The sequence below is a fragment of the Eretmochelys imbricata genome, chromosome 6 (genome assembly GCF_965152235.1).
Source record: "Eretmochelys imbricata isolate rEreImb1 chromosome 6, rEreImb1.hap1, whole genome shotgun sequence".
NCBI classification, from domain to species: Eukaryota; Metazoa; Chordata; order Testudines; family Cheloniidae; genus Eretmochelys; species Eretmochelys imbricata.
Window position 1 is genome coordinate 8,913,772 of NC_135577.1, and position 282,161 is coordinate 9,195,932.

Sequence of the window (282,161 nt, forward strand, 5' to 3'; positions counted from 1 at the left end):
CCGCGCTGCTCCGGGAAGCGGACGGAACCTGGGGGAGGGGGGGTACAGGGGTCTGTGTGTTGCCCTGGCTGCTCCTCCAGGTACCTCCCCCGAAGCTCCCATTGGCCGGGAACAGGGAACTGCGTGTTTGAGACCCCTGATTGAAAGCCATGTGTTTAATACCCCTGATCTAAAGGTTTATGTATAAGCGAAAGAAAGAGGTGAGGGTAAAAACTGTTAAAGGAATCAAATATATACACACATTGCAAAGTGCTTGTGTCCGGTTTGAAGCAGTGATGGAATAAACTGTTGGCTTGTTAAGTCTCTGATGGCATCCAAAAGATTGGAAGGTCCCGAGTCCATTGGTTAGAATGCTCCTTTTATTATAAGTCCCTAGTCCAGAGATCAGTGCAGGGAAGAGGCAAAATGCAGATGTTTCTAGGGCTTTTTATAGCTTCTGCCAGGCCTAAGTGTTTCATGAATTTCTTATTTCTTTTTTAGTATTTTGCTAAATGTGCCAAATAAATCAATAACCAGCTCTGCATTTTGTCTCACACATGGGTGTATTGTTCAACTTTACATTGTTAGATTTACCTGACATTAGGCTGTGTGTGTTTTATATAAAATACTGCTGAAAACAAGTATGATGGTCTGTGAGACTTAACTGTCAATAAAACTAACTTGAACATATGCTTAAAGTAGTTTATCTATAAAATAATATGCAGTTTGGTTTGAGTGTATGCTAAATTGTTTTGAGAAAGAGGAGGGAAGGGCGGATGTTAAAGTGTTATGTGTCTGTATGTGTGAGGAGAGGTCAGAAAACAACATTTATAGCTCTGGTAAAAAGTGGAATCAACTCTAACATAAAATAGTTTAAACTAGCCCTACATTTTGTCTACATGGGGTGTATTGAACAATTGAACACTGTTAGATTTCTTTTAAGCTAGGCTGTGTGCGTATTCTGTATAAAATAATGCTGAAAAACAAGTATGAATGTGTATGTGAGTGGGTGACATCTATAAAACTAATTTGAATGTATGCTTATGGTGGTTCATAAGTTGGCTTGAATGAATGCTTATTCGTTTTGGGAAGTAGGGCTGGGAGGGGTTTGTGACTGGGGCTGTGTGTGCAGGCTTTTGGGTTTTATTTATTTTTTTCTTTTTAATTTCTCTATCCCTTCACCCACTGCCACAATATACATAGGAAAGAACAGGTCTACCTCATATAACTGAGCAGCATGAGCTCCAAAATGAACATTTACTATAGTTCTTCTCTCCCGTGTCTTGTGGGCCACAAATAGATTGCTGAGACTGGCTAGACCCCTTCAGAGTGGAGAATTCCTGACTCGCCGTGCCACCGGATGACCCTACCACCGACTCCACAACGTTCTCCAACTTGACCTTTGTCCAGGACTTTGTTCTCGGGCTTGAGCCCCCTGTCTACCGCCTGCAGCCCCGCCAAAGTATCCACAGGGCTCTTGGCGGCGGAGGTGAGGTCACCACCAAGGGTGGCATCCAGCTCCTGATAGAAGGAGTAGGTCTTCAGCGCGGGACGAGAGTGACGGTTTGCCTCCCTTGCCTTCTGGTACGCCTGCCTCAGCTCCTTTCTCTTCGCTCAGCACTGCTGCCTCCTCCCGCCCTGTAACCGGACTTTTGGTTCGGGCACCATTTAGGGTTGCCAGATCCCTAAAGCCAGAAACCCTAAATGGCACCCGGACACAAAAGCGAAAACCTGGACAGGTGGCAACCTTACCAGTCATACAATAAGTACACACTGTGGAATAGGCCTCTCCTTTCATCTCATTAAAAGCTGGGGCATTCCTGGGTGGTCAGATCTCTCCTTGCCCAGTTTGGCAGTGACATTAGGAGGGTTGTGGAGGCTGTTACTCTTTCATGCTGTACGAAGGGGTGTGTGAAGCCCCATTTAAAGGCACAGCAAGACATTACACACTGAAGAGCTGTTTTTAAAGGCAGTGTGGTTCAGTGGGCTGAGCTATGGGCTGGGATCCAGGAGACCAGAGTTCCATTCCCAGCTCTGCTGCTGGCCCGTTGACTGACCTTGGGTGAGGCTCTCTGTGCCTTGGTTTCCCCATTTGTATAATGGGGATTGAGGCACTAAGTGGCTTTGTAAAGCACTTTGTGATGTACAGCTGGCCCCCATCTTCAAGTATTTCAATAGAATAATATATTTCAAGTACAACCAAATCAAACAACTCTCCTACCCCAAGTGTTGTGACAGATTTTTAACTTCTCCAGCCCCAAAGCACAGGTCAGAGTGGGCTGTGTCAATCCAATCAAGGTGCTATTGTGTAAGTGGTGGGACGATCAAAGCATCAGACAGACTTTCATGGAAGGGAAAAAGCAGCCACTGCCCAAAGGAAATGAAGCCCACACTGTGCAGCCAGCTACTGCTGCCTTCAGCCCACCTTTGCACATCTGGTGCAATGGCTGCTGCCCTGCAAGAGGCATTGTGCTGTTTGACTCTCCTCTGAGAACATCCACAACCATTTTGCCGTGTGCATAAGCTGTTTTTACAACAGAGAATTCATCTCTTCACTAGAGTGTGAGCTGTTGGGGGGAGGGGAGGGGAAGAGATGGCAACTGAAAGCTCTTCTTCACAGACACATGGTAAAATAAAAACAAACTTCCTTCCCTACTTTTAACCATGCATGTACAATTCATAACTTCTGAAGCATCCTGGTGGATTCTTCATCTCTGGCAATTTTAAAATCAAGACTGGATTTAAAAAAAAAAAAGAAAGTTCTGCTGTAGTTCAAACAGGCATTAACTCAGGGAAGTTTTGGCCGGTGTTATACAGGAGCTCAGGCAGAATGTGGTCTCCTGTATAGGCCTGGGGAAATTGTGCACCACTGCACAGGCGCAGAATTCATGTCCCCAGCAGACTTTTTTTCCCCTTGGCAGAAAATACATTTTGCCATCGAGGCGCTGCAGTTACACCTTTCTCCCACCAGGAGCTGTTATGGCACCAGAACAGAGGGCAGCTAGCTCAGAGCTGTAGCAGAAGTCGCATTCCTCACAGCAAACTGCCCAAAGGGGCCAGGTGAGGAAGCAGGCAATATGGGGGGGTGGGGGGGGGGCGGACAGAGCAGGGCACATAGGGCTGCTGCGGGGACCACATAGGCTGGGGTTCAGAAGGGCTGGTGGGGGGGAAGACTGGGGTGAGGGTTTAAGTGGGAGTGGGGGTGCAGGACCACACAGGGATAGGGGCTACACAGGGGCAGGTGTGGCTGAGTGGGAGTGCAGGGTCACACAGGGATAGGGGAAGGAGGGTGCAGGGACACACAGGAATGGGGCAGATGTGCCTAACTGAATGGGAGAGACTAGGGAGTCAGCCAGGGAAGTATGGGGGAGGCTCCCCAACTCTCTAACAATCCCCGCCCCCCCCAAATCTGTTACATACTTCTCCCACCCACACCCAACAACCCTTCTGCTTCACTCCCAGGCTACTTCCAGCAATTACTTCCCTCCCTCTCAGCTCCTCTTTTACTCCTGACTCCCCCAAGCCTTTGTACTACTGCTGAGGGGTGCAGGAAATAGGTTTCTGTATTATAGTTTACATGAATTCTTACTCAGAGTTCTGTGTTAATATGCCTAGTAAAGAATCTATTTGTCAAAAAACACTTTCTGAATCTTTTTTTTGTTCTCTCCATTACTACAGACATACTTGCTGACAGGAATTTTGAAATAAATTACCAAAATAATTGAAACTAGTGTTCATGCATCTGATGAAGTGAGCTGTAGCTCACGAAAGCTTATGCTCAAATAAATGTGTTAGTCTCTAAGGTGCCACAAGTCCTCCTTTTCTTTTTGCAGATACAGACTAACACGGCTGCTACTCTGAAACCAGTGTGATTATACTGTGTTATTTTGACAAATTAAATATGCAAAATTTTAAAATATTGTTTGCAGAATTTTTAGGCGCAGAATTCCCCCAGGAGTAATGGGAAACTCTCTCTGTGCACCTGCCAGTCACACAGTTCATCAGGCCTCATGGGCAGTTAGGCCCTGGAACACTTCGATTGGTTGCACTTTACATTGGCTTTTCCACCTGCCGTGTGGATGAATCAGCTTTTTTAATAGCAAAGAAACACCTGGTTAGACAGACCTTTGTTACACATTAGGGACGTAGTTCTTCATCACATTCCTATTTAAAGTAGACGGCATGAGCAGTTCCTGAGTCTTCTTTCAATCACACACACTGGGCTGTCCTGCCCGGCCCCGCCCCTCAGCCCAATTCATGCTGAGGGAAGACTGCAAATCCCACCTCTAGATGTCACCCAAGAGTCACCCGCTGGCTGGAACAGAGCTAGATGTGGGGGGGAAGTTCCTGGCTGGGTCCCATCTAGACAGGAGGAGAGAGAGAGAGAGAGAAGGGGTTATCCTGGCTACAGCCCAGTGAAATGAGCGCGTGAGTGTAGGACAGAAAGAGAGACATGGCCGGATCCCACCTACATGAGGGGGAGGGCTCCCTAATGCAGTAGGCTGTGATCATCTGCTCTAAACTCCCTCCACCTGTCTGCTCTTCCCCACACTTGCTCAGCCAAATCCCCTCCCCTGCCCCCCAGTCTCTCTGCTGGGCATCATGGGGACAGGACCACTCCCTGGTCTGGATCTGCTGGCACTGCGTCAGGCCCACGGGCTGCCAGAAGCCCCTCAGGCCCTGGTGGTGGCAGAGGGGCACTGGTGTGCGTGACCGGGTGCCGGGTGAGGTTGGCCACTCTAGCAAAGTGCTTGCCCCAGTCAGCACAGCTGTACTGCTGCTCTCAGCTGTGAAAGAACCAATGTGATTGCAAGGAGGCGGCCCGTGCAAAGCTCTTGCTGCAGCCAGCGCGTCGGAATGTCCTCCCCCCAGTGGGCGTGCACTGGTGCCGGGTGGGTGGATTGGTCTTTTTCACGTTCTTACCAGAATCATCACAGTGGTTCGGCTGCTCCCCGGTGCGTGCGCTGGTGTGTTCTCAGGGTTGAACTCTGTGCAAAATCCTTGCCACAGTCAGCGCAGCGATATGGCCGCTCCCCGGTGTGCGTGCGCTGGTGTGTTCTCAGGGTTGATGTCTCCGCAAAGCCCTTTCCGCAGTCAGCACAGCGGTGCGGCCGCTCCCCGGTGTGCGTGCGCTGGTGTCTGCTCAGCTCTGAGCGCCGTGCAAAGCCCTTCCCGCAGTCAGCACAGCGATGCGGCCACTCCCCGGTGTGCGTTCGCTGGTGCAGTGTCAGGGTGGAAGCACTGCGGAATCCCTTACCACACCGGGCACAACGGTGCGGCCGCTCCCCGGAGTGCGTGCGCTGGTGTGTTTTCAGGCTTGAGCCGTCTGCAAAGCCCTTCCCGCAGTCAGCACAGCGGTACGGCCGCTCCCCAGTGTGTGTGCGCTGGTGTGTTCTCATGGCTGAGCTCTGTGCAAAGCCCTTCCCGCAGTCAGCACAGTGGTACGGCCGCTCCCCAGTGTGTGTGCGCTGATGTATTCTCAGCTTTGAGCTCTCTGCAAAGCCCTTGCCGCAGTCAGCACAGCGGTGCGGCCGCTCCCCGCTGTGTGTGCGCTGGTGTGTTCTCAGGTGTGAGCTCCGTGCAAAGGCCTTGCCGCAGTCAGCACAGCGATGTGGCCGCTCCCCAGTGTGCGTGCGCTGGTGTATTCTTAGGGTTGAGCTCTGTGCAAAGCCCTTGCCGCAGTCAGCACAGCGGTACGGCCGCTCCCCGGTGTGTGTGCGCTGGTGTATTCTCAGCTTTGAGCTCTCTGCAAAGCCCTTGCCGCAGTCGGCGCAGCGGTGCGGCTGCTCCCCGGTGTGCGTTCGCTGGTGCAGTGTCAGGGTGGAAGCACAGCGGAATCCCTTACCACAGTGGGCACAGCGATGCGGCCGCTCCCCAGTGTGTGCGTGCTGGTGTCTTCTCAGGTGTGAGCGCCGTGCAAAGGCCTTGCCGCAGTCAGCGCAGCGGTGCAGCGACTCCCTGGTGTGCGTGCGCTGGTGCTGGTTCAGCGCGGACGGGTTGCTGAACCTCTTGGTGCAGTCGGTGCAGTGGTGGGGACGCTGGCCCATGGGGAGTCTCTGGTGTGTAGTCACATCTGGTCTCTGGCTGAGTTTACCCCGGGGATGGACTGCGTCCTGTGCATGGATCCCTCTGTGGGATGTGGAATCCTGCTTCCCTACCGCACTTTCCCCACATTCAGACTGTGTCCACGTCCCCACCAGGATCCCGAGCCCTGCTGGAGAGAGCTCACGGTTAAGGCTACAGGTTTGTCAAGGATGGAAAATGTCACAGATGGAGCGATTTCACCATTTGTCCGTGACTGTTTTTTGGATGGGTGCCTCACCCTGCAATGGTGGCTCCTGTCTCACAGGGTTGGACCTAACACCTCTCTCTGGGTACTGAGACCTGGTCTGCGGGGTTACAGCGCCACTCAGATTTGCCCTCGCCCCCCACTGATAATGGTAGGGGAGGCAAGCTAAACTACAGTGAATGGCCTTGCCACTCTGATCCTCTCTAGCCCGCACCAACCCCTCTGCACCAAGCTGCGGCCAGGCTTGCAGCACTGGGGGAAGTGCTGGGTGGGTGCCCCATGGCGAGGAGGAGGGCAGGTTTTGTTAAAAATCAAGGAGCAGTCACAGGAAGTTTAGTGATCTGTGACTTTTACTAAATTTTCTGTAATTTTTTATACAAAATGCCATGACAAATTTGCAGCCTGACTCAGGGTGGTTCTACCCTATGTTGTTTGTGCAGCGCCTAGCGCCTGCTCCCTCGTGCGCCGTGCACCTCTTGGGTTTTCTTTGATGATTAAACTGTAGCTTGCCCAGGATACAGACAGCGCCAGGCACAACAGGGCCCTTATCCAGAACTAGGTGCTCTAAGTGCTAAAAAAGAGGGTCCAGGGTTTGTTTCAAATTGATTTTGGTTATATTTCAATCAGAGGTTTCTATTTACATGTGGCTGGTTCTTAACATTCTCCTGTTTTATACCATGAGGCCTGTTCCACAGTGTTTGCGCTGTTTTAACCATATTGGTTCGAAACTAGCTCATGTGGATGCAGTGAGACCGGTCTAAAGCTGCTTAGAACTACACAGTTTATTCCTGCGGGGAGTGAGTCCTTCTCAAGGAATTCCTTCTAAAGCAGTCATTTACTCTCTGCCTGACGTTTCACTCTTTGTGCAAAACTAAAACTAAACTAAAACCCTCAAAAGGGTAGGGGGTTTTTTGGGGGTGGGAAGTGGGTTGAGGGGGTGGGAAGTCACTCAGGGTTTGTGTGATGCAATCAGAAAACCGTGTCTTGTTTTACAACCCAATCAGTGACACTGCTGAGCTGGAAGGGGTGAATGGCTGCTACCTGGCAGGCCTTTGAGCTACAGACAGTCACAGACTGCGTTCAGGCTGAGGGCTGGGATAAGCATGGACAACGAAGCAATGTAAGTAAGAACGATTTCGTGCCACTGAGAGAGCAGGAGGAGAGGGGATGTGACAAAGGCCATTCCACCCCCTCTCCCTCACACCCAGCCTATACACCAGGGTACTCCAAGCTGTGGCCTGAAGGACGATTTCGTCTGGCTACCAAACATGCCCAGCAGCAGCTGCCTGGAACGTGGGGCAGTTTTAGAGGATTACAATGAAGCGCTGGAAGTGCCGGAGACCTGCTCTAGAAAATGGCGTCCTCCATGTGGTGTAACCTCACACTCATCACACGTGACTGATCCTGCCCCGCCCTGAGTCACGCCCAACTTTCTCCTGATTTCCTGGGGCAGGTTTCTCCAGCCTGAGAGGTCATGTGCGAAGTGAAGCAGCAGAGAGGGGGTGAGGTGGGAGCCTTGAGAGGACAGCGCCTTCTCTGCCAAGGGCCAGTGACTCTGGGATGCTCTCCCAGGCTGCAAGCAGGTTTTTGTCCCCATCTGAAGTATTTCTGGATCCAGGTGCCAAGGGCCTTAGGGCACCAACACGTACAGCCTGAGTCAGGAGAGGCAGGCATTAAGCCCATTTGAAAAATCTCTTGGGCACCCCGGCTTGGTATGATTTTCTGAGATGTGGGAAGCCTAGAAGGTGGTGTTGTGGTCTATGGACCGGCAGGTGTGTCTTTCTACCCAGGTGCTTGTCTGACCCCCAGTGCCAGATCCACTGACACGCACAGATGGATTTTATCCTCACAGCCCCAGTGCCCTCTCCATTACACAGCTGGGGAACCTGAGGCATGCTGGAGCTGTAGTGACTCGCTTCTAGAACTGAACCAAGATCTTCTGAATCCTACTGCAATGTCCTACCCACTAGGTAAATGCAGTTCCCATATGCTTCCCCACCACAGAGACCTCTCTCTTTCCCTCAGCACCCCTCAAAACTTCCCCCTCCACACATTGTCCCATATCACTATCCCACCCTCTTCCAACTTCATCACCTCCCCATCTCCGATCCACTTCTCTTTCACAGCTTTGAGGTCCCATCATTTTTAGGTCCCATCCTAGGTCACAGATATCCAATGAGTAGGAAAGAGAGGAAGTATGATAATAAGATTCTCTGGCTTAACCAGGAGATCTTCAATGACTTGAAACTCAAAAAAAAGAGAGTTTCTACTTCTGTCATAAATATAAAGGGAAGGGTAAACACCTTTAAAATCTCTCCTGGCCAGAGGAAAAACCATTTCACCTGTAAAGGGTTAAGAAGCTAGGATAATCTCGCTGTCACCTGACCAAAATGACCAATGAGGAGACAAGATACTTTCAAAGCTGGAGGGGGGGGAGAAACAAAGGTTCTCGCGGCCTGTGTGATGCTTTTGCCGGGAACAGAACAGGAATGGAGTCTTAGAACTTAATAAGTAATCTAGCTAGATATGCGTTAGATTTTGTTTTGTTTAAATGGCTGATAAAATAAGCTGTGCTGAATGGAATGGATATTCCTGTTTTTGTGTCTTTTTGTAACTTAAGGTTTTGCCTAGAGGGATTCTCTATGTTTGGAATCTGATTACCCTGTAAGGTATTTACTATCCTGATTTTACAGAGATCATTCTTTTATTTTTTCTTCTATTAAAATTCTTCTTTTAAGAATCTGATTGCTTTTTCATTGTTCTTAAGATCTAAGGGTTTGGGTCTGTGTTCACCTATGCAAATTGGTGAGGATTTTTATCAAGCCTTCCCCAGAAAAGGGGGTGTAGGGTTTTGGGGGGAAAGACGTTTCCAAGCGGGCTCTTTCCCTGTTATATATATTTGTTAGACGCTTGGTGGTGGCAGCAATAAAGTCCAAGGGCAAAAGGTAAAATAATTGGTACCTTGGGGAAGTTTTAACCTAAGTTGGTAAAAATGAGCTTAGGGGGTTTTCATGCAGGTCCCCACATCTGTACCCTAGAGTTCAGAGTGGGGAAGGAACTTTGACAACTTCTTGTATGACTAAGTCAAGTTACAAAGGATGAATATTTAAAAACAAACAAACAAACAAAAAAGCACCACAAGCATGTAGGGACAAAATTAGAAAAGCCAAGGCAAAACAAAAAGCTAAACTAGCTAGGGATATAAAGAGGAACAAGAAAGCATTTTATAAATACAAGGGAAACAAGAGGAAGACGACGGGCAGGCTAGGCCCATAACTAAATGAAGAGGGAGAGAAAATAAGAGAAAAAGCAGCAATGGCCAAACTGTTAAATGCCTCTTTTGTTTCGTTTTCACCAAAAAAAGTTAGCAGTAATCAGTCAACTAACATAGTGAACACCAGTGTCAATGGGGTAGGATCTGAGCCTAAAATAGGAAAGGAAATAGTTATGAATTACTTGGGCCTGGTCCACAGTACATGATTATGTTGAATTTAAATGCATTAGGTTGAATTAAAACGAAATCCGTCCACACAATGAACCCCGTTTTGTCGACTTAAAGGGCTCTTAAAATCAATTTCTGTACTCCTCCCTGGCAAGGGGAGTATGGTAAAATCAACATCACTGGTTCAAATTTGGGGTACTGTGGACACAATTCTACAGTATTGGCCTCCGGGAGCTATCCCAGAATGCTCCACTGTGACCGCTCTGGACAACAGTTTCAACTCAGATGCACTAGCCAGGTAGTCAGGAAAAGTCCCGGGAACTTTTGAATTTAATTTCCTGTTTGAGCAGCATGGTGAGCTCATCAGTGACCATGCACAGCTCACCAGCACAGACAGGTGACCATGCAGTCCCAGATGCGCAAATGAGCTCCAGCTCCGGGAGGTACTGGACTGGATCTCATCGCAGTATGGGGAGAAGAATCTGTGCAGGCAGAACTCTGTTCAAAAATCAGAACGCCAACATATATGAGAAAATCTCCCAGGGCATGATGGACAGAGGCTACTCCAGGGACACACAACACTGCCCTGTGAAAATTACAGAGCTCAGGCAAGCCTACCAAAAGAGGCGAACGGTCACTTGGGGTCACAGCCCCATACATGCCGCAACTATGATGAGATGCATGCAAATCTGGGGAGGGGATGCTACCACTACCCCACCACTGTCCGTGGACACCTGCAATGGGGGTCTCACAGAGCAGGGAGGATGATTTTGTGGAGGAAGAAGAGGGCAGTGCACAGGCAGCAAGCGGTGAATCCATTCCCCCCGGCAGCCAGGAACTGTTCCTCACCCTGGAGCCAATACCCTCCACCCCCTCCCAAGGCGGGCTCCGGCACTATGATGCCAGAGAAGGCACTTCTGGTGTACCTTTGTAAATACGAAACAGGGTTTAAAAGAAAGTGTGTTTAATGATTCCTTTGCCCTGAAGAATTGGGATGCATTCGTGGCCAGTAGTGCTACTGGAAAAGTCTGCTCACGCTGGGCTGTTCGCGTTTGGCTTAAAGGGCTCAGCCCTGATCAGAGCCACGTGGTGGTGGTGGAGGCGGGTCGTGTTGCGCATCCGCACAGAAACCGCAGGCTCTCCTTTTAAATGTACCATGAATTGCATGTTTCACTGAGAAAGAGTCTCCCCTTTGGTATCTTTTAAAATTCTACTCTCCCTTTTTCTCCTCCCGCAGGTGCAAATGTTTCCATGCTCCCCCTATCATCTCCGTCCCAGAGGCTGTCCCAGATTAGAAGGCGAAAAAAGATGCATTCAGGACAATATGTGTTCAGAGCTTAGGCAGTCCTCCCGCGCTGACAGAGCCCAGCTGAATGCACGGAAACAAACAATGGCAGAGTCCCGGAAAGTGTTCAATGAATGCGATGAGAGGAGGGAGGCGCGCGATGAGAGCAGGCAGGACGCCATGCTCAAGCTAATGGGGGAGCAAACTGCTCCGCTGTCTGGTGGATCTGACACGGGAAAGGCAGCAAGAGCACGCCCAGCTGTGCTCTTCTAATCACCCTGGTGTCTGGCTGCGTGAAACTGGCCACCAGGCGATTTACCTCGACCTCCCACCCCGCCATAAACGTCTCCCCCTTACTCTCACAGACAATGTGGAGCACACGGCAAGAAACAATAACAATGGGAATACTGGTTTTGCCAAGGTCTAACCGAGTCAGTAAACTGCGCCAGCGAGCTTTTAAATGTCCAAATGCACATTCTACTACCATTCTGCACTTGCTCAACCTATAGTTGAACGGCTCCTGACTACTGTCCGGGGTGCCTGTGTACGGCTTCATGAGCCATGGCATTAAGGGGTAGGCTGGGTCCCCGAGGATAACGATAGGCATTTCAACATCCCCAACAGTAATTTTCTGGTCTGGGAAGGAAGTTCCTACCTGCAGCTGTTCAAACAGACCAGAGTTCCTGAAGACACAAACGTCATGCATCTTTCCCAGCCATTCCATGTCTATGTCGGTGAAACGTCCTTTGTGATCCACCAGTGCTTGCAGTACCATTGAGAAGTACCCCTTGCGATTTACATAGTGGCTGCCCTGGTGGTCTGGTGCCAAGATAGTGATATGTGTTCTGTCTATTTCCCCACCATAGTTAGGGAACCCCATCGCAGCAAAGCCATCCACAATGACCTGCGCGTTTCCCAGAGTCACTACCCTTGATAGCAGCAGGTCAGTGATTGCATTGGCTACTTGCATCACAGCAGCCCCCACAGTAGATTTGCCCACTCCAAATTGATTCCCGACTGATGGGTAGCTGTCAGGCGTTGCAAGCTTCCACAGGGCTATCGCCACTCGTTTCTCAACTGTGAGGGCTGCTCTCATTTTGGTATCTTTGCACTTCAGGGCAGGGAATAGCAATTTACAGAGTTCAAGGAAGGTGGCATTACACATGCAAAAGTTTCACAGCCACTGGGAATCATCCCATACCTGCAACACTATACAGTCCCACCAGTCTGCCTGTTTCCCAGGCCCAGAATCAGCGTTCCACAGCATGAACCTGGCCCAACAGCACCATGATCTCCCAATTGCCACATCCTGTGCTTCCAGGAACATCTGAGTCCATGTCCTCATCACTATCATCATCGCACTGTCATTGCTTCCTCACCTGGTTCTGCAGATTCTGCACATACTGCAGGATAATGTGCGAGGTGTTTACAATGGTCACAACTGCAGCGGTGAACTGAACAGGCTCTGCGTGCTATGGCGTCTGCCCAGGTAATTCAGGAAAAAAGGCGCAAAACAATTGTTTGCTGTTGCTTTCATGGAGGGAGGGGAGAATGACGACATGTACCCAAAACCACCTTGCTCAGCCTATAGTTGAAATGTTCCTTACTACTGTCCAGGCTTCATGAGCCATGGGAGCAAGGGGTAGGCGCGACCGCGTTGTGCTGCCATCTGGGAGAGCAGCCTGAGGCAGAAGCCTCCAGCTCACAGGAGAGCAGAGTTGTAGCGGAACTGGTGGAGCCATACACCATTTACGAGGACAGCTATCAATCCTATTGCACCGTCTGCTGCAGAAAAAAGGCGCGAAACAATTATTGCCATTGCTTTCACGGAGGGAGGGGTGACTGACGACATGCACCCAAAACCACCCGCAACAATGTTTTTGCCCCATCAGGCATTGGGAGCTTAACCCAGAATGCTAATGGGCGGCAGAGACTGCGGGAACTGTGGGATAGCTACCCAAAGTGCACCATTCCGAGAGTCAATGGTAGCCATGGTACTGTGGATGCCCTCCACCAACTTAACGTGCTTAGTGGGGGCTGGCAGATGCGTGGAGTGAGCAGGCAGACACTGCTCAGCTCTGCTGCACTGCTGGGGCCCCGGGCCATTTTAAGTTGCCAGAGGGGGGTGGGGGGGGAACACACCCGGGAGGTGGCAGGTGGGGCCAAGGGAGAGACCCAGCCCCAAAACTGCTGGAGCCCCATGGGCCACATAGTTTGAGACCCCCTGACCTAGAAGGAAATAAAGTAATAAGTAACAGTCTGCATGGATTTGTCAAGAACAAATGTGGGGGGGAGGGATGTGGGGGGGAGGGATAGCTCAGTGGTTTAAGCTTTGGTCTGCTGAACCCAGGGTTGTGAGCTCAATCCTTGAGGGAGCCATTCACGGATATGGGGCAAAAATTGGGGATTGGTCCTGCTTTGAGCAGGAGGTTGGACTAGATGACCTCCTGAGGTCCCTTCCAACCCTGATATTCTATGATTCTATGATTCTATGTCTAACCAACTTAATATTCTTATGAACGATTTTTAAAGTTGGGTGGGGTTGCAAGCGCATTAAAGGACAGGATTAGAATTTAAAGTGATCTTGACAAACTGGAGAAATGGTCAGAATTGAAATGACAGCTTAGGAAGGAGTACTGCAGAAAACCATCTGGGGTTACAGTGGATCACAAATTAAATATGAGTCAATGTAATACTGTTGAAAAGAAAAAAAGCAAATATCATTCTGGGATGTATTAGTAGGAGTGTTGCAAGCAAGATGTGAGAAGTAATTCTTCTACTCCTCTCAGCACGGGTAAGGTCTCAACTGGACTACTGTGTCCAGTTCTGGGCCCCGCACTTCAGAAAGGATGTAGACAAACTGGACGGGGTCAGAGGAGAGCAATGAGAATGATTAAAGATCTAGAAAACATGACCTACGAGGAAAAATTGAAAAATTGGATTTGTTTAGTCTGGCGAAGGAAAGACTGAGGGGGGCTTAACAAGATTCTTTAAGTACATAAAAGGTTGTTACAAAGTAGAGGGTGATAAATTGTTCTCCTTATTCACTGAGGCCAGGACAAGAAGTAATGGGCTTAAATTGCAGCAGGGTAGATTTAGGGTAGATATTAGGAAAAACTTCCAAACTCTAAGTGTAGTTAAGCACTGGAACAAATTACCTGGGATGGTTGTGGAATCTCCATAATGGGAGGCTTTTAAGAGCAGGTTAGACAAACATCTGGACTAGATAATACGTAGTCCTGTCTCTAGTAAAGAGGACTGGACTAGATGACCTACTGAGGTCCCTTCTAATCCTACATGTCTATAATTTCTAGGATTCATAGATATCAATCATTGTGCCCATCCAGCCTGGCTTCCTGCCTATCCCAGGAAACTCCCCCAGTGATTCCTGCCTCCAGCCCAGTAACTCCTTCCCCTCCAGAATAAATACTGGCCCCTAATTCCCAGCCTCCATTTGTCCCCTTCAGTTCTTCAGCAGCGGATTTCACTCTGCCTTTGCCTTCTACATTAAGGAGCCGTCCACTAGCAGGTGCGTAAATCAGAAGGGATTGGATTATTACGACTCACCTCGGAATGGGCTCTCTGGCCCGGAGCTTTCCCTGGAGTCCTCAGCATCCCGAATCCAGAGCTCTGCCTCCCCTACCTCTATCTGGTGGATTAAGTCTGGTGTGGAACCTGAATAGCCTGTTTGGGGGGAATTAATCAGTTTTATTACTAAAGTTTTGCGGGTAGGGACTCATTTATATGTCGGTGCAGCCCAGCACAGTAGGGCTCCGATCTCAGTCAGTGTTTGTCTGTGCAGCACTTGGTGCGATGAGGCCCCAATTTCAGTCACTGCTTGAGAGGAAAGCGCAAGAGATCTCAAGCAGGAGAATAAAGAAATTAAACTTCCTTAGAGGAGATTTCGTCCTGTCTCCCGCCAGGCAAGTTGAGTTCGTACTCTGAAGCAGCAACGTCTATGATCCTTCTCAATTTGCTTTGGGACTGAGTCCTGGCAGGTGTCACTGTTATACAGACCTACCATTTTTTGCTTAGCGTGCAAGAATTGTTCAAATGTACGGTTAAGATTATGATGTTCATTCTTTCTGGGGAGGTGGGGAGCTGTTTTCTTCCTGCCTTATTAGTCTTATTTGCTCATGAGCTCTTTGCAACCAGCCCTGTGCCAGGACTGAGGTAAGTAAACAAGGTACACTAAGACTAGCCCCAGGCTCTGCAGCCTTGAGTTCTTCAACAGGAAACCAAACTGAAAGAGGCTGTCATTTGACACTACTCAGCCATAGGGTGGCACATGCCAGGGGTGGCATCAAGGGAACACAGACATTTGACAGATATGAGTAGAGATAAATTGGTCCTTACCCAAGGAAACGAGGGCCCGGTAATTCCTCAGCATCTGGTCCTGGTACAGCTGCTTCTCTGGCCGGGATAAGAGCTCCCACTCCTCCCGGGTGAAATACAGAGCCACGTCCTCAAACGCCACCCGCAGCTGCTGGCACAAGCGTTACACACTCAGCACCCTCCGCGCCAGCCCCAGCCCGGGCTCTCAGCAGGGGACGCGGGTTCTAGGGCAGCGGCTCCCGGGGAACCCCCAGCCCAGCAGCTGTGACCCAGGCAGACCCCCCCGCACAGCCCCCCGGGGACTCGGGCCCTGCTGGCCGGGGACAGGAGTCGCCCTCGGCTCCCCACGGGGCTCTGGGGCGGGGCGCTGGGAAGGGCCCGAATCCCAGGGCAGGGACCAGGCTCCTCCCCCGGCCGGAGTCCCCGCCTCCGCCCCAGGCCTGTGCTCGGCCCCGCTCCCGCCCCCGGCTCGGCCGCCTCGGGGCTCCTCGGCCCGGCTCCGCGTGTCCGCCCGGCCCGGGGCCCCCAGCGCCGCTCCCCGGCCCCAGCGCTCCGAGTGCGGCAGCCCCCAGCCCCGGGGTCACTAGCGCGGGAGGGACCCGGTCCCGGCCCCCCTCGGCCCCAGCCGGGACCAGCCAGTGCCCGGCCGGGGAGTCCCCGCCCCGCGTCCTACCTGCGCCGGCCCCGCTGCAGCCATCGCCGGGCTCGGCTCCGGCCCGGGCCGCTTCCTCCGCCGGGGCAGCGACCTCCCGCCCCGCGCTGGTGTCTCCCTTCCCGGCCGGCCCCGCGCCTGCGCCGCCAGCTCCAGCAGCCGGGGGAGGCCCCAGCTCAGAGACCTTCCTGCCCAGCCCCCGGACGCCTGGGTCCCGAGTCCTGCCGCTGGGGGCGCTCGCGGCACCTGGTCCCCGGGCGGCAGGAGCCCGTAAGGGGGCAGCCCAATCCCCGCCCCTTGGCTGTGCGCGGGGCCCCGCTGTGCTATGGTAGCTGGGAACCCGGACTCCCTCGGCTCTGGGAGCGGGGACTAGTGGGTACAAGAGGGCCTCGGCCAGGCTGTGCAGCGTGGGAGTGTCACAGTAACACACGGGTCGGGCTGTGGTTGTTGATTGGCTGTGTGAGGTTGGTGTGTGCATCTGAGGAGATCAACCCCCAGGCTGTCTGTGGGTCTGAGTGGTACAGGAAGGCTGTGTAACTTGAGTGTTTTACAGATCACAAGGTGACTGTGTAGTGTGCTGTGTTTGTTGTTAGGCTGTGTGATGTTGGTGTGTGTGTTACTTACAGGGGATCACAGCCTGGGGTGTGGTCCCCTGTAATGTGTGTGTTAGACGACAATTGTGTGTGAGTTAGGGGAGGGCGGTGTGTTCATGAGCGTTACAGGAGCTCAGACGTGGCTGTAGTGTGTTTGTGTGTTTCAGGAGCTCACACCCATATCACTGCCCAGTGCCATGGGGAGGGCAGGTGCCCCATACAGATGCCGTGTTCTGGCCTCGGTGCTGGCACTGAAGCAGCTGCCCCTGCCCCCCGCTCATTGTGCCGGGCCCTGCACACCTCAGGTGTCCCCCCCCACCCCCACCCCCCGCCGGTGACAACATCAAGGGCCCGCGGGAAGCCAAGCACAACCCGCTCTTCCAGAAGCTTGTCATGCTCCTGCACTTTGCCCACAAAGGTATGGGGAGGAAGGGATGGATCCTGTGTCTGTGTGACACAACCCCAGCCAGAGGGAGTGCTGCAGAGCCCTGTCAGCTTCCCAGATAACAGCTAACGATGGCTGAAGAGGGGAAGGGCCCTGGAACAGGTAGTTTGGGGCAGAGAGGGTCACCAGGGGCCTCAGGACTCCGGGGTCCCATCTCCGCTCTGCAAGGGGATGGCGGGTTATAGCAGAGGGCTCAGAGTCAGGACACCTTGATTCTATCCCAGGCTCTGGGAAGGGAGTGGATCGTGGTGGATTGAAGCAGAGGGGGCTCGCAGTCAGGATTGCCCTCGAGTGGGGTCCCAGCTGTATCTTCCTTGTGACATGCCATCTGTGTGCATTGCAGCAGGGGGACCCAACCCTGATTTCAACACCAACCTGGCAAACATCACTGAGCAATGCCAGAGCATGGTCTTGACAAAGCATCCACTGAGGTGGCCATCAAGGGAAGGGTTCATAGCTGCGTCCTGTCAGCCGGGCTCATGGGCTGCAGCCTTTTTGAATTCTCTGGTCAGGCCCGACCTTGCCGAGGTGTTACAGGTGTCACCCTGGATGCGGCAGGTACGTGGATGGGATGGATGAGGATGAGCTGTCTTTCAGGATTTGCTGACTCGTGATCTGAGGACTGTGCTAACGCCACTGCGATCGGCTGCCTCTGTGACGGAGAGCATTGTGGTGACATCACGCAGTTCCTTTTAACGGTTCTGTGACGGGAAGACCTGAGGTAAACTGTCAGTTACAGAACCAGTTCAGAGTGGCCTGTTAGCTGCCCTTTCCCGCCAAAGTTCAAAAAGGGTGCAAAACCACCACCACCCAGCTGAAACAAGATGGAGTCTTGTTGCTTGTGGCAAAGAGACACCGTATTAGATGTCTGACTCCATATTGGATAATCACCATTTTAGTGATTATGAGGGGATAACATCATAAACCCTCATTAAAAACACTATAAAATTACAAGATACAAATGTATTAAAACTCTTAACAGGGGGCGTTCGCAGCCTTGAATGAAGGAGAGAGGCTGGGCTTGTAGTTATGGTGCTGGGCTGGACTACAGGACTCGTGGTTTCTATTCCTAGTTCTGCCACTTGGTCCCTCTCTGACCTGAGCAAATCACTCAGGTCAATGGTTCTCAACCAGGGGTACAGATACCCCTGAGGGTATGCTGAGGGGGTACACCAGGCAGTACACCATCTCATCTAGAGAGTGGCTTAGTTTTACAACAGGTTACAAAAAGCACTCGCAAAGTCAGTACAAACTAAACTTTCATACTGACAATGACTTGTTTATACCACTCTATATACTATACACTGAAATACAAGTTCAATATTCATATTGCAATTGATTCATAATTACATGATAAAAATGAGGAAGTAAGCATTTTGTCAGTACTAGTGTGCTGGGAGACTTTTGTATTTTTATGTCTGATTTCGTAAGCAAGTGCTTTTTAAGTGAGGTGAAACTTTGGCATACGCAATAGAAATCACACTGCTAAAAGGGGTAGAGTAGTCCGGAAAAGTTGAGAGCCACTGGCTATTCCCTATGACTTAAGTCAGACTGGATCAGAGCGGAGGCCTCATTTGTTTGGTCAGTAATCTAATCTAACATAGTTCAAGTAGGCACTAGACAGCATTTTATTTTTATTATTCTTGTAACCATTTCTGACTGTTATGCCTCATTGCTGTACTCACTTAAAATCTCTCTTTGTCATTAATAAACTTCATTCATGGTTTCATCAATTCTGAAGCACTTAAAGAAGAGGAAAGTGATCAGGAACAGTCAGCATGGATTCACCAAGGGCAAGTTATGCATGACTAATCTAATTGCCTTCTGTGACAAGATAACTGGCTCTGTGGATCAGGGAAAGCAGTGGACATGTTATTCCTTGACTTTAGGAAAGCTTTTGATACGGTCTCCCACAGTATTCTTGCCAGCAAGTTAAAGAAGTATGGGCTGGATGAATGGACTATAAGGTGGCTAGAAAGCTGACTAGATTGTCAGGCTCAATGGGTACTGATCATGGCTCCATGTCTAGTTGGCAGCCGATATCGAGCGGAGTGCCCCAAGGGTCGGTCCTGGGGCCGGTTTTGTTCAATTTCTTCATTAATGATCTGGAGGAGAGCGTGGATTGCACCCTCAGCAAGTTTGCAGATGACACTAAACTGGGAGGGGTGGTGGATACCCTGGAGGGTAGGGATGGGATCCAGAGGGCCCTAGACAAATTAGAGGATTGGGCCAAAAGAAATCTGATGAGGTTCAACAAGGATAAGTGCAGAGTCCTGCACTTAGGATGGAAGAATCCCATGCGCTGCTACAGACGAGGGACCGAATAGTTAGGCAGCAGTTCTGCAGAAAAGGACCTAGGGGTTACAATGGATGAGAAGCTGGATACGAGTCAACAGTGTGCCCTTGTTCCTAAGAAGGCTAACGGCATTTGGGGTTGCATAAGTAGGGGCATTTCCAGCAGATCGAGGGACGTGATCTTTCCCTCTATTCGGCATTGGTGAGGTCTCATCTGGAGTACTGTGTCCAGTTTTGGGCTCCACACCGCAAGAAGGATGTGGAGAAATTGGAAAGAGTCCAGCGGAGGGCAACAAAAATGATTAGGGGGCTGGAGGAGAGGCTGAGGGAACTGGGATTGTTTAGTCTGCAGAAGAGAAGATGAGTCGGGATTTGATAGCTGCTTTTAACTAGCTGAAAGGGGGTTCCAAAGAGGATGGATCTAGACTGTTCTCAGTGGTAGCAGATGAGAGTACAAGGAGTAACGGTCTCAAGTTGCAGTGCGGGAGGTTAGGTTGGATATTAGGAAAAACTTTTTCACTAGGAGGGTGATGAAGCACTGGAGTGGGTTACCTAGGGAGGTGGTGGGATCTCCTTCCTTAGAGGTTTTTAAGGTCAGGCTTGACAAAGCCCTGGCTGGGATGATTTAGTTGGGGATTGGTCCTGCTTTGAGCAGGAGGTTGGACTAGATGACCTCCTGAGGTCTCTTCCAACCCTGATATTCTATAATTCTATGGATGGGCTCCTAGGAAAACCAATAGGTCTTTTAAGATTCTAATGTCCCCCCACATCATGGAGACCTGGGTCCCCACACACCCCGCCCTGTGAGGGGGCTGCGTAGGGAGCCAGAATAGCTAGGGACGGCCCTGCCAGTCGCCTCTGCGCCTCATACATTTTAGTCGCCCAGAGGATGTTAACTCACATACGAAGCAGTTAGCTTAACACAACCATGTTGTCAGTTTATTATCCAGTATGTAAATATGGTTCATTAACCAATATGTAAATATGCAAAATGATTTTTTTCTACATATCCATTGGAGCTGGCATGGAGGTGACTTCTCTAGCTCAGCTTCACCATTGCAGAGGCTGGTTCTAGAGACGGAGAGGGAGTTCATTCAGGTTTTTCACTCAAGGTGTTGTGACAGCCAGACGCCTGTTCTCTGCATGGGTTTCTCAGTGGTTGCCCAAGACCGGACTAGAACAGACAGAGTTAATAGGGTGCTTGTCAGCAACCAACTCAAGTTGTTACCTAGCAGGTGGTGTTCTCCCTGATGCTGGTCCACTCACATCTCCTTCATGCAGACATTTTGACTTGAGGAAGCGACGTACTGAACAACATGGGACATTTTATACCATTTCTGTTAGATGGCGCTGCCGCTTAAATAGTTAACCCTTTAAATGACATATTTACTTGTTTGAACGGTTAACTTTTAAAACAGTATTTACATCCCTAGCAGAAATTTCCATCTACAAGTTCGAACGATCTCTATGGAAAGTCTCTTTCCACTCCTGGATGGCTCCGTCCTTGGAGAGTAGTTCATCCCAGAGACATATACAGGGATTTGACTCATTTGCGTAGTCTGTGGGCATGGCTAACAGGAGAGAACAGTTGAGGAAAGAACACGAACAGCTCTACGCACCTCCGTGCCTAGGGCTTGATTTTGCCGTACCCGTCAATGATTACATGTGTGACGTCACTTCATATGCGATACTCACGGAGGAATTCTGCACCACTGCGCAAGCACAAAATTCATGTGCTTCAAATATTATTTTTCACTCCAAAATAATTGATTTTATTCTGCAATTACACCTTTTTCCTACTAGGGACCGCTGTGGCACCAGAAGAGAGGGCAGCTGGCTTACGGCTGGAGCAGCCAGCCACTGAGGGGGAGGGGGTCAGAGGATACTTCACAATGGAGTCAGGTGTGGAGGCAAGGAGTATGGGGGAGATGGACAGAATGGAGCATACAGGGCTCCTGGGGTCTCACTGGAGCTAGTGAGGTAACAGTGATCCAGGGGTGGAATGCAAGTGGGGATGCAGGGACACATAGGAGTGGAAGGGGGGGCAGGGACATACAAGGATGGGGGGGATGCAGGGACACATGAGGAGAGAGGGCAGATGTGCCTTACTCAATGGGAGAGGCCAAGGGTGAGCCACGGTTCCACACGGGAGGCTCTGCAACTCTCTATCAATCACTCTTCCCCTCTCCCCCCCAAATCCCCCTCTTCCATACTTCTCCCACCCACACCCAACAACTCTCAAAGTTCACTCCAGGCTCCTTCCCAGTAATTACTTCCCTCTCCCTCAGCTCCTTCATTACCCCTGGCTCTCCCAAGCCTTTGCACTGCTTCTGAGGGGTGCGGGAAATACATTTCTATATTGTAGTTTAAATGAATTATTACTCAAAGTTCTCTGTTAAAAGGTCTAGTAACGAATCTCTTTGTGAAAAATCACTTTCTCAGTCTTTTTTTGTTTGTATTGTTACGAACATAGATGCCGATAGGTGGCTTGAAATAAATTATCAAAATAATTGAAACTACTGTGATTATTGTGAGGGGTTGGTATCACAGAACCCCCTTTGGGGCTGCCATCTGATGTGCCAAGACTACTTCTTCCCCTGCTTTCTCCGCCAGCTTAGGATGTCAGCATCCTGTCTTACTGAGCCAGACACGCCAGTCTGCGCCAACACAGACCCAGGGCCTGAAACACGTGCCTCAAAGGCTTAAATCATCCCAGCGAGGCTTAAATGAAAGCCAGTTGAGAAGTGTTCCTGCCTTTGACACTCAGATACCCAACTCCCAATGGGGTCCAAACCCTAGATGAATCCGTTTTACCCTGTATAAAGCCTAAACAGAGTAAACTCATAGATTGTTCGCCCTCTATAACACTGATAGAGAGCTATGCACAGCTGTTTGCCCCCTCTTCCCCCAGGTACTAAGACGTACTCCAGGTTAATTAAGAAGTAAAAAGTGATTTTAATAAGTACAGAAAGTAGGATTTAAGTGGTTCCAAGTAGTAACCGACAGAACAAAGTGAATTACCTAATAAAATAAAATAAAACATGCAAATCCATCTCTAATACAGTGATAAAAACTGAATATAGATAAAAACCCTACCAGTAAGCTTCCTTGTACAGACTGGACTCCTTCTAGCCTGGGTCTAGCAGTCACTCACACCCCCTATAGTTATTGTCCCTTGTTCCAGTTTCTTTCAGGTATCCTTGGGGGTGGAGAGGCTCTCTCTTTAGCCAGCTGAACACAAAATGGAGGGGTCTCCCAGGGGTTTAAATAGACTTTCTCTTGTGGGTGGACACCCTCCCTCCCTCCCTCCCCCTGTGTAGAATCCAGCTTCAAGATGGAGTTTTGGAGTCACATGGGCAATGTTAGAGAGCTTATTTCTTCACTCTCCCACTTCCCTGGTTCTTCTCGCATGAACAGAGAGCAACAATACCCGAAGTCCGAAGGTGCAAACAATTAGATGTTCATTGGGGTGAACTTCCAGCAAGCTTAAATCTAAGTTCCTTTTTCCTTATTTTCGAATCCCAACTAACTTCCTGTTATTATTTATATAGTAAAATTCTTAGCTATACCTTAACCAATCATTCTACTGAAATTTAACTAACCAATCCTAACACATTGTAACATGATTAGCTTACCAATTATATCCCACCACCTTAATTAGTTTACACCCAGCAAAATTAATTATACAGTAGACAGAAACAATCACAGAACCAGGCAGAGACCATGCCAATAAACAATAGCAAAGTGGGAACTACAATGACAAAACAATACAGAAGTGAGGATTTCACAACTACATCTATAAAGACATAAGAGTTTCCCAGCTGTGTCTATTGGTAAGTGAGTTCTTACCAGACAGAAAACTAACAACCTAAATTTCCTTTTACATCTTCTAGGCACTTTCCTTTCTCTGACAGACACTATCAAGACAGGATTGTATTCCTAACAGCCCAATAGCACCTTATTTCAATGTGACTAGTTTGCAATGTGAGGATGTGACCAGTCGCTTCCCAGCTTATGACTGCCTCTGTCACTTAGCCAAAGGCCTTCGCCTAAGAACAGGGCCTCAGACTGTCACAGTAAGAGAAGGACCTTACACTGGCAGACAGTGATTTTGATTCTTTCTTTCTTTCTTTCTTTTATGCCTCTAGAACTAGCCAAGTGATAAGAATACACCTAAATTCTTAAAGTACCGGCCTTTGCAGACAGGCCTGAATATCTATATCCTAACAGGCAAGTCACATGTCCCTGCAAGACTGAGTTCCTTAGCAGTCACACCACATTCCTGGGAAAGCTCAGAAGTGGATTGGCGTCTCCCAAATCACTGTTGGCTTAAGTGGTTCTTGATTGGGCACTTACTGGGATTAGACTTCTCTCAGAAAACTGACAAAATACTTTTACCAAGGCTACCCGGAAATCAAGCATGTACACAGCCCATATTCATAACTTGAACTACAAAAATGACACATGCATATAAATAGGAGGAATAGATTCAATAGATCATAACCTTTACAGAGATATGATACATGGCACATGTACCATAAAACACATTCCAGTTATGTCATATAGACATTTACAAGCATATCCCCATAAAGCCTTATGGGGTGCCCTGTCACAATTATATTGTGTTATTTTGACAAATAAAATATGCAGAATTTTAAAATATGGGGTGCAGAATTTTTTTTTGACATAGAATTCCCCAAGGAGTAATGCAAAACTCTCTGTGTGCACCCACCAGTCACACAGTTCATCAGGCCTCATGGTCAGTCAAGCCTTAGTACATTTGGGCTGGTTTATCTTAAAGATTTACACTTCACATTGGCTTCTGAATGCAGCAGCTTCTTTAATAGCAAAGAAACACCAGGTTAGACAGACCTTTGTTACACATTAGGTACATAGTTCTGCATCGCATTTCTATTTAAAGTAGACGGCATGAGCAGTTCCTGAGTCTTCTTTCAATCTCACGCACTGAGCTGTCCTGCCCCTCAGCTCAATCCATGCTGAGACAGGACTGCAAATCCCTCCCTGCAGATGTCACCCAAGAGTCACCCACTGGCTGAAACGGAGGTAGCTGTGGGGGAAAGTCCCTGACTCAGTCCCATCTGGATGGAGGAGGGGTAGGGAAGGATTGTCCTGGCTGCCGCACAGCTATATGTGTTGGGGGGAGTTTGATAGAGATAGACCTGGCTGGATCCCTCCTAGACGGATCTCCTTTCCTAATGGAGAAGGCTGTGACCATCTACTCTAAAATCCCCCCACCTGGCTGCTCTTCCCCACGCTGCTCAGTTAAGTCCCATTCCCTGCCCCACACAGTCTCTGCTGGGCATGATGGGGACAGGACCACTCCCTGGTCTGATTCTGCTGGCACTGTGCCAGGCCTGCCAGCAGCCCGTCGGGCCCTGGTGGTGGCAGAGGGGTATTAGGGAGTCAACTGGGGACAGGTGAGCAAAGCATTTGCCACAGTCAGCACACCTGTAGAGCCGCTCCCCACTGTGAATGCGCTGGTGTATTCTCAGGTATTAGCTCTGTGCAAAGCTCTTTCTGCAGACAGTGCACTGGAATGGCCATTCCCTGGTGTGCGCACTGATGTATTCAGAGATTTGAGCTGTGTGCAAAGCCCTTTCCGCAGTCAGTCCAGCATTACAGCTGCTCCCCGGTGCGTGGGGGTCAGCTTGTTGGCACTGCTGAACTTCTTACCGCAGTTGGCACAGCGGTAGAGCTGCTCCCCCGTGTGTGTGTGCGAAGATGTTTGGTCAGCGTACTGGCATTGCTGAAGCTTTTCTTGCAAACATCACAGTGGTAGGGCCGCTCCCCTGTGTGCGTGCGCTGGTGTGTTTTCAGGGTCGAGCTCTTTGCAAAACTCTTGCCGCAGTCGGTGCAGCGGTACGGCCGCTCCCTTGTGTGCGTGCGCTGGTGTGTTCTCAGGTTTGAGCTATGGGCAAAGCCCTTGCCGCAGTCGGTACAGTGGAGCGGCCACTCCCCGGTGTGCGTGCGCCGGTGTCTTCTCAGGTTTGAGCTCTCTGCAAAGCTCTTGCCGCAGTCAGCGCAGCGGTGCGGCCGCTCCCCGCTGTGTCTGCGCTGGTGTATTTTCAGGTGTGAGCTCTGTGAAAAACACTTACCGCAGTCGGTGCAGCAGTGCAGCCACTTCCGGGTATCTATGCCCTGGTGCCTTCTCAGGGTTGAGATCCGATGAAAGCCCTTGCCGCAGTCAGCACAGTGGTGCGGCAGCTCCCCGGTGTGCGTGCGCTGGTGTGTTTTCAGGGTCGAGCTCTCCGCAAAGCTCTTGCCACAGTCGGGGCAGCGGTACGGCCGCTCCCCGGTGTGCGTGCGCTGGTGACTTCTCAGCTTTGAGCTCGTTGAAAAGCCCTTGCCACAGTGGGTGCAGCGATACAGCCGCTCCCCGGTGTGCGTGCGCTGGTGACTTCTCAAGCTTGCGCTCGCTGCAAAGCTCTTGCCGCAGTCAGCGCAGCGGTGCAGCCGCTCCCCGCTGTGTGTGAGCTGGTGCATTCTCAAGCTTGAGTTCTGGGCAAAACCCTTGCCGCACTCAGTACAGCTGTATGGAAGTTCCCCAGTGTGCGTGCGCTGGTGTCTTCTCAGGTACGAAAATTGTGCAAAGCCCTTTCCGCAGTCAGCACAGTGGTGCGGCCGCTCTCGAGTGTGCGTGCGCTGGTGTGTTCTCAGGTGTGAGCTCTCTGCAAAGCTCTTGCCGCAGTCAGTGCAGCGGTACGGCCGCTCCCCCGTGTGTGTGCGCTGGTGTATTTTCAGGACCGAGGACCATCTGAATCTTCTGCCGCAGTCAGCACAGCAATACGGCTGCTCCCCGGTGGGCATGCACTGGTGCTGCGTCAGTGCGGAGGGGTCGCTGAACCTCTTGCCGCAGTCGATACAGCGATGGGGACACCGGCCCATGGGGAGTCTCTGGTGTGTAGCCAGGTCCGGTCTCTGCCTGAGTCTGCCCCGGGGATGGACTGTGTCCTGTGCATGGATCCCTCTGTGGGCTGTGGGATTCTGCGTTCCTGCCGTGCTCTCTCCACATTCAGACTGTGTCCTCGTTCCTCCCGGGATCCTGAGCCCTGCTGGAGAGAGCAGAGGGAATCCCAGTGTTAGCTCACGGTTAGGGCTAGGGTTAGAATCTCTAACCTTGGGAGTTTAATACAAGCCTGGAGTGGCAAGTATTAAGGTTTAAAGTCCTTCCAGGCCCCCACCTTCTGCACTCGAAGTGCCAGAGCAGGGAATGAGTCTTGACAGCAGGGTTTATTAAAAATCCTGGAGCAGTCACAGTAAATTTACAGACCTGTGATTTTACTAAATTTACTGTAACTGCTCCATAATTTCTGATACAAAACGCTGTAAGAAATCTGCAGCCTGACTCAGGATGGTTCTACCCTATAGTGTTTGTGCAGCACCTAGCGCCTGCTCCCACAGGGGCTATGCATGTCTTGGGTCTTGGTTTAAGCTTCAATTGTAGCCTGCCCAGGATACAGGCAGCGCCTGGCACAACAAGACCCTGGTTTTGTTTTCAAACTGATTTTGTCTTTATTTCAATCAGAGGGGTTTATTTATGTGGTATTGGTTCTTCACTTTCTCCTGTTTTGTAGGATGAGGCCTGTTCCTCAGTATTTTTGCTGTTATAATTATATTGGTTTGAAACTAGTTTAGTTGAGGGGCTACAATCCCTTCATGTGGACGCAGTGAGACCAGTTTAAAGCTGCTTAGAACAATGTAGCTTATTCCTGTGGGGGAGCGAGTCCTTTTCTAGGAATTCCTTTTAAAGAAATCATTTACTCTCGGCCTGAGGTTTGAGTCTTTGTGCAAAACTAAAACTAAACTAAAATCCTCAAGAAGATGAGGGTTTTGGGGGGTGTCTGTGTGTGAAGGATTTGAGGGGATGACCAGTCACTCAGAGTTTGTGTGATGTAACCTGGAAAACATGTCTGTATTGTGTCACACCCGCTCCCTGGCACTGCTGAGCTGGAAGGGGTGAATGGCTGCCACCCAGCCTTTGGTCTACAGACAGTCACAGACATGTTAGGGCTGAGGGCTGTGCTAAGCATTGACACTGAAGCAATGTAAGTGACAAAAGTATCGTGCCACAAAGAGCAAGAGGAGAGGGGATGGGACAAAGGCCATACCGCCACCCTCTCTCTCACAGCCAGCCCATACACCAGGGTACTCCAAGTCATGGCCCGCAGGACAATTTAATCTGGCCCCTAAATGTGTCCACTCCCCCCACAGCAGCCGCCTGGCCCGCGGGGCAGTTTTAGAGCATTACAGCGAAGTGCTGCAGGTGCTAGAGATCTGTTCTACACCATGGCGCCTCTGCATGGCGTCACCTTACACTAGTCCTATGTGACTGACCCTGCCCGGCGTCATTCCCAGCTTTCTCCTTGCTCGCTGGGAACAGGTTTCTCCAGTCTGAGAGGTCACATGCAAAGTGAAGTGGTGGAGAGGGGGTGGGGTGGGAACCTGGAGAAGACAGCGCTTTCTCTGCCAAGGGCCAGTGACTCTGGGATGCTCTTGCAGGGGGCAGAGGCATGAAAAGCCATTTGAAAAATCTCTAGGGCGCCCCTTACCTTGGTATAATTTTCTGAGGTGTGGGAAGCCTAGAAGGTGTTGTGGTCTATGGCTGGACAGGTTTGTCTTTCTACCCAGGTGCTTGTTTCCTCCCCAGCAGCCAGCTCACACAGTCTCTATTTTTCTTTCCCCTCCTCCTCCCCACCAGTCTACGTACCCCATCTCCTCAGAGTGAGGGCAGGGGAGACAGGGCTCAGGAGAGCTTTCAGTGAATGTCTGACTATAGACTGATTACACACACACACACACACACACACACACACACACACACACACTCATTGGCTCTTTCACACTCACCTCCGAACACACAGTTGTAATATTGTTGTTACTTCTTGCTACTTCCTATAATGCACATATATTCTCTGAAATTTTATTCTTCCTCAATGTGTTACTTTAGTGTTTTGACTGGTCTATGCATTTCATGATTTTTATTTCTCTTGCACTTAAATTTAATTAAATTTAATTAGTAAGTTCCAAAATACCTAAGGTCTCCTGGCTGGGGTAAATATCCCTGTCATAAATATAAAGGGAAGGGTAAACCCCTTTGAAATCCCTCCTGGCCAGGGGAAAGCTCCTCTCACCTGTAAAGGGTTAAGAAGCTAAAGGTAACCTCGCTGGCACCTGACCAAAATGACCAATGAGGAGACAAGATACTTTCAAAAGCTGGGAGGAGGGAGAGAAACAAAGGGTCTGGTTGTCTGTCTATATGCTGGCTTCTGCCAGGGATAGACCAGGAATGGAGTCTTAGAACTTTTAGTAAGTAATCTAGCTAGGTATGTGTTAGATTATGATTTCTTTAAATGGCTGAGAAAAGAATTGTGCTGAATAGAATAACTATTTCTGTCTGTGTATCTTTTTTGTAACTTAAGGTTTTGCCTAGAGGGGTTCTCTATGTTTTTGAATCTAATTACCCTGTAAGATATCTATCATCCTGATTTTACAGGGGGGATTTCTTCATTTCTATTTACTTCTATTTTTATTAAAAGTCTTCTTGTAAGAAACTGAATGCTTTTTCATTGTTCTCAGATCCAAGGGTTTGGGTCTGTGGTCACCTATGCAAATTGGTGAGGCTTTTTATCCAACATTTCCCAGGAAAGGGGGGGTGCAAGTGTTGGGAGGATTGTTCATTGTTCTTAAGATCCAAGGGTCTGGGTCTGTAGTCACCTAGGCAAATTGATGAGGCTTTTTACCAAACCTTGTCCAGGAAGTGGGGTGCAAGGTTTTGGGAAGTATTTTGGGGGGAAGGACGCGTCCAAACAGCTCTTCCCCAGTAACCAGTATTAGTTTGGTGGTGGTAGCGGCCAGTCCAAGGACAACGGGTGGAATATTTTGTACCTTGGGGGAAGTTTTGACCTAAGCTGGTAAAGATAAGCTTAGGAGGTTTTTCATGCAGGTCCCCACATCTGTACCCTAGAGTTCAGAGTGGGGGAGGAACCTTGACAATCCCTATGGTAACTTTTAAAAAAAGTATATGTAGATTTTTTTTGTGTCTACTGGTGGTACACATAACTCGATGTACATAACAAAATTGATTCTGCAAATGGATGGAAAAAATGAGAGGGAACATTGCTCACAGCCTCAGTGTCCTTTCCATTAAACAGCTGGGGTAGCCGAGACATGGTGGAGCTGCAGCGACTCTTCAAAAAAGAGTCGTACAAGAAATGGAAAGCAGGTCAAATTTCAAAAATGAGTATTAAAAAACACCACAAGCATCTAGGGAGAAAATGAGAAAGGCCAAGGCAAAAAACAAAACTAAACTAGCAATATAAAGGGAAAAAACAAAGCGTTTTATAAATATACGGTGAGGGAGAATCCATCGCGGGAGCTCTCCCAATGGTTTATTCCCCCTCCCAGATAAACACTGGCCCCTAATTCCCAGCTTCAATTTGTCTCTCTTCAGCTCCCAGCCAGTGAATCTCGCTCTGCCTTTGCCTTCTACATCAAGGAGACCTTCGCTAGCAGGTGTGTAAATCAGAAGGGACTGGATTATTATGACTCACCTGAGGAGGGGCTCTCAGGCCCAGAGTTTACCCTGGAGATCTCAGCATCCCGGATCCAGAGCTCTGCCTCCCCTAGCTCGATCCGGTGGATTAAGTCCGGTTTGGAACCTGAAGAACCTGTTTTGGGGGAAAGTTTTATTACTAAAGTTTTGGGGGCAGGGTCTCGTTTATGTTTGTGTAGCACCTGGCATGACATCTTGCACGCTGCTTCATGGGAAAGCACTCAGTGACAGGGTGCCACATGGCAGCCAAAGGCTCGAGGGAACCCAAATGTTTTACAGCTGTGAATAAATGAAGGGAAATTGGTCCTTACCCAAGGAAACGAGGGCCTGGTAATTCCTCAGCATCTGGTTCCGGTACAGCTGCTTCTCTGGCTGGGACAAGAGCTCCCACTCCTCCCGGGTGAAATACAGAGCCACGTCCTCAAACGCCACCCGCAGCTGCTGGCACAAGCGTTACACACTCAGCACCCTCCGCGCCAGCCCCAGCCTGGGCTCTCAGCAGGGGACGCGGGTTCTAGGGCAGCGGCTCCCGGGGAACCCCCAGCCCAGCAGCTGTGACCCAGGGAGACCCCCTCGCACAGCCCCCCGGGGACTCGGGCCCTGCTGGCTGGGGACAGGAGTCATAGAATCATAGAATCATAGAATATCAGGGTTGGAAGGGACCTCAGGAGGTCATCTAGTCCAACCCCCTGCTCAAAAGCAGGACCCATACCCAATTAAATCATCCCAGCCAGGGCTTTGTCAAGCCTGACCTTAAAAACGTCTAAGGAAGGAGATTCCACCACTTCCCTAGACAACACATTCCAGTGTTTCACCACCCTCCTAGTGAAAAAGTTTTTCCTAATATCCAACTTGAACCTCCCCCACTGCAACTTGAGACCATTACTCCTTGTCCTGTCCTCTTCCACCACTGAGAATAGTCTAGAACCATCCTCTCTGGAACCACCTCTCAGGTAGTTGAAAGCAGCTATCAAATCCCCCCTCATTCTTCTCTTCTGCAGACTAAACAATCCCAGTTCCCTCAGCCTCTCCTCATAAGTCATGTGTTCCAGACCCCTAATCATTTTTGTTGCCCTTCGCTGGACTCTCTCCAATTTATCCACATCCTTCTTGTAGTGTGGGGCCCAAAACTGGACACAGTACTCCAGATGAGGCCTTACCAATGTCGAATAGAGGGGGACGATCACGTCCCTCGATCTGCTCACTATGCCCCTACGTATACATCCCAAAATGCCATTGGCCTTCTTGGCAACAAGGGCACACTGCTGGCTCATATCCAGCTTCTCGTCCACTGTCACCCCTAGGTCCTTTTCCGCAGAACTGCTGCCTAGCCATTCGGTCCCTAGTCTGTAGCGGTGCATTGGATTCTTCCGTCCTAAGTGCAGGACCCTGCACTTATCCTTATTGAACCTCATCAGATTTCTTTTGGCCCAATTCTCCAATTTGTCTAGGTCCCTCTATATCCTATCCCTGCCCTCCAGCGTATCTACCACTCCTCCCAGTTTAGTATCATCCGCAAATTTGCTGAGAGTGCAATCCACACCATCCTCCAGATCATTTATGAAGATATTGAACAAAACCGGCCCTGGGCTCCCCACGGGGCTCTGGGGCGGGGCGCTGGGAAGGGCCCGAATCCCAGGGCAGGGACCAGGCTCCTCCCCTGGCCGGAGTCCCCGCCTCCGCCCCAGGCCTGGGCTTGGCCCCGCTCCCGCCCCGGGCTGGCCGCCTCGGGGCTCCTCGCCCGGCTCCGCGTGTCCGCCCGGCCCGGGGCCCCCAGCGCCGCTCCCCGGCCCCAGCGCTCCGAGTGCGGCAGCCCCCAGCCCCAGGGTCACTAGCGCGGGAGGGACCCGGTCCCGGCCCCAGCCAGTGCCCGGCCGGGGAGTCCCCGCCCCGCGTCCTACCTGCGCCGGCCCCGCTGCAGCCATCGCCGGGCTCGGCTCCGGCCCCGGCCGCTTCCTCCGCCCGGGCAGCGACTTCCCGCCCCACGGCGCCTCCCCGCGGCCGCCTCCCGCCCGCTCCGCGCCCGGCCCCGCGCATGCGCCGCCAGCTCCAGCAGCCGGGGGAGGCCCCAGCGCAGCGACCTTCCGGCCCAGCCCCCGGACGCCTGGGTCCCGAGTCCCGCCGCTGGGGGCGCTCGCGGCACCTGGTCCCCCGGCGGCAGGAGCCCGAAACGGGACAACCCGGTCCCCGCCCCTGGGCTGTGCGCAGGGCCCCGCTGTGCTGTGCGGAGCTGGGAGCCCGGAGCCCGGACTCCTGGGTCCTCTCCCGGCTCTGGGAGCGGGGACTAGTGGGTACAAGAGGGCCTCGGCCAGGCTGTGCAGCGTGGGAGTGTCACAGTAACACACGGGTCGGGCTGTGGTTGTTGATTGGCTGTGTGAGGTTGGTGTGTGCATCTGAGGAGATCAACCCCCAGGCGGTCTGAGTGGTACAGGAAGGCTGTGTAACGTGAGTGTTTTACAGATCACAAGGTGACTGTGGAGTGTGTGTGTGTCACAGTAAGACAAGGCTCTGGATGTGTGCTGTGTTTGTTGTTAGGCTGTGTGATGTTGGTGTGTGTGTTTCTTACTGGGGATCACAGCCCGGGGTGTGGTCCCCTGTAATGTGTGTGTTAGACGACAATTGTGTGTGAGTTAGAGGAGGGCGGTGTGTTCATGAGCGTTACAGGAGCTCAGACGTGGCTGTAGTGTGTTTGTGTGTTTCAGGAGCTCACACCCATATCACTGCCCAGTGCCATGGGGAGGGCAGGTGCCCCATACAGATGCCGTGTTCTGGCCTCGGTGCTGGCACTGAAGCAGCTGCCCCTGCCCCCCGCTCATTGTGCCGGGCCCTGCACACCTCAGGTGTCCCCCCCCACCCCCACCCCCCGCCGGTGACAACATCAAGGACCCACGGGAAGCCAAGCACAACCTGCTCTTCCAGAAGCCTGTCCTGCTCCTGCACTTTGCCCACAAAGGTATGGGGAGGAAGGGATGGATCCTGTGTCTGTGTGACACAACCCCAGCCAGAGGGAGTGCTGCAGAGCCCTGTCAGCTTCCCAGATAACAGCTAACGATGGCTGAAGAGGGGAAGGGCCCTGGAACAGGTAATTTGGGGCAGAGAGGGTCACCAGGGGCCTCAGGACTCCGGGGTCCCATCTCCGCTCTGCAAGGGGATGGCGGGTTATAGCAGAGGGCTCAGAGTCAGGACACCTTGATTCTATCCCAGGCTCTGGGAGGGGAGTGGATCGTGGTGGGTTGAAGCAGAGGGGGCTCACAGTCAGGATTGCCCTCGAGTGGGGTCCCAGCTGTATCTTCCTTGTGACGTTTCATCTCTGTGCATTGCAGAAGGGGGACCCAACCCTGATTTCAACACCAACCTGGCAAACATCACTGAGCAATGCCAGAGCATGGTCTTGACAAAGCATCCACTGAGGTGGCCGTCAAGGGAAGGGTTTGTAGCTGCGTCCTGTCAGCCGGGCTCATGGGCTGCAGCCTTTTTGAATTCTCTGGTCAGGCCCGACCTTGCCGAGGTGTTACAGGTGTCACCCTGGATGCGGCAGGTACGTGGATGGGATGGATGAGGATGAGCTGTCTTTCAGGATTTGCTGACTCGTGATCTGAGGACTGTGCTAACGCCACTGCGATCGGCTGCCTCTGTGACGGAGAGCATTGTGGTGACGTCACGCAGTTCCTTTTAACGGTTCTGTGACGGGAAGACCTGAGGTAAACTGTCAGTTACAGAACCAGTTCAGAGTGGCCTGTTAGCTGCCCTTTCCCGCCAAAGTTCAAAAAGGGTGCAAAACCACCACTACCCAGCTGAAACAAGATGGAGTCTTGTTGCTTGTGGCAAAGAGATGCCATATTAAATGTCTGACTCCATATTGGATAATCACCATTTTAGTGATTATGAGGGGATAAAATCAGAAAACCTCATTAAAAACACTATAAAATTACAAGATACAAATATATTAAAACTCTTAACAGGGGGCGTTCGCAGCCTTGAATGAAGGAGAGAGGCTGGGCTTGTAGTTATGGTGCTGGGCTGGACTACAGGACTCGTGGTTTCTATTCCTAGTTCTGCCACTTGGTCCCTCTCTGACCTTGAGCAAATCACTCAGGTCAATGGTTCTCAACAAGGGTACAGATACCCCTGGGGGTATGCTGAGGGGGTGCACCAGGCAGTACACCATCTCATCTAGAGAGTGGCCTAGTTTTACAACAGGATACAAAAAGCACTCGCAAAGTCAGTACAAACTACACTTTCATACTGACAATGACTTGTTTATACCACTCTATATACTATACACTGAAATACAAGTTCAATATTCATATTGCAATTGATTCATAATTACATGATAAAAATGAGGAAGTAAGCATTTTGTCAGTACTAGTGTGCTGGGAGACTTTTGTATTTTTATGTCTGATTTCGTAAGCAAGTGGTTTTTAAGTGAGGTGAAACTTTGGCATACGCAAAAGAAATCACACTGCTGAAAGGGGTACAGTAGTCCGGAAAGGTTGAGAGCCACTGGCTATTCCCTATGACTTAAGTCAGACTGGATCAGAGCGGAGGCCTCATTTGTTTGGTCAGTAATCTAATCTAACGTAGTTCAAGTAGGCACTAGACAGCATTTTATTCTTATTATTCTTGTAACCATTTCTGACTGTTATGCCTCATTGCTGTACTCACTTAAAATCTCTCTTTGTCATTAATAAACTTCATTCATGGTTTCATCAATTCTGAAGCACTTAAAGAAGAGGAAAGTGATCAGGAACAGTCAGCATGGATTCACCAAGGGCAAGTTCTGCCTGACTAATCTAATTGCCTTCTGTGACAAGATAACTGGCTCTGTGGATCAGGGGAAAGCAGTGGACATGTTATTCCTTGACTTTAGGAAAGCTTTTGATATGGTCTCCCACAGTATTCTTGCCAGCAAGTTAAAGAAGTATGGGCTGGATGAATGGACTATAAGGTGGCTAGAAAGCTGACTAGATTGTCAGGCTCAACGGGTAGTGATCATGTCTCCATGTCTAGTTGGCAGCCGATATCGAGCGGAGTGCCCCAAGGGTCGGTCCTGGGGCCGGTTTTGTTCAATATCTTCATTAATGATCTGGAGGAGAGCGTGGATTGCACCCTCAGCAAGTTTGCAGATGACACTAAACTGGGAGGGGTGGTGGATACCCTGGAGGGTAGGGATGGGATCCAGAGGGCCTTAGACAAATTAGAGGATTGGGCCAAAAGAAATCTGATGAGGTTCAACAAGGATAAGTGCCGAGTCCTGCACTTAGGATGGAAGAATCCCATGTGCTGCTACAGACGAGGGACCGAATAGTTAGGCAGCAGTTCTGCAGAAAAGGACCTAGGGGTTACAATGGATGAGAAGCTGGATACGAGTCAACAGTGTCCCCTTGTTGCTAAGAAGGCTAACGGCATTTGGGGTTGTATAAGTAGGGGCATTTCCAGCAGATCGAGGGACGTGATCTTTCCCTCTATTCGGCATTGGTGAGGTCTCATCTGGAGTACTGTGTCCAGTTTTTGGGCTCCACACTGCAAGAAGGATGTGGAGAAATTGGAAAGAGTCCAGCGGAGGGCAACAAAAATGATTAGGGGGCTGGAGGAGACGCTGAGGGAACTGGGATTGTTTAGTCTGCAGAAGAGAAGAATGAGTCGGGATTTGATAGCTGCTTTTAACTAGCTGAAAGGGGGTTCCAAAGAGGATGGATCTAGACTGTTCTCAGTGGTAGCAGATGAGAGTACAAGGAGCAACGGTCTCAAGTTGCAGTGCGGGAGGTTAGGTTGGATATTAGGAAAAACTTTTTCACTAGGAGGGTGATGAAGCACTGGAATGGTTACCTAGGGAGGTGGTGGGATCTCCTTCCTTAGAGGTTTTTAAGGTCAGGCTTGACAAAGCCCTGGCTGGGATGATTTAGTTGGGGATTGGTCCTGCTTTGAGCAGGAGGTTGGACTAAATGACCTCCTGAGGTCTCTTCCAACCCTGATATTCTATAATTCTATGGATGGGCTCCTAGGAAAACCAATAGGTCTTTTAAGATTCTAATGTTCCCCCCCTGACTTCCAAGCCAGCTATCCCCCCACATCGTGGAGACCTGGGTCCCCACACACCCCGCCCTGTGAGGGGGCTGCGTAGGGAGCCAGAATAGCTAGGGACGGCCCTACCAGTCGCCTCTGCGCCTCATACATTTTAGTCGCCCAGAGGATGTTAACTCACATACGAAGCAGTTAGCTTAACACAACCATGTTGTCAGTTTATTATCCAGTATGTAAATATGGTTCATTAACCAATATGTAAATATGCAAAATGATTTTTTTCTACATATCCATTGGAGCTGGCATGGAGGTGACTTCTCTAGCTCAGCTTCACCGTTGCAGAGGCTGGTTCTAGAGACGGAGAGGGAGTTCATTCAGGTTTTTCACTCAAGGTGCTGTGACAGCCAGACGCCTGTTCTCTGCATGGATTTCTCAGTGGTTGCCCAAGACCGGACTAGAACAGACAGAGTTAATAGGGTGCTTGTCAGCAACCAACTCAAGTTGTTACCCAGCAGGTGGTGTTCTCCCTGATGCTGGTCCACTCACATCTCCTTCATGCAGACATTTTGACTTGAGGAAGCAACGTACTGAACAACATGGGACATTTTATACCATTTCTGTTAGATGGCGCTGCCGCTTAAATGGTTAACCCTTTAAATGACATATTTTACTTGTTTGAACGGTTAACTTTTAAAACAGTATTTACATCCCTAGCAGAAATTTCCATCTAGAAGTTCGAACGATCTCTATGGAAAGTCTCTTTCCACTCCTGGATGGCTCCGTCCTTGGAGAGTAGTTCATCCCAGAGACATATACAGGGATTTGACTCATTTGCGTAGTCTGTGGGCATGGCTAACAGGAGAGAACAGTTGAGGAAAGAACACGAACAGCTCTACGCACCTCCGTGCCTAGGGCTTGATTTTGCCGTACCCGTCAATGATTACATGTGTGACGTCACTTCATATGCGATACTCACGGAGGAATTCTGCACCACTGCGCAAGCACAAAATTCATGTGCTCCAAATATTATTTTTCACTCCAAAATAATTGATTTTATTCTGCAATTACACCTTTTTCCTACTAGGGACCGCTGTGGCACCAGAAGAGAGGGCAGCTGGCTTACGGCTGGAGCAGCCAGCCACTGAGGGGGAGGGGGTCAGAGGATACTTCACAATGGAGTCAGGTGTGGAGGCAAGGAGTATGGGGGAGATGGACAGAATGGAGCATACAGGGCTCCTGGGGTCTCACTGGAGCTGGTGAGGTAACAGTGATCCAGGGGTGGAATGCAAGTGGGGATGCAGGGACACATAGGAGTGGAAGGGGGGGCAGGGACATACAAGGATGGGGGGGATGCAGGGACACATGAGGAGAGAGGGCAGATGTGCCTTACTCAATGGGAGAGGCCAAGGGTGAGCCACGGTTCCACACGGGAGGCTCTGCAACTCTCTATCAATCACTCTTCCCCTCTCCCCCCCAAATCCCCCTCTTCCATACTTCTCCCACCCACACCCAACAACTCTCAAAGTTCACTCCAGGCTCCTTCCCAGTAATTACTTCCCTCTCCCTCAGCTCCTTCATTACCCCTGGCTCTCCCAAGCCTTTGCACTGCTTCTGAGGGGTGCGGGAAATACATTTCTATATTGTAGTTTAAATGAATTATTACTCAAAGTTCTCTGTTAAAAGGTCTAGTAACGAATCTCTTTGTGAAAAATCACTTTCTCAGTCTTTTTTTGTTTGTATTGTTACGAACATAGATGCCGATAGGTGGCTTGAAATAAATTATCAAAATAATTGAAACTACTGTGATTATTGTGAGGGGTTGGTATCACAGAACCCCCTTTGGGGCTGCCACCTGATGTGCCAAGACTACTTCTGCCCCTGCTTTCTCCGCCAGCTTAGGATGTCAGCATCCTGTCTTACTGAGCCAGACACGCCAGTCTGCGCCAACACAGACCCAGGGCCTGAAACACGTGCCTCAAAGGCTTAAATCATCCCAGCGAGGCTTAAATGAAAGCCAGTTGAGAAGTGTTCCTGCCTTTGACACTCCGATACCCAACTCCCAATGGGGTCCAAACCCTAGATGAATCCGTTTTACCCTGTATAAAGCCTAAACAGAGTAAACTCATAGATTGTTCGCCCTCTATAACACTGATAGAGAGCTATGCACAGCTGTTTGCCCCCTCTTCCCCCAGGTACTAAGACGTACTCCAGGTTAATTAAGAAGTAAAAAGTGATTTTAATAAGTACAGAAAGTAGGATTTAAGTGGTTCCAAGTAGTAACCGACAGAACAAAGTGAATTACCTAATAAAATAAAATAAAACATGCAAATCCATCTCTAATACAGTGATAAAAACTGAATATAGATAAAAACCCTACCAGTAAGCTTCCTTGTACAGACTGGACTCCTTCTAGCCTGGGTCTAGCAGTCACTCACACCCCCTATAGTTATTGTCCCTTGTTCCAGTTTCTTTCAGGTATCCTTGGGGGTGGAGAGGCTCTCTCTTTAGCCAGCTGAACACAAAATGGAGGGGTCTCCCAGGGGTTTAAATAGACTTTCTCTTGTGGGTGGACACCCTCCCTCCCCCTGTGTAGAATCCTCTATAACACTGATAGAGAGCTATGCACAGCTGTTTGCCCCCTCTTCCCCCAGGTACTAAGACGTACTCCAGGTTAATTAAGAAGTAAAAAGTGATTTTAATAAGTACAGAAAGTAGGATTTAAGTGGTTCCAAGTAGTAACCGACAGAACAAAGTGAATTACCTAATAAAATAAAATAAAACATGCAAATCCATCTCTAATACAGTGATAAAAACTGAATATAGATAAAAACCCTACCAGTAAGCTTCCTTGTACAGACTGGACTCCTTCTAGCCTGGGTCTAGCAGTCACTCACACCCCCTATAGTTATTGTCCCTTGTTCCAGTTTCTTTCAGGTATCCTTGGGGGTGGAGAGGCTCTCTCTTTAGCCAGCTGAACACAAAATGGAGGGGTCTCCCAGGGGTTTAAATAGACTTTCTCTTGTGGGTGGACACCCTCCCTCCCCCTGTGTAGAATCCAGCTCCAAGATGGAGTTTTGGAGTCACATGGGCAATGTTAGAGAGCTTATTTCTTCACTCTCCCACTTCCCTGGTTCTTCTCGCATGAACAGAGAGCAACAATCCCCGAAGTCCGAAGGTGCAAACAATTAGATGTTTATTGGGGTGAACTTCCAGCAAGCTTAAATCTAAGTTCCTTTTTCCTTATTTTCGAATCCCAACTAACTTCCTGTTATTATTTATATAGTAATATTCTTAGCTATACCTTAACCAATCATTCTACTGAAATTTAACTAACCAATCCTAACACATTGTAACATGATTAGCTAACCAATTATATCCCACCACCTTAATTACTTTACACCCAGCAAAATTAATTATACAGTAGACAGAAACAATCACAGAACCAGGCAGAGACCATGCCAATAAACAATAGCAAAGTGGGAACTACAATGACAAAACAATACAGAAGTGAGGATTTCACAACTACATCTATAAAGACATAAGAGTTTCCCAGCTGTGTCTATTGGTAAGTGAGTTCTTACCAGACAGGAAACTAACAACCTAAATTTCCTTTTACATCTTCTAGGCACTTTCCTTTCTCTGACAGACACTATCAAGACAGGATTGTATTCCTAACAGCCCAATAGCACCTTATTTCAATGTGACCAGTCGCTTCCCAGCTTATGACTGCCTCTGTCACTTAGCCAAAGGCCTTCGCCTAAGAACAGGGCCTCAGACTGTCACAGTAAGAGAAGGACCTTACACTGGCAGACAGTGATTTTGATTCTTTCTTTCTTTCTTTCTTTTATGCCTCTAGAACTAGCCAAGTGATAAGAATACACCTAAATTCTTAAAGTACCGGCCTTTGCAGACAGGCCTGAATATCTATATCCTAACAGGCAAGTCACATGTCCCTGCAAGACTGAGTTCCTTAGCAGTCACACCACATTCCTGGGAAAGCTCAGAAGTGGACTGGCGTCTCCCAAATCACTGTTGGCTTAAGTGGTTCTTGATTGGGCACTTACTGGGATTAGACTTCTCTCAGAAAACTGACAAAATACTTTTACCAAGGCTACCCGGAAATCAAGCATGTACACAGCCCATATTCATAACTTGAACTACAAAAATGACACATGCATATAAATAGGAGGAATAGATTCAATAGATCATAACCTTTACAGAGATATGATACATGGCACATGTACCATAAAACACATTCCAGTTATGTCATATAGACATTTACAAGCATATCCCCATAAAGCCTTATGGGGTGCCCTGTCACAATTATATTGTGTTATTTTGACAAATAAAATATGCAGAATTTTAAAATATGGGGTGCAGAATTTTTTTTTGACATAGAATTCCCCAAGGAGTAATGCAAAACTCTCTGTGTGCACCCACCAGTCACACAGTTCATCAGGCCTCATGGTCAGTCAAGCCTTAGTACATTTGGGCTGGTTTATCTTAAAGATTTACACTTCACATTGGCTTCTGAATGCAGCAGCTTCTTTAATAGCAAAGAAACACCAGGTTAGACAGACCTTTGTTACACATTAGGTACATAGTTCTGCATCGCATTTCTATTTAAAGTAGACGGCATGAGCAGTTCCTGAGTCTTCTTTCAATCTCACGCACTGAGCTGTCCTGCCCCTCAGCTCAATCCATGCTGAGACAGGACTGCAAATCCCTCCCTGCAGATGTCACCCAAGAGTCACCCACTGGCTGAAACGGAGGTAGATGTGGGGGAAAGTCCCTGACTCAGTCCCATCTGGATGGAGGAGGGGTAGGGAAGGATTGTCCTGGCTGCCGCACAGCTATATGTGTTGGGGGGAGTTTGATAGAGATAGACCTGGCTGGATCCCTCCTAGACGGATCTCCTTTCCTAATGGAGAAGGCTGTGACCATCTACTCTAAAATCCCCCCACCTGGCTGCTCTTCCCCACACTGCTCAGTTAAGTCCCATTCCCTGCCCCACACAGTCTCTGCTGGGCATGATGGGGACAGGACCACTCCCTGGTCTGATTCTGCTGGCACTGTGCCAGGCCTGCCAGCAGCCCGTCGGGCCCTGGTGGTGGCAGAGGGGTATTAGGGAGTCAACTGGGGACAGGTGAGCAAAGCATTTGCCACAGTCAGCACACCTGTAGAGCCGCTCCCCACTGTGAATGCGCTGGTGTATTCTCAGGTATTAGCTCTGTGCAAAGCTCTTTCTGCAGACAGTGCACTGGAATGGCCATTCAGATGTATTCAGAGATTTGAGCTGTGTGCAAAGCCCTTTCCGCAGTCAGTCCAGCATTACAGCTGCTCCCCGGTGCGTGGGGGTCAGCTTGTTGGCACTGCTGAACTTCTTACCGCAGTTGGCACAGCGGTAGAGCTGCTCCCCCGTGTGTGTGTGCGAAGATGTTTGGTCAGCGTACTGGCATTGCTGAAGCTTTTCTTGCAAACATCACAGTGGTAGGGCCGCTCCCCTGTGTGCGTGCGCTGGTGTGTTTTCAGGGTCGAGCTCTTTGCAAAACTCTTGCCGCAGTCGGTGCAGCGGTACGGCCGCTCCCTTGTGTGCGTGCGCTGGTGTGTTCTCAGGTTTGAGCTATGGGCAAAGCCCTTGCCGCAGTCGGTACAGTGGAGCGGCCACTCCCCGGTGTGCGTGCGCCGGTGTCTTCTCAGGTTTGCGCTCTCTGCAAAGCTCTTGCCGCAGTCAGCGCAGCGGTGCGGCCGCTCCCCGCTGTGTCTGCGCTGGTGTATTTTCAGGTGTGAGCTCTGTGAAAAACACTTACCGCAGTCGGTGCAGCGGTGCAGCCACTTCCGGGTATCTATGCCCTGGTGCCTTCTCAGGGTTGAGATCCGATGAAAGCCCTTGCCGCAGTCAGCACAGTGGTGCGGCAGCTCCCCGGTGTGCGTGCGCTGGTGGGCTCTCAGGTGTGAGCTCTCCGCAAAGCTCTTGCCACAGTCGGGGCAGCGGTACGGCCGCTCCCCGGTGTGCGTGCGCTGGTGACTTCTCAGCTTTGAGCTCGTTGAAAAGCCCTTGCCACAGTGGGTGCAGCGATACAGCCGCTCCCCGGTGTGCGTGCGCTGGTGACTTCTCAAGCTTGCGCTCGCTGCAAAGCTCTTGCCGCAGTCAGTGCAGCGGTGCGGCCGCTCCCCGCTGTGTGTGAGCTGGTGCATTCTCAAGCTTGAGTTCTGGGCAAAACCCTTGCCGCACTCAGTACAGCTGTATGGAAGTTCCCCAGTGTGCGTGCGCTGGTGTCTTCTCAGGTACGAAAATTGTGCAAAGCCCTTTCCGCAGTCAGCACAGTGGTGCGGCCGCTCTCGAGTGTGCGTGCGCTGGTGTGTTCTCAGGTGTGAGCTCTCTGCAAAGCTCTTGCCGCAGTCAGTGCAGCGATACGGCCGCTCCCCCGTGTGTGTGCGCTGGTGTATTTTCAGGACCGAGGACCATCTGAATCTTCTGCCGCAGTCAGCACAGCAATACGGCTGCTCCCCGGTGGGCATGCACTGGTGCTGCGTCAGTGCGGAGGGGTCGCTGAACCTCTTGCCGCAGTCGATACAGCGATGGGGACACCGGCCCATGGGGAGTCTCTGGTGTGTAGCCAGGTCCGGTCTCTGCCTGAGTCTGCCCCGGGGATGGACTGTGTCCTGTGCATGGATCCCTCTGTGGGCTGTGGGATTCTGCGTTCCTGCCGTGCTCTCTCCACATTCAGACTGTGTCCTCGTTCCTCCCGGGATCCTGAGCCCTGCTGGAGAGAGCAGAGGGAATCCCAGTGTTAGCTCACGGTTAGGGCTAGGGTTAGAATCTCTAACCTTGGGAGTTTAATACAAGCCTGGAGTGGCAAGTATTAAGGTTTAAAGTCCTTCCAGGCCCCCACCTTCTGCACTCGAAGTGCCAGAGCAGGGAATGAGCCTTGACAGCAGGGTTTATTAAAAATCCTGGAGCAGTCACAGTAAATTTACAGACCTGTGATTTTACTAAATTTACTGTAACTGCTCCATAATTTCTGATACAAAACGCTGTAAGAAATCTGCAGCCTGACTCTGGGTGGTTCTACCCTATAGTGTTTGTGCAGCACCTAGCGCCTGCTCCCACAGGGGCTATGCATGTCTTGGGTCTTGGTTTAAGCTTCAATTGTAGCCTGCCCAGGATACAGGCAGCGCCTGGCACAACAAGACCCTGGTTTTGTTTTCAAACTGATTTTGTCTTTATTTCAATCAGAGGGGTTTATTTATGTGGTATTGGTTCTTCACTTTCTCCTGTTTTGTAGGATGAGGCCTGTTCCTCAGTATTTTTGCTGTTATAATTATATTGGTTTGAAACTAGTTTAGTTGAGGGGCTACAATCCCTTCATGTGGACGCAGTGAGACCAGTTTAAAGCTGCTTAGAACAATGTAGCTTATTCCTGTGGGGGAGCGAGTCCTTTTCTAGGAATTCCTTTGAAGAAATCATTTACTCTCGGCCTGAGGTTTGAGTCTTTGTGCAAAACTAAAACTAAACTAAAATCCTCAAGAAGATGAGGGTTTTGGGGGGTGTCTGTGTGTGAAGGATTTGAGGGGATGACCAGTCACTCAGAGTTTGTGTGATGTAACCTGGAAAACATGTCTGTATTGTGTCACACCCGCTCCCTGGCACTGCTGAGCTGGAAGGGGTGAATGGCTGCCACCCAGCCTTTGGTCTACAGACAGTCACAGACACGTTAGGGCTGAGGGCTGTGCTAAGCATTGACACGGAAGCAATGTAAGTGACAAAAGTATCGTGCCACAAAGAGCAAGAGGAGAGGGGATGGGACAAAGGCCATACCGCCACCCTCTCTCTCACAGCCAGCCCATACACCAGGGTACTCCAAGTCATGGCCCGCAGGACAATTTAATCTGGCCCCTAAATGTGTCCACTCCCCCCACAGCAGCCGCCTGGCCCGCGGGGCAGTTTTAGAGCATTACAGCGAAGTGCTGCAGGTGCTAGAGATCTGTTCTACACCATGGCGCCTCTGCATGGCGTCACCTTACACTAGTCCTATGTGACTGACCCTGCCCGGCGTCATTCCCAGCTTTCTCCTTGCTCGCTGGGAACAGGTTTCTCCAGTCTGAGAGGTCACATGCAAAGTGAAGTGGTAGAGAGGGGGTGGGGTGGGAACCTGGAGAAGACAGCGCTTTCTCTGCCAAGGGCCAGTGACTCTGGGATGCTCTTGCAGGGGGCAGAGGCATGAAAAGCCATTTGAAAAATCTCTAGGGCGCCCCTTACCTTGGTATAATTTTCTGAGGTGTGGGAAGCCTAGAAGGTGTTGTGGTCTATGGCTGGACAGGTTTGTCTTTCTACCCAGGTGCTTGTTTCCTCCCCAGCAGCCAGCTCACACAGTCTCTATTTTTCTTTCCCCTCCTCCTCCCCACCAGTCTACGTACCCCATCTCCTCAGAGTGAGGGCAGGGGAGACAGGGCTCAGGAGAGCTTTCAGTGAATGTCTGACTATAGACTGATTACACACACACACACACACACACTCATTGGCTCTTTCACACTCACCTCCGAACACACAGTTGTAATATTGTTGTTACTTCTTGCTACTTCCTATAATGCACATATATTCTCTGAAATTTTATTCTTCCTCAATGTGTTACTTTAGTGTTTTGACTGGTCTATGCATTTCATGATTTTTATTTCTCTTGCACTTAAATTTAATTAAATTTAATTAGTAAGTTCCAAAATACCTAAGGTCTCCTGGCTGGGGTAAATATCCCTGTCATAAATATAAAGGGAAGGGTAAACCCCTTTGAAATCCCTCCTGGCCAGGGGAAAGCTCCTCTCACCTGTAAAGGGTTAAGAAGCTAAAGGTAACCTCGCTGGCACCTTACCAAAATGACCAATGAGGAGACAAGATACTTTCAAAAGCTGGGAGGAGGGAGAGAAACAAAGGGTCTGGGTGTCTGTCTATAGTCTGTCTATATGCTGGCTTCTGCCAGGGATAGACCAGGAATGGAGTCTTAGAACTTTTAGTAAGTAATCTAGCTAGGTATGTGTTAGATTATGATTTCTTTAAATGGCTGAGAAAAGAATTGTGCTGAATAGAATAACTATTTCTGTCTGTGTATCTTTTTTGTAACTTAAGGTTTTGCCTAGAGGGGTTCTCTATGTTTTTGAATCTAATTACCCTGTAAGATATCTATCATCCTGATTTTACAGGGGGGATTTCTTCATTTCTATTTACTTCTATTTTTATTAAAAGTCTTCTTGTAAGAAACTGAATGCTTTTTCATTGTTCTCAGATCCAAGGGTCTGGGTCTGTAGTCACCTAGGCAAATTGATGAGGCTTTTTACCAAACCTTGTCCAGGAAGTGGGGTGCAAGGTTTTGGGAAGTATTTTGGGGGGAAGGACGCGTCCAAACAGCTCTTCCCCAGTAACCAGTATTAGTTTGGTGGTGGTAGCGGCCAGTCCAAGGACAACGGGTGGAATATTTTGTACCTTGGGGGAAGTTTTGACCTAAGCTGGTAAAGATAAGCTTAGGAGGTTTTTCATGCAGGTCCCCACATCTGTACCCTAGAGTTCAGAGTGGGGGAGGAACCTTGACATGGTGGCATAGTGGTGGGATTAACCTGAAATCATTTTGAGATCCAGTTGAGATTTTTTGAACTAGAAATACAGATTTTAAAAAGGAATTTTTTTTTTCCTTTGGAAAGGAAGTCCAGAAAGCAGCTGAAACTGAAAGCAGCTTGTTTTTTCTCTGCTTTGTGGCCAAGCAGAGACAAAAGGGGATTATCTTTGTGAATTGCAGGTTTTCTTTGCCTGGAGGCAGGGTACTTAACTCCTGCAGGGAAATTCACAGTCTTCCAACCCAGAGTTTGTTTTTTTTTCTTTTCTTTCCTTCCTAAAAGTAAATAGGGGGTGTGTGTTCTACCCATGTGCTTTTTCTTTGGGCTGGGCAAGCAGGTTTCCAAGTAGTTGGAGGTTTTTTGCTTTAATTTGGGCCCAGAGCAGAGACAAGGGAATTGTCTTTTTCTGTAGGCTGACAATCACTATCAGAGAATAGGTATTCTATTCCAGCACAGCAAAATTTTACAGCCAAGTTTTGTTTGTTTATTTCTAAACCTCGGGTGTAAAGTTAGTTAAAAACAGAGAGAGGTTAGAATGACCAAATCCGCAGCTCGACTACAGCTGGAATTAGCCAAATTTCAGGCTGAGGAAAAACAAAGGGAACATGAAAGACAGATAGAACTCATGCGGCTGAAGAAGGAGGAGAAGGAAGAGGAGAGGAAGCATGTGAAGGAGGAGAAGGAAAAAGAGAGGAAGCATGTGGAGGAGGTGGAGAGGATAAAGGCCCGGCAGAATATACCAACAAACCCTAGCAATCCTTCTCCAGGTACCACTTCCCATCCCAGAAAGTTCCCCACCTACAAGGCAGGTGATGATACTGAGGCCTTCTTAGAAAACTTCGAAAGGGCCTGCCTTAGGTACAACATCTCTACTGACCAATACATGGTAGAGCTGAGGCCGCAGCTCAGTGGACCCTTAGCTGAGGTGGCAGCTGAAATGCCTAAAGAACACATGAACAAGTATGAACTGTTTAAATCCAAGGCGAGAGTCAGAATGGGGATAACACCCGAGCAGTGTCGTCGGAGGTTCAGAGCCCTAAGGTGGAAACCAGACATGTCATTTACCCGACATGCCTACCACATTGTGAAACATTGGGATGCCTGGATATCAGGAGCAAGTGTTGAATCTCCAGAAAATTTGCCCTTCCTAATGCAAATGGAACAATTCTTAGAGGGTGTTCCTGAGGAAACAGAAAGATATATCCTAGATGGGAAACCCAAAACTGTAATCGAGGCAGGAGAGATTGGAGCCAGATGGGTGGAGGTGGCAGAGAAGAAGAAAACTGGTCGCAGTTGGAGCGGAGACCAGAAGGGACCACCCCAGACCACACCCTATTACCGGGGGCCGCCCAAGGCCCCACCTACCTCCCAAAGAACCCTCCAGACCCCTTATCGTCCCGCCACCCCGTTCTCCAGCAACCCTCCTCGCCCCAGTGACCCGTCAGCTGGACGATGTTTTAAATGTAATGAGCTGGGGCATGTAAAGGCCAACTGCCCCAAGAACCCCAACAGATTACAGTTCATTGCACCGGAATCACACCAGAGGTCCACAGGCCCAGATACCTCCCAGATACCCTTGGAGCGGAGGGAAACCGTGAGTGTGGGCGGGAAGAAGGTCACCGCGTGGAGGGACACCGGAGCACAAGTGTCAGCTATCCATGCTTCCTTAGTGGACCCCAATTTAATCAACCCAGAGATCCAAGTGACGATTCAACCCTTCAAGTCCTACTCTTTCAATTTGCCTACAGCCAAGTTGCCTGTCCAGTACAAGGGCTGGTCAGGAATGTGGACTTTTGCAGTCTATGATGATTATCCCATCGCCATGCTGTTGGGGGAAGACTTGGCCAATCATGTGAAGCAGGCCAAGAGGGTGGGAACGGTCACTCGCAGCCAGGCTAAACAAGCCGTGAGGCCTAGCTCTGTTCCGGAAACTTCTATCAGGATCCGGTCAGAGGTGATGGACCCGGACCCCAGGCCAATGTCTGCAACAGCAGTAGTGGATCCAGTCCCAGAGACCCAGACGGAACCAGTCCCAGAACCGGAACCAGCCGAACAACCAACACCAGACCCCGTGTCAGCACTGAATCCAGTACTTGCAACCTCAACACCAGAGGGCCCCACCGAACCTGAACTGGCAGCAGCCGATAACCCGACACAAGAGGCTCAGCCGGAGCCTGAATCCCAACATAGTGCACCAGCGGAGAGCGGTTCACAGTCAACAGAAACAGCTCCATCCCCTATATCGCTTCCAGAGGGACCAAGCCTAGGTCCACAATCCAATGAGGGACTGATGTCTCCAGCATCAAGGGAACAGTTCCAGACCGAACAGGAAGCAGATGAAAGCCTCCAGAGAGCTTGGACGGCGGCACGGAGCAACCCACCGCCTCTCAGCTCTTCTAATCGATCCAGGTTTGTTGTAGAAAGAGGACTTTTATACAAGGAAACTCTTTCTGGGGGACACCAGGAAGACTGGCATCCTCAGAGATAGTTGGTAGTCCCAACTAAATACCGGGCCAAGCTCTTGAACTTAGCCCACGATCACCCTAGTGGCCATGCTGGGGTGAACAGGACCCAAGACCGTTTGGGGGGGTCATTCCACTGGGAGGGAATGGGCAAGGATGTTTCTACCTATGTCCAGTCTTGTGAGGTGTGCCAAAGAGTGGGAAAACCCCAAGACCAGGTCAAAGCCCCTCTCCAGCCACTCCCCATCATTGAAGTTCCATTTCAGCGAGTAGCTGTGGATATTCTGGGTCATTTTCCGAAAAAGACACCCAGAGGAAAGCAGTACATACTGACTTTCATGGATTTTGCCACCCGATGGCCGGAAGCAGTAGCTCTAAGCAACACCAGCGCTAAAAGTGTGTGCCAGGCACTAGCAGACATTTTTGCCAGGGTAGGTTGGCCCTCCGACATCCTCACAGATGCAGGGACTAATTTCCTGGCAGGAACTATGAAAAACCTTTGGGAAGCTCATGGGGTAAATCACTTGGTTGCCACTCCTTACCACCATCAAACAAATGGCATGGTGGAGAATTTTAATGGAACTTTGGGGGCCATGATACGTAAATTCGTAAATGAGCACTCCAATGATTGGGAACTAGTGTTGCAGCAGTTGCTCTTTGCCTACAGAGCTGTACCACATCCCAGTTTAGGGTTTTCCCCATTTGAACTTGTATATGGCCGTGAGGTTAAGGGGCCATTGCAGTTGGTGAAGCAGCAATGGGAGGGATTTACACCTTCTCCAGGAACTAACATTCTGGACTTTGTAACCAACCTACAAAACACCCTCCGAACCTCTTTAGCCCTTGCTAGAGAAAACTTACAGGATGCTCAAAAAGAGCAAAAAGCCTGGTATGATAAACATGCCAGAGAGCGTTCCTTCAAAGTAGGAGACCAGGTCATGGTCTTAAAGGCGCTCCAGGCCCATAAAATGGAAGCATCGTGGGAAGGGCCATTCATGGTCCAGGAGCGCCTGGGAGCTGTTAATTATCTCATAGCATTCCCCACCTCCAACCGAAAGCCTAAGGTGTACCATATTAATTCTCTAAAGCCCTTTTATTCCAGAGAATTAAGGGTTTGTCAGTTTACAGCCCAGGGAGGAGACGACGCTGAGTGGCCCGAAGGTGTCTACTACGAAGGGAAATGTGGTGGTGGTGTGGAAGAGGTGAACCTCTCCATGACCCTTGGGCGTATGCAGCGACAGCAGATCCAGGAGCTGTGCACTAGCTACGCACCAACGTTCTCAGCCACCCCAGGCCTGACTGAATGGGCATACCACTCCATTGACACACGTAATGCTCACCCAATTAGAGTCCAACCTTACCGGGTGTCTCCTCAAGCTAAAACTGCTATAGAACGGGAGATCCAGGATATGTTACAGATGGGTGTAATCCGCCCCTCTGAAAGTGCATGGGCATCTCCAGTGGTTCTAGTTCCCAAACCAGATGGGGAAATACGTTTTTGAATGGACTACCGTAAGCTAAATGCTGTAACTCGCCCAGACAACTATCCAATGCCACACACAGATGAACTATTAGAGAAACTGGGACGGGCCCAGTTCATCTCTACCTTGGACTTAACCAAGGGGTACTGGCAGGTACTGCTAGATGAATCTGCCAAGGAAAGGTCAGCCTTCATCACACATCTCGGGCTGTATGAATTTAATGTACTCCCTTTCGGGCTGCGAAATGCACCCGCCACTTTCCAAAGACTTGCAGATGGTCTAGCAGGATTAGGAGAATATGCAGTCGCCTACCTTGACGATGTGGCCATATTTTCGGATTCCTGGGCAGACCACCTGGAACATCTACAAAAAGTCCTTGAGCGCATAAGGGAGGCAGGACTAACTGTTAAGGCTAAGAAGTGTCAAATAGGCCTAAACAGAGTGACTTACCTTGGACACCAGGTGGGTCAAGGAACTATCAGCCCCCTACAGGCCAAAGTGGATGCTATCCAAAAGTGGCCTGTCCCAAAGTCAAAGAAACAGGTTCAATCCTTCTTAGGCTTGGCCGGTTATTACAGACGATTTGTACCGCACTACAGCCAAATCGCTGCCCCACTGACAGACCTAACCAAAAAGAAACAGCCAAATGCTGTTCAGTGGACCGGAAAGTGTCAGAAGGCCTTTAACAAGCTTAAAGCGACACTCATGTCTGACCCTGTACTAAGGGCCCCAGACTTTGACAAACCGTTCCTAGTAACCACAGATGCGTCCGAGCGTGGTGTGGGAGCAGTTTTAATGCAGAAAGGACCTGATCAAGAATTCCACCCTGTAGTGTTTCTCAGCAAAAAACCGTCTGAGAGGGAAAGCAACTGGTCAGTCACTGAAAAAGAATGTTATGCCATTGTCTACGCTCTGGAAAAGCTACGCCCATATGTTTGGGGACGGCGTTTCCACCTGCAAACTGACCATGCTGCACTGAAGTGGCTTCACACCGTCAAGGAAACTAACAAAAAACTTCTTCGGTGGAGTTTAGCTCTCCAAGATTTTGATTTCGACATCCAACACATCTCAGGAGCTTCTAACAAAGTGGCTGATGCACTCTCCCCTGAAAGTTTCCCAGAATCAACTGGTTAAAATCGTCCTTGAGATGTGGAAAATATTGTTAGTCTTTATGTACTTGGTAGTATATTTAGAGATGCATGTGTCTTATTAACTCTGTTTTTCCTAGAGCTCCAGGAAGAAATCCCAGCCAGTGTTTCACCCTAGCTGAGATTTGGGGGGGGCGTGTCATAAATATAAAGGGAAGGGTAAACCCCTTTGAAATCCCTCCTGGCCAGGGGAAAGCTCCTCTCACCTGTAAAGGGTTAAGAAGCTAAAGGTAACCTCGCTGGCACCTTACCAAAATGACCAATGAGGAGACAAGATACTTTCAAAAGCTGGGAGGAGGGAGAGAAACAAAGGGTCTGGGTGTCTGTCTATATGCTGGCTTCTGCCGGGGATAGACCAGGAATGGAGTCTTAGAACTTTTAGTAAGTAATCTAGCTAGGTATGTGTTAGATTAAGATTTCTTTAAATGGCTGAGAAAAGAATTGTGCTGAATAGAATAACTATTTCTGTCTGTGTATCTTTTTTGTAACTTAAGGTTTTGCCTAGAGGGGTTCTCTATGTTTTTGAATCTAATTACCCTGTAAGATATCTATCATCCTGATTTTACAGGGGGGGATTTCTTCATTTCTATTTACTTCTATTTTTATTAAAAGTCTTCTTGTAAGAAACTGAATGCTTTTTCATTGTTCTCAGATCCAAGGGTTTGGGTCTCTGGTCACCTATGCAAATTGGTGAGGCTTTTTATCCAACATTTCCCAGAAAAGGGGGGGTGCAAGTGTTGGGAGGATTGTTCATTGTTCTTAAGATCCAAGGGTCTGGGTCTGTAGTCACCTAGGCAAATTGATGAGGCTTTTTACCAAACCTTGTCCAGGAAGTGGGGTGCAAGGTTTTGGGAAGTATTTTGGGGGGAAGGACGCGTCCAAACAGCTCTTCCCCAGTAACCAGTATTAGTTTGGCGGTGGTAGCGGCCAGTCCAAGGACAACGGGTGGAATATTTTGTACCTTGGGGGAAGTTTTGACCTAAGCTGGTAAAGATAAGCTTAGGAGGTTTTTCATGCAGGTCCCCACATCTGTACCCTAGAGTTCAGAGTGGGGGAGGAACCTTGACAATCCCTATGGTAACTTTTAAAAAAAGTATATGTAGATTTTTTTGTGTCTAGTGGTGGTACACATAACTCGATGTACATAACAAAATTGATTCTGCAAATGGATGGAAAAAATGAGAGGGAACATTGCTCACAGCCTCAGTGTCCTTTCCATTAAACAGCTGGGGTAGCCGAGACATGGTGGAGCTGCAGCGACTCTTCAAAAAAGAGTCGTACGAGAAATGGAAAGCAGGTCAAATTTCAAAAATGAGTATTAAAAAACACCACAAGCATCTAGGGAGAAAATGAGAAAGGCCAAGGCAAAAAACAAAACTAAACTAGCAATATAAAGGGAAAAAACAAAGCGTTTTATAAATATACGGTGAGGGAGAATCCATCGCGGGAGCTCTCCCAATGGTTTATTCCCCCTCCCAGATAAACACTGGCCCCTAATTCCCAGCTTCAATTTGTCTCTCTTCAGCTCCCAGCCAGTGAATCTCGCTCTGCCTTTGCCTTCTACATCAAGGAGACCTTCGCTAGCAGGTGTGTAAATCAGAAGGGACTGGATTATTATGACTCACCTGAGGAGGGGCTCTCAGGCCCAGAGTTTACCCTGGAGATCTCAGCATCCCGGATCCAGAGCTCTGCCTCCCCTAGCTCGATCCGGTGGATTAAGTCCGGTTTGGAACCTGAAGAACCTGTTTTGGGGGAAAGTTTTATTACTAAAGTTTTGGGGGCAGGGTCTCGTTTATGTTTGTGTAGCACCTGGCATGACATCTTGCACGCTGCTTCATGGGAAAGCACAAGAGTTTCCAAGCAGGAGAATAAAGAAATAAACCTTCCTTAGAGGAGATTCCTTCCCGTCTTCCGCCAGGCAAGTTCAGTTCATACTCTGAATCAGCAACACCTACAACCCTTCTCACTTTGCGCTGGGGGCCGAGTTTAAATCCTTGCTGAAGTAACTCTAGATGTTCCATAGAAATATCCCTTTCTGCTAATACCTTGGCCTCTACGCGATCTTGTGGCACTACGTTCCATAGGACAACTGTGTGACATGGATTTTCTTTTAACCCACACTTTGGACTAAGGCAACTTTGCTCCTTGCCGACTTATAGCTGTTGAAACATTTCAGGCATGTCATTAAGGCAAATCGGCCACAACGTGTCGTGGCAGGTATGACCCGGTGTCACCGTTACACAGACATTCCAGTTCTTTTGCATTGTTCAGTTGTACAGTTGTTAAATTTACGATGTTCATTCTTTTGGGGGAGGTAGGGAGCTGTTGCAGCAGCAGTGTTTTCCCCCTGCCTTATTTGTCTGACTAGAATGAGTTCCTGAGGCAGAGTTGCTGCCGTCAACCTCTGGCTGGGATTCTGGGAAGAGATGGTTGCTCATCGGCTCTTTGCTACCATCAGGAATGTGCCACGACTGAGGCAGGTAATTCAAATAAACCAGTTACACCAAGATTAGCCCCAGGCTCTGTAGCCCCGAGTTCTCCTCCAACAGCGAGCTGACCTGAAAGGGGCTGGCATTTGCCACCACTCAGTGACAGGGTGCCACATGGCAGCCAAAGGCTCGAGGGAACCCAAATGTTTTACAGCTGTGAATAAATGAAGGGAAATTGGTCCTTACCCAAGGAAACGAGGGCCTGGTAATTCCTCAGCATCTGGTTCCGGTACAGCTGCTTCTCTGGCTGGGACAAGAGCTCCCACTCCTCCCGGGTGAAATACAGAGCCACATCCTCAAACGCCACCCGCAGCTGCTGGCACAAGCGTTACACACTCAGCACCCTCCGCGCCAGCCCCAGCCCGGGCTCTCACCAGGGGACGTGGGTTCTAGGGCAGCGGCTCCCGGGGAACCACCAGCCCAGCAGCTGTGACCCAGGGAGACCACCCCGCACAGCCCCCCGGCGACTCAGGCCCTGCTGGCTGGGGACAGGAGTCATAGAATCATAGAATATCAGGGTTGGAAGGGACCTCAGGAGGTCATCTAGTCCAACCCCCTGCTCAAAAGCAGGACCAATCCCCAATTAAATCATCCCAGCCAGGGCTTTGTCAAGCCTGACCTTAAAAACTTCTAAGGAAGGAGATTCCACCAACTCCCTAGGCAACGCATTCCAGTGTTTCACCACCCTCCTAGTGAAAAAGTTTTTCCTAATATCCAACCTGAACCTCCCCCACTGCAACTTGAGACCATTACTCCTTGTCCTGTCCTCTTCCACCACTGAGAATAGTCTAGAACCATCCTCTCTGGAACCACCTCTCAGGTAGTTGAAAGCAGCTATGAAATCCCTCCTCATTCTTCTCTTCTGCAGACTAAACAATCCCAGTTCCCTTAGCCTCTCCTCATAAGTCATGTGTTCCAGACCCCTAATCATTTTTGTTGCCCTTCGCTGGACTCTCTCCAATTTATCCACATCCTTCTTGTAGTGTGGGGCCCAAAACTGGACACAGTACTCCAGATGAGGCCTCACCAATGTCGAATAGAGGGGGACGATCACGTCCCTCGATCTGCTCACTATGCCCCTACTTATACATCCCAAAATGCCATTGGCCTTCTTGGCAACAAGGGCACACTGCTGGCTCATATCCAGCTTCTCGTCCACTGTCACCCCTACGTCCTTTTCCGCAGAACTGCTGCCTAGCCATTCGGTCCCTAGTCTGTAGCGGTGCATTGGATTCTTCCGTCCTAAGTGCAGGACGCTGCACTTATCCTTATTGAACCTCATCAGATTTCTTTTGGCCCAATCCTCCAATTTGTCTAGGTCCCTCTGTATCCTATCCCTGCCCTGCAGCGGATCTACCACTCCTCCCAGTTTAGTATCATCCGCAAATTTGCTGAGGGTGCAATCCACACCATCCTCCAGATCATTTATGAAGATATTGAACAAAACCGGCCCTGGGCTCCCCACGGGGCTCTGGGGCGGGGCGCTGGGAAGGGCCCGAATCCCAGGGCAGGGACCAGGCTCCTCCCCCGGCCGGAGTCCCCGCCTCCGCCCCAGGCCTGGGCTCGGGCCCGCTCCCGCCCCCGGCTCGGCCGCCTCGGGGCTCCTCCGCCCGGCTCCGCGTGTCCGCCCGGCCCGGGGCCCCCAGCGCCGCTCCCCGGCCCCAGCGCTCCGAGTGCGGCAGCCCCCAGCCCCGGGGTCACTAGCGCGGGAGGGACCCGGTCCCGGCCCCAGCCAGCGCCCGGCCGGGGAGTCCCCGCCCCGCGTCCTACCTGCGCCGGCCCCGCTGCAGCCATCGCCGGGCTCGGCTCCGGCCCCGGCCGCTTCCTCCGCCGGGGCAGCGACCTCCCGCCCCGCGGCTGCCTCCCGCCCGCTCCGCGCCCAGCCCCGCGCATGCGCCGCCAGCTCCAGCAGCCGGGGGAGGCCCCAGCGCAGCGACCTTCCGGCCCAGCCCCCGGACGCCTGGGTCCCGAGTCCCGCCGCTGGGGGCGCTCGCGGCACCTGGTCCCCCGGCGGCAGGAGCCCGAAACGGGACAACCCGGTCCCCGCCCCTGGGCTGTGCGCAGGGCCCCGCTGTGCTGTGCGGAGCTGGGAGCCCGGACTCCTGGGTCCTCTCCCGGCTCTGGGAGGGGGGCGGGGACTAGTGGGTACAAGAGGGCCTCGGCCAGGCTGTGCAGCGTGGGAGTGTCACAGTAACACACGGGTCGGGCTGTGGTTGTTGATTGGCTGTGTGAGGTTGGTGTGTGCATCTGAGGAGATCAACCCCGAGGCTGTCTGTGGGTCTGAGTGGTACAGGAAGGCTGTGTAACGTGAGTGTTTTACAGATCACAAGGTGACTGTGGAGTGTGCTGTGTTTGTTGTTAGGCTGTGTGATGTTGGTGTGTGTGTTACTTACAGGGGATCACAGCCTGGGGTGTGGTCCCCTGTAATGTGTGTGTTAGACGACAATTGTGTGTGAGTTAGGGGAGGGCGGTGTGTTCATGAGCGTTACAGGAGCTCACACGTGGCTGTAGTGTGTTTGTGTGTTTCAGGAGCTCACACCCATATCACTGCCCAGTGCCATGGGGAGGGCAGGTGCCCCATACAGATGCCGTGTTCTGGCCTCGGTGCTGGCACTGAAGCAGCTGCCCCTGCCCCCCGCTCATTGTGCCGGGCCCTGCACACCTCAGGTGCCCCCCCCCGCCGGTGACAACATCAAGGGCCCGCGGGAAGCCAAGCACAACCCGCTCTTCCAGAAGCTTGTCATGCTCCTGCACTTTGCCCACAAAGGTATGGGGAGGAAGGGATGGATCCTGTGTCTGTGTGACACAACCCCAGCCAGAGGGAGTGCTGCAGAGCCCTGTCACCTTCCCAGATAACAGCTAACGATGGCTGAAGAGGGGAAGGGCCCTGGAACAGGTAGTTTGGGGCAGAGAGGGGCACCAGGGGCCTCAGGACTCCGGGGTCCCATCTCCGCTCTGCAAGGGGATGGCAGGTTATAGCAGAGGGCTCAGAGTCAGGACACCTTGATTCTATCCCAGGCTCTGGGAGGGGAGTGGATCGTGGTGGGTTGAAGCAGAGGGGGCTCGCAGTCAGGATTGCCCTCGAGTGGGGTCCCAGCTGTATCTTCCTTGTGACGCTCCATCTCTGTGCATTGCAGCAGGGGGACCCAACCCTGATTTCAACACCAACCTGGCAAACATCACTGAGCAATGCAAGAGCATGGTCTTGACAAAGCATCCACTGAGGTGGCCATCAAGGGAAGGGTTCGTAGCTGCGTCCTGTCAGCTGGGCTCATGGGCTTCAGCCTTTTTGAATTCTCTGGTCAGGCCCGACCTTGCCGAGGTGTTACAGGTGTCACCCTGGATGCGGCAGGTACGTGGATGGGATGGATGAGGATGAGCTGTCTTTCAGGATTTGCTGACTCGTGATCTGAGGACCGTGCTAACGCCACTGCGATCGGCTGCCTCTGTGACGGAGAGCATTGTGGTGACGTCACGCAGTTCCTTTTAACGGTTCTGTGACGGGAAGACCTGAGGTAAACTGTCAGTTACAGAACCAGTTCAGAGTGGCCTGTTAGCTGCCCTTTCCCGCCAAAGTTCAAAAAGGGTGCAAAACCACCACCACCCAGCTGAAACAAGATGGAGTCTTGTTGCTTGTGGCAAAGAGACACCGTATTAGATGTCTGACTCCATATTGGATAATCACCATTTTAGTGATTATGAGGGGATAACATTATAAAACCTCATTAAAAACACTATAAAATTACAAGATACAAATATATTAAAACTCTTAACAGGGGGCGTTCGCAGCCTTGAATGAAGGAGAGAGGCTGGGCTTGTAGTTATGGTGCTGGACTGGACTACAGGACTCGTGGTTTCTATTCCTAGTTCTGCCACTTGGTCCCTCTCTGACCTGAGCAAATCACTCAGGTCAATGGTTCTCAACCAGGGGTACAGATACCCCTGGGGGTATGCTGAGGGGGTACACCAGGCAGTACACCATCTCATCTAGAGAGTGGCTTAGTTTTACAACAAGTTACAAAAAGCACTCACAAAGTCAGTACAAACTAAACTTTCATACTGACAATGACTTGTTTATACCACTCTATATACTATACACTGAAATACAAGTTCAATATTCATATTGCAATTGATTCATAATTACATGATAAAAATGAGGAAGTAAGCATTTTGTCAGTACTAGTGTGCTGGGAGACTTTTGTATTTTTATGTCTGATTTCGTAAGCAAGTGGTTTTTAAGTGAGGTGAAACTTTGGCAGACGCAATAGAAATCACACTGCTGAAAGGGTTAGAGTAGTCCGGAAAACTTGAGAGCCACTGGCTATTCCCTATGACTTAAATCAGACTGGATCAGAGCGGAGGCCTCATTTGTTTGGTCAGTAATCTAATCTAACCTAGTTCAAGTAGGCACTAGACAGCATTTTATTTTTATTATTCTTGTAACCATTTCTGACTGTTATGCCTCATTGCTGTACTCACTTAAAATCTCTCTTTGTCATTAATAAACTTCATTCATGGTTTCATCAATTCTGAAGCACTTAAAGAAGAGGAAAGTGATCAGGAACAGTCAGCATGGATTCACCAAGGGCAAGTTCTGCCTGACTAATCTAATTGCCTTCTGTGACAAGATAACTGGCTCTGTGGATCAGGGAAAGCAGTGGACATGTTATTCCTTGACTTTAGGAAAGCTTTTGATACGGTCTCCCACAGTATTCTTGCCAGCAAGTTAAAGAAGTATGGGCTGGATGAATGGACTATAAGGTGGCTAGAAAGCTGACTAGATTGTCAGGCTCAACGGGTAGTGATCATGGCTCCATGTCTAGTTGGCAGCCGATATCGAGCAGAGTGCCCCAAGGGTCGGTCCTGGGGCCGGTTTTGTTCAATATCTTCATTAATGATCTGGAGGAGAGCGTGGATTGCACCCTCAGCAAGTTTGCAGATGACACTAAACTGGGAGGGGTGGTGGATACCCTGGAGGGTAGGGATGGGATACAGAGGGCCCTAGACAAATTAGAGGATTGGGCCAAAAGAAATCTGATGAGGTTCAACAAGGATAAGTGCAGAGTCCTGCACTTAGGATGGAAGAATCCCATGCGCTGCTACAGACGAGGGACCGAATAGTTAGGCAGCAGTTCTGCAGAAAAGGACCTAGGGGTTACAATGGATGAGAAGCTGGATACGAGTCAACAGTGTGCCCTTGTTCCTAAGAAGGCTAACGGCATTTGGGGTTGTATAAGTAGGGGCATTTCCAGCAGATCGAGGGACGTGATCTTTCCCTCTATTCAGCATTGGTGAGGTCTCATCTGGAGTACTGTGTCCAGTTTTGGGCTCCACACCGCAAGAAGGATGTGGAGAAATTGGAAAGAGTCCAGCGGAGGGCAACAAAAATGATTAGGGGGCTGGAGGAGAGGCTGAGGGAACTGGGATTCTTTAGTCTGCAGAAGAGAAGAATGAGTCGGGATTTGATAGCTGCTTTTAACTAGCTGAAAGGGGGTTCCAAAGAGGATGGATCTAGACTGTTCTCAGTGGTAGCAGATGAGAGTACAAGGAGTAACGGTCTCAAGTTGCAGTGCGGGAGGTTAGGTTGGATATTAGGAAAAACTTTTTCACTAGGAGGGTGATGAAGCACTGGAGTGGGTTACCTAGGGAGGTGGTGGGATCTCCTTCCTTAGAGGTTTTTAAGGTCAGGCTTGACAAAGCCCTGGCTGGGATGATTTAGTTGCGGATTGGTCCTGCTTTGAGCAGGAGGTTGGACTAGATGACCTCCTGAGGTCTCTTCCAACCCTGATATTCTATAATTCTATGGATGGGCACCTAGGAAAACCAATAGGTCTTTTAAGATTCTAATGTTCCCCCCCTGACTTCCAAGCCAGCTGTCCCCCCACGTCATGGAGACCTGGGTCCCCACACACCCCGTCCTGTGAGGGGGCTGCGTAGGGAGCCAGAATAGCTAGGGACGGCCCTGCCAGTCGCCTCTGCGCCTCATACATTTTAGTCGCCCAGAGGATGTTAACTCACATACGAAGCAGTTAGCTTAACACAACCATGTTGTCAGTTTATTTTCCAGTATGTAAATATGGTTCATTAACCAATATGTAAATATGCAAAATGATTTTTTTCTACATATCCATTGGAGCTGGCATGGAGGTGACTTCTCTAGCTCAGCTTCACCGTTGCACAGGCTGGTTCTAGAGACGGAGAGGGAGTTCATTCAGGTTTTTCACTCAAGGTGCTGTGACAGCCAGACGCCTGTTCTCTGCATGGATTTCTCAGTGGTTGCCCAAGACCGGACTAGAACAGACAGAGTTAATAGGGTGCTTGTCAGCAACCAACTCAAGTTGTTACCCAGCAGGTGGTGTTCTCCCTGATGCTGGTCCACTCACATCTCCTTCATGCAGACATTTTGACTTGAGGAAGCGACGTACTGAACAACATGGGACATTTTATACCATTTCTGTTAGATGGCGCTGCCGCTTAAATGGTTAACCCTTTAAATGACATATTTTACTTGTTTGAACGGTTAACTTTTAAAACAGTATTTACATCCCTAGCAGAAATTTCCATCTAGAAGTTCGAACGATCTCTATGGAAAGTCTCTTTCCACTCCTGGATGGCTCCGTCCTTGGAGAGTAGTTCATCCCAGAGACATATACAGGGATTTGACTCATTTGCGTAGTCTGTGGGCATGGCTAACAGGAGAGAACAGTTGAGGAAAGAACACGAACAGCTCTACGCACCTCCGTGCCTAGGGCTTGATTTTGCCGTACCCGTCAATGATTACATGTGTGACGTCACTTCATATGCGATACTCACGGAGGAATTCTGCACCACTGCGCAAGCACAAAATTCATGTGCTCCAAATATTATTTTTCACTCCAAAATAATTGATTTTATTCTGCAATTACACCTTTTTCCTACTAGGGACCGCTGTGGCACCAGAAGAGAGGGCAGCTGGCTTACGGCTGGAGCAGCCAGCCACTGAGGGGGAGGGGGTCAGAGGATACTTCACAATGGAGTCAGGTGTGGAGGCAAGGAGTATGGGGGAGATGGACAGAATGGAGCATACAGGGCTCCTGGGGTCTCACTGGAGCTAGTGAGGTAACAGTGATCCAGGGGTGGAATGCAAGTGGGGATGCAGGGACACATAGGAGTGGAAGGGGGGGCAGGGACACATGAGGAGAGAGGGCAGATGTGCCTTACTCAATGGGAGAGGCCAAGGGTGAGCCACGGTTCCATACGGGAGGCTCTGCAACTCTCTATCAATCACTCTTCCCCTCTCCCCCCAAATCCCCCTCTTCCATACTTCTCCCACCCACACCCAACAACTCTCAAAGTTCACTCCAGGCTCCTTCCCAGTAATTACTTCCCTCTCCCTCAGCTCCTTCATTACCCCTGGCTCTCCCAAGCCTTTGCACTGCTTCTGAGGGGTGCGGGAAATACATTTCTATATTGTAGTTTAAATGAATTATTACTCAAAGTTCTCTGTTAAAAGGTCTAGTAACGAATCTCTTTGTGAAAAATCACTTTCTCACTCTTTTTTTGTTTGTATTGTTACGAATATAGATGGAGGGGTCTCCCAGGGGTTTAAATAGACTTTCTCCTGTGGGTGGACACCCCTCCCTCCCCGATCATAGAATGATAGAATATCAGGGTTGGAAGGGACCTCAGGAGGTCATCTAGTTCAGCCCCCTGCTCAAACCAGGACTGATGTAGAATCCAGTTGCAAAATGGAGTTTTGGAGTCACATGTCCCTGCAAGATTGAGTTCCTTACCAGCCAAGCCACATTCCTGGGAAAGATCAGATGTGGATTGGTGTCTCCAAGTTCATTGTTGGCTTAATTGGTTCTTGATTGGGCACTTACTGAGAATAGTCTTTGCTTAGGCAGCTGAACAACTGCTTCACTGAGGCTATTTAAAATTAACCAAGTACATAGCCAGTATTCATAACACTGAACAGAAAAATGACACATGCATACAAATAGGATGAATATATTCAGTAGATCAAAACCTTTACAGAGATGTGTTACATGGTATATGTAGCATAAAACATATTCCACTTATGTCATAAATCCATTTATAATCATATCCCTGTAAAGCCTCATGGGGTGCACCCATCACAACCACATAGTTGCTGCAGTCCAAATTGATCCCACAGCTGCCCCTAGGTTTTTACCATTCTGCTTTTCATACTCGGTCTATAGGTGCAACGAATCCTGCCAAGAATGCACACTTCTCTGAAGCTCCATCATGGAACCCCAGGGATTGTATCCCACCTTGGTGAGAGCTCTCTCCAGCCGGGAGAGGTCCTCACCCCCCCTTCTCTGTCTGCTATTACATAGTTTCGTAAAACATCATGGTGACACTATGCCCCATATTCTTCATAGCAATATTGTTATTACATGATTATAGCATAACTGAGATGTATTTTATGCAAGATGGGTTATGTGAGGTCTCACTGGAAAGGTAATGATTACTGGATATGATTATCCTATTTGTAACCATGTCTCATTTTGGTATCTGAAGTTAGGAATACTGATTATGAATCAATTACAAGTGGGTTTTCACCTGGGGAACGCCCACCAGACAATGCAATCAGTCTGGATGGGCTACGAGGAAAAACAATAGGTCTTTTAAGATTCCAACATCCCACCTTCCTGGAAAGCCTTCCTGTGGACCCAGCAAACAGACTTTGAGTTGTGGCTGCAGGGTCATGTGATCACGACTCCAGATACTGAACTCCATGTTAAAATTAGTACTTTTCCACTGACTGGGGATGGACTCACACTGGAAATCAAGGGATTCCGGCCATATGTGAAACCTATTTAAGGCAGGGGAGCGACCTAATCAGTGTTTGTTTTTCACTGAATCCCTGCCCAAGATGCTGTGAGAAATTGATGCTGATAACTAGTTTCTTTAGCGTATTGAGTTTATCTTGCATGTTTGTTTTAGTTGATAGGTAATCTGTTTTGATCTGTTTGCTCTCTCTTATAATCACTAAAATCGATCTTTTGTAGTTAATAAACTTGGTTTTGTTTTTGCTAAAACCAGTTTCTGAAATTTATAACTGATGGGCAAAAGCTGTACGTATCTTCCTCCACATTGAGGAAGGAGGCGAATTTCATGAGCTTATGCTGTATAGTTCTCTATGCAGTGCACGACTATGTAAGTTTGGGTTTACACTCCAGAGGGGTTGTGGTCTTGAGTGCTGAGCAATTCCTTAGTTGAAGCCTTCCCATAGAATCATAGAATATCAGGGTTGGAAGGGACCTCAGGAGGTCATCTAGTCCAACCCCCTGCTCAAAAGCAGGACCAATCCCCAATTAAATCATCCCAGCCAGGGCTTTGTCAAGCCTGACCCTAAAAACTTCTAAGGAAGGAGATTCCACCACCTCCCTAGGCAACGCATTCCAGTGTTTCACCACCCTCCTAGTAAAAAAGTTTTTCCTAATATCCAACCTAAACCTCCCCCACTGCAACTTGAGACCATTACTCCTTGTCCTGTCTTCTTCCACCACTGAGAATAGTCTAGAACCATCCTCTCTGGAACCACCTCTCAGGTAGTTGAAAGCAACTATCAAATCCCCCCTCATTCTTCTCTTCTGCAGACTAAACAATCCCAGTTCCCTCAGCCTCTCCTCATAAGTCATGTGTTCCAGACCCCTAATCATTTTTGTTGCCCTTCGCTGGACTCTTTCCAATTTATCCACATCCTTCTTGTAGTGTGGGGCCCAAAACTGGACACAGTACTCCAGATGAGGCCTCACCAATGTCGAATAGAGGGGGACGATCACGTCCCTCGATCTGCTCGCTATGCCCCTACTTATACATCCCAAAATGCCATTGGCCTTCTTGGCAACAAGGTCACACTGCTGACTCATATCCAGCTTCTCGTCCACTGTCACCCCTAGGTCCTTTTCCGCAGAACTGCTGCCTAGCCATTCGGTCCCTAGTCTGTAGCTGTGCATTGGGTTCTTCCGTCCTAAGTGCAGGACCCTGCACTTATCCTTATTGAACCTCATCAGATTTCTTTTGGCCCAATCCTCCAATTTGTCTAGGTCCCTCTGTATCCTATCCCTGCCCTCCAGCGTATCTACCTCTCCTCCCAGTTTAGTATCATCCGCAAATTTGCTGAGAGTGCAATCCACACCATCCTCCAGATCATTTATGAAGATATTGAACAAAACCGGCCCCAGGACCGACCCTTGGGGCACTCCACTTGACACCGGCTGCCAACTAGACATGGAGCCATTGACCACTACCCGTTGAGCCCGACATGCAGTGCTAATTTCAGTGTCGGTGTCTCTCTGCAGTTGGGTGTGGCCGTACCTGTGTGTGCTGAAGGAGGCTGGAGGGCCTGGCTCAGCAGGACAGGGTAAGGGAGCCCAGGCTGATGGAATAGGTGGGCTCATTTGTACCCCAATATATCAGGGGGCCTCCCGGGCGGTGGGGGGCAACCCGACCCAATGACGTCAAAAGTAGGTCTAGAAATCAAAACTCCTTTGTCGCTTGAGTACCTGCCCTGAACCTGCAGCGGAGCACCAGAGCCTTTACATTGTGCCCCTCACCACTGCCAGCAGTTACCAGTCGCCTCTGCACATCAGACATTTTAGTCGCCCAGAGGGTGTTAACTCAGATATGAAGCAGTTCGATTAACACAACCACGCTGTCAATTCATTAACCAGTGTGTAAATATGGTTCATTAACCAATATATAGCAAAATGACTTTTTTTTTTTTTTTTACATATCTGTTGGAGCTGGCATGGAGGTGACTTCTCTAGCTCAGCTTCACCGTTGCAGTGGCTGGTTCTAGAGACGGAGAGGGAGTTCATTCAGGCGATTCACTCAAGGTGCTGTGACATCCATACGCCTGTTCTCTGGGTGTATTTCTCAGCGGTTGCCCAAGATCAGACTTTACAGGAGGGAGTTAGTAGGGTGCTTGTCAGCAACCAGACTAAAGTTGTTACCCAGCAGGCGGTGTCCTCTATGGCCAGGTGATGCTGGTCCCACTCACGTCTCCTTCGTACAGACATTTTGACTTGAGGAAGCGACGTGCTGAACAACATGGGACACTTTATACCATTTCTGTTGGATGGTGCAGCCTGGTCACACTGCTGGGCAAAGCTGGCCTGGGCCAATCAGGAAATGACCCATACTCATGGCAGAATCTTGGAACATCCAACTAGGATATGAGTTGTGTCTATTCTCACTATCCAAGGAGACAATGAGGCTATCACAATCCAGGGTGTAATCCAAACTAGTGAGGAGAGGTGGGGGGGCATGTCACTGCCTGCCCTGTAACCTGGGGTGCCCAGTAATGATTTGCTGCTGTAGCTCCCAACCTGGACCACTCAGAAACAGCCTCCAGCATCCGGTCTTATCCCAAGTGTCTGTGTGTAGCTGCTGCCTGCCAGCCATGCTCAGCTCACACTCTGGCTTTCACAGCCTTGGTTATTACTGCAGGGTGATCCCAATACACACACAGTCCCAGCTTTCCCCCAGAAACGTGTGGCCTGTATTGTCCAGCCTTCTCCTGGACAATCCTGATAGAATAGGTCCATTGCCCCTCTAAGGGGGATCAATCTACAGTCATTTTTCCCACCCCAAATGGAGCTGCCCACACAGTTCACTTCATTTCAATTAAAGAAGAAAACAAATTTATTTAATCACAAAGGTAGATTTCAAGTGAGTACAAGTAATGAGGCATCAAAGTCAGAAATGGTTTCAAGAAAAATAAAAATAAAAACACTTCCTAGTACTAAACTGAACAAACTAGACGTGGTGCAAAGAGAAGTCCCTTGCCACAGGTTTCCAGTAGCATTGCTGACCAAGTTTCCAGTTCAGGATCAGTTCCTGAGGTCCAGGGGCTCCTTTTTGTCCTTTTAGGTGATAAGCAGAGATGAACAGGGAGAAATAACAAGAGGTGTTTCTGCCCCTCTCTTTTATAGTTCAATCTCCCTTTGAAATGCAGACTTTTCTCAAAGCAACCCCTAAATAAAGTTCTCAGCTGAGCGGGAAGACGTGAACATGGTGGGAAAGAGGTTTCATGCTCGGCTAGAGGCGTTAACTTCTCCTTTGTTTTTGAGAAACACTTTTACCCACTCCCGAGATGTGTCTGGTCAACACACTTCAGTTGCAATTTCAGCTTCTGTTCCTAATTTTTTAATACAAAGTTGCTGCATACATTTCACTATGATAATACTGGCCAGTAAGTTATAAGTTTTCAAATGATACCTATCATGTAAGGCATAATTTGTACAAAGATTATTATAGCAGTGTGTAGGGTTTGAATACAGGGGTGTATTCCATCCCAGAGGCCTCTTGAGACTTTGGAAAACTCCAGTATCCCCATGTAAAACACTTTGTGCCGTCCCAGTTGGTGTCAGACCTGTGGGGTCGTGGAGTGAACCTCAGCTCCAGTCTGTAACCTACCTCTACAAGCTAGTTTCCATGGGCTCCCTGACCTGTGCTCCTTTGGCCAGCTTTGCATGACTCCATGCTCCTTCCATCAGCACTCTGAGCTGTGTGCAGAAATTAGGGATGTAAAAGGTAAAGTGATTACCTGGTAAGCATAGTCTTACCAGTTAGCCGCCTTAACTGTTAACCCCCACGCCAGCCGGAGCAGGCCCAGCCGGAAGAGCACCAGCCAGCCAGAGCAGGCCCATAAATGCCATATTTTAATTGTTTAAACCAGCAGTGTCCAATACGTTCACCACTAGCCGCATGTGGCAAATTAGCCACAATTCAATAGGATATGCATGAGCAATGCGTTGGTGTATTGAAGACAACAGCACTGGAAGACAGGTTGCAGGCTTCGATATACAGCTTAACGTGGCTAGGATACAGTAATTTTGTGTTAGTAGTACCTGTTAATGATTTGAAAGGTCGTTTGTAATGTGTTTTTAAATCCATTTTTATAATGTGGCGAGTAAGAAACATTCAAAACCAAAAGTGTGGTTAGCATCGAATTTCAAACCACAAGTGCGGCTAGCATCAAATTGCTATTGGACACCGCTGGTTTAAACAGTTAACTTTTTAAAATTGTATTTACATCCCTAGAAGAAATTTCCATCTCGAAATTCAAACAATTTCTATGGAAAGTCTCTTTCCACTCCTGGGTGGCTCCTTGGAGAGTAGCTCATCCCAGAGACATATACAGGGATTTGACTCATTTGCGTAGTCTGTGGGCATGGCTAACAGGAGAGAACAGCTGAGGAAAGAACACGAACAGCTCTACGCACCTCTGTGCCAGGGCTTGATTTTGCCGTACCCGTCAATGATTACACGTGTGACGTCACTTCATATGCGATACTCACGGAGGAATTCTGCACCACCTGCGCAAGCACAAACTTCATGTGCCCCACAAGTTATTTTTCACCCCAGAATAACTGATTTTGATGGAGCAGCGCTGCAATTACACCTTTCCCCCCTGGGGACTGTTATGGCACCAGAAGAGAGGGTAGCTGGCTTACGGCGGGAGCAGCCAGCCACAGAGAGGGAGGGGGTCAGAGGATGCATCACAGTGCTCTGCCTGTGGGGTCAGGTATGGAGGCAAGGAGTATGGGGGAGATGGACAGAATGGGACACACAGGGCTCCTGGGAAAGGCTGTGACCATCTACTCTAAGATCGCCCCACCTGGCTGCTCTTCCCCATACTGCTCAGTTAAGTCCCATTCCCTGCCCCACACAGTCTCTGCTGGGCATCATGGGGACAGGACCACCCCCTGGTCTGATTCTGCTGGCACTGTGCCAGGCCCGCCAGCAGCCCCTCGGGATCTGGTGGTGGCAGAGCGGTGTTAGTGAGTGAACTGGGGCCAGGTGAGGTTGCCCAAGTGAGCAAAGCATTTGCCACAGTCAGCACACCTGGACAGCCGCTCCCCGCCGTGAATGCGCTGGTGTATTCCCAGGTATTAGCTTGTTGCCACGACTGAACCTCTTACCCCAGTTGGCACAGCTGCTCCCCGGTGCATGTCTGCGAAGATGTCTGGTCAGCGTACTGGCATTGCTGAAGCTTTTCTTGCAATCGACACAGTGGTAGGGCCGCTCCCCGGTGTGCGTGCGCTGGTGTCTTCTCAGCTTTGAGCTCTGTGAAAAACTCTTGCCACAGTCGGTGCAGCCACTTCCTCGTATGCGTGCGCTGGTGCGTTCTTAGGTGTGTGACCCGTGCAAAGCCCTTGCCGCAGTCAACACAGCGGTAGGGCCGCTCCCCGGTGTGTGCGCGCTGGTGTATTCTCAGGCTTGAGCTCTTTGCAAAACTCTTGCCACAGATGGTACAATTGTATGGCAGTTCCCCGGTGTGTGTGAGCTGGTCTTTTCAGGTGTGCAAACTGTGCAAAGCCCTTTCTGCAATCAGCACAGCGATGCGGCCGCTCCCCGGTGTGTGCACGCTGGTGTGTTCTCAGGGTTGATCTCTTTGCAAAGCCCTTGCCGCAGTTGGTGCAGCAATACGACCACTCCCCGGTGTGCGTGCGCTGGTGTATTGTCAGCTTCGAGCTCGCTGCAAAGCTCTTGCCGCAGTCAGAACAGCGGTGCGGCCGCTCCCCGGTGTGTGCGCTGATGTAGTCTCAGATTTGAGCTCTGGGCAAAGCTCTTGCCACAGTCGATACAATTGTATGGCAATTCCCCAGTGTGCGTGCGCTGGTGTCTTTTCAGGTGGGCAAACTGTGCAAAGCCCTTGCCGCAGTCAGCACAGTGGTCCGGCCGCTCCCCCGTGTGTGTGCGCTGGTGTATTTTCAGGACCGAGGACCATCTGAATCTTCTGCCGCAGTCAGCACAGCAATACGGCTGCTCCCCGGTGGGCATGCACCGGTGCTGCGTCAGTGCGGAGGGGTCGCTGAACCTCTTGCCGCAGTCGATACAGCGATGGGGACACCGGCCCATGGGGAGTCTCTGGTGTGTAGCCAGGTCCAGTCTCTGCCTGAGTCTGCCCCGGGGATGGACTGTGTCCTGTGCATGGATCCCTCTGTGGGCTGTGGGATTCTGCGTTCCTGCCGTGCTCTCTCCACATTCAGACTGTGTCCTCGTTCCTCCCGGGATCCTGAGCCCTGCTGGAGAGAGCAGAGGGAATCCCAGTGTTAGCTCACAGTTAGGGCTGCAGGTATGTCAAGGACAGGAAAATGTCACAGATGGAGCAATTTCCCCATTTCTGACTGTTTTTGGGATGGGTGCCTCACCCTGCAATGGCCACTCCTGTCCCACAGGGCTGCACCCAACACCTCGCTGTGGGCATTGAGACCTGGCCTGCGGGGTTACAGCGCCACTCAGATTTGCCCCTGAATCCAGTCACGATGGTCGGGGAGGCAGGTCAAATTTCAGTGACTGGCCTTGCCACCCATATGTTCTCTTCCCCACACCAACCCCTCTGCACCAGGCTGGAGTTAGGGTTTCAGTGCTGGGAGAAGGGTGCTTCTCTGGGCAGCAAGTTCCCCCTGGTCAGGGCGAGGAGGAGGGCAGGTGTTTTAAATTGGGGGGGGGGTGGGGAGGGTAGTACACCCAGCCAGTCACCTACCTATAAAAATTCTTAGTAGCTGTTCTCTTTGCTTTACTTATAAAGGGTTAAGGAGTCTCACTGCAATGCTTAGGTAAGAGGAAGCAAGTGTGGACCTGGCCAAAAGAGCCAATGGGAAGGCTAGAACTTTTTAAAATTGAGAAAAAAATTCTCCTTTGTCTCTCTGTTGTTTTCTCAGCTGGATAGAGAGGGCACCAGCTATGCTGTAAGAAGCTTGGGGCCCATAGGCGCCAACTTCTGCTGGTACCGGTGGGTGCTTTACCTGCTCTGGCCCCGCCCTGACTCCACCCCTGCCCCATCCTAACCCCTTTCATAGATACTAAGGTCAGAAGGGACCATTATGATCATCTAGTCCGACCTCCTGCACAACGCAGGCCACAGAATTTCACCCACCCACTCCTGCGAAAAACCTCTCACCAGTGTCTGAGCTATTGAAGTCCTCAAATCATGGTTTAAAGACTTCAAGGTGCAGAGAATCCTCCAGCAAGTGACCCATGCCCCATGCTACAGAGGAAGGCGAAAAACCTCCAGGGCCTCTTCTAATCTGCCCTGGAGGAAAATTCCTTCCTGACCCCAAATATGGTGATCGGCTGAACCCTGAGCATATGGGCAAGATTCACCGTTCCCTGCCCTAACTCCTCCCCCTCCCTACACTTATTCCAACCCCTTCCCCAAATCCCCGTCCTGACCCCGCCTCCTCCTCTGAGCACACTGCGTTCCTGCTTCTCCCTGCATTTGAAACTACAGATATGTAGGTAGAACAGGAATATTTAGACCAATGGTGGGCAAACTTTTTGGCCTGAGGGCCCCATTGGATTTCCGAAATTTCCCTAACCGGCCCTCCATACAATTTCGGAAACCCCATCCAAACCCCCCTCTCCTTCCTGACAGCCCCCCTGGGGCCTCATCCACCCCCTCTGCTCTCTGACCACCCCTGGACCCCCCGCCACCCCATCCAACTCCTCTCCTTCCTGACAGCCCCTCCCCGGACACCTGCCCCATCCAACCACCCCTTCTCCCTGTCCCCTGACCACCCCCGGAACCCCCACCCCTGACTGCCCCCTGCCGCCCCATCCAACCCCTCCTCTCATTCCTGACTGCCCCCCCGGGGGATCCCTGCCCCCATTCAACCCCCCTGTTCCCCGCCCTCTGACTGCCCCAACCCCTATCCACACCCCCGCCCCCTGACTACCTCCCGAACTCCGCTGCCCTCTATCCAAACCTCCGACCCACCCGCTCCCTGCCCTCTTACCGCGCTGCCTGGAGGACGGGTGGCTGGCGGCACGGCTGCACCAGGACAGGCAGCCATGCGCCGCGCAGCAGAGAGCACCGGGTTGGGCCGCAGCTCAGCAGCCCCCCCGCCCAGAGCATTGTGCTGGCACCGTGGCGTGCTGAGGCTGCGGGGGAGGGAGAACAGCAGGGAAGGGGCTGGGGGGAGCTTCCCCGGCAGGGAGCTCAGGGGCCAGGCAGGAGGGTCCTGCAGGCCGTAGTCTGCCCACTCCTGGTTTAGACAGATGTGATCAGGTCTCTCTCTTTACTTTGGGCTTGTGGATTCATCTGTGCTAACACAGATGCTTTTGTTTTGTTTTTGTAACCGCTAAGCTGGACCCCAAGAAAGCCATTCCTGGTGTTTAATCCTTGCAGTTGCATTTTTGTGCTATATATATCTAACAGCAGCCTAATTTTCCAGATGTGTTTTCTTGCTTTTTTTTTGTTCAATAAAAACTTTTTTTTTTTTTTTTTTTTAAGAGGATGGGATTTCTCTGTCTTAAGAGGTCCGTGCACATGTTTTTCTATTAGCTGGTGGCGACAGCTGATTTCTTTTTCTTTTCCTTTTCTCAGCCCTTCCCCATAGGGGGAGCTGAAAGAGTTTGGGGGTACCCCACAGGAAGGAATTCCCAAGTGCGCCTTCCTGGGCTCTCAGAGGGGTTCTGCACTTAGGGGGTGGCAGCATTTACCAACCCAAGCCCAGGGAGATCTCTAACCTTGGAAGTTTAATACAAGCCTGGAGTGGCCAGTATTAAGTTTTAAAGTCCTTGCAGGCCCCCACTGTTGGGATATATAAGGGTTAAGTAAAGACATGGAAAACCGCTGGTGTGCTGGCATGGTATCAGGGAGTAGACACAGGCCCGCACTATTCCTTCGCCTAACAGATAAAGTGTTACCCCTTTCCCCTCCCTTCTCCTTGTGAAGAATTAAGAAGTGTTGCAGCTGCATGAGAATTGTGGGGATCTAAAGAATACCTGTTGGGTAAAGAAGCGTTATCTCCTCCTCCCTTCCTTTCCCAGCTACATAAGCAAGCCCTGGGTCATGGCCGCTTTCTCCCTCCCCTGCAAACTGCTGATCCAAGGAGTTCATTACTGCAATTATAGCAAAAAAGTGTATCTTCAAAGTAAAACTTATAGGCAAATATGCTAATGAGGTAAATAGTAATCAGGGGCGGGAATAATTATATTCAGTATAGGCAAAAAGAAAAGGAGGACTTGTGGAACCTTAGAGACTAACAAATCTATTTGAGTATAAGCTTTCACGAGCTACAGCTCACTTCACCACTGAATGCATCCGATGAAGTGAGCTGTAGCTCATGAAAGCTTATGCTCAAATAAATTTGTTAGTCTCTTAGGTGCCACAAGGCCTCTTTTTCTTTTTAGCGGATACAGACTAACACGGCTGCTACTCTGAAACCTGTCACTCAGTATAGGGTTATCAATATTCATTGTATTTCAACTACCTGAAAGGGGGTTCCAAAGAGGATGGCTCTAGACTGTTCTCAGTGGTAGCAGATGACAGAACAAGGAGTAATGGTCTCAAGTTGCAGTGGGGGAGATTTAGGTTGGATATTAGGAAAAACTTTTTCACTAGGAGGGTGGTAAAACACTGGAATGCGTTACCTAGGGAGGTAGTGGAATCTCCTTCCTTAGAAGTTTTTAAGGACATGCTTGACAAAGCCCTAGCTGGGATGATTTAATTGGGGATCGGTCCTGCTTTGAGCAGGGGTTGGACTAGATGACCTCCTGAGGTCCCTTCCAACCCTGATATTCTATGATTCTATGATTGTGTGGGCGTTCATATTACTCCATAAGGGTTTTGGGGGTGTTGTAATAAATGTAGGAATTTACATGCTAATGTAAATAAAAAGAGTATGATGTAACTAATCCAGTGCTTACTGGACAATTGGGTCCAGGGGAACAAGTACCGCAATAAAGAAGCCCATCTACTCAAATCCGCCCCTGGGTCAGCCTGTTCTTCTTCCAGCACCCACCTTCTGCAGTCGAAGTGCCAGAGCAGGGAATCAACCTTGACAGCAGGGTTTATTAAAAATCCTGGAGCAGTCACAGTAAATTTACAGACCTGTGATTTTACTAAAGTTACTGTAACCGCTCCATAATTTCTGATAAAAAAAAATGTGGTGACAAATCTGCAGCCTGACTCAGGGTGGTTCTACCCTATGGTGTTTCCGCAGCACCTAGCGCCTGCTCCCACAGGGGCTATGCATGTCTTGGGTCTTGGTTTAAGCTTCAATTGTAGCCTGCCCAGGATACAGGCAGCGCCTGGCACAGCAAGGCCTGGTTTTGTTTCCAAACTTATTTTGTGTTTATTGCAATCAGAGGGGTTTATTTATGTGGTATTAGTTCTTCACTTTCTCCTGTTTTATAGGATGAGGCCTGTTCCCCAGTTATTTTGCTGTTATAATTATATTGGTTTGAAATTAGTTTAGTTGAGGGGCTACAATCCCTTCATGTGGACGCAGTGAGACCAGTTTAAAGCTGTTTAGAACAATGTAGCTTATTCCTGTGGGGGTGTGAGTCCTTTCTAGGAATTCCTTTGAAGAAATCATTTACTCTCAGCCTGAGGTTTGAGTCTTTGTGTGAAACTAAAACTAAACTAAAATCCTCAAGAAGATGAGGGTTTTGGGGGGTGTCTGTGTGTGAAGGATTTGAGGGGATGACCAGTCACTCAGAGTTTGTGTGATGTAACCTGGAAAACATGTCTGTATTGTGTCACAACCCGCTCCCTGGCACTGCTGAGCTGGAAGGGGTGAATGGCTGCCACCCAGCCTTTGGTCTACAGACAGTCACAGACACGTTAGGGCTGAGGGCTGTGCTAAGCATTGACACTGAAGCAATGTAAGTGACAAAAGTATCGTGCCACAAAGAGCAAGAGGAGAGGGGATGGGACAAAGGCCATACCGCCACCCTCTCTCTCACAGCCAGCCCATACACCAGGGTACTCAAGTCATGGCCCGCAGGTCGATTTAATCTGGCCCCTAAATGTGTCCACTCCCCCCACAGCAGCCGCCTGGCCCGCGGGGCAGTTTTAGAGCATTACAGCGAAGTGCTGAAGGTGCTAGAGATCTGTTCTACACCATGGCACCTCTGCATGGCGTCACCTTACACTAGTCCTATGTGACTGACCCTGCCCGGCGTCATTCCCAGCTTTCTCCTTGCTCGCTGGGGACAGGTTTCTCCAGTCTGAGAGGTCACATGCGAAGTGAAGTGGCAGAGAGGGGGTGGGGTGGGAACCTGGGGAGAACAGCACCTTCTCTGCCAAGGGCCAGTGACTCTGGGATGCTCTTGCAGGGAGCAGAGCCATGAAAAGCCATTTGAAAAATCTCTAGGGCGCCCCTTACCTTGGTATGATTTTCTGAGGTTTGGGAAGCCTAGAAGGTGTTGTGGTCTATGGCCAGACAGGCTTGTCTTTCTACCCAGGTGCTTGTTTGCCCCCCATCAGCCAGTTCACACAGTCTCTATCTTTCTCTCCCCTCCTCCCCCACACCAGTCCATGTACCCCATCTCCTCAGAGCGAGGGCAGGGGAGACAGGACTCAGGAGAGCTTTCAGTGAATGCCTTAAGAGACAGCATCCAGCGTCTCTCAGAAACTTCGCCAGCAGCCAGCACACAGACTGATTCTGTGTGTTACACACACACACACACAGTCTCTGGCTCTTTCACACTCACCTCTGAACACATACTTGTAATATTGTTGTTACTTCTTGGTACTTTCTGTAATGCATATATATTTTGACTGGTCTAAACACTAGCCCCTAATTCCCAGCTTCAATTTGTCTCTCTTCAACTCCCAGCCAGTGAATCTCGCTCTGCCTTTGCCTTCTACATCAAGGAGCACTCCGCTAGCAGGTGTGTAAATCAGAAGGGACTGATTATGACTCACCTGAGGAGGGGCTCTCAGGCCCAGAGTGTACCGTGGAGCCCTTGGCATCCTGGATCCAGAGCTCTGCCTCCCCAAGCTCAATCCGGTGGATTAAGTCCGGTTTGGAACCTGAAGAGCCTGTTTCGGGGGAAAGTTTTATTCCTAAAGTTTTGGGGGCAGGGACTCGTTTATGTGTCGGTGCAGCCCAGCACAACAGGGCCCACATCTCGGTCAGGGTGTGTCTGCACAGCACCTGGCATGATGAAGCTCCAATCTCGGACACTGCTTCAGAGGAAAGCGCAAGAGATCCCAAGCAGGAGAATAATGAAATAAACCAGAGATCTCAAACTCCAATCACCAGGAGAGCCACACGAGTACTACTAGTACATTGGCCCAAGGGCCGCATCACTGACACCCCCCCACTGCCCCTGCCCCCCATTCCAACCCCTTCCCCAAATCCGCGCCTCTGCCCCACCTCCTCCCCTAAGCACACAGCTCCGGGCTCCTCCCCCCTCCCTCCTGGAAAGCGCTAAGCACCTGGAGGTAAGCAGAGGAGCAGAGACGCGGCGCGTTGGGGAGAGGGGGAGTGGGGAACCCCTGAAATAAACCTTTCTTAGAGGAGATTTCTTCCTATCTCTCACTCGTACTATGAATTGGCAACATCTACAACCCTTCTCACTTTGCAGTGGGAGCCAAGTTTAAAGCCTTGCTGGGGTAACTCTAGATCAGAGGTGGGCAAACTTTTTGGCCCAAAGGCTACATTGGGGTTGTAAAATTGTATGGAGGGCCAGCTGGGGAAGACTGTGCCTCCCCAAACAGCCTGGCCCTGTCCACTATCCGTCCCCTCCCACTTCCCACCCCCTAACTGCCCCCTCACAATCCCCGACCTATCCAAACCCCCCTGCTCCTTGTCCCCTGACCACCCCCTCCAGACACCCCCCCCATCCCTAACCACCCCTTATCTAAGCCCCCCTGCTCCTTGTCCCCTGACTGCCCCCCCAGGACCTCCCCACCCTAACCGCCCCCCCAGGACCCCAACCCCCCCTCTCCCTGTCCCCTGACTGCCCCGACCCCATCCACACCCCAGCCCCCTGACAAGCCCCCAGGACTCCCACGCCCTATCCACACACCCCGTTCTCCATCCCCTGACCACTCCCCCAGAATCTCTGCCCCATCCAACCGCTCCCTGCCCCTTATCCAACCCCCTGGCCCCCTTACCATGCTGTTCAGAGCAGTGTGCCGGGCGACCACACAGAGCTAGACATGCTGCCCCATGGCGGCATGGCTCCGGGAGAGGGGCAGAAGGCAGGGGAGGTCCGGGGACTAGCTCCTTGTCCGGGAGCTCAGGGGCTGGGCAGGATGTGGCCAGCCGTAGTTTGCCCACCCCACTCTAGATGTTCCATAGAAATATCCCATTCTGCTAACACTTTGGCCTCTATGCTATCTTGTGGCAGTACGTTCCATAGGACAACTGTGTGACATGGATTTCCTTCTTTTTGCGAATACAGACTAACACGGCTGTTACTCTGAAACCATGGATTTCCTTGTCTTCCTTCCTTCCTACAGAAACACCAGTGAACACCCATTAGTTTCAGATTAAGAGACAGGGTGAATAGAAAATCCTCCACCACCTTCTTTCTTGTCATTATTTCACTTACCCAACTGTCTCCTGAAATATGGATCATGGGGAAGACTTTGGAAAAAGGGAACTTTGCTCCTTTGCCACCTTATAGCTGTTGAAAACTTTCGAGCATGTCATTAAGGCAGATTGGCCACAAAGTGTCATGGCAGGTGTCACCGTTACACAGACATTCCAGTTCTTTTGCATTGTTCAACTGGACAGTTGTTAAATTTATGATGTTCATTCTTTTGGGGGAGGTGGGGAGCTGTTGCAACAGCAGTGTTTTCCCCCTGCCTAGAGTCAGCTCCTGACGCAGAGTTGCTGCCCTCAACCTCTGGCTGGGATTCCGGGAAGAGATGGTTGCTCATGGGCTCTTTGCTACCATCAGGGATGTGCCACGACTGAGGCAGGTAATGCAAATAAACCAGTTACACTAAGATTAGCCCCAGGCTCCCAAGCCCTGAGTTCTCCTCGAACAGCGAGCTGACCTGAAAGGGGCTGGCATTTGCCACCACTCAGTGACAGGGTGCCACATGGCAGCCAAAGGCTCAAGGGAACCCAAATGTTTTACAGCTGTGAATAAATTAAGGGAAATTGGTCCTTACCCAAGGAAACGAGGGCCTGGTAATTCCTCAGCATCTGGTTCCGGTACAGCTTCTTCTCTGGCCGGGATAAGAGCCCCCACTCCTCCCGGGTGAAATACAGAGCCACGTCCTCAAACGCCACCCGCAGCTGCTGGCACAAGCGTTACACACTCAGCACCCTCCGCTCCAGCCCCAGCCCGGGCTCTCAGCAGGGGACGCGGGTTCTAGGGCAGCGGCTCCCGGGAGCTGTGACCCAGGGAGACCCCCCCGCACAGCCCCCCGGGGACTCGGGCCCTGCTGGCCGGGGACAGGAGTCGCCCTCGGCTCCCCACGGGGCTCTGGGGCGGGGCGCTGGGAAGGGCCCGAATCCCAGGGCAGGGACCAGGCTCCTCCCCCGGCCGGAGTCCCCGCCTCCGCCCCAGGCCTGGGCTCGGCCCCGCTCCCGCCCCCGGCTCGGCCGCCTCGGGGCTCCTCCGCCCGGCTCCGCGTGTCCGCCCGGCCCGGGGCCCCCAGCGCCGCTTCCCGGCCCCAGCGCTCCGAGTGCGGCAGCCCCCAGCCCCGGGGTCACTAGCGCGGGAGGGACCCGGTCCCGGCCCCCTTCGGCCCCAGCCGGGACCAGCCAGTGCCCGGCCGGGGAGTCCCCGCCCCGCGTCCTACCTGCGCCGGCCCCACTGCAGCCATCGCCGGGCTCGGCTCCGGCCCCGGCCGCTTCCTCCGCCCGGGCAGCGACTTCCCGCCCCGCGGCTGGTGCCTCCCTGGGGCCGCCTCCCACGCCTGCGCCGCCAGCTCCAGCAGCCGGGCCGGGGGATTTCCCATTTCTCTTCCCCCTCCTGGATGACTCTGTCCTTGGGTAGTAGTTCATTACACAGCCATATAGAGTCATTTGATTCACTTGCTTGGTCCACCAGCAAGAGGAGAGAACAGTTAGCGAAATAACACAAGAGAGCTCTTTGCACCTCCGTACCAGGACTTATTTCCTAAACCTCAGTGACAAGATCAGTAGGATCACTTCACATGTGACACTCTCTGGGCACCTGCCAGTCACACAGTTCATCAGGCCTCATAGTCAGTTAGGCCTTCGAGAACACTTTGGTTCGTTCACTTTAAAGATTTATACTTCACATTAAGAAAAGGAGGACTTGTGGCACCTTAGAGACTAACCAATTTATTTGAGCATAAGCTTTCGTGAGCTACAGCATCCGATGAAGTGAGCTGTAGCTCACGAAAGCTCATGCTCAAATAAATTGGTTAGTCTCTAAGGTGCCAAAAGTACTCCTTTTCTTTTTGCGAATACAGACTAACACGGCTGCTACTCTTAAACATTTCACATTGGCTTTTCCACATGCCAACTGAATGGATCCGCTTCTTTAATATCCAATATAGTTAGACAGACCTTTGTTAAAGATTTGTTATATATTTCTTATTGATCACGTTTCTATTTAAAATAGACAGCATGAGCAGTTCCCGAGTCTTCTTCCAATCACACGGACCAGGCTGTCCCGCCCTGTCCCTCAGACCAATCCACACTGAGATGGGACGGCAAATCCCACCTCTGGAGTGTCCTGGCTGGAGCTGATGGTTGTGGGGCAGAGGTGGGCAAACTACGGCCCGCAGGCCACATCCGGCCCGTGGGACCATCATGCCCAGCCCCTGAGCTCCCGGTCGGGGCGGCTAGCCCCGGCCCCTCCCCTGCTGTCCCTCCTCCCCCGCAGCTTCAGCACGCCGCCTGCGCTCTGGCCCGCCACTCCTGCCGGGAAGCCCGGGGGCATGGCTGCGAGCTCTTGCCGCTCTGAGGAGCTTGGTAAGGGGGCAGTCAGGGGACAGGGAGCAGGGAGGCGGAGGTTCGTGGGGGGTGGTCAGGGGACTGGGAACAGGGGGGTGGGGGTTGGATAGGTGTGGGAGTCCCGGGGGGGCCTGTCAGGGGCCAGGGGTGTGGATAGGGATTGGGGCACTCAGGGCACAGGGAGCAGGGGGTAGTTGGATAGGGGGTAGGGTCCTGGGGGGGCGGTTAGAGACGGAGGGCCCCGGGAGGGATCGGTCAGGGGACAAGGAGCAGGGGGGCGTCTTGGATGGGTCAGGGGTTCTGAGGGGGGTGGGAAGTGGGAGGGGGCAGATAGGGGACAGAGGGCCAGGCTGTTTGGGGAGGCAAAGCCTTCCCTACCGGGCCCTCCATACAGTTTCCCAACCCTGATGTGGCCCTCAGGCCAAAAAGTTTGCCCACCCCTGTTGTGGGGGGGAGTTCCTGGCTGGAGGTATGTGTGTGTGTGTGTAAGAGAGACAGAGAGAGAAGGGTGGGTCCTGGCTAGATGGCAGGGCAGGGAGCGTCCTGGCTGGATCCCAGCTAGATGGGGTGGGAGGGTCACACTAATGGAGTAGGCCGTGACCAATTGCTCTGAAGGCACAATAAGCTCATGGGCATCTCCATAATCCAGCTGTCAACCCCTTCCCCACAGGGCTCAGCCAAATTCCCTTCCTTGCCCCGACATGGACTCTCCACTGGGCATCACGAAGACAGGACCACAGCCTGGTCTGCATCTGCTGGAGCCGTGCCAGGCCCCCCGGCCCCCGGGAGCCCCTCAGGTCCTGGTGGTGGCAGAGAGGTATTAGCATGCGTGGCTAGGTGCCTGGTAAGGTTTGCGTGTTGGCCGAAGCCCTTGCCGCAGTCGGCGCAGCGGAAGGGCCGCTCCCCGGTGTGCGAGCGCCGGTGCTGGGTCAGGGTGCTGGCATTGCCGAAGCCCTTGCCGCAGTCGGCGCAGCGGAAGGGCCGCTCCCCGGTGTGCGAGCGCCGGTGCTGGGTCAGGGTGCTGGCGTTGCCGAAGCCCTTGCCGCAGTCGGCGCAGCGGTAGGGCCGCTCCCCGGTGTGCGTGCGCCGGTGCTGGGTCAGCGTCCAGGCGTTGCCGAAGCCCTTGCCGCAGTCGGCGCAGAGGTAGGGCCGCTCCCCGGTGTGCGTCCGCCGGTGCCGGCTCAGCGAGGCGGCATCACTGACGCTCTGGCCGCAGTCGGTGCAGCGGTACGGCCACTCCTGGGTGTGGGCGCGCCGGTGCCGGCTCAGCGACTTGGCCCAGCAGAAGCTCTGGCCGCAGTCGGCGCAGCGGTACCGTTGCTCCCCGGTGTGCGTGTGCTGATGCGCTGTCAGGTGGGAGAGCTGAGCGAAGTCCTTGCCGCAGTCGGCGCAGCGGAAGGGCCGCTCCCCGGTGTGCGTCCGCCGGTGCTGGGTCAGGGCGGAGGCTCGGATGAAGCCCTTGCCGCAGTCGGCGCAGCGGAAGGGCCGCTCCCCGCTGTGCGAGCGCCGGTGCTGGGTCAGGGCCGAGGCGTTGCCGAACCTCTTGCCGCAGTCGGCGCAGCTGTGGGATTGCTGCCCCATGGCCAGCCTCTGGTGCGGAGCCAGGTCTGGTCTCGGGCTGAGTCCATCCCCACGCTCGGCACGAGGATTGACTCCATCCTGTCCATGGCTCCCCCCGTGGGCCGTGGGATCCTGCCTTCCCCCCACAGTCTCCCCACATTCAGGCTGTGTCCTCGTTCCTCCCTGGATCCCGTGCCCTGCTGGAGAGAGCAGAGGCAATCCTGGTGTTGGCTCGCGGTTAAGTTTGCAGGTTTGTTAAAGTGAGAATAATCTCATCGATAGCTCGATTTTCCCATTTATCTGTGACTTGTCTGTGACTCACTGCACAATAGTGACTCCTGTCCCATGGGGCTGGGCCCGAAGCCCTGCACCAGGTGGTGTAACCTGGCATCCAGGGCCAAAGTGCCCACTCACATTTGCCCCTCTGTCCCACCCAGGACAGATCGAACCTGAGCCCCACAGGATAGGAGCTGTTGCTGTGCGGTGAGGGCAGGGAACCAGGACAAGCCCTATAGCCAGGAGAGCTTCAGGGACTAACACTGTGGGGTGAGCACGGGGCGGGTTCACTCTCGAGTCTCCCCCCACCCTCTCCACACCAGGCCAGGATTAGGGTCACGGTGCTGGGTGGAGGGTGCTGCTGTGAATGGTCAGTGCCCACTGGATACAAAATGCTGTGACAAATCTGCAGCCTGACTTATGGTGGTTCTACCCTTACTTGTTTGTGCAGCACCTAGCACCAGCTCCCACATGAGCCACGCACCTCTTGGGTCTCATTTTATGCTTAAATTGTAGAGTGCCCAGGAAACGGGCAGCGACTGGCACAACGCGGCCCTGATCCAGGACAAGGGCCCGTACATGCTAATGCAGTACAAACAAGGTCTGGTTTTTCTTTTCAAACTGATTTTGTTTTTATTTTAAATCAGAGGATTTTATGTTGTTGGCTCTTCACTTTCTCCCTGTTTTGTAGCATGAGGCCTGCTCCCCCGTTTTGGTACAGTTTTAACTATACCACTTTGAAACCAGTTTAGTTAAAGGGCTACAACCCTCTAATGTGGACACAGTTAGACCGGCATAAAGGTATGTAGAACAACATAGCTTATTCCTGTGGGGGAGTGAGTCCTTTTCAAGGAATTCCTTCTGAAGAAGTCATTCAGCCTCGACCTGATGTTTCATTCCTTGTGCAAAACTAAATTGGAAGTTTGTTTTTTCTTGCAGGTGTGGGGGAGGGGACACATTACTCAGGATTTATGGTGATGTAATCTGAAACCACTTTTGTATTATTTTACAAGCCAATCAATGGATATTGTTAAGTGGGAAGGTGTTCACGGCTCCTGCACAGCGGGCCTGTGATCTACAGACAAGCACAGACCTCATTTAGGCTGACGGGCGAGCTAAGCATTAGCACTGAAGCAATGTTAGTTTGAAGTGACAAAGGGTTTGTGTCATGGAGGGAGCAGGAAGAGAGGGGGATGAGAGAAAGATTGTCCCACTGAGCTCGCTCACGTAGATCCTAGACCTGGGGTCAACGCCACTGTGCCCTTCCCGTATTGCTGGGGGTCCTGGTTAAATGGCAGGGGGAAATGGCTCAAAACTCTTGCCCTAGAATAAGTCCTATCTGCAAGGAAGCCTAGAAGAGAGCTTTGTGGACTATGAACCAGCAGGCTTGTCTCACCCCCCTCACCCCCGGCTCTGTAGCCACAAGTACTCCTTTTCTTTTTGCGAATACAGACTAACATGGCTGTTACTCTGAAACCTGACACAAATGAATGTTATCCTCACAGCCCCACGGCCCTCTCCATTACACAGAGGGTGAAACTGGTGCACAGAGAGCGCTGTAGTGAGGCGCTTTAGGAATTGAATCAAGAACTTATGAATCCACATTTTACTTTAATGATTCAATGGAGCATATGAACTAACCATCATGATTCTGTGTATTGTTTGTTGTGCCTTTGCAGATGTGGCCTTCAGGGAAACCCTTACACACCAGCAGAACACCTCTGTGTAAACACAGCTCCCCATGTCCTTCCCCCATGAGAGCTCTCGCTTTCCCTCAGCGCCCCTGAAATCCCCCCCACAAACTGTCCCATACCACTATCCCACCCCTCATCCCATCTCATCCCCTCCCCATCTCCAATTCATGTCCCTTTCACTGCTTTGAGGCCCCATCCCTCTTAGGTCCCATCCCGGGTCATAGATATCAAGCCCATAGAAGCCCACTGTGCCCATCCAGCCCAGCCTCCTGCCTCACCCAGGCCAGAGAATCTCCCCCAGGATTCCTGCCTCTGGCCCAGTAACTCCTGGCTGAGCTAGAGCGGAGCTTTGAGAGAGAGAGACGCCCCATCTCCACTGACAGACTCCCAGGGATGGAGAATCCCTCCTGTCCCTAGGCGAGCTGTTCCAGTGGTGAATTCAAACACTGGCCCCTAATTCCCAGCCTCAATTGGTCTCCCTTCAGCTCCCAGCCAGTGGATCTTGCTCTGCCTTTGCCTTCTACATTAAGGAGCCCTCCACTAGCAGCTGGGGAAATCAGAAGGGATTGGATTATTATGACTCACCTGAGGAGGGGCTCTCAGGCCCCGAGTTTTCCCTGGAGCCCTCGGCATCCCAGATCCAGAGCTCTGCCTCCCCGACCTCGATCCGCTGGATTAAGTCTGGTATGGAACCTGAATAGCCTGTTTGAGGGGAAAGAATCAGTTTTATTACTAAGGTCTTGTCTACACTACACAGATTTGTTGACAAAACAGTGGAGGTGTACGTACTACAATGCAACATTTGGTGACAAAAACTGTTTTGGTGATCAAATAAAACCACCTCCATGAGAGGCATGGAGCTTTTTGAGGCAAAGTTTTAGCGACAAAGTATCAGTGTAGACACTGTGCTTGATTATGTCACTATAAAGGGCCTCCAGGAGGTGCCCCACAATGCCCCTCCTGCCTGCTCTGGTCAGCAGTTTGAACTCCGCTGCCCTGCAGCCAGGTACACAGGCATCCACCCCTCCATCTTAAAGCCCCGCAAATTTTTGAAATTCCACTTCCTGTTTTGTCGGCATGGAGAGCTGACATCGCATTTTCCCAGTTGATCACAGCAGCTCCACATGGCAAACCCTCTCCAGCTTGGACCCTGCGGAGCTGTTGGATTGGCTCAGTATATAGGGAGAGGAGGCTGTCCAGTCCCCGCTGTGCTCCAGTTGTAGGAAGTTCGATACCAACAGGCACATTTCTCATGGCTTGTGCAAAAAGGGCTATGATAGAGACATGCTGCAGTGCAGAGCGAAGATAAAAGCACTGAGGCAGGAGTACCAGAAGGCAAGGGATGCAAACTGTCACTCTGGTGCTGAACTAAAGACCTGCCACTTCTGTAAGGAGCTGGATGCCATCCTTGGCAGTGACCCCACCTCCACTCCCAAGAGCCCTGTGGACACTTCAGCAGGGCTGGAGTCAGTGGAAAGTATACCTAACCCAGAGGATGAGATCACGGACGAGGAAGTGGAGATGGCAGTCTCCAGGTGGGGTGGTGAGTGAGGACCTCTTTTCTACTCTGGAGGTGTCTACCCAGTCCCACCAGTCCCTCTCTGGGGAGCAGGAAGCAGGAGAGGAGACCGCTGGTAAGTGACTTTCTTGAGTTGATGCTTCTCGTTTATATGATTTCCAGCTTTCCTTCGCTTTGTGTAGTGTGAAAGTGGGTGAAGGGTTAGAAATCTACAAGACTTACTGTGTTTCTGTGCACTGCACATTCCCCTGTGCAGCTAAGCAGTGTGCCGGAACAGTATGTTGATGCACACTGGGATTTCATGGGAATGTTCCAGAGATATCTCTAGGAAACTTTCCTGAAGGTAATTGCCAATCCTTTGCCAAAGGTTCCTTGGGAGAGCTGCTTTTGTTCCTTCCCCCATTGTAGGAAACCTTCCCGTGCCACTCGGCAATCCCTTGTGCAGGGACCAAAGTGGCACACAGGTGAGCAGCATAGGGAACAGGTCTGAACCCACAAGCACGCAGTAGATGCACCCTTGCATCCTTGCTTACACTCAGGAGTGAGGTATCAGCTTCAATGATCCCCGCCGGTGAAAAAGGGTGGGAGAATTTACAACATTGTTCCTAGTCACCTGCACCGTGACCCTTGAATCACCACCATCGCTCTTTTGCCGAGCTGGAACACCCCTCCCCCCGCACACACACACACTGAGCTGAACTCATCATGCTTAGGGGGTGTTTGTTCACAAAGATGTCTGCCTGCCTAGGGTCAGTGAGAAACTGCTTGGGATGCTACAAGAGGTGTATTTTACTGTAATGATTCAATGGGGTGTGTGAACTAACAAACAATCATGATTCTGTGTATTGTGTCTTGTGCTTCTGCAGATGTAGCCTTCAGGGGAACCCTTACACACCAGCAGAGCGTCTCTCCCAGATAAGAAAGCTGTGACGGGTTTGGGCCCTTTGGGGTGTCACCCCAGGTGCTGGGATGCCAATGAATCAGCCTGTTCTGCCAGCTTGGGTGCCCTTTACCTGGCCTTGCTGGGTTAGGCTCACAAGCCTCTTCCAGCCAAGCACACAGGCAGGGCCACACCCAACTGCACAGAGAGACACAGATCCACTCTGGAAAGATTCAGCCTTCAGGGCTTGCCCCAGCACTCTGGGGCCCACTCCCTTTAAGGGGTACAAACTCAAAGGTTTTATGAAATTTTCCCCCTCCCTCAATGTGGAGGGAGTTATGCACAACCTCTTGCCCCCACCCCCACTTAGAAATTACATAAACTGGGTTATATTATAAACAAGAAATAAGTTTATTAACTACAAAAGGTGAATTTTAAGTAAATATAAGAGATGACAGACAGAACAAAGCAGGTTACTGACCAAATAAAGCAAAATACGCAAGCTAAGCTCAATATACTTAAGAAACAGGTTATAAAATGTAAATTCTCACCGTAAATATTATTTTAGGCAGGTTGCAAAGTTTCTGTGGTTCAGAGTTCCAGTTCTATTCCTTTTCAGACTGTACCCCTGTCTCCCCGCTTGCCTTCCCTTCAGGTGGCTTTAGCAGTCTTCTTGGGCAGACAGACCATGGAGAGGAGTCTTGTTTGCCTTCCTCCCCACCCTTAAATAGGATTTACATAAGGCAGGAATCCTTTGTTTCCCAAACTTGCCCCCTCCCCCACCTTCCAGTGGAAAGTTACAAGAAGTCCCAGGTAATGTTTAGTATCAGGTGACAAGACCACCTGACTCTGTAGTATCACAACATCCATGAGTCAGTGGCAGTATGGAGCGTCCGCAGGAAGGCCAAGCTTTTCACAGTCCATTGTCCTCACTGATGGTCATCAGCCCTGTCTGACTTTTCCATTGTTGTACCTGAACTGTTAGCAGTGGGCGTCACCCAAAGTAGCATAGTTGAAATACAGATACATAGTCAATATTCCTAACTTCAGATACAGTAATGATACAATTGAATAATCGCATTCAGTAAATTATAATCTTTCCAAGGATATCTTACAAGACCTATCACAGATATGTCATATTCATATCAGAAGCATATTTTCATAAAGAATATGGAGTGAAACGTCACAAAAGTGACCAAGGCGGAGCAAAGAGGATATGTTCCAGGAGATGCTACAGTTCTCTGACACAGAAAAAAGGGGATGCAGGAAGTAGATAGAAATGGAAAGGCGGGACAGAAAAGAATATCAGGAGATTATTCAAAAGGCCACTGAGTGGATGATAAAAGTAATGAAGAGGCAACCAGAGATGTTGAAGTCCCTAATCATGCTCCATTCTGAACAGATGGATGCTCGACTCCCACTGCAGCCACTTCGGAACTGTTTTCCTTGCCCTCCCCAAACTCCTCCCACACATTCCTTTCAACTTTCTGGGACTTCTCGGTTTCTTCTTCACTCCATTCCTTTGGACAGCTTCCAAAATGATACTGGATTTATGCACACCTATGACAATCTGCCCTTCACTGTACCTCCCTTCCCACCAAGCCTTCGTTTTAATAAAAACAAAATCTCTGAAAGATAACTAATCTTTATTTGTGTACTACAGATTGTGATAGCAGCTAGCAGTAAAACATATATAGGCAGTTTAGTCATTTTCTTACTGAAAACCTAGTCTACGAACCATCGAAGTGTTTCGTAACGAAACTTGATTTAATGAAGCAGGGCAGATCGCTACATAGAAATATACATCGCTGGTTCTCATTCTCAAAATGTTGCCTCAAAGCCTCCCTGATTCGAACTGCATCCTCTCAAACTGTGCCTCTCTAATAGCCCCGGCATCAGGCTGCTCAAAATCAGCAGCCAGGTGATCTGCCTCTGTGCCCCACCCCTGAGCAAACCTTTCACTCTTAGCTTCACAACTATTATGCAATGTACAGCGGGTGGCTATGACCATGGGAATATTATATATTAATATTCCTTTAATCTGCCAAACGCACACTCCACGATCTGCCTGCACCTACTCAGCCTATTGTTGAACCACTTCTTGCTGCTGTCCAGGTTTCCTGTGTAAGGCTTCATGAGCCATGGAAGTAACGGGTAGACTGGGTCTCCCAGGATCACTATGGGCATTTCAACATCCCCCACTGGACTCTTCTGGTCTGGAAAAAAAGTCTCTGCTTGCAGCTTTCTGTACAGGCCAGTGTTCCTGAAGATGCATGTGTCATGCACCTTCCCGAACCACCCCACACTAATGTCAGTGAAACGCCCACAACACCATGGAGAATTAGCCCTTTCTATTGACATATTCTGTGGCAATGTGGTCCAGTGCCAAAATTGGGCTACACATGCCATCTGTCACCCCTCCGCAGTTAGGGAAACCCATTTCCGCAAAGCCATCCACTATTTCACGCACATTGCCAAGAGACATGGTCCTTCGTAGCAGGATGTGATTAATGGCCCTGCACACTTGTGCTAACGCAGCCCCAGGGGTCAACTTCCCCACTCTGAACTGATTCATGACCAACTGGTAGCAGTCAGGAGTCGCCAGCTTCCTAAATGCAATCGCCACGTCCTTGTCCACCAAGAGGGCAGCTCTCATTTTGATGTCCATGCAACGCGGGGCTGAGGTGAGTTCCACACAAAGTCCCAGGAAGGTGGCTTTCCGCATCCAAAAGTTCTGCGGCCACTGCTCATCATCCCAGACCTGCATAACGATGTGATTGCACAACCCAGTGCTTGTTTCCCTAGCCCAAAAGTGATGGTCCACCATGTGCAGCTGCTCCATGAATGCCAGAAGTAATCTGGTGTTGTTTCTATCCACGGCCCACAGCAGCTCAGGCAGCTCTGACTCATGTTCAGATAGGAACCTCATGTTTAAGTGCACTGCAAATCTGCGATGTGTTAATGACAGAACAGCGTGGGATCCATCCTTTCACACACAGATGGTGGGCACACAGCAAACAAGGGCCGTTGTAAAATGCAGTGAAAGGCATTCGGAAGAGCACAGAATGCTGGGACGGAAAACAATGCATCATGGGATGTTGAGTCCACACCCATGATGCACTGCGATCCACTCCGCCAGCCCACAAGGTGGCGAGTAGCACCATGGGATAGCTACCCACAATGCACTGCTCTTACCGTGAATGCCAGAGCACCAAGTGTGGATGCATTCTGCCGACAGAGGGAGCACAGCGTGAACACGCAATAGTGATGTTATTACAGCATTTTTTGGTCGTCGACATAACTTCTGTCGCCATAGTACTGTAGTGTAGACACGGGCTAAGCTTTTGGGAGCAGAGAGCTACATTTATAATATGCCTGCGCAGCACCCGGCACAACAGGGACCTGATCTCTGGCATTGCGTGCGTAGCAAGTGGCACAATGGGGCCCTAATCTCGGTCACTGCTTTAGAGGAAAGTGAGAAAGATCCCAAGCAGGACAATAACGGAATAAACCTTCCTTAGGAGAGATTTCATCCCATACCCCTCCAGGTGAGTTTAGGTCATACTCTGAAGCAGCAAGGTCTATAATCCTTCTGAATTTGCAAGAGATAAAGATTTTAAAAATAAGCATTAGGATAACTCTAAATGTTCCAGAGAAAAATTCCATCTTTGTCTCAGTGCTATCTAGCACCAGTGTGTTCCGCAGGACAACTGTGTGACACAGATTTCCTTTTACCCATTGAAATATCATTGAACATCCCTTTGTCCTCAGATTAGGAGACAGGGTGAACAGAAAGTCCGCCCCTACCTTCTCTCTCCTGGCCATCATTTCACGTACCCAATTGTCTCCTGAAAAAATTTTCAGGAAGGAAGTGTTTGCTTCTTTGCCGTCTTATTGCTGTTTCAACAGCTCTTTGCAGCATGTCATTAAGAGACCGGCCATAATGTGTTATGCCGGTATCATTAGGTAACACTACCACATAGACCTGCACTGTTTTTTGCTTAGGGTGCGAGCACTGTTCAGCTGCACGGTTGTTAAATTTATGATGTATCCTCTTTTCCAGAGGAGTGGGCTGGGGGGAGTGGGAGGCTGTGCAAGCAGCAGGAGTTTTTTTGCAGGGTCTGAAGCCTTTTTCTGCAGCCATATTATGAGAGCAGCAGCCAGGAGCCCAAAAAGCAGGAAGTCACCTTCTCACATTCCATCTAAATTACATTAAAACAATGTAATACCAGGCTGTTAAAAAGGAGACCTTATCCTAATAGCACCCACCATCATCAGATACAGAAACAGATCTTCAGATGGTTAAAGAAAACTTTGTCTGATAGCATTCTGTCTGGTAAGGAATCACTTATCAACAGTTGTGGGTGTGAAATTGCTACTTTGTTTTACCTTTACAGTCCCTACTTCTCTATTGTTTATCTGTATGGTTTCTGTCTGGTTCTTTGATTGTTTCTGTCTGTTGCATAATTAATTTTATATTTAAATCAACTAAGGTGATGGGGTATGACTGGGTAAAGAATGGTTTCACAATTTTATTTTAAGATTAGTCAAAGAATTATTTTGCAGTACTTTAAAATGATTGGTAAAAGGTACAGCTAAGCAGGACTCAGGTTTCACTATATAAACTGGGGTCCAAAAGGAAGTTCTTTGGAACCAGCTCCAGAACACAGCCCAAAGATCAGAGCTGCCAGACCTCAACACCCCCAGAAGCTGGAGTCCCTGGCCAACCTGATCCTGAGTGGCCAGCAGGAAAAGTTCGTCTGCCTTATTGGGAGTGGTGAGCATTGTATGCTTAGCGTGAGCATTCCATTTTGGTGACTGTTAATAAACAGAGGTTAAGGATATAAGGCATAAGGTTCTTTCACTAGTAAAAAAACACCCACAAATGCGCAGAGTGTAAAGTTACACCCTGAGCCCTAGGAACTGGGTAAGGGCAGGTGCCCTAGTGTGGGTAACATTTTCTCCATGCCTTGAGCAGAGCTGCTGCCATCAGTGGCTGGGCTGGGATTCCTGGAAGAGGTTGTTGCTCATGGGCTGTTTGCTACCACTGCTGTGCCAGGACTGAGGGACATAATATGCAAGTAAACAAGTTACACTAAAATTAACCCCAGGCTCTATGGACATGAGCTCTCCTCCAACAGGAAGCGGACCTGAAAGGTGCTCACTACGGCTGTTGATTAAATTGCAGTTAACTCACGCAATTAACTCCAAAAAATTATTTGCAATTAATTGCAGTTTTAATTGCACTGTTAAAACAACAGAAACCCAATTGACATTTATTAAATATTTTTGGATGTTTTTCTACATTTTAAAATATATTGACTTCAATTACAGCACAGAATACAAAATGTACAGTGTTCACTTTATATTATTTTTATTACAAATATATTATTTCTTTTGTCTGTCATTTTTACAATGCAAATGTTTCAATTCACCTCATACAAGTACTGTAGTGCAATCTCTGTTGTGGAAGTGAAAATTTTCAAGTGTAGATATTTGTTACATAACTGCACTCAAAAACAAAATAATGTTAGAGCGTAAAAGTCCAATCAGTCCTACTTCTTGTTCAGCCAACTGCTAAGACAAACAAGTTTGTTTACATTTACGGGAGATAATGCTGCCCGCTTCTTATTTACAATGTCACCTGAAAGTGAGAACAGGCGTTCACATGGCACTTTTGTAGCTGGCATTGTGAGGTATTTATGTGCCAGATATGCTAAACATTCGTATGCCTCTTCATGCTTCGGCCACCATTCCAGATGACATGCTTCCATGCTGATGATGCTCATTAAAAAAAAAAAAAAGCATTAATTAAATTTGTGACTGAACTCCTGGGGGGGAGGAGAGAATTGTATGTCTTCTATATTGTTTTACATACATTCTGCCATATATTTCATGTTATAGCAGTCTCGGATGATGACCCAGCATGTTGTTCGTTTTAAGAACACTTTCACTGCAGATTTGTTAAAACACAAAAAAAGGTACCAATGTGAGATTTCTAAAGGTAGCTACAGCACTCGACCCAAGGTTTAAGAATCTGAAATGCCTCCCAAAATCTGAGAGGGACAGGGTGTGGAGCATGCTTTCAGAAGTCTTAAAAGAGCAACATGTTATCCGGAAGCTACAGAACCCGAACCACCAAAAAAGAAAATCAACCTTCTGCTGAGATATCTGACTCAGATGATGAAAACGAAAATGTGTCGGTCTGCACTACTCTGGATCATTGTCAAGCAGAACCCATCATCAGCATGGACGCATGTCCTCTGGAATGGTGGCTGAAGCATGAAAGGACATATGAATCTTTAGCACATCTGGAATGTAAATACCTTGCGACACCGGCTACAACAGTGCCATGCAAACGCCTGTTCTCACTTTCAGGTGATATTGTAAACAAGAAGCAGGCAGCATTATCTCCTGCAAATGTAAACAAACTTGTTTGTCTGAGCGATTGGCTGAACAAGAAGTAGGACTGAGTGGACTTGTAGGCTCTAAAGTTTTACACTGTTTTATTCTTGAATGCAGTTTTTTGTACATAATTCTACATTTGTAAGTTCAACTTTTATGATAAAGAGATTGCACTACAATACTTGTAGGAGGTGAATTGCAAAATACTATTTCTTTTGTTTTTTTACACTGCAAATATTTGTAATAAAAATATAAAGTAAACACTACATTTTGTATTCTGTGTTGTAACTGAAATCAATATATTTGAAAATGTAGAAAACATCCAAAAGTATTTATATGGTATTCTATTATTAACAGTGCGATTAATCACGATTAATTTTTTAATTGCTTGATAGCCCTAGTACTGACATTTGCCACCAGTTGGCCACTCAGTGGCACATGGCAGCCGAGGCTTCAAGGGAACCCAGACATTTCACAGCTGCAAATAAAAGAGGGGAAATTGGTCCTTACCCAGGGAAACAAGGGCCTGGTAATTCCTCAGCATCTGGTCCCGATACAGCTGCTTCTCTGGCTGGGACAAGAGCTCCCACTCCTCCCGGGTGAAATACAGAGCCACATCCTCAAACGCCACCTGGAGCTGCTGGCACAAGCGTTACACATTCAGCACCTTCCGCTCCAGCCCCTCAGCCCGGAGTCTCAGCAGGGGATGCGGTTTCTAGGGGAGCGACTCCCAGGGAACCCCCAGCCCAGCAGCTGTGACCCAGGGAGACTCCCCGCCCCGCTCAGCTCCCCAGGGACTCGGGGCCCTGCTGAGGGGACAGGAGTTGCCTTTGGCTTCACATGGGCAGGGGTGAAAGTAAGTCTAGGAACTTACCAGTATGGGGCTGGGCTGGGGCCGGCTCTGGCCCCCAGAAGGGGCGGGGCCCCAGGAGGAAGGGACGGAGCTGGGGGGGTCAGAGTCAGCCCCGGCCCACCCCGTACCGGCAAGTGCCTCCTTCCCCCTCCCCAGGGTAGCAGCAGCAGCTGGGGCTCTGGCAGTGGTTTAAAGGGCCCCGGGCAGTAGTGGTGGCCGGAGCCCTGGGCCCTTTAAATTGTCCCCAGAGCCTGCCGGAGCCCTGGGGAAGTGGCTCAGCCGCGGCTACCACCCTGGGCCCTTTAAATCACCGCCCCAGCCCTGCCGCCGCTACCCCAGGGCTCCGGCAGGCTCCAGGGACAATTTAAAGGAGTGGTAGATACGCTGGAGGGGAGGGATAGGATACAGAAGGACCTAGACAAATTGGAGGATTGGGCCAAAAGAAATCTGATGAGGTTCAATAAGGATAAGTGCAGGGTCCTGCACTTAGGACGGAAGAATCCAATGCACCGCTACAGACTAGGGACCGAATGGCTAGGCAGCAGTTCTGCGGAAAAGGACCTAGGGGTGACAGTGGACGAGAAGCTGGATATGAGTCAGCAGTGTGCCCTTGTTGCCAAGAAGGCCAATGGCATTTTGGGATGTATACGTAGGGGCATAGCGAGCAGATCGAGGGACATGATCGTCCCCCTCTATTCGACATTGGTGAGGCCTCATCTGGAGTACTGTGTCCAGTTTTGGGCCCCACACTACAAGAAGGATGTGGATAAATTGGAGAGAGTCCAGCGAAGGGCAACAAAAATGATTAGGGGTCTAGAACACATGACTTATGAGGAGAGGCTGAGGGAGCTGGGATTGTTTAGCCTGCAGAAGAGAAGAATGAGGGGGGATTTGATAGCTGCTTTCAACTACCTGAAAGGGGGTTCCAAAGAGGATGGCTCTAGACTGTTCTCAATGGTAGCAGATGACAGAACGAGGAGTAATGGCTTCAAGTTGCAGTGGGGGAGGTTTAGATTGGATATTAGGAAAAACTTTTTCACTAAGAGGGTGGTGAAACACTGGAATGCGTTGCCTAGGGAGGTGGTGGAATCTCCTTCCTTGGAAGTTTTTAAGGTCAGGCTTGACAAAGCCCTGGCTGGGATGATTTAACTGGGAATTGGTCCTGCTTCGAGCAGGGGGTTGGACTAGATGACCTTCAGGGGTCCCTTCCAACCCTGATATTCTATGATTCTATGATTCTAAAGAGCCCAGGGCTCCGGCAGCAGGGGTCTGGTAGCAATTTAAAGGGCTGGGGGCTCCAGCCGCTGTAGGCCCTTTAAATTGCACCTGGGGAAGCCGATCCACCCCGGTACGGCGCACCGGCTCTTCCCGGTACACCGTACCGGGGTGTGCCAGCTTACTTTCATCTCTGCCCAGGGGGTTCTGAGTCAGGGCCCTGGGAAGGGCCTGAATCCCAGGGCAAGAAACAGGAGTCCCCGCCTCTGCCACAGGCCTGTGCTCAGCCCCACTCCCGCCCCTGGCTCGGGCACCTTAGGGCTCCTTTGCCAGGCCAGGGCCCTAAGGGTAAAAGGGACGGCGCCCATCTCCACATGTCCGCCTGGCCAGGGCCCTCCCCTCCCTAGTCCCAGGGACGGTCCTGGCTTTCTGTGGGAGGGTCCTGGGGCCCCAAAGCCTCTCCCCGGCTCCAGCTGCTGCAGCCCTGGGCCCCCGGGCTGCGCTAGTGCAAAGCAGGACCCCAGGCCCTGCCTGGCCGTGCTGAGCCGCTCCCGACCCTGGGGCAGTGCTTGGCCCGGGTCAGCACCACTCCCCGGGGAGCTGCTGCAGCCCCCAGCCCCGGGGTCACTAGCGCGGGAGGGACCCGGGTCCCGGCCCCCCTTGGGACCAGCCAGTGCCCGGCCGGGGAGTCCCCGCCCCGCATCCTACCTGCGCCGGCCCCGCTGCAGCCATCGCCATGGTCTGGGGCTATTGGGGTCTGGAGCAAGGCGAGGTCCTTGGTAGCAGGGAAGGGACAGACAGGGCGTGTCTGGAGAGAGGAGAAAAGGGGCCAAGTCAGTTCCCAGGGAATCCCCCGAGGAGAGCGGGACCCCGTTATTCTGGGCCTGGGGCAGGTGTGACATTCTCAGCAACATCCCAGGGAGGGGGCTGGGATTACACCCCCCCCCCCCGTCACTGCCCTACTACGGGCGCGGGAATGAAGCCCCAGGTTAGCTCAGTTGCAGACCCCTCTCCCCCTTCGTTGGCACCGGCTGGTGGGGGGGGGTCACCAGCCCCCTTCGGCTCCGAACCCCCCCGGCGGCCGCTTTCCCCGGGCAGCGATTTCCTGCCTCCGCGGCTGTTTCTCCCCCTCCCCTGCGCCCCGCTCACCGACCGACCCCCGGGCTGCAGCGGGGACCCGCCCTGCGCACGGGCCGGGCTGGGGACCCAGGTGTCCGGCCTGGCACGGGAAGGCTCCTTGGCCCCGCCTGCTCCAGGGCGGATTTAGCGCCCCAGCCAGTAACCCGCCCCGCCCCGCGCCGCGCCGACCTGTGCTGGCCGGAGCCTGTCCCCGCTGGGCGGGGGGCAGGAGCCGCCCGGCCCCCTTCTCCAAGGGGCTCCCTGGGGCTGGAAACGGGGCCGCAGCGGGCCCGGGGACACGTGGCTCAGGTACAATCCCCGCCCCGGGCTAGCGCGGAAGCGAGCGGAGGCTGGAGGGGGCCCGCGCCGCCAGCTCCGGCGACAGGCAGCCTCCGGCTCCCACTTGCGTGCGTGGACAGGGCCTGGACCAAAACAATCCGGAGTGGAATTACAGCCGTACACATGGCTTCGTTATGCAAAGGTCGGTTCCGCTCCGAATGTCCTTGCCTGGAGACACCCCCAGGACCATTGCACACGAACCGCCTCCCATACAATCTTCAGCCAGCGATTCTAATGTAGGGTGACCCTATTTCCCTCTGCTGAAAATGCGGCGACCCCCGGCAGCCCTATCCGAGAAGAAGCTCACCCACACTGAGCTGGTAGATAGAGTGAGAAAGGTCTATGAGAAATCACGCTTTTCCCCATCAGAAAAAGCTCACTCTCAGTGAGGTGGGGTGCAGCAGTCACCCGTAGTGTGGTGATGTACAATGAGAAGGGGGGGGGCGTTGGGGCAGTTTAAAACCCAGGGTCCTGTATACCCTAAAAACAGCATTTATCCTCTTGCAGAGTGATCATTACTTTGGGGTCTTGGATGTGAAGAATGTGTGGGGTAAGATATTTCTGTGACCTTTGCTGCATGACCTGTAACCCTAACAATAGCTAGGTTTGCCACCAGAGCTGCAGACTCTGTCTGAGCACACAGTGAGTTACCCGCCCAAACCTCTGTTACTCAGACACGCTAGGGGCACCCTCCTTACCCGTTCCTAGGGTTCAGGCATAACCTTATATGCTGCGGGTTTGCAGGATCTTTTACCAGTGAAAGAGCCTTACACAGCCATATCCTTATCCTCTTTATTAACAATCAACAAAACCAGAATGCTCACGCTAAGCATACAATGCTCACCACTCCCAATAAAGCAGACAAGTTTTTCCTGCTGGCCTCTCAGGATTCAGTTACTTGGGGACTCCAGGTTCTGCATGGTGTTATTGGCAGGGTGTGGAGGTCTGGCAGCTCTGATCTTGGGGCTGTGTCCTGGAGCAGATTCCAAATAATTACCTTTTGGACCCCAGTTTATATAGCGAAACTTGAATCCTGCTTAGCTGTACCTTAACCAATCATTTTACTAACCACTCCTAACATTGTTGAACAAGATTCTCTAACCAGTCATACCCTCCACCTTCATTGATTTACACCTAGCAAAATTAATTATGTAATAGACAGAAACAGTCAAAGAACCAGACAGATCATACAGATAAACAATAGAGAAGTGGGGACCATAAAGATCAAACAAAGAATGAGGATTTCACAACCACAACTATTGATAAGTGATTTCTTGCCAGACAGAATGCTACCAAACTAAGTTGTCTTTAGCCATCTGAAGATCAGTTGATCTGGTGATGGTGGGTGCTATTAGAACAGGATTGCCTTTTTAACAACCTGATATTACTTTTTTAATGTAATTTAGATGGAATGCGAGGATGTGACTTCCTGCTTCTTAGTCAATGGCTGCTGCTATTCTAATATGGTGCAGACAAAGGCTTTGGGCCTTGCAATGTGGCTACAGGAAAAGGCCTTATCCTTACAAGTGTACAGAGGGTGCTAGAGATGCCGTACTGGCAGGGGGTTCTGCAGGTCCCCATTGTGCTTAGAGACACAGAGGACCTTCGCAACCTGTAGACTCACCTGCCAAGCACCTCCTGCTGGTCATCTTGGGAATTAGCTCTTCAGCCTCAGAGCACCCTCTGCTGGCCAGTGTCTTACCCACCTCAGGCCCCATGTCCCTCCCAGACCCCAGTGCCCCATACCTTGGGGTGCTGCCCCACCGCAGTGCCCTCAGACTCTGGGTCTCCCCTCCCAGGGGAACCCCCCCCCAACCCTCTAAGCCCACCTTGCCCCAGTGGCTACTGCCAGTCATCATCTAGCCCCCTTTCCCTGGGGCAGACTGCAGTCTATAGTGGCTACTCAACATTGGCAAGGGGATAGGACCTGCTGCCTTTGCCTATCCCCAGGCTGCCCCTCTGTAGCCCCAGTACCTTTCATAGGTCTTCCACAAGGCCTGCAGCCTTGGGGTTTACTAGGCTGGAGCTCCCTTTGCCCTTCCCCAGCACTGCTCCACTTTGGGTACCTTGCTCCCAGGAAGTTAGCCCTTCCCACTCCAGGGCTAGAGTGAAGCTCCTTCAGCTTGGGGCCCCACAGCCCTTTTATCAGGGCCAGCTGGGCCCTGATTGAGCTGGCCACACCTGTGTTCAGCTGCTCCCTCAACTGCTCTCACTCCTTTTATCCCAGCCACAGCCCTCTCCAGGGCTGCTTTTAACCCCTGTTCTGCTGGAGTGGGGCAGCTGCTCCACTACACAACCCAAAGCAAAGCCAGTCCAAGATGCTGTGTGACAGCTGTCGGTACTACATGGAAAAAGACCATCCTTGCAAAGGCCGGGACTGTAAGCTGTGTGATGTTCAAGGATCGTAGAAATCCGTTTGCCGCAGAAAAATGCAGAATTTGCATTTTGACAGAGAACCTTTAAATTTGTGGAAAAATAAAAACATATATTCACTAAATGTTACTGAAAGTACCAGTGTCACTTATTCAATGTGCACGACCTCCCTATCCTGCTTGATTTTTGAATACTCTTTACATTTACATCGCTAAACATACTCCAATAAACTTCTTCCAGCATAGAGAGGTTATTCAAGGACATATAGGGGTTCATGTTTTAATGCATCTCAGATTTCACTTCAGCCTCCAGACGTGAGTAAGTAAAGTTATGAAAAGATGCCAAAAACCCTTCCTTAGATATTTTTAAGGTCAGGCTTGACAAAGCCCTGGCTGGGATGATTTAGTTGGGGATTGGTCCTGGTTTGAGCAGGGAGTTGGACTAGATGACCTCCTGAGGTCCCTTTCAACCCTGATATTCTATTCTATAGGGAAACTAAAGTTCAGCGTTTCATTTTAATTGCTGAAAAATGCGGATTTTTATGTTTTTTTATGAGAAATTCTGTAGTTTTTTATCACGGAAAACTAGGATCCCTGGTGATGCTGAAGACTGTGACGATCTAAACTAGCAGTTCTCAACACGCGGGCCTCAGGCGGCCCAATTAGCACATAGCTGCAGTCCAACTGTGTGCTAAAAAAAATGCAAAATTTGCTGCTCTGGTCTGGCACGGGGCAGGGCCGGCTGAGGGGAAGACAGCATCTTGCCTCCTGCACCAGCGCTTCTGCCAGAAGGGGGCTGATGAGTGCCGCAGTGGGGTAGGGGGCAAGAGAGTGGGTCTGTGGGTAAGTTTTTTGGGGGGGCTCTGGGAACTAGGGATTTGCCCCAGGTTTTAGGTGGGCCTCCGCTCCTGACCCCCTTCTTGGGTCCTGGCTGCCAGCCCCACCAGGTGCTAGGCTTCTGGCTGGTGCTGGGGGGTCCCAGCTGCTGCCTGGCCCCGTGGGTCCAGGTCCCCGCTGCTGCCCAGCTCCACTCCTGGCCCCACTCTGGGCAGGGGCACTGGGCATAAGGGACTGTGAATGGTTTTAGGGTGGGGGAACATTGTGGTTCTCAACCTGCGGCCCACAATGATAAACAGGTTGAGAACCACTAGTCAAGACAGACATCTGTGTTTCATGGTCAACAACTCAACATCAGTGCAACCAAGGCATCAGAAAAGTACATTGTGTATGTTGTGCTCAGGGGACCCCTGACCAGATCCCTGGTTACATTTTTGCAAAGCAAGATCTGCTGGTAGTTTACAGGTGTGGAACGTGTGCAGCCCTTGCCAGGCCCTTTCTGGATAAGCTCTTTTGGAACTACACCTTCCTCGCTCCCTGTGGCGAAGGGGATGACAGATACATTATCCTGAGGCAGCTCTTGAAGGAGATGGATGTAGATCTGGTCGCGCACGAAGGCAAAGTCCTGATTGTGAAGGTGCAGGCCTTGGACGTTTGTTTTATTGACTCTTTCCACTTCTTACCTATGAAGCTCAGCCAGCTAATGCAGGCCCTGGGCTTGGCCTGGGACAAAGGGTATTTTCCTCATTCATTTAACACTTTAAAAGTGAAGACTAGGTCGGGGCTATGGCAGACTACAGTGCTGATTGCATGGTGCCTGACAGTTTCTGTGAGAGGGAAGGTGTAGATTTACACAGAGACCATGTCAAGGTGAACCTGGCTAAAAGGCAAATTACAGAATTGTTTCTGAACTGGCTGTGGGGAAAGTTCGGACAGAGATCAAACCTGCCCAACACCACCCTCGTGAGAGAAACAGACCAGCTCCAGGAGTACCTGTTTTCCCCAATATATAAGGTTCCTTCCTGTGAGTTTATCAACAGTGAAACAGCCTGTGTGGGCTTGAAGTACATGGTCCCTTCCAGCCCTGCATTTCTATGATTTCCACTGAAACTTTCCAGAACATTCAGCCTGAGGCAGGCGCCTGGCATGAAGCATTTCAGCCCGAATGGCTCAAGTCTGAAAAAGCCATAAGCAACTGAAGACAGGGTCTTAAAGTGAATGCATCAGGCAACTTTAACTAGGCATCATTCTACCTAGGATGTGTCCCTCTTGTTTACAGCTGTTCAGCAGTAACACCTAGGGGCTGATGTGTGGAGGAGCCGTGTCCCTGCCCTCCACACTAGACCTGGGCAGACTTCCCCGCCACCCACCCAGGAGTGGAAGAGCAGAGTGGGGGCTATGACACATGGACCCCTGCAGGGATCAAACCCCAAACGTGCAGCCCTATATTGTACCTTCCTGTCACAGGCCTGAGGGCTCTGGCTCCTACTCCTTGGCAGTGTGATGGTGGTGGCGGGTTAGAGGGAGACGGGGGAACCTGTTTCAGTCACTGGCAGTTTTAGCTCTTGCCTGAACGGCTCCTAGGAGCTGAAATGCCCCGATTTGGCAAGAGAGACACTGGACCTGAGAGCTCAACCCCTGCTTCTAGCCACAGCCAGCCGGACCCACCCCCACAGGGGCAGCCAGAGCTGGGAGCAGCCCAGCCAGAGCATCCCCCCAGCTGATGGCAGGAAGCAGCCATTTGCCCCCTCCTAGTCTTTGGCAAGCAACTGCCAACACTGGGGCCCAGCAACCCGGCCACAGCTCCCTTCCACCCAGCCCAGGACAAGGAGAACAGGGGCAGAGCCTCAAGAACCCATGAAACATCCCCAGACACCAGCTTCAGGGGAGGTCAGAGCCAGCTGGGAGCAGCACCAAGATCCAGAGCTGTCTAAGGCCAGAAGGCACCATTATGATCACCTAGGAAGTTCTCCTGGCTCCCCCAGCGTTTGCTCCATGCTGCAGCCTCATCAGGCTTAAGCTCTGGTGACCCCTCCTCCCTGCAAATAAAGCTGTGTATATTCAAATATGGAAACTGAAGCATTAAGTCACTTGTGCATAGTCTCCAGCTTTCTGAGCATCCCGCTGGTCTTAGATTGGCAGTGTCCCAGACTCTCATGATTTGTTCGTGAGTTTCACGAAGGTTGGTGTTTTCTTCCTAAAGCCCCAGCTCCCAGAGTCAGGGGATTATGCGAGAACTTCCGCTGTCATTTAAAAAAGAAGGTCCATCCCTAGCCCTCATGCTTGGGAAGAAGAGTCAGAAAATGTAGCCCTCCGCAAAGGCTCAAACCATGGATGGGAAGTAAAGAGATTGCCAAATTTATTATATTTTTTAAATCTCATGATTTGTTAAGCCAGTATCACGGATCTCGTGGGGGCCTGACACATGCTTTTTGTTTGTTGAATTTGGGGCTGGCAATACAAGAATTTGGTGGCCGTGAGAATTTGGAGCTATTGAATTTGGGAGTGGTGGCATTGTGCAGCGTTGGGTGGCTGTGACTTTGGAATTGGTGGCACCATGAATCTGGCGATACAGTACATTTGACCCTGTGAATCTGGGGTTTCTACAGTGTTTAGTTTGTAATGAAAGAGGTGCCGGGGCTCGAGCAATATTTTTTACTTTCATAACTGGCGAGGAGAGGCCAGAGGTGCCGGGTCTATGAACTGCCAAGCCTGGAGGTGCCGGTGCTCATCTCTGGCAAGCCTCGGCACAAATTAAGCACTGAGTTTCTACTTTCATAAATTTTAAGTCCAGAAGGGACAGTAATATAACGTCGATAGCACTCCTCACCATGCGAATTTGGACAGGTTTCCATGCGCCCTTTGGGGCTTATGTCCCGCCCTCCCACGCTGTTTCTGTTGGCGCCGAAGTTTGGCACCGTCGGCCATTTTGAAAAAAAATTGTGTGTGTTTGAATGGGGGAAGTGTTGTGCTTGGATACATTGAGAGAAGTTTAAAGCTTGGGTGAGGTTTATTGAAAAAAGGGGATTGTGTAAGGAGAGCTGTTGTTAAAGGGCAGGTTATTAAAGAAAAGAGAGATTATAGTATGCTAGAAAAGAATAGAAAATGTGATACATTGAGAGCAAAAGGTTGAAAGATTAGAGTGAGAGACGTTTGGGTGAGGTTTATTGAAAAAAGGTGATTGAATAAGGAGAACCGTTGGTAAAGGGCAAGTTATTAAAGAATAGAGTGTTTGTGTTACTGAACACATGCAGAGCGAAACAGCCTACCCCACTGACTGCCGGTAGTGGAAGGATAGCTGTTCTGGGCGGCGCTCCTAGGGAGCTAGCCCCTCCTTTTGGCGGGCCGATCAGCAGTTGTTCTACAGCTAGGTCACAGAATGCACTTGTGGAACCAATCCTGTAGTCCCAAGATTTAGAGAGGATCTCCACCTTACATTAAAAGCTACAAAAACAGGATTAAAAAGGAAATTTAGGAAGCACATGATAAAAAAGGGAATAAAAAAAGCATTAAACAATATTAAAAACTAAGGCAAAACCTGTTTAGTAAGCACATGGCCAAAAACTGGCTAAAAAAACATTAAAAGCTAGGCTTAAAAAGGAAATTTACTAAGCACATGGCCAAAAACTGGCTAACAAACAATAAAACTAGGTTTAAAACGGAAATTTAGTAAGGCAAAGCCTATTTAATAAGCATATGATAAAAAAAGTGACTAACAAAGCATTAAACAATATTAAAAACCTGTTTAGTAAGCACATGGCCAAAAACTGGCTAAAAACATTAAAAGCTATGCTTAAAAAGGAAATTTACTAAGCACATCATAAAAAAGTGAATAAAAAAGCATTCAGTATCAGGGGAGATTAAAAGCAAGAACAGAGGGAAGATAGAGAGCACATGACTGAATCGAAGAGAGAGAGAGATTTTCACCTTGCAAGTCTTTCTGTAAAATGAGGCAGCTGCACATTTTAGAAACTTTCAGCCTTGTTATCCTCACCTTTGGATTGGGCCAATCAGAGGGTTGTTCTACAACGACGTTATAGAGTTTATTTTCCTGAACCAATTTTATAGGCCCAAGATCCCCCCCCCCCTTTTAACAGCCTTATTCTTATCTAAAGAAACAGACCCCCCCCCAGCATTTTTCCCGCCATGTAGTTTTTTAGAAGGGGGTTTTCACAAAAGTTAGAACCATACGCTTTTAGTAACAAACAATTTTAAAAAGTTTTTTCCTAGGTTCTTTTTTTTTTTAGTAAGCCCAATATAAAACAACAGGCTTTTGCAGCTGATAGCTGTGATCAGAAAGAAGAAGGCTGCTGTTTTACCTGCTTTTTAACAGACACAAGTTAGTTACATTAAGTTTTGTAATGGAATAAAGCTCTGCTTTATATTGACTTGAAAAGACACAGCCCTTTATTTACAGGGGTGTTTCAATAAAAGAGAGCAGGCAGAATTACCCCAGGTTTAAAACCCCAGGTTTTTAGTAACAGACAGTTTATATTTCCCTTATTTTGTTAACCCCTGGATCAGAGAGAAGAAGCTTGGTTTTTTTACTTTTTAACAAAGAGAGATGAAAGTCTTGTAAAGGAATAAACCCTCGAAAAGATACACTCCTTTATTTAGTCCCATGGGCATAAGTGTTTTAATAAAAGGTAAGCCTGCAGAAACAGTTCAGGAATTAAAAACACAAAAAAGTTTTAGACTAACATGGTCAGTAAGAACAATGGGAAAAAAGAAGCCATTGTGATCAGAAATAAGAAAGCCCAAGGCCTGCTTTTAAAACAAAATGATACCAAAGACTTGTACTAAAAAGAACAATAACTTTAACTGTAAATAAGCTTACTATATAAAATAAAAACTTTTTAACCATTAAAGCTAAAGCCCAGGATTCCTGGCTTTTATTTCTTTAGAGGCCGCTTGCTCTGCTCTTATTTAAACAAACAGGACCCTGTAACAAATGCTGACCAACACATACCATAAACAATTGAATAAATTGAATTAAAGAATAAAGGCTGTAGCTTTTAAAGACTTTTGGTTACAGATATGTTAATGGGCATATTACCATTTACAGTGTCTTTTTATTAACTGTTTAAAGACACTTACGATAGAAAATAAGAACTTTTTAACCATTAAGGTTTAAAGAAGCTAAAGTTTGTAGCCTCTTTCTTTCCCCGTACTCCCCCCTCCCCATCTTTTTTCCTAGAACAAATGACCCTTACACACCCTGGTTTTAAATGTTAGGGGGCCCCAAGCCCCTTTTTCAACAGGTTTAAACCTATAAATAGGGACAGAAAACTGGACAAGGCTGTTAAAGAAACACCGCTGATACAAGCTTTTGCCATCATGGGAAGCAACAACATGGTAAGAAAAATGACTATGGTGTGTGTTACCCTTGCTTTATACCTGTGTTGTGCTTAGTTAAAAGTTTTTATATATATAAAAGGACAAGGCCTTTTTTCTTGACATACCAGATTCTGCACGAGAAGTTTTAAATTTTGGTAAGCTGCTAACACATTTATGGTTTATTTTTAAAAGAAATGGTTTTAAGGAGTTTAAGTTTTTTTTTAATTTAGAACAAGATGGAAGTCAAAACCAACAGACAGATTTTCCTGAGATTACAGAAGACGGTATGATTTGTTTTTAAATATGTGTTTGAAATAACAGCTATTAAAAATAGTGTACATTTTTTCTAGGGGTTTGCTGTTGTTAGTAAAAAAAAGAAACCACCTTTGCCCAGCCAGCTCCAGGATTTTTGCCACCCCAAGCGGCAAAAAAACCCCAACTTGCCGCCGAACGGGGAATCCTGCCTGCCGAACACAGGCCCGCTGGTGCCTGGAGCCGGCCCTGCCTTTGCCCCAAAGGTTTTACTGTAAAAAGAAAAGGAGGACTTGTGGCACCTTAGAGACTAACAAATTTATTTGAGCATAAGGTCTAAGGTGCCACAAGTCCTCCTGTTCTTTTTGCGGATACAGACTAACACGGCTGCTACTCTGAACCCTGTAAATATGTTTTGCGGGCCGTTGTTGAGAATTTTGGAGCTGTACTACCGCCATGTGGCATAAGAGGGAATAGCGCTTTCATATTTTACATTATATTTAGCGTGACGGGTTGGGTTATGTGAAATGTATATATGTAGGGGATATGTTTGTGGCTGTTAGTAAAAAGAGCATACAGGTTTATGTGCTAAAAACATTTTGTTTATGTGTATTGATAGATTTATCAAGTGTTATCCCTGAAGAAGAAACGTTGAAGGGGACCAAGAAATTTCCCTCTGAATCAGTGACAGCTGGAAGCAAGGGTATTAGACACTTCGATTTGGAGCAGCCCAGCAGATCCAATTCCATTGTTACACAGAACCAACTGTCTTTAAAGAGGGCCAAAAATCTACCACTGAAACAGCAGCAGTTGGGAGCAAGGGGGTTAGACCCCCCCCGATTTTGAACCGCCCTGCACCACCAGGGCCAAAAGATCGACCTCTGCAGCTTCCAGGGACACTGGTTAAGCGATCCAAAGGGATTAAAACCCCTAGTTCTCAACAACCCCAAGCCTTTACAGCCCCAAAGGAACCAGCTTTAAAAAGGGTAAAGGCAAACAATCCTGTAGCAGCCGCTGTGTTGAGGGGTGGGTTTGAGCAGAGTCAAGAGGCCAGCCCCCCCAGCTTCTGGGCAAAGCAGAACCTCTGCTACAAATAAGAACCGCCCCGTAGGCCTTGCAGTATCAGTTGTTGTTTGTAATGAGCTGCTTAGTGTTTGTACGTCTCCTAAGCATTTAATAGATAAAAAGTTTTTGAAGCTAATTCTTGAGGTGTTTCAAAAGCAAAATGCTCCAGAAGAAAGCGTGTTTTTGGACCAAAAGATAACAGAGACCCGTGCACTGCTTGAAAAGTTGGAAAGCATGTTAAAGGGGGAAGGGAGGGTGTGACTAAACCTGAAACCTAAAAACATAAAGAGGGGTTGGAGGAAAAAATAGAAGAGATCTAAAAAATTGAGGAGGCTTTTGGCCAAAAAACTTAAAAAAGCCAGAGTTATTTTAAGAAAACAGTCCCCCAACCAAAGGGAAATAGACATAGACTCCCCGACCCCCTCTTCTGAAGGTCCAGATTCTCCCGCTCCTAATATACCACCTCCAGTGTATTTGGAACATGTAAGACACTGGATAAGACCCTGAAGAGAGTTTAACGCTTATGAATATTTTCAAGAATTTCGTTTCACTAATTTGGACAGAGTAATGGGGTTTACAGAGGCCATGGCGGCCATTGACACCGCTATTCAAAATTTGCTAGATGATATTAATAATCAGGTGGACCCTGAAGATTTTGTAAAGCTAAGCTTAGATGCCCCGGGGCTAAATCACCCTCTCTTTTCTTTACGGAAGCCTTGGGAAGATTAAACACCGTAGATTTTTTAAATAACATCATTACGGTGTTGCAAAGTAATGCTGAGATTGTGGGGTCTGGAACTCTAAGGCTGGTTGTTACGATTATTAGAAACAGAGCTGGTGGAGGTGGGGTTGTAAGACCCTTGAAAACTATCACATACAGTAAAATCATCAGGAAAAAAAGAAAACATTTAATTGATTTAAATAACCAAGGTAACAATCTGTGTTTTGCTGGGTCTTTTATCAGACGAAAAACTTACAGATGCCCAACTATTAGAAGGGGCTGGACATTTCCATCAGGAGTTGGGGTTTTCGGACCAAAAACCGATTAGCTTTATGGACGTGAGCGCTTTTGAAGAGCGCTTAGGCGCGGCTATTACCGTTATGTATCATGAAAATGGAAATTGGTGCTTTTTTTACAACGGCTCGTGTACAACGCCCCAAAACTGTTTTTGTTCTGTTACATGACAAACATTATTATGGCATCCTAAATATTAAAGCCTTTATAGGCGCGCTGTATTTGTGCAGCTGCTGTTACGTCACGTGCAGCCACAAACATCAGCACGCCTGTAAAAATCACTGTCATGTGTGTAATAGCGCTAAGTGGCCACTGAAAAAAAGAGATGCCCCAGCTGTAAGCTATTTTTCAGGTCCGAGGCCTGTTTAGAAAGGCACAGCGCTCTGGCAAAAGATGGTAAAGTTGATTGTAAAAACAGAAGTCTTTGCAATAAGTGTGGCTTCTACGAGGTTAAAAATCACAAGTGTAAAAGCAAAAAATGTCCCCAGTGCTATCAGAAGACCAACAACATAGAGGGTCACGAATGTTCTATGCGTAATATTTGGTCTCCAGAAGAGGGGAAGGATTATGTGTTTTATGATTTTGAATGCATGCAAGAAATGAGGGTACACGTGCCAAAGTCTCAGAGTAACAGCCGTGTTAGTCTGTATTCGCAAAAAGAAAAGGAGTGCTTGTGGCACCTTAGAGACTAACCAATTTATTTGAGCATGAGCTTTCGTGAGCTACAGCTCACTTCAAAGTCTGTTTATGCCTTGCACCTACATAAAGAAACCAGCTGGGAATTTAAGGGTGAAGAATGCGCTAACGAGTTTATTCGAATCTTTGTAGACAAACACTTTAAGGGATACACATTTATCACTCATAACGCTAAAGGTTACGATTGTTATTTTATCCTTAGACAGTTGATTAAAGAAAAAAATGGCCATCAGCCCCGTAACACAAGGGGAGAAACTAATGTGCATAACGGTGGTGGACTTAGTTATCAGATTTACAGATTCTTTAAATTTTCTTTCCATGAAACTTAGCAAGTTACCCAAAGCTATGGGGTTTGAGGAAGTCAAGGGGTACTTTCCACAATTTTTTAACACAGTTGAAAATCAGAACTATGTGGGGCCTATGCCCGGGATAAAATACTTTGGAGTTCGCAAAAAGAAAAGGAGTACTTGTGGCACCTTAGAGACTAACCAATTTATTTGAGCATAAGCTTTCGTGAGCTACAGCTCACTTCATCGGATGCATACTGTGGAAAGTATAGAAGATCTTTTTATATACACACAAAGCATGAAAAAATACCTCTTCCCACCCCACTCTCCTGCTGGTAATAGCTTATCTAAAGTGATCACTCTCCTTACAATGTGTATGATAATCAAGTTGGGCCATTTCCAGCACAAATCCAGGTTTTCTCACCCACCCCTCCCCACCACACACAAACCCACTCTCCTGCTGGTAATAGCTTATCTAAAGTGACCACTCTCCTTACAATGTGTATGATAATCAAGGTGGGCCATTTCCAGCACAAATCCAGGGTTTAACAAGAACGTCTGGGGAGGGGGATAGGAAAAAACAAGGGGAAATAGGTTACCTTGCATAATGACTTAGCCACTCCCAGTCTCTATTCAAGCCTAAGTTAATTGTATCCAATTTGCAAATGAATTCCAATTCAACAGTTTCTCGCTGGAGTCTGAATTTGAAGTTTTTTTGTTGTAATATAGCAACTTTCATGTCTGTAATTGCGTGACCAGAGAGATTGAAGTGTTCTCCGACTGGTTTATGAATGTTATAATTCTTGACATCTGATTTGTGTCCCTTTAAAAGAATAAACCAGTCGGAGAACACTTCAGTCTCTCTGGTCACGCGATTACAGACATGAAAGTTGCTATATTACAACAAAAAAACTTCAAATCCAGACTCCAGCGAGAAACTGTTGAATTGGAATTCATTTGCAAATTGGATACAATTAACTTAGGCTTGAATAGAGACTGGGAGTGGCTAAGTCATTATGCAAGGTAACCTATTTCCCCTTGTTTTTTCCTACCCCCTCCCCCCACCTCCTCAGACGTTCTTGTTAAACCCTGGATTTGTGCTGGAAATGGCCCACCTTGATTATCATACACATTGTAAGGAGAGTGGTCACTTTAGATAAGCTATTACCAGCAGGAGAGTGGGTTTGTGTGTGGGGGGGAGGGGTGGGTGAGAAAACCTGGATTTGTGCTGGAAATGGCCCAACTTGATTATCATACATATTGTAAGGAGAGTGATCACTTTAGATAAGCTATTACCAGCAGGAGAGTGGGGTGGGAGGAGGTATTTTTTCATGCTTTGTGTGTATATAAAAAGATCTTCTACACTTTTCACAGTATGCATCCGATGAAGTGAGCTGTAGCTCACGAAAGCTTATGCTCAAATAAATTGGTTAGTCTCTAAGGTGCCACAAGTACTCCTTTTCTTTTTGCGAATACAGACTAACACGGCTGTTACTCTGAAACCTGATACTTTGGAGTTGAATACATGATGCCTGAAGAAAAAAAGGAATTTCTGAACTGGTACCAACACAATCGCCAGAACAAATTCGATCTCCAGAAAGAACTGCGCTATTATTGTCAAAAAGATGTTGAAATTTTGCAAGAGGCTTGCGACCGGTTCAGAAATGAAGTCATAAAAATGACAGAGAAGCAGATTGTTAAAAGCCCAGGACAGGATGATGAGGAGGTGGTCACTGAGTATATAGACCCCTTTCAGTACCTTACATTAGCCTCGATTTGCATGGCCATGTACCGGTTTAATTTTTTAAAACCGCGAACGATAGCCCTTCTGCCATTCTGCTGTTGCAAACCGAATCTCCGCTCTTAGGTTTCCAGTTGTAATCAGAGAATAATGATCGGCGCACTCCTGGTCCAGGGTCAGATCGAAAGCGTACTGCATATAGCCCTGGGCAAATTCACCATGGTCAATCAAGAGCAAGCGGTCTTTTACATATTTCCCAGTCGCCTGCACCAGCTGCATGTACTCCCTCACACAGTTTCCATTCTCAAAATCGGGTTGTAGGGGTTTCGCCGGCACCTGTTTGCCATCCACATACAAGGCCACAAAATTAATGTTATAGTGTTTAAAGTTAAAAGGGTTTTTTACGTAGCTGCCACTGAAGGCATCGTTATCTATAAAACCGATTACAAGCTGTTTGGGTAACTGTCCCAAAAAGAGGTTTTCCTGGTTACTGACATGACTGCTGGCTGGAATGCTAAAAACCTTTATGCCCACCCTGTCTACCAGGTACTTAGCACTGGCGGTCATTAGAGCTTCAGCATGCCCCAAACGGACCCCCGGGGTCACTTTTACCCCTTTTACAAACAGGGACACTGAAATAATGTGAACTTTATAATTCTGGTCAGCATCCCTGCTCAGGAGGCAAAAGACATCTTTGCTACGCATCAGTTTAATTTTCAAGTCCACGCTGTTCAGCAATCGGTTTTCTTGACAAAACAAATTGCTGTGTAGAGGCCCCAACAGATCCAGCTTCCTGCTGCCTTCCGTTAGTCTGGCCCTGTGCACAAACCCCTCAATAGTCGTGCCGACCAAAGGGGTGCTTTCGTGGGTCCCCGCCGTGTCTTTATGAAACCCTCCTGTCGAAAACTGCGTAGTGAGGGTGTCATGGCTGTAGTTTAAAATCAGCTCTATCAAGGCTCTGTAAGGGTAACCATTGTTGCTCTGACTGATGAGATGGTCACCTAGAGTAACATCCAGCTGGTTAAAAAGGGTGGCAATGGGGTAGTTTGTTAGGGCAATCCTGGCGTCGTCATCAATGTCTGACCTGTCTTCTTTTACCACCTTGCAGCACACGTACAGCAGCATGTTGTTAAGGTCTAAGTAATGATCCCCGGGCCCCGAAATAAAAAATTCTAGAGGGGCATTGACCGTTAAAGCAGCCAAAGGTGGCACCTCTACATAAAAGCTATTCTTGATACTGGTTTGTGTGGGAGCTATTAGAAATAAATCCAGTTCCTATTTGGTGCATTCGTCAGAGCCACAATGAATAAAAGCCATTTTAAAATATATCCCTTTTACCATGGGCGACGCGCCGCTTCCTCTTCTTAGGGCAGCTTTTAGGTTTATGGCTAACACGTCTTTAGACAGCTTTTTTTTTAAAGGGCCTAGGAGGCCCTTTCAACGGCTGGCGCAATGCTGGTCTTTTTCTCCTCATCTCCACTAAACCGGAACCTTCCTGTGGTGCGTGCGCTCCTATTTTGTTTATAACGGCGCTTGACACGTGGTTCACTATGTCTCTGGTTATATTTTTTGAGGCTGTTTTCATGTGGGGTTTAATCATTTCAAATCCCCTTCTCAAAAGCGGCATGGCTTTTCTAAAAAGACTGTGAAATATCCCTCCTAAACCGGCCCTGTACATAACAGGTAATCCTTGAAATCCCAGTGAGGCATAACCAGCCTGGGCCTTGTAGTAATTCCTATACAAAATGGGGTCCCCGTAGTTTTTTATTGTCACCATTCTTCAACTTTCCTGGGGCGCAAATGCAGTTTAACAATCACCTTCGCAAAACTAAATGAAACAGGTTTATTCTGATCCATCTTTATTTCAATAGTAATGGTACCAAATAATGAAATTACAGCAGAGAGTGCTGGGAACGCTCCCACGTCACACAGGGGAAGAAAGTAAGCATTAATGCCCCAAGCTCTAACCCACTTTCATCCTCACACACACACACACGACCCAGACTGGCCAAGTCTGGGTGTAACATCAGAAGAAGAAGAAGAAAGGTGTGGGAGATGGATGGGAGTGCTGTCCTGGGCACAGGCCATCCAAGGATCTGCTGTGCTCTCCCAGTTACTCCAGTTCTCAAGAGGGTTTTAAGTCCTGGCTCCTCGGGGGGTGGGGGGCGGTGTTCTCTGCTCCTGGTGCCCTCTGTGCCAGTCCAAGCCGGCTGTTCGTGGGCTCTTCAGCTTCCCAAAACACCTTGGCTTCAGGGACGCAAGGCTTGGCTCCGTCTTGCCAGCGTTTTCCATCTCTGCCGTCTTAGACTTTGTTTTCTTCTGTGCTGGCCTTGCTGTCTTGCAGATCTGTGCAGTTGGAATCTTCGTTCCCACGGCTGCTCGAGCACCTGCAAGCCCCTGTCTTTCTAGGCCGTCAGCCAAGTCTTGGCTGTGAACAGTATCCTTAGGCGGGGGCCAGCATCTTTATCTTCGCACTGAGCTAGTGCTCCAGGCTTGAGTTAACTCGTTCTCTGCTCTCTTTTTCCTCTCCCCCCCTCGGCCTCTCGTGATCTACAAAGGAAACTTCCACTCCCCACTCGCACACCTTTGACCCTCCCCAAAATGCTTTGCGATGCTTGCAACAGCGTTAGCAATATACATTGCTGATCTGCCTTCCCAGGGGACTCCCCGAGGGAGGGGGCCATTGGGTTGTGACACTAGCGGCCAGTTGGGGTGTGTGGGCCACCACCCAGGGGGTGGTGGCGGCGGCCAGGTAGGGGGACCTGGGCCCTCCCTGCTCCATCGGGTCCCAGCCCTGAGCCCTGTCAGGGTATGTCTACGCTTACTGTGGATGCTGCAGCGATCGAGCCACCGGGGGTCGATTTAGTGGGTCTACCCACAAAATCGACTGCAGACCGCCCTCCTGTCAACTTCAGTACTCCATTGGAAAGAGAAGCGTAAGGTAAGTTGATGGGAGAGTTTCTCCCGTTGACCCAGCGCGGTGTAGACACTGCAATAAGTCGACCTAAGCTACATCGACTCCACCTACGTTATCCACGTAGCTGAAGTTGCGTAACGTAGGTTGACTTAACTCTGCGGAGCAGACCTGCCCTTAGTGTTGAGTGTGTCCGCCACTGGGTCAGCAGGGATCCGCCAGCAAACGTAGTCCATCATCAGGACAATGGCTAGTCCCCCACGCCCTGGGCTACTTCCTACTATGTTACTCCTGGTGGTGGTGTGTACGTCTTTGGGGTCTCCAGGTTCCTCAGCTGGTGCAACTCCCTGTAGCTCAGACCTCCCTGGGGCATCCACAGGTAGCTGGGCATCTGCTAGGGTCTCAGCGCCTCTGACTTCTGCAGTCCAGGGCTCCCGTGGTTCCTGTGCCGGAGCCGGCAAGGCGCATCCTTCCTCTCTGGTGGTGAGCTGCGCCCTCTTACACTGGTGCTCATAGGCGCCGACTCTGTGGGTGCTGCGGGGCTGGAGCACCCATGGGGAAAAATTAGTGGGTGCTCCGCACCCACCGGCAGCCAAGCTCCCTGCGCCCCCACCCCCTCCTCGCCTCCTCCTCCCCCGAGCGATCTGCGTCCCCGCTCCTCCCCCTCCCAGCGATTCCCACCCACCGCCTAACAGCTGTTTGGCGGCGCTTAGGACTTTCTGGGAGGGAGGGTGAAGAGTGGGGACCCAGTGCGCTCTGGGGAGGAGGTGGTAAAGAGGCGGGGCAGAGGCGGGGACTTGGGGGAAGGGGGTGGAATTGGGGTGTGGTGGGGCGGAGCCGGGGGGGGGTGTCGAGCCCCGTGGGGCAGAGGGGAAGAGGCCTAGCTACACCTGAACCATGCCCAGTAGGAATGTGGGGGCGGGGCTTCCTCCGCCCACATTGAGGAGTTAACCCTTCCCTGTCCAGTGCGGGGTGAGTTCACACCGTCACAGGTGACCGTACCTCCCGTTTTGGCCGGGATAGTCCCTTATTTAAGCCCTGTCCTGGCCGTCCCGACTGTTTTTTGGCCACAGTCGATCAGTTGGCAAGAGCAAATGGGACAAATGCCCACTTTTGTCAACAAAGTGGGGTGCAGAGGCATGTGGGGGGGGGAGTGGTGATGCCAGCCCCACGCGGGAGGGGGGTAGCTGGACACGGGGGGGGGGGCAGGCAGGGCTCAGGCAAGCAGCGACGCCAGCCCCATGCGGAGAGTGGGGTGTGCTCGGGAGAGCGGGGGGGCGGCTGGGGCGAGCGGCTCAGGCCAGTCAAGTATGGGGGGGGGCTCGGGCTAGCCCCACACGGGGTGTCCCATTTCCCCTCGGAGAGCCACTAGCCCAGCCCGGCCCGGCCCCCGCGGACAGCCCCGCCCTCGGTCCCTGTCTGGGAGTGACGAGCGGGAAATGCCCGCGGGGTGGGGCGAAGGGACCTGGGCCGGGAGGCCGATGTGGAAACCACTTCCCAGAAGGGCCGGGAGGCGGCGGGCAGGGCCGGCACCGGCACCAGCATGGAGGAGCTGCTGAAGCGGCTGCTGGGGCCCCTGGAGAAGAAGGGCCAGCGGGAGCTGCAGCGCTTCAGCAAGAGGGTGGAGAAGTGCCTGGTGAGGGAGGGGGAGAAGCTCATGGCCGAGAACACGCCGGAGGGAGGGGCGGAGCCGGCCGCGGAGGTTAACGACCGGAGGGACAGCGCCGAGCACGGCGGGCTGGAGGGGGCCGTGAAGGCGCTGATAGACCCGGACCGCATCAGAGACCTGGCAGGGGCACTCGGCACAGACGGTACAGAGAGATGGGGGAATCCCCACTGCTCCTCCCCACCCGGCCCCCTTATTTCTGGGCACAACTAAATCCCCCCCTCGCGGGGGTCTCTGGGAGCGGGAAACAACCCCCAATCTGCCTTTCTTTCCAGTCTTTTCCAGGCTGGGATTCCACCCCCGCTTTCACTTTCATTCTCTTCTCATACCAGCCCCCCTCCCCTCCTTCCCTGCCGCTCCCCTGCTCCGTTCCGGCCACATCCTGAGCTGGTGGGACCATTTACACCTGGGAAGAATCTGCTCCCCACCCCCACCTCATGTGTAAAAAGCAAGAGAGGGTTGTTGATCCATTGGCAAAAACCCCTGCAGCCCCCCCCCCCCCAAAAAAAACCACACACACAAATTGTTATTCCTTTAACATCAATTCGCCAAGCAAAACTAACTCAGCCCCTGGGACCTGCAGCACCCCCCCCAAACCAGCTGAGCGCTCACCAGCTCACACTGATTGTTCACTCGTTGGAGGCAGGGAGGCTCTTTTTGTTCTGGGTTTTGTACAATGCCTGGCGCAATGGGGGCTTGGTCTGTGGCTGGGCCTCCCCCGTGCAAACATGCCAACAGTCATGAATGTATTGCGAGAGATGTAATTTCTAGGTAAAATTAAGCCTCGCTCATGATCTCGCGGTAGAATTCTGTTTTCAGCCCCAAGTGGCTGGGCTCCCGTTCTCAGCCCCGCAAGGAGGGACTCCTGGAGAGCCCTCTTCATGGGGCCGAGAGTGCTCTGTGGGGTGTTTTAGGTCAAGTAAGTGAGAGAATCTCTCCACCCAAACTGCAGGTTAACAAGTTGTTTGTTTTTAAATGGGAAATTTCCTTAGGTTTTTTTTTTATTAATCATGAATCATTCCATGTGCTCCATGACAGGTGTCCAACACAGGCCTTGCAGACTGCACCAGAATGAACCCTATTCCTTCCCAGTGGACTCCTTTCCACTGCCGTATCTGTCCTCCTTCCATCCCGTTCCCTGGACCAGACACCGCCCCCCTCTCCCCCGGCCCCATTTGTAGTAGGTCTGGGCAGCGTTCACTTGAAAGAAAATATGATAGTTAGAACAAGGTCAAGGAGCAAATCTAACTGAGGGTCAGAAGCATCTGCTTTAGCCCTCTGGACCCCTGTTTCTCTGCCATTATGGATCCTTCTCCCTTTGCCCCTGACTCTCCCCCACGCCGATATCTCACTCACACTCCTGTTCTGGCCTCGAAGAACTACGTTTGTCCTCTGTGTGTATGTGTGGAGAGGAGGTGAGCCGTGCTGTGAGCTGACCACAGGTCCGAGACTGATTTCCCCCTTTTTTCTCCAGTGCCCCCTGGATCTGCAGCCACTGCTGTGCAGAGCGAGCCCCTTCCTGCTGGTGCCACAGCCGGAGCAGCCGGTGAGTGGGGTGCAAATCAAGAGGTGCGTGAAAGGCTCTGAAAGGAGGATTCCTTCCCCCCAGCCTGGGACAGATCATTCCCTTTCCAAATCCCAGGCTTGGAGACATCTGGGGCAGCTTTGGCTCAGGGCTCTTCCCCAGCCCCCTAGATTTTTGTGGGGAACTATCACCCCTATTTCTTCCTGCCATGCACTGGTGGCAAACGGCAGAGTGCCCCACTCCTCATTTGTGCCCTTCGCTGGCTCCTGTAGAAAGAGGCAAGGTGAAGATTTTTTTCCTATCTAGTGAACTGAGATGTAATGTAAGTGCCTTCAGGCAGGGAGCTCTGTGTCTGGTAGCACCATGGCAAGTGTTGGGGGGATAAGGCTCCCCGTGAGTGGTCTCTGCCCTTTCCAACTCTGAGCCGCGACTCGCTCTGTAGCATTCACACTTCCTCTCTGTCTTATTTGCTCCAGAGTCCCCTCCCACTGTGATTCCTGACTCTGAGCAGCTGGAAATTCTCCCTTTGGACAATGCAGAGGGACACACAGGTCAGTAGCTCCCTTGTTGCAGTGCTTACATTCTCCTGGAGTCCTCCAGGCTCATTCCCCCATCCCATTCGGGGCTCAGTGCTTCAGGGCTTGGGCTTTCAGTTCCACAGGAGGTGCCTGGGCTTGTGTCCTGGGCTTCAGCCGTGGGGCCCCAGGGACCCCCTGAAACCAGCTTGAGGCCCCCCAGAGAGCCGGGATCCCAGATTGAGAGCCAACAGCATCAGGCTGGAGTCAAGGGAAAATATTTACTGGAGCTCCCCTCCGGACAGCTGAATTTAAGCCCTGCCTTTGTGGATTCAGCAGGTAGTGTGGTGTGGGGCTGAGCAGAGAGGGCTGGGTCCCCTTCTCCGCCCAACAGAGATCCATGTTGGAGTCCAGAGATGCCAAGCCCTCCTGGAATGTAATGATGGCACATAGGAACTGCCCTGATGGGCCCATCTACCCTGGTATCCTGCCTCCTCTATGCCACTCTGGATCAAATCATTGGGCCAGTCTAAACTGTATCTTGCCCCTTCCCTACAACCCCAAATCAGATCAATGGGCCCAACTCCAATAGTGGCCATTAGCAGATGCTACAGATGGAAGCCCCACTCTGGGGCAAGATTTCTCCTTCCCTCTCTCTCTATCCATTTGACTTCTCAGTTGTCCTGCGGCGCCCGGAGGTGTCAGAAATATTCCAGTCTCAGCCACTGGTGGAGGGCAGCCACGTGGCCTTCAGCTGCTTCATCGCAGGGTACTTCCCCCAGGAGCTAACTGTGACCTGGCTCAGGAGGGAGAGTGGAGAGAGTGTGGCCACGCCCATCAAGGACTCCGCTGATTATGCCATCATCCCCAAGGAGACCTGTGCCAAAGACAGGGAGACCTACCAGCAGATGGTGACGCTCTCCTTCACCCCATCGGTGCAGAGAGACCAAGGGGCAGAGTTCATCTGCCAGGTGGGACATGTGACCCTGCAGACCCCCATTGAGAGGAGCACTGGGACGCTGGAGGTCAAAGGTCAGTCTGAGTTTAAAGGTGGAGAGCGATTGCCCATGGGTTGTTTGGGGTTTCCTTTCTCCTATTGTGTGTATCTGTCTCCAGCCCTAGATCCTAGTACGCTGGTCTGTCTTCCCAGGCCCTAGCCAGCCAGCCAGCCAAAACCTGAAATATTTCAATTTGGGTATAACTTATGGGAGTTGCAGTTCACTTGCCTCATCCCCATTCTCCTAGACCCCAGCTTGCTGGTCTGGATCATATGTCAGGCGCCAGTCACTGTAGCGCTTAGTAGCTTTAGTACCTGACCCTGGAAATAAATAAGTCGTTCATCGTTGAGCTCCTATTGCTGGCAGCTGGGAGCAATCCCAGTCCCTTCACTGAGGCTTCTCCCAGCAGCAAGCGCTGCGCCAGGTGAGACCCCAGTGAGGTTTTGCAGGATGAGGCCCCGTATCTGTGGTTTCCTCCCACTCTAGCCCTGAACTGGGATCGGCTCTTTGGGAACACCCCCCACCCACCCCTGTCACTTTCTCCAGATTCACCTGCCACAGAACCCTGACTCCATGCAGCTTGATGATGCAGAGGGTCACACAGGTCCCTTGGTGGATTCAGCAGACACCCATGTGGAGCTGAGCAGAGAGGGCTGGTTTCCCTTCCCCTCCCCAACAGAGATCCATAATGGGGTCCAGAGAGCCCTCAAGCTCTCCTGGAATAAAATGAAGGGACATAGGAACTGCTGCTCCAGATCCAACCAATGGGCCCATCTAGCCTGGTATCTCGGCTTCTTCCTGCTGCCCTGAATCAGACCCATGGGTCCATCTAGCTCAGTATCCCACCTCTCCCTGCTGCCCTGGATCAGACCCATGGGTCCATGCTCTTTGGGGCAGGGCTCATCTTCTTGTTCTGTGAGTGTACATTGCCTAGAGCAAAGGGTCTTGGTCCATGAGTGGCGTTCATGAGCAAAGTAATTCACAATAATCTCAGGTCCTGACTTTTCCTGGGACCTTCTAAAGTTCTGTGTAGCTGGGGTGAGTCCAGAAGTCCAGACCAGGAAAAATATTGGGAAGCAAGGACCTGAAATTTTTAATTTTAAGAATACAGGCAGGGTTGGGGTCCCCCAAAGAAACGCGATGGCCGGCTTTAGCCAGGGTGCCGGGAAAGTAACAGCACAAACGTGTGTTTTTGCTGAGCCTTTCACCTCTGTACCTGACGAGAAATCCAATACGAGCAGAAAGGACTATTACTCTAACCTCCCCCTGGTGATATAGCTTCCGTAAAGTCCTCTCCTGGGTCTCTAACTCTGTTTCCTGGGGTCTCTGAACAGGTGTCGCTACCCCCAACGCCAAGGAAGTTGCCCCCGACACCAGGGAAGTTACTCCTGTTTCCAAGGAAGTTACTCCTGTTTTCAAAGAAGTTGCCTCCGACTCCAAGGAAGTTACTCCTGTTTCCAAGGAAGTTGCCCCCGACACCAGGGGAGTTACTCCTGTTTCCAAGGAAGTTACTCCTGTTTTCAAAGAAGTTGCCCCCGACTCCAAGGAAGTTACTCCTGTTTCTAAGGAAGTTGCCCCCGACACCAGGGGAGTTACTCCTTTTTCCAAAGAAGTTACCCCTGACTCCAGGGAATTTAAGTCCATTTCCAGGGAAGACAGAGAAAACGCAGCTGGTGGAAAAGGTGAGTGGCAAGGTTAGCTGGGCAAGGTCTTTATATTACATTGAAGAGAGCTGAATGGAGGGTGGGGCGCAAGGTAGATGGGCCCAGGAGTGCGTGTCCAGCTCCGGGTTAGGCTGCAGCTTGGGGTCAAAGGCCAAATCAGGGTGAAGCCAGGTTCCACAGTGCCAGAGTTTTGCCAGTGGCTCTCCCTTGATTTTCTACCTGCATCTTGGGCCAGATCTAAACCCAGTGATGAAAACAGGCCCCTCCCAGGTTTGGATCTGACTCAAATCTTGGCTGTGGATTTGAACCCAAAGGGGCTGAGGCTTAAGGTTCCTTTTGGACCCAACTTTTAGAAACACCATTGTTGTGAGCCAAAACTGAACCTTTGGACCCCAAGATAGCGGCATCTCAAATCCCATATCACCTTGGTTTGGAATGGAGTGGAGAGGGGCTGATGTGGATGTGAAGGAGGCCGAAGGGGATAAAGACCTGGAGAAAGCTTTTGTGGACAGAGGAAAGGGCAGATCTCAGAGACACTGAGGAGGAAGACAAGGCAAGATTTGGCACTGCCTGGATATGAGGGTGTTGAGAGAAGGAGTGAGTCAAAGATGCAGTCAGGTCACAGGCTGGAGTGGCAAGGAGGATGGTGGTGCTGTCAATAGAGGCAGAGAACAGAGGGCCTCGCAGGGGAGATCTGGTTGGCCAATGTGAGCTGACAGCGAGGTATCCAGGAGGAGGCTTCAGAGAGACAGGACTGAGAGCAGCGAATGGGTTGGAGTGGGAACAAGAGCAGAGATTTGAGAGTCATAGGCATGAAGATAGCAGCCAAAGCCATGTGTACAGTTCAGAGCAGGGAGAAAAGGAGGGCACAAAGGAGGGATCCTCTCAGTGAGAAGTGGGAGCGGTGGGGAGGAGATCCACCGGATGAGTCACTGGAGCGACCAGAGTGGTAGGAGGACAGTTGGCAGAGGAGGGAGTCTTGAAGCCTAAGGCAGGACAAAGTACCAAGCAGGAGGGGTATGATGGTTGGTGTCTGAAGCAGTGGAGAAATCAAGGATGAGAATGGGGTTAAAGCACTGAGGCTGGGCCCAGAAGAGGGCCTTGGTGATGGTGGAAGCCAGATCAGAGGGGTGGAACCGAGGTGGAGCTGGAGAGGTGGTTGTTGGTGGCACACTGAATGAAGTTGGAGGTGAAGGGGAGACAGGGCTTAGCAGGAGGGGTTGGGGATTGGTTTTGGATGACAGGACAAACCAGATTAATTATGCATGGGAGGGAGGTTATGGAGTAGAGAAAATCTGCCTGGTCACAGAGCAGTGAAGCCACAGATGAGTACAGAGGGCCCTGTGGGTGGTCAATAGCGAGCGACTGAGCGCCGAGCCAGTCAAGATGGGTAGGTGATTGTGTGGATAATTAAATAGATCGTATGGATAACGGAATAGCGAGTAGACTGTGTGGATAATGAAGCAGCTAATAGGCTATGTGGATTATTATATAGACCATCTGGAGTAGCTAATAGACCATACACATAATCAAATAGAATGCATGGATAACAGAGTAGCTAATACACTGGGTCGATAATCAGAGTGCAGCAGAGAGCATGAGGCAGACCATTTCTTTACTCTCTTGTGTTCCTCTTTCTCCCCTCAGAGACACACTTTGTTGACCGGCACCGAGAACAGCTCATCCAGCGAGTAACTCTGGTCGAGGGTGTCCTGGATAAGCTGCTGGGTAACGTGTTGGACTCTGAGCAATACATGACCATTACAGCTGAGAAAACCAACCCAATGAAAATGCGGAAACTGTATGAATTCATGCTGAGCTGGAACAGGTATTGCAAGGACCAGCTCTACTGGGCACTGAAGGACAAGTGCAAGTTTCTTGTTGCAGATCTGGAAGGGGAATGAAGGCAATGAACACCCTTCCCCCCCTACACACACATACTGCCTTTCCCTTTGCTTCCTGTGTGTGTTCCAGGGAGGGAAACCCATTTCTGGCTGTTCCCCATGTTTCCAAAGATGTCACAACTGATTAAGACAAGGGCTGCATGAAAACTTTCCCTTGAAATGATTTTTCAATGGAAAATCAGGTTTTTAACAAGATAAAATATCTGTTTTATGAGAAAAAAAATTTATTGTTGAAAAACCAAACACCCGAACCAAAAATATTTCAGCCAAAACCTGAAATATTTCAATTTGGGTATAACTTATGGGAGGTGGAGTTCACTTGCCTCATCCCCATTCTCATCTATGGACCAGGGCCCTCAGCTGGACTACATTTCCCATGATGCACCATGGCCAAGGATTCCCATGATGCAACTGCCTCCTCACCAAAAGGAGAGACCATGGTGCATGCTGGAGCCCAGACTACAGTGGAGAATGGGGTCACGGGGCACCCAAATTTCAACTCCCATTTGGAACTGCGGCAGCATTCCCAAATCAACATATTTTGGTTTTAGTTTATGTGTTTGTGTTTTTTTGTTTGTTTTTGCTGAAAAGTTGAACTTTTCAGTGAAAAATCTGGACACGAATGAAATCTATTGATCTGTTTTTGTTTGGGGGTTTTGTTTTGTTTTAAAACGTCAGTGGAAAAATCTTTCATTTGCCATCAGCAGAGCCCCAAACCAAACTGCAGCTCCCTCTCCGTGCCTTGCTCTCCCAGCCACTTCAGCCCCTGGCTGCTGCATTCTGTTGGCAGCTGAGTGTGAAGGGCTGGAGGCTGAACTGAACAGCTGCTGGGCTGCGCTGGTGAGGACCGCAAATCTGGGGGGGCGTCTCCATTTTATCCTAGTCCCTGGGAAGATAAAGCCCTGAATCCCCACAGCTACATTCTGTCCCACCGCATCCCTCCCTTTGGACACAAAAAGTCCAGAGATGCCCTCCTAGAGTTTAAAGCCAGAAGGGACCATTAGATCATCCAGTCTGACCCCCTGTGTAGCCCTGGCCCTTACATTTCACCCAGTTACCCCTGCACTGTGCCCAATAACCTGCATTTGACTAAAGCCTCTTCCACAATGGCAGTCAGTCAGGATTTGAAGACACCAAGAAATGGAGGATTCACCACTTCCTTTGGGCGTTTGTTCCACCCTGAGTGAGAAAAATTGGTGCCTGATTTCTAGTGTGAACTTGTCTGGCTTCAGCTCCCCAGTCCCGGGTTCTTGTTCTGTTTTTCTCCAGTAGATTGCAGAGCCTCGTACACTGCAGTGCCCTTCCCCCACTCTCTCACTTGCATTACAGACCCATTCGTCCTTTGTATCAGGGCTTCGGGCAAGGCAGTTCCACCGCTGCCAGGACGAGGCTTTGCTCTGCTTCTCCCCAGACACACACACGTCCCCCAAGCCAGAACCTGGCTGCTACCCTGGGCCTTTGCTGTCCATCTAAGTCCACCAGCATCAACCCCTCAGGGCACTGTCGGGAGAGGGGGCTGCCTCTCACCAGCCTGCTGAAAGGGGAAATCACTGTAATTCTCACATTAACCCAATAGGGGCTGGTTATTGTTATTATTTTAACATAGAGCAACTTTTGTACCTTTGTATTTAAATTAAAAAGAAGGTGGTACCTGTCTGAGAGTAGGGCAATCGCTCATTAGTGCCAGCCATGGTGGCAAGGAGGATTTTGTGGTTGGGGGTGGAGGCGGATGCGAGGGAGAAAACAGCAGCTGCTGGGTGGGAGGGAGAGGGCACTTGGACTGTGATGCGCGGGGCGGAACCCTGAGCCAAACTTTCCCAGCCCCAGCTGTGTGGGAAGGGGATGTGGGTGGGGCAGAGTCAGGACTGGGTATTCCCTGTGTAAAAAACAAAACCGACCCAAATAGGGCAAAGGCTGATGCCCTTCGGGGTGTCATCAGTGCAGCTGGGAGTGTGCCTGGATCCATGGCCTTGTGCTAGCAGGCAGGAGCAGCGGAAGCTCTTAAAAGTGGGGGGGGGCATGGGCACCTGAACCCCCTGTAGCACCCCGACACCCAGAGGCTCTGCCCTGCCCCTTCCCCTAAGACCCCACCCCACACTTGCTCCTCTCCATCCCCTCCCCCCATTGCTCGGCCAGTAAAAGTGGGTGGGCCATGATCTCCTGGCCCCCCCCGTTCCAGCACCCCTGTTAGGAGGGCTCGTGGTAGCCTGCTAAAACTGGCTGTGTAGCCACTGCAGCTTGCCCTGGTTTTCAGGCTGGTGTGGGGGGAGGCGGGAGGAGGGGTGTCGGCTTGGGAGCCTGAGCTCCAGCCTGAGCAGCAACATCCAAGCAATGTGTCTACACAGGTATTTTGTAGCCTGCTGCCGTGAGCACTCTAGCATGAGTCTGTGGAGCTGGGTAGGAAGTCTCGCTCCCAGATGTAGTGTAAACGTACCCTCAGACCCCAACGTGTGACAGGCTCAGACAAGGGCGTGTGTCTCTCTCCAAGGATTAGGGGACACTTGGGGGCTGGTCTCATCCGCTCTAGAGGCCTGAGGGGCAGGAGTCCAGGAGGAGAGCCTACCATGTTAGACACCGAGCTTGGGAAGGGAAAGGGAGTGAAATCCAGGCTGTGGGGGAAGGGATCCAGCCCTGTGCTTTACTTCCCTCCCTCTAACCCCCCCCTGTGGTGTACCTGTTAATCCGCCCCGGAGGATGGGGTTAGACCCCTGCCAACTATGGTGATCTCCCTTATACCTGTTGCTCACTGTGTAGCATGCTCACTTGGGATGTGGGAGATGCCAGTTCAGTTCCCCACTCGGCCTGATGTAGAGCCCTTGGGTCTCCCACCTCTCAGGAGCATGCCCTGGCCGCTGGCTACGGGATAGTCTGGCGTATGGCTCCCTCAGTCTCTCCTGCTGAAGCTTCTTCTTGCAGTATAACGAAATAACTAGTCATGGGCCCAAAGACTGGAACTTGGGGCTGGCATAGCCCAAGTAAGTGCCCTGCCAGGCTACAGAGTCATTTGTTCTCTGGCTGGCACAGAGACTACTCAGGTATTTTATACAAAGTGGAACAGCTTCTGCAGAAGATCTTGAGAAGGAGCCAGTCTAGGACGGCCCCTAATCCAGGGCTCAGGGCACTCACTGGTACTATAAGAGCCCCCGGTTCAAGTCCCTGCTCTAGTGGCTGTTTAACTGTGTATCCCGAGTGGAACTGCTCCAACAGGAGAGACCGTGCAAACGCTGTCCCAGAATACCCCCCTAGGCCAGGGGTTAGGACGCTCTTCTGCACAGTGCAAAACCCAAGTTCAAGTCCTTTCTCCGCTCAAGCGGAGCAGGGAATTGAACCAGGGTCTCCCACATCACATGTGAATATGCTAACCACGAGAATACAGCAGTAAGAGCTTACTTCCCCCCCACACTCGTTTCATATGCCTTTCATTTCCATTGCTTTCATGTTAAAAAGTGCCCTAAAATGACCCCTTCCCCCAAACGTCATTTTGTTTACAGCTTGTTCAGTTTGGCTGCACTCGGCTCTGGTGATGAGTTGGTCTGAGAGCTGTCAGCAAGGGATGCTGGAAGCTCCCACCCACTGACCAAATGAAAGAGGGAGAGAGATGGGGTTGGGGGGAGGAGAAAAGGGGGGGGGTGAGGGGAGCTAGAGCGAATGGAAGTGGGAGGCAGAGCCCTGCAGCGGGACTGGAATCCTGCAGCCATAATAGCTGCTGGTGTCCCAGCACAGGGGCTTGAGCACCGGCTTAGGCCACAAGAGACCCAGGTTCACTTGCCTGCTCCGCTATGGACTTCCTGTGTGACCTTGGCCAAATCACTTAGCCTATCTCTGCCTCAGTTGCTATAGGCACGATGGGGATAATGGCACTGGGCTGTGAGGATAAATACACTAAACATTGAGTGGGCAGTGCTTTGAGATCTCCTGATGAAAAGTGCTGTATGAAACAGGCATGAGTATCATGAAGCAACCTGACTTGGGATGCAGAGGCTGGAGGAACGGGGGGAACACCGGGGAGAGAGTTGCAGGAGCCAGAGGGTGGGGGGGATGATAGTGCGGGGGGGGGGTTGGGGACACAGGAACTGCTGGGGGTCAGCAGAGGGGGAGGGAAGAGGAACTGGGGGAGGGTTAGGTTCTAGGAGGGTGTATAGGCACCAATGTGGGGCAGGATAGTGTTGTACCAATAAAATAAAAACCAGCAGGATCTTATTAAAGGGAAAAAGGCAAAATACCACATTTATTGTGAATACAGAAAGAATCCTAGTAAGCAGTTAGTTATAGTTATAACATTCCATTCAATCTCATATTTATTCACACATTCATTCATACACACACACACACACACAGGTTCTGCAAGGTTGTTATCATAGTTACCAGCCTTAGAGTTGCTCATGCCAAGCCACTGGCAAGGTGGCCTGGACATGAGGAGGGAGCAGGGCCTTGTCAGATGCTCATCTGATGCTCCTGGAAGTTGGTTTGCAGAATCAGACCCCCCAAAGTTCTCATTTTTTAGAGTCTATTTTTATAGGAATTTCTTCCTATGCCAGTCTATGGGAATTGCTGCTTCATGCTGTTGCTGAATCAATCAGCAGATAGCACATTCCTGACGGCTCCAAGATGTTATCTTGTTCTTTGGTTCTCCCATTCTTGAGGCTGTTGGGTGGATTCCAGTCTGCCCTCCGGGGGGGTCCTCTGGTTATTTCCACTTGACGCCTTCTTCAGCCGATGGACACTGGATTCTTAGGCTGGTACCTCCCTGATCATTCAGTTATTATCCACACCAAGCATCCATCCACATACATCCTCTATCTCTATTTTAATCACAATTGTTAATACAACAAAAGGGCGGGGAGTCTCTGGGTGCTGTTTCTGTTGTTAGAGTATTGCTTTGAGTCTCTCTCTCTGTGAATTGCTTTGAGAATAGACTCTGTCTTAGAATGTACTAACACAATTAGCAGCTTGCAAGTTTCACACATAGAGGGAGAGAAACAGTACCAAAAACCAAGAGACCTCTTAATTAGTAATACCCTGGAATTTAAACTCTGGGGAATCAAACTCATTTGTGATTTTAATACAGAACTTCTTTAATATGATCCAACATAATCCCCCTTTTGACACTAAGATTTATAATCGTCAGTGTCACTTTCTATGTAGCCTATTCAAGAGAAGGTACTGTGAGGCAATTTGAGTTTGTGATTCCAATTCATGCCACATACATGATCCTTGTGATTTATCTTTACTACAAGGTTCTGGGGCAACAGCCAAGGTGAGGCACACCCACTTTTGAGGAGTCCATTCGGTACAACCTCTAGTGTCCAATAGCTTCCCTCCCTCCCCAGCCCACTGGCTCAAGGTCCAGGGTAGCCAAAAGGATCCCATGTGTAATATGGGGAGTGGGTTAACCTTCAATACGTTTGCCTCCAGGGACTGTTGGTGTGCAATTTTGACAACAATTTCTCCCATTAACAAGTCTGGTTTACAATACTGGAAACATATTGCATCCATTCATATTGATAAGTGTCAAACAATGATCTCTTTCTTTTTTAACAAATGCATCAAACCCTTAATATTTCCCAATATGACCCAGAACATTTTGTGTTCCAAAGTAGCTAGTGCAAGTATCTGCATTTCAGTGCATCCCATAGCTATGGCTGTGTAGTTTCCTATTTCTAATATATATTTTTTTCTTATGGATAAGCCATGTGGTAGTATTAAGCCATTACTAAAGATTCCATCGGCCTTTTAGGTTACCCAGACCAATTTGGACCAAGTCTACATTGGCATGTACTTGTTTTTGTATCAGGCTGTCCTGTAGCTGGGACAGAAAGCTTAATTTATTTTTAAGTTCCTGCAGGTCTTCAGTATTTTTTTTTTTAAACACACAACAGTGCTAGCAACAAGACAAAACACAAGACAAAACATAGAACACAGAACACAATTTCTATTGTGACAGTAGATTCATGGTATTGGGTTGCTTTTCAGCTGGCAGCTTTTCCTGATTTTCTGAAAGACAAAAAGAACATGTTTCTACCCCTTTTGGGGTGGCAGATTATTGCTTAAAATATTTCTTTTACAAATACCCTTGCTGATTGCAGGCAAAACAGAGAAATTGCCCCCATATTTTCCTGTTTTTATTCTATAGGCAGGCCAGGTTTCAATGGCTTTTATCTTTTAAGGGTTATGGGGAAATTATCCCACTGTTTAGTCATTAAATCCCTGAGTTTTCCTTCTTATACAGCAGACCAAGTTTATAATGTTTTTCCTGCTGTGTTAAGCTTTAAGTTTTATTTACAGGTAATAACTGAGAAGCATCATTACCATACGACCTTGAAGGATTTTTCCAAAAATCATACACACTATACGTTGTTACAGGGATACTTATTATCATTACATTTATTAAAATTATCTTGTTATCCCATGCCTTTTATTTAGACAATTTGTTTGCTGACCAGGTGTGTCCTTTATCTGCAGCTCCTTTGTACTGCTAGTTCTTTCCTTCCTTTATCATTTAGGTCATTTGCATTTTCACAGACGCTTCCTGCTTTTGGATTTAAAGCCATCAGCAGCTCAGAGAGTCTATCTTAAAAGGGACACAATCAACTTTCACCAGAGTTTTGATTACTTTTAAATTCTGCTTCCAAAACACACAGCAATCTGAAAAAGAAAACCCAACCTATTGTGGCTCCCTTTGGAGCCCTAATAGCATTTTAATTAAGTAGCATGGTATGTTTGCATTTCTTTTGCCCCTTCTACAATATACCCTGCACATGTTCTGGGGCAAATGCACATTCCTTCCATAGTTTAACTTATATAACATTATCCAGATCCGTTTTTACATAAGGTGTCACTATTTCTTTTTTTGCTTACAGAGTTTTCATGTACCTTTATCAAAGTGACAGTCTGATTACTCAGAGCCATTTTAAGACTCAGTGTTTCTAACATTGCTTCTTTTTGTTTTGTGCACCTCACCCCTGCTGTTGCTTCAGAGAGGCACTGTCTTTTTTTTAATTTTTTTATTTTTTACTTCAACTCTCATCTGCTATTTTGTTACAAAAACAAACAAACAAAAAACAAACAAAAAGAATCCAAAAAAAATTTTTTTTTTATATTCTCCTGATTTTGACTGCCCTGCTGCAGCCACAACTTAAAAACATTTTAAATTTTGTAAAGCATTGAGTTACCTTTTAAGGGTTAAATGCCAAATCCCAAAGCCAAACAACACTAATTACCTGTGTCTAGCAAAAAGGTCTGTCAGTTTTGCAACTTTGAATTAAAGAGTCAAATGGATTTTTAGTGGCATTATTTAAAACAAAAACAAAACTAACTGGTCCTTAGAACTTTACATATTTACACACACACAGACAGATACATACACGTTTAACTGCTTAATTCCCTCCAGCCTCTGCAGAGTTAACTTTTTCACTCTTTTTGTATTCCTGGAGTGCCTTTTTCACTATTTTCAGCTGGCTTTGGGTATTTGTAACCAGCACCTTCCAATTGTCTGCTCCCTTTTCCGTTTGTGCCTTTTCCTCTTTACATGAGGACAAGTGGAGGGAAGAATCCTTACATGCCTCCCACAACAACCAAATTGCTGCTGCATCTCTTTTGGCAGCACTAGAAGGTTTGTATATGAGGATATACTGAGCCAATCTATCCTCTAGGTCCGAAATAGTGCAGACGTCAGCTAGGGCTTGTTTAGTCCAAGGACTGTGCCCAAATTTTTGAAGGATTTGTTTAAAAGGTGTAATTTCTTTAACAAAAGCTGAGATTGGAGTTCCTTCTGACTCCATTCTTCCCTCTGGTACTGGCTTACCCTGTTTTCTTTTAAACATCTTAACATGGATATTTCAATCTCTTTGTCACTGCTGGTATTACTTAGCAAGTGACACAGCCTAGATTCTGAAATCATAGCTTAATGTATGCGTTTTTCCCCTGCTACCTTCCCGGAGGCCAGCAGGTCCCCTGCTACCTTCTCGGAGGCCAGCAGGTCCAGTTAACCTATTTCTCCCTGCTACCTTCTCGGAGGCCAGCAGGTCCAGTTAACCTATTTCTCCCTGCTACCTTCTCGGAGGCCAGCAGGTCCGGTTAACCTGTTCTTTCCTGCTACCTTCTCGGAGGCCAGCAGGTCCCCTGCTACCTTCTCGGAGGCCAGCAGGTCCCCTGCTACCTTCCCGGAGGCCAGCAGGTCCAGTTAACCTATTTCTCCCTGCTACCTTCTCGGAGGCCAGCAGGTCCGGTTAACCTGTTCTTCCCTGCTACCTTCTCGGAGGCCAGCAGGTCCCCTGCTACCTTCCCGGAGGCCAGCAGGTCTAGTTTAATCTGTTTTCCCTGCTACCTTCTCGGAGGCCAGCAGGTCTGGTTTAATCTGTTTTTCCTGCTACCTTCTCGGAGGCCAGCAGGTCCCCTGCTACCTTCTCGGAGGCCAGCAGGTCCCCTGCTACCTTCTCGGAGGCCAGCAGGTCCCCTGCTACCTTCTCGGAGGCCAGCAGGTCTGGTTTAATCTGTTTTTCCTGCTACCTTCTCGGAGGCCAGCAGGTCTGGTTTAACCTAATAGAAATGCCTAGCTCACTAGAGCTGGCGGTGTGCACACCAATATTTACAATAACTGAGGTTTTTTACCAATATTCCCCCTTTTGCATTTCTCCACCAAAATGTTGTACCAATAAAATAAAAACCAGCAGGATCTTATTAAAGGGAAAAAGGCAAAATACCACATTTATTGTGAATACAGAAAGAATCCTAGTAAGCAGTTAGTTATAGTTATAACATTCCATTCAATCTCATATTTATTCACACATTCATTCATATACACACACACACACACACAGGTTCTGCAAGGTTGTTATCATAGTTACCAGCCTTAGAGTTGCTCATGCCAAGCCACTGGCAAGGTGGCCTGGACATGAGGAGGGAGCAGGGCCTTGTCAGATGCTCATCTGATGCTCCTGGAAGTTGGTTTGCAGAATCAGACCCCCCAAAGTTCTCATTTTTTAGAGTCTATTTTTATAGGAATTTCTTCCTATGCCAGTCTATGGGAATTGCTGCTTCATGCTGTTGCTGAATCAATCAGCAGATAGCACATTCCTGACGGCTCCAAGATGTTATCTTGTTCTTTGGTTCTCCCATTCTTGAGGCTGTTGGGTGGATTCCAGTCTGCCCTCCGGGGGGGGTCCTCTGGTTATTTCCACTTGACGCCTTCTTCAGCCGATGGACACTGGATTCTTAGGCTGGCACCTCCCTGATCATTCAGTTATTATCCACACCAAGCATCCATCCACATACATCCTCTATCTCTATTTTAATCACAATTGTTAATACAACAAAAGGGCGGGGAGTCTCTGGGTGCTGTTTCTGTTGTTAGAGTATTGCTTTGAGTCTCTCTCTCTGTGAATTGCTTTGAGAATAGACTCTGTCTTAGAATGTACTAACACAATTAGCAGCTTGCAAGTTTCACACATAGAGGGAGAGAAACAGTACCAAAAACCAAGAGACCTCTTAATTAGTAATACCCTGGAATTTAAACTCTGGGGAATCAAACTCATTTGTGATTTTAATACAGAACTTCTTTAATATGATCCAACAATAGTAGCACAGTGGGAAGGGGGAAAGGATTATAGGAGTAACGATGGGGTGGGGTGGGGGGGCAGAGGGGTCTGTAACCACCTCACAAAGCTTTTCCCTTTCTTTATCAAAGCTCTGACGTACCCATAAAAGGTGATTGCACGTTTCTTCTGCCTTACAGGGCGCACAGAATCTGTCTTTGTGTCTCTTCATCTGAAAAAGATTTTTGTTTGAACCACAAAACAAAAGCACTTCCTGCGTGCATCCTGTCCAGCCCCAAAATATGTCGTAATCCTCAGCTCTAGGGCACAGTTGAGATAATCAGCTTCCTCTATTTCCATTAGAACAATTTTTTTGCCATTCCCCTTTTACATTTTTCTGCACCAGGCTTTTGAATCCCTACTTACTCAAGGGTATTTCTGTGTTAATCCTTCCATTTCTCACAGTGTTTTTAGCTGCTTTGTTGGCCATTTTGTTCCCTGTTATCCCAATAAGCACTGCGATCCAAGCTAATGCTGCCTGTATCCCCATCTGTCATAACTCTGTTGTTAGAATATAATTTTGTTGATTAAATCACTTCTACATATTGAGATTCCCTTTTATTATCCCCATAACGCCTGAGATTGAATCCAAAAATATGACTGCTGCTGCTGGGCGTACGTCCAAGATCCAGTTTAATGCTAGCATTATTGCTACTGGTTCAGCTGTCGTGACTGCTACATAATCAGAGATTCTTTTGGATGCACTAATTCCCAATTTTGGTATACAATACGCCATCCCTAATATTCCTGTTTTTTTTTCTTTTTTGGACCCACCTGTATATATGTAAGCAGGGTCTACTGAATTCTTCCCTGACAGCTACCTGGGACGGGGAGAGACTTCAAGAGCAAACTGTATTTACATGAACACACCTACTCTGCTTAGATATCCAGCAGATAGAGCAGTGTGTTCCCAAAGTGATCAACTTTGGCTGGTGTTGGGTTACAAATCACCTTAGTACCGAATACAGCATTAGTGAAATGCTGTTACCAGTGTTGGCATTATTGTGAATAAAGGGGTGCAGAACTGTACCTAATGTGTCCCAAGTAAGAGGGGTCACCCTCAGCTGAAAGGACCTTGTGAAGCCAGGGGCTCAAATGCCAGAGCCCTTTAGAAGTAAAAAGGGCGCGGATGGGTGTTCCAGCCAGGAGATGTGGCTCCTTCCCCAAGAGTCCTTCGTGTACTAGTTTAACTTCTTCCCCTCCACTCTTCAAAGAAAGGGCTAAATAGGGTTTATTAGGAGCCTCTTTGTTATTTTAAATGCTCAATCAGAGCTGAAATTAGTTGTGGTAGGACTGTGTTTCTACCCAGCCTCCTAAGAGCTAAAACTCACTAGAGCTGAAATCACTTGAGATGGGGCAGTGTTTCTGTGCAGCCTGCAAAGAGCTGAAAATTACTAAGAGACTAATGTGCAGAGGTCACAGGAGAGAGGCTGGCGGCAGCAGAAGGTGACTGACAATCAGCTCGTGAGGCAGCAAAGAACCGTGGCTGGTGGGATGGCCAGCGGAGAGGAACCAGGGCTGGCGGGGTAGCCAGGTGTGAGGAGCAGTGGCTGGCAGGGTGGCCAGGTGGCAGAGTGAGGGGCCAGCAGGCAGAGAGGCACAGCGAGGGGCCAGGAGGGCCCTAGAGAGAGGGGCGGCAAGCGAGTGTCCAAGCAGTGGAGTGAGCGAGGTGCCTCTTTACTCCCTCCTCCACCCAGGGTGGGAGGTGAACTCTACAGATGCACTTCTGAACTCTAGGTCTGCACTGACCAAGGACAGGAACTGTGAGTGGGGTGCAGAGAAGGGACAGGCATGTTAAAGGAACTTTTGCCGGACTTAAGAACCTAAGGGGGAAAGGGCACTGCCTAACTTACTTGAGGGTGGGTCTTTTACTCATGGTTTATGTTTATGAACCCTGTGTGCAGTGTTTTTCCAAATTAATGCCAAGTCACTCCCCTCCTTTTATTAAAAGTTTATTTTCTACGCTCAGACTCTGTGCTTGTGAGAGGGGAAGTATTCCTCTCAGAGGCACCCAGGGGTGGTGTATAATTTTCCCGGGTTACTGGGTGGGAGCTTGAGCCGGTTCTAAGTTGTATTGATGGAAAAGAACCCCTAGATATTGAACCTGGCCCTGGTTGCTGCTGGCTTCACCTGGCAGAACCGTTACAATATATTTGACAAAACTGACTCCACTCCTCATCTATAGACTGGTACACTTCATTTTCAATACCTATTTTACCCTCAAATTTATAAGATAAATCTAAATCCACGTTCAGGCATGCGACTTTCCATCCCTAACTAATTTTCCCATGACTAAAAGTTTTGACTTCGTTCAGGTTTTCCCTTGTCTTTCAACTCCTGCATGTGGAGTTCTAACAGCATGTGTTTGTTACGGGGCGTGATTCACCACTGCAGTGCCTCCTGCTGGCTATCCTGGGAATTAGCTCTTGGCCCTTCCAGTCTGCCTTCAGCTAGTGGTGTCATGCCTACCATCACTGCTGTCTCCACTCTTTGGACTCACGTTGCTCCCCGAACTGCAGCATCCTCTTCTAGGCACGGTCCTCCAGCTGCACTAGCTCCAGCCCCACCACAGTATCTCCCCCCTTCCGGGGGACCAGCAGTCCTTAGTCCCACCACTTGCCTCAATGGCCAGCTGCAGTCCAAGGTTCAGCCCCTCATCTCAGGGGCAAACTGTAGTCTGGATACCAGCCACTCTCTTCATTGGCAAGTGGAGTGCAGGGTGGGGTGGGGGACAGGACCCAGGCCTGCCCGCTACTCTGGGTCCCAACCCTGGGACCCAATAGCCAGCAGTCACCTACTGTGCTCTCCAACCTGCTGCCTATTTCCTTTGGGCCACTTCCCCCGTAGCCCTAGCACCCCCTCATCCCTGGCAGCAAGGCCCCAGCCTCGCAGTGGTCAGCCAGCAGCTCACCCTCGCACACCCCGGCCCCTCTTCAGGCACCCAGTCCTCCATCCTTGCCTTCTAGGGAGAGACTGCCCTCTGCTCTGCAGAACAGTCCTTTATATATGGCCCTCGCCGGCCCTGATTGGCTGCTTCAGCAAGCCTTCCCTCTATTGGTGGGCTCAATAAGCCCTTTCCTAATTAGTGGGTTCTCCGCAGCCTCCTTGGTGCTGCTTTTAACCCCTTCTTCTCCCTGTATGGGGCAACCGCCCCACCACAGTGCTATATAGTTTACCTATCAGATTCCCAACAAGCCTCATATTTTGCTTGGTACTTTCATCATTGCAGTTCCCATTAATTTTGGCCCAGAAAGTTAGGGCCAGTAGTTTCATTTGTAGTGTAGCTGGCATTTCACTGGAAGCTATCTGTAGTGCGCACAGGTGTTGTAATAAATGCACTGCTCGCAATTCATAGTGCCTGGGCTTGCATTAACTCTAATTTTTTAAATTCTGATTTTGATGCTGACCCAAAAGTTTGGCAGCCAAGTCAGTAACTGGTCTGATTAAAGCCCCGTATGCCATCAGCAGTGTTTTCTTATCTGCTCTCCAGCAAGACTTTTAAGCAGGTTAATCCTTCCTGCACATTGATCTTTAACATAGGGTTTTATGACCTTTCTAAAGTAATTTAGTATCAAATATTAACAATAAGAATTTGAACGTTGTAACTATATCTGTTTGTTCTACATACAGATACAGTTTACATTCCTTTGCAACTTTTTTTTTCTGTAAAGACCAGCTCTTTGGTTTTAGCAATGGAGAACGCGAAGCCCCACATATATCCCCAGCCAGAGGTCTCTCCTAACACGTTGTTGATTCTCTCTTCTGCCACCTCAGTAATCCTGCTCCTCATGCACAGAGCACAGTCATCTCTGAATAGAATGACACCTGCCCCAGCACTTATTTGTGTTGGGAGATCATTTACAGTATCATAATATTAAATAAGGTTGGGTTGATAACACTTCCCTTTGGTGTTCCATTTTTAATATTGTACATATTCAACATAACTTTCCCAACTCTGCCTGGTCCTTTTACTCAATAATTCTCTAATCTACCCCTACATTCTTCCCCTTATCCGTAGTGCACCTACTTTGTACAATAAGCCTTCCCTCCATAGCAGGTCATACGTCTTTTCAATACCTAGAAAGACAGCTATCATGAAACCCTTGCACCTCATGGGTGTTTGTATTTCAGTTTCTAATTTAGCAATGTGAACCATGGTGCATCTGCCTCTCCTAAAACCACTCTGCACCTTATCTGTAATGCCACTGTTTTCCAGATAGGCAGCCAATCTGTCATTAACCGTTCTCACCATAACGTGGGGGCAAGTGGCCTATAGGCATCCACTTAGGCGAACAGTTTGCCTGGTTCTCATATTGGAATTACTACTCCATGATTCAGTTTTATTGGTCTGGTATCACTCCTTTTTCCCATAGAATGTTAAATAATTGCAAGATAACTCTCAAACTGCTGTCAGAGAGATATTTAAACGTTATGTTACATTTATTATCTTTACCTGGGGATGTATTCTTGCTGATACCAGTAGATTTCTCAAGTTCTCACAAACAAAACCATTCATTCAGTATAGTAGCCTCATGTTTACCCCAGTTACATAATGGATCGTGACTCTCCCCAATGAATTGTGTTTTAATCTGAAGGAAAATTTCACTTGGGTTTTCATCATTATTGACCCCTCAGAAAGTGTCTGCTAAAACTTCTGCTTTCTCATTATCAGAATTTCTTACTATGTTGTCAGTCCCAATAAGACCTGGGAAGTCTTAGTCTGAATTCCAATATTTCTTCTAATTCGCCTGTATTTTTCGGATGTCTTGGTATCTTTGTTTATCTGCCCACAGTACTTTCTCCAATGCTCCTTCTTTGATTTTTTTTATAATTCTTTGTGCTACTGCCTTACTTCTTTAAAACTTCACTATTCATTGTATTTTTTGCTTTTTTAGTGTCTTTGTTCTTATTTTTAACTGCCATTTTGCACTCCTCATTCCACCATAGAAGTGAGTCTTTATTTTTGGGGTACTTCAGTATCCTACGTATGGCTACAGTAGCTGCTGCTGTTTATCCCTTTATTACATAATCATTGAAATTCTCTGTCTCATCACTCACACGATTATTATTCACGAATTCAATACATTTACTTGTAAATAGCTCCCAGTTAGCTTTCTTAATTTTCCATGACCTTCAACCTTATCATGCCCTTAAAAGTAGTAAAAGTACTATCGGGAAATTATCATACCCTATTCCTTCTTCCTTATATATTTTCCAGTTGCATCTACTTGCAATATCTGCTGTTATAATTCCCAGGTCTAAGCAGGAAAAACTACCCTCTGCTGCATTAAATCTAGTTAAGGTGCCATCTTTTAAAACCACTAGAGCATTTTAATCAATCTAAGCATACACCATTTTTATCACTTGTCTTACTTCCCCATGATTTATTATGACTATTTAAGTGGTAAAGAGTCCTGTAGCACCTTATAGACTAACAGACGTATTGGAGCATAAGATTTCGTGGGTGAATACCCACTTCGTCAGATACATGTAGTGGAAATTTCCAGAGGCAGGTATAAATATGCAAGCAAGAATCAGGCTAGGGATAACGAGGTTAGTTTAATCAGGGAGGATGAGGCCCTCTTCTAGCAGCTGAGGTGTGAACACCAAGGGAGGTGGGCACACTACGGCCTGCGGGCCACATCCACCCTCAGACCGTCCTGCCCGGCCCCTGAGCTTCCGGCCGGGGAGGCTAGCTCCTGGCCCCTCCCATGCTGTCCCCCCTCCCCCGCAGCCATGCTGCCACACGGGCAGCACTCTGGGTGGCAGGGCTGCGCATTCATACAGGGCAGCGCGGCAGTGTGTCTGGCTCCAGCCCGGGTGGCGTGGCTGCCAGATATGCTGCTCTGAACAGCATGGTAAGGGGGCCGGGGCCTTGGATAAGGGGCAGATGTCCTGGGGAGCAGTCAGGGGACAGGGAGCAGGGGGCAGTTGGATTGGGTGGAGGTTATGGGGGTGGGTGGTCAGGGGACAGGGAGCAGGGGAATTGGTTAGGTGTGGGAGTCCTGGGGGGCCTGTCTGGGGGTGAGGGTGTGGATAGGGGTCGGGACAGCCAGGGGACAGGGAGCAGAGGGGGTTGGATGGGGGTGGGGTCCTAGGGGGCAGTTAGGGGTGGGGGTCCTGGGAGGGGGCGGTCAGGGGACAAGGAGTCGGGGGGGTTGGATGGGGGTGGCATCCCAGGGGGGCGGTTAGGGGCGGGGATCCCGGGAGGGACTATTTAGAAAAGCTGGACTTGCACAAGTCCATGAGGCCGGACGAGTTGCATCCGAGAGTGCTGAAGGAATTGGCGGCTGTGATTGCAGAGCCATTGGCCATTATCTTTGAAAACTCGTGGCGAACGGGGGAAGTCCCGGATGACTGGAAAAAGGCTAATGTAGTGCCAATCTTTAAAAAAGGGAAGAAGGAGGATCCTGGGAACTACAGGCCAGTCAGCCTCACCTCAGTCCCTGGAAAAATCATGGAGCAGGTCCTCAAAGAATCAATCCTGAAGCACTTGCATGAGAGGAAAGTGATCAGGAACAGCCAGCATGGATTCACCAATGGAAGGTCATGCCTGACTAATCTAATCGCCTTTTATGATGAGATTACTGGTTCTGTGGATGAAGGGAAAGCAGTGGATGTATTGTTTCTTGACTTTAGCAAAGCTTTTGACACGGTCTCCCACAGTATTCTTGTCAGCAAGTTAAGGAAGTATGGGCTGGATGAATGCACTATAAGGTGGGTAGAAAGCTGGCTAGATTGTCGGGCTCAACGGGTAGTGATCAATGGCTCCATGTCTAGTTGGCAGCCGGTATCAAGTGGAGTGCCCCAAGGGTCGGTCCTGGGGCCGGTTTTGTTCAATATCTTCATAAATGATCTGGAGGATGGTGTGGATTGCACTCTCAGCAAATTTGCGGATGATACTAAACTGGGAGGAGTGGTAGATACGCTGGAGGGGAGGGATAGGATACAGAAGGACCTAGACAAATTGGAGGATTGGGCCAAAAGAAATCTGATGAGGTTCAATAAGGATAAGTGCAGGGTCCTGCACTTAGGATGGAAGAATCCAATGCACCGCTACAGACTAGGGACCGAATGGCTAGGCAGCAGTTCTGCGGAAAAGGACCTAGGGGTGACAGTGGACGAGAAGTTGGATATGAGTCAGCAGTGTGCCCTTGTTGCCAAGAAGGCCAATGGCATTTTGGGATGTATAAGTAGGGGCATAGCGAGCAGATCGATGGACGTGATCGTTCCCCTCTATTCGACATTGGTGAGGCCTCATCTGGAGTACTGTGTCCAGTTTTGGGCCCCACACTACAAGAAGGATGTGGATAAATTGGAGAGAGTCCAGCGAAGGGCAACAAAAATGATTAGGGGTCTAGAACACATGACTTATGAGGAGAGGCTGAGGGAGCTGGGATTGTTTAGCCTGCAGAAGAGAAGAATGAGGGGGGATTTGATAGCTGCTTTCAACTACCTGAAAGGGGGTTCCAAAGAGGATGGCTCTAGACTGTTCTCAATGGTAGCAGATGACAGAACGAGAAGTAATGGTCTCAAGTTGCAGTGGGGGAGGTTTAGATTGGATATTAGGAAAAACTTTTTCACTAAGAGGGTGGTGAAACACTGGAATGCGTTACCTAGGGAGGTGGTAGAATCTCCTTCCTTAGAGGTTTTTAAGGTCAGGCTTGACAAAGCCCTGGCTGGGATGATTTAACTGGGAATTGGTCCTGCTTCGAGCAGGGGGTTGGACTAGATGACCTTCAGGGGTCCCTTCCAACCCTGATATTCTATGATTCTAACTCTGCAAGCCGGGGCAGGGGGTGAGATAGCGCACAGGGAGGGGCCGGGAGTCTGGACTCCTGGGTTCTATTCGGTGGCACATCTCATTGTATTCTGTGATGGCCTGGCTCGGTTGCTGCAGTAGAAGCCACCCCACTTTGATCCAGCAGCTCAGCGTCCTTTAACATGGACACGGAGTCCCTAGTGGTTAGGGCTCCGAAAGAAACGTTTGGAATATGAACTGTGGTTTAGTCACGGCAGTGACAGCTGCCTGCGTCTGCCGAGAGTCTGAGCCCATCGCTCTGCGAGGGCTGGAAAGTGTCCGTTCATCTCGGGGGGGCGGAGGCGGGGGTCTGTTGATTGTGAAACCTAATGGTGCCAATTTAAACACGGTGTGAAATTTTGCTGCTAATCTTCTTAGCCCCAAAGTCCAAGGAGTGGGACTGCAAAGCATCCCAAAGCAGTACCTAGCTCTCTGACTACCTCCATATTATTCAGCCCTGTGTCTGTCTGGGTCTGCATGCCCCATCTGTCTGGGGATGCGGTTCTGGGGCCGGAGCCACTAGATGGCACTGGCTCTGGCTGTGGGAAGCAAAGCTCGTGTTTTTCTCTCTCTCAATCTCTTCAGCACTTCCTGGTTGTGCAGCTCCTGTCTTAGTCCCCAGTCCCCATTGTGCCTCCTTTCTCCCTCCATGCAGCACTACGCCCTGGGGCCATGGGGGCCCGGGAACCGCTCTGAGCATCCCCTGGTGCCTGGGAGAGTGCATCAGCCAGCGGGTGCTGGGACTCAGGACTCCTGGGTTCTGTCCCCGGCTCTGGCAGGGGAGTGGGGTCTGGTAGGTTAGAGGTCAGCAGCTGGGGGTCAGTGCTTGCCTTAGGCAGCCCTTCATAATGGTTGTGCCTCTCTCTGCTCCAGCGAGGTTTATCTAGTCACCCTCTGGGATGCTCTTGCTCGGTGATTGTGGGAGACATGCCAAGCAGGTGTGTGGACTCGTTCCCCGGAGCCTGTGCAGACCCCACTCCTTGCTGTACATGTGACCTGGAGCCCTAAACCACAGATCATCCCTGAAGCTGGGAGGAGCTTTTTCTGCTCGCTGTTTGCTGCCTGGTCACTAGAGCTGGCTGCAATTTAGGGGGCTGTTTTTCATGGAAATTTTGGAAAGAAAAGAAACCGTTTCTGTGTCAGTTTTCCTCCCCCTCCTCCTCTTCCTGGTTGGCAAAATAACTCAGGAGTTTTTTCTCAGAACTTTCAGTAGTTGACCAATTTCAGCTCCTGGAGAAAATCTCCCGCTTGCCCTGCTCTTCCTCACAGGGACAGGATTCCTGATTCCCATGGAAGCACCCTGCATCCCAGATCTCCAGGGCTCTGAGGACACGGATGGGCCACAAGGCGTCCATAGAGGTGAGGGATGCATTAAAGGCGCTCAGAGAGCATCTCTGAGCCAGGTAAATATCCCAGTGGGGCTTGGGTGAGCTTCCCCCACCTCCCCGCCACAGCCCCAGTTCTGTCCCATCCCGGTTCATTCAATAGCAAATGCCATAGATCTTGGTTTCCAAATGAGGAGTTTTCTCATAGCTTCTTAATGTTGTTTTTTTTTTTTGTGGGGGGGGGAATCAGCAACACTCTTGAAATACATTGTTTTTTGCGAAGTACCAGGCGATGTTCTCTTTCAAAAAGTCCACTGCCCACAGCCAATATTGCCTGGGAAGCGGGTTGTCAGGCCCCAGAGAATTTTATGTGGGTGAAACACCCAGGTTTTCAGTGGGTGAAAGAAGTAGCTAGTGACCGTGATGGAAATCTGGGTCCAAGAATTTTGAAGCGATGAAAAATGCTTCAGATTGGAAGCCGCGAAAGGAACATTTTTGTGGTGGAACTAGTTTTTCATGGTAATAGCCGCATTACGCCCTCCTGGCCATGGCATGCATGGATTGCACTGACCTTGACTCATTTCTGACAGCAGCTCTAGCCCTTTGCCTCCCATCCTTCTGCGGAGAGCGGAGAGCAAAGACTACACAGGAGGAGAGCTTTCGCTCCTGCCCTGTTTAATCTCACTAGCAGCTCTAGTGGCAGGAAGTTGGTAATGAGGACAGAATCTGGCCCTTTCCATGTCATAATGTCTTAGAATTTCATAGATGTTAGAGACAGCAGAGCCCATCGTGCCCATCCAGCCTGGCCTCCTGCCTAACCCAGGCCAGGAATCTCCCCCACCGATTCCTGCCTCTGGCCCAGTAACTCCTGGCTGAGCTAGAGCGGAGCTTTGAGAGAGAGACGCCCCATCTCCACTGACAGACTCCCAGGGATGGAGAATTCACCCCGTCCTAAGGGGAGCTCTCCCAATGGTTCATTCCCCTCCCAGATAAACACTGCCCCCTAATTCCCAGCCTCCATTTGTCTCCCTTCTGCTCCCAGCCAGCAGATCTTGCTTTGCCTTTGTATTGTAAAGATCCCACCTTTTCCAGCTGTGCTCTCTGAGGTTACCTTTCTCCTAATCTTTTATGGTTTTTATGGTCACGGTGTGTCTGTGCAGCGCCCAGCATGACGGGGCCCTGATCCCAGCGCTGTGTCTCTGTGCAGCGCCCAGCATGACAGGGCCCTGATCTCAGTCACTGATCTCTCTCTCTCCCCCAGGATTCCCCTTTCCCAGCTGTTCATTGTCTCCCATTTCCTCCCCATAGGTGCTGAGATGCTGCACAGGGACGAGGAGGGGAGTCCGTGGCAGGATGAAGCATTGTCGGGCGAGGCGCCCGAGGGCCAGCCTGGGGCCGAGGCTCAGCCGGATGGAGCACAGGGTGAAGGGAGCGCGGAGCGGAAGACATGCCCTGAGTGCGGGAAGAGCTTTGTCTGGAGCTCACACCTGGCGCAGCACCGGCGTACGCACACCGGGGAGCGGCCGTTCCGGTGCGGTGAGTGTGGCAAGAGCTTCAGCCGCAGCTCCAACCTCGTGAAGCACCAGGGCACCCACACCGGCGAACGCCCCTACCGCTGCCCCGACTGCGGCCGCGGTTTCACTGACTCCTCCAACCTGGCCGCTCACCTGCGCGGCCACGCCGGCCACAAGCCCCACCGCTGCCCCCAGTGCGGGAAAGGCTTTGCCCGGCGCTCCCACATCGCCACGCACAGGCGCACCCACACCGGCGAGCGCCCCTTCCCCTGCCCCGACTGTGGCAAGGCCTTCACCCAGCGCTCCGACCTGGTGGCCCACCGCCGCACCCATACCGGGGAGCGCCCCTACCGGTGCACTGTGTGCGGCAAGCGCTTTGGCATGAGCTCCACCCTGACGGTGCACTGGCGCACCCACACGGGGGAGAAGCCCTACCGCTGCCACCAATGCGGCAAAGGCTTCACCCAGAGCTCGGGCTTCCTCACCCACCAGCGGCTCCACGCCGGAGACAAGCCCTACAAGTGCGGGCAGTGCGGCAAGGCCTTCAGCGTCAGCTCCGATCTCCTCGTCCACCAGAGGGGCCACGACGCTGGGGCTGCAGCCCACAAGTGCCCTGACTGTGGGGCTGGCTTCAGTGCCAGCAATGAACTCCTGAACCACCAGAGCAGCGCCCATGGGGAGAAGACGCCACACCAGTGCGCAGCTTGCGGGAAAGCCTTCCGGCTCCGTGCTGCCCTCGGCAGGCACCAGAGGACTCACAGTCAGCAGAGATCGCACAGCTGCTGCCAGTGTGGGAAAAGCTTTCTGCACAGTTCGGCCCTCAGCGCCCATCTGAGGACCCACACAGGGGAGAAGCCTTTCAAATGCACCCAGTGCGGGAAGGACTTCCGCCAGAGTTCAGCCCTGATCAGACACCAGAGGACTCACATGGGCTAGGGACTGGCCACGGCTCACCCTTGGGGGTCAGGGGCCGGCTTGGAGATCAAGCGGCGCAGAGGACAGGGGTCAGATTGGGGTGGGTGCTGGGAAGCTGGGGATGGGCTCTGGGGGAGGGACCTAGCACCTAGATGGAGAGCTTGGGGGTGGGGCTGGGGACTAGGATGGGAAGGAGCTGGCTGTGGGGGCAGGAGGGTCAAGTGAAGTAAAGCATGGAGTCTGCTTGGCATCCCCCGAGAGTATCACACACATCAGGGCAAAGCTTGGCAGTGGCATGAAAGTGAGTGGGTGGGGAATAACAATGGGGGCAGAGCTGGCTCATGGATTGCACCCCTATGCTCAGGGTTTAACTTTTTGCCATATTTGGGGTCAAGAGGGAATTTCCCACCGGGTCAGATTGGCAGAGACCCTGGGTGTTTTTCTCCTTCCTCTGCAGCATGGGGCATGAGTCACTTGTAAGTCTGAACTAGAGTAAATGGTGGATTCCCTGTAACTTGAAGTCTTTAAATCGTAATTTGAGAACTTCAGTAACTCAGCCAGCGGTTATGGGCCTGTTACGGGAGTGGGTGGGGGCGGTTCTGTGGCCTGCGACGTGGAGGAGGTCAGACTAAATGATCATGATGGTCCCTTGTGGCCTTAAAGTGTATGAGCAATCGGGGTCAGTTGAGATCATTCGAACACGGTGCTTTTTAATACAGCCAAATGCAAGGTCATCTTTCTAGGACCAAGGAACGCAGGCCAGACCTGCAGAATGGGAACTGTACCCTGGAAACCACAGGCCCTGAAAAGGATGTAGGCAAATCCACTCTGCAGTGCCGTGGGTAAGAGGGTAACTTGCTCCTGGGCTGTGTGAGCAGGGAAATACAGAATCAGAGTGGAGAAGGCGTGTTACTGTGGCATGCAGCATTGGGGAGACGGTTCCTGGATCCTGTGTCCAGTCCTGGGATACACACTTCAAGAGACAGCCCATTTTCAGTGAAAGGAAATGTCCTTTGCCATGCCCTGTGGAACTCATTGCCACCTGGTGTTTCGGAGTCCAAGAACTGAACATGTCTCAGGGAAGGGATTGGGGGGCAGATGGAAAGAGGGCGCTTCACACCTGCAGAGGAGCCGCGCTTCAGCGTCCAGGTGGGAAGCGAGAACGTTCACAGTTATCCATCGTCACTAATTACTCCTGGCCCTGACCAGGAGCAAATCAGCTCCTCCCACAACTGCCCACTGCAGGCCTCACACCCCTCCCTCTGAATGGGCTGCTCCTGGGCACTGGACTGGCTAGATGGGCCCCTGGGCTGATCCAGGGTTGATGTTGCCCCCACAGATTGTGAGCTCTTGGGAGCAGGTGCTTTCTCTTTGTTCTGTGTTTGTGCGGCGCCCAGCACAATGGGCACCTGGCCTGTAGGCCCCACATAACTCAAATAAACAATAACAACCCAGCCTGGCAGTGCCGCGGGGACTGCAGTGAAGGACTGCAGCTATTGGGGAAGGCAGAGTTTGGGAGGAGCTGTCTGTCTGTCTTGAGGGCAGGGAATGTGACATGGGGCCTTTCCCCTGCGGGGGTGGGGGGTGCTTCCTCCATTCACTGGACTGAGACCAGCTTTTGTGGCTGCAGAATCCAGTTTATTCTGACACAGTGGTTGCCCCAAACATACAGCCATCACACTGTCTGTCTGCACAGTCGGACTTGTGCTTCCTTCTTGCCTAAAACCCTATGGACCAATGGAGTGCACATGCATCGCCCCCCACACACACCAGTGATGCTAGGAGCAAAGACCCAACAGGGGGCACTGCGGACGCACACACACACCCCGCACACAAAACTCCTCAGCCATACTCATGGCAGGAGTGAATTGTGGGAGTTCAGCCCTTGCCTCCCATCATGCCCCAGGAGGATGTGGGCAGGTTTTCCCACAGTGCCTAATGCTCCCAGGAGCAACACTGTTCTGGGAATCCTGCCCCGGGGGGGGGGGGCTTGTTCCCCAGTAATTGCTGTGTGGGAATGGGTGGAGGGGCATAGGGTGCAGGGCACAGGGCATACGGTGGAGGGGCACAGGAGGTGCAGGGCAGAAAGGCGCAGAAGGATGAAGGGTAGAAAGGGGCTATGGGACAGAGTTGGGGGCTGAGGAGGAGGGGCAGAGGTATGAAGAGTTAGGAGGCAGAGGAGGGGACAAGGGGATGAAGGGGTATGGAGCACAGGAGCGTGGGGCGGAGGGATGTTGGATGGAGGCAGTGAGGCTATGGGGGGGACTAAAGGGTGGAGGAGGCAGAGGGGCGCAAAGGTGGTCCATGCTAGCTCCCCGCAAGGCAAGCTTATCCGATGAGGGTTGAGCACTGTAAGAGCAAACAAACCCTAAGAGGGAAACCTGGAACAAAGTGGGGAAATAAGCCCCCTGACTCCAAACATAAAATCTAGGCGGTTGGTTTTTAAAAAATGCTAAAAACTGAAAAATCAAATGTCATCAAAATTTTTCTAGGGGTCTCTAATTCCCAGAAGACTCTGAGCCACATAGATTTAACCCCTGATTATCAGAGCCCTTGGACAGCAGGATTCAGCCTCCTGGGCACAGTGCATGAAACCCATCCCCTCAGAGCAATTGTCTCAGGCTCTCGCCAGACTCAGGCAGGGCCAGCGTCTGTGCAGTGCCCTGCACAACAGGACCCCAATTCTGGTTGGATTCACAGTAATAGTAATGGGCTCTTGATGGATCCCTCCTGTGATCCCAGACATTGTCCCTGCCCGGATGGCCCCACAGTCTAGTTTTGGAGTCAAGTTCTGGAGTGCAGCACCCAGCAGTGAAGACAATACGGGGGATTTAGGGTGGGTTTCTCCCCAAACTGTCCTTAGTTAGGAAGACGATGAGCTCTGGGTTCTGAATAACTCCCGTGTTAGTGCCTAAGGGTTTGAATCACAAGATGGTGCTGCCCCACGGGGCTGCTGTAGGCGTGACGTACGCATACACCTGGCGGGGGTGGAGTGGAGAGGTCAGTAACTGACAACCTGCCTCATCTTTACATTCAGTTTATCCTAAAAAAAAGGTCCTGACCAAACCAACCCAGCAGAGCGAGAGCTCCCTGGGGAGAGGGGGAGCGAGGCCATCCCACCAGGGGGCACAGACTGAGGTCTGACCAGTGCGGGTGAGCTCATCCCACTGAGCAACCAGGCCAGGCCCTGCCACCTCTGCCCCTCTTCGTCTCAGATCTGGGTGGGGGAGGGGGGGTGGTAGGCAAGGGAGGTACACAGGGCTGGGGGGGAGGTCTATGGGAGCGTGTATACACACGCTTACCCGAGGCAGCCCCCCGTGGCCCTGAGAGCTAGGTAAGGGGAGCAGAGCTGGCTGGCATACCTCATCTCCCTGCCCCCCACCCCTGCTGCTGCTAGGGTGAGGGAGCCCCCCAACTCCAACAGCCTTGAGTGGTTCCCAGCTACTGGACGATTGGGGTGGGTGTTGGTGTGATGGGGAAGGGGCCACTGTCCCACCGAGAGGCCCTGTCAGGGACACTGCCCACCCCCGTGCCCTTCCCCAGCCTGTCAGGCCTGCTTCCCCCGCTCACACCATGGGTTGAACCCTGAGTCTGGTGCCGGGGCACATGAGCCAGAAGAAGGGGAAGAGCGGCTCGGAGAAGGGGGTGCTGGCGGCAAAGGAGAAGATGGGCTCCATGCCCTCGGCCTCATAGAAGGTGATGCTCCCGCTGTCACAGTCCAGGAAGATGCCCAGGAGCTGGGGGCTGCGGCTCGGGGACAGGCTGGTCTTGGGGCAGGTGTGGGCGTGGTAGTGGCCCCTGATGAGGCGCACAGCCCAGATGCCCTCCTCCTGCTCCATGCTGAACCAGCCCTTCCTGCGCAGCGAGCCCCGTGCTACACCCAGCGTCCAGTAGGCCTTGTCGCCCGCCTCCACCTCCACCTCCCAGTAGTGCCGTCCCGTCTGCAGCCCCGCCACGCCCAGCACACAGCGGTACGTGTCGAAACGCTTGGGGTGGGATGGGACGGCCCGATGCGGCTCCCCCAGCCGCACGCCACGATGGTCCTTGGACAGCTCCAGGCACACGTGGGCTGTCTCGGGGTCCAGAGTCACGTCCGCTGTATGGAGAAATGAGAGAGTCAGACCAGCGCTGCTGAGGCCTGCAGCCAAACACTCCATGGTCCAGGGACCACGTGGCCCCGCCCATGGGCCCTGGCTGCACCTCTGCCCTGTGGCCCAGCTCCCCAGAATACAGCCCCACACCACACCATGGTCCTACCCCCAAAACGGAGCTGCAGCTCTGTATCAGGGCCACACCTCCGGGGTGTGGTCCCCTGCCCCAGCTAGCGGCACCGAGCACCGAGACCACTTAGAGATTAATGAGTCTGCTCTACAGCCTTAGCTAAGAGCCATGCGGCTTTTAGCTCCTGCAGTAGAGGCTCATGCATTTAGTTCCAGAGGTCACAGGTTTGATCCCATCGGCGAACGGGGTCTGTCGGTGTTACCCCTGCAATATGGCTCCCAGAAAGCAGCCTCATCCCATGCTGTGGATCTACCCCTCACTATGGCCCCATGCCCACACATCATGGCTCCCCACTTCAGCGCTGTGGGCCTACCTCCCCTCATGTACAAACCACGCCCTCCCTACCTGCACGAGATTCTAAGGCCAGAAGGGATAACTGTGACAATCTAGCCTGGCCTCCTGTGTAACACAGCAGCACAAGACGTCCCTGAATTAATTTCTGTTTGAACTAGAGCAGATCTTTTAGGAAAAAAAAAAACATCCAAACTTGAATTTAAAATGGCCAGTGATGGAGAATTCGCCACAGTTGTTGGTAAATTATTCCAGTAGCTACTCACTCTCGCTGTTAACAAGTCATGCGGTATTTACAGTCTGAGTTTGCCTAGCTTCAACTAGCAGCCACTGTATCTTGTTAGACCTTCGTCTGCTAGCTTGAAGAGGCCTCTATTATTAAATATTTGTTCCCCATGTAAGTACTTATAGACTGTGATCAAGTCACCCCTGAACGTTCTCTTTGTTAAGCTAAATAGACTGAGCTCCTTGAGTCTCTCACTAGAAGGCAGATTTTCTAATCCTTCAACCATTCTCACGGCTCTTCCCTGAACCCTCTGCAATTTATCAACATCATTCTGGAATTGTGGACACAGGACTCCAGCTGCAGTCGCACCAGTGATAAACACAGGTAAAATAACCTCTCTACTCCTACTCAAGATTCCCCCGTGTATGCATCCAAGTATCACTTTACTTCCCCCCCACCACCCCTCCGCCCAAACACACCCGGAGTGTATATTCTTCTGTTCTCCCTAGGATGCTCAGCAAATTCCATCCCGTGCGGTGTCACTCACTCTTGAATCTCTGTAGCATTTTCTTCATATCTAGGCAATGCTCAGGGAATTTGTATTTATTCTTCACTTCAGTGGGGATGGCTTCTGGCTCCCGCAGTTTGATAGTTTCAGCGCTACGGGGAGAAATGCCTTGTTATCTCAGCTCCCAGCATACCCATCCATAGCAGAAACGGAATGGAGATGGACCATGGTCACCTACCTGCTCAGTGAATGCCTCACACCCTGCAGAGAAGAAACGGAGGAGAATCAGTGTCTGCTGTGAAAAAGGCTTGTGTCAAGGTTCCTCCCCCACTCTGAACTCTAGGGTACAGATGTGGGGACCTGCATGAAAAACCTCCTAAGCTTATCTTTACCAGCTTAGGTCAAAACTTCCCCAAGGTACAAAATATTCCACCCGTTGTCCTTGGACTGGCCGCTACCACCACCAAACTAATACTGGTTACTGGGGAAGAGCTGTTTGGACGCGTCCTTCCCCCCAAAATACTTCCCAAAACCTTGCACCCCACTTCCTGGACAAGGTTTGGTAAAAAGCCTCATCAATTTGCCTAGGTGACTACAGACCCAGACCCTTGGATCTTAAGAACAATGAACAATCCTCCCAACACTTGCACCCCCCCTTTCCTGGGAAATGTTGGATAAAAAGCCTCACCAATTTGCATAGGTGACCACAGACCCAAACCCTTGGATCTGAGAACAATGAAAAAGCATTCAGTTTCTTACAAGAAGACTTTTAATAAAAATAGAAGTAAATAGAAATGAAGAAATTCCCCCTGTAAAATCAGGATGGTAGATATCTTACAGGGTAATTAGATTCAAAAACATAGAGAACCCCTCTAGGCAAAACCTTAAGTTACAAAAAAGATACACAGACAGAAATAGTTATTCTATTCAGCACAATTCTTTTCTCAGCCATTTAAAGAAATCATAATCTAACACATACCTAGCTAGATTACTTACTAAAAGTTCTAAGACTCCATTCCTGGTCTATCCCCGACAGAAACCAGCATATAGACAGACACAGACCTTTTGTTTCTCTCCCTCCTCCCAGCTTTTGAAAGTATCTTGTCTCCTCATTGGTCATTTTGGTCAGGTGCCAGCGAGGTTACCTTTAGCTTCTTAACCCTTTACAGGTGAGAGGAGCTTTCCCCTGGCCAGGAGGGATTTCTAAGGGGTTTACCCTTCCCTTTATATTTATGACAGCTTGTTTGGTGAATCCTAACATTTTCCATTTGGGGTTTTTTCCAACCTCCCTCCCACGCAGCCCAAATTTCTGAAGAAAACAAAATCTTTTTCAGCAGAGGGAAAAATCCCAAGTCATTTCCCAACCAATTCTACCAGTTAGCCCCATTTAACAGATGGGAAAACTGATGCCCACAGAAGGAAAAGTCACCCAGAGGCAGGCTGGGATTAAAACCCAGGCGTCCCACATCACTGCCCTGTACCTTACCCCCCCTTGGCCACCCAGCCACCTGCTGACACACCCAACACACTCTCACCTCTAGCAGCTCCACAGACGATTTCCGGCACTTCTCCTCCAGCTCTGCGATGAGTTTGCCCAGGGCAGAGCTCTGCTCCGAGAGGTCAGCTAGGTTGGCCTGTACTCTCTGCACAAAGTCCTTCTCTTCCGTTGCCAGCTTCTCTAGCAGCAGCTTCTCCTCCTCGGTCAGGAACTGGCGGATCTTCTCGAACTCTGACATGATGATCTGACGCTGAACCTGCACTTTCTCCTGCCGGGAGAAGTAAAAAAATCCAACAGGTCTAAGGGAAAACTAAGTGCTACTTACACACCAACCAGCCAGCCAATCTTTCCCTACACTTTTCTCATTGAAAATGGTTTTAATAACAGAGAAAGTGGGAAGAAGGGTGTGTCTCCCACCCCAATTTTCTCCAAATTGTTTGACCTCCCCCCACTCCACTATCCAGGTTTCGAAAAGTGAAACAAAACCAGCATTTTTTATTGAATAACTGTACAGATTCCAAGGCCATAAGGAACCATTAGATTCTAGTCTCACCTCCTGCATAGCCCAGCCATTGAATTTCACCCAGTCACCCCTGTCCTGAGCCCAATGACTTGTGATTCACCAAAGTGTTTTCCAGAAAGGTGCCCATCTAGATTCAAAGCCATCAAGAGATGAGGCATCCACCACTTTCCTTAGGAGTTTGTTCCAGTGGTTAATCACCCCTCGTGTTAATAACTTGTGCCTTATATCTACTTTGAATTTGTCTGGCTTCTGCTCCCAGCCATCGGCTCTTGTTCTGCCATTCTCTGCTAGATCAAAGAGTTTTTTAGTAGCCAGTATTTTCTCCCATGAAGGTACTTCTACACCACCATCAAGTCGCATCTCAGTCTTCTTCTTGAGAAGCTAAAGAGATTGAGCTCTTTAAGTCTCCCATTGAATAATTTGAACCAAAGTGGAAATTTCACATTGGCTCAGAATGTAAAGAAGATCTTCATTTCATTCTGAAATTTCCCATCAAAAATCAGGAAAGGAGAGATGGGAAGGGAGAGATGGATCCAGGTAAATGCTTCTCAGAAACACTTAAAGTACAATGAAAGATGCATTTGTTTTGATGCCCTGGCTTGACCCCTGTGTGATGAATGAAGAGGAGGGGTAGCTCCCTTTTATGGACACCCAGCCAGCCAGTTAGCTACAAAATCCCTGTTAGTAGCTGTTCTCTACTGGCTTTACCTGTAAAGGGTTAAAAAAGCCCATAGGTAGAAGGAAGGGAGTGGGCTCCTGACCAAAGGAGCCAATAGAAGGGCTAGAACTTTTTAAAATTGGGGATAAAACTTTCCCTTTGTCTGTCTGTTGTTGTTCTCCGGAGAGAGGAGACACAGAGTAGCAATGCTGTAAGAAGCTAAACCAGGTAGGAAAAATCATCAAATCATACCTAGGAATTACTTATCTGAAACCCCAGATATGTAAGTAGATCAGGGAATGTCTGGGAAGATGTGATTAGGGTTATTTCTTTTATTTCTTATTGGCTTGTGGACTCCTCTGTGCTAACCCCCAACTGCTTTTGTTTTGCTTGCAACCATTAAGCTGGACTTCAAGAAAACCATTCTTGATGCTTAATTATTATATTTGCTCTTTTAAAATCTAGCAATAGCCTAAGTTCCAGATGTATTTTCTTACTTTTTGTTTTTAATAAAATTTACCTTTTTTAAGAACAGGATTGGTTTTATTGTGTCCTAAGAGGTTTGTGCAGATGTTGTTTAATTAGCTGGTGGCAACAGCTGATTTCCTTTGTTTTCTTTCTCAGCTCTTCCCCGGAGTGGGAGTGAAAGGGCTTGAGGGTACCCCACAGGAAGAAATTCCCAAGTGCCCCTTCCTGGTTCCCAAGGGGGTTTTGCACTTGGGTGGTGGCAGCATCTACCCATCCAAGGTCAGAGAGAAACTGTAACCTTGGGAGTTTAATACCAGCCTGGAGTGGCCAGTATTAATTTTAAGAATCCTTGCAGGCCCCCACCTTCTGCACTCGAAGTGCCAGAGTGGGGAATCAGCCTTGACATGGTGGCAGAGCGGTGAGATCATTTTGAACCAGAAGCACAGACCTCAGGATTTTTAAAGGACACATTTTACCTTTAAGCAGCCTGCAAAGCCAGGGAGTCCAACAAGCGGTTTATTTCTTTTTTTTTTGGTCGAGCTTCATGGCATCAAAATAGCTAGGCTAGAGTAAGGCAGCCCTGTGCATGAGGTTGAGGTCGGGCACTGAAATCCTAGAGAAACCAGTCTTCCCAAAGTGGCACGCCAAGGAGAAGACAGACCCAGATCAAGCCCAGACATCCAGCTCCATGACAGAAATTCTGGGAGGAGATGGGGGAACAAAGACTTCCCAGTAGGGAAGGGTCAGCCATCCCCCAGCCAAGATCCCAGTGCCAGGACGGAGGGATGCCCTTAACTCAGGCTGAGTTCTAATTGAGGCAGAAAGGAATTTCTTCCTAGAGATGAAGCGCTTGAAAGCAGAGGACAGGAGGTGGAAGCGTAGACGAAGAGCTCGTAAGTGGAGATGAAGCGCTTGGAAGCGGAGGTGGAGACAAAGTGATTGGAGGTGGAAGTGGAGGGGAGGAGAGAGGCGAAGCGCTTGGTGGTGGAAATGGAGCTGAAGCGCTTAGAGCTGGAAAAAGCTACGCTGGATCAATCAGGTAGCCCTAACAATCCTTCTCCAAGTACCGCTCCCCATTCCAAAAAATTCCCCACCTACAAGGTAGGTGATGATACAGAGGCCTTCTTAGAAAATTTTGAAAGGGCCTGCCTTGGGTACAACATCCCTATAGACCAGTATATGGTGGAGCTGAGGCCGCAACTCAGTGGACCCTTAGCAGAGGTGGCAGCTGAAATGCCTAAAGAACACATGAACAAGTAAGAACTTTTTAAACACAAGGCCAGAATTGGGATGGGGCTAACACCCGAGCATGCCCGTCGGCGGTTCAGAGCCCTAAGGTGGAAACCAGATGTGGCATTTACCCGACATGCCTACCACATTGTGAAACATTGGGATGCCTGGATATCAGGAGCAAGCGTTAAATCTCTCGTTTTAAGTCTCTCCTAATGCAAATGGAGGAGTTCTTAGAAGGTGTTCCTGAGGAAATAGAAAGTTACATCCTAGATGGGAAGCCCAAAACTGTAATCGAGGCAGGGGAGGTAGCAGTTGGTGCGGATACCAGAAGGGGCAACCCGAGACAACACCCCACCATTGGAGTCTGCCTAAGGCCCCACCTCACAAGGAGGAGCCCTCCACACAGCCAGGGAGATGCCAGATGCCCTCTTGTCCCACCATTCCACTCTCCAACCACCCACCTCGCCCCAGCCCACAGTCAGCTGGGTGATGCTTTAAATGTAATGAGCTGGGGCATGTGAAGGCCAACTGCCCCAAGAGCACCAGCCAGCAGCAACTCATCATCCTGGGGTCCCAATGAGAGCCTTCAGGCCCAGATGCCTCGCAAATACCCCCAGAATGAAGGGAAACTGTGAGTGTGGGCGGGAGGAAGATTACTGCGTGGAGAGACACTGGAGCACAGGTGTCCACTATTCACCAGTCCCTGATGGACCCCAAATTCATTGACCCAGAGGCCCAAGTGACAGTGGAATCCTTTAAGGCCAACTCTTTTAACTTGTCTACAGCCAAGTTGCCTGTCCAGTACAAGGGCTGGTCAGGAATATGGACCTTTGCAGTCTATGACGATTATCCCATTCCCATGCTGCTGGGAGAAGACTTAGCCAACCATGTGAGGCTAAACTGGCCTCCACACCTAACTCCATTCCTAAGCATCCTACAGGGACCCAGCAGACCAGAGTCTATGGCAGCGGTTGTAGATCCAGTTCCTGGGGCCCAGCCAGAACCAACCCAAGAATCAGAACTGGCAGAGCCCTCAGCACCAGAGCCCGTGCTTGCAACCCCGCCAGAGTCAGGGGAGCCAGCACCAAAGGGCGCCACAGAGCCTGCACCTGCAGCAGCAGCTCAACCATTGCAAGAAGCTCAACCGGAGCCTGAAATACAACCCAGTGCACCAGCGGAGAGCGGTTCACAGTCAACGGAGACACCCGCATCACATGCATCGCTTCCAGTGGGACCAAGCCCAGGTCCAGAATCCAGTGAGGAACTGATGTCTCCAGCATCAAGGGAGCAGTTCCAGGCAGAGCAGGAAGCAGATGAGAGACTCAAGGGAGCCTGGACAGCAGCACAAAGGACCCACCACCCCTCAGCTCTTCTAATAGGTCCAGGTTTGTTGTAGAAGGAGGACTCTTATACAAGGAGACCCTTTCTGGTGGGCACAAGGAGGACTGGTATCCTCAGAGACAGTTGGTAGTTCCAACTAAGTATAGGGTAAAGCTCTTGAGCTTAGCCCACAATCATCCTAATGGCCATGCTGGTATGAACAGGACCAAGGACCGTTTGGGGAAGTCATTCCATTGTGAGGGGATGGACAAGGACGTTTCTACCTATGTCCAGCCTTGTGAGGTGTGCCAGAGGGTGGAAAAACCCCAAGACCAGGTCAAGGCCCCTCTCCAGCCACTCCCCATAACTGAGGTTCCATTTCAGCGAGTAGCTGTGGATATTCTGAGTCCTTTCCCTAAGAAGACACCCAGAGGAAAACTGTACATACTGACCTTCATGGATTTTGCCACCCAATGGCGGGAAGCAGTAGCTCTAAGCAATACCAGGGCTAAAAGCATGAGCCAGGCATTGGCAGACATTTTTGCCAGGGTAGGTTGGCCCTCCGACATCCTTACAGATTTGGGGACAAAATTCCTGGCAAGGACTATGAAACGTCTTTGGGAAGCTCATGGGGTGAACCACTTGGTTGCCACTCCTTACCACCATCAAACGAATGGCCTAGTGGAAAAGTTTAATGGGACTTTGGGGGCCATGATACATAAATTCATGAATGAGCACTCCAATGATTGGGACCCAGTTGCTCTTTGCCTACAGGGCTGGACCACATCCCAGTTTGAACCCTTTGAACTCATTTATGGCCACAAAGTTAAGAGGCCATAACAGCTGGTGAAGCAGCAATGGGAGGGGGTTACATCTTCTCCAGGAACTAACATTTTGGACTTTTTAACCAACCTGCAAAACACCCTCAAAGACTCTAGCTCTTGCTCAAGAAAACCTGCAGGATGTTCAGCAAGAGCAAAAGGCCTGGTATGATAAACATGCCAGAGAGCGTTGCTTCAGAGTAGGTGACCAAGTCATGGTCCTGAAAGCACTCCAGGCCAATAAGATGGAAGCATCGTGGGAGGCGCCATTTATGGTCCGAGAGCGCCTGGGAGCTATTAATTACCTCATAGTGTTCCCAGACCCTACCCTAAAACCTAAAGTATACCATCTTAATTCTCTAAAGCCCTTTTATTCCCAAGAAATCAAGGTTCTCCAGTTTACAGCCCAGGAGAGAGACGACGCTGAGTGTCCTGAAGGAGTCTACTATGAAGGAAAAAGCAATGGTGGCATGGAAGAGGTGAGCCTTTCCATGACCCGTGGGTGTAAGCAACAACAGCAGATCCAGGAGCTGTACAGCAGATTCGCACCAATGTTTTCAGCCACCCCAGGACAGACCGAACAGGCGTACCACTCCATTGACACAGGTGATGCTCGCCCAATTAGAGACCAACCCTACCGGGTGTCTCCTCAAGCCAAAACCGCAATAGAAAGAGAGACCAAGGACATGTTACAGATGGGTGTAATCCACCCCTCTGAGAGTGCATGGGCCTCTCCAGTGGTTCTGGTTCCCAAACCCAATGGGGAAATCCAGTTTTGGACTAGCCCGTTTTAATGACACAAGTGGAGGAGCATCCACCGTAAACTAAATGCTGTAACTCGCCCAGAGAACTATCCAATGCCACACGCAGATGAGCTACTGGAGAAACTGGGACGGGCCCAGTTCATCTCCACCTTAGACTTAACTAAGGGGCACTGGCAAGTGCCACTAGATGACCCCGCCAAGGAAAGGTCAGCCTTCATTACCCATGTAGGGCTGTATGAATTTAATGTGCTCCCTTTTGGACTGCGAAATGCACCCACCACCTTCCAGAGACTGGTAGATAACCTTCTGGCTGGATTTGGGGAATTTGCAGTCGCCTACCTTGACGATGTGGCTATATTCTCAGATTCATGGGCAGAACACCTGGAACACCTCCACGCTGTCTTCCAGCACTTAAGGGAGGCAGGATTAATCGTTAAGGCCAAAAAATGTCAAATAGGCCTAAACAGGGTAACGTACCTTGGACGCCAGGTGGGTCAAGGAACTGTCAACCCCCTACAGGCTAAAGTAAATGCTATCCAAAAGTGGCCTGTCCCTAAGTCAAAGAAACAGGTCCAATCCTTCTTGGGCTTGGCCGGGTATTACCAACGATTTGTACCACACTACAGCCAAATTGCCACCCCACTGACAGTCTTAATCAGGAAAAAACAGCCAAATGCAGTTCAGAGGTCTGAGAAGTGTCAAAAAGCCTTTAACCAGCTTAAAGCGGCCCTTACGTCTGACTCTGTACTAAGGGCCCCAGACTTTGACCAACCGTTCGTCATAACCACAGATGCATCCGAGTGTGGTGTGGGAGCGGTTTTAATGCAGGAAGGACCAGATCAACAATTCCATCCTGTCGTGTTTCTCAGCAAAAACCTTCTGAGAGGGGAAGCCACTGCTCAGTCTCAGAAAAAGAATGTTACGCCATTGTGTATGCTCTGGAGAAGCGACACCCATACATTTGGGGATGGCGTTTCCACCTGAAGACTGACCATGATGCACTAAAGTGGCTTCACGCAGTCAAAGAAACTAACAAAAAAACTTCTTCGGTGGAGTTTAGCTCTTCAAGACTTTGATTTTGAAATACAACAACATTTCACGAGCCTCTAACAAAGTGGCTGATGCACTCTCCCAGAAAGGTTGGCCAGAATCAGCCGGGTAAAAATGTCCCTGTAAGTCATTGTAGTCCTTGAAATGTAAAAAATACGGCTTAGTTCTTCATGAAATTATTAGTCAAATTAAAGGTGCATGTATCTTATTAACTCTGTTTCCTAAACCTCTAGGAAGAAATCCCAGCCGGTGTGGTCCTGACCTGAACCAGGTTGGCCAGCGCCGTCTGTGATTTGGGGGGCGTGTGATAAATGAAGGGTGGGGAGGATAGCTCCCTTTTATGGACACCCAGCCAGACAGTTAGCTACAAAATCCCTGTTAGTAGCTGTTCTCTACTTGCTTTACCTGTAAAGGGTTAAAAGAGCCCATAGGTAAAAGGAAAGGAGTGGGCACCTGACCAAAAGAGCCAATGGGAGGGTTGGAACTTTTTAAAATTGGGAATAAAACTTTCCCTTTGTCTGTCTGTTGTTGTTCTCCGGAGAGAGGAGACACAGAGTAGCAATGCTGTAAGAAGCTAAACCAGGTAGGAAAAATCATCAAATCATACCTAGGAATTACTTATCTGAAACCCCAGATATGTAAGTAGATCAGGGAATGTCTGGAAAGACGTGATTAGGGTTATTTCTTTTATTTCTTATTGGCTTGTGGACTCCTCTGTGCTAACCCGCAACTGCTTTTGTTTTGCTTGTAACCATTAAGCTGGACCTCAAGAAAACCATTCTTGATGCCTAATTATGATATTTGCTCTTTTAAAATCTAGCAATAGCCTAAGTTCCAGATGTATTTTCTTTCTTTTTGTTTTTAATAAAATTTACCTTTTTTAAGAACAGGACTGTGTTTTTGTGTCCTACGAGGTTTGTGCAGATGTTGTTTAATTAGCTGGTGGCAACAGCTGATTTCCTTTGTTTTCTTTCTCAGCTCTTCCCTGGAGGGGGGTGAAAGAGCTTGAGAGTACCCCACAGGGAGGAATTCCCAAGTGCCCCTTCCTGGTTCCCAAGGGGTTTTTTGCATTTGGATGGTGGCAGCATCTACTCATCCAAGGTCAGAGAGAAGCTGTAACCTTGGGAGTTTAATACAAGCCTGGAGTGGCCAGTATTAATTTTTATAATCCTTGTGGGCCCCCACCTTCTACACTCAAAGTGCCAGAGTGGGGATTCAGCCTTCACACCCTGCTAGACAAGTTTGCCCAGGGATGACTCGGTCCCTTTGGGAGTGGGGGGCTCAAAGAGGCTCACACCCTCAAGGGAGAGGGAAAGGTTTTTGAGAGCTAAGGAGAACTAGACTGGGGAAAGTTGGCAGGATTCCAGGTAAAGCAGATCTACGTGGAGACCTTTTGATGAGTCAGGGTCCTTCTCTCTGAAGTGCTTTGTCCAGATGGTTACAGACACACCGCTATTGCTATAAGAAGTCTGGCTACTGAATGGACCACGGGTTGGGCGCTCCCCGAGGGAGAGCCCACACGTGCATGATACACCAGGGACTGCGGGGCAGGACCCGGTCTGAGAGTGGCAGAATCTCAGGATTCCACCCCAGAGAGATGGAGGCTCACAGCCAGAGCAGGGTGTCCTCAGAGAGCACAGGGGGACAGAGGAGCAGTGTCCCTGAGCCGTGACAGCCATGCTCCCCTACGTCTGTGCTAATGTGCTCCCGGATCCCCACAGCAGCTACAGCACATGTATGCGTCTAGTAGTGTCTGCTCCATCCCTGGGAGTCTGTCAGTGGAGATGGAGCGTCTCTGTCTCAAAGCTCTGCTCTAGCTCAGCCAGGAGCTATTGGACCAGAGGCAGGAATCGCTGTGGGAGATTCTCTGGCCTGGGTTAGGCAGGAGGCCGGCCCTGCTGGCTTAGACATCTACAGTCGTTGCACTAATAAACTTAATCTTTTAGAGGGGGATGCTTTGGTGCCCTGGGTTCAATCCCCACAGATCCCTGAGCCAGGGTCATCACTAAATACAGAAGGAGTCGCCAGTTAATACCTTGCTATTATTATTAATTCGTATCATGGCAGCAGTTGGGCCCTGTTGCACCGAGCACGGCACCGACACAAGGCGACCAAGAGCGAGGCCTCAATAGGTTGTGGTTGAACTGGAGTGGATCTACCTTCCCACCAGGGAGACACTCACCTGCCATTCCTTGATCTTCCTGTTCTCCTTGGCCTCCAGCCGCTTGGCAGCTTCCATCTCCTTCCTGAGCTGAGTCAGGGCTTGCTGGACTTTGGTCTGAGGGGGAAGAGCAGCACAGGTCAGGAGGGCATCCGGGAGGGCCATGCACCTTCCACTGAGGTGCTGACCACTTCTGGCTTCCACCAGACCTGTGACCTGACCATGTAGAGTGGGTTGTAAGGCTGCTACTGCATCTCAGCTAATGCCCCCTGGTCTGCAAGCTCAAACAGGAACGGTGTGTGGTTGAAGATCCAGAGGTCTGAGATCAAGGGCGCTGGACCAGGGGAAGTCAGGGGGCCATGGCTCCCCCAATCTTTACCGGCCATAAGAACAAGTGATGGAGAAGGGACAGAGAGGAGTGTGTGGTGGGTGGGGTCTTGAGGGAAGGTGGTGCAGGAGCGGGGCCTTGGAGGAAGAGGTGGTGTGGGGATGGGGCCTCGGGGGAATGGGCGGTGTAGGGGCGGGGCCTCGGGGGAATGGCCCACATGGAGGCGGGGCCACAGTTCGGGAGCCTGTGGGCCCCCTCACTTTTAAGGCTCTTCCACCGCTCCTGCCTGGGATCAGTCACCAGGGGTGTCCCTTTGTACCAGTAAAGTGAGCCTATTAGCCACACACAGGCTCCCCTATAAATGAAGCCTGTCCATAGATTTGCTTAGAAGTTCCCCTCCCCCACAAAGAAAAATGTTGTTGTTTTTTTCAACATGGATGATGTTGTGAAAAATATTCATGTTTTTCCCTGAAAAGTTCCCTCGGTTGCAGTGAAGAAACCCTAAAGCCGTTGCTTGGTCTATTTGTGTCAGAGCTGGGAACTGAACCCGGCCTCCTGGGGGCCTGCCCTGGGCATGGACAAGCAGCCCAGCCCGCTGAGGAAAAAGCGTTTTCTCAAACACAAAAAAAGACTTGTAGCCCCACCTAAACTTTCAGCAGTGGAGAGGAGCCCCCAGCTGCGCCTGTGATTAGCACCCAGCTCCCCAGCAGATTAGCACCCAGGAACCCCTGCACCCAGCAGACTCTCACCCTGTATGTTTGGGCAGCCTCCTCCATGGGTGCCACCCTGTGTTCTCGGTGCTCTTGGGACTCCCGGCACACCACGCAGATGGCCTTCCCGTCCTCCTCGCAGAACAACTTGAGCTGCTCTTGGTGATGCTGGCAGAACAGCCCCGCCCACTCCTCTCCCCTCATGGCCCTCAGCTCCAGGATGGTCTTTAACATGTTGGCCAGCTGCCAATTGGGCCGGAAGTTGTCCTTCTTGAATTTCCCTTTGCAGACGGGGCACTGGACGGGGCGACAAGGGCTTTCCTCCTCACATGCCTCACAGTATCGGCTGATGCAGACCTGGCAGAAGTTATGCCCACAGTCAATGCTCACTGGCTCAGTGAAGCACTCCAGGCAGATGGGGCACAAGGCCTCACCCTTCAGTCTCTCCACAGGGTTTGCTGAGGCCATGATGCCGCTATATGGCAACGCCCTGTAAAACAGAGTGCTTATGTTCATGGCACACGCACAGAAATGAGATAAAAACATAAAACTCTCTTGCTGGAAGGTTGCAACGTGATGCTACTTTAATTCCTAGAATTCAGAATAACACTCCTCAAGAATCCCAAAACAGAGAGAGACAAAGCAGGCTGCTCCCTAAGGCAGTGAGGCCCAATTCATCCACCTTGCACTTGGCTGGCTGGCTGCAGACTGACTGATCACACACTCCCCTCTAGAGCCCCTTAGTCTGCAAACAGGATCAGGAAAAAAAAAGATTCTTAAAGTGATAGCTTGCAATGAAAACACAGTCCTCAATACACCACACAAACCCAAGAGCTATTTTAGGGATCCAAACAAACTTGCTTTATAGAGACCCAAATTCTACCTAGGGAGAGGAAACTTCCTCTGAAGGTGTGTTATCCTGCATGTGTAACCCACCAGTCAGTGCAAGGCATTAGTCTATTACAACCCAGCCACTTTAGCTCTAGTTATATGGACCCCATCACCAGAGTGTCAGCTGCCTCACTATCTTTATGAGTCCCTGTGCTAATCCCAGTCCTTCATGGCCCATGGGGAGAACAGGATTGCCTGCACTGCCCTCAACATGCTCACAACACATACAGCTCTGCACTAAGACAATGGCTGTAATCAAATATCATGCTTCAGGGTTACAGCCACTGAGGAGGTCAGGAAGGAATTATTTGTCTCCATGCACAGTTTGGCCAGATGTATTCTTCATTTCCTCTCCATCCCCCTTTCTCTGAAGCATCAGGGATTGTCCATAGCTGGAGACAGGACAGACTAGTGGTCTGAGGCTGTCTGAAGAATGCTTTCTAGCTATGTGGCTGGTGGATCTTGCTCCCATGCGCAGGAAGGACTGTTCCCCAGGTCAGATTATCAGGGATCTTGGGGGTTTTCACTTTCCTCTGCAACATGAATCACCTGCCAAGACCACATGGGCGTTTCTCACCGAATCAATTCCCTGCCATTGCAGGGGCCTCAGGGGCCCCTTGGTCTCAACTGTTCTCTGCCTGGGACACTCAGCTATTTAATCTCCTGAAGACTGAAATGCTTTAGTCTAATTTAAGTGATTGGGCTCAATACCAGGGTAACTGGGTGAGATTCTCTGGGCTGGGTTATGCAGGAGGTCAGACTAGATGATCTAATGGTTCTTTCTGGCCTTAAAATCTATAAAACAGCATTGTAGTGATATTCACAGCCCCCCGTGAGGCAAGGCACAGCTGTTACCCCCAGAACAGTTCACCGACTTGCTCAAGACCACCCGAGGGACCTGTAGCAGAGCAAGAATTGAACCCAACTCAGCGGGTCCCAAGATAGCAGCACCCAAACCACTGGACCATCATTCCCCTCCCAACAGGAGTGCAACAGACTCATGCTTTTGGCTCTGCAGGCTGCTGTGGTTGGGAAAGATGCCAGCTACGGCACTTGCCCTTTCCCAGCGCTGCCAGCTGTCACAAGATTGAATGCTTTTTTTCAAACCCTGACTCTTGCACTCCCCGGATTATGGGGGAATCTCCGGTTGCGTTTTTAAGAGTTTAAGAGTCAGCTGACAGAAACATGATGACCCTACATGGCACTGACCCTAGAGGACAAATAGACTAATTATTTTTTTTGAGGTCTCCTGATTTATGGGGTCCTTCCTCAAGTCAGCAGTGCCGTCTTCCTCTGACACAGCTCGTACAGCCATGGGGCTGGATGGGGCAGTGCCCACAGAGAATACAGGATCATTCCCCTACCTGCTAGGACAGCAAGCACAACCGCGGCCATCTTGTCTGGCTTGGGGGCGGGGGGGAAGGAGCAGGACTGTGCCGAACTAAAAACACCAACCTCCCCAGCTAGAGCAAAGGGGCCAGAGTTTGGAGCTGAGGTTGTAACAGGCTCACATCTGCTGTGCATTAGGCCCAGCAGGGGACCTCACCTGTCACATACAGTGACCAGCAAGGGGGTCCCACCAGCACAAAAGGGACAAGCTGGGGCGGGAGACAGAAATAATGTGGGGAAGACTGAGCGTGGCAGGGGGAAGGGTGGAAGACAGGAATAAGGCAGACAGAAAGAGAAGGGCAAGGAGGAGAAATGGAATTCTTTACCTCCCCGAAAGCCTGGGCCATGTGCTCAGGTCAGAGCTCCAAGCTCATGGCAAAAGCTCCCAGCACAAGGTGAAGCCAGCAAAGTGAACTTTGTCCTTCCTGCCACTTTCTGTGCAGAGGGCGTTCCCGGTTAGGGCTGCTGGAGCCTCCAGGCATTATTAAAAATCATGTCGCATGATGTAACCTCCAGGAATACGTCCAACCAAAACTGGCAAGCAGGAGCGGGCAGATTGTGCAGGAGGAGGGGGCATGGGGCAGCAGGCGCCAAGAAGGGCAGAGGGTGTCTCCCTGAACGGGGATTATTAGTGCCAAGACACAACCACAACCCTTGCTGGTGTGAATCAGCTGTTATTCCACTGGAGCCAATGGGCCAGATCAGCTGTAGCGCTATTGATGTCAGTGGGCCAGATGCCGACTGGGTGTGAATTGGCCATCACTCCTTTGGAACCAATGAGGCCAAATCCCCAGCTGGTGTCAATCATCCATAGCTCCATTGGCATCAATGGGGCCAGATACCCCAAAACTGGAATTTGTAATCAAAAATTTTAATGAAAACTGATTTTTAAACTAGTTAATTAATTGCTGTTTGAAATGGAAAGTCTCTTCAGTTTTCAGTAATTTTTTTTTAAAGGTAGAAAATTTCAGTGCCCAGTAATAAGACTGTTGGGTAAAATTTTTTGATATTCAGTTTCAAATAAAAAAACCCGACACAATGTGGTTTCCAAAAATGAAAAGGTTTGGGGGTTTGCATTGAAAAACTGGGCGGGAAGGGGAGGGAATGGCTGGAAATTTTGACTTTTTTTTTAAATTTCTTGTGAAAAAAATTGGTATTTTCCAGCCAGTCCTTGTCTTATTATTAATATTTATTGGTATTGCAGTAGGTTTAGAGGCCGTAGGTGTGGTTCAGGGCTAGGCTCACTACAAACACAAAGAGCAGGTGTCTGTCCCAAAGCGTTCACAGTCTGAGTATGTAGTGGAAAATCCTGTCCCCTGTAGGAAAGAACATTCTGGATATTCTAGGAGAAAGGAATGGGGTTCCACAGAGACAAATCAGTTTTCAAGGACCTTTTGGCGGCCTGGCCAGTCCCAACACTGAACAATCAGGCGTTCAGGCCCCCCACCAAATTATGCAATTATCTTAAAAACAAGAAGTGTGGGGTGTTTCTGTGGCCTATGGTTTCTGAGTGTTGAGGCTTCCACACTCAGGTCATGTTTCCAAGCTTTTCTCCCCAATCAGGAGAGCTAGAAACAAGGGCTGCACAAAGGTTTTTGGGGAGATAGGAAGAACTCTGAAGGGAGGCCCCAGAGGAGGGGTGGCTTGGGAGCAAGCCTGTTCTGCGCTCATCCTGCAGTGGTGGCTCCCATCCTGTGGGGCTGGGGCTGTGTCGTGAACGAGGGGCAGCTGGGCAAAACCTGGACAGCACTGTGACCTCCTGTGCCAGGACGCAATGCCACTCGGTTTGGATGCCCTCTCAAATAGGGGCTCTCCGGGGCAAACTAAACCGTCCCTTTCCCCTCCCTGCCACCCCAAGACAGCACTGGTAGAAGCTGATTTTTCCAAAAAGCAGCGTCTCTTGTCATCACGGGATTCCAGGAGCTGGGACTTTGAGGAAAACATCCTATCGTATTGAGAGAGTTGGCCATGCTGCTACTCCAGGCAACAATAGAGGCACTGGGGATAATGTCCCCCTCCCAGCCGTACCTGCTGGTTTCACAGTATCTACATAGGGTGACCATATGTCACTTTTTTGACTGGGACAGTCTGTTTTTTAAGCCTTGTCCTGGCTGTCCCAACTTCTCCGGCAAAAGAGGGCATTTGTCCCATTTGCTCTTGCCAACTTGATCATCAAGAGCAAATGGGACAAATGCCCCTGGTGCCCACAGGGGAGAGGGGTGGAGAAGAGGAGGGACACAGCAAGTGGTGCAGGTGGGGGCGGTGAGGAGTGTGGGTGCGGCCAACGGTGGAAAAAGCCAGGGGACAGGGAGCCTACCCCAGGAGAAATTTCACCCGCCACCCATGCAAGTGGCCATGCCAGCCCCATGCAGGGGTTTGGGCAAGGGGCAGGCAGGGCTCGGGCCAGCCCTGCACTGGGGGAGGGGGAGGACTAGCCCCACACGGTGTCCTATTTTCCCTTTGGGAAATATGGTGTATATTTGCAGGCAGCATGGGTGAAATGTTCACATTTTTACTCTGCAACCACCAGGGCTACAAAACGCCCTTTCTCTTTGCTGGGGGTGACAGGGGGAGTCCCCCGTGATCGCGTGACTCCAGGAGCTGGGGATTCCAGCAAACCCCCCGCAATGGTGCAATGGCGCACACTTTCCCCAAATCGGGAAGCTGAAGGGTTAAAAAGCTTGGAGGAGGCGCCTAAATCTTTCGGTGCCTGGGGAAAGCAGGCCGTGTTTACAGAGGGACGGAAAATGGAGGGACCTTCCTGTGCCAACCCCTCCCCGCCCCCCCCCCCCGGACACCTGGGTCCCTCCGGGGCTGGCTTGGGCGTACGGGGGCGAGTCCCCCTGTGAGCGCAGGAGAAGAAACAGCCGCAGAGGCGGGAAATCGGGGGCTGCAGGGCCGGGCGTGGGGCTCGGAGCCCAACCGGGGCTGGAACCGGAAACACCCCCCCAGCTGAGCCAGGTCCGGGCCGCAGGAGAGCTCCGGGGCAGGGGGCTCAGTCTATGGGGAAGCAAAGCAGGGCGCTGGCTGGAGATGGGGAAATTGTGAATGATGATGGTGCAGCGAAGGCAGAAGGGCTCAATGGGCATTTCTGCTCTGCCCTTGGAAAGACGCTCCAGGGAGTATTGTAATTGTACGGTATGTAGAACTGCCAGGGGTCCCGTTTTGTCCAGTCGAAAAGGGGACCGGACACTCAACGTCCGGTTATCGGTGTAACCGCAGGCAGCCTCTCCCGCAGAGGGTGGCAAGAGCAGCAGCTGCTGCTACCTGGGGGAGCTGCTCAGCTGTTGACGGAGAGAAGTGGTTCCAGCCTCCAGCTGACTGAAGTAGGTTGGATACTGGGGCTGCCCAGAAGGGGATCTTGTCTGCCTTTCCCTCAGCCATTGCCCCTGCCTCAGCCCCTTGCTCCGGGGACCGACCGACCGCCCCCCTGCCCTGCTGCACCCCAGTTGCCCTGGCTCCTTACTCTGGGGACCGACTTTTCTGAGCCAGAGCCCCACTGCTGTGCCCTGATTGGGCAGCCAGGCTTCCTATCAGCTCCTCCCAGCCTGGCTCTGCAGGTGGCAGGTGAGTGGGGGAGGGGGGCAAGCAACGGAGGGGGGGGGAAGGAATGAGGGGGGCAGGCTTGGGGAAGAAGCGGGGCCTCAGGGAAGAGGTGGAATGGGGTCTGGGGAGGGGAAGTAGAAAGTTGGCAACCCTAGCCCCAGACCCTCACTCTGAGGACCGACCCCACCCCCCACACACCCCGCTGTGCCCTGATTGTCCCCACCCCGGCCCCTTGCTCTGGGGACTGTCCTCCACCCCACTGTGCCACGATTGATTTCTCTGACACAACACTCAGCAAAGGTTTGAACAACGGATGCCGTGTGTTAAGAGTCAATGTAGTCCAGAAAAATGAAGATGATCCCTGAGAACCACCTTTATGACAGAACTGTGTACTCTAAGGAATGCCAGGTAACTGATTTGTAAATATAAACATTGTCTGTGATGGGGATGTGGTGTTGGATTATGAACTAAATTCTTTGCATTCTCTCTTCTGGGTGCGTTTTTTATTGTTTGAAAGGTTAAAACAAATTTCAGAATATATTATCTTAATACAGTCGACTTAATATATCAACATGGTAGTGTCTTGTTTTGTTAATCTGGAGAGCAGCTGGTTTCAAATGTAAATTATATTGTTATCTTATAGTTTTCACATCAGTTTGTCACTGCTTAATAATACTCTACCAAACATGAAAAACGGTGACACCGTAAGCATGCAGTCTTAGAATCATAGAATCACAGAATATCAGGGTTGGAAGGGACCCCTGAAGGTCATCTAGTCCAACCCCCTGCTCGAAGCAGGACCAATTCCCAGTTAAATCATCCCAGCCAGGGCTTTGTCAAGCCTGACCTTAAAAACTTCCAAGGAAGGAGATTCCACCACCTCCCTAGGCAACGCATTCCAGTGTTTCACCACCCTCTTAGTGAAAAAGTTTTTCCTAATATCCAATCTAAACCTCCCCCACTGCAACTTGAGACCATTACTCCTCGTTCTGTCATCTGCTACCATTGAGAACAGTCTAGAGCCATCCTCTTTGGAACCCCCTTTCAGGTAGTTGAAAGCAGCTATCAAATCCCCCCTCATTCTTCTCTTCCGCAGACTAAACAATCCCAGCTCCCTCAGCCTCTCCTCATAAGTCATGTGTTCTAGACCCCTAATCATTTTTGTTGCCCTTCGCTGGACTCTCTCCAATTTATCCACATCCTTCTTGTAGTGTGGGGCCCAAAACTGGACACAGTACTCCAGATGAGGCCTCACCAATGTCGAATAGAGGGGGACGATCACGTCCCTCGATCTGCTCGCTATGCCCCTACTTATACATCCCAAAATGCCATTGGCCTTCTTGGCAACAAGGGCACACTGTTGACTCATATCCAGCTTCTCGTCCACTGTCACCCCTAGGTCCTTTTCCGCAGAACTGCTGCCTAGCCATTCGGTCCCTAGTCTGTAGCGGTGCATTGGATTCTTCCGTCCTAAGTGCAGGACCCTGCACTTATCCTTATTGAACCTCATCAGATTTCTTTTGGCCCAATCCTCCAATTTGTCTAGGTCCTTCTGTATCCTATCCCTCCCCTCCAGCGTATCTACTACTCCTCCCAGTTTAGTATCGTCCGCAAATTTGCTGAGAGTGCAATCCACACCATCCTCCAGATCATTTATGAAGATATTGAACAAAACCGGCCCCAGGACCGACCCCTGGGGCACTCCACTTGACACCGGCTGCCAACTAGACATGGAGCCATTGATCACTACCCGTTGAGCCCGACAATCTAGCCAGCTTTCTACCCACCTTATAGTGCATTCATCCAGCCCATACTTTCTTAACTTGCTGACAAGAATACTGTGGGACTCTTAGGTTTGATGTGCTAGCTGCACCAGTTAGTGCTGTTCCTAGAATGGTGCTCATAGAATCATATGAAGATTAGGGTTGGAAGGGACCGCGGGAGGTCATCTAGTCCAACCGCCTGCTCAAAGCAAGACCAACACCAACTAAATCATCCCAGCCAGGATGCAAATATGCAGAGATGTCCTTGCAGAAACTGGTCAGAACATCTCTGTTAACTTTAGCTCCACTGAAAAATAGCTTATGACAAAATATAGAGGATGATATAATATAATAGTCCTGTATTAAGGGGACCTGGGCAGTCTCTGGTCAGAAGTATTGACCAGACTCCAAAAGTCCAGGTACTGCAATTTTCTATCTTCTTCTAGTGTCCTGTAACAAATAATACCTGAAATTAGAATATATATCTGTCAGAACAACATATTTGATTGACTCTTGGAATTAACTTTTTTAGTGCGCAACCACAAGCAGAGGGGAGCAACTGGCCTTCAAAGAGTTAAGTGCCTAGCCAGCAGGCTTCAGCGGTCAGCTATGTAGTTAACATCGCGGCATCCTCAGTCGACGCTCTTTTATCTGGTGGCTAAACTGTGCTGCAGTCAGACTAGTGCGAGGTGAAATGGCAGCACCCGAAAAGAGAAAGATTCGAAGGCTGTGCTCTTTTAAAGACAAGTGGTTGCAACTCCCAGCATATCGGAATTGGCTTATGAAAGCAAGTGAAGACTCGGGGTATTGTTCTATTTGTCGTGTTCAATTCACGGTTAAGTTTGATTCTGTAAAAGCTATCAAGCATCATGCGGAGACACCGGGTCACAAAATCAAAGTACGAGCACAGGTACGGTCTAGTACTATGGATAAATTCTTCGTAAAGGCTGATGCCTCTGAAGAAGAACACACGTGCGCAGCTGAATTGCTTCTAACATATCATGGAGTTAAACACCAGCACAGCTACCGTTCTCAAGATTGCGGAAGTACACTGTACCGCTCCATTTTCACTGATTCCAAGATAGCTTCCAAAATTCACTGCAGAAGGACAAAAGTGGAGGTTTTGATCGAGAAAGTACTAGCCCCCCATTCATTGAAATTGGCTGTGCAAGACATTGGATCAACATCGTTCTCAATAGCGATGGATGCTTCTAATAAAGGGAACACAAAATTATTCCCAGTTGCCGTCCGCTACTTTAATAAAGATAAGGGAAGCTGCATGTGTATCATAGACTTTTTTGAGGATGCAGGAGAAACATCAGAGGCAATCGCAAACAACTTAAAAAGTTGTCTTCAAAATGCCGGTCTGATACATAATCGAATTGTGGCATATGGAGCAGACAATGCATCTGTTAATTTTGGAAAACACAAGTCTGTTTTCGTGCACCTAAAACGAATGTTGGATTTACCAAACCTTGTGCCAGGCCATTGCAGTGCTCACATACTACACAATACGGCGAAACATGGCTTGAAAATGCTCTCTTATGATGTAGAGCACTTGGTCATCAACGTTTTCAGTGAATTCTCGTCCAGTGAAAAGAATATTAGTGAACTTAAAGAGTTCTTTGACTTCATGGGGACAGAATATTCAGAAATCTTACCCCATATAGCTACACGTTTTCTGACCCTTTTCACTGCAGTAGACAGGTTACTGAAGAATTGGCCAGCACTCAAATCTTACTTTGTGAGCAAAGGAGAGGAAAATGTGTGCCGTGCAATATGGGCCTTCCTTTCTGAGCAAGAGCATGCAGTGTCCAACGATGAAACTCTTACGCTTCCCGAGCTGTACATCTATTTCGTGCACAACATTATGAGCCAATTTAACAACACCATAAGGGTTCTTGAGAGTGATTACGTTCAGGTAACTGAACTGTATACTAAATTCAACAAGCTGAGGAGAGAGATTCAGAATCGACAAGAAAGAGGATTCTATGGGTACAAGGTGACACAATTCTTGAAGAAACTACCACCTAACAAGCAGAATAAATTTGTTGGAGATGCCCAACGGGCTTACACACGTATGGTACAGTACCTGGAAAAGTGGTTTGATTTCAGTGAAAACTCTTTCTATAAGTTGTGTGCGCCCCTCAATCTGGACAGACCTCTTGAGCTAGACGAACTGTGTGCTTTGACGACAAGCTTGGGCATTCAAGTGGACGGAGATGAACTATTTACAGAAATGTGTACGTTGAATGATGTGCTACCGACCCTAAAGAATTTGACAAATTCTGCTGAATCGACACTGCGTCGGCAGTCACAAGAGCCCCACAATGTCTCCGAGGTGTGGGTAGAATTCTTTAAGCGCTGCGAGGCCCCGAACTTACTTAAAATTGTGCAGCACGTGCTTGCTACCCCACCCAGCAACACATTTGTGGAAGGCATTTTCAGGGTTATGAAGAACTTGCGGACCGACAAAAGGAATCGGCTCCAAGTGGACGTGGCAAAAGCTAAGCTATTTGTGCACTTCAACTATCAAATGACCTGTGCCGAGTTTGCTGGATTTTTGAAGACGGAAGCGGCTAAGGAGCTTGTGGGAGCGGCAAGAAAATATCAGAAGTATAAATTTAAATAGGTTTTAAATTGCTATTCTCATGAAAGTTCTTTGGGGTGTACTAGGGAGTTCCTTGCACTGTTTTTGTTTTTTAATGTCTCGTGAAGTATAAAGAAGATATAAAGGTTGTATGAAATGATTATACAGCATCTGGTGATGTCCAAAAATGTTCAACTTGGCACCTAACCGTATATTAAAGCACACGCAGAAAAGCAACCTGGTTTTCAGAGGTTTTGTGGGTGCTCAGCACCACTGAAAACCTACTTAGCTTTTTAAAAGTGTTCAATTGAGGCGCCTAATTTTAGACGGTGAGGTTTGAAAGGTTTTGCGTACGTCCTTTAGACTTGATAAGTGATTAGGTTCCAATAGAACAGAATGGGTAAACGTATAATGTTTTTTTGTTATGCCTGGAAACATTTACGTCTACCTTGGGTTTATGCAAATACTATTGCACAGATCAGATCAAAGAATAAAATCTCACCATCATTTTCCTGTGTACTATATTACCAAATTTCATTATAGGTCAGTGGGGAGATTAAGGTCATGTCCACACTTGAGATGTTACAGTGGCACAGCTGTACCAATGCAAGATATAAGATCTCTTGTGTAGCCGCTCTGTGCTGATGGGAGAGAGCTCTCCCGCCAACATAAAGCACTCTACCACTCGTGCCAGTGAAACTTATGTCACTCGGGGGGGTGTTTTTTTTCCACACCCTTGAGCAACATAAGTTTTGCTGACATACGTGGTAGTGTAGTGTAGCCTTAGTGAAATCAGGAAAAGCTCAGTACAGTGGGACATTGAAGAGAGAGAATGGGAAAGGGGAGTGTTAAAAGGCTCTGCGGGTGCTAACTATGCTTTTTTTTCTGAGCCAGAGCCCAGCCGCTGTCCCCCGATTGGGCAGACAGGCAGGCTCCACATGAGCTTCTCCCAGCCCAGCTCTGCGGGTGGCAGGTGAGTCCCGGGGGGTGGAGGGGCAGAGTGAGTGATGGAGGGTGGGAGGGGGAGAGGAGCAAGGGGGAAGAGGCGGGGTAGGGGGCGGAGCCTCATGGAAGAGGTGGAGCATCGGGTGTGGGGCAGGGGTGTCCGGTTTTTAACAGTTGGAAAGTTGGCAACCCTGATCGTATGACAATGCTGGAATACTTTCTAGACTTTTAGTAACCAAGGAGGACGTTAAAAAAAAAATGAGTAGGAATAAACTTTTAAAAGTCAGCAGGCCCAGATATCTTACACTCAGAAGTCCTGAAACAGGTGAGTGAGGAGATCTGTGGCCTGCTGCTGTTCATTTTTAATACGTCTTGGAATACTGGGGAAAACCCAGAAGACTGCAAGAGAGCTAATGTCCTGCCAATATTTAAAAAGGGCAAGTTGGACAACCTGGGTTACCCTGACGTCAATCCTAGGCAGAATAATGGAATGGAAAATAATGTCAGATAAAGCATTAAAGGACGGGATTATAGCTAAGGCAAGTCATCATGGTTTTTTAATTGAAAATGGGTCTTGTCAGATCTGATTTCATTCTTTAATGAGGTGGCAAGTTTGGTTAAAAAAGCTAACTGCGTAGATGTAATAGACGTAGACTTCGGTAAGAGGTATTTGATTTTGTGACGTCCAACGTTCTGACGTAAAATTCAGTCTATACCATATCCGTAAATTACACACTAAGTGGATTAAAAACTGGCTGACTGATAGATCTCAGTCATTAATGGAGAATCCTTACTGAATGACGGTGTTCCTCGTGGGGTTCTGCAGGCATTGGTCCAGCGCTTTCATTTCATTAATGATCTGGAAGTAAATACAAAATCACGGCTGACAAAATATGCAGGTGTCCCAAAGATTGGTGAGTGATAAATAATGAGGACAGAATAGTTATACAGAGCGACCTGGATTTCAATCGAGCCAAATGCAAAGTTATACATCTAGGAACAAGGAAGGCAGGCCTTGCCCCAGAATGAGGAACTGTATCCTGGAAAGCAGTGCCTTGGAAAAGGATTTATGGGTCAGTGGATGAGCAACTCAACAAGAGCTCCCAGTGTGATGCTGTGGCAAAAAGGGTTTATGCGACCCTTGGATGTTTCACCTGTGTATATGGCATTGGTGAGACTGATACTGGGATGTTGCAGCCAGTTCTGGTGTCAGTGTTTTTAAAAAGGGTATTGAAAAAATTGGAGAGGGTGCAGAGAAGAGCTCCAAAAATGATTTAATGGCTGCAAAAAATGCCGTTGAGTGAGAGGTTAGGGCTTGCCTAGACGTAAATAATCCAGAATAAGGTGGTATACGTGGGGGATGTGTGGGTGAACATAAAACGGATTAACTATTGATTAAGTCTACGTGTGGACACTCTTATTCTAGAGTTAGCTCAATCCATTTGTGTCCGGGGTTGGGATAGCAGGATGGCTGCAGATCGGGAATGAGGGGCATGGGCAGAGCTGTGTCTGGGGGAAGCTTTGATAGACACAGACTGGCTCAAGCCAGGACTATTGGGCTCTCTCTCCCATGAGCCCCTGCAGCGCCCCCTGCTGGCCCTGGGGTCTGTGTCCCCTCCATATCTCAGTGGGATATTCCCTGCCATCTCCCCTCTCAGACCCAACTCTTCCTAGAGGGTGCCAAGCTCCAGCTCCACGTTGACATGTTTGGCCCTTTCCCAGGTCGTGGTGGGTGTGAACGTCAAGGAAGAGAACTCAGAGAAGATGGCATCCTCTGGGGCATTATGGGAATATCCTGGCTTCCAGCTGAAATGGCTGCAGCCCCATCCTGAGTGTGTATCCCAGGATGCAGGACAGGGTGAACCTCCAGGACCCCAGAACAATGCACCACATGTCCCCAGAGAGGCGCCCCAGCCCCTCCAGGAAATAGGTATGGGGCAGAATGCGGGGGGCTGACAAGGGACAGGGAGGGGAGTGACCAGAGTTGGGCATATGGAGGGCACAGGCCGGTTCGGGCAGGCCGCAATGCTGTGGCCACATTGTGGACAATTCAGTGCTCTGCTGGTGTCAGTACAGGGAGGGGATGTAACTGATCAGCCCCATGCCCCACCCCTGAGCAGGGAGTCTCCTCCTTTGGCTGAGTTATAGCAGCACCCCCAACAGGATCAGGGCCCCGTCATGTTAGGCACGGCACAGACACACAGTGACTGGGGACCTTGTTGTGCCAGGCATTGCATGGACACATACGACCAAGATTGGGGCCCCGTCTTGCCAGGCACTGCACAGACACAGTCCCTGCCCTGAAAAATTCATGTCTAAACAGACAAAAGTTGGGAGGGGAAACAGAGGCGCAGTGACATACCCAGGGTCACACAGCAGCTCCATGGTGGTGGAGCCAGGAATTGAATCCAGGCGTCCTGAGTCCCACCCCACTACCGGCCCGTTATCCCAGGCTGCATCTGCATCTGCCCTGCCTTCCCTCCCAACTACCCCTATGTGGCCCCATCCTCTCACAGCCCCTCCTTGTCCCCAGCCACCCTGGATTCTGCCCTCGCTGCAGAGTGGAGTCCTGGGCGCCGGGGCCGTCGCTCGCCCTCGTCAGCCTCCAGCTGAGCCATACCCAGCTCTGTTTCCTTCCGTCAGCATTTCCAGCGCTGCTGCCTGAGCTCAACTCCTCTCCCCCACCCGCGACGGAGGAGGGGCAAGGGTCCCTGGAGCAGCCAGCACTGAGAGGAGAGTCCCGGGCACTGCAGGGGCCGGTGCAGTTTGAGGACGTGGCTGTGACCTTCACGGAGGCGGAGTGGGAGCTGCTGGATGAGGAGCAGAGGGAGCTGTACAGGGACGTCATGCTGGAGAACTATTGGAGCCTCCAGTCGCTCGGTAAGGGGCTGTGTGTCTCGGGGGAAGGTCTGGGCCAGCTCCTGGTGCCTGGGATTCGGCCCCGGAAAGCCAGCAGCCCAGGGAGAATCTGAAGGAGCTCGGTATGTTTTAGTTTGTCCCAGAGGAGTTAAGAGGTGATGTGATCCTAGCCTGTAAGCACCCACACAGGGAGGGGACTGCTGGGAAGAGAGGGCTCTTTAACATCCAGACAAAGGCAGGGTCTGACTGGGAGCAGATGGGAGATGAATTCTGGCTGGGAATTGGGGACCAGTGTTTATCTGGGAGGGGAATGAACATTGGGAGAGCTCCCTCAGGACAGGGTGGATTCTCCCTCACTGGGAGTCTGTCAGTGGAGATGGGGCGTCTCTGTCCCAAAGCCCCGCTCCAGCTCAGCCAGGAGTTTACTGAGCCAGAGGCAGGAATCGCTGGGAGAGATTCTCTGGCTGGGTTAGGCAGGAGGCCGGGCTGGATGAGCACATTCTTTGATTCCCTTTATTTCTATGGGGTCAGCCCCCTGGTGCCTAGTGTGCAGCGCCTGTCACAGAGACGCTGTCACTTCCTATCTAAAAGGAGATCCAGGAATGGACCTGCCTGGTGTAAATCCCTTCCTGGGGGCTGCCACATCTGCCTGTCCTTGTTCTTGGGGATGGGCTCTGGTACCGGCCCTTGGCCAGGCTGCCGTCGGGGTAGGGGAGAAAGGAGGCACTACCCTGCCCACTCCCTGCTGCCGCTACACACCCACAGCCTCCCTGAGAACATGGCTTCCCTGATCTCAGGCTCTCCAGCAGGGGTCACCCTTCCCACCATTTCCAGTGGGTCCCAGACATCGCTTCCCTCCCATGGGGATCACACCTCCCCCTGTGCCGAGAACCCCACCCATGTCACCTCTGTCCTTTCTCTCCCCCACGCACAGGGTTCCACATTCCCAAGCCAGATGTAATCTCCTGCATGGAGCAAGGGCAGGCGCCATGGGTCCCGGATCCCCTGCCCACCCCTAAAAGGTGCCACAGTACAGGTAAGAAACATTGGATCAACTCGGACCCACCATAATCCCGAACACAGAACTGGGATGCAGCTCTCCCACTCGTATTCTGTTCCCAGCTGGTCCCTCCAGAGAGACCGTCATGTCCCCAGCTGCCGTTCCGTAGCTAGCAGCGCCAGCCCCTCTGCCAAGGGGTGTTGTAACTAGATCAGGGTGACATTTTTTGGACAAATACAATTTTCACTAAAAAATGTATTTTTTGTGGCTCCGAAACTATTCCTGAATTTGGGTTGAATTCAATTAGAAGTTTCAGCTGGAAAAAAAACCATGGGAAACACTTGAAAAAAAAAAAAACAACCTCTCAAGGTTTTGAGGTGACCATTTTGAAATGTTTCGTTTCTACTTTTCTGAAGTTTGTCCAATTAAAAAAAAGAAAAGGGTGAAAAACACCCAAAAACAACTGAATTGAAACAAAACACTTTTTAAAAAGATCAGTGTTATGCCAGCCAAAAGGTTTCTGTAGATCTGAAACCAAATTTTTTCAAGTTCTCCAGTTTGTTCAAAAAATTTGGAAAAAAAAAAGCAGTTTTGGTTCAAAACTAACACACACTTTTTTGTGGGGGGGATTTTTTGGTTGAGCCTGTGAACTACAAAATCAGTTATTCACTCAGCTCTAATTATAGTCTAACAGCTTTGGTTCCACGGTTGGGCAGGCAAATTTGCAGGAAAATTTTTCTACACAGTTTGGAGAGTATCGGGGACTGTCTGAGCACAAAGCCAGGAAGCAGCTACTCGATGGGGATTTCTAAGCTGTGTCTAACAGCTCAATCTCTGTCCCCCACAAAAATGGCGTGCCACATCCCCTTCAAATTATTATAGTATGGTTAACTTCAGATCAGGGCCCCACTGTGCCCGGGTGCTGCATAGACATACAGTGCCTGAGATCGGGGCCCCATTGCACTGGGCGCTGCCCAGACACACAGTGAGAGACAGTCCCTGTCACAGAGTTTACCCTCTAAATAGACAATACAAAAGGAAGGATTATTTTGGTTGTTTTACAGGTGGGGAACTGAGCCTCAGAGAGAGAGTCAGTGCCCTGGCTCACTAGGTGCATTAAAAGAAAGTAACTTGTGCTGGAGCTAATTTACTTATTATTGTGATATTTTGCATGCGGTGTCATTGCAGGGCCCTGTCACTCCAGACATTGCACAGATACTGGACCAGAAGGCAAAGCGCTGCCCTAAGAACTGCAGTCTAAAAATACCACTACAGGAATGGTGCCGGGGGGAAGGGTTGGAATGGCATCAAATATATTGGTCTAGCAGCTGTAATTCCCGAATGCCCCATTCCATGTTTTTTCCATTGGTTTAGGGCAATCCAGGCTGTTTGGCTGAGTCCAGAGGGCTCAGGGGTTTATGTGTGATTGACCCAAGTAGAATGGAAGGTCAAATAAGGGACAGGAGTGGGTTTCTCTGGCCCACTGAGAAGATCCAAGTTGTGCTCCCCTTCCCTGATGAGTCCTGCCCCTGCTCTGATAGCCGGGTATAAAATGGCTGGATTTCACTCCAAAACTATGACTTCCACCCTGGGCGCTTCAGTTCAGTCTTCTTCGTAGGCAGCCGAAAGGGGATTTCTTTTTATACTATATTCTCCCAGCATGCTTTGCCACGGACAAGGCTGTTTAGATGGCTGTCATGGTGGATTGTATTTCCCAGCATGCCTTGTCACAGGTAGGGCTCGTAAAATGGCTGCCATGGTGGATGAAGCTTCCCTGAATGCCTTGCCACAGGCAAGACTACAAAGATGGCCATTATAATGGTGGAAGGTTCCTAGGATAGGGCCGAGTTAGACAGCCCCTCACGGCTGGCTTTCTTGTGTTCCAGCCAGCGTCAGGGCCACGAGAGGTGGCAAGGAGCTGAGGTGGTGGCAGTAGGAAGCTCCCGAGAGGGTGGCGCTGCCCCATGTCCCCTCCCCACAGCCGCTGAGCCCATGGGAGCAGTGCCACCGCTGCCCCAAATGCGGTAAAAGCTTCCTCCCCACCTCGGCCCTGCAGATGCATCTGAGGAACCGTTCTGTAGAGAGGCCATGCCCGTGCAGTTCCTGCAGGCTGCAGTTCAGCCAGGGTTACAATCTGATCAAGCACCAGGCCCCGCACATGGGGGGAGCACCCCTACTGGTGCCCTGACTGCAGCTGGTTTCGCTGTCAGAGCAACTCCATCATGCACCGCTGCATGGCCCATGCCTGCACCGAGACCGCCAAGAGCGTCACCGGAAGCTCCAATTTTCTCAAGCGCGGGGCCCGCACGGCCGGCCGGCCGGCCGCATCTTTGCCACCAATGTGGGAAGAGCTTCGTCTCCAGGTCCCACCTGCAGGTGCGCCGCCTCAGCCACAGCGGGGCGAGGCCCAACAAGTGCCCCCAGTGTGGGAAAAGCTTCACCCGAGCTCTCTCCAAGCTCATCGGGCATCAGCGCATGCACACGGGCGAGCGCCCCTTCACATACCACGAGCGTGGGAGGGGCTTCAGCCAGAACTCGCACCTCGCCCAGCACAGGAGAGTCCACGTGTCCTGATGGCCCAGGTGGTGCGTGGGACGGCACTCATTGCTCACAGACATCAGACATGGTTTAGAAGAAGAACAAACACACAACCCTGGCAAACTGAAATGGGCAGCTCTGTGCTGCGTGGGTCTGCCCGTGAGCCTGCCCTTCAAAGTGAAAATAAAATAAAGCATCATTTTAAAGAAATATTCCATGGGCAGCACTGACTTCAGATACTGGAGGGTAGGTGGGTGCTAGGGCTCCTGGGTGGTAGGGAGGGGTTGGGGAAGCCAGAAGGTAGGTGGGTGCTAAGTAGGGGGGATTGGATGGATACAGGGTGCTTGTGGGAGAGCTGGTGGCTACTTGGAGATAGATGGCGTTGGGGGAGGGTTGAGAGGTGCTGGGGGAGTAGTTGCGTGCTTTCATAGGTGGATAGTTTTGGGGGGGTCCTGTTGGGCAGACTCTTGGATGTTAGGAGTCTCCAGGGGTGCTGGAGGGAGTGTTAAGGGGGTACCTGGGGAGGGGAGAAGTAGAGGTGCTGAGGTTGTTGTGGGTGGGGGTATGGACGAAGGTTGAAGGAGCTCTTTGAGGGTTAGCAAGAGATCAAGAAGGGGTATTGCTTTCGATGGGAGATGGATACTCACAGCTGTAATGCTAAGCATGGGCAGAAGCTGCTGGCAGGATCGGGGCACTAATAACCCAGTAATTATTGATCATAAATAAAGCTGCGATTGAGTCACAGAGGTTAGGGAAGTCAAAGAAGCCGTGACTTCCAAAGGCCTCCATGACTTCAGCCAGCACCGGCTGGGAGCTGCAGGGTCGCCTGCCACCTCTGCCGCGGGCAGCACAGGGGCACCCCCGATGCTCCCCTCTGCCGCGAGCAGCACAGGGGCACCCCCCCAGCTCCTGCCTGCTGCCCACCGTGGGCAGCAGGGAGAACCCCCACAGCTCTGGGCCACCACAGGAGGCAGTGGGACCCCCGCAGCTCAGAGGCCCCAGCAGAGGGGGACCCTGGAGCTCCCAGCCACACGCAGCTGCCCAGCCAGTCCATTTTGTCAAGGATATTTTTAGTAAAAGTCAGGGACAGGTCATGGACTTCCGTGAATTTTTCAATATTGCCGGTGACCTGTCCGTGACTTTCTAAAAATATCCATGACAAAATCTGAGGCTTAAACGTAAATAATAATTCAGAGACACAAAACAAGCACTGAAAAGGACATTCTGAGGAAACATTTTTCAGCATTGGGTCCAAAGTGGGATTAATGGCCTCGACTTAACTGGCAACCAATTAACTCAAGGTGAAAAAACAGACAATTTAAAAAAAACCCTAGTGAAGACAAGTCCATGTGCATGGACGCTGCTGTCAGCTTTCAGTCTGGCTACATGGGGTTAGCTTGCACCTCTCAGGCTTTGTCAACAGATAGACATTATCATTACTATACTGCTATGGTGAAAACAGTACAATTCCCGCCCACCCCTGAGTGAGGATGCTGCTGTACTGTTATAAAAGTGTTTAAACTGGGAATACCATAAACCAGTGTAAGGCACCTTTATACCAGTATAACTGTATCCACACCAAGCATTGTACCCGCTTTAGCTACACTAGTGTAGATTGCATCCCTTCCCACAATACTTAAATCGGTACTTAAGCTGCATCTAGGCCAGCCATTGCAAGTGCAAACTAAAACAATACAAACCAGGTTTAAATTTATTCAGCTCAGACTAGAAGATGACAGTGGTCCCTTCTGTCCTTATAATCAATGAATTGGGAAATTGAATGGAATAACTATCATGGAATAGCTGCCTCTGAGGACATTTATGTTCTTTTGGGGATTTTTTACTCTGGGCGGGGAGCTCTGTGTCCGGAGTCGGGGCTGCTGCTGGGTTCCCGGTGGGGAGCGTGCAGCCAAGAGTCCGGGGGCCAGCCATGCTCCCAGCAGGGAGCCTCAGTGAAGATGGGCTCCCAGCAGGAAACGGAGCCGAGAGTGCAGGTGGTACCCAGGCTCCTTGCGGGTAGCCCGAGCGACAACCTGGCTGGGAGTGGAGAACCAGAGGGGCAGCAGGGCCTGACTGGGAGCAGGGCGCTGAGACCCCAGCGGGCAGGCCAGCTGGGAGCTAACATAGGTCAACTTAAGTTTTTAGCATAGACCTGGATGTATGGAAAGTCTGGACCACTGATTCCCCCCTCCAATTTTGCAGAGACCTGTGGGCTCCTTCTCTTCCCAGGCTGTGATGCCCTCACCCACGTGGTGCTTTCCTGCGGGAACCAGGGCCTGGGTTTCCCCATTACAAGAAAACCTGCAATTCCCACGCACTCCTCAAGTGCCTGCGGGAAAGCAGCACACGGGCGAGGGCATCGGGTGAGAAGAAACCGCACCGGAGTGAATCCGAATTGGCTGTGCTCTTTGTGCACAAGGAGGATGCCCCCTCCCCAAGGGCAGGGGAGGGTTGCGGGGGCCATAGCCACCCCAAAACTTGCTTTAGTCCCCCCATAGCCACCCCTTAGCATTGGCCATTCTCCCACCGCCCAGCTGTAAAGGCTGAGCAGAGAGCGCAGAGGCTGCTGGCCAGGCACCCAGCTGCAGTGTGGGGGACATCCTCCCCTAAGGGATGTCTGTGTCCCAACCACGTGCTCCTCTGAACCTGGCAGCTTTCCCTTAGCCTTTAGTTTAAAAACTGTTCTACAACCTTTTTCATTTTAAGTGCCAACCATCTGGTTCCATTTTGGTTTACGTGGAGCCCACCCTTCCTGTACAGGCTCCCCCTTTCCCAAACGTTTCCCCAGTTCCTAATAAATCTAAACCCCTCCTCCTCCTTACACTATCGTCTCATCCACGCATTGAGACCCTGCAGTTCTGCCTGTCTGACTGTCCCTGTGCGAGGAACTGGGAGCATCTCAGAGAATGCTACTATGGGGGTCCTGGACTTCAATCTCTTACCTAGCAACCTAAATTTGGCCTCCAGGACTTCTCTCCTATCCTTCCCTATGTCATTGGTACTGTGGCAGATTGCCGGCACTACTACGATGGGTCTCACGCTTTCTCTTCTGGGGGGGGAGTTCAGGGCACCATTTCTTGCTCCTATTAAGTGCCCCACTAGTGTCCTAGAGGAGGGGAGTGGAGAGGAGAGGAAGGGACCCGGGCCCACCATCTACTGCAGGTCCCAGCCCAGGGGCCCTAGGGATAGCAGTAAACCACTAGAACTAGCGGTTCCTTCCCCTGGGCTACTTCCCTCTCCTGCCCTTCAGCTTGTGGGGCTTCCTGCCCTCCCTCTGCACAACCCAGGTGTCCCTGTACCCAGGGTCTTGGTCTTCTTAGCCCACCGCAGCACTTCTCCAAACTCTCCTCTGCTTCTCTCCAAACTGCTCTCTGCTTCAACCAATCCACTCTGCTTCAACTCCTCCAAACTGCTCTCTACTCCCACATCAATCCACTCCACTTCAACTCCTCCTCTTGGCTGATTGAAGCAGGGGGGTTTTATCATGTGACTGGCTTCAGGTGCTTTAATTAATTTATAGCAAACTTTCTTCCCTCTACGGGGAATAAGGCTCCCTTCTAACACTCTCCTGCTGCCCTCTGGCCATGCTGCATCACAGTACCTACATGTACCATGATCACCAGCTCCTGCCCAGCACCACACATAGGCCTATCTAGATGTCTTGAGAGGTCCGCAACCTTCGCACCAGGCAGGCAAGTCACCATGCGGTTCTCCTGGTCATCGCAAACCCAGCGATCTATGTTTCTAATGATTGAATCGCCCATTACTAATTCCTGTCTCTTCCTAATAACTGGAGTTCCCTCCCCCAGAGAGGTATCCTCAGTGTGAGAGGATACCCCAACATCATCTGGAAGGAGGGTCCCATTTCCTTCTGCTCTAGTTGGATGTTCTCCTGTCCTAAGGCTTTCATCCTCCTCCACAGCACAGAGGCTGTCAGACTGGGGGTGGGACCGTTCTAGTGTGTCCCAGAAAGTCTCATCTATGTACCTCTCTGTCTCCCTTAGCTCCTCCAGCTTAGCCACCCTGGTCTCCAGAGCCCGTACGCGGTCTCTGAGGGCCAGGAGCTCCTTGCACCGAATGCACACACATCCATAGGGCAGGTAATCATACATGCTGCATTGGGTGCAATAAACTGGGTAGTCCCCACTCTGTTGCTGGACTTCTGCCTGCATTCTCTTTTTATTCCTGAAGCTTGTTCCTTTGTTGTTGTTTTGTTTGTATCAGGGGGTGGTTTGGGCTTTAAGTTTAAAGAAGTTTAAGGAATGGTAAGTGTATGTAGCTCCCCCCCCCCCTCACTCTCTCCCTGTAAACTTCCTCGCAAAACTCCCGTTAGTCGCTCCTGTTTGCTAGCTGCTCTGGTCGCTTCAGAGCAGGCTTTTTAAAGCCCTGGTCTTCCTGAGTAGCCCCGGCCCCTGCTTAAGGGTTGATGGGTGCTAAAGGGCTTAGGGATCAAAGCTTCGTTAAGAAGCTTTCAGTTCTCAGCCTTGCCTAGCAGGCCACTAGGCTCAGCGCCCACACCCTGTGCCCCTGCCCAGACATAACAGTCTATCCCCCTCTAACGTCCCTCCCCATCCCCCTGACCCATAACCCCAGCTCCCTGCCCCCACTCAGCACAAACAGGCACTCCCTGACTCCCCTCCCCCCTGCCATGGGAGCTGTCGCACTCATTGGTGCAATGAGCATGTTAGGTCTCAGAGGGAGCTGGGAGGGGAAGTTCTCTCTTGTGGGACTTGTCCCCTTGAGCATAAGGGCCAAGGGGGTGGGGCAGCATCTCTCCCCTGGGGCTCCTGAAGAGGGACATACCTGGGCTCCTGCTCCAGTGTGTCTGTCTGCTCTGGTCTCTTAGTCTGCCCCTCCCAACTAGGGATACGTGTGCCGTCTGCCGTGTGCAGACGGGGGAGCGTCCCTACCAGGGCGCCACCTGCGGCAAGCGCTTCAACCACGGCTCCACGCTGGCAGCGCTCCGGCGCATTCACACCAGGGAGCGGCCCTACTGCTGTGGACAGGGCGGGGAGAGCTTCACCTACAGCTCCGTGCTGGCCAAGCACCAGAGCGCCCAGGCCGGCCTGCCCCCCTTCCCCTGCGCCTGGTGCAGCAAGAGCTTCGCCTCCTGCCCAGTGCTGGCCACGCACCAGCGGGTCCGCACCGGTGAGTGCCCTTTCTGCTGCACTGACTGCGGCAAGAGCTTCTGGGGGAGCTCCAGCCTGGCAGAGCATCGGCGGCTGCACACCGGGGAGCGCCCCTTCTGCTGCCCCCAGTGTCCCACGGCCTACACCTCCAGCTCCATCCTGGCCAAACACCTGCGCTCCACTCATGCGGGCCCGGGGCCCTGCCCGCAGTGCGGGGAGGCCTGCACCTCCCTGGCAGTCCGGACCAGGCATCCCACGGCACAGAGGCACCCAACCGCTGCCCTGACTGTGGCCACGAGCTGAGCTCCAGGATGGCACTGGCTAAGCACCGGCATGGCCACACTGGGGTGCTGCCCTACCAATGTGGGGGCGTGTGGCAAAGCCTTCAGCCGGAGCATGGGGCTAGTGGAGCCCATACTGTTGCCCTCTCTGCGCCCACGGACTCTGCTCTGGCTCAGAGCTGCGCTCCCACTTGCTCACCCACTCCAGGGACAAGCCCCACATTTGTGGTGCCTGCGGGAGGGCCTTTGCCCGCCGTGCCCACCTGGCTGGGTGCTGGCACACCGGCGAGCGGCCCTGCCGCTGCCCTGACTATGGCAAGGGCTTCTACAACAGCTTGGTGCTGACCCGGCACAGAGCCAGCCATGCCACCCACTGGCCCTTTGCCTGCGCCAGCTGCGGCAAAGGCTTCAGCCAAAGCTCGGACCTGCTCCGGCACCAGCGCATCCGCACCGGGGAGTGGTCCTACCACTGTGCCCAGTGCGGGAAGGGTTTTGCCCACAGTGCTGGCCTCCCGGTGCACTGCTGGACCCACTGGGGGCAGGACGGTCCCAGGGAGGTGCCTCCCAAAGAGAGAGAGCCTGTCACTGACTCATAGCTGCACTGCAGACCTCGAGCAAAACCAGCGTTGGGCCCTAACTGAAGACCAGGGCCATGTCTATGCAGCAGCGTTGGCTGCTCTTGCCATTTTCGGTGCATTGCCTTGTCATGTAAAGGTGGAAGCGCCTGAATTGATGTGGTTATGGCGGAACCTCAGCTTCCATTTCAAAACAAATTGTCTCTTTCTAGCCCCTGTGGCTTTGGGGAAAAGAACCAACCTATGGTCAGATCACCCCAAGTTATACCAGTGGTAGGATCTAATGATCTGGGTGGAAATAACAGGCAGCGTTTGTGTTGCTGCATTACCACCTCTTGCCATTTTTATTCCCCACCGTGCAATGTGTGGTGGGTTGTGTTGGTTTTTTAAACCACCCGTTCCCAGAGTCACATAATGATAGGAGAAATCCGTCTGTGCATCGATCCATCTATTCCCCTCTCTCTAGATATAGATATATCCATCCCCACATTACACACACATCCTTCTCTTTCTTAGGGTCAACTGGCATTTTTTTTTTTTTAAAAGTCAGTTTCTGGTAGAGCTGGTTGGGAATTTTCCAGGTAAAGGCTTCTTTGCTGGAAAAGGCCTGTTCGTCGATAATGCACCTGTTCGCGGGAAAGGGCTGATTTCAACAAATCTCCCAATTTGAAAAAAAAATTGAATAAACAATTTGGAGTTGACCGCATTTTTGAAATGAAAAGTTTCATTTTGTGGTCCGAAATGACTTTTCACTTCCAAATTTTAGTTAATTTATTACTCAAAAGTCAAAAATCTAAACAAAAGATTTTAAAACCATTGAAACGAAACATGTTGATTGACTAGGTCCAAACCAATGTTGAGATATCAATATGTGAAAGTGTTCAAGATTTGAACTTTTTATCCAAATTTGGGACAGGGAAAATTTTTCGAAAGCTCAAACTCTTGTGGGACTGTGGTCCAGCTCTAGTTTCTAGTCCTCATGGGGATTGAAATTGGAAAATCATAGACTATCAGGGTTGGAAGGGACCTCAGGAGGTCATCTAGTCCAACCCCCTGCTCAAAGCAGGACCAATCCCCAGTTTTTGCCCCACATCCCTAAATGACCTCCTCAACGATTGACTAACAACCCTGGGTTGAGCAGGCCAATGGTCAAACCAGTGAGCTATCCCTCCCCTAAAATATGACCCCTAAAGGCTCCAAAGCCAGAAGGTGAACAAACAGAACTCCCAAATGTATTATTTTTTTAAAATCCAGTCACTCGCTATTTTGGTGACAGGTTTCAGAGCGGCAGCCGTGTTAGTCTGCAGCAGCAAAAACAACAAGGAGTCCTTGTGGCATCTTAGAGACTGACACATATATTTGGGCATGAAAGCTTATGCACAAATAAATGTGTTAGTCTCTAAGATGCCACAAGGACTCCTCGTTGTTTTCATTATTTTGGGGGACCCTGTGCCCCCTGATTGGAGAGTGCTGTATCTGTGTTAGGACAATGCAAAACTAATGCGGGAGCTCCGGCGCTCAGTAGAAATAACCCAGGGCAATGTGAGTGTTTTGGCTGCCAGGCCGGATTGCTGTGTGGAATTAACAGACTTGTGAGGCGGTGCCTGGCTCAGACTGGTTTCCGTGAATCTCTGGATGGGGAGTGAAGTAGCTGGGCTGGGACTGCTACTGGAAGGAAAGAATTTCCAGTAACTTATTACAATTATATTATTTATTTATTGTATCATGGTAGCATCTCAGAGTCTAAGTCAAGGACCAAGACTCCATTGTGCCAGGCACTGTACAAACAGAACAAAAAAATCCTGCCTCACAGAGGTGACAATCTAAACATAAGACAAGAGACAGAAGATCCAGACAGACAGAAGAAGGAGCCCAGACAGTCGTCAGTGCGCTGGTCTGGAAATTGCTTATTGTCGGGTAAGGGACAGGGCCCTGGCCACGGAGGACAATTTTATTCATTGTGGAGATAAATAACACAACTGGGTGTAAATGCTAGCCCTGCTTGGTGTAAATCCCACCCTTTGCTGTACTTTTCTTATTCTAGTTTGCATGTAGGTGGCTACATGTAACTAGCAACCCTGCAGTGATCCTGATGCTCCTGCTACAAGTCCATAGGCTGTAAATAATAATTATTAATATACTTTTTTTTTTAAATCTGGGAATTGTTCCATTACGGGAGTGTTCTAGCCTCCGTGGAGCACACAGTGTTGGCATGAGATTTTATTGCAAATCTGGGGATTGGACATGGACCCAGTGTGTTCCCAGTCTCCAAACCCTGCCAGTCCTGTAGGGCTGGGCTAAGGGAGGGGCCTTCCTGTTCCACCCCACGACATCTGGGTCCTGAGCCTGGCTGTGGCCCATGTGTGAGCAGGGTGAGTTCCCGTCTGCAGCCCCAGAGGATCTCCCTACCTAGGCAGTAAGTGGGGGCATGAGGTGCAGGGGAGACGCAGAGAGTTGCAGCCAGAGGTGGCCCCAGGAAGGGAGAGAAACAGCAGATTAGTAGAGCTGGTGAGCTTTGGAGTTGCAAAAGAGTTCTTAGAATTAGTCCATCGTTTGAGCCCAATGTTCCATACCAGGGCATTCCAAATGGGACTGGAGATCTCAATCTTGCAGCTCAATACTTCCCCGGATAAAGCATAAGCCAATTTGAATAGAAAGGATCAGGTCCCAAGAATTCTTTATACAGGTCCTGGACAGCACAGAGTTCTTGAATGAACAATAGGCCTTTGATGTAACTTTCTGTTTCCCAAACATTACTGGTAATTAACTACATGGATTAACATAAGGTAATTTATCCATTAAGCAGTTCATCACAAACTTTAAGGAGACATATAGACAGGCCAGTCCTTGCCTACAGACAGCCCCCCAACCTGAAGCGAATACTCACCAGCAACCACATACCACACAACAAAACCACTAACCCTGGAACCTATCCTTGCAACAAAGCCCGTTGCCAACTGTGCCCACATATCTATTCAGGGGACACCATCACAGGGCCTAATAACATCAGCCACACTATCAGAGGCTTGTTCACCTGCATATCCACCAATGTGATATATGCCATCATGTGCCAGCAATGCCCCTCTGCCATGTACATTGGTCAAACTGGACAGTCTCTACGTAAAAGAATAAATGGACACAAATCAGATGTCAAGAATTATAACATTCATAAACCAGTCGGAGAACACTTCAATCTCTCTGGTCACGCAATTACAGACATGAAAGTTGCAATATTACAACAGAAAAACTTCAAATCCAGACTCCAGCGAGAGACTGCTGAATTGGAATTCATTTGCAAATTGGATACAATTAACTTAGGCTTGAATAGAGACTGGGAGTAGCTAAGTCATTATGCGAGGTAACCTATTTCCCCTTGTTTTTTCCTACCCACCCCCCCCCAGACGTTCTTGTTAAACCCTGGATTTGTGCTGGAAATGGCCCACCTTGATTATCATACATATTGTAAGGAGAGTGATCACTTTAGATAAGCTATTACCAACAGGAGAGGGGGTTTGTGGGAGTGGGTAGGAGGGGGGAGAAAACCTGGATTTGTGCTGGAAATGGCCCACCTTGATTATCATACACATTGTAAGGAGAGTGATCACTTTACATAAGCTATTACCAGCAGGAGAGTGGGGTGGGGGGAGAGAAAACCTTTTGTAGTGATAATCACCCATTTTTTCATGGTTTGTGTATATAAAAACATCTTCTGTATTTTCCACAGTATGCATCCGATGAAGTGAGCTGTAGCTCACGAAAGCTTATGCTCAAATAAATTGGTTAGTCTCTAAGGTGCCACAAGTACTCCTTTTCTTTATACTTTTCTAACATGTCTCTAAAGGTTGAATCTGGGTCATTTAGCCTGTGAGCTCCTTAACCCTTTCTGGCCATGTGGCACACCAGGGACTCCACACGGGGGAGAGACCTCACAAATGCAATGAGTGTGAGAGACGTTTTAGTCTCAGCTCAGACTTCAGAGGCTTCACATGGGAGGGAACCCCTACAAATGCAGTGAGTGTAGGGAAAGCTACAATCCCCACACACACCTTATTGAGTACCCAGGAATCGACAAGGAAGAGCGATTCCACAAGTGCCCCGAATGTGAGAAAAGCAGCAGCAGCTCATACATTCTCAGATATGAGAGAATCCACATGAGAGAGAGAGAGAGAGAGAGAGACCCTATAACGGTCCAGGGTTTGGGGAAAGCTTCCACAAGAACAGGTTTCAGAGTAGCAGCCGTGTTGGTCTGTATTCGCAAAAAGAAAAGGAGGACTTGCGGCACCTTAGAGACTAACCAATTTATTTGAGCATAAGCTTTCGTGAGCTACAGCTCACTTCATCGGATGCATGACTTCCACAAGAAGTCACACCTTACTGAACACCAGAGAATCCACACAAGAGAGAGAGACCCTGCAAATCTCCTGAGTATGGCAAAAGCCTCAGTCACTTCTCAGTTTGTATTAGGCATCAGAAAATCCACCCAAGACAGAAATCCCATAAGTGACCTGACTAGAGATGAGCCAAGTGAACAGCACCATGGCTGATTTGCACCAAACTCACAGGCAGGGCCGTCCCTTGGGTACGGTGAAGCAGGGTGACAGCCTCGCACTTTGGGGGGCCCCCCACGGGTGGGGAGGTGAGGCGGGAGGTGTGTGGGTGAGTGGGGTGAGGAGGCGAACAGGACGTCTGAAGATTGTCATATGTGGCTCGAAGGGTCAGTAAGTTTGGTCACCCCTGCTATAGTCCCTCCCCATATCTATATTCAGGTGGGACATGGAAGCAGAATTGATCCCTGGCTCCATCTCCCATTGGAAAGGGACTGGGGTTCAGTGCCTGATATCGCAATTTCCACAGCAATCATTTGGGTCTGATGCTTTGACACTTCCTGGGGGCACTCTGGGTTGTGAGGCAGCTTGCTCCACCCACCCTTAGCGTGAGGAAGCTTTGTCTGTGCCTGCCAGGGGCCAGCTCCCCAGCTCTATCAGCCCCAGGTAACACAAGCACTCCCTTCTTGGCTTCACGGGCCCCTCTATCACTCTGCAGGTTAGCAATAGGCAGACAGCTGCGCAATGTCCTCCGAGAGTCCCCCGAGTCCACTGGAAATGCACAGTGTTCACTGATCTGTTGCTTCCAAAGAAGCAGTATACTCCATCTTACCAGTTTCACCTCAGGTCACTGCTCTGCTTAAATCACAGCACTCAGATTTGTTTAGAGCGAAATCAAGCATGAGTTTATTTAACAAAGCACAGAGATCCAACTAGTAGCAAGTAAAAGTGTTGGGACCAAATGGGTACATATAAAATAAAACCATAACTCACAATCTAGAGCCTAGATTTAATTAAAAAGATATTCTCATGTCTAATAAAGTTATTGCTCTTCCAAAATCCCTGCAGTGCTTTCCAGCCAGGCTGGCTGTGACCCTCCTTTTGTGAGACAATCACACTGTCGGTTTGCCCCCTAGGTGAGTGTTTCAGTGTCTTTTTGCACTCTAGGGTATACCAGACCAACTCTTTGACTTTATTCAAGAACAGGACATCCCTCTGCAGTTTGTTTCTTCCTGTAGATTTCTTCCCTTGTAGATTTTGCAGTCACTCAATTCACACTTGGCTCAGTATGCAACTAGGCCTACAATACATAAATGGCCAGACAGGGAGATAAGTGTCAGTTCACCTCCTGCCTGAAAGGAACATCTCTGAAGTATGTCACCTCCTGGCGACCTATCTTATCTCTAAGACCTTAAGACCATAATTCTCAGTATAGATACATAACTCCTTAAATATTATCCATATATACATTTTGCAATGATTATGAAAACCAGTGGGCTACTGGCTCTCATTAGAAACCTCAACATGCCACCTTTTGGTGAACTATTATGCATATATCCAACCAAGAAGATCCCTGATAAAACCCTGTGCACTCTTTTTCTTTGCCAGCTGGCACCAATGCATCCCTGGGTCACAGATCCTGTCTTTCCCATTCCCCTCTCTGAGGTTTACTTTCGCCCGGCACAGGGAAAGAATGAATCGTGTCCAGATTCTCTCTCGCTGTCCCAGCACCAGGTTGGGCAGTGAGTGAGAACAAGGAGAAGAATCCTCATCAGGAAGGCACTGAGCAAGTGGAACTGCATGGGATGATATTGGGAAGAGCCAAGGGGAACATTTCCCACAGTCCTAAGCAGGGAGAAGCCCATGAGAGTCAACACAGGGTAGAGAGGCACGCAGGGAAACCAGCCAGGAAAGAGAGGGAATAAATCCACTCACAGGAGCAGAGTGGTCAAGAAAATGAAAGGAATGACTCAGAGAATCCCCCTGGAGGGAGACCCAACACATGCAGTGACTGTGGGAAAAGCTACACCATGCACACCTTATTGAACACCAGTGAACCCACATGGAAGAGAAAGACCCCCACCAGTTCCCCCAATGTGGGAAAAGCAGCAGCAGCAGCTCATGCATTCTCAGACATGAGAGAATCCACACAGGAGAGAGACCCTATAACTGCCCAGAGTGTGGGTAAAGCTTCAATATGAGCTGGAGCCTTACTTCTCATCAGAGAAGCTACATGAGAGAGATGCTCTACATGTGCCCTGAATGTGGGAAGAGCATCCACCAGAGGGCACCCCTTACTGAACACCAGAGAATCCACACGGGAGAGCAATCCTGCCAATGCCTGACCGTGGGAATATCTTTGGCTGCACACTGGAGAAAGACCCTACAAATATTCTGAGTGTGGGAAAAGCTCTCGTCCCCTAATGCCCCTACTCTACTTGTGATACATTGATGACATCTTCATCATCTGGACCCATGGAAAAGAAGCCCTTGAGGAATTCCACTATGATTTCAACAATTTCCATCCCACCATCAACCTCAGCCTGGACCAGTCCACACAAGAGATCCACTTCCTGGACACTATGGTGCTAATAAGCAATGGTCATATAAACACCACCCTATACCGGAAACCAATTGACTGCTATTCCTACCTTCATGCGCCAGCTTTCATCCAGACCACACCACACGATCCATTGTCTACAGCCAAACTCTAAGATACAACCACATTTGCTCCAATCCCTCAGACAGAGACAAACACCTACAAGATCTCTATCAAGCATTCTTACAACTACAATACCCACCCGCAGAAGTGAAGAAACAGATTGACAGAGCCAGAAGAGTACCCAGAAGTCACCTACTACAGGACAGGCCCAACAAAGAAAATAACAGAACGCCACTAGCCGTCACCTTCAGCCCCCAACTAAAACCTTTCCAGCGCATCATCAAGGATCTACAACCTATCCTGAAGAACGACCCATCACTCTCACAGATCTTGGGAGACAGGCCAGTCCTTGCTTACAGACAGCCCCCCAACCTGAAGCAAATACTCACCAGCAACCACACACCACACAACAAAAACACTAACCCAGGAACCTATCCTTGCAACAAAGCCCATTGCCAACTGTGTCCACATATCTATTCAGGGGACACTATCATAGGGCCACACTATCAGAGGCTCGTTCACCTGCACATCCACCAATGTGATATATGCCATCATGTGCCAGCAATGCCCCTCTGCCATGTACATTGGTCAAACTGGACAGTCTCTACGTAAAAGAATAAATGGACACAAATCAGATGTTAAGAATTATAACATTCAAAAACCAGTTGGAGAACACTTCAATCTCTTTGGTCACTCGATTACAGACCTAAAAGTTACAATTGTACAAAGTTACAATTCTTCAACAAAAAAACCTTCAGAAACAGACTCCAGTGAGAGACTGCTGAATTGGAATTAATTTGCAAACTGGATACAATTAACTTAGACTTGAATAGAGACTGGGAGTGGATGGGTCATTACACAAAGTAAAACTATTTCTGCATGTTTATTCCCCACACACACACACACACTGTTCCTCAGACATTCTTGTCAACTGCGGGAAATGGCCCATCTTGATTATCACTACAAAAGGTCCCCCCGTCCCCCGTTCCCCCACTCCCCCAGCCCCGCTCTCCTGCTGGCAATAGCTCACCTTAAGTGATCACTCAGGTTACAGTGTGTATGGTAACACCCATTGTTTCATGTTCTCTATGTATATAAATCTCCCCACTGTATTTTCCACTGAATACATCTGATGAAGTGAGCTGTAGTGCACGAAAGCTTATGCTCAAATAAATTTGATAGTCTCTAAGGTGCCACAAGTCCTCCTTTTCTTTTTGGAAAAGCTTCAGTCAGTTCTCAGCCTGCATTGGCCATCAGAAAATCCATGCATGACGGAGACCCTATAAGTGACGTTGACTAGGGAAGGGCCAAGTGAATAACATGTTGGCCTATTATTCCCATCATGCTCAGGGGGTTGGGCATGGCTGCAGTGGCCATGTAACAAGGATGTGCAACTGTTGTTATGTAAGCAGAGATTGAAATCACCATCCTGGAATGTGTCCCAAACTGTGAGCCATGGGCTTCTTTGGGGAGCCAGTTCTTGGGAGAGCCAGCCACAAACGTTTGGGGGAAATTTTTTGATAGGCCCTTTTTTATTAATTATTATTATTATTATGACATTATTATACAAGGCTTAAAAATTACTTGCATCTTATCTTTGGATCTGCGACTTTTGCTGCTGCAAGGGCTGAATGGGAACCTCTCTGTGGCCTCTGCTCCTGCAGGGGGCTTTCAGCAGAGAGATTCCATGTGGATAGAAGCATTCAGCAGGAAGTCCCTTGGCTAAAAGCCCTCTGCTGGAGCAGAAGGCAAAGAGAGGGTTCCAGCACTGTCATCATTAGCAGAAGCACAAGCACAAGCAGACAGGAGAAAGGGGCTGAGAGAAGAGAATCATGCATCTTTTCTTATCTAGCCCTGGTGCGAGTACTGCTGGAATAGCGTGTCCAGTTCTGGTGTCCACAGTTCAAGAAGGATGTGGATAAATTGGAGAGGTTTCAGAGAAGAGCCACAAGAACGCTTAAGGAATTAGAAAACCTGCCTTAGGGGTTGTATACACTTGAAATGCAACAGCTGCACAACTGAAGCACAGCAGCTGCAGCACCGTAGCACTTCAGTGTAGATATTATCTACGCCAACTGAAGGGGTTCTCCCATGGATGTAGGTAATCTACTTCTCTGAAAGGCAGTATCTAGCTTGACAGAAAAACTCCACCATCAACCTAGCACTGTCTACATAGGGACTTAGGTCAGCTCAACTATGCCGCTCAGAATGAGTGTTTTTCACACCCCTGAAAAACATAGTTATGTTGACCTAATTTTCTACTGTTGACCGGGCCTTAGAGTGATAAGCTAATGTGACAAAGTTTCCTGCTCTACCTTGGTGGGTCTTGTGCTTATTGGCAAATTGGCTCGCCTTGGAGCTTCACGGCAGCCCTCAGCTTGGCCATTTTTCTGAATTCACAGTCCATGTCAACTCCTCCTGTGTCTGACCAGGAGTTGGGAGGATTTGGGGGGAACCCGGGCCCGCCCTCTACTCCGGGTTCCAGCCCAGGGCCCTGTCGAATGCAGCTGTCTAGAGTGCCTCCTGGAACAGCTGTGCGACAGCAACAACTCCCTGGGCTACTTCCCCATGGCCTCCTCCCAACACCTTCTTTAGCCTCACCATAGGACCTTTCTCCTGATGTCTGATAATGCTTGTACACCTCAGTCTGCATTCTCACTCTCAGCTCCTAGTGCCTCTTGCTCCCAGCTCCTCACACGCACACCACAAACTGAATGAGCTCCTTTTTAAAACCCAGGTGCCCTGATTAGCCTGCCTTAATTGATTCTAGCAGCTTCTTGATCGGCTGCAGGTGTTCTAATCAGCCTGCCTTAATTGTCTCCAGAAGGTTCCTGATTGTTCTGAAACCTTCCCTGTTATTTTACCCAGGGAAAAGGGACCTACTTAGCCTGGGGCTACTATATCTGCCTTCTGTTACTCTCCTATAGCCATCTGGCCCGACCCTGTCACACTAAATAGATTGAGCTCCTCGAGTCTAACACAGAGGAGGTAAAGGGGTGACTTGGTTACAGTCTGTGGCAATGTGTGTGCACCCTGTCCCCCTGTGGGGTGGATTGTGGATATGGTGGCACTGTGGTTACAGTCTGCCAGACTAGGGTCCTGAGACTCAAGGCAGTGCAGCTCAAGGGTCAGAGTCAAAGTGGCTGCCCTTGGGTTCAAGGCTATGCAGCCTAGTAAATGGAGTCAATATAGTGGCCCGCAAGCGCAGGGCTGTGCGGCCTAGTGGCTGGATCCGGGGACCACCATCCAATGGGGGTGGCAGCTAGCGTAGAGAGTCCCGGGGTAGTGGGCCCACCTGACTCCACTGGGGTCCCAGCCCAGGACCCTGTCAGCAGTGAGTGCATTCACCACCCATTCAGTGTGGCTCCTACTGCAACATGCTGACCTTACACAGGTAGGAGATACCACTCACTCCACCTCCCTGGGCCACTTCCTGCCATGCTTCTTGAAGCTGTGATCCATGTGACATCGGGGTCTCCGGGCTCCTTGGCGCAGGTAACTCCCTGGGACACTGACTCCAGCTGGTTAGTTGTTAGGCAACAGGTCTCTGTTCTGGGTCTCAGGATCTTCAGCTCCTGCAGGCAAGAGCTGTAGCGGCTCCTGGGCTGGAGCCTCCACCAAACATCCTTCCTCCTTGGCAGCCAGCCCAGAGTGAGCTGGGCTGCTCTCCTGTATACTAGCACAGCAGTTGGAGCATGCCCAGCATGGTCTGGGGGGTGGGACTTCCTCCCCCCATAGTGTGGGATTAACCCTTTCTTGCCTAGTGTGGGTTATGCATACCCTGTCACACAGTCTATAAGTATCTACATGGAGAACAAATATTTAATAATGAGCTCTTCAATATAGCAGAGAAAGGTATAACAATGGCTGGAAGTTGAAGGTAGACAAATTCAGACTGGAAATAAGGTGTAATTTTTAAAGTGAACATAATTAACCAATTTACCAAGGGTTGTTCATGGTGGATTCCCCATCACTGACAATTTTTTAAATCAAGATTGGATGTTTTCTATGAGATATTCTCTCGGAAATATTTTGGGGAAGTTCCATGGCCTGTGTTACACAGGAGGTCAGACTAGATTATCATAATGATCCCTTCTGGTCTTGGAATCTGTGACTTTACAAAGGAATGATTTTTACCAAGTGCTAAGGCTACACACAACATTCGACTGAAGATGATAATGAACAGAACAGGAAGGAGAGTTGTGATTTTTTTCCCCTTCAGAAATAAGAAGAATTAAAGTGGAAGGTGGGTGGGTGGGGTGAGTCTAAAGAAGCAACTGCCTTTCAAAGAGCCTTAGAAGATTCTTACATTGTGGGCATGTGTCATAAATATAAAGGGAAGGGTAAACACCTTTAAAATCCCTCCTGGCCAGAGGAAAAACCCTTTCACCTGTAAATGGTTAAGAAGCTAGGATAACCTTGCTGGCACCTGACCAAAATGACCAATGAGGAGACAAGATACTTTCAAAAGCTGGGGGGAGGGAGAAACAAAGCATCTCTCTCTGTCTGTGTGATGCTTTTGCCGGGGACAGAACAGGAATGGAGTCTTAGAACTTAGTAAGTAATCTAGCTAGATATGCGTTAGATTGTGATTCCTTTAAATGGCTGAGAAAATAAGCTGTGCTGAATGGAATGTAGATTCCTGTTTTTGTGTCTCTTTGTAACTTAAGGTTTTGCCAAGAGGGATTCTCTATGTTTTGAATCTAATTACCCTGTAAGGTATTTTTTAGATTTTATAGAAGTGATTCTTTTTACTTTTTCTTCTATTAAAATTCTTCTTTTAAGAATCTGATTGCTTTTTCATTGTTCTTAAGATCCAAGGGTTTGGGTCTGTGTTCACCTGTACAAATTGGTGAGGATTTTTATCAAGCCTTCCCCAGGAAAGGGGGTATAAGGGTTGGGAGGATTTTGGGGGGAAAGACGTTTCCAAACGGACTCTTTCCCAGTAATATATTGGTTAGACGTTTGGTAGTGGCAGCAATAAAGTCCAAGGGCAAAAGGTAAAATAGTTTGTACCTTGGGGAAGTTTTAACCTAAGCTGGTAAAAGTAAACTTAGGAGGTTTTCACGCAGGTCCCCACATCTGTACCCTAGAGTTCAGAGTGGGGAAGGAACCTTGACAGTATGTGAACTGCAGAATACAAACAAGCACACACCATTGGCGAGACTCTTGTACTCCCAGCAGCAATAGATATGTCGAATTAAGTTTGGGGAACAAGCAGCCATGGCACTGAAAACCATTCCTATTTCAAGTGATATTATCTGTCAATGCATTGATGGCTTTGCAGAAAATGTCAGGACCAGTCAATAGAGCAAGTTAAGAAAAATAAATATTTTGCACTGCCGCTTGATGAATCCACATCCACAGACAACATGGCTCAGCTTCTGTCATATATGAGATTTGTCACAGCAAGTACAATAGCTGAATAACTTTTGTTTTGCAAAGAAATCCCAACCTGAACAACCAATGAGGAAATAGTCAAGATCCTTGATAAATTCATAGTGGATAGACTCATAGACTTTAATGTCAGAAGGGACCATCATGATCATCTAGCCTGACCTCCTGCACTTTGCAGGCCACAGAACCTCACCCACCCACTTCTGTAGTAGACCCCTAACCTCTGGCTGAGTTACTGAAGGCCTCAAATCATGATTTAAAGACTTCAAGTTACAGAGAATCCACCATTTACACTAGTTTAAACCTGCAAGTGACCTGTGCCCCATGCTGCAGAGGAAGGAAAAAAAAAACCCAACCCAGAGCCTCCGCCAATCTGACCGGGGGAAAATCCCTTCCTGACCCCAAATATGATGATCAGTTAGACCCTGAGCATGTGGGCAAGATCCAGCAGCCTGACACCTGGGAAAGAATTCTCTGTAAGTAACTCAGAGCCCTCCCCATCTAGCGTCCCATCACTGGCCATTGGAGATATTTTCTACTAGCAGTCGCACATCAGCTACATGCCATTGTAGGCAGTTTCATCATACCATGCCCTCCATAAACTGATCAGGCTCAGTTGTGAAGCCAGTTAGGGTGTTTTGCCCCCACTGCTCCCCTTGGAAGGCTGTTCCAGAACTTCACTCCTCAGATGGTTAGAAATCGTCACCTAATTTCAAGCCTAAACTTGTTGATGGCCCGTTTATATCCATTGGCTCTTGTGTCCACACTGGTGCTTAACTTAAATAACTCCCCTCCCTCCCTGGCATTTATACTTCTGATGTATTTATAGAGAGCAATCATATCTCCCTAGTATGCTGTGTGGAGATGGGTTCTGACCCCTCTTTGCTTCTGTTTCACAGTGGAGTTGTCACATGGGAAAGTGTTACAATGCATCTTCACATCTTGCAGGTATGTGTGTAATATGGATTTCTTGACTATGATCACTTACCTGGTGGACGTATTTGGCAAATTGAATGCGTGGAACCGAACACTTCAAGGGAGGAATACAAATATACTCAATATGAAAGAGCAAGTCAGGAGACTCAGGAAGAAGCCACACTGAAAAGGAAATTACTGAAACAGTTCCGTTGTTTCCAGTCCAGCTTTTTAAAGAGTGAAAGTGATCAAAATGCTACTAAAGACCAAATATTAACTCATTTCTATGGATTGTATTTCCATTTTGATTAATATATTCCTGGAGTTGAACATGAATCTCCAGATACCAAATGGATTCTAAACTGGTTCTTGGGAACAGCTGACTCCATTCCAACTTTAAGCATCTCAGCTCAAGAAAATCTCTTAAATTGTCAAGTGATCACATGCTACCAAACCAGGATTTCAGTTAAAGGAGAGTATGAAGAACTCAATAATAAAGCTGTGAACGTGTTGCTCGCATTTGCTTTACTTCTGTGAGCCTGAGTTTTCATGAAAACTAAACATAGAAATCGTTGAAACTTGGAAAATGACTTGGCCCTGGTGCGACTGCTGCTGAAATGCTGCATCCAGTTCTGGTGCCCACAATTCAAGAAGGATGTGGATAAATTGATAAATCAATAAGCAGAGAATCCCCCAGAGTGGGAAAGACCCCATCAACATCCTGGCTGTGGGGTGAGCATTAGTTGGAACTCAGGCTCCATCAGCCTTCAGAGCTTCCCCAAGGAGGGAAAGACTTCATCAATGTCCTGGCTGTTAGGTAAGCATCTGTGCAGGCTCTGATTTAGGATCCATCCTCTCTTGAAGTGGAGATATGTGGATTGTCATAGAGGTTAAGACCAGAAGAGACCATTAGATCCTCCAGTCTGACCTCCCGTATGTCACAGGCCATAGAATTCCACTTAGTTACCCCTATATTGAGCCCCTGTGTTTGGCTAATGCCTCTTCCAGAAAGGCACCCAGTCTGGATTTAAAGACATGAAAATTCCATGCAGAGTCCATCTTTTCCCTTGGGAGTTTATCCCACTGGCTAATCCTTCTCACTGTTAAAGTGGTGATTTATTTCAAATTCAAATGTATCTGGCTTCCTCTTCCAGTAATTGCTTCTTTTTTGTTCTGCCATTCTCCACCAGATTAAACAGCCCTTTACTACCCTGTATGTTCTCCTGTGAAGGTATACTGTAATCAAGTTAACAGATTGAGCTCTTTAATTTTCTCATTGTAAGGCAGTTTCTCCAGCTCTCAAATAATTTTTTGTGGTTCTTCTCATAGATTCCAAGGCCAGAAGGGGACCATTGTGATCATATAATCTGAGCTCCTATATAACACTGGCCATAAAACACCCAGAATAATTCTTTTTGAACTAGAACATATCTTTTAAAAAAAGAAATCCAGTCCCCACAGCTCAGGGACTGGCCTACATCTGGGTTCTTTCCATGCCAGCAGGGCACCAGGGCCCTGTGCAAGGGTGGATGGGGGAGAGGGACTCTGGAGCAGGATGGGGAACTATTTGGGAGGTTCTCAGGATAGTACAAAGGGGAGACAGCAATTGGGACCACAGAGCAACAGGAGATCCTGCCAGGGAAGCTTCCCACAGCATACTCTCCCGGTCACGTGAGGATTGACTCTATGGTGGTGCTGGGGATGGGAAGCGCCCCAGCTAGGGGGCACATCTTGTGATCCACAGGGTGGGAGGAGTGGCCCAGCCAGCCCGCAGAGCACATAAGATGGCCTTTGCACCACTTCAGAGGCTGTGCCCACGGTGGGGATGGGAGCCCTGGGCAGCGAGTGTGTCCACTCCACTGAGGTCGTGGGAAGATCCATTCTGGATTGCGCAATGTGTGAATCCAGAAATTTTTCTCAGTGGTGTGATGCGTGTCTCTGTGTCTGGGTGTGTATGGTTTGGTGTGCGTCTCTCTGGGTGTGCTGTGGTGGTAGATGAATGACTGGGCTGGGAGGAGGTTGTGATGTGCTTTGGAGTAGGGGGTCATTCTGGGTGTTGCTTGGGTTCAGTGAGAGCCTCGGGGTAGATGAGAGAAATTATGTACACATTGGAAAAGTAGCCACAACAGTAGCCATGTTCAGTGTAAATCAAACCCTTAGGTTTCCATTGTTGCTGGACAGCTTATAATTTGGATTGGTGTGACACTAGGCCCAATCTGGAATGGAGGGGAAGTTAACTAGGCCCTAGTCATGGCAACAGAGAGTCAAAGCTTAGTGCAGAGCCCTACAACCCTTGGAAATGTGTCACTGGGCTAATTTTTAACTGGACTCAGAGACCACTAACTTGCCAGGACCTCAGCTCTGAACACATCTAAGACTCCACACCTCTCTGCATTGCTCCCCAAGTCCTTGAGAGAAGAGAGCTGATGACAATTTTTCAAGAGAAAAGGTTTTTTTCCATTAAAAACTTTCTTTTTTATGTCTCAAGCTAATTTTCACATTTTTTAAAATCGAAATATTATTGAAAATGTCATGAAAATGGTCATTGAAACTGTTTAAGGTAAATGGAAAATTTTATTTAGCAAAAGTTGAGTCACTAACATTTTTTATAATATTTCTTATAAAAATGTTCCACAAAGAATTTAGGGAAAACAAAAAATGAGTCTGTTTGAAAACCTGTGAACTGAAAACAACTTCAGCATTTTTACCAAAACTAATTTGTCATTTTTTGTTGGGCTCTGTCATATTGTTTTTAGCCAAAGGTTACCTTGCTACAGTGCATTCTGCACACATTTCCCTGGCCTTATTCAGTCTATTATTTATGTTATGGTGGTGCCTACAGGCCCCAGCTTAGCTCCAGGCCCCGTTGGGCCAGGCACTGCACAGACACACGGTGACCAAGATCAGAGCCCTGTTGTGTTGGGCGCTGAATACATAGGTGCCGACTTCTTCTGGTGCCGGTGGGTGCTCGACCCCCGTCTGCCCCTGCCCCCGCCCTGACTCCACCCCTACTCCTCCCCTTCCTGCCCCCATTCCCACCCCTTCCCCAGAGTTCCCACCCCAACTCTGCCCCCTCCCTGCCCCTATTCGACTCCTTCCCCAAATCTCTGCCTGGCCCCGCCTCTTCCCCGCCTCCTCCCCTGAGCATGCCACGTTCCCGCACCTCCCCACCCCATCTCAGAGCTTGCTACAGCTGTTTGGCAGCTCCAAGCGCTGGGAGGGAGGGAGGAGCGGAGATACAGCATGCTCGGAGGAGGTGGAGAAGGAGGTGAGGTGGGGGGGGCAGGGAGCTTGGCTGCTGGTGGGTGTAGAGCACCCACTAATTTTTCCCCATGGGTGCTCAGCCCCAGAGAACCCACACAGAGTCAGCGCCTGTGGCTGCATAGATATGCAGTGAGATACAGTGTCTGCCCCAAAGAGCTCATGTCCCATAGATGTGAAGGCCACAAGGGCCCATTCTCACCATTCAGTCTGACCTCTTGCGTAAACTGGTCAAAGAATCGCACCCAGCAATTCCTGCATCTGGCCCTCTGACCTATGGCTGAGCTACAGTGGACCCTTTGAACAGCTCCCCTCTCTTATCCCAGCAGGTATCAAGATCTCCTGGATGAGAACAAGGAGGCAACATCTATGGGCCTACATGGGTCATTCTCACGGAATTGCAGAGAGGGCTTATTGTAGACTTCCACCAGGACAAACAGCTTTGGATGCCAGCAGTGGCTGGAGAGTTCCCCACTGGGGTAGGCCAGGGGTGCAGGTGCCACAGGGTCTGTGGCAAAAGGGGAACTGAAGGACAACATGGCCCCCCACAGGGTCTGCCCCTGGGACTGGCCCCACCAGTGTGCCCAGCGCTTCCAACAACACTGCACACTTACTGAGCACCAGCAAGTCCACACAAAGGATTGCCCTACCCCAGCCAGGACTGTGACAGGGCCTTTGGCAGTACTGAGCACCTTCACACCCACTAGAGATGGCACCGGGCAGGGCAAAAAGTATCCGCATAGTACAGGTTGGCCCTGGTGAGGTGGGGGTCATGAGAGTGGGCAGGGGAGGGCGGCTGGGGAATGCAACCCTGACTGACAGCTCCTGCTGGGGAGGAAAGGACAGGGTCCTGACTGACAGCCTTTCGTAAGCATTTTGGGCTATATAAGTAGGGGCATTGCCAGCAGATCGGGGGACGTGATTGTTCCCCTCTATTTGATATTGGTGAGGCCTCATCTGGAGTACATTGTCCAGTTTTGGACCCCACACTACAAGAAGGATGTGGAAAAAATGGAAAGCATCCAGCGTAGGGCAACAAAAATGATTAGGGGACAGGAACACATGACTTATGAGGAGAGGCTGAGGGAACTGGGATTGTTTAGTCTATGGAAGAGAAGAATGAGGGGGGATTTGATAGCTGCTTTCAACTACCTGAAAGGGGGTTCCAAAGAGGATGGATCTAGACTGTTCTCAGTGGTACCAGATGACGGAACAAGGAGTAATGGTCTCAAGTTGCAGTAGGGGAGGTTTAGATTGAATATTAGGAAAAACTTTTTCACTAGGAGGGTGGTGAAGCACTGGAATGGGTTACCTAGGGAGGTGGTGGAATCTCCTTCCTTTGAGGTTTTTAAGGTCAGGCTTGACAAAGCCCTGTCTGGGATGATTTAGTTGGGGATTGGTCCTGCTTTGAGCAGGGGGTTGGACTAGATGACTTCCTGAGGTCCCTTCCAACCCTGATATTCTGTGATTCTATGAAATCATGTTGCACTCTAACCGGTGCAATTACTGATGCTCTGTAATATATACAGAGAGAATTAAATGATACTGGAAAAACCCAGTAAATCTTACTTAACTCATGCACATGTACACTCAGGCCAGGACAAGAAGTAAAGGGCTTAATCTGCAGCAAAGGAGATCTAGATTAGATATTAGGGAAAACTTTTTAACTATAAGGGGAGTTAAGCTTTGGAATAGGCTTCCAAGGGAGGTTGTGGAATTCCCATCACTGGAGGTTTATAAGAACAGGTTGGACAAACACCTGTCAAGGATGGCCTAGGTTTACTTAGTCCTGTCTCAGGGCAGGGAGCTGGACTTGATGACTTCTCAAGGTCCCTTCCAGTCCTACATTTCTATGATTCTATCTGAGTCATCTCATTGGACAAACCCTTAGGCCTGTTGACGGCAAAGCCCAGTTAAGTCTTTCCATTGACCTTCAAAAAGGTTTTGGATCAGGTCCTCTGAGTGGGATCTACTCACCGGAGTCAGGGTTTCCAGAAGCTGGCTCCATCCCATAATCTCACTATTGAGGAGATATAATCATCTACAGTAAATTGTCACACATGTGTTTTACAATTCTTTTTCAAAAGCCAACAAAAAACAAACACCAAATACAGGCAAAGAGTCCTGTGGCACCTTATAGACTAACAGACATATTGGAGCAGAAGCTTTCGTGGGTGAATACCCACTTCGTCGGATGCATGTAGTGGAAATTTCCAGAGGCAGGTATAAATATGCAAGCAAGAATCAGGCTAGGGATAAAGAGGTTAGTTCAATCAGGGAGGGTGAGGCCATCTTCTAGCAGTCGAGGTGTGAACACCAAGGGAGGAGAAACTGTTTTTGGAGTTGGCGAACGAGTCACAGTCTTTGTTTAATCCTGAGCTGATGGTGTCAAATTTGCAAATGAACTGAAGCTCAGCAGTTTCTCTTCGAAATCTGGTCCTGAAGTTTTTTTGCCGCAGGATGGCTACCTTTACATCTGCTATTGTGTGTCCAGGGAGGTTGAAATGTTCTCCTACAGGTTTTTGTATATTGCCATTCCTAATATCTGATTTGTGTCCATTTATCCTTTTATGTAGGGACTGTCCAGTTTGGCCGATGTACATAGCAGAGGGGCATTGCTGGCACATGATGGCGTAGATTACATTGGTGGACGTGCAGGTGAATGAACCGGTGATGGTGTAGCTGATCTGGTTAGATCCTGGGATGGTGTCGCTGGTGTAGATATGTTGGCAGAGTTGGCATCGAGGTTTGTTGCATGGATTGGCTCCTGAGTTAGAGTTACTATGGTGCAGGGTGTAGATGCTGGTGAGAATATGCTTCAGGTTGGCAGGCTGTCTGTGAGCGAGGACTGGCCTGCCTCCCACTGCCTGTGAAAGTGAGGGATTGTTGTCCAGGATGGGTTGTAAATCACTGATGATGCGTTGGAGAGGTTTTAGCTGAGGACTGTATGTGATGGCCAGTGGAGTTCTGGTCCTCATCCTCCCTGATTGAACTAACCTCGTTATCCCTAGCCTGATTCACCGGCCTCTGAATGGACCCTGCGTCCACTTCAGCCTCAGAGACAGCAACAAACCCTAACACGTCCCCTCTCAATTCAGGCACATGCAGAAGCAGCATGAGAACAGCCCTGCTTACTCCCTGAAGCCTCATAAGCCACTAGTATGTCATGACACATGGTGCCATAGTCTCATGAGTTGGGTTGGGGTCAGAGTTAAGGTTATTGTGGAGCCTAGGTTATGAATTTATTTAGAAAGCAAATGGTTTGCTTGCTCTTGTAACTGGGAAGCTCTGCTGATGCTGGTGATGTGGATGCCTATGAAGTATCTTAGGGGGGGCCCAGTGGTCCCCTCTGCTTAAGAGCAGGAGAAAGATGGTATATTCTCCGTATGTCCCTGTGACTGCGCCTGCCCTGCACTGGCCCTGTGGGGGTTAAAACCAGCCTAGGGAGGCTGAGAGGCACGCAGCCAAAGGAATGGTTGCAGAGGAAACAGCCAATTAAGGCAGCAGCTGCAGACAATTAGGGCAGTGGCTGGACCAGCCAATCAGGGCCCAGCTGGCCCATATAAAAGGAAGCTGTAGACCACAGTGAGGGAGTCTGCTGCAGGGAGCCCTAGGGAAAAGACTGGTTTCCTAGAGGGCTACAGAGAGACCAGCACCTGGGGAAGGGCAGGTGCTAGCAGGGACCGGGGGAGCTAGGGAGAGCTCCTGTTGGGCTGCCAGGACTTATAGGCTCGAGGCCCTGGGAAGAGGGCAAAGGAGCTGGAGCCAGGCAGGAGCAGAAGGAACTGAGGCTGTGGGGAAGTGGCCCTGGGACTAGAGACAATGGGTTGGAAGGACAAGTCAGCAGGAAGCTGCTGTTTGCAGGGTCCCTGGGCTGGGGCCCGGAGCAGTGGGTGGGCCTAGGCCCCCTCCCCCACTAGCTGCAGAGGGACCGCCCCGGCTGTGGACTGCCAAGCCACTGGGAGGAGTGGCTGAACTCTTGTTGGAGGAGTTCCCTGGAATGGGGGAACCGGATGGTGACACAGCCGGAGAGCTGTGCCACGAAGTAGAGCTTAATGGGTCATAAGGGGCCTGCAGGTGGAGACAAGGGCAGGAGACCCACCACCACCCAAGGGCGCACCCGCTGGGACTGAGCTAATTCCCAAAACGCCCAGCAGGAGGCTCCAGTGTGGTGAGTGACGCCATGACAGTCCCTTTTGCCACCTCTGTAACATTGTCTCCACTCATCCTGGAGGCCTCTACAATTGTGCTCTGCGGGACTCGGGGAGGGGACATCCACTCACTGCACTACAGAGCTACTTTCTGTCGGAAAACCAAACATCTGATAGCAGACCATTTTTGGCAAGAACCTGAACATATTTCTGTGGTTGCATGTTAAGTGCCAGCCATTCGCTCCACCAGCTCCGGGTCCAGTGGAGCCTCTCGGTGGTGCCAGAAGTGCCTTCGTGCTGCCCGTCCTCTCCGAGCTGTGAGTGCATCCCATGCCAGGCCAGCTTCTCCGTCGCTGCTTAAGTGTGAGCCTATGGCATTGGCATTACTTCCCTCCTGCACATTGATGGGGTTTCACACCTGATCTGAGAACCCTCAGCTTAATGCACGTTCCTATGAGCCATCCCCAACCCTACTGCTCAGTGACAGGGCTCCCCACAGTCTCTGCCCCCCATGAATCATCCCTCTCCGTACCATGCAGTGACATGAGAAGGCTCCACTGAAGTCTGGGCTCTTGTGTACCTGGAGCATGTTTCAAGGAGGCTCTCCTCTTCCCCGTGGCCAGTGCAGGTTTGGGGGTGGATCTCCCCTTCCCCGTGGCCGGCATCTCTCTTGAGGCCTCTCTCTTCTCCCCCTCTGCTGAAGCATCTTTTGTTGCTGCTTCATTCTTCGCCGCCCTCAGTGCATCTTCCAAGGCAGCTCTCTCCTCATCCACAGCTGGTGCCTCTTTTGTTGTAGCTTTTTGGGGTATTGTCTGGGGTGGCTCTGTTCTCCCCCGTGCCCAGCCCATTTTGAGGGGCAGGTCTCCTCTCATTGGCCTGAGGTTTGGGGGTCAACCTTTCCTTCCCTGTGGCCAACATGATTTTTTGTCACTGCTTTCTCTGTACCTATGCCCGGTGTGTGAATGGAGGTAGCTGTGTCCTTCCTTGTGGCTAATGTCTCTTTTGAGGCCCCTCTCCCCATTGCCAAAACATCTTTCAGAGACTGCACATCTTTCCATGCTGTTTTTCCTGCCCTGTGCCCAGCCCATGTCTGGGAGTGTCTCTCTCCTCCCTGGTGCCAGGGCCATTTTGGGGAGTGGCTCTCTCATCCCCCATTCTCAGCCCATGTCTGGGAGGAGCTCTGTCCTCGGCTGGCCTGTCTCTGGGGGCGGCTCTTTCCGCCCCACGGTCTGGTCTGTGTCTAGGAGCATCTCTCTTCTCCCCTGTGCCAGGCCTGTTTTGGGGGACAGCTGTGTCCCTGGCCAGCACAGTGCAGGGGCCCACGTGGGTGCGTCGGTGTTTGACCAGGTGTGAGGCCTGGCTGAAGCACTTGCCGCACTCGGAGCAGGCATAGGGGCGCTCACCAGTGTGGACGCGCCGGTGCTGAGCCAGAGTGGAGCGATCGCTGAAGCGCTTGGTGCAGACGCTGCACTCGTAGGGCCGCTCGCCGGTGTGGGTGCGCTGGTGGAGGATGAGGTTGGAGTTGTGATGGAAGCTCTTGCCGCACACAGAGCAAACATAGGGTTTCTGGCCCAGGTGGATCTTGCTGTGGGTCCGGAGGCTGGAGCTCTGCGAGAAGGCCCGGCCGCACTCCCCGCACTGGTAGGGCCGCTCCCCAGTGTGCGTGCGGTGGTGTACGATCAGGTTGGACTGCAGCCGGAAGCTCTTCTCACACACTGGGCAGTGGAAAGGCTTTTCTCCCGTGTGGACACGCCGGTGCCGCTGCAGGTCCGAGCTCTGCCTGAAGCCCCGGCCACACTCAGGGCACTGGTTGCACCTCTCAGACTGGGGCAGGCTCTTACTAGTGGGGGAGCCTCCCATGAACAGGTTCCTGGGGCAGGAATTAACGGGCGATGACAGAGGGGGCTGCTGTGCCTGCCTGAGAGTGGGGTGTGGCTGTGTCCTGTGCAGGGCAGGAAGCAGCTGTTCAATGCACAGAGGAGACAGTGGCTGTTCCTTGTGCATAGGAGGGGATGGATGTTCCCTGCCAGGAGTGGAGGGCAGCTGTTCCCTGCTCAGGGGAGGGACAGGCTGTTCCCTGCCAAGAGTGGAGGGCTGCTGTTCCCTGCGCACGGGAGGGACAGGCTGTTCCCGGCGCAGGGGTGGGGGTGGCTGTTTCCTGCGTACAGGACGGAAAGGCTTTTGCATGCGCACAGAAGGAAGCGACTGTTGCATGGACAAGGGACAGGTGGGGAGCTGCTGCTTCCCACCCTCAGAGGGGGCTTCTGGCTCTTCTCCTTCCAGAGAGGGTTTCTTTCTCTTCCGGCCTGGGCTCTGTGGCGCTTTCCTCTTGGGCCATCTTGGTGAGGCCTTGGGTGTTGGAGCTGCTTTGACAGGTGCCTCCGCCTCCCCGTGGTGCGGCACAGCCAGCTCCTCAGCGTCCAGCCCCCTCCCGGTGTCTGCGGGGACCAAGGGAGAAGTGGTGCGTGAGCCGGGCCCCAGGTGCAGGGGGAAGCCAGCAGAGGGATCTAAACTAACACTGCCTGGAACGTGGAATTCAAAGTTCACAAAAATATTTGAGTTTTTGGAAAAAAGTTTGTCCTGAATTGGCACAAAAAACCAAAAACTGGAAATTTCCCCCACAACTTGGACCCCGCAATACTTCCTTTGGGACACACTGAGCTGCAGGAACGTTTGTGTGTGTGAAATGAAATGTGCTCCCTGGGATTCCCGACTGCCCGTCCAGGCAGGTGCTGTGGAGTCAGGAAGTGCCTAAAGAAAAGGAGGACTTGTGGCACCTTAGAGACTAACCAATTTATTTAAGCATAAGCTCACGAAAGCTCATGCTCAAATAAATTGGTTAGTCTCTAAGGTGCCACAAGTACTCCTTTTCTTTTTCCGAATACAGACTAACACGGCTGTTACTCTGAAACCTGTCAGGAAGTGCCTAGGAGCCCCCGCTCCGGGGCAGCCACCAGGCCAGCTGCTGATGGCCCTGGGAGCTTGGGAGCCGGGTTTCCCAGTGCTTCCAGATTCCTGGCGCCTCTGTAGTTCAGAAACCCCAGGCCAGGGGCAGCCCTTCTGGGGAGCTGCTGAAGCGCTGGGGAGGGGCTAGCTGGCGAGACACCAGGCAGGTTTCTGTCAGTCCCCAGCCTGCTTTCAGCCCAAATTCTGTCAGAACTGAGATGTTTCTATGGAACATTTCAAATTTGGCAAATCGTCACTTTGTTATGGAAAAAATCTCCAGCCAGCTCCAAAGTAACCCCATTATCTAAACCAGGGCAAACTGCCACCTGGAGGTGCCTACTTTGGCTTACCCTTAACCTATTTCCACTTGCATGGAACTGAACCAAAACAAACTTGGTTAAAACCAGAACAACGACATCCACACGGCCCAGTGCAGCTGTTTAACAGACACAGGTTATATTATAGTATACACAAATGCAAGAAGCCTGGGAAACGAGCAGGGAGAACTGAAAGTCCTGGCACAGTCAAGCAATTATGATGTGATTGGAATAACAGAGACTTGGTGGGATAACTCACATGACTGGAGTACTATCATGGGTGGATAGAAACTGTTCAGGAAGGACAGGCAGGGCAGAAAAGGTGGGGGAGTTGCACTGTATGTAAGAGAGCAGCATGACTGCTCAGAGCTCCGGTATGAAGCTGTGCCAGGGGGTGCTCACTGCTCAACCCCTGGCTCTGCCACAGGCCCTGCCCCCACTCCACCCCTTCCCACCCCCTCCTCTGAGCCTGCCATGCCCTCGCTCCTCCCCCCTTCCCCTCCAGAGCCTCCTGCACACCATGAAACAGCTGATCGGGTGGTGCGGGGAGGGAGGGAGAGGCGCTGATTAGTGGGGCTGCCGGTGGGTGGGAGGTGCTGGAGCTGATGGGGGGCTGCTGACTTATTACTGTGGCTCTTTGGCAATGTACATTGGTAAATTCTAGCTCCTTCTCGGGCTCAGGTTGGCCACTACTGGTCTGGAGGAACCAGCTGGGGCAGAGCTCTTCTTGACCTGCTGCTCGCAAACCAGAAGAATTAGTAGGGGAAGCAAAAGTCGATGGGAACCTGGGAGGCAGTGACCATGAGATTGTCGAGTTCAGGATCCTGACACAAGGAAGAAAGGAGAGCAACAGAATACGGACCCTGGACTTCAGAAAAGCAGACTTTGACTCCCTCAGGGAACTGATGGGCAGGATCCCCTGGGAGAATAACATGAAGGGGAAAGGAGTCTAGGAGAGCTGACTGTATTTTAAAGAATCCTTATTGAGGTTGGAGGAACAAACCATCCTGATGTGTAGAAAGAATAGCAAATACTGCAGGCGACCAGCTTGGCTTAACAGTGAAATCCTTGCTGAACTTAAACACAAAAAAGAAGCTTACAAGAAGTGGAAGACTGGACAAATGACCAGGGAGGAGTATAAAAATATTGCTCAGGCATGCAGGAGAGAAATCAGGAAGGCCAAATCACAACTGGAGTTGCAGCTAGCAAGGGATGTTAAGAGTAACAAGAAGGGTTTCTTCAGCTATGTTAGCAACAAGAAGGTGGTCAAGGAAAGTGTGGGCCCCTTACTGAATGGGGGAGGCAACCTAGTGACAGAGGACGTGGAAAAAGCTAATGTACTCAATGCTTTTTTTTTCACCTCTGCCTTCACAAAGTCAGCTCCCAGACTACTGCACTGGGCAGCACAGCATGGGGAGGAAGTGACCAGCCCTCTGTGGAGAAAGAAGTGGTTCAAGACTATTTAGAAAAGCTGGATGAGCACAAGTCCATGGGGCCAGATGCGCTGTGTCTGAGAGTGCTAACGGAGTTGGCGGATGTGATTGCAGAGCCATTGGCTATTATCTTTGAAAACTCATGGCAATCAGGGGAAGTCCCGGATGACTGGAAAAAGGCTAATGTAGTGCCCATCTTTAAAAAAGGGAAGAAGAAGGATCCGGGGAACTACAGGCCAGTCAGCCTCACCTCGGTCCCTGGAAAAATCGTGGAGCAGGTCCTCAAGGAATCAATTTTGAAGCACTTAGAGGAGAGAAAAGTGATCAGGAACAGTCAGCATGGATTCACCAAGGACAAGTCATGCCTGACTAACCTAATTGCCTTCTTTGCTGAGATAACTGGCTCTGTGGATGAGGGGAAAGCAGCGGATGTGTTAATCCTTGACTTTAGCAAAGTTTTTGATATGGTCTCCTGCAGTATTCTTGCCAGCAAGTTAAAGAAGTATAGGCTGGGTGAATGGACTATAAGGTTGATAGAAATCTGGCTAGATCATGGGGCTCAACAGGTAGTGACCAATGGCTCCATGTCTAGTTGGCAGCCATTATCAAGCGGAGTGCCCCAAGGGTCAGTCCTGGGGCCGGTTTTGTTCAATATCTTTATAAATGATCTGGAGGATGGTGTGGATTGCACCCTCAGCAAGTTTGCAGATGACACTAAACTGGGAGGAGTGGTAGATACGCTGGAGGGTAGGGATAGGATACAAACGGCCCTAGACAAATTAGAGGATTGGGCCAAAAGAAATCTGATGAGTTTTAATAAGGATAAGTGCAGAGTCCTGCACTTAGGATGGAAGAATCCCATGCGTTGCTACAAACTAGGGACCGAATAGTTAGGCAGCAGTTCTGCAGAAAAGGACCTAGGGATTACAGTGGACAAGAAGCTGGATATGAGTCAACAGTGTGCCCTTGTTGCCAAGAAGGCTAAGAGCATTTTGGACTGTATATGTAGGGGCACTGCCAGCAGATCGAGGGATGTGATCATTCCCCTCTATTCAGCATTGGTGAGGAGTACTGTGTCCAGTTTTGGGCCCCACACTACAAGAAGGGTGTGGAAAAATTGGAAAGAGTCCAGTGGAGGGTAACAAAAATGATTAGGGGACTGGAACACATGACTTATGAGGAGAGGCTGAGGGAACTGGGATTGTTTAATCTGAAGAAGAGAAGAATGAGGGGGGATTTGATAGCTGCTTTCAACTACCTGAAAGGGGGTTCCAAAGAGGATGGATCTAGACTGTTCTCAGTGGTGGCAGATGACAGAACGAGGAGCAATGTCTCAAGTTGCAGTGGGGGAGGTCTAGGTTGGATATTCGGAAAAACTTTTTCACTAGGAGGGTGGTGAAGCACTGGAATGGGTTACCTAGGGAGGTGGTGGAATCTTTATCCTTTGAGGTTTTTAAGGGCAGGCTTGACAAAGCCCTCTCTGGGATGATTTAGTTGGGGATTGGTCCTGCTTTGAGCAGGGGGTTAGACTAGATGACCTCCTGAGGTCTCTTCCAATCCTAAGATTCTAAATGTCTATCTGTCTCTGGTATTGACAGGCCCCAGCACCATAGTATGTAGGCACCTCACAATCCTTAATGTGTTTATCCACATGCATTCCTGGGAGGCAGAGCAAGGCTGTTATCCCCAGTGTACAGATGGGAACTGACACACACAGGGACTAAATGACTTGCCCAGTGTCACACGGGGAGTCTGTGTCAGAGGTCAAACAGAAGTTAGGTCTCCAGCATCCAAGGCCAGCAATTAAGCACCAGGCCACACTTCCCGATCATGCAGCTATCTGCACTGCTGAATCTCTGTGCACAGCCAAGCCTGGTGGATGTCAGAGTAACAGTAGCTTGGAAGTGGTGACGGTGAGTGTCTCACACCTGGATTCACCGTGGTGAGAAGTGGAAAGGAAAGGCAGAGCATGTCTTGATTCCGCCTCCCCCAAGGCTCAGTGGATCTGGGTGTGGGGCAGGGCTGCAGGAGCTCCTGGCTCTGTGGCTAAGCTCTGCCTTTTCTGGCTCAGCAGACACAGTCAGGAGGCACTGCCATGGGAACTTGTGGCTGGGATCCCAGGATTTTGCTTTCTGAGCTGGCTCATTCAACCCTCACCTGTTGGGACGTCCCTCTGGGTCTCCTGCTTCTCAGGGGCTGGGGGATCTGGGATGCATGGCTCCTCCCCTCGCTCCAACTGAGAGATCAGGGTGGGTTTGCGAACCGGACAACCTGCCAATGGGGAAAAGAAAAGAAGCAATAAGGGCGCAATCAGTGAGCCCCAGGGCTTGGTGCAAAAGTCCCTCTCTGCTGGGGAGGGGACGATGGGGAAGTGGGACAACCAGTGGGATGAGGGGCAGGCACAACCCAACGGTGACAACTCTGAACCCCCAGAGACAGATAAGAGTACTCTCCGCTGGAGCAGGAACCTCAAGCTCACACACGCAGAAAATACAGACAATGCATGCGGATGTACTCGGACAGGAACTAGGCCCTTTTAGGAACTCTGGGGTGGAGTCACAGGTTCGAACCCCAGCTCAGGCAGGCAGGGAGTACAGGCAGCAAGCGTGTGTGGGCATGCGTGTACTCAGATAGAGAACCCCAGGACGGCATCACAGGTTCAAAGGCCAGCAAGGCCCATTCTATCCAGACAGTTTGGCCTCCTGCACTGAGCCGGTTGGGTAAAATTCTACAAAAAAACGTTTCCTTTGGACAATGCCATTTCAACTAAAGGAAATTTTTCACGCAAGCAAATAATTTTCAAAATGAACATTCTTTGGAAAATATAAAAATGCAAATACTGCAAAATAAATGTTGTTTTGAATATTTTCTAAATTACATTGTTTACATTATGAGCAGTGCATCACAGGACATAGTTCAAAGTGTCTCCGGTTTGTGCTGCGGTTTCTTATTTATTTGTTATTTGTGTTATGGTGGAGACCCAGTCGTGGAGCAGGACCCTATTGCGCCAGGCGCTGTACAAACACACAACAAATAAACAGTGTGTACCCGAAAAAGCTCATAGTCTAGTACATGACAAGAGACAACAGATCTATACAGACAGACGGAGGAATACAAGGAAACAATGTGGTAACATTATCTAAATAGACAAAACATAAGGTGAGGGAAGGGGTAGAACAGAGAGAACGTCATGATAGCTCCAAGATTTACATCATGTTAATTCCACAGGTATCAAACTGTTTCCCTGCAACATAAATAGACATTTTGATCTAGAAAATAAGTCAAGATGTTTTAATCTGTACTAAGCAGTCACAGCCCTTAGTGCAGTGGTCCCCAACCTTTCTGTGGGAATAGCACATTCCTATTCCCAAAAGACTGTGGTGGGCGCCAAACACCCCACTGCCGAAATGCCTCCAAGAAGCGGCAGCGGAAAGAATCCTCGCCTCCGAAATGCCGCCGAGAAGTAGCAACACTTCTCGGCGGCATTTCAGCGGGTGGTTCTCCTGAGGCCGCGCTCAGCGGCGGCATTTCGGCGGCGCACACAACTGCCCCAGGGAGCGCCATTGCGCCCACAGGCAGAGCATTGGAGACCCCTGCCTTAGTCTATTAAATAAATAAATATTTTGACTATTATGTCATGAGATTACAAATCATGACATGAGAGGGCACGTCCTAATGTGCACCATATGTCATGAAATAATGTACAAATAATATAAAAATGAAAATAAAACACATTTTAAAACAATAATTTTTAGAATTTCTGTTTCATGGGAAATTACAAGAATATTTGGTTTTGTTCTGATTCAGGGTGAAAACAAATTTTTAAATGTCAAAACGAAACAGAAATTTGGAGTTTTGACCAGACTTGCTCCTGCATAACCCAGGCCACCCAGCGATTCTTGCTTCTAGCCCATCACAGAGGTGCTCAGGAAATTACTTTTAAAAAAAATTTTGATTAAAAGGGGGGGGGGGGTCTTTTTTTTTTTTAACCTTTTCAGGCTTTTGATGAATACACACACATTGGGGGTTTTCAGCAGTGGACACACAACATATTTGATGGAAAGTTTTTGTGAAAATGTCAGTTTTGTTGAAAAATCCAATTTCCATAGAAAATAATTTTGATGGGAAAGTTTGGAGCAGACCTATGCTTTATGTGCATGTACTGTGTTTCTCAGTCTCCTTGAAAACAAGGGGTGCAAAGGTTAGCCTGGGATTCTCACGTCACCTCCCACCAGGACCCCAAGAGACCAGGGAATAGCCTGCAACTAGAGATGTGTGAAAAATTTTCCAACACAACAGTTTCAGTGAAAATCATGAAGCTGCAAGATTGGCTGGCTCCCTGAGAGATGTTTATAAATTCAATTTTAGTTCTTCTGACACAGAATTTTTCAAATATTTCAGTTCCATGGGAAATTTCTAATTTCTGACTTTGTTGTCTGAATTTTAGAAAAGCGAACTGTCTCACAAGCCAAAAATTCTGGTTCCTCACTGTGCTACCAGGAGCCCGCCAGACCTGGGCATAGCAGAGAACTCACCAAGGGAACTGCTCAAAGACTAGCCATCCAAACTTTATTTTCAACTAAAACTGAGACATTGAACAAAAAAAATGAGTGGAAATTTTCTGCTTTGCTCAACATTTTTTGTTTTTTTCACTGAAAATTTATACAAAACCCAAAACAAAAATTAGTTTCCACTGAAACTTTCCATGGGAAAAAATCTCCATTTTCTGTCCAGCTCTACCCACAGCCAGAGCTAGTCAACATTTTTTTGTCTGACAAAATTTTTGGATGAAAAACAGACTTTATTTCCATGTAAAAAAGATCTACTTTTCAACAAAAGAGTTTCCAGTTTTTGTTTTTTCCTCTCTCATTTTTCCTTTATTCCCCTAGTACCAAAACAGTAAAAGTCATGTGAGAGAGAAAGGAAAAAATGGGGGGAAAAAAAACAGAGACAGACAATTTGGTTCTTGTTGGAAAACTTGAAATATTTGTGAAAAAAATATCTTTAGTTTCTTTCAAAACAATTTTTCGGTGGAAAAGATTTACGATTTTCCAGTCAGCTCTGCCCAGAGCTTCCACATGAGGCGAGAAGTTTGGATAATCACCCAACTAACCCAGTGAGCTAATGCTCCGGTAAGTCTCCTGCATGACAGTCCCATACAGCTGCCTCTGCTCCTCATCCAACAGCAACCACTCTGCCTCAGCCAGAGTCACAGCCACATCCTTGAACTGCACTGGCATCTGCAACCACAAAAACATCCACCTCAGCACTGACCACTCCCAGCATAACTCCCTGCTGTGAGCTAGCTGTGCCAGGGACAACTCCTCCCCCGCACTACGCTTGTGCCAGTCCTCCCCTGCCCCGCTCAGGGCCAGCTGCTCTGGGGCTATCCCTGGAATTAGGAGATCATGCACGAAAGCAGGGTAGGGTGCGACGTAGTGGGGATTTTCCCTTGTTAGGTTGTATGTGAGCCTTTGTGAGTCTTACTGCATGAATGCGGTGTGTGCCTCATTTTCCCTGTGTATTGCACCAATATCTAGGTGGTGGGAATAAGGGTGTGTGACTTTTGCGGGGGCTGCTCCAGCTGAAAGCGAGTCAGTCTCAGCTGGCTTGGGGCGCAGGGGAGAGGACCAGAGCCCTGGCTCTGGGCTCTCCTCCCCACAAGATAGACTTGGCTGAAAGTCACTGATTTCTGTGCTAACAAGTTCTGCCCTATGCTGTGTTCCTGTCAACTAAAAAACCTTCTGTTTTACTGGCTGGCTGAGAGTCACGTCTGACTGCGGAGTTGGGGTGCAGGACCCTCTGGCTTCCCCAGGAGCCCCGCCCAGGCGGATTCGCTGCGGGAAGAGTACAGTGTGGAAGGGGATGCTGAATGCTCCGAGGTCAGACCCAGAAGGTCAAAGCTGTGTAAGCTTCTTGCCCTGGAGACAATATGCTCAGAGAGAGGAGGCTCCCCCAGAATCCTGGCTCACTTCATAGGGGGTAGTTCCAGAGCATCGTCCTGGTGACTCCATGACACAGGGCCAATGTCAAAGGAAACAAGATGCACAGAAATGGGGTGTGCATGGTGGGGATTAGTGTGGGGAGTGGTGTTCACAGCCACATCAAACAATAACCACATTGTACCCTGGACAGTATCTCTGGTGAGGAGGTGGCCTGCCTGTCAGCGTGCAGTGCTCCAATTTGGAGAGCACGTTCCCTACAAGAAAAATACTCTCACACAGCGAATCTGGGGACCAGGCTGGCACGACAGCATGAGGCCCTCCTCCATTCTGGGAAGCACGTTCCCTTCAAAATGGCCACCCTCACAGAGCGACTCTCAGACTCTCACGGAGACTCAACACTGGGCCTTTTCAGCTCAAACCAAACCTGTTCAGATCCAAAGCTGGGCTGCGTACTTGGGAACTCAAGGAACTGCGGGAGAGAGTGCTGAGATGTCACTGCTTTAAGGGAGACTTTAAATGAGAGCAGACCGTCTCCCACTCTCCCCAGTGGTATATTTTCCGGCCTCTCGGAACGTCTTAGCACAGGTGACGCCACGTGTGGCAGATTCACTCCCTCAAAATCCCCTGATTAGCAGCACTGGCCGCCTCGCTAGCCGAGATCTCTCCCATTGTCCCTTCTGTCATAAATATACAGGAGGGATTTTATAGCACTGTATACAGAAAGGTGGTTACCCTTCCCTTTATATTTATGACACCTTCTAAGTTATTGGGGCCACATGAGCCCACAAGTGCTCCGATGCCCACGAGTGGCCGCTAACTTGGGGCACGACAGTTTTTAGTTACCCAGCTGGGAGACGGGTGGGGCCAGGTTTCCAGGGGGATGTGCTAAAGATAACACAACTGTAGCTGCGCAGCATCTGAACCATCAGGCCCCAGTTGACTCATGTTGGGAACCCAAACTCTAAAGCACCCACATGCTATGGAGACTCTTGAGCAAGGCTTTACGGAGACAAATACAGGAACCCTGGCTCCCCTATGGCTTCCACAGTCTGTCTCCCCTTCCCACCCTGGTCCCTCACTGAGATGATCACTCTCACCTGTAGCCCCGGCCATTCGATCTCTGCCCGCCCCACCTGGAACCCCTCTGTCAGGGCCACTGCTTGGGCGCCGGTCTCGGGACCACTTTCCCAGATCCAGCTCTGCATTTCCTCCGGCAGGATGGTCAGGAACTGCTCCAGGATCAGCATCTCCAGGATCTGCTCCTTGGTGTGGCTCTGCGGCTCCAGCCAGCGATGGCAGAGCTCCCGGAGGTGGCTGTAAACCTCCTGGGGCCCCTCGGCCTCCTGGTAACGGAATTGCCTGAAGCGCCTGCGCTGTGTCTCTGGGCTGATGCCATAGCGACGCAGGATGGTCGCCTTCACCTTCCCATAGTCACTGGTCTCTGTGATGTCTAGGCTACCAAAGGCCAGCTGGGCTTTCCCGGTGAGGTACGGCTCCAGTCGGGTTGTCCACTCCCCTCTCGGCCACTGGCAGGCATCAGCCACCTGCTCAAAGGTGGCCAGATAGGCCTCGATATCGTCCTCTGGCGCCAGCTGTGGCAGCTGCAGGGTTCCCCATGTAGGTGCTGGAGTTGGATTAACCTCGGCAGGGGTCTGCGGGGCTGACAGCTGCTCCTCTCGGCACGGTGCCGTCTCCTCCTTCGGCTCGATCCCAGCCTGCTCCAGACCCCTGGGTGACTCTCTGCCCCCCTGGGAGGTGGGGTTTTCACACCCACGTGCACAAGTCGGTGCTGGCACACCTCTGGGAGGGGGCGGCAGTTCTGGCTCTCCGTGCCCGAGGATGCAGGCCGGAGCTGGCCCCACCTCCGGAAGGATGCGCAGGGCCTGCAGCACCTCCTGCCAGACGTCCTCCCAGTGCTGCAGCATCTCCTTCTGCGACGCATACCGGGCCTGTTGCGGTGCTACCCATCTCAGCAGCTCCCCAATGGTGCCGGACTGCACCACAATAGGCAGCCCGCCCGCCCGCTCCAATCCCGCATCTGGTTTGGGCCCAGCTGAGGCCTGCTGCTCCGTCAGCCCAGCGGGGCACACCGACTGCTCCACCTGGATCTCAAACTGCAGGTCCAGGGCCCCCTCTGCCCCCTGCCCTGCAGCCATGGCTGCTCCCTGGGGTGTCCTTATCCCAGCAGGGGATGAGCCCAGACCCCAGGCCTTTCTGGCTCATTCATGCCCCTGGCAGGAAGCATCCAGCCTCCGGCTTCCTACCCCAGTGTCCCGCTTTTGACACCAGGTGATCCGGATGGGGGATCAGATGCGAGGGCCCAGAAGCACAAACTGTCTTGCGAAACCAGAGCGACCTCCTGGAGCCGGCAATGCTGCTGTCTGGAAAGAGGGGCTTCTCCCGCAGCTCCTGAGAGGGCAAGGGAAACACAGACAGTGAGGGGGCAATTCCATGGTACCGAGGGATTTGAGCGCTTAGCTCACCCTGCTAACTCCTGGTAAAAATGACAATGGCTGAGTCGTCCCTGGGATTGTGCCTCGTGTTTGCTAACACTCCTGTCCTCCTAGTGTGGATGCAGCCTTCCCTGCCAGAAAAGCTGTGTGTTCTTACAGCCAGCTAGTGACCACCTCTCCTTGTTAGAGAATCATCCCAGAGGGGGGATAGGGCAATGAGGGGCACAAGCCAGGGACCTGGGAAAGCCGAGTTCAGTTCCCTGCTCTGTCAGACTGTGTGTGTGGCCCTAGGACAGTCACATGCAGAGCTTGCAGAGAAAAAATCATAACAGAAAGACCCCTGCTCACCTCTCCCACTCCTACCCACAGCTTCCTGCCCCCACCCAGCACAGACAGGTCCCTTTCCAACCCTCCTTGTCCATCCCTCCACATGTACCTCCAGGGCCCTGCCCCCCCCGCACAGCCAGCCCCCTCCTTGCCCCATGTAGGGTGATATGGGGTTGCAGCTGCGTTATTAGGGTTTGTCTACATAGGGAAATTGGCTGGAAATAACCATGGGTTAGTTGGGCTGAATCTGCCGCCCACCCAGCATGGGGGCCCACGCTGGCTCTGACAAATGTCCAGCTGGCCTGACCTCAGAGGAGGCGAATGGGATGCTGGGTGGGTCGGTTCCCCCCTCAGCTCACACACTTTGTAATCCTTCACCTCCTCTTACACAAACACCCCCCAACTCCTTCTGTTAGCATCACTCTCCACATGCCCATGGCCCCCACGTGCATCCTCCCCCTGCACTTGGCCCCAACCCTCCCCACCGGCAAGTGCTGGGGTTTTGTTCAGCCTCGCTGGCAAGCCCCTGCGGTCTGTGTGCAGTGAGAAAGCTGCAGGCTGATCAAACCCGCTGTTGTTCTCTCCAGTTCCGCCTTTGGGCTGGGCTTCCGTACAGCGTCTAACTCCTCCCTACTTGTGCCCTGCATTTTAACCCCACATTAGCCTGCTCCGTTTCCGCTGTGCTTAGAGCTTCCACAGCGTTTGGACAGAGAACTCCTCCTCCCTCCTGCCAGTTGGACAGAAGCCTCCCGGATCATGGGGGAAAGGTTTTATGGGCAGGATTTCCCAATGATTACGTTTGCAGATGACACAAAGCTGGGCGGGGGGGTTACCAACACTTTGGAAGATAGAGCTAAAATTCAAAGGGATCTTGATAAATTGGAGAACTGGGCTACAGCCAAAAAAAAAAAAAAAAATGAAATTCAACATAGACAAGTGTGAGGTGCTGCACTTAGGGAAGAAAAACGAAATGCACCAATACAGAATGGGGGGAAACTGTCCTGGCAGCAGCACTGCTGAGAAGGATCTGGGAGTGGTGGTGGATCCACCACCACATGAGCACGAGCATGAGCCAGCACTGCGATGCTGTTGCAAAAAAAGCAAATGCAAGTGTAGGTTGCATTAACAGAGGCAGAATCTGCAAGTCACAGGAGGTGATAGTACCGGTCTCCTCGGCACTGGTTAGGCCTCAGCTGGAGTAGTGTGTCCAATTATGGTCACCAATGTATAGAAAGGATGTAGAGAGAAACTAGAAAGGACCCAGAAGTGAACAACAAAGATGACCAAAGGGATGGAATGCAAGTCAGAAGAGCAAAGGCTGAAGAAACTGGGTACGTTTAGTTTGGAAAAGAGGAGATTAAAGGGGGATGTGATAGCGGTCTTCAAATACTTGAAAAAAGATGGAGAAAAAAGGCAAGAGGCAATGGGTTCAAACTACAGCTCAGAAGATTTATGTCTATATTGGCAATTGAGCGACAAAACTTTTGTCGTTCAAGGGTGTGAACAAAACAAAAGTTTTGCCATGGCAAGTGTCATTGTGAACAGTGTGTTGTCGGCAGGAGCGCTCTGTTCATTGGGGATGCAAGTATTTTGTCGGCAAGAGTGCCGACAAACCGCGACGACACTGCCCGTCTTTTAGCGACACGGCTGTGTCAACACGGCCATGTTGCTAAAAGCTGTGTAGTATGGTCAAAGCCTAAGAGTAAATCTCTGAAAAAACTTCCTAACGGTAAGAACAGGAGGACAATGGAACAGACCTGCCTAGGGCGGTCAAGGAAGCTCCTTCACTGTAGGTTTTCAAAAGGAGGCTGGAGCCATCTGTCTTGGATGGGTTAGTGTGACGCATGGCTAGAAAGAGTTAAACATCCTGGAAAATAAATAACCCTCAAAAGACATGTGGGGAGATAATGTTTGTGTTTTTGTGTATTTATATATGTATGAGTAGGGTCCACAATGTAATCAACAGTCCCTGTCTATGCTGTATTCTGATATCATTTAAATTAGTTGTAATGTATTGTGAATGGTGGAGGAACAAGCAAATGGCCTTATGTTAATTCGTATAGCTAAATACTGGTGATGGACCTCCTTCAAAGTCATCCTAATTACCTTTTGTTCCCCGTGGAACTCCAACTTGTCAAAAGACATGAAATGGTATAAAAGATCCTTGGGTCCTGATTCTGTCATCTCAGATCTGCTTAGGCTTCCTCAGGGGAAGTTTGAGTCGCAAGACTGAGGTCCCAGTTATGCTGGTAAGCACTGAATATGGGATTTGGACATTGGACTATAAACTATGAACTATTTCTGAAAGAACTCTTTGCAGCTACAAAACTCACCATCTCTGGTATGAATCTGAACCTCAATGAATCGATCTCATGTCTGTATGTATATTGATCTTTTAACCATACTCTCTCTCTTTCGTTTTTTAATAAAGTTTAGTTTAGTTCATAAGAATTGGCTGTAGTGTGTATTTGGGTAAGATCTGAAATATTCAATAACCTGGGAGGTAATGTGTCCGATCCTTTGGGATTGGCAGAACCTTTTCTTTTATATGATGAAATAAGATTTACAGAAATTTTCATATTTGACGTGGGTACCTGGATGAGGGCCTGAGGCTGGATCTCTTTCAGGGAACTGCGTTGTTTGGACTTCTGAATAACCAGTAAGGTAATAAAGAAGCTGTTTTATGCTGGCTTGGTGAATCTAAGTATTAGAATATCCACCAGCTTTATGGGGATTGTCTGCCCTATTCTTTGCAGTTCACCCTAATTGAGTGACCACAGCTAGGACCCCAGTCACAGTTAGACACAACAAATCCTGCATCTTGCAGGGGATTAGACTAGATCAGTGGTTCTCAACCTTTTGCAGACTACTGTACCCCTTTCAGTAGTCTGATTTGTTTTGCGTGTCCCGAAGTTTCACCTCACTTAAAAACTACTTGCTTACAAAATCAGACATAAAAATACAAAAGTGTCACAGCACACTAGCACTGACAAATTTGCTTGTTTTCTCATTTTTGCCATATAATTATACAATTAATCAATTGGAATATAAATATTGTTCTTATTTTTCAGTGTGATACTTGAGTCCGTTTTTCACTTGTGAGCCTTGTTTGAAGCCGGAGCCACAGGCAGTGGGGCTGAAGTCCAAGCCCTACCACATAGAGCTGAAGTATGTAGCTTAGCTTCACAGGGGTACCTGTCTATAACTGCCTTTAACCTGTCCCATGACCACTGATCTAGATGAGTTGATGTACCCCCTGAAAGACCTCTGCATACCGCCAGGGGTGCGCATGCCCCTGGTTGAGACCCACAGGACTAGATGACCCCTGCGGTCCCTTCTAGCCCTGTGGTTCTATGACCCAGAGAGGCAGAACTGTCAGCTGAGCGATGCTCAGTGATGCACTGTGTGGTTTGCAGACCGAATGGCTGACAGACATTCCCATTAGAGTTCTTGTTGCCAAAAGCTGTTAGCTTTCACTTCCAGGATGGCTTCCATTGATCATGAGGCACTTCACCTGTGAGTTATGTACATGCAACTGCTTTTCCCTTGTCACTGCACAGATAGCAGCTCTGTGCTAGGAGAGAGAGAGCACCCTGTGAATGAAATGAGAGAGCAGCTCAGATTAACGTACTGCTCAGCACCAGGATATATCCCACCAGAAACCCACTCCAGTACACAGCTAGCGCAGTAATATTAGGGTGCAGTTACATGGGTCTGGCATGGGTAGTGCTTAGTAGCGGGGGTTTCCATGCCCAGGCTAGCTCTGCAGTGAAGAAAGACCCTTAGTGTGGTGCTGGGATTCCAGGCTGTGACACTGACCTGGGGAGAGGATGGCGGAGAGCAGAGGGACCTTTAACCACCAGACAAAGGCAGAGCACGATCCACTGGCTAGGAGTAGAAGGGAGATAAATTCAGACTGGAAATAAGGGGCCTGTGTTTATCAGGGAGGGGAATGAACCATTGGGAGAGCTCCCCTCAGGATGGGGTGGATTCTCCATCCCTGGGAGTCTGTCAATGGAGATGAGGCGTCTCTCTCTCAAAGCTCCGCTCTAGCTCAGCCAGGAGTTACTGGGCCGGGGGGCAGGAATAGCTGCGGGAGATGATGGGTTAACTAGCTGGGTTCTGCAGGAGGCTGGGCTGGATGGCGATAAAATGAGATTCCAGTGGGTAGGGAAAGGGCTATGAGTGCTCCATTGGAGAGAGATGTCTGTGTACATGGAAATTTGCCAATTTCCACCCAACACAGCTCCCTGCCCCCGCTCAGCACAGACAGGCCCTGCCCTGACCCTCCCTGACCCATCTCTCTGGACCCATAATCCCAGCTCCCTCCCCCACTCAGCACTGGATGAGGTGCCAGAAGAAGGTGCCCGAGGATACACAGCTTTGTCCCTGAGATCTGTGGAGCTATCAGTCTTCTTGTGGCTGCACACCACCCATGGCTTCCTCCGCCAGCCCTGTACAGAGCTTCTAGCAATGGGAAGCCTGGCCTTCCCACAGTGATCGCCACTGCAAAGCCTGTGCCAGGCTGAGCCACCACAGCTGAGCTCTCTCCCTGCTTGGGGACGGGGAGTTACCGTATCCCAGACCCTGACACAGCCCCTTTAGCGAGCCAGGTCCCTGTGGGTGCTCTTCCCAAGACACTCCCTCCTGACAGACCCGTACAGGCAGACAGACGTGGGTTCAAGGCCCAGCTCTGCCAGGGATTCCCTGCATGACCTTGGGCAAGTGACTGAATCTCTGGGGGCCTCAGTTTCCCCATCTATAAAGTGGAGATAATGCTCTCTTACCTCACGGGGCTGTGTCAGGATAAAATCCATTAACCACTAAAGTATTGCCAAACCCTGTTGCTCAGGAGCCAGGTCCCCAAAATCTTGAGATTATCTTAAATATCTTGTCATTTCTATATATATAAAAAAACAATTTTAGAGCCTGTTTACTCTCCTGCTGGTGTGGGAGCCATTAGGTGTCATGTTTATCAGCTTTTCTCCTCAGCCACAGGGGCTGGAATCTTACAGACCAGGGCCCCATTGCACCAGGGCTCGCACACGATGGGACAAGGGACTGATAAACACCTACAGCAGAGGTGGGCAAACTATGGCCTGGGGGCCACATCCAGCCCACAGGACTGTCCTGCCCGGCCCCAGAGCTCTTGGCCTGGGAGACTGTCCCCCCTCCCCCGCAGCCACGCTGCCGCATGGCGCAATGCTCTGGTCGGTGGGGCTGCAGAGCCCAGCCTGACCCGGTGCTCTGTGCTGTGCGGCACGGTTCCTGTCCTGGTGCAGCTGCGCTGCCAGCCACCGGTGCTCCAGACAGTGCGGTAAGGGGGCAGGGAGTGGGGGGGTGGATAGAGGGCAGGGGAGTTTGGGGGGGTGATGAGGGGCATGGATAGGGGTCAGGGCAGTCAGAAGGCAGGGAAGAGGGGTTGAATGGGGGCAGGTGTCCTGGGGGGGCAGTCAGGAAGGAGAGGAGGGGTTGGATGGGGTGGTGGGGGGCAGTTAGGGGTGAGGGGTCCGGGGTCGGTCAGGGAGAAGGGGTGGTTGGATGGGGCAGGGATCCCAGGGGGGAGGTCAGGAAGGAGTGGGGGGTTGGATGGGGCGGTGGGGGGCAGTTAGGGGCGGGGTTCCGAGGGTGGTCAGGGGACCGAGAGCAGGTGGGGTGGATGGGGCAGGAGTCCCGGGGGGGGGGGGTGGTCAGGGGGCGAGAAGCGGGGAAGTCGGATGGAGGCGGGGCCGGGCCATGCCTGGCTGTTTGGGGAGGCACAGCCTCCCCTAACCGGCCCTCCATACAATTTCAGAAACCTGATGCAGCCCTCAGGCCAAAAAGTTTGCCCACCCCGACCTAGAGAGAGACCTCTAGGGATGGTCATACAGGAAATGTACAGGCATAACAAATTATTGCTCTCCATTATTAAACTCTCCATGTAGATACTCTTCTAGCAAACTAAGAGGGCTTGTTTCCCAGTTCAGTTTACAACCAGATTAGCTGTATGCGAATGTCCCTGTGTAGCGTTTGTTGGTTTTTCTCAGTGGAATGGGATGGAGTTTCCTTTCTGATTAAATAGATAGACATCACCTCCAAAAGCAACTTGTTTTAATGTCTCCCATTAATCTGAGCCACCTCTGGGGTTGGAGGCAGCAGGGGGCTGATGATACAGGAATCTCTCACCGAGCACAGAGTTTTTACTAGGTCAGAAGAGGAGATGTAGATCTGAATTACTGACGCTGGCGTGGAATGAACTCAGAGGAAACAATTTCACGTGCTGCCTCTTGTGAGACTGGAAAATATTTAGACTGCGGCAGAGCTGGTGAATTTTCATCCTTCATCAAAGTGCGGGAGGGGTTTTGAAAGGAAACAGCTTTTCATCAAAATGGACATTTTTGCAAATACGTTTTAATTTTTTTGTCAAATTCCTTGATTTCACTGGAAAAAACTCCAAATCCCGAAACCCAACAAATGTTGTTTTCAGTAATCGAAGCCCAACAGAGTTTCAGCCTTAAAAACAAAACCATTTTGGTTTCAGAAAAGTAAAGAACTTTCAGTTTTTCAAGGGAAACCAAAATGTTATGACAAAAATGGAAAATATTTTAAAGGAGGGAGGAATACTCTGCTTCCCCATCCACTGACTCCTCTGTGTCCTGTACTTTGTGCTAAGGGCAGGGCTATACCCAGCCTCGGGCACTGCTCAGTACAAAGACTACACAACAAAGGATACCCTCTGTTTGGATTATGAGGGAAGAAATTGCTCTCCCACTCCCCAGGACACCAATCCTGCTGTCAATGGGCAGAAGCACATTGAGATCTGGATGAACGTTTTTGCCAACGGCAATTTAAGGCTCCTGGAGCCTCTGTGCACCCCAGTCCCACAAAAGTGTGGCTCTAGGGCTGGGGGATGGCTCCCCACTCATGCCCCAGTCAGAGTGTTGGGGTCCCTCCTGCTTCACTTTGGTGGCGAGCTAGGGGGAGTGGAGAGGTACATGCCCATGTGATTCCCCCACACCTCCAGGAGCCACCTGCACCACACAGCCCACCATGGGGCCTGGCCCCTGCTCTGCTGCTAGACTTGGTCCTGCTCCCTCCATCAAGGCCTGGCTGTGCTACATGTGCCCCTGTAACTCACACCCCCCTTGGGTGGGGTGCTCTGTCCCATCTAGCATAGGCGCCGACTTCTAATGGCGCCGGTAGGTGCTCAACCCCCCTCTGCCCCCGGCCCCGCCCCGACTCCACTCCTGTCCCGGCTCCTCTCGCCCCCATTCCAACTCCTTCCCTGAAGCCCCAACTCTGCCCCCTCACTGCCCCATCCGACTCCTTCCACAAATCTCCACCCCAGACCCACCTCCTCCCCTGAGCAAGCCACGTTCCCGCTCCTCCCTCCCGGAGCTTGCTACAGCTGTTTGGTGGCAGCAAGCGCTGGGAGGGAGGGAGGAGCGGGGATGTGACCACTCAGGGGAGGAGGAGGAGAAGGTGAGGCAGGGCAGGGAGCTTGGCTGCAGAGCACCCACTAATTTTTCCCCATGGGTACTCCAGCCCTGGAGCACCCACAAAGTCAGTGCCTTTGCTCTCTAGCAGCACTGAGACCACTTAGAGATTAAAGAGTCTGCTACAGCCTTAGCTAAGAGCCATGTAGCTTTTCGCTCATGTGGTAGAGGGTCATGCATTTAGCTCCAGAGGTCCCAGGTTTGATCCTGCCTGCCGCTGATGAGGGGGGGCCTGTCAGCATTACATACCCACTCAACTGGGGGGTAAGTGGGGGCTCCATCCAGAGCAGAGGGCAGGCATGTTTGAGAAGGATTGTTCCCATCTTTCAGCACAGGGCGCTGCTCTCCTGCCCATCCCCTGCCCAGCATTTCCCGGTGCTGAGATTCAGCTGACTCTGAAGCGGGGCTTGGAGCCTGTTTATACAGGTGTCCTTCACCTGGCAATGAGCTACAGCTGACTTTGGGGGCAGGCCTGGGGGCATGTGCCCTCTCTGCTGGGATCCCCCAGGCTGGGTGTCACTGTTGCATTGACTCCAGCACCCACAGCTTGTGTCCATATTGGGAGTGTCTGACTAGGAGGCATCTCCACTCCCCTGCCACAGTGAATAGCCAGCACCCAACTGTCCCCAGCAGGTGAGATGTGGTGGGGGACCAGGACTCCCTGGGAAGTAGAGGCTAGAGAGCTGCTGGCTGCCCCCAATCATTGTGTTTAGGAATAAAACCATCCTGACAATTAACAGCAGCTGGGCAGAGCTGGGACTGAGCCATCCCAAACGCAGGGCCTGGCTCTGATGGAACTAGAGGGTCAGGCCCTCATAGGTGCAGGGGCTGCCCCTGACACCCCATCTTGCCCATCAGCAGCCTGCAGGGACAGGATAGTGCTAGGTTCCCAGAGCTGATCCCTGGCTCTCTGGTGTCACAACTCAACAGCCATCGCTGGCTCTGGAGCTCTTCCCACATTGATGGGGTCTCTCCACCACCACAAAGGGGGGCTTTTGGGGACTGAGTGAACTGCCCCACTAGTGGGACATTGATAGGGTCTCTGCCCCGCAGGCTGGCTCTGTGCTCTGTACACTGTCCCCTGTACATGGGGTCTCGGTGCCACTAGAAGGCATAGGCACCGACTCTGTGGGTGCTCCAGGGCTGGAGCACCCATGGGGAAAAATTAGTGGGTGCTCTGCACCCACTGGCAGCCAAGCTCCCTGCCCTGCTCACCTCCTCCTCCGCCTCCTCCCTGCTCCTCCCTCCCTCCCAGCACTTGCCACCGCCAAACAGCTGTAGCAAGCTCTGGGAGGGAGCAGGGAGGAGCGGTAGGGTGACCAGAGGGCAAGTGTGAAAAATCAGGACAGAGGGTGGGGGGTAATAGGAGCCTATATAACAAAAATCCCCCAAAATCGGGACTGTCCCTATAAAATCAGGACATCTGGTCACCCTAAGGAGCGGGAACGTGGAGCACTCAGGGGAGGAGGCAGGGATGGGGCGGGGATTTGGGGAAGGAGTCGGATCGGGGCAGTGAGGGGGCGGAGTTGGGGCGGGGACTTTGGGGAAAGGGGTTGGAATGGGGGCGAGCGGGGCCGGGACAGGAGTGGAGTCGGGGCGGGGCCAGGGGCAGAGGGGGGTTTAGCACCCACCGGCGCCATTAGAAGTCGGCGCCTATGCTAGATGGGACAGAGCACCCCACCCAGGGGGGTGAGTTACAGGGGCACGTGTAGCAGCGTATCTCCCCAGTGTGGGCAAGGGGGTCCCTGGTGGGTGGCAGCTGAGAGTTGAGCTGAGAGAAAAATGGCCCCCATGCTCCAGGGACCGACGGGTTCTCTGCTCCACATGAGAGAGAGTGTGTGCCATGGGCCAATTTCTGGGGCAAACAGCCCCTAGTGTAACCAGTGTAGCAACACCTGCCTGCATCTGCAGGGAGCCTGAGAGGGAGCTGTCCTGGGTAGGACCAATGCAGATACACTAGAAAACTAACACAAAGAACCCAAGGTGTATTTTTAGTCTGGTCGGTGATCACTTTGGGTTGGCGATGGTGTCTCAGTGGGAACTTCCCACTGACTGCTGTGGAGCAAGGGTCACACAGAGACCTGAATATAACCCTGTCCCATGGACAATGGAATCAGCTGTCTCTGGTGACTGAGTATTCATAGGCTGGAAGAATTAAAGCCCGGATGGACCATTAGATCATTAGTCTGACCCTGTATAGCACAGACCACTAAATTCCATCCAGTTCCCACTGTATGAAGCCCAGTAACTTATGTTCAGCTAAACCATCATCCAGGAAGGCCCCCAGTCAGGATCTGAAGACATCAGGAGATGAAGAATCCACCACTTCCCTTGGGAGTTTGTTCCAGTGGGTAATGACCCTCACAGTGGCAAACATGTGCCTCGTCTCTCATTTAACTTTGCCTGGCTTCAGCTCCCAGCCATTGGTTCTTGTTCTGCTTTTCTCCGCTAGATTAAAGAGCCCTTTAGCGCCCAATATTCCCCCCCGGAAGGCGCTTTGACTTCCTGGTGCGGGTAGCAACAGACAGGGACACAGTAACATAGGCATTGTCAGACTAGGTCAGAGCCAAGTTCCATCCAGTCCAGTGTCCCATCTCCAACACAAGACGCTGCAGAAGAAGATATAAGAACCCAGCAGAAGCAGATGGGGGATAAACTGCTCCCCGAGCCCTTAAGCAGGAGGGGTTGCCAGGCATTTTTTGCATTAACTACTCTAGTTCTGGATGTGCCCTCTTTGAATCTTGCTAAGTTCTTGCTTTCAGTGGAATCCTGGGGCAGTGAGTTCCAGAGGATAATTATGTGCTGTGTGGAAAAGTATTTACTTTGATCAGTTTTGAATTTCCCAACTTTTAGTTTCATAGTGTGTCCCCTTGCTCTTGCGTTATAGGATAGGGAGAACAGACACGCCTTTCTCCCAGATGTCCTTTCTCTAGACCAGTCAATATTTTATAGACATTGATCATGTCCCTTCTTGTTCACTCCCTAACAAAGGTTACAATTCCAGCTATGTCTCTTTCTCTCTCCAGGAGGAAGCTCTGTCCCTTCATAGGTTTTTAATAAACCAAGATTTATACAACTGTGCGATAAAGACCTAATAACTCAAGTTGTCTTTGTTATAATATAACATGCTTTTATTTTATGGGGCGGTTTACTGTGAACACAGCAGAATAGTCAGCAGGTGATCTAACCACATTTTTTGTTATATTGGGTGGAACAGAAATATGTGTGCTGCCAGGGTTGCCAACATGTGAATTCTGGGTGATCCCTGGCCCAGGAATTTGCAGAAGTTTTTGGGAGAGCAAGGAGTGCACTGCGACACAGGGGTTGCTGACTACAGGCAGATTTGGGTGGACAGAGGTAGCCTGTGTTCCCAGCATGTTTTGCCCACTCTGCAGCATCTAAGGCCTTGACTTCACTACAAAGTTTTGTTGGCAAAAGTTATGCTGCTTTAATTAAAACGTCTGTTGCATGTCCACACTAGCTCCTTGTGTCGGCAGAGCACATCCACACTAACAGCGCTTGCCTCGACTCAGAGAGCCGTGCACTGTGGGTAGCTATCTCACTAAGCAACTGGCCACAGGGTGCTTTGGGAAGGGCTTGCTGCTTGCAATGGCTCATGGGGCAGGTACAGAGTCACATGATGCAGGTTTTGGTCAGTCTCTTTTTCAGTGTGTGAGGAGGAGAGGTGAGTGGCGTGTCTGGGGCAGGGGAGACAGCAGGCTGACTGGCCTATCCTGAGGCAGAGGGAGGGGGATAACCCCCCACATCAGCTCCCGGCTCTGCTCAGCACAGCAATCTCTCCCAAAGCAGCCCGCTCTGCCTGCAAGTTTGTGATTCCCTCCGAGTTCTCCCTCAGCGGCATCCAGAGCAGCTCTGTGAGCTCTACATGCTGAGGAATGTCACAGCAGTCGTCCCCCCCCACCCCCCCGCTCAGCACCAGTCTGCCTGCCGCTGCGTGCCTGGTGCCAGGCGGGCGCGCTAATGGTTTGCTCTTTGTGCCCCAAAGGGAGCAGCCCGCTCAGCTGTCAGCTACTTCCCGGAGCTCTGAAACGGGAGGGGCACATGACGCCTGCCGGGCAGCAGAGATCAAAACAGTGAGCAGAGCGGTCACGGCAGGCATTGTGGGATACTGGCGGATTCTGGAAGCTGGTTCTGTTGACAAAACAAACAGCAGTGTCTACACTGAGGCTTTGTCACTTTAACTTGGCTGCAAAAAGTTTTTATGCTCTCATTGAGGTGGTTTTATTTTGTCGGCAAAACAGCAGAGTTTTGCTGCCAAAAGCAGCTTTGCAGCATGTACACCTCCCCTGTTTTGTCGGCAAAAAACAGCTTTTGCCGACAAAACTTTGCAGTGTAGAGAAGGCCTAACTAATGCCTTGTAATCTACCGGACTTTGTCGTGATTCACTCAGGCAGAAATGATCTGGGCCTCCTTCAATGGAGGACAGCAGATTTGGTCTGCATCACAGATTTGTGTCCAGGACCTCTGATAGTCTGGCTAAGGCTTCGCCTACACTACCAATTTATGCTGGTATAACTATATCGCTCAGCAGTGTGGAAACCTAACCCCCAGTGTAGAAAGCACTTCTCCTGTTGACATAGCTAATGCCTCTAGGGGACGCAGAGAACCTACGCTGATAGGAGAAGCTCTCCCATTTGCATAGGTAGCATCCGCACTAAGCGCTACAGCCGCACAGCTGCACCCGTGCAGCTGGGCCAGTAAGTGTAGAGAAGCCCTGATTGTCTGCATAATTCCTGTAGTGACAATATGGCAGCCATTACTAAGGCTAATGTAGTGCCAATCTTTAAAAAAGGGAAGAAGGAGGATCCTGGGAACTACAGGCCAGTCAGCCTCACCTCAGTCCCTGGAAAAATCATGGAGCAGGTCCTCAAAGAATCAATCTTGAAGTACTTGCATGAGAGGAAAGTGATCAGGAACAGCCAGCATGGATTCACCAAGGGAAGGTCATGCCTGACTAATCTAATCGCCTTTTATCATGAGATTACTGGTTCTGTGGATGAAGGGAAAGCAGTGGATGTATTGTTTCTTGACTTTAGCAAAGCTTTTGACACGGTCTCCCACAGTATTCTTGTCAGCAAGTTAAGGAAGTATGGGCTGGATGAATGCACTATAGGGTGGGTAGAAAGCTGGCTAGATTGTCGGGCTCAACGGGTAGTGATCAATGGCTCCATGTCTAGTTGGCAGCCGGTGTCAAGTGGAGTGCCCCAGGGGTCGGTCCTGGGGCCGGTTTTTTTCAATATCTTCATAAATGATCTGGAGGATGGTGTGGATTGCACTCTCAGCAAATTTGCGGACGATACTAAACTGGGAGGAGTGGTAGATACGCAGGAGGGGAGGGATAGGATACAGAAGGACCTAGACAAATTGGAGGATTGGGCCAAAAGAAATCTGATGAGGTTCAATAAGGATAAGTGCAGGGTCCTGCACTTAGGACGGAAGAATCCAATGCACCGCTACAGACTAGGGACCGAATGGCTAGGCAGCAGTTCTGCGGAAAAGGACCTAGGGGTGACAGTGGACGAGAAGCTGGATATGAGTCAGCAGTGTGCCCTTGTTGCCAAGAAGGCCAATGGCATTTTGGGATGTATAAGTAGGGGCATAGCGAGCAGATCGAGGGACGTGATCGTCCCCCTCTATTCGACATTGGTGAGGCCTCATCTGGAGTACTGTGTCCAGTTTTGGGCCCCACACTACAAGAAGGATGTGGATAAATTGGAGAGAGTCCAGCGAAGGGCAACAAAAATGATTAGGGGTCTAGAACACATGACTTATGAGGAGAGGCTGAGGGAGCTGGGATTGTTTAGCCTGCAGAAGAGAAGAATGAGGGGGGATTTGATAGCTGCTTTCAACTACCTGAAAGGGGGTTCCAAAGAGGATGGCTCTAGACTGTTCTCAATGGTAGCAGATGACAGAACGAGGAGTAATGGCCTCAAGTTGCAGGGGGGGGGGTTTAGATTGGATATTAGGAAAAACTTTTTCACTAAGAGGGTGGTGAAACACTGGAATGCGTTGCCTAGGGAGGTGGTGGAATCTCCTTCCTTGGAAGTTTTCAAGGTCAGGCTTGACAAAGCCCTGGCTGGGATGATTTAACTGGGAATTGGTCCTGCTTCGAGCAGGGGGTTGGACTAGATGACCTTTAGGGGTCCCTTCCAACCCTGATATTCTATGATTCTATGATTCTAAGGGTTGGAAGAACATTAATCGGGAAATGAGAAGGTTCATGGCTGACTGGACAAAGTGTAGTGTTTGTCACAGAAACATTACGAGCTCTGACCCTGCAGTGTTTCTCAAAGATGGAGTCCATCTGTTGAGCAGGGGACAGAGGCTCTCTCTCTCAACCATAAAACTGTCAATATTTTGGAACAGAAACCCCATCTGGGATTTCTCTCACTGGCCCTGCTATAAACTCCACCCTTCAACCACTCTGAAGCACAACCACGAACACCACTGCACTGTAACACAGCTGTCCTTCATTCCAGGCACTGCATGTGAGTTGGGTTATCAGAGGGGATAAGTAATGCCAGTAGAAACATTTTATATCAGGGAATGAGGAGTTCAGGGAGATGCGTTTCCTCCTTGCAAGGGGCGGGGGGGAGAGGAGAGCCTGGAAACAGTAGTGGGAAGGAAGCTAGGTTGGAGTGGGGAAAACAGTGGGTCAGAGGTATAGAGGAGGCCAGCTGATGTGTAGCAAGGGGCTGGCTGGCTCAGGATGCAAATTGCAGGACATGATATGTACAACTGCCTAAATGACTACTAACTCCTACCAAAACAATATATTTTACAGTTCAAAAAACTAGGAAATTCAATGACAGAAAATGACATTAACACAGAGTTATGGTTGCTTGGTGGTATATCGGACCCTTGCAGAATGCTGAATTGAGCAAAACTCAAACTTCTGAAAACCAGGAAATGCAATTTGTGCTGATGCCATGCCCCAGGTGAACACCTGCCACTAATTATTGTAGTCCGAACCTTTGTACACCTATGCAATAAAGATTTAACAACTCAAGTTGTCTGTGAGAATATATGTTTTTATTTTATGGGGAGGGTTACTGTGCACGCAGTAGAATAGTCATCAGACAGCCCTGCCCTCTTTTAGCAATGCCTCAATATACCATGTTAACAGGTATACCTTTTTACTTGGCCAAACCCACAATTGCTGAAATGTAAAAGCTCCTTTTACAGCTCATTCACAGGATTCCATCTGACGTTATTAAAGGACAAAAAGGAAAAAACAAAGTTGCCCAACTGAAAAAGGGCAGAATTAAGATTGTACGGGCAACCTTAACTTTTCATTTCCTGGTTTTCAGAAGTCTGAATTTTGCTCAACTCAGCATTCTGAAAGGGCAAACAACCAAACTAGCTTAACTCAGCCTGAATGTAGTTCTTTTGCCATTGAAATCTTGATTACACTTGTTGAAGAGATATCTTTGGTGTGTGACATTGTTCGTGTCGGTTAAAAGTGCTTTTGGAGTGCTTGTAGGATTTTACGTGGGTCAACCTGGTCTGCTGCTGACATAATCCGGATGCTGTTGGAGCATGCGGCAGCCCTTGATCATTACAGCTAATAGTGTGGCTGCTTTTTATTTTTTCCTTTTTATCCAGCCCCTTTGTAATTTTGTAGTTTTCCTGTTGTGATCTAAAGAATGTCCAGTGGCTGAACACATCTCCTTTTGTGTCTGCTTGTTCAGGGAAAGGGATTTGACATGTCACCAGGATTTTTGTTAGGCTTGGGAGGATGAGATTTTTAATTGGTAAATGTCAGTAAACGTCAATTTCTCCCAACGCACACAAACCAATGAAAAATTATTGCCACTGGTTATAACTGAAATTTACAGATAGGCAAAATAAGAAAAATGCTGCTGGAGAACCCCTCAGAATTCAATTTAAGGATATTTACTTTGTATATTTTGACCAGTCCTATTCAACATATTTATAAATGATCTGGGAAAAAGAGTAAACAGTGAGGTGGCAAAATTTGCAAATGATACGAAATTACTAAAGATAGTTAAGACCCAGGCAGACTGCAAAGAGCTACAAAAGGATCTCTCAAAACTGGATGACTGGGCAACAAAATGGCAGATGAAATTTAATGTCGATAAATGCAAAGAAATGCACACTGGAAAGCATAATCCCAACTATACATATAACATGGTGGTGTCTAAATTAGCTGGTACCACTCAAGAAAGAGATCTTGGAGTCATTGTGGATAGTTCTCTGAAAACATCCACTCAATGTGCAGCAGCAGTCAAAAAAGCAAACAGAATGTTAGGAATAATTAAGAAAGGGACAGATAATAGGAGAGAAAATATCATGTTGCCTCTATATAAATCCATTGTACACCCACATCTTGAATACTGTGTGCAGACGTGGTCGCCCCATATCAGAAAAGATATATTGGAATTGGAAAAGGTTCAGAAAAGGGCAAGAAAAATGATTAGGGGTATGGAACAGCTTCCGTATGAGGAGAGATTATTAAGACTGGGACTTTTCAGCTTGGAAAAGAGACAGTTAAATGGAGATATGACTGAGGTCTATAAAATCTTGACTGGTGTAGAGAAAGGAGATAAGTGTTGTTTACTACTTCTCATAACACAAGAACTGGGGTCACCAAATGAAATTAATAGGCAGCAGGTTTAAAACAAATAAAAGGAAGTATTTCTTCACACAACGCACAGTCAACCTGTGGAACTCCTTGCCAGAGGATGTTGTGAAGGCCAAGACTATAACAGGGTTCAAAAAAGACCTGGATAAGTTCATGGAGGATAGGTCCATCAATGGCTATTAGCCAAGATGGGCAGGAATGCTGTCCCTATCCTCTGTTTGACAGAAGCTGGGAATGAGTGACAGGGGATGGATCACTTGATAATTACCCATTCTGTTCATTCCCTCTGGGGCACCTGGCACTGGCCACTGTCAGAAGACAGGATACTGGGCTAGATGGACCTTTGATCTGACCCAGTAGGGCCATTCTTATGTAACACAGACAATTTGTGTTTTAATGGTTATAAAACTTAATTTTTTGCATTTCAGCATCTGCCATTAAATAAGTATTGTCTGAAACACATGCAATTTCCTGCAATAGCAAAAATGTAAATTGATAAAAATAGAAAAAAAAAGTTTAAAACCCACACATTTGTGCAATTGTGGAAACGTAAATGGACAAAAATCTAAAAAGCTTTAAAATAAACATAGATATTACCCAGTGAAGTTAGAAAAAAGAAAATTCAGTCCTGACAAGTCTAATTATTGTTTCCTCTTTGAGTTTTGTTTTTCTGCAATATTCTTAGTTTTGAATCTCAGGTACCTGCAGGAGCAGACTAACTCCTGACACCATGCTCAGTGTTCTAGCATAAGAGAAAGAGCCAAGGTAGTGCGACAGTCTGGTTTTATTCCTTCCGCCACATCTACAGTCCTCTCTCATCAAGCAACTACTGACCGTAGAGTTCTCTGCATTCCTAAGCATTACCCTATATGAGGATCCTATCATACAATTGTAATGGCCTCCTGTGCTGGGGAGAGACCCCGCTAATGTGCTGGCAGTAGGGCAGAGCCAGCCTACGGGGGCAGAAACCCTATCAATGTCTGCGTGGAGGAGGGGGCATGAGGGCAGATCACTTAGCCCCCAGTAGCTCCCCTCTGCGATGGTGGAGAGACCCCATCAATGTGAGGAGAGCTCCAGAGCCAGCGACAGCCACTGAGCCATGGTGCTGGGGAGCCAGGGATCTGAACTGGGCACCTGGTGCTGCCCTGGGTCTGCAATCAGCCATTGGCGGAGGGATGGGGTGGCAGAGGCAGCCCCTGCACTCATGGGGCCCTGACCCCCTCCCCCAACCTAGTCTGTGCTAGTCCCTGAGGATGGGATGACTCAGTCGCAGCACAGTCCAGCTGCTATTAATTGTGGGGATGGTTTTATTCCCAACCACAGTGGCTGGGAGCAGTTGGCATCACTCCAGCCTTTAGCCCTCAGGGAGACCTGGTCGCAACTCATCTGCCAGTTTAGAGCTGGCTATTCACCCTGGGGGGTGAGTGGAGGTGCCTCCTGGTCATATACTGCCAACACAAACACAAACGCTGGAGTCAGTGCAACGGTGCACTGGGCTGCCCCCAGGCCTGCCCCAGCATCCCAGAGTGTCTGTATCTTAGCCCAGGCCTAAACAGCCCCCACATCCCACCCCAGAATCAGCTGCAGCTCTGCACCATACAAGGCATTCCTGTATAAACAGCTGCCATGCCCCACCCCAGAGATGGCTGCAACTCAACAGTGGACAAAAGATCCCCGGTTAAACAGCCCCTGCAGCCCACCCTGGAGGCAGCTGCATCTCATTATGGGATGAGGGACCCTGTGCAAACATCCCTAACGCCCCACCCCAGAATCAGCTGCATCTCAATGCCCGACAAGGGATCCCTGGCTAAAGGGCCCCCAGCACCCCAGAATAAGCTGTGTCACAAAACTGGGCAAGGGATCCTTGTATAAACAGACCCCACCCTCCATCCCAGAGCTAGCAACATCTCAGCTTTGGCTGAAGGACCCCCGTATAAACAGCCCCTGCACCCCCCCAGGGGTATCTTTACCTTAGGATGGACTGAAAGAACCTGTGTAAAGAGCCACCAGAGACAGCTGCACCTCAGCTCCCGGCACACCCTCCATGCTGACCCCACCCCATAAAAGCTGAGCAAGGGACGCCTCTGGGCAGCAGGTCCTGGAAGCAAGCTGGGGGGTGAGCGAGCGAGTGGGGGAGGAGCAGCACCACCCTGCAGTTGCATGGTGGGAAAAAGTCTCCTCCCCCCACCTCCACCCTCCGCATCCGGTCCAATAACTTCGGGCTGAGCTGGAGCGTAGCCTGGGGAAAGAGACGGACTGACAGACACCCCCCAGCCCTAGGGGCGCGGTTCCCAGCGTGACTCCCCAGCCCAGGTAACCACGGGCCCCCTAGTCCCAGCCTGGGCGGGTCTCCCACCCGCTCTCAGCCTGTGGTTCTGGCTCTGCCTTTGTCTGGGAGCTGAAAGCGACCTCTGCTCCCAGCCCCCCGCGGCAGCGCTCCGGCAGGGCAGGGAGGCAGCCCGGGGGGTCCCGGCCGGGGCGGGTGAATGCGGGCGGGGCAGGGGGGGCGCGCAGGCAGGCAGGGAGAGGGACGGGTGGAGGCTGGGAGCAGCGCTGGCGGCCGGACGAAGCAGAGGCGTTCACAGGGGGCTCCGGGGGGGGGGGATCTGGTTTGTGGAAATAAAGCCAATAGGACTTTGAGGGGGAAATGGGGGCCCAAAATAGTCCTGGTGGCACAGGGCCGGTAGGAGAGCCCCCACCCGTGAGAAAGAGACCGGGCGCCTGTGACTGAGAGAGAGTGAGTGTGTGTGAGAGAGAGAGACAGGGAGAGAGAGTGAGTGTGTGAGTGTGTGTGAGAGAGAGAGACAGGGAGAGAGAGTGAGTGTGTGTGAGAGAGAGAGCGTGTGTGTGCCATGTGACAGCCAGAGAGCATATGTCCTTGTGTGATGGGCAGAATGTGTGTGTACACACGTAACAGGGAGAGAACGTGTGTGTGTGTGTGTCAAGGGCAGAGGGTTTGTGTGTGTGTGTGTGTGACTGGTAGAGAGCATGTGTGTGCATGTGACAGGGAGTTGCCTGTGTGCGTGTCAGGCAGTGTGTGGCCGTGTGATGCGCAGAGAGCATATGTGTGCTCATGGGATCAGGAGAGAGAGCACGTGTGTGTGTGCACACCAGGCGACTTGTGTGTGTTTGTGCAATGGGCAGAAGAGCACGTGTGCATCGCCTACGACAGGGAGAGAACATGTGCCAGGCAATGTGTGTGTTAGAGAGACAGCCAGCCAGCAGAGACCGTATGTGTTCCATTAATTTATTGGACTATATGGACGTAAAGACTCACAGATGTCCAATAGTAAACATTTTAAAACAAAGTTCAGGGTTTTGGTAGTAATAGTATTTAGTACCCTGGCAAATACCCCATTAAACATTCTTTTAATCCTTTAATAAAGATACAAAAAAGGAAGGGACAATATAGTTAAAGGTTTGACATGTAAAGTACCAAATAAGGCTTTTATTTTAACACTGTTTTTTCTTTTTTTTAAAAGAAGCAGGAGGGAGTTTCTAAAAAGGAATGTTCCCTCCCCCATCATTTGACAGATATCTAGATGGTATTAAAGATAGTAATAACTGTCAAAAAGTTAAGAGAAATGGGCTGTAGTTATTGTTAATGAAGTTTGATTTTTTTATTAAAGGCAAAAGCAAGACATGCACACATCAGGGGACAGAAAAGGACAGCAGAGATAGAACGTGCAGTTTCTATCTTTGTCATTGTTGACTTTGACTTGCAGTTTCACTGTTGGAAAAAAACACATGTTGCAAGTCACACTAAGACTTGGCAAACTTGTACCAGTATTGAGCTGTTTAGGGCATTGCTTTTAGCTGCCTCTTTGGTCAGAAGTTTACAGCCATATTGCAAAATATACGGCCTTGGCTGACTAAGCCAGACTCTTATTAAACAGAAGGCAAAAGAAGAGGGATAGGAAAGAAGAAATAAGATGGGGAGGGAAAACAACACCTAGGGGTGGGGGGACAAAGTCTTACATCCCAGAGGAAGTGATCATCTGAGTCCCTTTTTTTGCCTGAGTCTGGTCAGAAAAATCTCTTAGGATCAGGATGACAAAGGCCCAACAGTGTCATGGAGGAGCCTGGTCATCCAGGAGACAATACGGTCAGGCAGTCATGATAAAGCTTGATCCTTCCTGATCTTCTCTCTTGCAGTCTGCCTGAATCCCCCTTTGCCAATTTTCCTCCAAAAATCTCTCTCCTTTTTTTAAAAGGACCTTATTGCAGTATATGCACACCCAATCCCCCTTTTGGGTCAGATCTTGGGTGAGGGGGCACTGCAGTTACAGTGCACCAGACTGTCCTCATGCTTAAGACAGCACGGCTGACAGGTTAGAGTCAATATGGCTGCCCTTAGGTGCAAGGCTGTACAGCCTAACTGCCAGAGTCAGGGGCCACTCGGGAGGGGAGGTTGACAGCTGGGGTAAGAGGCCCAGGCCCTCCCTGCTCCGCCAGGTCCTGGCCAGGGTCCTGTCAGCAATGAGTGGACAACACCTAGTCAGCAGAGATCCTACTGCAACACGCTGACCTTCCTCAGGTGGGAGATACCATTCACTCCAGCCCCCTGGGCCACTTTCTACTGTGTCTTCTGAAACCGGGATCTGTATGTCTCAGGGTCTCCAGGCTCCTGGCATGGGTCACTCCCTGGGATTCTGACTCCAGTCAGCCCACCATCAACAACAGGTCTCTGATCTGGTCCTCAGGATCCCACAGTTAGGTGCTGAAGCAGGTTCTGGACTGGAGCCTCCACCAAGCATCCATGCCTCTCAGCAGTCAGCCTAGAATGAGCTGGGCTGCTCCCTTTTATACTAAAGTGGCAGTCAGAGCATGCCTAGAAAGGTCTGAGGGGTGGGATTTCCTTTGCCCACAGTTTGGGATTAACCCTTTCTTGCCTAGTGCAGGGTATGCACACCTTGTCACACTCCCCGAAAGGGGAGTGGTGGATGGAATAGCCCATCCCCTCATTATTTTGTCCACCAATAGGCCCAATATCTGACACACCGATTTTGGTTCATTGACTTCTGGTCCCAGGCATGCCTGTAACACAGATTTGAATTATATCAGTAGGCCTTTTGGTTTAGATTAATTCAGGCTTTCTGTCCCCCTTTTGCACCTTTTCCCACCATCATATATTGTTAGAGGTTATAGTAACATGTTTGTAAAACTTTTGTTTACTCTTTCACAGTTAGGCTCACAATAATTGCAAGGCCCCAATTGTTCCAACAGTGTGTGTGTTTGAGACAGGGTGATCAGATGTCCCAATTTTATAGGGACAGTGCCAATATTTGGGTCTTTGTCTTTTATATGGGCCCCTGTTACCCCCCCCCCCCCCGGCCCTTTGTCCCAATTTTTCACAATTGCTATCTGGTCACCCTAGTGCCAGATGGGCAGAGTGTGTGTGTGTGTGAGAGAGAGAGAAATGGGAAGAGAGCATGTGACTACAAAGACAATATTTTAGTGGGGAGAGGGTCTGTGAGGCGCAGGAGCATGTGTGGAGGACATGCCAGAGAGGTGAAGGCAAAGAACACGTGGGGGTGACACTAAAACAAGGTGCACATGAGAAGCGTGTTTGGGTGAGGGGTGGCCACGTGGGTGAGGGAACGTGTGTGTGTCAGAAGGGATACAGTGAGAGGCGGGCTCATATGTGAGGAGGCAAAGGCTCATGAGGGGATGTGCGTGAGTACAGTAGGGAAGTGGGGGAGGGAGGCATGGATGCTGGGATCCCGTTCTCCTCACCTGCGGGTTCAGATCTGTTGAATGCTGTTAGAGCCGGTGCATACCCCTCCGCTGGGTCCTTGTACCCAGGAGGGGTTGTTGACATTCCCACCAGCCAGTTTCCCCATGGAGATACACCCTAATAACCTAGACATAACCCCATGGAGGAGCCTGTCTGTGCTGGGTGGGGCAGGGAGCTGAGGGAATGGGAGGTGGATGGGGAGGTTAGACAGGGGCCTGTCTGTGCCAGATCAGGGCAGAGAGCAGGGGGTATGAGTGGGGGAGACAGGCACGGGTCTTTCAGTTATGACTTTTTCTCTGGAAGCTCTGCATATGTGGTATGAACCATGCAAATTCTGCCAGTATTGGGAACTTTCACTCACTCCCCTTGTTCACAGATAAGTGAGGAGGAAATATGCTCCCTGTTAACATAGTGTGTGAGCATCCCACAGGCCTTCATGTATTTATCCTCACATACGCTTGTGAACCAGGCCAGTCCGACTGTCCCCAAGATACAGGTGGGGAAATTGAGGCACAGAGAGACCAAGGTCTGGTCTACCCTGCAAAGCTTTACTAGCACAGCTTGGGAGGGGGATGGAGGGTGCGATACTATTACCGACAGAGCTATACCAGTAAATGCCCTAGTGTAGATGCAGTTACACTGGTAGAGTTTAGACCACACACCAAACCAGCATAAGCTATATCAGTGTAAGCACTTTTATACCAACTTTACTGCATCCCCACGACAGGGTATTGGCGGTGTAGCTATACTGATGTAATCATACCACAAACCCTACCTCATGTAGACGAAGCTAGAGTGGCTGTCCCAGGGTCCGAGTCTGACAGAGCAGGGAACTGAACTCGGCTTTCCCAGGTCCCTGGCTCGTGCCCCTCATTGCCCTATCCCCCCTCTGGAACGATTCTCTAACAAGGAGAGGTGGTCACTAGCTGGCTGTAAGAAAACACAGCTTTTCTGGCAGGAAAGGCTGCATCCACACTAGGAGAACAGGAGTGTTAGCAAACATGAGGCACAATCCCAGGGACAACTCAGACATTGTTTTTACCAGGAGTTAGCAGACTGAGCTAAGCGCTCAAATCCCTCGGCACTATGGAATTGCCCCCTCACTGTCTGTGTTTCCCTTGCCCTCTCAGGAGCTGCGGGAGAAGCCCCTCTTTCCAGACAGCAGCATTGCCGGCTCCAGGAGGTCGCTCTAGTTTTGCAAGACAGTTTGTGCTTCTGGGCCCTTGCACCTGATCCCCCATCCGGATCACCTGGTGTCAAAAATGGGACACTGGGGTAGGAAGCCGGAGGCTGGATGCTTCCTGCCAGGGGCATGAATGAGCCAGAAAGGCCTGGGGTCTGGGCTCATCCCCTGCTGGGATAAGGACACCCCAGGGAGCAGCCATGGCTGCAGGGCAGGGGGCAGAGGGGGCCCTGGACCTGCAGTTTGAGATCCAGGTGGAGCAGTCGGTGTGCCCCGCTGGGCTGACGGAGCAGCAGGCCTCAGCTGGGCCCGAACCAGATGCGGGATTGGAGCGGGCGGGCGGGCTGCCTATTGTGGTGCAGTCCGGCACCATTGGGGAGCTGCTGAGATGGGTAGCACCGCAACAGGCCCGGTATGCGTCGCAGAAGGAGATGCTGCAGCACTGGGAGGACGTCTGGCAGGAGGTGCTGCAGGCCCTGCGCATCCTTCCGGAGGTGGGGCCGGCTCCGGCCTGCATCCTCGGGCACGGAGAGCCAGAACTGCCGCCCCCTCCCAGAGTTGTGCCAGCACCGACTTGTGCACGTGGGTGTGAAAACCCCACCTCCCAGGGGGGCAGAGAGTCACCCAGGGGTCTGGAGCAGGCTGGGATCGAGCCGAAGGAGGAGACGGCACCGTGCCGAGAGGAGCAGCTGTCAGCCCCGCAGACCCCTGCCGAGGTTAATCCAACTCCAGCACCTACATGGGGAACCCTGCAGCTGCCACAGCTGGCGCCAGAGGACGATATCGAGGCCTATCTGGCCACCTTTGAGCAGGTGGCTGATGCCTGCCAGTGGCCGAGAGGGGAGTGGACAACCCGACTGGAGCCGTACCTCACCGGGAAAGCCCAGCTGGCCTTTGGTAGCCTAGACATCACAGAGACCAGTGACTATGGGAAGGTGAAGGCGACCATCCTGCGTCGCTATGGCATCAGCCCAGAGACACAGCGCAGGCGCTTCAGGCAATTCCGTTACCAGGAGCCCGAGGGGCCCCAGGAGGTTTACAGCCACCTCCGGGAGCTCTGCCATCGCTGGCTGGAGCCGCAGAGCCGCACCAAGGAGCAGATCCTGGAGCTGCTGATCCTGGAGCAGTTCCTGACCATCCTGCCGGAGGAAATGCAGAGCTGGATCTGGGAAAGTGGTCCCGAGACCGGCGCCCAAGCAGTGGCCCTGGCAGAGGGGTTCCAGGTGGGGCAGCCAGAGATCGAATGGCCGGGGCTACAGGTGAGAGTTTAACTCCAGTTATCTCAGTGAGGGACCAGGGTGGGAAGGGGAGATAAACCGTGGAAGCCACAGGGGAGCCAGGGTTCCTGTATTTGTCCCTGTAAAGTCTTTGTCCAACATGTTCAAGAGTGTTCATGTCCAATATGTTCATGGAGAGTGGGTGCTTCAGAATTTGGGTGCCCAACATGAGTCAACCGCCCCAGCTACAGTTGTGTTATCTTTAGCACATCGCCCCTGGAAACCAGGCCCCACCCGTCTCCCAGCTGGACAACTAAAAACTGTCATGCCCCAAGTTAGTGGCCACTCATGGACATCTGAGTGCTTGGAGACTCATGTGGACCTGACAACTTTAGAAGCGTCAAGGGGAGAGACCTTGGCTAGCAAGAGCTACCAGTGCTGCTAGTCAGGGAATTCTGAAGGAGTGAATTCCCCACACATGGGGCATCTTAACACAGGTGTGTCTGAGATGCCCTGAGGGAGAGTTGGAGACGGTCTGCTCTCATTTAAAGTCTCCCTTATAATAGTGATATTTCAGGGTGTTCTCCTGCAGTATCGTGACTGGTTTGAGTTAAACCCCACCCGGTGTTGATTTTCTATGAAAGTTTGTGATTCACTCTGTAAGGGCGGCTATCTTGTAGTGAAGGTGCTCTTCAAAATTATGGGCCTCATGGAAACAAGCCAGCCTGCTCTTTAAATTCACTGTGTAAGGGTGGCTGTCTCCCAGAGAATGTGCCCTCCAAACTGGAGCGCCTCAAGCTAACATGCAAGTCACCTCCTCACCAGAGTTACTTTGTAGAGCACAGAAAACAACATGGTAATTTGATGTGGCTATGGACACCATCTCCCCACACTAAGATTCATAAATTCCAAGACCAGAAGGGACTATTGTGATCATCTAGTCTGACCTCCTGTCTAACAGGCCAGAGAACGTCCCTGAAATAATTCCTAGAGCAGAACTTGTAGGAAAAACATCCAGTCTTGATTTAAAATTTGTCAGTGATGGAGAATCCACTCCTCACGCTTGGTAAATTATTCCAATGGTTAATTACCCTCACTATTAAAAATTTGCACTGTATTTCCAATCTGAATTAGTCTAGCTTCAACTTCCAGCCATTGGATCATGTTAGACCTTTCTCTGCTAGACTGAAAAGTCCATTATTAAATATTTCTTCCTTATGTCAATACTTATAGACTGTGGTCAAGTCACCTCTTCTTTTTGTTAAGCTAAGTAGATTGAGCTCCTTAAATCTATCACTATAAGGAACGTTTTTTTTATCCTTTAATCATGTTCACGGATCTTCTCTGAACCCTCTCCAAACATCCTTCATGATCTGTGGGCACCAGAACTGAACAGAGTATTGCAGCAATGGTCGCACCAGTGCCAAATACAGAGGTAAAATAACCTCTCTACTCCTACTCGAGATTCCCGTTTATGCATCTCAGGATCACATTAGCTCTTTTGGCCACAGCGTGACACTTGGAGCTCGTGTTCAGCTGAATACCCATCACGACTCCAAAATCTTTCTCAGTCACTGCTTCTGAGGATACAGTCCCCACTCCTATAAATATGGCCTCCATTTTTTGTTCCTAGTTGTATATATTTACATTTATCTGTATTAAAATGCATATTGTTGGCCTGAACCCAGTTTACCAAGTGATCTAGATTGCTCTGTATCAGTGACCTGTCCTCTTCATCATTTACCGCTCCCCCAATTTTTGCGTCATCTGCAAATTTTATTAGTGATGATTTTTTGTTTTCTTCCAGGTCATTGGTAAAAATGTTAAATAACGTAGGGCCAGGAACCGATCCTTGAGGGCCCCACTGAAAACACGCCCGCTTGATCATGATTCTCCATTTACAGTTACATTTTGAGACCTAGCAGTTAGACAGTTTTTAATTCATTTAATGTATGCCATGTAAATTTTATACCATTCTAGTTCTTTAATCAAAATGTTGTGTGGTACCAAGTCAAATGCCTTACAAAAGTCTAAGTATATTATGTCAACACTATTACCTTTGTCATCCAAACCTGAACTCTCATAAAACAAAAAACAAGATAATTTGACCGGACCTATTTTCCATAAACCCATGTTGATTGGCATGAATTACATTATCCTGTTTTAATTATTTATTATCCTATATCAGCCCCTCTATTATCTTGCCCAGGACTGATGTCAGGCTGACATGCCTGTAATTATTCAGGTCATCCCATTTACCTGTTCTATAAATTGGCACATTAGCTGTCTTCCAGTCTTCTGGAACTTATGGAATATCAACACTAACGGTCCAGCGAGCTCCTCAGCCACTTCTTTTAAAACTCTTGGATGCAAATTATCTGGGCCTGCTGATTTACAAATGTCTTACAAATAGCTTCTGTTTAACATCCTCCAGGGATACTAATGGAAAGAGTGTTATCGTATGATGAGACTAAATCATCTGTTTTTCTTTTCCCAATAAAGCACAGAAATATTGAACACTTCTGCCTTTTCTACATTATTATTGATAATTCTACCATTTCCATCTAGTAATGGACTAGTACTATTGTCAGGATTCAAACCCCACCATGCACACCCAAATTCTGTGGGTCCTGTTTCCTCGGCACTTGGCCCTGACCTGCTTTTGTGCTTGATCCCCTGATTTCAGGGATTGGCCCTGGAAAAGCTGGCGCTAAGTGGGATGCAGGAGGATGGCAGAGGTTGGGAGGGAAGGGCTAGTGTCTGGCACAAGCATTAGTGAGCAAGGGGTAGCCTTGGAGTGGCCTGTGCTAAGGTGGATGATTTTGTGGTTGCAGGAGCCAGTACAGTTTGAGGATGTGGCTGTGAGTCTGAGTGAGGCAGAGTGGTTGTTGCTGGATGAGGAGAAGCAGCAGCTCTACAGGGACATCATGTACGAGAATTACCAGAGCATCCGCTCGCTGGGTGAGTTGCATTATTATCCAAACTTCCTGCCCACTGTGGAAGCTCTGGGCAGAGCTGTCCAGAAAATCATAAATCTTTTCCACTGAATTTTATTTTTTAAAGAAACTGAAAATATTAAAAAAAAAAATTCTTTTTGCAAAAGTATTCCAAATTGTCCAACAAAACCCAAACTGAAAATCTAAATCTTTGCCTTTTCTTTTGCCTCCTCCTCGCTCTGCTTTTTCCCATCCTCTCCTCTCTTCTCCTGCTCCCGCTTTCCCCCATTTACTATTTTGCTACTGGGAAAAAAGGAAAAACCGGAGAGAAACAAACTGGAAACTTCTTTTGTTGAAAAATAGTCTGTTTTTTATCCAAAGATGTTGCGGAACAAAAAATTTTGACCACCTCTGGGCTGGCTTTGAGCAGAGCTGGACAGAAAATGGCAATTTTTTTCAATAGAAAATTTCAGTGGAAACTAATATTTGTTCTAGTTTTTGTTGAAGTTTTCAGTGGAAAATTTATACTTTTCAATGTAACCCCAACACTTTTGGTTCAAAAACTGCCAAAAAAAATTAAAAATCAATAGAATTTAAAAAATAGCCAAAATCTGGGTTTTGGCTGAAAATTTTAAATTTGGGGGACTTTGATGTTTAAAAAAAAAAAAAAAAATTAAACAATTGACTAAAGCACACACTCTCTGCTAAAATTTTTGTTCCATCAAACCCCCAATTTTCTGTCACAGAAAGAGTCTGGATAGTTTTTGAGCAACTCTCACTCTGAAGTCTCTGCTACCCCCAAACCTGGCAGGCTGCAGGGAGCTTCATGATCAACTAGAATTTTTTTACCTGTGAGAAATTTCTGACTTTTGTTCAAATTTCAGAAACATGAAATTAGAAATTTCCCATGGAACCAAAATGTTTGGAAAATTCTGTTTATGAAAGAACTGAAATGGAATTTTATAAACATTTCTGGCTGGAAATAGGATTTTTATTTTTAATTTTCACAAAACCTTTTCACTAAATATTTTTGTCACTGAAAACTCTCAAATATGTGTGGGTTTCTTTTTTTTTTTTTTTTTTTCCTCAACAAAAACCTGAAAGTTCTAAACACCGCGCGCCCCCCCACCCCTTAAAAAATTTCACAGTGGGGAAAGAAAAATAATTTCCTGAGCCAGAGGTGCCAACTTTCTGATTTTCCTGGGGGTGCTTGACCCCCACTCTGCCTCAGGCCCTGCCCCCACTCCACTTTTTCCACCAAGGCCCCACCTCTTTCACCCACTCCCCCAAGTGCACCCCACTCCTTCTCCTCCTCCATCCAGGGCCTCCTGCCTCCAGCTTCTCCCAGCAAATAACCCAGCGGGTTTCAGCTACAGGGGGAGCAGCTCTTGCAGTTGCTGCTGTGCTGGTGAAATTCACCCCTCGGGAAGCATGACCCTCTTCCAGGTGCTGGTGGCAGCTCGGAGGGCCAGGGTCAGTTCTCCAGTGGGGTGGTTCAGAAGTTACTGGCTGGGACACCCACCAAAATTCCAGCTTGGCCCAGGTGCTTTGCCAGGCAAAACTGCCCCAGGCCCGGCGTGTGGGGCTTGGAGACGCAGAGAGCTTTGTGCCTGGGGGTGGGGGCCCGGCCCAGGCTGGGAACAACCAGCACTGGATCAGCCAGCCCCAGCTAGTGAGTCCAGCTGCCTTGGCCGTAGCTTGGCCCTCTGCCCCCTCAGTGCACTGAGCTGTTTCCTGAGTGCCGCCCCAGCACTGGAGCACCCATGGAATCAGTGCCTATGTCCTGAGCAGCTCTGTGATTGGCTGGATGCAGGAATCAGGGGGTGAGCCTCTCTGGCCTGGGTTATGCAGGAGCAGGTCCAGTCAAAACACTGAATTTCCATTTCACTTGACATTTCAAAATTTGTTTTCATTCTGCATCGGAACAAAACCAAACGTTCTTGAAATGAAACACATTCTTAAATTGTTTAGGCATTTATTTTATTTCTTTTTTTCTGTTGTACGATTTGGATTATTTTTACCTTTATTTCATGACATGCGGTGCACACTATGGCATGTCCTCTTGTGAGAGACAAAGTGGGTGAGGGAATTTCTTTTATTGGAACAACTTCTGTTGGAGAGAAAGACAAGCTTTTGAGCTTACACAGAGCTCTTCTTCAGGACTGAAGGTTACAACACCACTGCATACAACATGGCCTCTCATGTCAAGTCATATAATATGGCATATTATGCCATAACATTCAAAATATTTTAATTTTATTTTGAAAAATATTAAGGGCAGTAGCTGCTTAATACAGATTGAAACATCTTATTTTCTAGATCAAAGTGTCTCCTGTTTATGGTGTAGTGAAAACATTTAACACCTGTGGAACTAACATGACATGAATCATAGAAGATTAGGGTTGGAAGAGACCTCAGGAGGCCATCTAGTCCAACCCCCTGCTCAAAGCAGGACCAACCCCAACTAAATCATCCCAGCCAAGGCTTTGTCAAGCCGGGCCTTAAAAACCTCTAAGGATGGAGATTCCACCACCTCCCTAGGTAACCCATTCCTGTGCTTCACCATCCTCCTAGTGAAATTGTTTTTCCTAATATCCAACCTAGACTTTCCCCACTGCAACTTGAGACCATTGCTCCTCGTTCTGTCATCTGCCACCACTGAGAACAGCCGAGCTCCATCCTCTTTGGAACCCCCTTCAGGTAGTTGAAGACTGCTATCAAATCCCCCCTCACTTTTCTCTTCTGCAGACTAAACAAGCCCAGTTCCCTCAGCCTCTCCTCGTAAGTCATGTGCCCCAGCCCCCTAATTATTTTCATTGCCCTCCACTGGACTCTCCAATTCGTCCACACCCTTTCTGTAGTGGGGGGGGGCTCAAACTGGATGCAGTACTCCATCTGTGGCCTCACCAGTGCCAAATAGAGGGGAATAATCACTTCCGTAGGTCTGCTGGCAATGCTCCTACCAATGTAGCCTTGTCACGGAGTCCCCGGACGATGCTCTGGAACTGCTCCCTACGAAGCCAGTCAGGACTCTGGGGAAGTCTCCTTTCTGGGAGCAGCCTGTCTCCAGGACACACAGCTCACACAACTTCCACCTTCCTGGGTCTGACCTTGGAGCATTCAGCATCCTCTGCCCCTCCATGCGTTTCCCACAGCGAGTCTGCCCAGGCAGGCTCCTGGGGAAGCCAGAGGGTCCTGCCCCCCAACTTCGCAGTCAGACATGACTCTCAGCTAGCCAGTAAAACAGAGGTTTATTAGACGACGGGAACATGGCCTAAAACAGAGCTTGTAGGTGCAGAGAACAGGACCCCTCAGCTGGGTCCATTTTGGGGGGCAGTGAGCCAGACAACCACTTCTGCACTTCACTCCATGTCCCCAGCCAGCCCCAAACTGAAACTCTCTCCAGCCCCTCCTCCTCTGGGCTTTGTCCCTTTCCAGGGCCAGGAGATCACCTGATTCCTTTGTTGTCCAACCCTTTAGCTCTCACCTTGCAGGGGGGAAGGGCCAGGCCATCAGTTGCCAGGAAACAGGGTGTTGGCCATTCTCTGTGTCCAGACCCCTGCACACACCTGCCCTCTAGGGCTCTGCAATGATCTTACACCCTTATCCCACCACCTAGATGCTTAAGAACTGCATAGGGGAAACTGAGGCACCCCCACAATATTCAGAGGAAACATTAAGAACAGTCCCGCTTCGTCATAAGCCTTTTATTTAAAGTGAATTTTGTAATGTGGTGTTACACCACCATGGGTTCGGCTCTGGCAACTACAGTTTCAAGCTTATCAGAGTGAAAGTTACCTCTGCTCCTTGCTTCAGAGTTAGTCTCTAGGAACACATAAAGACCAAGGGTGGTGACCACACATACATTCAGTACAAAGTCTAGTCTATTTTACAGGTTTTATTAAAGTTACTAAAGTTATGATTACCCAAGCATATAGAAATTCTATACAGAGTTATGCACAAGTTACAAATACAGTTATACTCGCATCCTTAACAATAGTGTTAGGGCATGGCTACACTTGCAGATGTAGAGTGCTGTGAGTTAAACCCACCTTCGGAGAGCGCAGCAGGGAAAGCACTGCAGTCTGTCCACACTGACAGGAACAAGTGCACTGGCGTGGCCACATTTGTGGTACTCGCAGCAGCATTGGGAGCGGTGCATTATGGGCAGCTATCCCACAGAGCACCTCTTCTCATTCTGGAGCTGTGGCTTGTGGGAAGGGAGCAGGGGGGCATTTTGGGTCCTGTCCCAACCTCCCGTGATGCATCGCTTTGCATCCCAGCAATCCCTTGTGCTTCTGTTCACATTTGGCGCCATCTTTCAAAGTTTTTTGTACTGCATGCTTTGTCTTCCCTTTCGGTCTGCGGGAATGGAGCCCGAACTGCTGAGAAGTATGCTGACGAGTCTTGCCAGCATCTCACGTTTGGCAGTCGAGTTATTCCTTATGATCCAAAATGACAGTGAGGGCTCAGACGATGATATTGACTCGAGTAACGCATATGACATGAGTTTGCTTGTGGCATTCATAGACATGCTCACCACAGTGGAACACCACTTTTGGGCTCAGGAAACAAGCACTGAGTGGTGGGATCACATAGTCATGCAAGTCTGGGATGAGAACCCAGTGGCTGCAGAACTTTTGGATGAGAAACACCACTTTCATGGGAGTGTGGGAGAAGCTCGCCCTCACCCTGCAGCGCAAGGACACAAGATTGAGAGCTGTCCTGATGATGGAGAAGTGGGTGACTGTTGCAATCTGTAAGCTGGCAACTCCAGACAGCTACCGATTGGTTGCTAACCAGTTTGGAGTGGGGAAGTTGACTGTTGGAATCATGTTGATGCAAGTTTGCAGGGCCATTAATCGCATCCTGCTCAGAAGAACCGTGACTCCAGGTAACGTGCATGACATTGTGGCTGGCTTTGCACAAATGGGTTTCCCTAACTGCGGAGGGGCGATAGATGGCACACATATTCCAATTCTGGCACCAGCCCACCTAGCCTCAGAGTATGTTAATTGGAAGGGCTATTTCTCTATGGTTCTCCAGGCGCTTGTGGATCACTGTGGGCGTTTCATTGACATTAAGGCAGACTGGCCTGGAAAGGTGCATCTTTCGGAACACTGGCCTGTTCAGTAAGCTGCAAGCTGGGACTTTTTTCCCAGACCATAGGATCACCGTAGCGGAAGTCGAAATGCCCATTGTGATCCTTGGAGACCCCACTTACCCTTTAATACCATGGCTCATGAAACCCTACACAGGGAGCCTTGACAGCAGCAAGGAGCGGTTCAACAACAGGCTGAGCCGGTGAAGAATGACTGTGGAGTGTGCCTTTGGCTGTTTAAAGGGCCGCTGACGCTCTCTGTATGGGAAGCTGGACCTGGCTGATGACAGCATCCCCACGGTTATATCCGCATGCTCTACCCTCCATAACATTTGTGAAGGGAAGGGTGAATGATTCACTCAGTCATGGAACTTGGAGGTTCAACACCCGGAGGCTGAATTTGAACAGCCAGAGAGCAGGGCTATTAGAGGGGCCCAGCGCAGGGCTGCAGGGATTAGGGATGTTTTGAGGGAGCAATTTGAGGCTGAAAGCCACCAGTAATGTCTGGTGCCCTTCACGGGAGTGAAGTGCAGTGGTTCCAGTATTAGTAGGAATCTGTGTGTTTGCTATGCTGACTTGCAGTGCCTGTTTCTTTCCTGGGCTAAGGTATCTTTTACTTTATGCAATAATAAAGAATGTTTCCAAAGCCAAAAAATCAATTTATTCATTTATTGAAAAGAAACACAACTGCTTGGGAAACGGAAAGGGCAAGGGGGTGGGGTGGGGAATGGTACAATCACAGATTTGTGTATGTCCTGTAATCAGTCTCAGCCTTCCTGTCTGGAGTGCTGTGCAATGAGTGCTGCACTTCTGGCTGGCTATACCACATGGTGATGGGGGTTGAGTGCAGAGGGAAAGGGTCTTAGTTTTCAGGGCTGGGTGGTGAAGCTACAGGTGTTGGAGGCAGCTGATGGTGGTAAGAACCCAGATGTTGGGGAAAGTGGGTTAGAGGTGACATGAGGGCACAAGGGAAAGAGTTTTGGGACAAGGGCTGCAGGCGGGGTTGGGCACGATAGTGTTCCGCCTGCATGACTACGAGCGCCTGGATCGAGTCTGCTTGGCGTTCCATTATGCTTATCAGCTGATCCGTGCTTTGCTGCCGGAGCACCATGCTTTTGTGCCGGCGTTCCTCATTCTGCTGGCGGATCCTCCTTTCACTGTCCCACCACTCCTGCACTTTTCGATTTTCATTCCTTGAATGCTGCATTACTTCATGCAACACGTCTTCCTTGCATCTACATTGTGTGACAAAGTTTCTGCTCTACCTTGGTGGGTCTTGTGCTTATTGGCAGATTTGCTCGCCTTGGAGCTTCATGGCAGCCCTCAGCTTGACTGTTTTTCTGAACCCACAGTCCAGGTCAACTCCTCCTGTGTCTGAGCAGAAGTTGGGAGGATTGGGGGGGAACCTGGGCCCGCCCTCTACTCCAGGTTCCAGCCCAGGGCCCTGTGGTATGCAGCTGTCTAGAGTGCCTCCTGGAACAGCTGTGCGACAGCTACAACTCCCTGGGCTACTTCCCCATGGCCTCCTCCCAACACCTTCTTTATCCTCACCATAGGACCTTCCTCCTGGTGTCTGATAATGCTTGTACTCCTCAGTCCTCCAACAGTCCGCGTTCTCACTCTCAGCTCCTAGTGCCCCTTGCTCCCAGCTCCTCACATGTACACCACAAACTGAAGTGAGCTCCTTTTTAAAACCCAGGTGCCCTGATTAGCCTGCCTTAATTGATTCTAGCAGCTTCTTGATTGGCTGCAGGTGTTCTAATCAGCCTGTCTTAATTGTCTCGAGAAGGTTCCTGATTGTTCTGAAACCTTCCCTGTTACCTAACCCAGGGAAAAGGGACCTACTTAGCCTGGGGCTAATATATCTGCCTTCTGTTACTCTCCTATAGCCATCTGGATCGACCCTGTCACAATGGCCTCTTTCTGATTCTTTGGAGTCTTTCAGCCAGTGATAACACGGATAGCTGAGATCTCAAGGTTGCATCTGTAAAGGCAAAATGCAACACTTAACAGAGGCAGCATTGTTTACACCAGACACAGCAATGATTCCCCCATACTTAAGGGCAAGTACAGTCTACACAATAGCATAATTTGCCCATCCCAAAACAAGCGCACATAACCCACAGGAGCCCCAAAATGGTGAGTAAGCACAGGGTCAAGCGTGACTGATTGTTTCACGGCTGAACTGTCCTCTGGGTTTCTGTGCCTTGGGGAGAGCCAACAGTGGCAGGGGCCCCCTATACTGAACACTGTCCCCACATTTTCCACAGAGTTCATCCTGGAAGATATCTCGCTGCTGAGGGTGACTTGGGAAGCAAGGGAGGGTCTTCTACTGCAATGCAGATTCCGCCCTGGCCCATATGCAGCTTGCCTGTGTGCAGCAATGGTCCCTCCGCCCCTCACGGCACAGTGGCACAGACAAGTTAGCCTTACTGGGACAAGGAACACAGTGACTCTCCCAAGAAATCTGCGCAAGAGCATTGCCCAGGTTCTGGCTGAGATCTTTGAAGAGATCACTGAGGCCGATTACCACGATGTGAGAGAGCACATCAACGCCCTATTCCACATCTAGGCATGCATGCAGCCGAAACCCTCCTCTCCCCAAAAGCCTGCACCAAGTAACTTCCTTCCCAAAATAAAAGCCGCTTACCGGGAACCTCCTCTGGTGTTTGTCCTTCCCCAAGCACTGGCTGCCGCAACTGGCTACCTTCCTCCTGGCTTGAGAACAGCTCCTGGCTGCATGCATCTAGGGATGCTGGGGTGTCTTCCTCCGCTGGAGCACCCTCACTCCTGCTTTGCTGCTCCTCCTCCTGCCTTGTTGAACTGGGCTCTGAAGTGTCCATGGTGGTACTCAGAGTGGAGGTGAGGTCGCCCCCAGGTATCGCGTCCAGCTCTTTGTAGAAACGGCAGGTCACAGGGGCAGCACCGGAGCGGCTGTTTGCCTCACAGGTTTTGCAGTAGGCATTCCACTTTAACTCTGCACTGCAGTGCGTCCCGGTCACGGCCCCTTTCCATCAGGGCCCTTGATATCTGCCCAAAGGTACCATAATTCCTGCGGCTGGAGTGCAGCTGGGACTGGACAGCTTCCTCCCCTCAAACACTGATGAGGTCCAGCACCTCACCATTGCTCCATCTTGGGGACTGCCTGGCTCGTGGAGGCATAGTCACCTGGAAAGATTCGCTGAGAGCACTCCACGCCTGGCTGAGCAAACAGGAAGGGGATTTTCAAAATGCCTAAAGAATTTAAAGGGCAGGTCTGGTGGTTGGTCATCTGAGGGCAGGGCAGTAGAGTTCAAAGTGATGACCAGAGTGGCCAGAACAGGCATTGTGGGACACTTCTGGAGGCCGATCAGAGCGCACTATAGGACCAGGGCGTCCACACCAGTGCCGCGGCACTCCAGCGGGGGCGCAGCAAACATTATTCCACTCGCCCAGGTGGAGTACCACCTCAGCAGCGCTGTAGCCGCAGAGTCAGAGCGCTCTACGTGCCCCGCCAGTGTGGCCAGGTAGTGAGCTAGTGCACCCGGGGCTCCTTTATTGCGCTGTAACTCGCAAGTTTAGCCAAGCCTGCAGGGTCTGATGGGTCTCTCATGGCTTAGTCATCAGTAGAGGGATGGTTCCTGCTGGAGCCTCCCAGAGGGAGCTTAATTTTCCCGTTCGGTGCATCCCCTTTTATAATGTGATTCTGTCTATACCTACATTCTGCGCATGTCCATAAAAGTGTCAACCCTCTTTTCTCTTATTGGTCTGTGTCCCCTGGAAACTTAAGGGACCCCAATTTTCTATAGGCTGGGTAGGTTCCCTTTGTTCTCATTAGTATCAACTCACAACCTGAATCCCATGGTTAAGACACACGTCTGAGACAGATATGCCTTTACAGTATTTTTATGATCTAATATTAACCTTCTGGGTAATTTTGCACAATGTTACCACTTGGTGTCCCTTTTCCCATAACCTTAGGGCATTAGGTTATTTCTCGGTCATTGGCTTGAGTCATCATTTCTTGTCTCCAAGGCCCAAAATGGCTAAGCTAAAGTCTTGCAGGCCTCAACCTACAGGTTCTTGTGTTTCAGTTTGTCTGTCTTACTTACTTACTTGGTTCCTCTAAATACCGATCGATTTTATACTTTTATAATCCTACAAATTAATTTCCAATGAATATATGTAATATAACATTGATTAATCATAACATCACACAATAAATGGATAAACTAAAATCATTGGCTACATTTCTTTCCCCCCCCCCCCGACAGGGTGAGTGTTATCTCATTATAATTGATGATTGAACAATAAGAGCCCTGTCACATATATATTACATGACAATATCCAGCCATGATTAATACAATAGTACACATAGTAAGAATACTATAGACAATAATCCTTTTTTTCCATCCAATTTTCATCTCTCTTGATACAATGAATACCTTATGAGCTGCTACTGTCAAAAATTTCAGACAGTGCTTGGTTTGTCTTATTTATGTTATTCCTAATTTTAATTAATTGCACATTTTTTTTCTTTAACGATTGTTTTAGCTGTAAAGTTTAATGGTTTATATGCATGAAGCACTGGAGTGCTCCGTTCAATGAGATCCCGGTGATCTGGGTTGCTAAGAGTAACTGTTTCATTTTCGAAAACATTGGAGATATTGTCGTGTGCCCAATAACTGTGGGTACTTGTTGCTTAACACGAAAATTTGGATGTGTTACCATACATCCAAGATGACCATAATAGAATTTCTTGTGACTAGTTACTACACAATATTATTCCTTTTTGCTATAGGCCACACATTTCGTAAAAGATTTCTATTTGGTTAGTTGCACTGCGCATGATACCCATGTGCATTGTGTTGGTACCTTTCCAGCTGGTGACACAGTGGAGTTGTTACATCAAACACATTATACCTACAGATCCATTGATGCACCTTTTGAGAGCAGGAAGCAATCCATGGGACTTTCCATATCTGGGCATTTTGGTGATACACCACCAGTGCAGGTATTTGCATTTGTTTCTTATAGATATCATCTTCTAGGTGGCCTACGGAATGGAAAGCCAATTGATCACATACGTCCTTATCTGGATCGAATACGACCAATGATACTGTGAACGAGGCATATGGATCATAAAATGTCACAGGTTTCATTTAAATAATGTGTCATCATTTGGATGTGGTTTCACAGATCCCAAGTTTCTATTTGAACCAAAAGATTTTTTTTTTTTTTTTAAATATATTTGGTTTGGCATTCGACTTTCTCTTCTCCATGTTTTGAATACAATGTGGACAATACCAATTCAAAATTTGTTGATCTCTGATTAATTTGGGTACTTTTCTTAGTTCCAAGAATTAATAGGTATTATTAATAGTGTCTATTACATATTCACTATATAATGAACAAATAATTTCTTTTCCAAGTTAATGATTTTTCCCTGATCATTATTATATTTATCAATTGATCAATCTTATTTTGAGTTTCATTAAACAATTTGGTTATTTCCTGCATATTATACACCATAAATAATTTTTTTATTTTGCTAAACCTTTAATTCCTTTAACATGGGGTTAATTACTTTTTTTAGCTTCTTTTTTTAATCACATAATTGATATGCCTTATGATTCTTTTAACATTAACCTTATTTCAAATTAGCACCTCTGAACTAATAAACCTGTGATACTGTTCAAAACTAACCTTATCAATGAGAAGTACTGAAAAGAAAGTTGCAACCTTAATATCTTTACAATAACTAAATTCACTTATTTACCAATTTAGATAAATTTCATACAACAGGGATATGAATAAACTGAACTTGATTAATTAATACCCCTGGTATAGCTGTGAGACCACTAACAGGGCCTTCTTGCGAACTGAACACTTCACAAGGTTCTGTGAATAATGGTCTTTTTCATTACTGTGGCTTGTACCTTTACTTTAAAATATTTATTAATAACTTTTACAATACCCGAAGACTTAATTTGGCTACAAGCTTCATATTCTCCTTTATATTTATAATTTAGGTTATATATATGTATCTGGTCGACGCTTCAGTTTTTACTGAGCTTTGACATTTGGTTTTGTTTTTCCATAATCCATATGGGATTCCATCACTTATTGATGAAGATTTATCTTCACTTGTAATATGTTTTATATCCTCCCCCCGGATTTCTTAATTAAGGGAGAGATGTTTTTCCCCAATCTACATAAGGCATGTGTTCATTCCCTTTTATGTTGTATTTAAGAACAAGTTTCTTATCTATTACTTTTTTACCTTTTGATAAGATTTGTTATGAGTGGTTGGAAGAAGCATTTGACTAACTAAATTTCTTTGTTTTTGTATCTCCAGTGGAAAATCCTTTCCACAATACAAACTTTCACTTATCCTTCAATGCTAACAATACCCCAATCTATACAGACCTGATGTATGACTTTGTACCTTATGTATTTTCAAAGTTGTACTATTAGTTCACGCTGAAAACAATATTTTAACCCAAGTCGTAATTATAAATTGTCCTTGTGCTGGCTGATAATTCCATTTGAAGAAAATTTCAGTTGAAAAGCGTTGATCTTTCACATCTTAATCTGGTTTTATCCGTTCTTGAGCCCAGATCACTGTTATAATTGCATCCTGCACAACAGGCAAGTTTGAGCTTAGTTCCAACATAAAATTTTGATTTGCCTTGACTATTCTTGGTTCTTGTTGTACTGGAAGAGTCTGTTTGGTCTGAAGTGCAGTATTAAGGCAATAATACAGCATCAAAGTTAAGACATGCATTTTTTTCTTTTCCCTCTACTGGCCTGGCTTTCTCTGATCCTTTACTTCCTCTTTTGTTGTCAACATCTCTGGTTCTTCTGCCTGTGGAGAAATATTTCTTTTCAGGTACAACTTTAATTCTATTAACATGATAGAATTTATCTACCTTTTTTTGGTTCTGATACTTTATACAGAGGAAACGGAGTCCATTTATAATATAATGTGGCCCAGTTCACTGGTTACATAAATTGTGTTCTGATACAGCATATTACCACCTGATCTCCAATTTCCCAAGCATTCTCTCTTTCTCCTTTATTAAAATAAACCTTTGCCTTCTGTTTGGATTTTCCCAATTTGATAGCTACCTGCAAGAGAACCTGATTTAAATGTTTTTTAATGCTTGCACATAGGTTTTCAGTTTGACTTCCTCTAGCTGTGTGCCACTGGTATGCCACAAAAGATGCTTTGGCATTCACGTGGCTTGCCCAGTCATCATCTCAAAGGGTGTATGATCTGTGGAAGCAGTGGGAGTTGCCCTGAGTGCCGTTAAAATGAGTGGAATCAGGGTATTCCTACTGCATCCATTGGCATCTACCAGTTTCCGCAGCATTCGTTTGATGGTGCAACTTGTTCTCGTTAGCATCCCTGATGATTGAGGTCTATGTGAAATGTGCAATTTTGTGGCACTCCCAACAACTGTAAACATCTTTGGAACACTTGCCCAGTAAAATGTGTTCCTCTGCTGGACTCTACCCTAGCAGGGAGTTTCCAATGAGAGAAGACTTGTTTCACCACGTCTTGTTGTTGTGGCTAAAGGAGCATTTGCCTCAAGGGGAAATGCTTTCACCCATTTGGAGAGTGGATCAATAACAAGAAGATATTGGTTTCTTCTGATCATAATAAGTTTCTGTGATTTTTATTTTGGGAGGTATTGATGTAAAAATCTGGGTTCAGATTTTCCCTGGATTAACATCTGAGCACACATGAGGGTTCCCAGAATACAACAGGGCTTCCAGCAGGGGAGATAGAGTCCATGCTGGAGTTATTTTTATACCTCTGTCATGCAATAGCAAAGTTCAGTGTGCTAGGTGAGCATTAGACATCTGTCCATCCTTGATTCGATTAGAAAGCAAGAACTGGAGAGGGGTGTGTGTGTGAAATGTAGAGCTACTGGGTTTAAACCAATTAAAAATGCAAAATGCTTGGTTGTCCAGCTGGTGACCAATAAATATTTTTCACAAGTGGAATATTTAAGTTCCACTAGGCTCATTCTTTTGGAGCATAGGCTATTGGCCTAAATTTTTCCATGACTCTTTAGAAGCTACTGTTGCAAGTGCAATTGCACTCAGAGACCTTTTAAGTGATGCGGTTTGCTGGGATCTGGAGTGATCAGCACAGATGCTTGAATTACTGCTCGCTTCAATTTTACAAATTGAACTGATCTGATCTGTCCTGGCCCAAGCAATCCCTTTTCTTTCAGAAGTTACAGTGGACTTGCAATGAAAGCAAAGTTAGGAATGAAGTCTTGATGGTGTCATACCAACCCTAGAAAAGATCATAAAGAAGTTATGTCAGTACGTGTCGATAATTCTCAAATTGCATCTGCCTTGTGTTGGGCTGATGTTTGACCTCCTTAAAACAAAGTAATACCTAAAAAAGAAAGACGAGGAGATGGTTTGTTCCTGCGCCCTCAAACAGGCATCTTTAAAATACAGCCAGCTCTCCTGGACTCCTTTCCCTCTCATATTAGCTTCCCAGGGGATCCTGCCCATCAGTTCCCTAAGGCAGTCTAAGTCTGCTTTTCTGAAGTCCAGGGTCTGTATTCTGCTGCTCTCCTTTCTTCTTTTTGTCAGGATCCTGAACTCAACCATCTCATGATCACTGCTGCCCAGGTTGCCACCCACTTCTACTTCCCCTACCAATTCTTCCCTGTTTGTGAGCAGCAAGTCAAGAGGAGCATGGCCCCTAGTCGGTTCCTCCAGCACTTGCACCAGGAAGCTGTCCTCAACACTCTCCAAAACTTCCTGGATTGTCTGTGCACTGCTGTATTGCTCTCAGCAGACGTCAGGGTGATTGAATTCCCCGCATTGAAACCAGGGCCTGTGATGAATCTATCATAGAACTATCATGACATTGCCTGCCATCACATTGTTCTCTCAGTTTTACCCCTTCCCCAACCTTGTGTCTTGTCTATTTAGATAATGTTGCCTCCTTGTTTCCTTGTATTCCTCTGTCTATCTGCATAGATCTGTTGTCTCTTGTCATGTACTAGACTGCGAGCTTTTTCAGGTACAAATTGTCTATTTGTTGTGTGGTGTTCAGTGCTTGGCGCAATAGGGTCCTGCTCCATGACTGGGGCTCCTAGGGCACTACAGTAATAGAAAAAATAAATAAATAAATAAACAACCACAGCACAAACAGAAGAGACTCTGATCTATGTCCTATGAGGCGCCTCGCCGAGTGACCTGTCATGAAATAATGTGAAAAGAATGTAAAAATGAAAATAAAACAAATTTCTGTTTTGAATTTTCCTAAATTACATTTTCCAAAAAGTTTTCACTTTGAAAATTATTTGTTTTTGTGAAAAATTTCCTTAATTTGAAATAAGAAAAGGAGTACTTGTGGCACCTTAGAGACTAACCAATTTATTTGAGCATGAGCTTTCGTGAGCTACAGCTCACTGCATCCGATGAAGTGAGCTGTAGCTCACGAAAGCTCATGCTCAAATAAATTGGTTAGTCTCTAAGGTGCCACAAGTACTCCTTTTCTTTTTGCGAATACAGACTAACACGGCTGTTACTCTGAAACCTGTTAATTTGAAATGACATTTTCCAAAGGAAACTTTTCTTTGTAGAATTTTTCCCAACCAGCTCAGTGCAGGAGGCCAAACTGTCTGGTCAGAGTGGGCCCTGTTGGCCTTCGAACCTGTGACTCCACCCCAGAGTTCCTAAAAGGGCCTAGTCCCTGTCCAAGTACATCCGCATGCATTGTCTGTATTTTCTGCGTGTGTGAGCTTGGGGTTCCTGCTCCAGTGGACAGTGCTCTGGTCTGTCTCTGTGGGTTCAGAGTTGTCACCATTGGGGTTGTGCCTGCCCCTCCTCCCACTAGCCGTACAACTTCCCCATCGTCCCCTCCCCAGCAGAGAGGGACCTTTGTACCAAGCCCTGGGGCTCGTTGACTGTGCCCTGATGGCTTCTTTTCTTTTCCCTATGGGCAGGTTTTCCAGTTCGCAAACCCGCCCTGATCTCTCAGCTGGAGCGAGAGGAGGTGCCGTGCGTCCCAGATCCCTCAGCCCCTGAGCAGCAGGAGACCCAGAGGGATGTCCCAACAGGTGAGGGATGAATCAGCCAGCTCAGAAAGCAAAATCCTGGGATCCCAGCCACAAGCTCCCAGGACAATGCCCCCTGGCTGCATCTGCTGAGCCATGGCAGAGCTTAGCCACAGAGCCAGGAGCTCCCACAGTGCCCACGGTCAGATCCACTGAACCATGGGGGAGGCAGAGCCATGAATTCCTGGTTCCCCAAGCCACACTCTGTCCAATTTGGGTGCTGCCACAGACTCCTGCGTGACCTTGGGCAAGTCACTTAGATCCTGTGTGTGTCGGTTCCCATCTGTACACTGGGGAGAACAGCCCTGCCCTGCCTCCCAGGCATGCATGTGGATAAACACATTCAGGATTGTGAGGCACTTTTATACTATGGTGCTGGGTGGGGCCTGTCAATACCAGAGATAGACAGACACTTTAATATAACCCATGTCTGTTAAACAGCTGCACTGGGCTGTGTGGACGTCCTTGTTCTGGTTTTAACCAGGCTTGTTTTGGTTCAGTTCCATGCACATGGTAACAGGTTAAGGGTAAACCAAAGTAGGCACCTCCAGGTGGCAGTTTGCCCTGGTTTAGATAACGGGGTTACTTTGGAGCTGGCTGGAGATTTTTTCCACCACAAAATGACGATTTGCCGAATTTGAAACATCTCAGTTCTGACAGAATTTGGGCTGAAAGCAGGCCGGGGATTGACAGAAACCTGCCTGGTGTCTCGCCAGCTCGCCCCTCCCCAGCGCTTCAGCAGCTCACCAGGAGGGCTGCCCCTGGCCTGGGGTTTCTGAACTACAGAAGCACCAGGAACCTGGAAGCACTGGGATACCCGGCTCCCAAGCTCCCGGGGCCATCAGCAGCTGGCCTGGTGGCTGCCCTGGAGCCGGGGCTCCCAAGCACTCCTGACTCCACGGCACCTGCCTGGACGGGCAGTCGGGAATCCCAGGGAGCACATTTCATTTCACACACACAAACGTTCCTGCAGCTCAGTGTGTCCCAAAGGAAGTATTGCGGGGTCCAAGTTGTGGGGGAAATTTCCAGTTTTTGGTTTTTTGTCCCAATTTGGGACAAACTTTTTTCCACAAACTCGAATATTTTTGTGAACTTTGAATTCCACGTTCCAGGCAGTGTTAGTTTAGATCCCTCTGCTGGCTTCCCCCTGCACCTGGGGCCCGGCTCACGCACCACTTCTCCCTTGGTCCCCGCAGACACCGGGAGGGGGCTGGACGCTGAGGAGCTGGCTGTGCCGCACCACGGGGAGGCGGAGGCACCTGTCAAAGCAGCTCCAACACCCAAGGCCTCACCAAGATGGCCCAAGAGGAAAGCGCCCCAGAGCCCAGGCCGGAAGAGAAAGAAACCCTCTCTGGAAGGAGAAGAGCCAGAAGCCCCCTCTGAGGGTGGGAAGCAGCAGCTCCCCACCTGTCCCTTGTCCATGCAACAGTCGCTTCCTTCTGTGCGCATGCAAAAGCCTTTCCGTCCTGTACGCAGGAAACAGCCACCCCCACCCCTGCGCCGGGAACAGCCTGTCCCTCCCGTGCGCAGGGAACAGCTGCCCCCTCCCCTGAGCAGAGAACAGCCTGTCTCCCCCATGCACAGGGAACAGCCACCCCCTCCTGTACGCAGGGAACAGACACCCCCTATCCAGCTGCCCCATCTGCCATCCCTGGCTAAGTCCTGCAGCAAGGAGCCAGCAGAGCAAGATTCCCCTCCCAGCAAGAGCCCGCCCCCCTCTGAGAAGTCCTACCAGTGCCCCTTGTGTAGTCAGAACTTCAGGCAGAGCTCGGACCTGCAGCGGCACCGGCGTGTCCACACGGGAGAAAAGCCTTTCCACTGCCTGGTGTGTGAGAAGAGCTTCCGGCTGCAGTCCAACCTGATCGTGCACCAGCGCACCCACACCGGGGAGCGGCCCTACCAGTGCGGGGAGTGCGGCCGGGCCTTCTCGCAGAGCTCCAACCTCCTGACCCACAGCAAGATCCACCTGGGCCAGAAGCCCTACGCCTGCTTCGAGTGCGGCAAGAGCTTCCACCACAGCTCCAACCTCATCATCCACCAGCGCACCCACACCGGCGAGCGGCCCTACGAGTGCAGCGTCTGCACCAAGCGCTTCAGCGACCGCTCCACCCTGGTGCAGCACCAGCGCGTCCACACTGGTGAGCGCCCCTATGCCTGCTCCGAGTGCGGCAAGTGCTTCAGCCAGGCCTCACACCTGGTCAAACACCGACGCACCCACGCAAGCCCCTGCACCAAGAATAGAGCTGCCCCCAGAAAAACACCAGTCACAGCAGTGGAGCGAACCAGCCCCAAAAATGGGGCAGCCAGGGGGGAGGAGAGAGCTGCCCCTACTCCTGGGCTGAGTGAGAGGATTGCCACGCCTCAAAATGGAGCAGCTCCAGGGGAGGAAAGAGCAGCCCGGAAAGATGCACCCACTGTGGGGAAGGACAGAGCCACCCAGGAAGTGGTTTCAGAGCGGGAGAAGGACAAAGCAGCTCAGAAAGTTGCTTTGGCCAGGGAAAAGATAGCTGCCCCCAAACGCATGCTGGCAACAAAGGACATGCTGGCCGCAGGGAAGGAAAGGGTAACCCCCACACTTGGGCTGGGTGAGTTGAGAGCTGCCCTCATAAACAGGCTGAGCACAGGAAAGGACAGAGATGTGCCAGCTGTGGGGGAGAAGAGAGCACCGACTCCAGCTGCACCAGCCGTGCATGAGGAGCGAGTCGCTCTGAAAGATGCACTGAGGGCAGGGAAGGACAAAGTAGCAACAAACCACACATCAGCTGCGGAGAAGGGGAGCACCGCCCCCAAACGCACGCTGGCCACGGGTAAGGGGAGAGCCAACCCTGAACACGCACTGGCCACGGGAAAGGGGAGAGCCAACCCTGAACACGCACTGGCCACGGGAAAAGGGAGAGCCGGCCCCAAACACGCACTTGCTCCAGGGAAGGGGGGAGCCGGCCCCAAACACGCACTTGCTCCAGGGAAGGGGGGAGCCGGCCCCAAACACGCACTTGCTCCAGGGAAGGGGGGAGCCGGCCCCAAACACGCACTTGCCCCAGGGAAGGGGGGACCCGGCCCCAAACACGCTCTTGCCCCAGGGAAGGGGGGACCCGGCCCCAAACACGCACTTGCCCCAGGGAAGGGGGGACCCGGCCCCAAACACGCACTTGCCCCAGGGAAGGGGGGAGCCGGCCCCAAACACGCACTTGCCACGGGGAAGGGGGGAGATGCCCCCAAACACGCACTGGCCACGGGGAAGGGGAGAGCCGGCCCCAAACACGCGCTGGCCACGGGGAAGGGGAGAGCCGGCCCCAATCACGTGCTGGCCACGGGGAAGGGGAGAGCCGGCCCCAATCACGTGCTGGCCACGGGGAAGGGGAGAGCCGGCCCCAATCATGTACCAGGCACACGGGAGCGCAGACAGCAGGGGAATCCTCTCATGTCACTGCGTGACAGGGGCAGGGACGGCTCACGGGGGGAACAGACTGTGAGGAGCCCCATCACTGCACGGTAGGGTCCGGGCTGGCTTCTCTGAACATGCATTCAGCTGGTTTTCCACTGACTGGGTGTGAAACCCCATCAATGTGCAGGAGGGAAGTAATGCCAAGGCCATAGGCTTGCACTTAGGCAGCAGTGGAGAAGCTGGCCTGGCGTGGGATGCATGAACAGCACGGAGAGGACAGGCAGCACAAAGGCACTTCTGGCACCGTGGGACCGGAGCTGGCAGAGCAAGTGGCTGGCGTGTAAAATGCAAGCACAGACCTCTCTCTCTCTCTCGGGGCCAGGGGAGAGAGGAGGCTGAAATCTTGGCAGGCACCAGGAAGGGAGAGTTGGGTGAATTTTAAACTCTCAGACTGGGCCCTGAGCTGAGGGAGTGTAAAAGAAGCTCTAGAAATCTCCCTCTGTGTGGAATTAAAATGAGAAAAAAGGTTCTGGTGTGACCAACTCGTGATCTGTGGTCTTATCTCTTAAAGCCCCAGCTCTGCTTTTATATATAAAAAGAAAATCTGGGTCTAGTCCAATGACCGGAGAGAAAAATCAAGGAAACTCAAACCCTATTGGCTACAACGCCAGAGGGCAAATCACTCTGTCTTAATTTATTTTATTTTATTAAATCTAATGAGTTTTTAAACCGATTTTGTGATATTTTGCATCTGACTCCACATTTCTTTGAAGGCCTGGGGCTTTTGGGGGAGGAGGGGCTGGTAAAGCCACAGGAGGCAGTTTTAGAAGCACAGTGAATGTATCCTCCACGTCCATTGCCACCCCCATGCTGCATCCCAGGCGAGCCCTAATGGGGAAATGGTCGAGAAGTGGCAGCCCCATTCTCAAGGGGTAGATGCATTGTGCACTCTTACACCTGCAGAACGCTGTTGGGATTGTTCTTAGCAAATTGTTGTGGCCACAGCCCATTGGAAGAAGTTTAAAAAAAAAAAACTGTCGGCCCAATTTTTAAATGGACGGTGCCCCTTTCATAGCGTTTTAGGTCAGAACATTGTAACGGTGTAGTCTGATCTCCTACGTACCACCGTCCATAGGCCTTCCATTAATTAAATGTTGCTTCAAGCCCAATAGCTAGGACCCTACCAAATTCACGGTCCATTTTCATAACTTGCACAATCATCGCATTTTAAAGAATCTTGAATATCACGGTATTTAAAGGTATTTCAGGTATTTAAATCTTAAATTCCATGGTGTTGTAACAAACATGAATATGTATTTAAAAACAGCAAAATATAAACATGCAAAGGCCTTAAGATTCAGCGTTTCTCAAACTGGAGGTCCCTACCTAAAGGGGGTCACAAGGCTATTGTAGAGGGTGGCCACAGAGCAGCAGGTGCTGGCTATGCACCCAGCTCTGAAAGCAGGGCTGCCGCCAGCCAGAGCACAGCCGTAACGGTGACAACACCGTGACCCCCCCTACAATAGCCTTGCAACCCCCTTTTGGGTTGCGGCCCCCAGCTGCGGAAAAGCTGTGTACTTCTGTATAGGGTACTTTTATAATATAGGTAAAAGTACACAAAAGACCAGATTTCACAGTCCATGATACGTTTTTGACAGCTGTGAATGTGGTAGGGCCCTATTTATAAGCTATATTAGCTGACTATATTGTGCTCCTTGGCCCTTTCACTGCCCCTTTCTCTGAGCCAGTCTTAAAACAACTCCGTTCAGCAATAAAAGTGCTTCGCTGGGCTACCCCAGGGACGTAACCAACAGACAAAATCTTTATGACATAGGCTACGCTCCAGGGGATGAATACATGTCATTCCCATTTCGTTCCCAGTCTCACAGGGATGCTGTGAGGGTCTTGTGACTAAAGAGCAGGCTAGGAATTTCCTGAGTTGTTTTTTTTAAGAAAACATTTTTAAAAAACACGTGTGACAATGGGCTGTAGATGATTTTATCTCCCTCAAGAGCGAGATTACCAGCTGGAGCCAGCTTCTGAATCCAGTGAGTAGCTACTGAAGGTCGCTGGAAAAATTTTGCAGAGCTTTGGACAGACCTGTGGTCTCAGTGTGTGCAATGAGACGACTCCCATGCGTGAGGCTTTGCAGGCCTCGCTCCTACCTTTGGTCGTAGCTCTAGGTGTCGTGACACGCTGGAACACGTTGGTCAAGGGGTGCATCTTCACGATGGGGTGAGCCCCAAGGTCTGAGCCCTTGGGGTTAGCCTAGCCCCGGTGTTAGCCACCACAATGCAAAGCCTGACTTGAGTTACTGTGTCCTGATGGGTGCCGCCCTCCCACACAAGCGTTAGGACTACAGGAGACATACGCCATTGGTGCTTTGTGCTGCAGCAAACTGAGCTGCTCTAGGATTTTTTCCCCCCAGTGCACTGAGAGAGAATTTTTCTGACCTTCTGGGCCCATGGGGGCATTGTGGAAAGGCACTGGAGGATTATCAGCACTGCAGTGGGTTAACCTGCGTCCTCACTGCAAAGGGGGCAGGTTAGCAGCCTGAATGAAAGCAGCACCAGGACTTTAACCCGCCTGGGTTTAAAACCCCTACAGAGCTCAGGAGAGAGGATTTTGTGCGTATGGACAGGGGGTACAACATGTGGGTAAGAGCAGTGAAGACAGACCCTCTGAAACACAAGACAACATACTAGTCGAATCGGCAGAGTCTGTAACCTGCCTGTCCCAGCAGAGCGTGGCTGATGGGCTTACAGTAACCATGGCACAGACCTCTCCCAAGAGCACATCCCAGCACAGACACACTGCTGCTGGGTGAACTAAGGCCAACACCTAGAACTGTTCCCACACCTCTTGCCACACACACAAAAGTTTTCATCCAACTAAACCTTCCACACGCACAAAAAATAGTTTGACAATTTTATTTTTTAATTCTAAACTAACACTTTCAGGGTGAGTCCTGTGGCACTTTAAAGACTAACATATTTATTTGGGCATAAGCTTTTGTGGGTAAAAAATCCTGGTTTTTTACCCCTGAAAGCTTATGCCCAAATAAATTTGTTAGTCTTTAAGGTGCCACCAGACTCCTCGTTGTTTTTGAGAATACAGACTAACACGGCTACCCCTCTGATACTTTTAGGGGGGAAAGCAATATTTTCAGTATTTAAAAAAAATTTCCTTTCAAAATAGTCAGAAAATGCACACTTTGTTTTTAAATTCCCCATCATTAACTGGCCCATTTTCTCTAGATTTTATTTTTAAACTTAAAGTGAGAGAATGTTTAAAAAGTGAAAGAATGAAAGTTTTAAAGTACCACTTCCATTTTAATTCTCTTTAAATGACATCAAATAGCAAAGTAGCAATTTTTTTTTTAATTGGAAAAAACAGTAAAGTGAGAAAGTTTAGACTCCCCATTTAGTCAACAAAATTCCCTCCTCCCAGTGGAAAGATAAAACATTTTAAAAGACACTGGGATTTTTCCCGATCAAAATAAAGGAAAAATTGCACTTTTCCATCAAAAAAAATATTTCAGAGTTCAAAGCAGTTTGAACAAAAACAACAATCTTGTCATTGGAAATTTTCTATGGGGGTGGGAGGGGGAGACCCATTTTGAGCAGCTCTGCCTGGAGCTCCAAAACTAGCCTTTCTCCCTGCACCCCGCCCACTCCCTCAAAAAATATATATATTTTGAAAGGTCCCATTCCCAGAAGTGAATAACTCCAAATAAGCTGGCACTGGAGTTGATGCATCGAGTCATTTTTGGAGGCACGTTTTACAACATCACTAAGATATCTGAGTGGGGAAAACATTTCCTGTTTCAGCTCCTCACCGCCACAGCGCGCCATGCGACCCCACCGACCTCAGACTTCACCAAGGCAAGCCGGTGGGCAGGAAACCACACATGGGACATTCCCAATGGAAATTGTCTGTGTTTTATAGGAAAAGCATTTCACTGGAAGTGAAGGGAGCACAGCTGAAGGTCTGCTTGGGATGGAAAATGAAAGGTGACTGGAAAGGGAAAATTGGCTGTTTGTTTATGATGCTTGATTTTTTTCATTTTTTCCATTATAAATATTGATTCCTGACTTCCAATTTTGCTAGGGGGTCCCGTGGGGAGGCGGAGAATTTAGCAGGATTATATCACAGGAAAGCACAGACTGGGACTTCTACACTTTGGCCTCAGATTTCAATCACATGCCGAGGCACCTGTCTCTATCCGCAATGCCAAAGGGGCTGCCGAGCTGATTCTCATTGCAGGCTGGTTGCATCAATAGCCTATTTTGTTCAAAGCTCTAACTCAGACTTGGCAGAAGAGCTGTCTGTGTAAGAGATTCACCCCCTGCTAGCTGAGGAATCACCCACTCCAGTTTTCTCCTAGCAGTCTGCCAAAAATCTGGGAAGGCAAGGATTGATCGCCAGGGCTCAGATTTTCCAACTAGCACCCAACTGGTCAGATTAAAAGAACAAGCAGAGAAAAGCTCTATCTCAACAAAAGGGGAAGCCCTCTAACATCTTCTTCCCACATCTGAAGGAGCAGGAAGAAAAAAGCCCATGGCGTTATTTCTCTCTTCACAGGTCACCCAGGATGGTGCCCTTTCAGAGATGCTGTCCTTCTCTCGCAGGCACACAGTGAACTCAGGGGGAACCTTCCTCCACTTTCATTTGGTTTGTTTTAAAATTAGGATTCCAGGCTTAAAACATCAGAATGATCTGTTCATAGTAATGATGTACATTGCCCTTACTGCTCTGTTGATACAATATTGCCATATTGCCACACAGGCTGTAACGCAATAAAACAAAGTGACTTTGGGTTCTTTTGACTCATTATTGTACTTAGCTGGGACCTGATTTTTTATATTTGCATTCATTTGATTATGTTTAACAATTTATAACACAGATAACCAACCGATACACATGGTGACATTGTAAAACACTGTCACTATCAATACTACATTAACGTTGCCGTAGTTTGCTTTTAATGATCTTACACATTCTAGCCTGGGTTCTGCCACATTATTTAACAAGTCCCACATCAACATTAGAAACAAACATAGGCAGCATGTGAACCCGCTGGCTGGGGGAGGCTATCCCCCCCCCAGCCCTGCCCCTTCCACCAAAGGGCCCGTCCCTTCCATGCACCCCAGAACCCAGAGCCCCCCCAAGGCCACTGGCCCCTGCCCCAGGCTGGCTAGTGCCCGCAGCCCCCCCAGCCCCAGGAAGGTGGGCAGCGTGGCCAACCCCCTGGAGCCCAGTGGTACCACCAAAGCAGGGCCCTGGGGGCAGAGTGTGGGCAGGCCTACGCCTGGCTGTTTGGGGAGACACAGCGTCCCCCAGCTTCCCCTACCTGCCACCCATGGAAACAAAGTTATAATTACATTATTTACTGAGGCAAATAGACCTGTATTTATTACTAGCATTTGCAAAGGAACTGAACTACCATTAGTGCATTATAATAATCCACCAATGGTGGTTACAACCTAATTAGAATACTGAAACAGAGTGGTACCACAAAAAATGTTTTCAATATTTTTCTTTCATAGTTTCGCACACAAAAATGTTTGCTGCAACACAAACCCCACAATTTAAAAAAAAAACAAACCCAACAGTCACATGACAAACATATAACCAAGGAACAAATTATTCCAACATTATTATACATAAACAAAATATATTAGAAAACAAAGAGTTAAAAACACAAAACAAACCATAATCGATGGATTAAACATTGCTGTTTAGGGCAGAGGTTCTCAAACCGGCGGGCACAGAATGTATTCTGGGAATGTGTGAGAAAAAAATTACTGAGCACATTCAGAGCTGGGTGGCTGGAGAGCAGCAGCTGCTGGCCGGGCACCCAGCTCAGCAGGCAGAAGGCAGCAGTGAGGGTGGCATGGTATTGCTACCCTGACTTCTGCACCGCTCCTGCTGGCAGCGCTGCCTTCAGAGCTGGACAGCCAGAGAGTGGCTGCTGCTGGCCGGGCACCTGGTGGGGGGGAGACTTAGTTCACAGCAGCATTGATCAATAAGGCAAACAGGCACTGGAAATTTGTCCATTTTTAAACAGAATGGTATCAAGAAAAACCTACTTGAGTTAACAACCTCCTTTTAGCTAGATTGCACCTTAATTTACCTATAAAAATTAAATAGTTTAGTTAAGAGCCAAAAGGTGTCTTCCCTGACTATTCATATCCTATATAAAAATTATTTTAAAAGGGATATTAACACATGCTTTATTCACTTAGGAGCCCTAAAAGAAAAATTGCAAGGAATAAGTCTGGATATTTCTATTTTGATGAATGACTGTTATATTGTGTGTAGCAGGGGCTTTTATTTTTATATTTTTTTTGGTTTTTGCTAGAGGCTTCAGTGAGTCTTCAATACTTCCTTAAAAGAATGATCCCTGTGTAAAACAGAAAAGTTCTACATTGTTCATTTCCTTTATCAAGACCACAGGAGGTGTGTCCTGAACTACAACTGACTGGATACCTATCTCTGGGATAATGATACACAATAACCAATTAGTAAAATCAAGGATATGTTTATTAACAACCAAAAATTTGAACCCAGCTAGTTCTGTAGCTAGCAGTCCAGCCAATTCAGATGTTCAAGCAACAGAACAATATAAATACTTAATATTTTAATTGTACCTAAGGTTTTCCTTTTGTTCCTTTTTTCTGCCTTTTCCCCTTCCCCCACCATATTTTGCAGTTTAGTAGATTAGTGGGTGCGGGTTTGCTTTACTCTTTATATCTGGCATAGCCTCATTTAAAGAAGGTGCTGAACCTTACAACTTACTAATATTTTTAAAGGATACTAAATTAGATGCTCCTATAGGACTAAAACACTTTCAACTGACTCTGTTCAAAATACATTATTAAAATAAGGGAATTACCACTGGTTTATGGGCAATACATTTGTAATGTCATTAAGCCAAATTTAGGTTAAAAGCAAATCGCTTCGCCTGTTTCCCCTTTTCACACACACAGGCTAGGGAAGTCACTTCCCCTTTGTGACTGCAGCAACATGTTGGCTACTGGCCAAGAAGTGTTAACTTTTGACTGGTTTCTGTCAACTTTGATTAAAGAACAGACACAGGCATTACAGCTTAAAGGCACAGTGGACAATTAATGCCTTAATATTCTTGACTTTAAATTATTTTCCATTATTATTATTAAGACGACAGACATTTATGAATCCTTTTAAAAGAGCATTTATGTCACACACATTTTACATAAATATTTCTATCTCCATGACTACTTGCCGTTCCTCCTGCTGCTCCACCTCCCCTGACTTCCCCCCCTTTCTTACCTCCTCCCTGCATTCTTAATATACTTCAACACAAAAACTTGTTAGGCCATTTGTTTGCCTGGTCATACTCTGCTGACTCCATTTCTTCTTTATTTATCTATGGCTGTAGTATAAATAACAACTGATTTTAAGCCTTTTACACATCGCTTGGTGGAATCCTTCCCACAATTTTCTTAACTTTATTCTTAAATTTCTTAATTGGTTTCAACATACTTCATGTCCTTAAAATTCTTTAACACACTCGATTGTGCTTAAAATTCCTGGAGAGGGCTGAGGTCATTCTCTCCCTCCCTGGGCTACTCATAGCTAAGGCTATGTTTTAGTCATGGGTACTTTTAGTAAAAGTCATGGACAAGTCACAGGCAGTAAACAAAAATTCATGGCCTGTGACCTGTCCATGTCTTTTACTATATACCCCTGACTAAATCTTGGGGGGAGGCAGCCCAGAGGGCACTGCGGGTGCTCGGGGAAGGGGTGTTAATCGGGCTGGCAGGCTCCCTACCTGGTTCCAGGCCTTCCGGGAAGTGGTGACATCCCTCCACTCCTAGGCGGAGGCGTGGCCAGGCAGGTTCTAGGCCTGACGCTATTCAGCATTTTCAGTAATGATCTGGAAGTAAATACAAAATCATGGCTGATAACATTTGCGGATGACAACAAGACTGGTGGAGTGGTAAATAATGATGAGGTCAGGGCTGTCACACAGCAGGATCTGGATGGCTTGGTAAGCTGGGCCCATTCAAACCAGATGCCTTTCAATACAGCCAAATGCATCAACATCCATCTAGGAATAAGGAATGCAGACCAAACCTACAAGATGGGCTGCAACCTGGAAAGCAGTGACTCTGAAAAGGCTCTAAGGGTTGTGGTGGACAGACAACTTGAACACAAGCGCCTACTGTGATGTGGCAAAAGGGCTGATGCAGTTGTGGGTGTATAAACAGGGGAGTAGCGAGTAGAAGAACCAAAGGCTGGAAGCTGAAGCCGGACAAATTCAAATCAGAAATGAAGCACACATTTCTAACAGCGAGGGTGACTGACCATTGGAACACTGCCCGGGCACCCAGCCACCGAGACCAGTGCCCCGGCGTGCTGGACACTGCCTAGGCACCCAGTGAAAAACACTCTCTGCCCCTAGGATCTCTCACAATCTAAACAGGCATTAAAGAGGTGTAGTGTCCCCTTTCCACCCCGTTACTTTTTAATGCCAATCTGCTTAAAGGGTTTGATGGACAGGTCTGGGTTCTTCTGGATTCTGCCACCCACTTAGCAGGCTGTATCTTCTTTACTTTTTCCTATGAATTTATTTGGCGGTGCCTTCACCCCCCTCTCTTCTTCCTGGGCAGCTTGGGAGGAAAATTCTAACCACAGGGTAACTCCCACTTACTTGCCAGATAGTCTGAGACTCCCAAGAAATAACACAAATACATACAATATATTTAACACAGTAATTGTATTAAACAGGAGACAAAGATAACATAACAGGGTAAAACACTATTCTTAGGGTCACCGGTGCCCACACTGATAACACCCGTGACTTTTCCCAGTCACGTGACCTGACGTAGCAAATGTAAGATCAGTGTCCCGTTGGTACACGTACTTTGGTGGAGCCCTTGATGACCTATGACCACAATATCTTCTCTGCCGTGGTTTAGCAGGGTGGCTGACTGTGTTCACTACAGCCCAAAGAACTCACAAGTGGGAGGAGGTGGTAAGTCCCTCCACAATTTTAATACGCAGCAGGTTATAAAATCCCCAAACCTTTACTCCCTGGCTTGAGGACACAGCTCAGTAGAGCAGGGAAAACAATTTCCCTGATTAACTAAATGATGGTGCACTCACAAACTCCATGATCGATCCTTAGGTTCAAAAATGACTCTGGACTCCTCCGTCACTACAGAGGGGCTGATCTCTTCAGGCAGGAGTCAGACTGCTTCTGGCCCCAGGATTTCCCCTCCCCACAAAGTGGTGCAGGGGTCAAGGTGCAGATTACACAAGTACACTAAAATCCAAACGGTCATCTCCTAGCCCAGCGTCCAGACACTCACAGCGGGCAGCAGCCCTGGACCAGCAGCCAGAGCAGAGCTGACCATGTGGTGACTGGTCTCACCTATGGAGCTGGAGGGGGAACTCAGCCTGGCTGGGGAAGCTTCCCAGCAAAACTCTACAAACTGGGAGTCACCAGTGGAGAGGGAAAAGCCCAGCTGCGGGCTCTGGCTGTCAGGTCCCCAGAGGCCAGTTCTCAGGGGGAACCCTGCATGCAGGCCTGGGACTCACCAGCTCCCCACACAGCCAGTCCTGCCCTTGCCCTGGCTGGCTCCAGACTGCCTCAAAAAATGGCTTCTCTGCTTTCCTGAGCTCCCAGGGAAGGGCATCTCACTCCCTAGTGGTTGCCAGGCAGACTCTGAGTCTGCCTTAGCTCCCCCTCCCTACCAGGGACAGTGTGCCTCTCCCTGAGCTGCCAGCAGACAGAGCCCCAGGAATCTAGGTCATCTCCTTGCGGGTTACAGAGACAAGGGATTATTTCCCCTGTTTTGCAGGGGTGGAGCCAATAACAGAACCCAGGGGTCCTGAGTCCCAGTCCCACACGCCAGACACCACTCCCACTGGACAGCAGCCCCTGTGGATAGGGCACCAGCTCTGCCTCCCCATCTCACAGCATGGTCAGCAAATCCTGGGGGACCTCCCTTGCTTTAACCCATTCCTCACCTGCATGGGCACCCATCAGGGTCCCCCAGGCCTCCACGCCGAGCAGCTCAAGGATCCAGCTGTTATCCCCCTCAACCAACTTCCAGGCAGCGGGATGGGAGCGAGAACACAGCACAGTGCCGGATACAGGCTCTTACCACCAGCTGGAGCCGTGGGCACGTGGAGGGAGAGAGGGGCAGCAGGCGATCAGGAGTGCAGAGAGGGAAAAGGGTTTCGCGCAAGTGGCTACATTACACCTGGGGGGGGGGGGGGCACAGAGAGAGGTGAGGGGGCTCTGAGCAGGGGCTGACGGTCTATGGGGAGGAGCCCAGGGAGACTAGTAAATGGGAGGGAACTGGGGGGTCTGAACCACTGCATCTCAGCAACTCTGGGGCATAGCTGGGGGTATCCTCCAAGTCTTCCCTGGTCATGGGCCCAGGCCCAGCACCTCCACTAGATTATAAATTCACCTGCACCTGGGATTGTTTGGATCAAGCTATGCCACTGCTGGAAGGGCCATTTATGTATAGGGCGAGCCCTGCCCATGGGCCGGGTTATGTCAATAAGGGGGTGGAGCCAAGGCCCATATACACACCCCTAACCAGGCAGGGTGCTAAGTAGAGCAGTACACAGAGGCAGTATCTGGAGTATGCTGGAGCTGTCTATCAGGTCGTGTTGCAGATTTCAGGTTCAAGCTTTTAGCGTACAAGTTTCAGGAATGGCACAAACTGGCTCGCAGAGCCCAAGTAGTGAGAAATGGAGTTTTGCAGGGAACCTAAGAAACATTCCCTCCTCTGCCCCTTTGGGCAGTTTCTTCAGTGGCTTGTCTCACATGTCTTCCCCAGAGCCCCTTTCGGAGAAATTGAAACTGCTCTGGAATCTGCACTTGGCAACTTTCCCCCAAATCAGGGGTACACAGCCAGCATCACACACACATTCAAAAATCCTGTGCCTGTCCTTCTCCACAGATGGACATACACACACACACGAAAAAATAATCCATGCTGGGTTGTGGTTACCTTGGAGCATGTGATTACTCTGGAGAGGCGATTTCAATAAAACACTACGCCAACACATGCAATAAGGCATAAATTGACCACCCTTATAGCCCAGTAGCCACTTCCCTGAACTAACACCAATGAGTCTAGCTGTTCAGATTTTACCTCTTTTAGCTGCTGTTTATATCTCCCAGTCCACTTTGCAAACATTGTGGAGCATGCAGCAGGCTAGTATGACCACAGGAATATTTTCTTCATTTAGGTCTAACCTGTCATAAAGGCAGCACTAGTGTGCTTTTAATGTGCCAAAGGCACATTCTACAGTCAGTCTGGACCTGCTCAACTTATTGTTGAAGCTATCCTTGCTGCTGTCCAGGTTTCCCATGTAAGGCTTCATGAAGCATGGGAGCAAGGGATACACTGGGTCTCCCAGGATCACTATGGGCATTTCAATATTCCCCGCTGGACTCTTCTGGTCTGGAAAGAAAGGCCCTGCTTGGAGCTTTCTGTACAGGCCAGTGTTCCTGAAGATGTGTGTATCATGCACCTTCCCAAACCACACTGCACTGATGTCCGTGAAATGCTCATAGCGAGCTACAAGTGCCTGCAATACCATAGAGAAGTATCCCTTTCTGTTGATGTACTCCATCGCAAGATGGTCTGTGGACCAAAATTGAATTTGCCTGCCATCTATTACCCCGCCATAGTTAGGGAATCCCATTTCATAAAATCATAGAATAATAGGCATGGAAGCGAACTCAAGAGGTGATCTAGTCCAGTCCCCTGCACTCATGGCAGGACTAAATATTATCTAGGTTTCAGAGTAGCAGCCGTGTTAGTCTGTATTCGCAAAAAAAAAGGAGTACTTGTGGCACCTTAGAGACAAATAAATTGGTTAGTCTCTAAGGTGCCACAAGTACTCCTTTTCTTTTTGCAAATATTATCTAGACCTTCTGCAAAACCATCCAATATTTCATGCACATTGCCAAGAGTCACAGTCCTTCGTAGCAGGATGTAATTAATGGCCCTACACACTTGTAATACCGCAGCCCAGGTGGTCAATTTCCCAACCCTAAACTGATTCGTGACCAACCGGTAGCAGTCTGGAGTTGCCAGCTTCCACACAGGATTCCCAGAGGCCAAGCAGTGAGGGTGCTCTGGAGGGTTTGTGGGGAGGGATTTCCAGAGGCCAGGCAGCAGGGCTGGGGGGAAGTGAGAGGGCTCTGGGGAGGGGTTTGGAGATGGGATTCCCAGAGGCCAAGCAGCAGGGTTGGGGGGGTGAGGGGACTCTAGGGGGTTTGTGGGGAGAGGTTTGGGGGTAGGATTCCCAGAGGGCAGGCAGCAGGGCTGGAGAGTGAGGGGGCTCTGAGGGGGTTGTGGGGAGAGGTTTGGGGGTGGGATTCCCGGAGACCAGGCAGCAGGGCTGAGGGGACTCTAGGGGGTTTGTGGGGAAAGGTTTGGGGGTAGGATTCCCAGAGGCAGGCGGGGTGGGGGGTGAGGAGGCTCTGGGGGGGTTGTAGGGAGGGGTTTGGGGTGGGATTCCCAGAGGGCAAGCAGCAGGGCTGGGGGGTCTCTGGGAGGCTTGTGGGGAGGGGTTTGGGGGTGGGAGTCCCAGAGGGCAGGCTGGGGGCTGAGGGGGCTCTGGGGGGGTTGTGGGGAGAGGTTTGGGGTGGGATTCCCAGAGGGCAGGCTGCGGGGGGGGGGGGGTGAGGAGGCTCTGGGGGGTGGTGGGGAGGGGTTTGGGGGTGGGATTCCCAGAGGGCAGGCAGCAGGGGTGAGGGGGCTCTGGGGGATTTGTGGGGAGGGGTTTGGGGGTGGGATTCCCAGAGGGCTGGCTGGGGGGTGAGGGGGCTCTGGGGGGGTTGTGGGGAGAAGTTTGGGGTGGGATTCCCAGAGGGCAGGCTGGGGGGGTGAGGAGGCTCTGGGGGGTTGTGGAGAGGAGTTTGGGGGTGGGATTCCCAGAGGGCAGCCAGCAGGGCTGGGGGCTCTGGGGGGTTTGTGGGGAGGGGTTTGGGGGTAGGATTCCCAGAGGGCAGGCTGGGGGGTGAGGGGAGAGGTTTGGGGTGGGATTCCCAGAGGGCAGGCAGCTGGGCTGGCGGCTCTGGGGGGGTTGTGGGGAGGGGTTTGGGGGTAGGATTCCCAGAGGGCAGGCAGCAGGGCTGGGGGCTCTGGGGGGGGTTGTGGGGAGAGGTTTGGGGGTGGGATTCCCAGAGGGCAGGCAGCAGGGCTGGGGGTTGTGGGGAGGGGTTTGGGGGTGGGATTCCCAGAGGGCAGGCAGCAGAGCTGGGGGCTCTGGGGGTGTTGTGGGGAGAGGTTTGGGGTGGGATTCCCAGACGGCAGGCTGTGGGGGGGGGGTGAGGAGGCTCTGGGGGGTTGTGGGGAGAGGTTTGGGGTGGGATTCCCAGAGGGCAGGCTGGGGGGGGAGTGAGGAGGCTCTGGGGGGTGGTGGGGAGAGATTTGGGGGTGGGATTCCCAGAGGGCAGGCAGCAGGGCTGGGGGCTCTGGGGGGGTTGTGGGGAGGGGTTTGGGGGTAGGATTCTTAGAGGGCAGACAGCAGGGCTGGGGGCTCTGGGGGGGTTGTGGGGAGAGGTTTGGGGGTGGGATTCCCAGAGGCTGGTGGGCGGGGGGTCCCCTCTGGAAAGGGGCGGGGCTCTAAATAGTCAGGTGCTTCAGGGCTCTGTCACTGCCCCCAAGCTCCCTCCCCACATCCAAGCCCAGAGGGCGGGGCCAGAAAGGGGGCGTGTCTTCTCCGTAGCTCGCTCTCCCGTCATCTGATTGGCTGTTAGCGGCGGGAGGCGGGGGCTTCTGCCGCCATGTTTTTCTGGGGCGGAAGTCGCCGGGGGAGGTCTGTTAATGGTCGGAGAAGCTGGCTCAGGGGCCATCTTTGTTGAGGGCAATGTGGGCGCTTTGACCCCCCGGTGTCCGAGGAGCTGCCTGGTGAGACTCGGCCCTGCGGGCGGCGGGGGCCCGGTGCCCGGTGCCCGGCTGTGCGCGGCCAGGGACACCCCAGAGCACGTGGGGCCAGACACGGCCGCGCGAGCCCCTGGGAGTTGGGGCCGGGGGTGCAGAGAGATGGAGGGGGGTGCATGGGGTGGGGGAGCAGGGGGTTACGGGGGTGCATGGGGAGGGGGTGCAGAGAGGTGGAGGGGGGTGCATGGGGTGGGGGGTGCAGGGGGTTACGGGGGTGCAGAGAGGTGGAGGGGGATGCATGGGGCGGGGGGTGCAGAGAGATGGAGCGGGATGCATGGGGCGGGGGGTGCATGGGCTGTATACACTGTTGCCTTGGCTCCCTCCAACAGAAAGGGACCTGGGCCTGTCCTACCCTGCTGGGTGTGGAGAATTCCCTATGTGCCTTCTGCAAATTCATCACAGGACTCGCAGCTGTGGAAGCCTGTTGGCTCCTGTTGGTCGGGAGCTGCCCACCCCGGGCCTCTGTCCCTTGGCCAGGGTGGCTGGAGTGCGGCCGCTGGACTCAGCGCGCACGGTGACTCCAAGTCCAAATATTTCAGCATGAGCGAAAGGTGGAAAAACCACTCGACCCAAGTCATGGCTATTGTGAGAGAGTTTGCGGAGGTGGCGAAGAGAGGCAGTGCTACAGAAATTGCAAAGAACAAGCGAGTGGTACGACTGAGATCTCAGATGGGGAACCTTTTCGCTGAATGCAGTGAGAGAAGGAGACTCCCAGAACCGACTGACTTTGGCTAAACATCTGTGAGCGTTAGACTCAGACTCTGAGGGTGAAGGTACTGATATTACTGCATTGCCATTGCCAAGTACTTCAGAAGGAAGCTGGATCCAGGTCAGCCAAAGACAACGAGCAGGAAGTGTCATGTTGTTTTCAATCACAAAAACAAACTCCAGAACTGAAACAAAAGAGAGACTGGAAAATTGCTAATTTTTTTTGTAGCACTAATATTCCCTTTTCTGTTATTGAGCATCCAACTTTTCAAGCAATGATCAGCTGCCTACGGCCAGGCTACCGAGCACCCAGTCAAAAGCAGGTACCAGGTGAACAGTGAAATGCAGTTACTGATGGCTTGAGGGGTGGAAGCATGCAACAAATTACATGGAAAAACAGTTACGGCTGGCATAACTATGTGGATTGCTCACTGTGTGCAAATAGGGAAGACTGCTTCATGCGTCAGTGGTTGATATGGTATGTAATAAGAAGCCTGGACAGTACTATGCTACACTGGCAAGAGAAGCCAAGGCATTAGCAAATGAACTGTACAGTTGCATTGTGAAGAGCGACATGATAGAAAATAAGAAAAAGATGGAAAGTATGATTGATTTGGAAGACGATGGATGTGCATCATATTGACTCAATCTTCTTGGACAAGAACGTACACTAAGTGCTTTGATGAAACGTAGATTGCCAGAATATTTTTGTAAATCGCTGTCAGCCTGGAGCTTGGTTCAAAGAATGCCGAATCCCCAGTGACACGATGGAACAATCAAATAACATGCCTGGAAACATAAGTTAAAAATCGGCCACATTATCTCAGGATTGTGAGAACTCATGAGGCAGAATTTGAAGATAGAGCGATCAGTATAATTAATACTCAAGGAATTTACCAAGAAGCAAAGAACTTGATCACTCAATTGAAACCAGTTGCGGTGGCACTTGACACACTCCAAAGGGACACACATCAACAGTTGCTGTTACATGTGAAGTATGGTTGGATCTGCAGATAAATGAAGATCTTGCACCACATAAAGCAAAAGTACAAAAGAGACATCCTGAGGCAATTACTCCTGTACACATGTTGATCAATCTCCTTCTCAGGAAAACACTCAGGAAGGAAACCGTCAGCTGAACAAGAATATATTGCAAAGCAGTGGGTGCTTGGCAAAAATCTGAATGTTGCGCAATATTTACTTGCATTTAAAGCAGAAAGAAATCTACGTTTTCATCCACTGTGAAGAAAAAGGATGGGAAAATCTGAAGGATGCTGATAGTCCATCTAACTTCATAGAACTGGTGATGCAATTGCATCAGTGCCCAGCAAGTGCAGCAAGCAAAGAACGAATCTTTTAAACTTTGGATACATCCATTCATAACTGAGGAATAGGCTCGGTCTATCCGCTGCATCAAAGTTGGTCTACTGCTGCAGAATGCTGCATGGCCAGATGGACCCAGGCTGGTCGCCTGCAACACTGCATGCTTCTGATTGCGTAATGCATCAAGCTTGCACCTCTGCATTGCTGTCATTTTCATATCCTCAGATGGTTTTGATATTTGTATAATATTGAAAATGAGTCATGACCTGTATGATTTCCTTGAGGAAAATACCAAACCAAATTGGACACAGGCATTCCGACATTCCTAATTACATATATTCGTATTATGCCCTGTGCAGTTTTACTTTTTATTTGTACAACCCTAAATTAATCACTGAATCTACTGCCTTATGGAACCGCATTTTCAATATGTAACTAAAGTGGTGTGCATTACTGAAACCGTTTTTAAAATGCCTTAAATTGGGACTAACTAGTTTTTCCCAGGGTAGTAAAAACCATGATTTTACCTGGTAAAAAAACCACCTCTGGTAAATACCATGCCATCCCTGCAGGAAGGGATGGGTGACTGCACATAGCAGTGATGGGAGGAGAGATGGGTGAGAGTGCATAGGGATGAGTGGGTGGAGGGGTGGGTGTTCGTAGGGGTGGCATAGTGTGGTGGTGGAGGGGATGGGTGAGTGGTGGATGGGTGTAGCAGTGGGGGGTGGCATGGCAGTGGGTGAGTGGAAGCATGGTGGGTGGGGATGAGGGTGGAGGTGCATGGTGGTGGAGGGGATGGGTGAGTGGTGGATGGGTGTAGCAGTGGGGGGTGGCATGGCAGTGGGTGAGTGGAAGCATGGTGGGTGGGGATGAGGGTAGAGGTGCATGGTGGTGGAGGGGATGGGTGAGTGGTGGATGGGTGTAGCAGTGGGGGGTGGCATGGCAGTGGGTGAGTGGAAGCATGGTGGGTGGGGATGAGGGTAGAGGTGCATGTTGGTGAAGGGGATGGGTGAGTGGGCATGGTGGTGGAAGGGTTCTGCTAGGGCTGCTGTGAGATGGAATCCAAGCCTTTGTGCTCTGGATCTCTGGGGTATTTCAAACACCTGGAGCCTGAACAGAGTCCAGCTACTGCCCAATCTCAGGGTCCCTAGGCACGCACCCAGAGCACAGACCTGCTATCTGGCACCCCCCTGTGAGTGTTGGAACCCACTGTCCAGCCACCTACCCACTCCAGGCTCCACAGTACTTGAACTCATTTGCCACAGATCCACAGGATCGGTGCTAGGCCCCAGTTTTTAAACAGTGCTTGGAACCCTTCAGTGCACCAGGCCTCCAGGGGGTCCCACTCTTCCTTCAGGGCAGGCCACCCAGCCTCACTGCCACCGAGATGGAGCCTCTGGCCTCCAGCCCCCTTGCTCCACCCAGTGAGTTCTGCCCTGCGAGCTGACGTGGCCGTGGCTCGGTGAAGGGCAGCTGGCCTCAGTTGTGCTGTCCTCTCGCTCTCTCCGCAGGGTGTGATGTTCCCTGCCCTGCACCACCTCCGCCTGGGCGCCCGCCCCACACTTGGTGCCAGGAGGGCAGGCGGCTCTGCAGGGGAGTACCTGTCCCGGGAGAATGAGCAGCGGTGCCGAGGGCTGCTGGAGGCCTCCACCAGACGCTACCGGCAGGAGGCAGTGGCAGCGGCTGTCCTGGTGACGCTGTGTTCTGTGGGCGGGTACCCGGCACTGCTGTACACGCTGCGCTCCAGCACGCTGACGGGCCAGCACAAGGGAGATGTCAGGTACCACGGCCCTCGACGCACTGAGTGCCCTGCAGCCCTGCTCCCCAAGCCTACCTTCACTGCGCCCACAGCTCTGCCAGTGCCCCTCAATCCCAGCCTGCACCCCCTGCTATCCCAGCTTTGGGCTACCCCCCTCCCACAGCTCTGCCGGTGCCCCTCAATCCCAGCCTGCACCCCCTGCTATCCCAGCTTTGGGCTACCCCCCTCCCACAGCTCTGCCGGTGCCCCTCAATCCCAGCCTGCACCCCCTGCTATCCCAGCTTTGGGCTACCCCCCTCCCACAGCTCTGCTGGTGCCCCTCAATCCCAACCCACAGCCCCGGCTATCCCAGCCCTGGGCTCCCCGCACCCCTCCACAGCTCTGCCGGTGCCCCTCAATCCCAGCCTGCACCTCCTGCTATCACAGCCTTGGGCTCCCTCCCACCCCCGTCTACAACCCTACCGGTGCCCCTGAATCCCAGCCTACACCCCCCTGTTATCTCAGCCCAGAGCTACCCCCACACAGCTCTGCCGGTGCCCCTCAATCCTGACCCACAGCCCCATTATCTCAGCCCAGGGCTCCCCACCTCCCAGTGCAACTCAGTCCCACCTCACAGTCCCCTGCTATCCCAGCCCTGGGCTCTCCTCACGCACAGCTCTGCCGCTGCCCCTCCACCCCTCTGTTGTTCAATAGTTAATGGAAGCTCTTCTCTGTGGTCCTGTAATAAGTCTATGCCCCTTTGGCCAGTTCCTGAGCATCTGGTGCCAGGGTGGAAGATGCCCCTTCTGCCTGCCACAGCGCCTGAGGCAATGGGTCTTGCCTCCCCTCTAAGGAGACTCTGGTTTTCTTCTTGCAGTTTCCCGGGCGGCAAACGCGACAGCTCCGACCAGGATGTGATTGCCACAGCGCTGAGGGAGACTCAGGAAGAGCTGGGCCTGCACTTGGGGGCTGAGAGCGTCTGGGGGGTCATGAGACCCCTACCCACTGGGGTAACACCACTCCACTCCCCTAGCAGTGTTAGGGAATCTCTGGGGCAGGGCAGTGTGAGAGAAGGGCGGGAGGATCTCTCTGGGGTAGGGTAGTGTGAGGGAAGGGGGGGGGTCTCTCTGGGGCAGAGTCCTGGGGTGGGGGGGATCACTTTGGGGCAGGGCGGATTTTTCTGGGGTGGGATCATGTGGGAGGAGCAGCATGAAGGGTGGGGTGTTGCTCTGGAGCAGGGTCCCATGGGGGGCAGCCATGTGAGTTGGGATCCTCTTGAGGCTGGGGTCCACTGCGCGTGGCAATGTGAGGGGAGGTGCTGTGAGGCAGGAGGGTCCTGTTGAAGGGGTCTTTTGGGGTGTGTGTACTGTGTGACAGGGAAGGGTCCTATGGGGGGGCGGTGCACTGTAAGGTGGGGATGTCCCATTGGGGGTGTCTCTCTCTGAGGTGGGGTGTGTCCTGGGGTGGGGGCGCTGTGAGGTAGTGGGCCATGGGGGGGTCTCAGAGGAGGGAGATCCTAAGGTGGAAGGCTGGCAGGGAGGATACCTCTGAGGCAGGGTGTGTCCCATGGTGTGGGGGTGGTGAGGCAGAGAGGCTATCGGAGGGGGCCCTCTCTGAGGAGAGGGAGATTCTGGGGGACAGTGCTGTCAGGAGGAGGGTCCATGGGGGGGGTCTCTCTGAGGAGGAGGGTGGCACTGCAACGTGGAGGGTCCATGGGGGCTCTCCCAATAGGGGTGGGTTCTGTTGCAGCAGTGTTGTGAGGCCAAGGGGCCTCTTAGGGAGGATTGCGGGGGGGCGGTGCTACAAGGTGGAGGTGGGTCCTGCGGGCAGGGGATACCTCTGTGAGGGAAAGGTGGGTCCTGGGATGGGGAGAGGTTCCTAGGGAAGCCAGTGTCAGTGAGGTCTCACTCTGGTTTCCTTCCAGAGGGGACTGACTGTAGCTCCCGTCCTGGCACATCTGGGCCCCTTGGAGTGTGTGCGTCTGAGCCCCAACCCACAAGAGGTGAGCCCCACGCATTCCCCACCCCGCCATGGCTGTGCTGTTTGCGGCTGCCCTTAGCACGTGCAGGGCCCCCCACATCCTTTGGGTCCCTGGCCAGAGGGTGGCACCCCAGCCTGGTTAGCGTGCTGGCCTCCTGCAGGGAGGGAGATCAGCAGAGCCCCTGGCCTATGGGCAGCTGGGACCAGTGTCACCATGGACCTGGCTGCCCGCATCAGGCTCCCCTAACCTGGAGTGACTCATGGTCTGGCCAGAGTGGACCTTCCCAATCACCCTGGCTGAGTTCCTGCCCCAATCCAGTAACCCAAGACCACCCCAGTGCCCCTTGCTGGGGGACCCCTCCCCTGCCCTGCTCAGCAGCTCCCCTCCTGCAGCAACTGGAGCCCCCCACCTAGTAACCCACTCGGGCAGTAGTGTCCTGGCTTGGGGGAGAGCCCATCTCCTGCAAAGAGACCCTGAGGCCTGCTGGTCTACACTTAAATGTTAGGGTGAGCCGGCTACGGCTCTCAGGGGTGTGAAAAATTCTCCATCCGCCCCGAGCGCTATAGCTGCACCAGCCTAGCCCCTGGAGCGGAGAGGGCTAGGTCGACAGAAGAACGCTTCGGAGGACCTAGCTGCTGCTTCTCAGAGAGGTGCAGTTCCTGCAGCGATGGAAAAATCCCTTCCATCCTTGTAGGAAGCGTCTTCGCTTCAGCAGCGTTGCTGCAGCACCCTTAGCGTAAACGTGGCCTGAGAGTTCAAGGAAGAATGATAGGGAATCCGCTCTTCCTGGGCACCTTGTTCCAAGCATTATTTTCTCTCCCTATTAGCCATTTGTGCCTTATTTCCAGTCTGATCCCAGCCCTGTGTCTGAAGTTACAGAGTCACCTGCTCTCAGAAATGCTCTCCTTTGGCGATCCTTATGCACCAGACTCAGTCACCTCTTCGTCTTCTGTGACTGTGGGATTTGTTTGTAGTAGGTCTATGAATGCTATGTGTGCCTCAGTTCCTCCCCCACATACTTTGCAGTGCCACCCAGTGGTGGAAAATTTTAAATGGGAAATTGCATTGAGAAGGTGCGTTTCCAGCAAGGTCCCAGGGGAATTGGTCCTTGGCCCTGCACTATTTAACACTTTTGTCAGTGACCTGGAAGAAAACACAGAATCATCACTGATAAAGTTTGAAGATGACACAAAAGTCAGGGAGTGGTAAATAATGAAGAGGACAGGAGCACAGATATCACGTGATCTGGAACACTGGGGAAACTGGGCACAAGCAAACTATGTATTTGAGTATGGGTAAATGTATACATCTAGGGACAAAAAAGGTAGGTTGTATTTACAGGGTGAGGGACTGTATCCTCAGAAGCAGTGACTCTGAAAAAGATTTTGGGAGTCATGGGTAGTTAGCTGAACATGAGCTCCCAGTGTGACGGTGAGGCCAAAAGAGCTAATGTGATGCTGCCTAATCATGAGTAGAGAAAGGGAGGTTACATTACCCTGTAGTTGCTGCTGGTGTGACCACTGCTGTGTCCAGTCCTGGAGCCCACAGTTCAAGATACATTGGAGAGGGTTCAGGGAAGATCTATGAAAATGATTACCTGCCCTATAGTGATAGACTCAAGGTGCTCAGTCTGTTTATCTTAAAGAGAAGATTAAGGGGCAACTCAATCGGAGTCCATAAGTACGTACATGGGAAACAAATAGTTAATAATGGGCTCTTCAGTCTAGCAGAGAAAGGTCTAACAGGATCCCATTGCTGGAAGTTGAAGTTAGACAAATTCAGACTGGAAATAAGGTGTAAATGTTTAACAGAGAGAGTAATTAACCATTGGAACAATTTACCAAGGGTCAGGGTGGATTCTCCATCCCTGGCAATGTTTAAATCAAGACTGGATGTTCTGCTAAAAGCTCTGCTCTACGGATTGTTTTGGGGCAGTTCCCTGGCTTGGGTTAGACAGGAGGTCACACCAGATGACGGCAACGGTCGTTTCTGGCCTTGGAAGCTATGAAAGAAGAGTTAAGTTTGCTCCTGGGGCAGCACAGGAGACATGACGTGTGGGTGGCGTTTTGTTGTGGGGGGTGCAGCGAACAAGGAACTAGCTAGAACCTGCTGAAACTGAGCCATATCAATGCCTAAGCCAAAAAAGATGATAGGAAGCCACAGTGACGAGAACACGCACACATAGCAACCAGGAGATATGAGGAAGGAGGTTCCCTCCACCTCACGGCAGGGAAGCAGAGCCTAGGCCAGCTCGAGAACCGATGACAGAGAAGCCAGAAAGGGATAGGAGAGGGCATTTGAGAGAGACAGCATGCTCATCTGAGAATGGGACAGACGGAGCCTGAAATGGAGGCCAAGCAGCTTGGCTGGTAGATGGCACTGGCTTGGCCAGATGGACAGTGTCTTAACCTTTATTTCTCTCTGCTGCCCTAAGACCCTCCCCAGACTGGTTCCAGCTGACTAATAAACCCTGCTGTGTGTGGGAAAGGCTGCCTGGTGTCACTGCAAACACTGGCTGGGGTGCATTAGTCCCCGAAGAGTGTACAAGTCTCTGAGCAGGGGCCTGGCTCAGTGGGATGCACTGGGCAGAGCTCATGGGGTGGAGCAGGAGGGATGGAACCTAGTGGCTCACTCTCAGAGGCCTGAGAGGAAGAGTGGGACCCCTTGGGGGGTTGGCACACTGAAGGGCTCCTCT

General features: G+C 50.0%; 11 protein-coding genes across 16 annotated transcripts in view; 5 read left to right on the forward strand and 6 right to left on the reverse strand.

Moving 5' to 3' along the window:
• Window positions 1–4,036: 4,036 nt before the first annotated feature.
• Window positions 4,037–16,145, reverse strand: LOC144267036 (uncharacterized). 2 transcript variants are annotated; one of them, XM_077820679.1, is made up of 5 exons: window positions 16,004–16,145; window positions 15,352–15,478; window positions 14,563–14,679; window positions 4,903–6,193; window positions 4,037–4,341 (listed from the first exon to the last, which is right to left on the reverse strand). In XM_077820679.1, the coding sequence occupies exons 1-4, from the start codon at window positions 16,025–16,027 to the stop codon at window positions 4,911–4,913; spliced, it is 1,551 nt and encodes a 516-aa protein (XP_077676805.1). In that variant the 5' UTR covers window positions 16,028–16,145; the 3' UTR covers window positions 4,037–4,341; window positions 4,903–4,910. The 2 variants fall into 2 exon arrangements, with proteins under 2 accessions (XP_077676805.1, XP_077676804.1); XM_077820678.1 differs by having other exon boundaries at window positions 15,352–15,481; window positions 16,004–16,141.
• An 8,540-nt stretch (window positions 16,146–24,685) lies between these two features.
• LOC144267032 (uncharacterized) lies at window positions 24,686–31,871 on the reverse strand. The gene is given in 5 exon segments (XM_077820674.1): window positions 24,686–25,049; window positions 25,052–26,388; window positions 29,887–30,003; window positions 30,200–30,326; window positions 31,790–31,871. Coding segments are annotated over 5 exon segments (1,713 nt in total). The 5' UTR covers window positions 31,814–31,871; the 3' UTR covers window positions 24,686–24,941.
• A 6,257-nt stretch (window positions 31,872–38,128) lies between these two features.
• On the reverse strand, window positions 38,129–54,925 carry LOC144267031 (uncharacterized). The gene is given in 5 exon segments (XM_077820673.1): window positions 38,129–41,340; window positions 41,343–42,679; window positions 52,235–52,351; window positions 53,285–53,414; window positions 54,869–54,925. Coding segments are annotated over 5 exon segments (1,716 nt in total). The 5' UTR covers window positions 54,893–54,925; the 3' UTR covers window positions 38,129–41,232.
• Window positions 54,926–66,372: 11,447 nt separating this feature from the next.
• Window positions 66,373–93,557, reverse strand: LOC144266068 (uncharacterized). The gene is given in 14 exon segments (XM_077819213.1): window positions 66,373–67,002; window positions 67,004–67,214; window positions 67,216–67,407; window positions 67,409–67,645; window positions 67,647–68,142; window positions 73,776–73,892; window positions 75,981–76,110; window positions 76,617–76,804; window positions 77,653–77,756; window positions 78,467–79,502; window positions 81,858–81,974; window positions 90,587–90,716; window positions 92,853–92,952; window positions 93,453–93,557. Coding segments are annotated over 13 exon segments (3,099 nt in total). The 5' UTR covers window positions 92,883–92,952; window positions 93,453–93,557; the 3' UTR covers window positions 66,373–66,891.
• Window positions 93,558–107,267: 13,710 nt separating this feature from the next.
• On the reverse strand, window positions 107,268–108,329 carry LOC144266069 (uncharacterized protein F54H12.2-like). Its single transcript, XM_077819215.1, has one exon. It carries the CDS (start codon window positions 108,327–108,329, stop codon window positions 107,268–107,270), a length of 1,062 nt encoding a protein of 353 aa, XP_077675341.1.
• A 3,321-nt stretch (window positions 108,330–111,650) lies between these two features.
• Window positions 111,651–119,032, forward strand: LOC144267042 (uncharacterized). Its single transcript, XM_077820690.1, has 6 exons — window positions 111,651–111,929; window positions 113,259–113,330; window positions 113,786–113,860; window positions 114,503–114,856; window positions 116,157–116,504; window positions 118,134–119,032. The coding sequence occupies exons 1-6, from the start codon at window positions 111,662–111,664 to the stop codon at window positions 118,388–118,390; spliced, it is 1,374 nt and encodes a 457-aa protein (XP_077676816.1). The 5' UTR covers window positions 111,651–111,661; the 3' UTR covers window positions 118,391–119,032.
• A 17,437-nt stretch (window positions 119,033–136,469) lies between these two features.
• Window positions 136,470–139,622, forward strand: LOC144267050 (uncharacterized). Its single transcript, XM_077820705.1, has 2 exons — window positions 136,470–137,143; window positions 138,418–139,622. Exons 1-2 carry the CDS (start codon window positions 137,074–137,076, stop codon window positions 139,557–139,559), a joined length of 1,212 nt encoding a protein of 403 aa, XP_077676831.1. The 5' UTR covers window positions 136,470–137,073; the 3' UTR covers window positions 139,560–139,622.
• Window positions 139,623–141,177: 1,555 nt separating this feature from the next.
• On the reverse strand, window positions 141,178–159,049 carry LOC144267041 (E3 ubiquitin-protein ligase TRIM58-like). The gene is made up of 7 exons (XM_077820689.1): window positions 158,985–159,049; window positions 156,418–156,868; window positions 155,362–155,457; window positions 146,380–146,610; window positions 145,083–145,105; window positions 144,884–144,996; window positions 141,178–143,634 (listed from the first exon to the last, which is right to left on the reverse strand). The coding sequence occupies exons 2-7, from the start codon at window positions 156,844–156,846 to the stop codon at window positions 143,105–143,107; spliced, it is 1,422 nt and encodes a 473-aa protein (XP_077676815.1). The 5' UTR covers window positions 156,847–156,868; window positions 158,985–159,049; the 3' UTR covers window positions 141,178–143,104.
• Window positions 159,050–161,453: 2,404 nt separating this feature from the next.
• LOC144267016 (uncharacterized) lies at window positions 161,454–174,109 on the forward strand. Of its 3 annotated transcripts, none has more exons than XM_077820633.1 (8): window positions 161,454–162,225; window positions 162,500–162,612; window positions 164,500–166,583; window positions 167,452–167,530; window positions 169,225–169,432; window positions 170,146–170,382; window positions 171,296–171,397; window positions 172,550–174,109. In XM_077820633.1, exons 3-8 carry the CDS (start codon window positions 164,662–164,664, stop codon window positions 172,606–172,608), a joined length of 2,607 nt encoding a protein of 868 aa, XP_077676759.1. In that variant the 5' UTR covers window positions 161,454–162,225; window positions 162,500–162,612; window positions 164,500–164,661; the 3' UTR covers window positions 172,609–174,109. The 3 variants fall into 3 exon arrangements, with proteins under 3 accessions (XP_077676759.1, XP_077676760.1, XP_077676758.1); XM_077820634.1 differs by having other exon boundaries at window positions 161,454–161,984; XM_077820632.1 differs by lacking the exon at window positions 161,454–162,225 and having other exon boundaries at window positions 162,284–162,612.
• A 58,212-nt stretch (window positions 174,110–232,321) lies between these two features.
• On the forward strand, window positions 232,322–260,478 carry LOC144267008 (uncharacterized). The gene is made up of 5 exons (XM_077820618.1): window positions 232,322–232,430; window positions 236,985–238,296; window positions 241,089–241,215; window positions 256,254–256,367; window positions 257,561–260,478. The coding sequence occupies exons 2-5, from the start codon at window positions 237,238–237,240 to the stop codon at window positions 259,858–259,860; spliced, it is 3,600 nt and encodes a 1,199-aa protein (XP_077676744.1). The 5' UTR covers window positions 232,322–232,430; window positions 236,985–237,237; the 3' UTR covers window positions 259,861–260,478.
• Window positions 260,479–273,599: 13,121 nt separating this feature from the next.
• The window catches only part of NUDT8 (nudix hydrolase 8), a 10,196-nt gene continuing 1,634 nt past the window's right edge, over window positions 273,600–282,161 (forward strand). Inside the window, exons 1-5 of one of the 3 annotated variants that reach the window (XM_077820599.1) lie at window positions 273,633–273,683; window positions 274,119–276,364; window positions 277,259–277,527; window positions 278,363–278,495; window positions 279,410–279,487. In XM_077820599.1, the coding sequence (XP_077676725.1) occupies window positions 277,265–277,527; window positions 278,363–278,495; window positions 279,410–279,487 (474 nt within the window). In that variant the 5' untranslated portion in view covers window positions 273,633–273,683; window positions 274,119–276,364; window positions 277,259–277,264. Of the gene's footprint in view, window positions 273,684–274,118; window positions 276,365–277,258; window positions 277,528–278,362; window positions 278,496–279,409; window positions 279,488–282,161 lie in introns of all 3 variants that reach the window. The other 2 variants (XM_077820597.1, XM_077820598.1) reach the window with 2 other exon arrangements.

Excerpts from the sequence above, each read along its gene's own strand:
- LOC144267016 (XM_077820633.1), top strand. The coding sequence starts at position 164,662 with ATGGCAGCACCCGAAAAGAGAAAGATTCGAAGGCTGTGCTCTTTTAAA. Across the intron at positions 166,584-167,451 it reads GCGGCAAGAAAATATCAGAA|AGCCCAGCCGCTGTCCCCCG; the intron begins GTATAAATTTAA and ends TTTCTGAGCCAG. Across the intron at positions 167,531-169,224 it reads CCCAGCTCTGCGGGTGGCAG|GTCGTGGTGGGTGTGAACGT; the intron begins GTGAGTCCCGGG and ends GCCCTTTCCCAG.
- LOC144267041 (XM_077820689.1), bottom strand. The coding sequence starts at position 156,846 with ATGGCCTCAGCAAACCCTGTGGAGAGACTGAAGGGTGAGGCCTTGTGC. Across the intron at positions 155,458-156,417 it reads AGGCTGCCCAAACATACAGG|ACCAAAGTCCAGCAAGCCCT; the intron begins GTGAGAGTCTGC and ends CTTCCCCCTCAG. Across the intron at positions 143,635-144,883 it reads AATGCTACAGAGATTCAAGA|CGGACGTGACTCTGGACCCC; the intron begins GTGAGTGACACC and ends TTCTCCATACAG.
- LOC144267036 (XM_077820678.1), bottom strand. The coding sequence starts at position 16,027 with ATGGCTGCAGCGGGGCCGGCGCAG. Across the intron at positions 15,482-16,003 it reads CTGCAGCGGGGCCGGCGCAG|CAGCTGCGGGTGGCGTTTGA; the intron begins GTAGGACGCGGG and ends CGCTTGTGCCAG. Across the intron at positions 6,194-14,562 it reads GCCAGAGAGCCCATTCCGAG|CAGGGCTCGGGATCCTGGTG; the intron begins GTGAGTCGTAAT and ends AGCTCTCTCCAG.
- LOC144267008 (XM_077820618.1), top strand. The coding sequence starts at position 237,238 with ATGGCTGCAGGGCAGGGGGCAGAGGGGGCCCTGGACCTGCAGTTTGAG. Across the intron at positions 238,297-241,088 it reads TCGAATGGCCGGGGCTACAG|GAGCCAGTACAGTTTGAGGA; the intron begins GTGAGAGTTTAA and ends TTGTGGTTGCAG. Across the intron at positions 241,216-256,253 it reads CCAGAGCATCCGCTCGCTGG|GTTTTCCAGTTCGCAAACCC; the intron begins GTGAGTTGCATT and ends CCCTATGGGCAG.
- LOC144266069 (XM_077819215.1), bottom strand. The coding sequence starts at position 108,329 with ATGCTGCTGTACGTGTGCTGCAAGGTGGTAAAAGAAGACAGGTCAGAC.
- LOC144267042 (XM_077820690.1), top strand. The coding sequence starts at position 111,662 with ATGGAGGAGCTGCTGAAGCGGCTGCTGGGGCCCCTGGAGAAGAAGGGC. Across the intron at positions 113,861-114,502 it reads CAATGCAGAGGGACACACAG|TTGTCCTGCGGCGCCCGGAG; the intron begins GTCAGTAGCTCC and ends TTGACTTCTCAG. Across the intron at positions 116,505-118,133 it reads AAACGCAGCTGGTGGAAAAG|AGACACACTTTGTTGACCGG; the intron begins GTGAGTGGCAAG and ends TTCTCCCCTCAG.
- LOC144267050 (XM_077820705.1), top strand. The coding sequence starts at position 137,074 with ATGGAAGCACCCTGCATCCCAGATCTCCAGGGCTCTGAGGACACGGAT. Across the intron at positions 137,144-138,417 it reads GCCACAAGGCGTCCATAGAG|GTGCTGAGATGCTGCACAGG; the intron begins GTGAGGGATGCA and ends TCCTCCCCATAG.